Source organism: Lissotriton vulgaris, chromosome 11 (assembly GCF_964263255.1).
Source record: "Lissotriton vulgaris chromosome 11, aLisVul1.2, whole genome shotgun sequence".
NCBI classification, from domain to species: Eukaryota; Metazoa; Chordata; class Amphibia; order Caudata; family Salamandridae; genus Lissotriton; species Lissotriton vulgaris.
The window spans coordinates 566,921,840-567,210,197 of record NC_141699.1 but is presented as its reverse complement, the minus strand read 5'-3'; the positions used below and the strand labels follow the sequence as shown (position 1 = coordinate 567,210,197).

The 288,358-nt window shown below is 44.5% G+C and overlaps 1 protein-coding gene across 1 annotated transcript; it reads right to left on the bottom strand.

Moving 5' to 3' along the window:
• Nucleotides 1-68,042: 68,042 nt before the first annotated feature.
• On the bottom strand, nt 68,043-247,178 carry LOC147683160 (uncharacterized). Its single transcript, XM_086944793.1, has 3 exons — nt 247,097-247,178; nt 74,090-74,203; nt 68,043-68,977 (listed from the first exon to the last, which is right to left on the bottom strand). Exons 1-3 carry the CDS (start codon nt 247,143-247,145, stop codon nt 68,760-68,762), a joined length of 381 nt encoding a protein of 126 aa, XP_086800919.1. The 5' UTR covers nt 247,146-247,178; the 3' UTR covers nt 68,043-68,759.
• Between the last annotated feature and the right edge of the window lie 41,180 nt (nt 247,179-288,358).

The window sequence follows — 288,358 nt, the reverse complement described above, 5'->3', positions numbered from 1 at the left end:
TTATGTTCTGTTCAAATAAGAAAAACAGTAATTACAGGAAGGCGTATGCCCATAGGGGATCACATCACCTGCGAATTGTTATCCTTAAGTGTTATTTCAACAACAGTAACGGCATCGAACTCACCAGATTTACTAACGTGACTTTCCATCGATAATCAGCCCCTAAACGGAATTCACATTGACAATTCCTGGGTCCCCATTTTTTTCTGCCGCCCACTTCCATATTTTGTTTCCTTCTTTCCCACTTGTGGTATACTTCTTCAGTCCTTTCTTCACATCTTTTTGCTCCCCGACCATTCTCATTCTCTCGCTCTCCCTCTCTCTCAAATATTTTTAGCTCCACAAGTTATACAGGTAATCCCAAAATTAATACAATGACAAATAACCGAAGGACAGAAAATTAAGACTGGTACTTAATCAAGCTCCATTCATCCCCCCACACACGGATAAAGTTGGATAACCGTATTAACTTAACATTTAGAACGTAAAATATACGTCAGCCATTTCTGTCATTTTTGTGAAGTCTTTTTTTTCTATCAGTTTCTCTCTATTCAGTAAGAGGGAAGATCCTGGTTACTTACTGATAATCAGGGCACAAGTCCTGAAAAAAGAAGCGGGGGGACTCTCCAGGTTAGGCAGTATGCAGGTGAAAGCATGACACGCGCCATCCCAGTGCATGATGTCACGACGCGCAACATTGCACATGACATAACAGGAAGTGACTACGCTGGATGTGACATCACAAGAAGTGACATCAGTTATTGAGACCTCATATATGTTTATCAGGTATACAATGAGTGCATTTCAGCACATTATAAGATTTGGCGTCGGGTTTTGCCAAAAAAGTGGCAAAACCATGACGCAAAATCTGTGCCTCAACTAATATTTATTTTTCAAACCCTATCACAAAGAGCTTGGCAACAAGAAGAAGTAGATCTGTTCTGCTTAATTGGTTGCAAAGTCTGCATTTTAAAATATTATATTGGTTAAAGCATCTGCTGTAAAATTACCCAGTAAATCTCAGGGAATAGGAATATTGGTGAGATAACTCTGGAGGTGTTTTTGTTGGAGAGATCTGTGTTTTGTGAAGTCCCCGATTTAAATCAAAGTAGCATAGTGGGTTAATGCATCTCCTGCAAAGCACATCAGGTAACATGCAGATAACAGTTTTTTATTTTATGTAGATAGTAAAGTGGGTTACTGCTTTGAACACAGAGGTCCTTTTGTTAACTGCAGTACATAAACTGTAATCCTTGTAATATAGCACAGTGAGCTATGAAGGACATGTAACTCCTACACCTTGCAACCCTGTCTCATGTAACTCACCTTGTACATTGACTTTTTAGGGACATGATTTATTGTCAATGTATAATGTGTATAGAGCTCTGTATTCTCAGATCGGTAAATAAGGAATCGGTAATTGTTTACCGATTCGTTATTATCGATTCAATTCGGTATTACGTACATCTCACATGGCTAAATACCAGCCGGTAACGCCGAAATCGACCCGTTTTCGGTGTTACTGACTGGTATTTGGCCACCTACATATGGCCCAAAGATTCACCCTAATATGGGGCATTTTCCTTATTTGTGCAAGGCGCACATTTTAAAAGGTGCGCCTGGCGCAATCAAGGAAAATCTGCTGTATGTATAATATGGCCCAGGAACCTGCCCCCCCATATATGGGAAAGAACCCCAAATGCCATATCTGATCAATCCTCACACTTAAACATGGATATCATTGTCCCTGGGATTTTGGTTAGACAGGATGGCAAGGATGGTGTTTATGAAGACATGAACTTGAAGAAATGTCAAGTACTTTGCCAGTCTCCTATTAGAAAGTCTTGAGGCAATATACTTGCAACTAGTATATATGGCCACAGTGATCAACAGTTGATTCTACTGAAGGACACAATTCGAACCTGCCTCCACCATAAAGAGTGAGCTGAAGAAATGGAAGCTTTAAGCCGGTACCCAAGCCAGCATCCTAGAACCACTCTGCACCTCTAAAACTCCCACTCACTGTCAACCGAGCTGAAGGTAGAAGTTAGAAGCAAATGCAAGTAACTGGGAATAACATCCCAGAACTTAATCAAGAGTCACGCCCAACTCTACTGGAGTAAGCCTGGAAAACTAGGAAGCAACCTTTGCCTTTGAGGGATTGGTAGGGGATTCAACTGACATACAATTTGTGGAAGATACTGCCGAATTTAACCCCCCTCAACAAGATGGAAGGGTAACAGAGGATAATCTCACTGCGAGATTATCCAAAACCTCAGTTGGGACTTTATAACAAACATAAACTGCAACAGAGAAAGCAGCTTCAACTGGTACATTTTCGATAGATACTATCAACACACATGAGAAAGGATTCAGATCAAATAAACTGTTGCATTCACCTAGGATAGAAATAAAAAGCACTGCATGCAAAACCACTGGCACATTATGCGCTATACTCACTCTTCAGAATCAGTTTTGGTTGGTTCCCTTTTAAAGGTAATTTCCAGGTTGCTCTCCCGACACAACCCTTACTGAAAGTGATGTCTCACTTAGAAGGTAGAGAATGACTTGGCTCCAAGCAGGAAACTCATAAAAAGGGCACAATGAAGTGTTAGATCTCTGCACATGGCTGCCTTTTTGAAGTAGTAATTAAAGACAGACAAATGGGCAAGCTCTGCCTAAGAACCTCTTTGCCTTGAACAACAGAAACCACAGCCCCATTCCCTATCCTTCCCATCTACCGAATGGCAGGGCTCAAGAAGAACCAATTAGCAGTCTCTTCATTATAAAGTAATCACAGACTTTCTAATGACAGCCTTGCTCCATCCTTGTCACTTCAGTGTCCGGGTCTCCAACCTCCAGACACATAAATGCACCCAATACATTTCCACTGTCTGGGAAAGCTATTCTCACCCTCCATTTTATGTAATGCTACACCTAGGGTCATCAAAATGGACCCCACTGGTCTCAGTACTCAGACTTACTACCATAGATGTGCCATGCCCATCAACTGTACACAAACTCAACATGCACATGGATGTCAGCACTAGGTTCTAATTTTTAAATTACAGCAAAACCTTACATGAGAGACGTCAGTAGATCACGCTCCCACTGGCACAAAGAAAAAGGTATGTGTAGTGTTTTCGACAAGTGCTCTCGCTCAAGGGTTCTCTCTTGGATTCTTTGGGTGATGACATTCTGTAGAATGTTGATGAGGATGTATTGTGAAGGGAGTTGACAGTTGGAGTAGGTGCCTGTGAGCAGCTTTGAGTGATTCAAATTCTTGAGTGTTTCACTGAATAAACTATGTTTCATCTTCATGCCACAGAGTCGCATTGTCATTATATGTGGCGACAAGCTTTACTAAGTCACCCCAGAAGAAAATAACCCACATGCACACCTGTTTGCGGATCTGGACCGGATCCTGCCAATGTCATGACAATCTGGAGAGTGGCTGTGGCTATGCCAGAACAAACCAAAGGGTTGCTGCAGCAAACCGACCTGGGACAGATTGCTAGAGACCCATGTATGTCCATAAATATTTGTTTTTGGCCAGGTGTCTCTGTGCACCGATGTGAAGAGAGCAGTGGGTGGAATTAGGCTGCTAATGTAGTGACAAGCAGTACAGGGCCTATTTACCTTTAAAACGTTAATAGCAGCCACATCACGGTGGCCATTTTGAGACATCAGGAACACACCTATAGCATTAACAGTGTAGCACTGCGAAGGAGAGATACCTGTGACATAGTACATGCAGCCATTTTAATGCGTTGGGGAAAAGTCTAACCGGCTACATGGTGGAGCGCAGATATGATTAGAGAAGCAACCCGGTCTTAAGTCAACTAGAGACATGTAATGCTACAGCATTGGAGAAGTCTATCGGGCAGTGTTGCGGAGCATAGTAACAATTGTTGGGTAACATTCTACAGCGACTGGCACAAGAAGTAGGTGTTCAGCATGTTTGTGTCTCTCTGCCTGAGAAGTCGTCAAAACGTAATTTGTATTGGTTGAGTATTATATCTCAGGTAATCTGTCTGGCTGCTAACACTGTTCACCTTTGCTTGCACTGTCACCTTTGAGGAAGATCTTATTCAGTGCTGTGTTGCACTGGATACTGTATACCAGTCTAAATACTGGTTGTTTTGTCATCATATTTTATTAATTGTGGGTTGTACTTTCAATGGTGTGCCACTGTTGAAGTGGTTAGGTGTAAATCAACATGCAGTCCATTAATCCACCACCACCTTTCCTGGACACACTAGGTGACCCACCTAGTCCTTGGAGAAAGTGGTTCGACGCATTTGAGACTTATTTGGGGGCAATTGGTGCATCCAGGTTAAGACCAGAACAGAAAAATTTCTACTTCTCCCTTCTCTCGGATTTGAAGGAAGGTCTACATTTAAGCACTTACCAGAAACTCAAGTGAATGAGGGTTTTGAACTGGACAACTTTCAGGAGGCAGTTAAAAACTCATTAACAGATTTGATGTTCTGCCAAGTCGGGTAGTTTCAAGGCACACATTTTTCAAGAGAGAGCAGAGAACAAGCGATGATGTTGACAGAAAGACATCAGTCTTTGTAAGCAAGTGGCGAAATGCCAATTTGAAAACAAAACTTTAGTGAGCAACTGATTCATGATCAGTTCATTTGTCACAGCACACATAGGATGATAAGACAAGATGGTAATCTTATGTTGCCTGAAACTATCCGTATTGTGAAATGCATAGAAACATGCATCAAATCTGCAAAAGAGCTGGATGACAGAGCCCTGGAACACATTAATCCAGTTCGCTGCAAGGAAGATAAGGGGAAAGTAAATAAGTCTTCTACGACAAACTACTCTGGTCTAACCAATATGTTTTTTAACAGTCCAATGTATGTTTCAGGTGTGGTAACCCATCTCACACAAAAGGGGGAAAACCATGCTCAGCAAAGAACGTGCTGTGTAGAGTGGGTATTAAAATTGGCCACTTTGCTAAAGTGGGCCAGAGTTTTAAACTGAAGAGTAGTAATGTTGCAGTTCTGTGTAATGACAGTGAAAGTGAGATGGATACATTGATCAGTGAAGTTCAAGACCTGGTACTGGTTGAGAGTGAAGTGCAACATGGAGATCCGGAGTACTGTGTAGATCCATATGTCGATATTCAGGTCGGGGACAACATTATTGGTAGATTCTGGTGCTAGGATCACCATTATCACACAAGAGCTAAGCCAACAGTCCTGGAACAATTGACCATTGTTACCACCTGATAAATCCTCTGTTTCATATAAAGGATGCAAAATCGAGTTTCTTGGATATTTTGAAGACATTTTGATGTTTAAAGGGAGGTGTATTCAAGGGAAAATGTATGTTGTAGTGAAAGGGTTAAACATACTGAGGTGGTTTCACCAAGGACGTTTGAGCATGATATTATGTCCTGGAACAGGCTGTTGTATGTAACAGCAGGGTGGTTGAGGAACTACTTAACCAGTTTCCCAGTGAGTTCTCAGGTGAACTTGGAAGAATGAAAGGGTTCAAACATAAGATAAGAACAAAAGAAAATGACACACCCATTGAACACAAATTGTGAGGGGTACCTTTAAGCGTCAGGGATAATTTTGAAAAATAAAGGTTTGTGTAAGAAAGGCGTCATCAAGCCTGTGGAATCCTCACTTTTGGCTTTCTCCTTCAGTGCTGGCTCGGAAAAAAAGGAAGGGTTGGGAGTGTGTGTCAATCTTCGGGCACTCAGTAGAGAGTTCTGGGTTGATTTGCACCCTCTCTCTAAGATTAACAACATTTTGTCTACAATTTCTGGGGCAGAGTATTTTACTAAATTGGATTTTGCATTGGCACAGATAGAACTGGAGTCAGAATCACATAATTTGAACGTGTTTGTTTCCCCATGGAGTACTTATCAGTACTCCTGTATGTCTTTTGAGTTTGCTTCAGGGGCCCTGATGTTCCAACGGATAATTTCTACTATGCTTAAAGGCTGCCAACGTGTCGATTTTCAAGATGATGTGTTGATACATGCCCAGGATTGTATAAAGCACAATGCCATTCTCATGTAATTTCCATGGTGTTCGGCCCAAACCTGGATCGACCAATGCTACTATTGAGGCTCCGTCTCCTGTGGGGTAAGGTACTGACTGTTGAGGATGAAGATTTTAAGTTCACATCTAAGTGCATCATGGAGGGTTGGCCCAGAGAAAAAATCTTTGGATCCAAGTGTCCATGCTTATTGTGAGGTTTCAGATGAGTTGTCCATAGAAGATCGGTTAATCATGAGGTCTGCTAAGTTGGTACCTCAAGAGAAACGTATAATGTTGATTTTAGAAAAAGCTCATGAGAGACACTTAGGTGCCACACTAACTAAGCGCAGAGTATGACCTTCGTTTTGGTGGCCACAGATGGACAGAAAACTTGATCAGTTGGTAAAGGATTGTGTTGTATGTGCCACTAGCAACAACTCTTTAAAAATGGGTATCCCTTCAGTGATACCAATAGAGTGTTCTTCTGGTTCTTGGTAAAAACTGGGAATTGATTAGTGGGGCCGTGGAATGTTCTTCCGCCTCACTCACAATACACTTTGGTGCTTATGGATTAATATGCCAAGTGACCCGAGGTCAAGTTCATGGGTGAGCCCAATTCTAAAGCTGGGGTGACCTTTCTAAAAGATGTGTTCATGCATTAGGGGTTCCCAGAGGTCCTAGTTTCAGATAATGGGGTGCAATTTGTGTCAAAGATTTTTTAAGTGCCAGCAGCATAAAACATTTGAAAAGTTTGTTATATCACTCACGAACCAACAGCCTGGTTGAGTGCTGTAAACAAGTTCTCGTGGCATGTGTACAATGGGCTTTATCAAATAAATGTGTGATTAGCACAGCTGTCCAGCAAATGTTGTGGTTTTACAGGACTGTGCCATATTCATCAACCGGTGTATCGCCATTTTAGTCTCTTAAAAGCAGAAAACTGGAGGCTCAATTTAGACCTGTTTGTATGGCAAGGTTGTTAAAAGACAACGTATCTGCTGGCAAGTTGGATTCAGTTGTACGATCCAGCATTATTTCAGCTCAGCATAAGCAAAAAGTGCATTATGATCATAAGAGGAGTGTATGTGTGAAACCAATTATAGGAGTTCTGGTACGAATAAAGAAAGTGGTGTTTGTCATGAAGTGTGACACCAAATTCTCAGAACCATCTGGAGCTGACGAAGTCTGTGGCAGTGCTGTACGGGTTAACAGACTCCATTGAAGAAATGCCACCAAAGTAGGTAAAGTTTCTTCTAACCAAGAATCATCTCAAGACAGGGTGGGCAATATGAAGGGAGTGCCTCCTATTGAAAATCAGAGGCAAAGCTGTCACTCCGCAGAACTGCAGAATGCAGTTCATGAGCCTCAACTGTGAAAGTGGTGTGTTGATTATTTTTATTCTCACCTCTGACATTTTTTTCCGTTCTTTTCCTTGTATAGGTAGCTTTACTTTTACTTTGATCACTGCTGCATAATTTTTTTAGAACTCTTCGACAAGTTTATGATACATTGACTTTGTCCTTTAAAATAAAAGGAAAAAAGAGGTAAGCTTGTGTATTCTTTTGGACAAGGTGTTCCTCTTGGATTCTTGCAGTTATGACATTCTGTAGAATGTTGGTGAAATCAGATTGTGAAGGGAGTTGAAACAGTTGGAGAAGGTGTCCACCAGCAGCCTGGGGTGATACAAACTTGAGTGTTTCACTGAATAAACTATGTTTCAACCTCACGCCACAGGGTTGCATCATCATTATAGTAGGACCGCACTACAATCCATGGTACACTGCTATTGCCATTTTAATTGATACACTCAGGACAGGGAATGTAGTCCACTGTCTGCTTTGCGGGCATGCTTGGTGCAGGACAGGCATATCCCTCTGCACTCATACAAGAGTAACATGCCACCAGGGTCACAAAAATAATTCTGCATACTAGTTTCACAAGCAGATGGTCACTTAGGAAAGATGCATACCACTCAGGTACAGTCACATGCCAAGAGATGCCCTCCCAGATCAGCCTAAAAGGAACTTACTTGCAGGATATTTCATTTGCATTGCCATGATTCATTACAGCTTTGTGCTCCATTGCGAAGTCTAGGCCTTGTAGTGAGATGCACCATTCTCCCCTTTCATTACCATCAGCCACTTGAGTGGTTTATGAGCCATTTGGACGAAAACCTTTTTACCAAACGGGAAAAGACAGAACCTCATTGGAGCCCACACTATTGCAAAGTATTCTTTTTCAATGGCAACCCAGTCTTGTTCCTTTGGAAGTAATCTGTGACTAATAAAGTCTACTGATGCTCTACCCTTTTCATCAAGCTGAACCAGTACTGCTCCAACTCCTATATTTGAGGCATCAGTTTATAAAATGAAGGGCTGACCATAGTCATGTGCCTTCAACAAAGGTGCATTACAGAGTGCCACCTTTAGGTTCTCAAAAGTTGCCTGATACTCCACAATCCAGAGCCCCCCCTTAGGCTGCATCTTGGATGATACAGCTGTAGAGGGCAAAAGTATCATGCCACAGTTGGCCGAAAACGTTCATTACTAGCCAGTGAGTTCTAGAAAAACGCTCACCTGAGCCTGGGTAGTGGAAACCTACCACGCCAGCAAAGATTGCATCTTGGCATCTTACAGGCCTGTGTTGCTGTTGCTCACCTTATGCTCAAGGTAGACTAAAGAGGACTCCCAACCTGACACATGGTTGACTTGATGGCCAGTTAGGCTTTCTGTATCCTGATCAACACCTGTTCCAGGTGCCACAGGTGGTCCTCCCACAAATTGCTAAAGAGAGCAATTCTTCAACGTAGGTATTGCAGAACTCTTCCATTTCCAAGAGAACATGGTTTACTGGGCACTAAAAAGTGGCAGGAGCATTAAGTTGTTCAAAAGCATTATTAAGTTGTCTAAAAGGCAGAGCCTAACACAATCCTCTGGTGTAGATTATGCAGCCTTGTCCTTGGCACTAGCTGTTAATGCACTCTGCCAATGGCTACTGGTAAGCTCAAATATACTTAAGTAGCAAGCAGAACCCAGCCAGTCCACAAGCTCATCACTCTAGAAATCTGCTGTGTATCAGTCTTGCTCACCTCATTAAGGGCCCAACAGTGCACACAAATGTGCAAGCCCGGGGATCCTTGCTAGGTCACCAATACCAGTGGACTGATGCAAGAACTATGGGAACACTCAATCACCACCATATCCAGCATCTTGGCAACCTCTGCCTTAATGCAGTCCTGGACTGGGTCATATTTCCTAAAGCCTTGCTTTTGCTTCTTGTTGTTAAGCTATTACTTCTGTCTATACCATGCACACAGACAGCTGTTGACTCCACAATCAGTGAGAAGAGATGGGAAACTTCACCTCTCAACACTTTTTGAAGCTCAAGCTTTCTTTCAGGGGTAGGTTGTAGCCCATCCACAGAACCATCCATTCAATGGTCAGGAAGTGGCACACTGTATTCCTCAACCTCCTCAGTTATTGCCATGATGCTTATTAGAATCTCTTCAGAGTCGGTCCACATGGAAAACCCTCTTTGTCTCCCTTGTGACATCTGTATTTACCTACTAACTAACCTCACAAAATGTCTGCACTATTTTTTATGGCCACACCATTTAGCCTCCACAGATCTGGGACAAATGGCTTCAGCATCAACACCTCCTGACCCTCCTGGTACCCACTCATTGTTGCTTTCGGATCATAATAACTACTCCTCAGCTATTGGCTTGCCTAAAGGCTTTTCTTTGCCAAACTCCTGTTTACGCAATCAAGATCCAGAGGACACTAAAATAGTCCACCACATTCTTCTGAGGTGACTCTGAAGTTCCTTCCTGTCCTTTTTTGACTAAGGTAAGTGGATCACACACTGTGTTGGTGGAGCTTATTGTATGATTAATTAAAATCTTTACAATGTTAAAAACTTCCCAGTGTTTGGAACATTAAACAGAAATTAGCAAGATAAAATAAAACAAAACAGCATTATGGGGAAAAAAAGGCCTAAAATTGTAGCAATGTTCATTGATGTACATACAGAACTGTAAAGTGCTCAATGATAACTAAGATGCTTAATTTAAATGTTAAGTGCATCTGACAAGTAGAGTTCTAGTAGCTGGAAGTTGAGTGACGATGGAGTAGCAGGCAAGTAATTCATATACTGGGTAACCAAATAGAGATGCATAGGGACTGAACCCAGTTCCTTTCCGTGGAATCATTTTGTTGGTCAATAAGAGGAATTGTTAAAGAAGGTCCCACTTCATCCTCAGATTCTCTGTCAGAGTTCCCACCGTTATCTAAAGAGTCTTGTTAAATGTTTCCACCAACTCATTTATTTCCTGGTGGTATGTCAAGGAGAATTTGTAGGTCTCACTAGCTTGCTCTCACATCTCCCGCATGAAAGAAGAGATCAAGTTTTTTCCTTGGCCAGAAATCACTTTTTTGGGAAATCAACCCTTAAAAAGATCCTAGTAGTGCCCTAGCTACAATCTTCACAGTCATGCTTCACAGAGGTACTGCCTTTGAAAACCTGGTGGCATGATTCACCACAACCAAGATATAGTTGCTAATTGATGCTGTAGGTGAAGGAGCAAACTAAATAGCAATGCCAGTGTCCACTCGCTTGAATGGAACAGCTAACACTGGCAGTGGCACTATTGATGCCTTGGTTTTACCTCCTGATTTACCACTCAGTTAGCAAGTAGGACAGGTTCAACAGAACATCTCTGGGCAACTCTGACCAGCAAAATAAATAGTTCAACTTATCATGGGACTTTTTTATTCTTCTGTATCCTGATAAGTGAACCTTGTAGGCCAATGATAAGAAGAAATTACTGTGCACTATCTGAACATTAACCTATTGGTGTCTTCTGTCTCAGGATCTATGAGCTCACTTTAAAACACTCCAAGTTCACAGCCAATATAATGTATTTCAACCACTCCTTGTGGCCTTTTGCAGGGCTTTCTTCTGAAATTCACAAGCATGCGGCACTCAGCTTTTGCCTGATGGATTTCCTCCAAGGTAGGTCCTTCAGCAGCTAACAAACTTGCAGCTCTTGCACGTGTTCAACCTCTGGTTTCTCAGCCTCTTCTCTGTCTCTCTAGAGCAGGGGAGATGCACAACCTGTCCATTCTCAGAGTCAACCCTAAGCTGCTCACTACCTTTCTCTGCTGCTTGCACATCAGGGATTGTCCAGGTTTCTTAAGCAGACTAACGTCCAGCCTGTACCATAGTCAGCACAGCCGACATGGGCCAAGCTATGTAGGCTTCTGGTCATGGTACTAAACAAAACAAGGGTCAATCAAATCGATGACCAAGAGACTTCCAGTGGCTTGCTTCTCTTACCCCTACATTGACCATGGCTGGCTTGCCACCGAGTTCCACCTAAACCCAGACAATTGTTTTCATCATTCCCACTGCCTACCAAGCCTTTTCCATTGGCACCAGGAACAAACTAATTGGGTTTGAGATACTTACTCTCATCCAGAGTCTTGTAAGCACCGGTTTCACTCAGGTTAGGTATTTTCATCCCATTGATACTAACTTCAGAAAACAATTCAATGGCATTTAGATGGATGTGTTCTCCAGAGGTAGTAATCGGAGACAGGAAAAGGGGCAGGTCCTGGAAACTGCTGCCCCACCAATCACCACTACCATTTATCAAACTGCTGTTACATCGAGAACTAATCAGCAACCCCTTACTAACAAAGTGTTCATAGAATCTGTAAAGGCAGACCTGTCCATATCCTCCTCACTGCCTGGGTCTTCACCCTTCAGCTACAGAAATGTAGGCAATATACTTCCACTGTCTAGGGAAACTATCTTCACCCATCATCTTCTCCCTTGCTACAACAATGGACATCTGAAATGGAGCTCGCTGGCCTCATTACTCAGACTCACACGAGGAGTCCAACTACCATACATGTGTGATGTTCTCACTGTACACACACATACACGCAGATGCACATGCACAAGGTATGTTACCACTTAGGACATGGGTTTCGTATAATAGCAGAACTTTACATGAGAGGGATGAGTAGACAACATGCTCACTGACACAGAGTAAAAGGTCTGTTCAAGTTAAAAATCCCAAAATATTGTATACTGCACTATTGATTTAAAGGGCACACCAAGGACAGAAACATTAATTAACTACCTACTTTGAGCACACAGGCAGGTCATGGACCTCATATGCTCAGGTTCAGAGCTAGGCCTGCATGCTCACTCTAGATTAGTATAACACAAGCACCAACAATATAAGTCAGGTTATCAATTTCACATGAAGTTGGGTATTCAGGGCAGGTCTACATATCCATACAACCATGAAGGGAACATTCCCATCCCAAAATAAGCTCTCTGAATGGTGCATTTTTTTAAACATTGGGCTGTAACAACTTTAAGCAGTGTTGTGTGTTAACAGAAAAACTCCAACTGCACTACAGACATAACCTAAACCCCGTTTTTTTCCAGAGACTGAAAATGGAACTTTGTGTGAACTTTCAAGTTGACCAGTGTGGGAGCCATTCTAATACTACTTCCTTCTTGCTGTTTCCACTTTAAAAAAAAAAAAATTTTAAACAGCCTAATTAAGCTATTACATTGAAATAAAATGCATAAACAGTTAAAGATGGAGAAGAGGTGAAAATGGAATAGCATTAAGGTAGATACAACCATGAAGGGAACATTCCCATCCCAAAATAAGCTCTCTGAATGGTGCATTTTTTTAAACATTGGGCTGTAACAACTTTAAGCAGTGTTGTGTGTTAACAGAAAAACTCCAACTGCACTACAGACATAACCTAAACCCCGTTTTTTTCCAGAGACTGAAAATGGAACTTTGTGTGAACTTTCAAGTTGACCAGTGTGGGAGTCATTCTAATACTACTTCCTTCTTGCTGTTTCCACTTTAAAAAAAAAAAAAATTTAAACAGCCTAATTAAGCTATTACATTGAAATAAAATGCATAAACAGTTAAAGATGGGGAAGAGGTGAAAATGGAATAGCATTAAGGTAGATCAAGAAAATGATTTAAGGAAATTAAAAATGAAATAGTTTCGAGAACAGTTTGAGGGGCCGCTAAATGCAAGTGATTCATAGTGCAGGATCAAGTGAAAGATGCATTCCTTTGGGATTCAAGAGTAATGAGAACAAAGGACCTTCTTTGTCCTCTGGTCTTGGAACTCTAAGGGTCCTTTTGTGAGGTTTGCATCCTTAGGAGTTTGGGCAGCAAGCAAGGAAAGTGAAAGGAATGATCTGACTAGGACAGAGTTCCGCCATGAAACAGATTCTTATTTGATGCATTCTTTCTGTGAGAAACCTCCACTACACCACAGTGAAGTTTCCTATTTCATAGATCATTCTCAGTTTTGAAGCTCTTCAGAGAACAACCTATATATCCTTGGAGTTACCTTCATTGGGGCATCTGTTGCAACCGCTAGGGATATTAAGGATGCCACGCTGGATTTCAAGATTTATTTTCGTTTTTCTTGGGCTGGGAAGACTAAGTTTGTGGTTTCAAGGTGACACCTGGTTTATCTATGGTCTTTTCACAGACCTGAAAGGTATTTGGAAATTTCTGGGGTTTCTCCCATTTTTGTTTTCTTTGTGCTGCTTCCGATCCTTTTCGTATATCTTTGGGGGACAGAACTCAAGAACAAGTGTTTTTTCTTCTGACATGGGCTTGAATGCTAACCAGAGCAATTTCTGGTTTTCATACTATTTGCAGGCATTCCTCACATCACCCCTCGTGTGTGAAGAAAGCTAATTAGGCCATTAGACATGTATCTACGAGGTATTCATCTATTTAAAGAATATTACGTTTCAATAGGGTTTGTTTGGAACACAAAATGTATTTTCTTCAATATTTAGGAAGGGTGAATAAACAAAACTAGCAATAATTCATTTTTTAATGGGAGAAATTTTGAAACATTTTAATCCAAGTGCCAGTAAAAAAAATACACCAATGTCTTCTCACCCTCAGAAAGATTACTGCCCTAAACTTCACCTTAAAAACAAGGTTGCCCACTGACAGACATGAGGAAACAAATATGAGATCTGTCCAGAAGCCTTTGAGATTGGATTGGAAGTCGTACACAATGGCAGCCAAATCTTATTTTCAAAGAGGTGTATATTGTTGATCATGTGTCTTTTGCAAAGTAGGCAAAGGCTTTTATACTAATACTACCTTTTTACCTTTATTGAAAAGATGTTCAAATGGTGCACAGAGGTCTAAAACCCGAAAACTCAAAGTCATGCAGCTTATGTCATTATAAAGTGCAAGTGCATACTAAACCTGAAAAAGGCTCATTTGTTCCTGCATAGACCGAAACACAGCCAACTAGATGATTTCTTTTGATAAGCGTGTTAAACTGGCAGGCTTTACAACTGGGTTATACTTGTGGCAATAGTTATAAGAGAAAAATGAAGGAGCAGCCTAGCCTTAACAATGTTTTTTTTTATTGGTCCTTTTAGTTTTATTTCAGATTGTTAGGCAGAAGATCTGAGCTAATTAGAACATTCTCATTAATTGAAGACAATATGCTTTTTAAACAAATATGTTCAATTGTCAATAACATTTTTAAACAAGCATTTACAATGCAACGGTTTCGCCTTTGCAAAAGTTAGAGCTATTGGCATTGTAAATGACAACATTTTTATTTACGTGTTGGTTTTGAAAACAGATAAATAAATGACATTGTCATTTACAATGGCAATAGCTTAATCATGGTCCCAGAACGTGAACATCTGTAATATAATAATAAAAAGCACTGAACAGTTCTCATAATAGTGCAGTAAAAAGTCACATACAGATTTGAAGATTGACTGCTACATTAAAAAAGATATACAATAGTGGACTCTGTCATACAGTTTCCTTAAAAAAACACCTATATTGTCTACTTTCTGAAAATCCATCCACATACACACAAATGCATGAATTAAGTTTTCCAAAGTGTGCCCAGTTTGCTGCCTACCTAAAATGCTCCCAGCAGCATCTCTGTTATTGCTTATATTTCTCAGAAGCACGTGGCTACTTTCAGTGAAGAGCGAATACTGTCAAGTGAAAAAGAAACATGAGATTTCATAGCCCTGGGATAGAATATTTTAAAGTTGACAGTGGTGAAACAGCAATGGTGGCTGCTAAAGCCGGAAGAGAGCGATTCACTCTGCACGTGCCCACAATCGACATCCCAGAATAAATAAACCTGCTATGTGTGTGCAAGCCTGGATTAGGCGCACGTGCCCCTTCCGTGCTAGACATGTCTGCTGGGAGATCTGCTGAGAAGAAGACAAGCATGACAGGCCAGACTGAAAAACACCACCCAAAAGGCACGGCAGGAGAACAAAGAAGGCTGACATTCCATGTGAAATAGGATAAAAACACCACATCAGGCTGAGATAGCGGCAGGAATGCAAGTTTCAAAGGCACGAACAGCGTTTAAGGATCCTTGAAATCATATTACGCTTGCACGTGCATCTCTGAAACATCGGTCTTGCAAAACTGTGCAACTTATTTTCCTGGCACAATCGAAAACGCCCTCTACAATACACACAGCCCCAAAAACAAAAAAACGGTGGTTCTCAGATGCAGCAATAGAAAGCTTTTTAACAACACACTCTCCCCACAGACACACTTCCAATTGTCCCTTTGGTCTGTCATGTGACGCTCAGCCATTGCGCCTCCTCGCCCTCTAATCACCAAAGCTTTGAAATTGTCATTATCCTGCCTGAATTAATTTGCTAGTGCCACGTGCCTGGCCTGCTTTGTTTTCCCTAATTGTGGCACAGAATATCGCGACACTACGACGGGGTGATGTACCCACCGGTAAACTGTTCTACCCATTCTTAAGAAATAGCATTAGCATGCTATTGTAACTCAGCATGTGTGTAAGTTAATCTTAATTATTCGGGTATATCAAAGTATTGGAGCTAAGGAGAAGGCTGGGGAGCAAAATCAGTAAATTGGCCAGGATCACTCAGTGTGTTCGAGTGGGAAGCCGGGATTAGAACTCTAGTTTCCATGTTGCACAAAACAACTTAATCATTGAAGCGCAACTCCTCCCACACAGGGCATGGTTTCCATCTGCCCTTTCTTCATTGTTATGTCTAGGGTGGTACGTGGCAGGGAAGACTTTTTTTTCTTTTTCAAATGAACCCCGGTCCACAGTGCTGCAGAACCAAGAGGTTTCACCTGTGTAAGTTTTGGAACATTGCACACGAGTGAAACTCTAAGGGTGGTTATGAAACCCGTTCCCTGTCATATAAACTGTTTCTCCAGGTGAAATCTGCAATTTCCCCCTGTTCTTCGCGTTCATAATGACACTGCCTGTACATTATAATTTTAGCCTGATATTTTACTTGGAATCGCCAGGGCTTACGAGTGTCCGTCCCTCTGAGACACATTTACGCTCCCCTCCACTGCGCGCCTGTCTGTACCTGCACTCTGGCAGAAATCACTGAATAAACGCCTGCAGAAAGAGCTCTGCGGCGTGCAGGCAGTCACCATAGGGAAGACGTTGTTAGTACTTTACAGCGAATATATGTCCAGACGCAGGCGAACGTCTCCATTTCCAAGAAAATCCATGCTGCGAGAAAACAGCCATTTCCACCTGTTTGTCCTAGGGAGTGCTATTTCTAAAGAGTGTTTGATATTTGCATGTCGGCTTTCCTATGTTCCGTGGAAATAAATGCACGAGGAAGGGCTAGTATTTCTTGGATGGCTGATTTCTCTCTCCCCGTGGGGACCACATACACGGAGTTCCTCAGCAAAACCACCTGCCGGACTCTCCACTGTTTAGGAAATCAACGCAGTTGATAAGTTGCTCGTCCATAACAAGAGTATGTGGGTATTAAAAATATAAACACACATATGTATCTAAACGCAGAACGGTCCCAGGAAGTGAGGCAGCGAGATAGATAGAGACGCAGATAGAGAGCGAGACTGAAGGAAGGAGAGATAGAGAGAGAGAAAAGGGAGGGAGATATATGTTGACGTTCTTAAGAGATTGTACACATTGGTCTGCATAGCCATTAAGTTGGTATCAACATTTAAAAAATAAAAATAAAACAAAAAGAAGAATCGACTTTTGAACATTTTTCTACGAATTCGGAGCATTTTATTCGAACTAAAACATGTCCAAAACATGAAATCATTGTGCACACAGTGGCGATCATACCTGTACAATATTGGCATATTGTAGTCACTTGTTCCAATATAAGGTATCTAATCATTTCATGATATGGCTGCGTGTCAAAAATGCTTAGCGGTCCCCTGCACAAAAAGGAGCGCACGTTGTTGGTGACAAAGTAGCAACCATTTTAAACAAGTCAGGTCCCGGGCCGGCCAGCCAATCACAGCGCGCCCCGGGAAATGACGTCACGGGGGTGTCCCGGGCCGGCAGCCAATGACAGCGCGGCCCAGGACAAAGGGGCGGGGCTTAAAAAAAGACCGAGAAACGCCCCCGAATCGCGTTTTCAGGGGAAACCGTGATTGACAGCCTCTGTCTCCCAATGGCTAGCCTCCATTTATGGAGCTAGCCAATGGGAAACAGAGGCGGTCCGAACATCCATACTGTTGACAAAAGTTTTTGATCTGGGAGGGGCACTGCGTGCCCTCGCCAGGTCGAAACCTAAAAAATGTTTTAATCTGTCCGACACAGGATGAAATAAATACTGGTATGTTACTCTATTTTCTGTTACTATTTTGTTTCGATGTTTTTCCTTTTTTGAAATTGTCATTTGCTGTCTTTTCAACTTTGGCACTGCACCACTTACTATGTAATTGGACATGTTGCTTTTAGAGATCGGTTTGAAATCCTTAATGTATGTTTAGTCAAGTGGTCATGTATACTGGCACCATCATAAAAGGGAACGGATACATTCTAAAAAAACACGCTCAGAACCTATTTACTAATGACATCACGTTAAGCTGACGTTTTTATAAACAACAGATATAAGAATAGTTATTAGCTAAGACGCCTTATGAAAAATGGAAAGGGATGAGGTTGTATATTTTGTCATATGGAATAAAAGGCTTAAGAAAGGTACTCCGCTCATAATAAATGTTGCCCATTTTTTTTTTACATCCTACACCTTTTACTGTACAATGTAACAATAAAGATAAGCTAGCAGATAGTACAGGTAATAAAAACAGTGGGGCTGGCCATGGATCTTTACATGGGATGTGTTTTGGATGGAGGATGGCAAGATGTGCTGGCAGTGGTTTAATAGGTGAGCAGTTGGACGAAGCAGTATGACATATAGAGGTATGGAATTCCTATTGACCAACGCCCTGGACTAATTGTTTGGATTCATAGACAACAGGTTTTCATGTTTATTTAGTCCTTGGGACAAGTAGGCCCAATCCCTTGCAGCTCAAAACTGTTTGCTGCCAGTTTACAGTACCATGTTATGGATCTTGGCAGCCCAAAACTGTTTGCTGCCAGTTTACAGTACCATGTTATGGATCTTGGCAGCCCAAAACTGTTTGCTGCCAGTTTACAGTACCATGTTATGGATCTTGGCAGCCCAAAACTGTTTGCTGCCAGTTTACAGTACCATGTTATGGATCTTGGAAGGGCGTTTTCTGCAGTTTAGGTAATATTTATTTCCATGTGTTAAATCTGTTCAAACTTTTATTCATGGTTCTTATCATGAATAACCTTATTATATGGGTGAGCGCCCTAAGGAAGTGATATAAACTCGTACCGCACTACTGATATAGGTTCCAGTATACCAATGTGTACGCACATTTGCAAAGTTTAACAATATGAGGCTACATATAATGTTCCCAGAATGCTATCTGATTAGATGCAGATCTTTGCACAAGATAGAAAGCAAGATTGATGATTCTTTGTTTTCAAAAGAACATGTGCATATAAATGCAACTAGGAAAAAAAAACGTACTAAATTACTGGAAAAACTTTAGCTACCATTTTTTGGAGCAGTATTTAGTAAAATTTGCATCATTGAGTAGTATTTCCAAAAATATTCAGAATAGAAAAAAATCAGTGTAACCAATAGGTCGGACATTGGTGATCAGCCTTTTGGTTTATCAGTGCGTGTCTTGATTTGACATGGTTTCTGTTGTATCGGGAGCTACCGGGCCCTCACCATTATAACAAACATTGGCAAAATGCTCACTTTTTTTGCCTCAAAAAGCACACATTGCCGGAATAGTCCTGGTGCTGAACTAGACTACTTTGTATGTCGATATGCTCCTTGTGAAAGAGTAGAATGCGGTCACTCACAGTGAAGCCAGTCAGTAGATAGAGACAGAGCGTGATATAATTTTAATGAAAACAAAAGGTCTTGACTAAGGCCAAACCTATTTAGGGGCCCAATTATTAAAGAAAGCCACAAAAGTGCAACCATTGTATATGTCCTTGCATTAGTGCAGATTTACGGCTTTCATGTATTTTCAAGAATTTACAGAAGTGGACGAGGAAATGGTACTCCTAGAAAATATTTATGAACTGCATTTTAGAACAAGCAAATATGCATGTGTAAATTCGCCAATGAAAAAATCTGCTGAACATTTACAAATTCATTGTTCCTCCAACCCCTTTTTCCTCACCCTGGAAGAAGTTGTACATATGCCCTCGTCAGGAGTACATTTTCAACCTTTCTCAGTGTGGGAAAAGATAAGAGAAGAGCTGGTGAAACCCCTAAATTGTCAAAGTTAGTAGATTTGCACATACTCAAAAAGGCATTTCAACCCTGAAGCTATTGCTTACCGCTACCTCGAGCCCCAGTATATAGATCTGCAGAAAGGTGGAAAAATAAGTGAATTGATAATATTCAAACCCCACTATAGCATGAGACCTGGCATTATGGTATTCCAAATTTTCTGCCCTGAGCTGCACCCTTAAATCTTTCAAATTTACTACTTTTCAACTGTTCCTAAAAATACTTGGGGAATGTATGACTTTCGCCAATGTCACGTAGGAAAACGGGTTGCACACCGTTTTTTTGAAACCATGTTTGATGTAACTTTTTCAACCATTATTTTTGTGAATGGCGTGCTCGCTGATTCGTGCCAAGCCCACACTGCACGTGTACAACATAAACACAAAAAATGGTGGGGTATTTCTTAGACCCCACCGCAGCGGCGACAGCCTCATTTTTAGAAATGCCAATGCTTCCATTATTTTCTATTAGTCCTTTTTCTCATTTCATACTTAAATCCTTATATTATACGCTGCGCGATCGTTTTACTTTTAGTCATCTTTCTTAAACTCCTCATCATGCAAGGTAACTGCCAATTTCCCAAGTTTTCTCATGTAATGGCGGGCCATCCGAACCTCTGAACCAAAAACACGTACTGATGCATGGTTCCATTCAAGCAGTTAGTTTATTTATCCAATGCATTTCGGACCCTTTCTGGGTCCTTCGTCAGGCAACATACTGTAAGTAACAATAAAACATGTATTAGCAACCCACACTTTAAACCATGAACTCTAATATTTAAAAAAAAACATTCTCATTGTATACAACGTGTTAGCCATAAGTATTATTTAAATGCGTCCTTCGTGTTGCACTTTCTCAAGTGCCCTATTTCTGTCAAATCCGTCTACTTAACATTGCTCCCTTCAATTGTTTGCAAAATGAAACAATGGGCTTCTTCGCTCTCCCTTCAGGTCTGCACAGTATCCTCTCTACTCTCCTTCCGTGCTATATGACTTTCCCCAAAATATTCCCGGACTGGTGGTGTTGTACTAAATAAGCCTCCTGGAAAATATGGGGGAAAGTTTCTCTTTCCCCAAATATTATAGGACCAGAGTTAGAATTGTAATTTGACCTTCCTGTGTTTGCCACGCTCACTGCGGTCCTGAGGGTACAGTTCAGGGCAAGAAACACAAACAAGCTGGCATAATCAGAAAGGCTGTTATCAGAACTCTTAGACAATGATTTTTCTGCCATAATTTGTTGCTGCACTACGAAGCACCAAAGGGACAAGTGGATTTTGTTTTTACAGGATGAGTAGATTAATGAGGCAACCTGTCCCATTGACAGGTAGAGATCTCATTAAAGTCCGCAGCACTGTCATAACAATGTTATTCAACTCATTAAATAAAAGTTGATAATGTGTGAATGGACTTGGGAGAATAATTTCTTCTGGAGGCAACTGGCACACATATAAAAACAAAATAGTAAATCAGTAGCAGCAGAAATAGTGGTGATTCAATACGTATATTTGTTAAATTTATATTATGAGCTAAAGAGTTAGAAATCCATTGATGAATGTGACTTCTGGCACACGAAGCACTTGCAAGAGGCTTAGAGCTCATACATTGCTGACAATTAGTTGGCTTTATTGTAACTCATTTGTTTGCCTTTTATTTGTTGGCTTGCCTTCCATTTTATGTATTTGTCCATGCCTTGGAACATCTTAACGATAGGTTCACTTGTATCTTCCACTGCCCACATTTAGGGAACTAATTTTAGTTTTGGTAAAGCACTCCATGAGGGTGCACATGTGATCCAGCTCCTCTCCCACGCTCCATGTTGCTCTCTCTATCATGTGCTCCCCTGCAATTCTTTTTTAAAGGACCAGGCAGTAAAAAAAAGTGTTTTGCACCACCTCAGTCTCGTTTGATCTATCTTAGATCAGCAATCAAAAACAAAAGACACCTGTATGCACTTGCTTGATGATGAGTGTGCGTGCATATCTCATCGCACATGCCTACAAAATGACACTGCAGCATCATTGTGCTATGTTTTTTTCTTTGTTGTGCTGTGGCCATGCTGTCCAGCAGCAATACTATTTACAACAAGGGGTGGTGAGGGACAGAGTCTCTGAATTAAACAGAATACTCTCACCCAGTCAAGAGATCAGGGCTAGATCCAACACCGTTTTTTAGCTCACTGCACCATCCCAGTTTCAGAACCTGGCTGTATGCAAATTAGTCTGTTCCTGTCCCAGTGCATGATGGGAACAGGGCAAACCAAACTACAAAAGCCAATTCTTACACTGGGAAGGAAACAAGCTACCGGGGACCGGTTTCTGGCATTTCAGCCTCTTCGGCCCGGCTTGCTTGAATCCTGATGGTGCAATGAGCAAGGGACTCACATCTGAGCATACCCTTCCACGCTTAGGGTGGACAAAAATATTTACAACAAGGGGTGGTGAGGGACAGAGTCTCTGAATTAAACAGAATACTCTCACCCAGTCAAGAGATCAGGGCTAGATCCAACACCGTTTTTTAGCTCACTGCACCATCCCAGTTTCAGAACCTGGCTGTATGCAAATTAGTCTGTTCCTGTCCCAGTGCATGATGGGAACAGGGCAAACCAAACTACAAAAGCCAATTCTTACACTGGGAAGGAAACAAGCTACCGGGGACCGGTTTCTGGCATTTCAGCCTCTTCGGCCCGGCTTGCTTGAATCCTGATGGTGCAATGAGCAAGGGACTCACATCTGAGCATACCCTTCCACGCTTAGGGTGGACAAAAATATTTACAACAAGGGGTGGTGAGGGACAGAGTCTCTGAATTAAACAGAATACTCTCACCCAGTCAAGAGATCAGGGCTAGATCCAACACCGTTTTTTAGCTCACTGCACCATCCCAGTTTCAGAACCTGGCTGTATGCAAATTAGTCTGTTCCTGTCCCAGTGCATGATGGGAACAGGGCAAACCAAACTACAAAAGCCAATTCTTACACTGGGAAGGAAACAAGCTACCGGGGACCGGTTTCTGGCATTTCAGCCTCTTCGGCCCGGCTTGCTTGAATCCTGATGGTGCAATGAGCAAGGGACTCACATCTGAGCATACCCTTCCACGCTTAGGGTGGACAAAAATATTTACAACAAGGGGTGGTGAGGGACAGAGTCTCTGAATTATAGGTGTGGCAGGGTATACTCAGACATGAGTCCCTTTCTCACTGCTCCATCAGGATTCAAGCAAGCCGGGCCGAAGAGGCTGAAATGCCAGAAACCGGTCCCCGGTAGCTTGTCTCCTTTCTGGTGAAGAATTGGCTTGGTAGTTTGGTCTGCCCTGTTCCCATGATGCACTGGGCCAGGGACAGACTAATTTGCATATAGCCAGGTTCTGAGCTGGGATGGGGCAGTGAGATAAATAACGGTGATGGATCAAGCCCTGATATTTGGACTGGGTAAGAGTGGTCTGCTTAATTCAGACACTCTGTTCATCACCACCCCCTTTTCTGTATCGTCCAGCAGCAATACAGCATGCCAAAAGGTACTGGCAAAGCCAATAGGTCCCAAAGGTGTGATCTGTTAGGTTTGCCAGGGCTTGTTTTCCATGATATTGGATGATGGCAAACGCGAATGAAAAGTGAAGGTGTCCTGGGTGTTTAGATACAAGAAAGGGGAGATAGTGATCAGTAGCCAAGGGTTTTTCCTTTTCTGTTGAACTAAGATATCTTGGGAAAGGTATTTAACAACCATCATGCAATTCCATTGAGCTTTTGCCCATCTACAGTGTTGTGTACAATATTTTTCATCCGACAAAATAGCAGAGTGGATAGTCATTGTCTTCACGAGAAAGAACTTCAGCTCAATGATTGTTGGACTGCACCAGACCCTTGCATCTTCTGTGTTGTTTCCAAAGTTAAGAACTTAACGGTAGTGTCCAGCGGAAATGTGTAATTTTAAACTGTGCTGTTGTGCAGCTTATTTTTGGAGCAGTGTATGACCAAAGGACACAGTACATCTTGGATTACGTTTCACAGGACTTGTGGGACATTAACCATGTGGAAGTCACTGTGCTACACCGCATTGGATGCGAACAGCAATATCAAGCTTTGGACAAGGACCTCGGGTAAGAGATTGGAGTTTAAGATTTGCTCTTTTAAGGGATATGTTAGATATGTTTTTTTGGTCTCATTTTCTTTGTTTCTTATGAATGAGTGGTTGTTTTCTGCATAGTGTGTGCGTTGCCTGTTACTACCGTGTGGGTGCTGTAGGGATTTCTCCCTGTTAATTTTTGATAATACTTTCCACTGACTACGGTGTTTTCCATGTACTGTTCCTTCACCAGTCTTTGCGTGATTGGGTTGTTTACATGTGGTATCTTTTGCTATTTTCGTGGGTGAGTGTATTCCAGTACATTTTATTCTGTTTCATGGGTGAGTGCATCCCAGTACATTTACTGTTGTTTTCATGGGTGAGTATATCCCACTACATTCTGTTTTGTTTCATGGTTGAGTGCATCCTAGTACACTTTATTCTGTTTCGTGTGGGTGAGTGCATCCCGGTCCATTTTCTGCTGTTTTTCTGGGTGAGTGTATCCCAGTATTGTTCGCTTTTCTTTCACGGTTTATGACCCTTTACAGTTTGCTTATTTCTTGAAGTGTTTGCCTATTACTCTTCTGTTTTTTTAGGCTTTCTATGCAGTTTTTGCATGAAAGAGTTTATTGCTTACTACAAGTATTACATACTGTGTACGCATGCTATTTTCTTCTTTCTGTGTTTTGGTCCAGTCTGGTTTACAGTGCTGGTTCGCGCTGTGCTTTTCGGCTTATCTATGTCTACATCTTATTTTGCCAGTGATTGGATCTTACACTTGGATTGTAGGGGTGCCTGAGACATCAGGTGTACTAGTGTTGTACATGTCCTGTGCTTATGTTTCTACTTTTGGTTTACTTTATGGTTTTGCCTGAGACTATTGGTCCCTTCAGGTGTGCGTATTTCATGGCATATGTTCTGTTTTCTGGGTTGCGCCTTTCCTTGGTGAGAAAAGGGGATGGTGTGCGTGCCATTGTTTTACTGCAATTTCTTGCTATTGTTTTATTGCATTTTTTATGCTGTTTGATTATTGCATTTTCATGCCTTTGTATTTATTGCATTTTCTTGCCACTGTATTATTGCATTTAAGATAGTACTTCTTGCTACCTTTTACCCTGTTTCATTTTCTTTCATTCGTTGAATTTTCTTCCTTGACTTTTCCATTCCTTGTTCCTTGCTTTTGTTTTGTTGATGTAAAGAAAAAGGATATGTTGTAACGTGATTTCTCTTCTTCTTCCTTTACACCATTACTCTCCCTTCTGTTCAGCCTGAATGACTGTAGAAGGTAGGATGATGTCACAGAATGTTAGTGTGGGGTCTTGGTTACAGTGTCAGTTGAAGATGAGAAGCTGAGCAGAAGAGAGGCTGCTCTTGGTGGTGCTACTACTGATTGCCATCTTATTTACTATCAACCATCTTTATACCTACCTGGAACTGGATATAATAAATTACATCTTGGATTCTACTACTCGGTCTACATGTTGACTTCTTTACTGAGTAGAGTTTTCTTAGGTGTTCCTTAGTTGATTACTTTCTCCACTTAGGATAATACGCTGTGAAGGAATATTTTGCCAGATCTCGTCAATACAAGATGGCTTTTTATTGTTTCCTATTTTTCTCAAAGTTGAGGTACATGGTTGACCCGGTAATACTTTAGCCAATGGACCACATGGCCATGATCCGCACTCTCATCAACACTACTCTTCTGAAGAGAATTAGAAGGATGATGAATTAAGTGAATGGAAATGACTCTTACTTGGGTGATGTCTTTTCCAATTAGAAGGTTATCCTTCTAGAGCAGAGGTCTTCAAACTTTTGTCGGCTGAGCCCCCCATCCAAACCTTTTTACACGTCCAGCCCCCTCGCCCCCCCCCTCACCACCTGACAAAAAAGTTCTGGAAGCTGGTACTCTGCATCATTGATGGCCATTCCCTCCTGCAGAGCCCACGTCGTATAGGGCAAATAATATTAAAGTAGGAGTGAAGTTTTTGTAGTGCTAGTGCTTATTATAAAGTTCAAATGAAAAGTCTTCAAGAAAACATTAGCCCCAAAAAAATACATTGGTGCTTTATATTTCACATAAAACACAACATTTAGGATAGATTAGTAAAAACACTCCCAAAACACAGGTGAGGGGTGTGCTTGGTTTTCTCTACAGAGACAGTCAATGTGTGGATGGATTCTTGCTTCTACCATCCTTAGGTTATGCTGCACTTCCTGTCTTGAGCAGTACCTGGAAACGGGAATGCTCACAAAATGTTGTAATATATTTTTTGCTGTTTTATATAGCACAAACATGACCCAAAGGTATTGGAGCGCCTTGCATGATCATCTTTTACATTACACAAGCACACATTCCTTTGTAAGCACAGGGAGATTAAGGGATTTGCCCAAAATCAAAGGATGTTAAGCAGACACCAAGAATTGAACCTGGCTCCCCGGCTCCACAGTCTTGAGCTCTGGCTGTTACGCCACATCCTTGCCCCTATACAAGATACCAGAAAAAGGGGTTCCACAAAACATGCTTTCTAAAGCCTATTTTCAGCACTTATCTGTGCATACTTTGAACAGAAAGCATTTTTAATTGTGTTCTAGGCTCCCTTAATGATTACTTGACTGATCCTGACGAGACTACTTCGTTTCAGGGCTTAGGCACTCGGCTCTCACCCCCGGCGCAGCCGATTGCAGCACTGATGCCGGCTGGTAGAACGCTAAGCCGCCATCTTGGGGGGAGGCATGGTAGCGCTCCAGCTCTTGGACGCCTCCCGCCCTCCCTTGCTACTTAAGGCACTTTCTTCTGACATTAGACAGATTACTTGTCTTTCTCCCCTGAGGCGGAAGCCGGGGGCATCTTGTACCTATCCCTAATTTCTAGCGAATATTGCCGAGATTAATGCGTGTATTTTAAAAATTGTACATATTTTATTTGGAGCTTTTTTACAATTGTGTCACTGCTTACTTGACTGATCCTGCCGAGACTACTTCGTTTCAGGGCTTAGGCACTCGGCTCTCACCCCCGGCGCAGCCGATTGCAGCGCTGATGCCGGCTGGTAGAACGCTAAGCCGCCATCTTGGGGGGAGGCAGGGTAGGGCTCCAGCTCTTGGACGCCTCCCGCCCTCCCTTGCTACTTAAGGAGCTTTCTTCTGACATTAGACAGATTACTTGTCTTTCTCCCCTGAGGCGGAAGCCGGGGGCATCTTGTACCTATCCCTCATTTCTAGCGAATATTGCCGAGATTAATGCGTGTATTTTAAAAATTGTACATATTTTATTTGGAGCTTTTTTAAAATTGTGTCACTGCTTACTTGACTGATCCTGACGAGACTTCTTCGTTTCAGGGCTTAGGCACTCGGCTCTTACCCCCGGCGCAGCCGATTGCAGCGCTGATGCTGGCTGGTAGAACGCTAAGCCGCCATCTTGGGGGGAGGCAGGGTAGCGCTCCAGCTCTTGGACGCCTCCCACCCTCCTCCAGAATGGATAAAAAAAAGGGGACTTCCCGTCCGCGCAGCGGGCGTGCCTAAGGCAAGCCCATCTGCGCCCATCCGCGCCTGGCCCACGCCTAGCGCCGGTCCCCCTGTCACCCGACCCACGAAAATTACTTGGACTAATACCCAGCTTCTTCAGCTCAGACAAGGCATCTGCTCCCCAGGTGTCTGTTGTTGTCCTCTTAGTTTAGAGGATCTCCCTTACAACTGCTCCTCGTGTAAATTCGCTATTGCCCCCCTTCGGAATCAGTGCCCTCCTTCATTGAAGGTCACTAAACCCCAGATTCCCCCTAGGTTGTTAAAGGCGGCTCTAGTCAACTGTCGCTCCCTGCCGTGCCACGCCTATGAGATATGGCTATCTCTTGACACGCAGGATTGGGACATCCTATTCTTTACTGAAACGTGGCTTAAAGATACCTCCAAACCTGATATACACTTGGCCACTCCCTCCGGCTATCGTTTGGTGGGTATCAATCGTGACAACAACAAAACTGGAGGGGGCCTTGCTGTTATCTTAAAATCCCATCTTAAACTGACCAGTAAGAAACTCACTAATCTAGGGCTTACTGAAGCTATGTATTTCACGATCCTGGATTCCGCTACCACTATTTTAGCTGGTATCCTGGTATATAATCCCCCTACTGCCTCCACTTCTTCACTTACCACCCTGTTGCACACAATAGCTGATCTCTCCCTAAAACACGCTTATTTTACGGTGTTAGGAGATTTCAACTTACATGTTGATAACCCTTCCTGCTCACAGGCGTCTCTTTTAATTGAAACCTTGCAAGGATTAACTTTGTCCCAATTAGTTAATGCCCCGACACACATAGCTGGTCATACTCTTGACCTTATATTTATGAATCACCCTGGTGTTACCTCTCTTCCTGCACTGCCCCTTACCTGGTCTGACCATTTTCTCCTTCCTTTTGAAATTACTATCCCTTCCCTTCCTCCCCCTTCTTCTCTGAATAGAGAGAATGGACGAAAATGGCCTAAAGTTACCTGTGTCACCATTGACCCCTGTTTCTCTTATCAGTTCAATTCTTCTTTAGATCTCAATGAGGAAGTTGTTAGATATAATTCTGCTCTTACCGCCGCACTTGATGTTATCTCCCCTCTAGCCCCTATCACTTCCGCTAGATCTCGACCCTCTGCTCCTTGGTTTTCTCCCACGCTGCGGGAGGAAAAGAGTCGATGCAAACAACTTGAACGTAAATGGCGGCTGTCCTATGATCCTGAGTCCAAAACAGTATATAAGTCTGCCTTGAATAAATTCCAAAAGCTAAAACGGTCCACGATGAGAGGTTACTTTTCACAGCTAATTAAAAAGGCTGAGAATTCCACCAAAACTCTCTTCAAGATAGTGAAGGATTTTGTGAATCCCCCTGCCATGAAGGCCCAGAGCTCTCCCAGCCAGGCCCTCTGCAACGGGCTCTCTGATTTTTTTCAGGATAAAATCATTAAGTTATCTTCCTCATTTGTACCAGTTCTGTCCCCCCCTCTGACCGCTGAGTTTGACTCTCAGCAATGCTCATTTAATTTCTTTGAAGAGCTTACGCTTGATACGGCACAAAATTACTTTGTCAGGTTAGTTCAGGGTCACCATTGGATCCAGTCCCCGCCAAAGTGATGGGAAATCTTGCCCCGGTTTTAACCAGCCCTCTCCTTTCCATATGGAACTCCTCTTTAACCAGAGGTCAGTTCCCCTCAGTGTGGAAACAGGCCATGCTGGTCCCCATCCTTAAAAAATCGGATGCGGATCCCTCACAATTTTGTAACTACCGCCCGATATCCCTCCTTCCCAAACCTGCTAAGATCCTGGAAAAGGTAGTTCAGAGGCAATTGGCCTATTACCTAGAAACTAACCTGCTGCTGCATGACTCCCAGTCGGGATTTAGAACCGGCTTTAGCACAGAGACTGCACTGCTAGAGGTATCAGAGATTTCGTGAGTGTGTGGACAGGGGGGAGGAGGCCATGTTGGTCCTCCTCGACCTGTCCGCCGCTTTCGATACGGTGTCCCATGATATACTACTGGATCGTCTGCAGCAGCTGGGTATCGGAGGCACTGTACTGACCTGGATCAGATTGTTCCTTACAGGGAGGACGCAGAGGGTACTTCTTCGGCCCTTTGAATCAGAGGATAAACCTCTCCTGTGTGGAGTGCCTCAGGGCTCGGCCTTGAGCCCTCTTTTGTTTAATGTTTATCTAGGCCCGCTTGCCAGAGTAGTTGAGTCGTGGGGGGTCAGGGTGGTCTCTTACGCTGATGATACGCAGCTTGTTTTTTCTTTTAGAGACCACTCTGACTCCCACTTCTCCAACTTTCGCAACTGCCTTGGCAACATCTGCTCTTGGATGGCTGCCAACCATCTGGTTTTGAACACTGACAAAACGGAGGTTCTATTTTTTAACCAAAAATCTGCCCCATCTGCTACCCTGTGGTGGCCTACCATTCTGAACCCCCCTCCAATTCCAGTCCAGTCAGCCCGCAATCTGGGCTTCCAATTTGATAATACCATGTCTTGTAAAGCCCAGATCAATAAAGTTACATCTGCCTGCTTCGGCAAACTGCGCATGATCAGGAAGATCTTCCCCTATCTTCCTTTGGACTCCCTTAAAACTGTTGTCCATGCCCTGATCACGTCGCATCTAGATTATGCCAACAGTCTCTATGCAGGCGCCCCCCTCTACCTTATTGAAAGGTTACAAGTTGTTCAGAATGCAGCTGCTAGACTAATCAGAAATAGCCTTTCCGCCACTCTGTAGCAGCTTATCGGAAAGAACTGCACTGGCTCCCCATCTCCCGCCGTATCCAGTTTAAAGTTTTGATCCTTGCCTTCCGTGCTATTAACGGATCAGGCCCGGCTTATTTGAGTAAAAGACTCAAATTATCTCTATCTGTCAGATCATTGAGATCAAACAGCCTATGTCTCCTGGTGGTACCCAGATTTTGTCGCGCCAGGAGAAGTGTGGCTCACCGATTAGAGGCTGCAGACCCAGAAGCAGAGGTCGGCCTGGGACCAGGGTTCAATTCCTGACGCGGCAGGGTATGGAACCAATGTCAGCAGGCTCGATAAATCTCGCCTCGGTGCCTCTCTAACCATGGAATTATTAAGGAAGTGAGCAACCCGGAATACCCTTGAGGGCTTGGGTAATGAAGGTAGAGGGGTAGGAGTGCCTTCAAGGGACTTTATTTAATCTATGTTTGTTGGTTAAAATTATTATGCAAAGAACCAATTGATCGTCCTTATAGTGAATTAATCCAAACTAGTCAATTTGTATTATCAACATATAACATATAAACAAAGACACAAGGTGTATACGAAAAAAAGTGTTTTTATCAAATAATTCATTGAAGAAAATCAGTTTCATATACAGATAATTAGGCAAATAAGATTTTAGGACTGTGGGTACACATAAAAATAAATTACTAAGTGACTCAACAGAACCTAAAAAACACCTATCCCAGAACACATTGAATAAAACAAAAAGAGGGATGAGGTGTATTGTCGACGTTTCGGTTTCTTAGCAGTTATTTGATGAAACCATCCTCAGGACTGTTATTGGTTGAGATCTGTATAGAAATATTGTAATCTGCAAGTCAAAAAATATTTACAGTTACAATATAACACTGGTTATATTCGTTACACCCTGGTGACAAAACAATAACACTAAACTGTAGAGACAAAAGACAACATCAGAATATAAACAACATACATGTGAACATAAGATTCATATTTCTAAATCCAGTCTAAATGCATAAATCATCGGTTTAAAAACAAGACACATTCCATTGGTTTCTGTGGATATAGTGACAGAAACCAATGGAATGTGTCTTGTTTTTAAACCGATGTGTTCTGGGATAGGTGTTTTTTAGGTTCTGTTGAGTCACTTAGTAATTTATTTTTATGTGTACCCACAGTCCTAAAATCTTATTTGCCTAATTATCTGTATATGAAACTGATTTTCTTCAATGAATTATTTGATAAAAACACTTTTTTTCGTATACACCTTGTGTCTTTGTTTATATGTTATATGTTGATAATACAAATTGACTAGTTTGGATTAATTCACTATAAGGACGATCAATTGGTTCTTTGCATAATAATTTTAACCAACAAACATAGATTAAATAAAGTCCCTTGAAGGCACTCCTACCCCTCTACTCTCTAACCATGGGTCCCACGCTGCAACTCTGGGCAATAGCTTGCTTAATCTCCACAACGGCCCCCTCACTGCCGGGGATGCCTGGCTTCACCTTGGGGATGCCCAATGGGGACCATCTCACAGGGAAAGCCAGGACGGGTTCCCCAGCAGTACACAGCGCCAAGAAACCCCAGGGTGAACGCGCGCTCTACAAATTCATACTAACATACTAACATAACAGGAGCGGGGGCAGAACGTTTGGAGTGGTTGCTGCCAAGTTTTGGAACAGCCTCCCACTGGATCTTAGGTTCATTGAATCGGAGCAAGTGTTCCGCCGTAAACTCAAGACCTGGCTGTTCACTATCCCTTAAAACAGCCTTCCCTTTCTGTTTGACATGTACTCTGTAGCGCCCTTTCTGAATGACATGTACTCTGTAGTGCCGGGACACCCCCTTCGGGGGTAGCTGTGCGCTCTATAAGCTTCTTAAATAAATAAACAAATAAATAAATAAATAAATTCATGACTGATAATTAAAGGGAACAACGATTGAAAAGTCACATTACAAATGAATACATACTATTTTATTTATACCCTATTTAGGGGTCAATTCCGATTCGGGAAAAAGTGCTCCGATTAGCTGTACGGAGCGTTTTTCCCGTACGAATCGTACACCTACAACGTCCCTATACGAACAAGCAAGTACGATCCCAACCCAAAGCGCCACTCCGTATGACTCGTTTCAAACACCGTACAACTAGAAAGTACATATGGATTGTCTATGGGTGACGCTGTACGCTACGTCCGTACGTAAATAGGCATCAATTTCCGGACCAGGAAGTACGATCCGTGTTGAAGACACTCCGTACTGCCCTTTTGCTATGAGAGCTGTAAACTGCCGTAAAACCGGAGTCCGGCCTGAACTGCACCCCGGTACGCGACATACACGACTTGAACCCCTTCAAGCGTGTCATCCCAGCCTTGTATGCCTACAACCTCGTATATAGAAACCGACGAGGGCGCAGACAGTGAGTACAACCTACCGCAACAACGGAAGTATACCTGTACGGTGTGCCACACGCTAGCACATATCACCATTTCTATAGTGATACGTGCCGCACATACGCCAGTAATGTCGGGGTACGGTGCGCCACACGCTAGCGCATATCACTATTGCAATAGTGATATGTGCCGCACACACGTCTGAAATGTTGGGGTACAGTGCGCCACACGCTAGCACATATCACCATTGCAACAGTGATACGTGCCGCACATACGCCATTAATGTCGGGGTACGGTGCGCCACACGCTAGCGCATATCACCATTGTAACAGTGATACGTGCCACACATACGCCATTAACGTCGAGGTACGATGCGCTACACGCTAGCGCATATCACCATTGTAATAGTGATAAGTGCCGCACATACGCGATTAACGTGGGGGGTATGGTTCGCCACACGCTAGCGCATATCACCATTGCAACAGTGATACGTGCCGCACACACGCCTGAAATGTCGGAGTACGGTGTGTCACATCTGAGTGGTGGGTGGAAAAGACCCCCAGCAGTGCCCAGCAGTGCCCAAGAGTATAGGGGGTGGGTGCAGAGGACTCCCATCAGTGCCCAACTGTGCCCAGCAGTGCCCAAGAGTATGGGGGTGGGTGCAGAGGACTCCCAGCAGTGCCCAAGAGAATAGGGGGTGGGTGCAGAGGACTCCCAGCAGTGCCCAACAGTGCCCAACAGTATAGGGGGTGGGTGCAGAGGACTCCCAGCAGTTCCCAGCAGTGCCCAGCAGTGCCCAAGAGTATAGGGGGTGGGTGCAGAGAACTCCCAGCAGTGCCCAAGAGTATAGGGGGTGGGTGCAGAGGACTCCCAGCAGTGCCCACCAGTATAGGGGGTGGGTGCAGAGGACTCCCAGCAGTTCCCAGCAGTGCCCAACAATATAGGGGGTGGGTGCAGAGGACTCCCAGCAGTTCCCAGCAGTGCCCAACAGTGCCCAAGTGTATAGGGGGTGGGTGCAGAGGACTCCCAGAAGTGCCCAAGAGTATAGGGGGTGGGTGCAGAGGACTCCCAGCAGTTTCCAGCAGCTCCCAGCAGTGCCCAAGAGTATAGGGGGTTGGTGCAGAGGACTCCCAGCAGTTCCCAGCAGTGCCCAGCAGTATAGGGGGTGGATGCAGAGGACTCCCAGCAGTGAACAACAGTATAGGGGGTGGGTGCAGAGGACTCCCAGTAGTTCCCAACAGTGCCCAACAGTATAGGGGCTGGGTGCAGAGGACTCCCAGCAGTTCCCAGCAGTGCCCAGCAGTGCCCAACAGTATAGGGGGTGGGTGCATAGGACTCCCAGCAGTGCCCAACAGTATAGGGGGTGGGTGCAGAGGACTCCCAGCAGTGCCCAACAGTGCCCAACAGGGCCCAACAGTGCCCAGCAGGGCCCAAGAGTATTGGGGGTGGGTACAGAGGACTCCCAGCAGTGCCCAAGAGTATAGGGGATGGGTACAGAGGACTCCCAGCAGTTCCCAGCAGTGCCCAACAGTGCCAAAGAGTATAGGGGGTGGGTGCAGAGGACTCCCAGCAGTGCCCAACAGTTCCCAGCAGTGCCCAAGAGTATAGGGGTGGGTGCAGAGGACTCCCAGCAGTTCCCAATAGTGCCCAACAGTATAGGGGGTGGGTGCAGATGACTCCCAGAAGTTCCCAGCAGTGCCCAACAGTATAGGGGGTGGGTGCAAAGGACTCCCAGCAGTGCCCAACAGTATAGGGGGTGGGTGCAGAGGACTCCCAGCAGTATCCAACAGTGCCCAAGAGTATAGGAGGTGGATGCAGAGGACTCCCAGCAGTTCCCAGCAGTGCCCAAGAGTATAGGGGGTGGGTGCAGAGGACTCCCAGCAGTTCCCAGCAGTGCCCAACAGTATAGGGGGTGTGTGCAGAGGGCTCCCAGCATTGCCCAACAGTGCCCAGCAGTGCCCAACAGTGCCCAGCAGTTCCCAAGAGTATAGGGGGTGTGTGCAGAGGACTCCCAGCAGTGCCCAAGAGTATAGGGGATGGGTGGAGAGGACTCCCAGCTGTTCCCAGCAGTGCCTAGCAGTGCCCAGCAGTGCCCAACAGTATAGGGGGTGTGTGCAGAGGACTCCCAGCATTGCCCAACAGTGCCCAGCAGTGCCCAACAGTGCCCAGCAGTTCCCAAGAGTATAGGGGGTGTGTGCAGAGGACTCCCAGCAGTGCCCAAGATTATAGGGGATGGGTGCAGAGGACTCCCAGCAGTGCCCAACAGTGCCCAAGAGTATAGGAGGTGGGTGCAGAGGCCTCCTAGCAGTTCCCAGCAGTGCACAGCAGTGCTCAAGAGTATAGGGGGTGGGTGCAGAAGACTCCCAGCAGTTCCCAGCAGTGTCGAACTGTATAGGGAGTGGGTGCAGAGGACTCCCAGCATTGCCCAACAGTGCCCAGCAGTGCCCAACAGTGCCCAGCAGTTCCCAAGAGTATAGGGGGTGTGTGCAGAGGACTCCCAGCAGTTCCCAGCAGTGCCCAAGAGTATAGGGGATGGGTGCAGAGGACTCCCAGCAGTGCCCAACAGTGCCCAAGAGTATAGGGGGTGGGTGCAGAGGACTCCCAGCAGTGCCCAACAGTATAGGGGGTGGGTGCAGAGGACTCCCAGCTGTTCCCAGCAGTGCCTAGCAGTGCCCTGCAGTGCCCAACAGTATAGGGGGTGAGTGCAGAGGACTCCCAGCAGTTTCCTGCAGTGCCCAACAGTGCCCAAGAGTAAAGGGGGTGGGTGCAGAGGACTCCCAGCAGTTCCCAGCAGTGCCCAACAGTATAGGGAGTGGGTGCAGAGGACTCTGAGCAGTGCCTAGCAGTGCCCAGCAGTGCCCAAGAGTATAGGGGGTGGGTGCAGAGGACTCCCAGCAGTGCCCAGCAGTATAGGGGGTGGGTGCAGAGGACTCCCAGTAGTGCCCAACAGTGCCCAAGAGTATAGGGGTGGGTGCAGAGGACTCCCAGCAGTGCCCAACAGTATAGGGGGTGGGTGCAGAGGACTCCCAGCTGTTCCCAGCAGTGCCTAGCAGTGCCCAGCAGTGCCCAACAGTGCCCAGCAGTGCCCAGCAGTTCCCAAGAGTATAGGGGGTGTGTGCAGAGGACTCCCAGCAGTTCCCAGCAGTGCCCAAGAGTATAGGGGATGGGTGCAAAGGACTCCCAGCAGTGCCCAACAGTGCCCAAGAGTATAGGGGGTGGGTGCAGAGGACGCCCAGCAGTGCCCAACAGTGCCCAAGAGTATAGGGGGTGGGTGCAGAGGACTCCCAGCTGTTCCCAGCAGTGCCTAGAAGTGCCCAGCAGTGCCCCACAGTATAGGGGGTGAGTGCAGAGGACTCCCAGCAGTTTCCTGCAGTGCCCAACAGTGCCCAAGAGTATAGGGGGTGGGTGCAGAGGACTCCCAGCAGTTCCCAGCAGTGCCCAACAGTATAGGGAGTGGGTGCAGAGGACTCCGAGCAGTGCCTAGCAGTGCCCAGCAGTGCCCGAGAGTATAGGGGGTGGGTGCAGAGGACTCCCAGCAGTTCCCAGCAGTGCCCAGCAGTATAGGGGGTGGGTGCAGAGGACTCCCAGCAGTGCCCAACAGTATAGCGGGTGGGTGCAGAGTACTCCCAGCAGTTCCCAGCAGTGCCCAAAAGTATAGGGGGTGGGTGCAGAGGACTCCCAGCAGTTCCCAGCAGTGCCCAGCAGTTCACAACAGTATAGGGGGTGGGTGCAGAGGACTCTCAGTAGTGCCCAACAGTGCCCAAGAGTATAGGGGGTGGGTGCAGAGGACTCCCAGCAGTTCCCAGCAATGCCCAAGAGTATAGGGGGTGGTGCAGAGGACTCCCAGCAGTGCCCAACAGTATAGGGGGTGGGTGCAGAGGATTCCCAGCAGTGCTCAGTCATAGGGGTGTGCATGTCCAACATCATACAGTAAGTACATGCCTGTATGTGTACATCCCTAACTGGGAACACTCATGATAGTTGCATATCAACACATCACACACAGCAGTGACCTACTCCACGGAGAATGGTATCCTGTCACACACTGGATGACACACCACATGTGGGTGTATTGTCAGATCCCACATGTACATGCACCTGTCTAGTTTGCTGGCACACACCCCTCCATCATGACTCAATAGTGTGTAGTCATGTAACAGACCACCAAACAAATGAAGCACAAATGGACTAATAAAGTGTCATGTACATCCCGGACATGATGTGAATGTCCAGGTGGTGCAACATGTACTCCCTCATGGATGTAACAGGGTAGTAATCCCCTAGATACAAAGAACCAACATGTATTTTGTGTGTCCAAATATAAAAAATGTACAATCTGAATCATAACGTCAAGGCTGATAACATTGTCATGCACAGTGTGTTAAAGTATGATGGTCTCCCTGAAATCTTAGGGAAGCAACACAAACGTCATCACAACAATTGTGCAACTGTCCGTAGTGAAGATCACATGTGTCACTGAGGAAGGGACACTCTTTGGGACAATGTCTGCATGCAAACTGCACACATACCAATCTAGATATTTTGCTGCAACATTGGGATAGCACAAACATACCATGGTCTACCTCATTACCAACAGAAAATAGACATATGTTACAATACTCAAAAATGAACATTACACCAACTTGTAGGCACACAGCAGCTAAAGCAATTTCCTGAAATGCAAAAGTTCTGAATGAAAAATGAAAAGCTTTATTCAGCGCAACAATCAAAAATAAGAAAGTAATGAGTCCAGGCTCACAGAAGGCCAATGGCCAGTCCAAATAAATGTACTCAACTGTGGTGGTGTTGTGGATGTTGTCACACCCAAACTTGCCTGCACATGGAGTTCAGATGTCTGTGGACACATGGGGGCATCATTGGGGTAATTGTCCAGCACTGCAGGGACAGGAGAGGGAAGGGCTGGTGTAGTGGGTGCAGGTGGGGTGGATTCCTCCACAGTGGCCGGTGCAGCGCAAAAGGAGGACAAATATTCTGCACTGCACACTGCTGCAAGTTCTGACAAACTACTACCTGAACCCGGGAACACAATGGGGGATGGAGGTAGAGGGCAGTGAGTCAGGTGTCGTGTGGCTGTGGATGCGTGTGTGACGTCTGTCCCCTCTCCCTTTGGGTGTGCCTACATCCCCTTGAGATTGGGTGCGTGGAGATTTGCGTTTCAACAGCCTTGTGGGTGTGCTGGGTGTGTCTGTTGTGGTGTCTGACCTGTGGCGTCTGCGTGTAAGTTGGACAGGTATGGGAGAGGGTGATGTGGATGGGTCGGAAGGAGGGGGGGGCTTACGCTGCAGGATGGACAGTGCTGCCATCAGTGAAGACTCTATGGCTGCCCAACTCCGACTTTGGCCAGACATGGCTGCTGACATGCCCTCCATGTATGACAACAACTGTGCCATGATGTGTGTTTGCCCATGGAGGACAGTCAGCATTGACGTCTGACCAACTTGGATCTGCCGGCGCAGGTCCACAGACTCAGCACTGAGGGCAGCAGGGGAGACAGAGGCAGGGGCTGCGGTGGCGGGGACAAAGGAGACACAGGGGGTAGCACGGACCCTAGGGACCATAACAACTGGGAGGGTGGAGATGGGTCTGGAGGATGAGGGGACAGGCATAGTTGTTGTAGATGGCATAGCTGCATATTCCCCCTCCTCCTGGGAGTTAGAATTCGAGCCGTCCGCATGGTATGAGGTGTCGTGCTCATGAGGTCCGGACGCCTGACTCCCCTCACCCTCTGTGCCACTGCCTCCCGCCGACTCCTCAAAGCTGGTGGCACTGTTGCTGGGTCCCTCTGTCTGGTCCGTGCCTGTGTCTCCTCCAGGTTGTGGTGATCATGCTGTTGGCAACGAGAAAATGAAAAATATATCAGTCACCTGTACCCATCAGACATATCAGCAACAAATCATTTGGGGACATTTCTAATCATGGCATGCATCATGAGTCACATGAAACATAACTCTGCACATATATAAGTCTAGTAATGCGCAATTGTAATAGACACAACACTCATTGTATACAAAGATACAAGTAACAGACCAGGCCACAACTTGGATGACAGTCACAATGATGAGCCACTGCCTGTCAACAGGATAGGTGTTGATCAATCACCGTTCAGTTGCCCACTCAGCCAAGTCCAGACGGTCATGTTCAAATCTGTTTGGCCCTGTGCCACATGGGAACAGTCCTACCCGAACTGCCATGTGATGCCATCCCTGGACCTGAAACAAGTTTTCCATCACCTCTCACTGGCATCAAAGCTGTCTACAGCCAGGCTTGTGTGAAACACAGATGTGTATACAAACAAGCATGGCTGAATACGTCTGTAATGCCAGAAAGTGGTTCCAGGAACCTTGTTACCAGTCCAGGGAAGGCATGGGTTGACAATTATGGCTAGACTGTTCCCATGAGGCACATGGACAGACAGATTTGCACATGACCATGTTTGAACCTGGGGGCAGAATATGCAACAGAGAGGTGATGGATAAAACCCTGACCTGTTGACTGGGTGTGAGTATATGATTGGTACAGAGGCTCCCTCCATCACCACACACTTTAGTTACACTCCTCACAGGGGCATCTATCACCATACCATACAGTTGCTAGCACATAACACACACTGGCTGTCAAGTGAAGTGGCACACATGTCCAAAATCCAGAAAAAGACAAAGCTAATGTGCCTACAATTGTGAATGTGAAAAACATTGATGCATTCTTGACACACCCGCAACCACGTGGGAAACGTGAATACAGTAGTGTGGACACCAAGACAAAACTGCGTTGCACCACCAATCCATACATGTAGCATAAAACGACGTGGAACAATCATCTCTGTGAGCCAATAACATCGCCTGTAAATCCTACAATGACTGCATTGTCCAGCAGCACAGGCTAAGTGCATAGTGACAAGTTCACATCAGAAATAACATACACAGCACACCACTGACAAGGCTAAACAGGCAGGCTCATCACACCTCCCATGCACAACACCCCAATCACTCCGTCAATGTGAGTGATACAGCTCAAGTAGTGAAAACTCAGAATCTGGGTATCAATAACTGGGCAGCTATATTAAGTAAGCCAAGGTCACATTGTGTGGCTTCCCATCAATATTAGTCCCAAACAACCTGGAAAATGTCTTGTGAATATGCACACAAGCACTGCCCAGTGTGAGTATGCACAAGCCAAATTTTGTATACATGGACAGTGTGCACATGTAGCTAACACATGAGAAATACAAAGTATACCAGGGACAAAGGCCACTGAGGCAGACCCATGCTGAACTCCATGTTGAGGCTCATGATCAGTGCCAAAATATCATGAAGGGCAACCACAGTGCACAGGTCGTGGAACAGTTAAGGTACCAACACGTGTCACAGACCCCCCTCCAACATGATGATGTGCTAAGCAATATGCATACTAATACATTGCACCCTAAGAGGACATGCACAAAAATGAAATACCCAAAGCAGGGGACAAATGTGGAGGAGGGGAAGGGATGTAAAAGAGCATCTGCTGAATATGGGGCATTGAAATGACAATGCATAAAGTGCCCGTCTGACCAGACCACCCCAACTGTGGGAGTGTTACCAGGCTTCGGAACACTCACAACAGAGAAAGGGTATTAAGTATACTGGAAGTAAATGCGCTCAGACAATATTAGCGTAAATGTTACTGTAGATGCAAAAGCAACTGGTGCTCGCAGGGAGGGGGAACCCAAAGAACCCCTCAATTTAAATGTGAAAATTCACATCTAAGACTTGAAACACAAAGTTCTGCGCACTCAAATCCAATATAACAAGTAGTATGCTACTATATGTAGTTGAAAAAGACAAATGTCCAACGTTGATTCCTGGAGTTTGATGTATATCTCCTTTTATTAGATCATCACACCAATGGTAATTTACAGCCAACCGACATGTGTTTCGTTATAGGTCTGTACAATCACAGATGCTATAACTCTTCAGGGCTCGATGGCTATATCCTTATTTATTAGGGCCCACGTCCGGTGTTAATTCCAACCCGGCAGGGTAACCGTATATTGGGAAGGTGACAGTGTATAGTATTCCGATATTTTCGTGTAAAATTGCTGTAGATGACGCCAGTATTCCGCACCTCGGTGCCACAAGTATTCAACAATCAAATGTCATAAGACGTAAGAGTTCCTTCACAAACAACCATATGGATACGTGTGGTGTATTAGCTCCAGGGTCGAATCACCCTCGCTACACTGGCGTCAAGGACCCAGAAGTGAAGGAACTATATAACATATAGTAGCATACTACTTGTTATATTGGATTTGAGTGCACAGGACTTTGCGTTTCAAGGCTTCGGAACACTGCAGGTAGCATGTGACACACATGACAACAAACAGACATGTATCTTCCCCCTCCTTGCTGCTGTCCCTCCTGCAACTGCCTATGGAGGTCCGGAAAAACCACGGCCAGGACCCAGAGCAGGGTGGGGGTGAGGTGACGTGTGCTGCCATGCCGGCGTGGAGCTTCAAGCTTCAGCTGCACCCGGGCGATATGGCGGCTCCAGCACCAGATGTCCTGCCACCTCTTGCGGATGTTCCGGATCTTGCTGTGAGGGCCCCCCACAGACCTGACATCCCTGGCTATGTCCAGCCAGATCTCCCCCTTCTCATAGGCAGATACCCGTCAGGAAGACAAAGTGAAACAACATCAGTACAACTGCTCCATGTCTCAAAGACACACACTTGCACCACATTGACGATGACAACAGGGCAGAGGATGCTGACAGGACTTGCCTCATTGTCCATGTGAATGTGGCCTGTGAGCAAACACCAATGCACTACATGCCTTTGAAAGGCAACAGATGCCCTAAGGGGTGCAAACCACTCACTGAGCATGGCTAACACTGAACAAGACATGCTACTGCAGGGTGGTGGACAGCACGTGACATGCTGTCACATATCCCACTACATCTAAGAACTCTCAGCAGACCACACATGCTCTAGTGAATGCACTTAGCACAATGCTGGTAAGCAGTAAACACTATTTAGCTACATCATTCACTGCATTGTAGATACCTCAATGTACACACCAGGCACTCACTCCAAACTACATTGCATCTCTCTGTCCCATAAATACACAATGGCTGTAGTGACACTCACACATTCATCACTCACCTGATCCCCTGGTTTCCCATACAGCTTGCTGTAGTTAGGTAGGAGGGCATCCAGCAGGGCCTGGTTCTCCTCCTCTCTGAATGAGGGTGCCCTCTCCATGCTCAGCAAAATCAGGGTCCAGGGAATGCAGAGACAGCAGCAGTGTTGTCCACTCCAATGTTGTGCAGGCAAGTGCCCTCTCACAGACCCATACAGCCTTAAATCTGTGCTGCTGAGGGGCTGTCAGTCTCAGGAAGACAGTGTGATAGGGCAGATTACTTTGCATCCTATGTTTCATCCAATCCCATTCCACATAAGGCCCTGACACACATTGCATGGTTTAAAATTTGAGCTCCAGCTACACAACAACATTGCAACATTGTATAGTTTTGGCCAACTGAATTTTGCAGGAACACCTGTAGCACACTCAAATCTCTGTTTCCTTGACAACTAGCCTGCATTCTGGGCATTCTACTCGTCCCCTTGGTGTTCCCTATGTATTTTCTGGGATCCACACACAAGTATGGTGCATGATTTGTTGCAAACGCCAGTTTACGATAGTGAGACGACCCGTACACACTCACGCACCAGTGGGGTACCCTCCGCACGCGTATGGCTACAATGCAATAGTGAGACGACCCGTACACACGCACTGGCCAGTGGGGTACGCTCAGCACGCGTATGGCTACAATGCAATAGTGAGACGACCCGTACACACGAACGCACGCACCAGTGGGGTAGGCTCGGCACGCGTATGGCTACAATGCAATAGTGAGACGACCCGTACACACGCACACACCAGTGGGGTACGCTCCGCACACGTATGGCTACAATGCAATAGTGAGACGACCCATACACACGCACGCACCAGTGGGGTACGCTCCGCACGCGTATGGCTACAATGCAATAGTGAGACGACCCATACACATGCACGCACCAGTGGGGTACTGGGCATCTCACACGCTCTAGTGAATGCATGTGTACAGTGCGTTCAACAAGCTCACGCATTGCTCCATTACTATAGTGATAACAGGAAAACACATGGCAGGGATGTGGGTGTGAGGTCTTTATGAGGATGTCCATGTATGTGTTGGCATGGCAAACTTACATGAGCAGGCCCTAGGTGTGGCACACAGTTATATAGCAGAGGACATGTGATCTAGTGGCACAGTTGATGTGTGATGGGCTTTGGAGACATGACATTTGTGATGTGCCACTATGTGGTTCACATTACCTTGACACTTGTCACATGAGTAACATCATGAACATGTTGTTATTCACATGAACACTGGGATGGCACACTCTTCAGTTTGGGCATCTGTCACATGATGCCAGGGACAGGGGCACTGTCTCACTTTACCAATTGACGCTCTGCATGACCCTGTGTGACAATGTAATGTGTGTGCCATGTAATAGATTGGATTTGCTGTTTGTATCGGGTAAACGTAATCCTCTTTAGGTGCATCTATGATGGGTCTGTGTCGGGATTGCAAGTGTCTCACATGTACACACACCATGCCACAGGGCATTTCTACACCTCATGTGTGTGATGGCCTCATAGAGCATTTGTCCACAGACATACAGATCTGCATTCAGAGGATGGCTGTGGTGTAGTTTAGTCAAATGCACAACTCATGCACAATATCACTGAAATGTAAAGTATATCGTACATGTGACGTGGGTGTGTTCCTTGCAGTCAGCTATCTGGATGTGTTGACAACCTTCTCATGCAGGTCACGTGACGTGTGTCACTGACGTGATACATTGGTCTGCTAACTCAGACATGCCCAGATGATCATTTGTGTGCATGTCATGTCAATTTCACAGCCAACAGGTGAATCAGTTTTGTTGTAGGAGTGCCAACTATCTGGCATAAGTGTCCATGATGTATAGCCCACAGCAGATTCATAAGTGATTTCATGTGTTGAAGCAGTGTTGATTGTGCTATGTATATTGTAATTGTTGTTTGCTGATAGTTGTACACCTTTTTACCCAAACATGTCGTGCAGGGCACCCCCTCTGCCAAGGCCGTTGCCTGACTTGGATGCCATGAGGGAACGTGATTGCATCCGCCGCTACAGATTCCCTCAAGAGTTGATTCAGAAGTTGACGGACAGGCTGGAACTACATCTCCAACCGCGACACAGGTATCCAACTGCGCTGACACCCAAGGTAAAGGTGATGGCAGCCCTACATTTCTTTGCCACAGGTACGTTCCAATTCACCATAGGTGATGTGGGGGGGATGTCCCAGACTATGTTCAGCCATGTACTACGTGATGTCTTAGCTGCTATGTTGCAGCACATTGATGAATTCATTAAGTTCCCTACTCCACAAGAGTTGAACAATGTCAAGGGTGCATTCTATGCCCTGGGACACATGCCACATGTAATTGGGTCCATTGATGGGACACATGTTGGGCTGGTGCCACCACAGGCTCAGGAGCAGGCCTTCCGCAACAGGAAACATTACCACTCCATAAATGCCCTGGTGGTGTGTCTTGCTAACATGATGATTTCCCATGTTTGTGCACGTTTTCCAGGATCATGCCACGATGCATTCATCATGAGGCGGAGCAGGGTACCACAGATGATGCTGCAGCTGCGCAACCATCGGGCATGTCTTGTTGGTGGGTAAACACTGTTTCTCATGTATGTCTCAATGTAATTAATCTCTCTCACAGCTTCTCATTACACACTCATTGCCATGATGTATTGTTGTAGGAGACGCCGGATATCCGAACATGCCGTGGCTCATGACTCCGCTCCGCAACCCCAGAACTGCTGCAGACCAGTGGTACAATAATGCACACGGGCAGACCAGGCGTGTGATAGAGCGTACGTTTGACTCCTGAAGAGCCGGTTCAGGTGTCTCGACAAGACAGGTGGATCCCTACCATACGCCCCGCTCAAGGTGTGTGACATTTTCACTGTGTGCTGCATGCTGCACAACATGGCAGTGGAGAAGGACGTGTCACTCATCCTGGATCCTGATGATGAGGAACATCCATCCGTTGAGGATGAAGGCCTTGGCCAGGATGCTAGCGATGAGGAGGATGATGATATCCGGAGTCAGCTCATACGCAACTTCTTCTCATAACGGTGAGTACCTGTAAAATAGTGTGCAAGCTACTACCATAGAGTGACATGTGTAGCATACTGTGTGTCCAGCAGGCTGTATACAATGTCACTTTGATGTTTGTGGTGCAGTGTCACACAAGTGCCGATGTCATGCCACACACGAGCGCAATTAGTCAACTTTGAATGTACAAGTGTACTACATTGTTAGTGTATTGTACATGACCATGTCTGAATGAATATATTCAGTACGTGACCCCTTGTGTGCCTGTCCTTTCCAGGTCACCCTGCCTGTTGTCTGTTCATGTCATCTTGGTCCTCCTGCAATTCCTCTTGATGATAGCAACGTCGGATGAATCTGCGTACCCTGCACGGACATGTGGAAATGTCAGTTTGGGTAAGGATTCCAAACAGGCAGTTTATTGTTGGTATGGTTTTTAAATGTGTGGAAACTGTTCATGCGCATGTTGTAGGCCCATACCAACATGTCACATTACCATGTATTAAATTTCATGTAGTGCAACTCCCATGACAAGACAGTCACCTTTCTTGACAGTCATCTGTAGTTGAGTTTTGACTTTGGTGAATGCATCAATGTGTGTTAACATTGACCCTGACACATTGCGGATACCACGGATTGCCATTGTGTGTGTGACATCACAAACACAGGCTCCGTGGAGAATTGCAGCCTCACTGTGTGCAGCAGGATGTGTCTGAATCATCCACGCAACCTTGTGGGCCAGTACAGTTTGATTTCCAGAAAACCATTGTGTGCCGGTGTGGGCCAGTGTATGTCCCACATGTTCTGTCAACTGTCCTGTGAGTCTGTTTGCATGGATGCATTGCCCCTAGTGGCATTATGTCATGTCACTGTCATGTCGTTACCTCAGTGCCGGTGGAGAGCACTGCTTCGCTAGCCTTCTCAGAAAGTTGATGTTAACTTTCCATTCTCATAATGCCAGGTATGTTGCGCTGATTACATCACAACATTGGGCTGTAGCAAATGTTCACACTTACGTGGCACCAGTCGGGTGAGGTCATTGCCCAAAATCTCTTGTGCCATGCAGCATATCCTGGTCACGGTAGGGTTGTTTTTTGTTGCTTTGTTCCTATTTACTCGCTGTTGAGTTTGGTTGCACATGCCTGTCATGTCTAGCATAGTGAGGTACAGTTGCAAGAGGTAATGACTAGCCCCTATGGGGCTTACTGGTGTTTAGGTGATTAACTTCCTCATTTGAGGAGCTGCTTACTGCTCTTGCGGGTGATGTCTACTTTCCCTTCATGACCCTTACTGATTCACAGGGCTAACTACGGATTGTTGGCTTGTGTCATTTGCACTTCTATACGTCACAATTACTGAGATCGCGAGCATTAATCATAGACTGTGACGTTGTTGATGACTGCATGGATCTAATTGCATTGTAGCAGCCTAATGAGCGTCATACATGCACCATTTTTGTGACAACCTCTACTAACTCTAATGTGTCCGTGTTGAAGGATCTGATCTTGTCTCATTGCAAGATCTGTGATCAGTAATAGGACACAGTGGCAGTGGTTATACTACACAGGTGTGAGTGGTACAGTCTAGGTGCCAAGGGAATCTGTGAATCTGTAACAAAAAATATGGAATCCTTATGCTTGTGTTGCTTTGTTTCAGATCTCCCTCCCTGCAATTCCCATCCTCACCTTTCCTCGCCTGATCGCTCTAATGGGTCTGTCATTTTTAGTCAGACCAAGGGGATATTGGGAGATGGAACCCTTCCAGCATCACACCACTCTGATGATCACAGGTACGGACAGTCCCTGGCAGTCGTGTGGTGAGTGTTTCACCAGCATTAGAGGTAACATCATTGCATGAGTGTTATTGTCGTCAGAGCAATGCCACTGGGCATGTAAATTGGTTGAGGCAGCATGGCCTTGCAACTAACTTCATCCTATTGTGTAGAAACTGTGTTTCACACAGTACATTGTGCCTCATTGCTGTCACCGCCGTTATCTTTCCAGTCTGCATGCGTTCAATATGGCATTGTTTACAATGATTGTTCATATGTGGTTATGTGTACAGTGACAACAAGCATGCTGTTCGTAATGGCTAATGGACCATATTGTGCATGATGTACATGGTTGTGTATGTGTTGTATAGCTTGCTACACACAACGTGCAGGCTACAGCTGCTGACGCAGTGTGTCCTGTGCCCCGCTTGGCATTATGGTGACTCATCCTGTGGCCGTGATCTTTGGTGAATGTTCACACATTTTCACGCAGTGACCCATGGGTAACCATTTTCAAGAATAGAGCCACCCAATAATCCCACCGGGACTGGGTAATATCAGATAGATAAGCTAAATGTCCAGGTAGGAATCATTCAAAGTAACCACTTCGCATTTATAAGTGTCACCTGAGTGATCACACAAATCAGTAGAGTAACCAAAGGGCTTATATCAAAAATATATTCAGTTTATTTTTGATTCTCAATTTTTAGTTTTTCAATATATGAAGGAAATTACAGAACTGGCAACAGACAGACTAACATAACATGTAAACTGAATGGTAGTCTACATACACCTACAGCATAGTATGTGGCTATGTTCTATAGACCACATCAAAGTAAGTATTTACACATAAGATCCGTCACTGGCGTCCCGAGTATTCACCGGGAACTAAGCACGGACTCTTGAGAGCCGGCGCATAGCTGCTGTTACAATCCCGTGGCGACAGCTTCACATACAGAACGACCTGGGTGACGTTTTACTTCGTACATTGCTGCGCAACGTCTTTTGTCCTGAAGATGGTCCGACGGATCTACCTGACCAGCATGGACCGAAACGTCGACGCTTAACACCTGACATGCAATACACTGTATAATTCACTGTATAAATTGATTTGTGAATTCTTATGTGTAAATACTTACTTTGATGTGGTCTATAGAACATAGCCACATACTATGCTGTAGGTGTATGTAGACTACCATTCAGTTTACATGTTATGTTAGTCTGTCTGTTGCCAGTTCTGTAATTTCCTTCATATATTGAAAAACTAAAAATTGAGAATCAAAAATAAACTGAATATATTTTTGATATAAGCCCTTTGGTTACTCTACTGATTTGTGTGATCACTCAGGTGACACTTATAAATGTGAAGTGGTTACTTTGAATGATTCCTACCTGGACATTTAGCTTATCTACCATGGGTAACCAGCCACTCCTGCCTTCACATACACATGTCACTTATTGCCTAGCAACAATCCTTGGGTTGTGTGCTTGTTTAGCATGTTCTATCGCCCCTTCTGCCGTCATGTGTTCACTCATCCCAGCTGCTGCATCCCCAGCCACAACGCTGCACCGCGTGGCCCAATCCAGCAACACACACACCTATGAGATACTCCTCCGTCCATCCTTCCATTATTGAAGCATGCCGCAGCTTGTCTGTGCCACTGTTGCACAACCGCCATGACAAAGGCAGGTCCGTCAGCACCTGCAACATGCACACTGCAAGACACTCAGCTCATTTAATGACACATGTGACACAACATACTCATGCCCCAGCCAACCTCCACAGTGAACACCAGACATTCATCCACCTGGTAACACACTACCACAAGCACACCCATGACAGCCTCTCAGGCTGTGTGTTCAACTCATACTGACAACACGATGCAGCCACACTTAACAGTGCGTGTACGTACAACCAGGTCATGTGCCTCGTACTGCACACACACTACTTCCAGCAGCACCACATTGTAGTGTATTACCTCGTTGACACAACACCACCACACATCGCCTACAATGCTGTAACCTGGTAGTACGCAACTTCAGCACACCACTTCTGCCTAGCCATCACTGACGGATTGTCAAAATCCCACAGGGATCACACACCCAATCCAGGATTATGATTGGTCAAACTAAATGGTGTACACCCGGAGTCACATCCAACACCATAGACACACTCTGCATTGTCAAACATCTGCACATCCAGTTTCACACCAGCATCCTGACCACCCTCATTGTAACTATCATCTACAGCTCTCCTATCCTACACATAAAATTTGGCTAAGCCATCTATCAATCAATCAATTTATTAGTTAAACGCACTACCTACCCGTGACGGTCTCAATGCGCTGGGGGGAGGGGCTGCTACTGATCACAACACCCTGGGCTTGAGAAGTATTGTGAAGAGCAGCAGGTCCTGGGTCTGTTTTGACTTGTAGGGAGGGTGTTCCAGGTCTTTGAGTCGAGGTAGGAGAAGGATCTGTCACTGGCTGTGTTTTTCAGGATGTGAGGGACAGTGGCGAGAGCAAGGTTGGTAGAGCAGAGGCTGCGGGTGGGTGTGTAGAAGCTGAGTCTGTCGTTGTGGTATGCTGGTCCTGCGTGGTGTAGAGCTTTGTGTGCGTGGATGTGGAGTTTGAAGGTGATCCTGTTATTGACAGGGAGCCAGTGCAGGCTTCTCGGGTGTCGTGTGATGTGGCCGTGTTGTGGCAATTGAGGATCAGACGTGCCGAGGTGTTCTGGATGCGTTGCAGTTGTCTCAGGAGTTTGGTTGTTGTAGCTGCGTAGATGGCGTTCCCTTACTCAAGTCAGCTGGTGGAGAGGGCCAGGGTGACTGTTTTTTGTGTATTTGAGGTGATCCATTATAAGGTCCTGCGAGGCATTCACAGGGTGTTGAAGCAGAAAGCAGAGATGGTGTTGTCCTGCTTGGTCATGGGGAGTGAGGAGTCGAGGATGCCCCCCAGGTTGTGTGCGTGGTTGCTGGGTTCTGGGGCTGTTCCTAGCAGATGTCACAACTATCGCCTTGATTAACGCCCGCTCACTCTGTAAACATAGGCAGGAGATTTCAGACCTCATAACTGATTTCAAATTGGACGTTCTGTTTGTTACAGAGACATGGACTGATGAATCATCAGAGCCAGATTTAGCTATTGCAGTACCTGAAGGATATAAAGCATACCGCCAGGACAGATTCAGACAAAGAGGGTGTGGACTGGCCATAATAGCTAGAGATCTATATCCTGTCAGAATGAATTCTATCCCATCCACATCCTGTGAAGCTATGCAGTTTGCCATCAAGCTTCCAACAAGAAATCTACCTCAAGACCTCAAAAGCCTTTTAAAGATTGGAAAAATATCAATCAGAACGACCTTAGGTTAAAACTGGACCACACTCGTCCATTGCTGTCCACCGAACCCAACTCGGCATTACATCAATTTCATACTTGGTTGGGTCAGGCCACGAATCAACTAGCCCCTACCAAAGTATTATCTAAAAATAGAACAAAACCCACTGCCCCTTGGTACAACGAGGAACTAAGGTCGCAAAAGCAAATTAACCGGAACAAGGAAAGGCAATGGAGGAAAACTTATGACACAGCCAGTAAAGCAATCTACAAGGAATCACTGGCACTCTACAAAGCCATGATTACAAAGGCGAAAAAAGATTTTTACTCTGACCAAATCCAAAAAGCCAAAAACTCCAGTAGACGACTGTACCAAATCACCAAATTACTGTCAGGCAACACCCCGGATCTTACCCCCCCCCCCCGTCGCAGGCTTTATGTGACTTTAGCCTCCTTTTTCTTCACTAAAGTTGATGATATCTATCAGGCCTTCTCGGCAAAATCACCCCCTAGGAAATTTAATTCCTCCATACTACCTTCAGCTAACACGTTCCCCAGCTTTCAACCAGTCACAACGGACCATATAGGAACCATAGTGTCGACAATTAAATCAGGATCGGCCCTGGACCCTTGTCCGTTTTCAGCGCTCCCGCCGGTAATGGACTCCATTATTCCATTACTTACTCAAGTCTGTAACTCCATCCTGCTCTCAGGCACATATCCAGACCCCCTAAAAAAAACCCTACTAAAACCCCTGCTAAAAAAACCCTCCCTTGATAAAAACGAGCTAAAAAACTACCGGCCCATTGCGAGTCTCCCGTTCGTGGCTAAAGTAATCGAAAAAGCCATGAACACCCAGATTTCTGAATACATCGAAAAACATCATCTCCTGGATGACACGCAATTTGGGTTTCGGAAATACCACGGGACAGAGACAGCCTTGATCAAGGCTGCTGATGATATCAGGGTAATCAGGGATCAGGGGGGTCCTGGTATCCTGGTAATGTTGGATTTATCAGCGGCCTTCGACACGGTCGACCATACCATCCTGGTCGACCGTGTCGAGGGATTCGGTATCTGTCACTCTGCTAGAGACCTACTTGCCTCCTTCCTAGCCAGAAGAACGCAGGCTGTCACCCTAGGACCCTTTCAATCGGCACAACTCTCATCACCATGTGGAGTTCCTCAAGTCTCATCCCTTAGTCCGACACTATTTAACATCTATGTGTCGGACCTTGCTAATACCATCAAAGCACACGGGATGAGCCTAACCTCCTATGCCGACGATACCCAGTTGGTATTAGCTATCAAAGGTGACGGAGATCAAGTGGCAGAAAAATTCAAAAAGGGACTGTTAGATATAGGAGAATGGATGGCCACCAATCGTCTGAAATTAAACTCAGAAAAAACTGAGGTGGTCATCTTTGGACCTCTTCTCCCAGCCTGGCCATCAAGCTGGTGGCCAGAAGCCTTTGGCACCCCTCCAAGTCCAACCGCCAAAGTTAGGAATCTGGGAATCATCTTCGACGAAGGTCTAAACTTCATGGACCATGCTAACAAAACAGTATCCACAGCCCATCTAAAGCTGAAGATGATCAGAAAAATCCGCCCCTTCCTCCCGGATTCAGCTATCAAAACATTGGTCAGTTCCCTAGTGCTATCAACTCTGGATTACTGTAATGGTCTTTTCCTCAACGCACAATCCAGAGTTATAACTAAACTACAAACTATTCAGAACGCAGCAGCACGTCTGCTCTCTGGCAAAACAAAATATGAACCAATATCAAAAAACATAAAGGAATACCACTGGCTCACTATCCGCAACAGAATTAATTTCAAGTCCTTATGCATTGTATACAAAGCGCTCAAAAACCAAGGACCACATTTTTTGAAAGAGCAGTTGCAACTGTACAAACCAAGCAGACTGTTACGCTCAGCCACCCTCAACCAAGTGGTTATTCCTCGCACCAAGACGGTGTCTTGGGGAGACCGACGTTTTTTGGTAGCAGCCCCGAAGCTTTGGAATACTTTGCCCCAAAACATCAGGCAGAGCCCCTCCCTCCTTCACTTCCGCAAACTCCTGAAAACATGGCTGTTTGATCAGTGACTCCCCTTCCTCTCCTACTCTTCTCCTCACAAGTAACTGTTTTTATCAGCGCCAAGACGCCTGAGGGTATTTGCCGTGCTTTAGAAATGTCAAAAATAAATAAATAAATAAATGTTGGCCACCAGGAGTCGTCACAGGCTGAGCCTGTGGGGCCGAGGATGTGTACCTCCGATTTGTCAGGATTCTGCATCAGCCTGCTGTCCTTACTCCATTTTGCATTGGCCTTCATTCCTCTGTGGAGGTTGATTTTGGCAGTGTGTGGGTCTTTGGTGAGGAATATGATCAGCTGGGTGTTTATCGGTGTAGGACATGATATTGAGGCTATGTTGTTGTGCCACATGGGTGAGTTGTGCCATGTGGATATTTAACAATGTTGGGCTGAGGGATGATCCCTGTGGGACGCTGCGGATGGTGTCAGTGGTCTTGGAACAGAACTGTGGGAGGCAGACGCTCTGGGTTCTGCCGGTGGCAAAGGATGTTGCCCAGACCAGGGCAATCTCTTTGATTCCTGCGTCATGGATGCGTACTGTTAGGGTGCCGTGGGAGACCGTGTGGAAGTCTGCTGATAGATCCAGAAGGATGTGGGCTTCTGTTTCTCCTTTGTCCATGAGGATGCTGATGTTGTTGGTGGCGGCAATGAGGGCGGTGTCCATGCTGTGGTTGATGCAGAATCCAGACTGGTTTGGTTCTATGAATTTGTTGTCTTTGAGGTAGCGGGTTAGCTGTCTGTTGATAAGCCTCTACGTGACTTGTTCTGGGAAGGGGAGCAGGGAGATGGGCCGGAAGTTCGAGAGGTATTTGTGGTCCACCTTTGGTTTATTCAGTAAGGCGTTGATCACGACATTCTCCCAGCTCCCAGTGAAGGTTGCTGTCTCGAAGGAGATGTAGGATATTTTTACGGAGAAGGGGTGAGATGGCTTATCTGGCTTGGTTGGAAATGTGGATATGCCATGGGTCCGATGTTGATCCAGAGTGAATGTAGTCTATGGTCATGATGGTGTCTTCATTGCTGACGTTGTAGCAGGCAATCAGGTGATTTGTGTGGGTGTTGGTCGTAGGGGGGGTGGTCTTGGTTGTGGATGTGGGGCTAGTGGAGTAGAAGCTGTTGTGGATGTCGATGATCTTACGGTGAAAGAAGTTGGCCAGTGAGTCACACAGGTCTTGTGATGGTGGAATGTCGTTGGTGCTGTATTTAGGTTTTGAGAGTTGAATCGCGACGTTGATGTGCTATTTGCTGTTGTGTGCGTTGCTGTGTAGGCAGTTCCTGATGGCTGTCCTGTTGTCAGTCCTGATGAGTTGGTGGTGTCTGCGGGTGGCACTCGTGTGCATTGTAGCTTTCTGGTGATTGTTTGCAGTGCCTGCTCCTCTACAGCTTCCAACAGGTGCACTTGGAGGTCCTGGGGTCTTTGGTGAACCATACGACAATGTTGTTGTTGTGATAGGTGGCGGAGGTCTTGAGTGGGGCGAAGGTGTCTGCGCAGTCATTGATCCACTGTTTGAGGCAGATGGCAGCGGTGTGGGGGTAGGTGGGGTAGGCTTGTGGTCCCAGTGCAAGGGTGGCTGTCAGTTAGTCCTCAGTGAACTTGCACCAGCAGCGGCGTGGCATGGTCTGTGTGCCGGGGGGTGTGGTGGGTTTCCTGAAGGTGAAGTGGACGCTTCTGTGGTCTGTCCAGTGGTGTTAGGTGGTGTGGTTGAATGAGACGTGTGGAGTTTCTGAGAAGATGGGGTCCTGTGTGTGCCTAACGGTGTGGGTGGGTGTCGTCACGAGTTGTTGTAATCCAAGGTTGGCAAGGTTATCCATCAGGGCGATGGAGTTTGCGTCATTGTTGTTATGACGGTGGAAGTTAAGTTCCCCAAGGAGGATGTAATCCGTGTAGGCGAGGGCGTGCGTGCTGATGAGGTGCGCGATTGAGTTGATGAATAGTGGTAGGACTCCAGGTGGTCTGTAGATGAGTGTTACTCTGAGGGTGGTGTTGGTGTCGGTGTGGATCTGTAAGTGCATGTGCTAGGCGGTGGGGAGGGTGTCGTTGGTGTTGGTAGTGACTCTGGGAGTGTTAATGTGGATGATGGCAATTCCTCCTAAGACTCTGTAGGTGCGGTGTTTGCGGGAGATGTCATAGCCTTCTGGTATGGCTATGGCGATGTCTGTTGGCAAGGTGGTGTTCAGCCTGGTTGCTGTCCACAACACCAGCCAGCCCAACTACAGCAACAACCTCTACACAGGAACAAGAACCTGACTCCAGGAGTACTTGTGGAAATCCAGGGTGCATGCACACACCTCATCCTCAATATCTCATGCTACTGCCCAATGACCATCTGCCTGAGATACCTACAATGGTCCCACAGTCAAATGCAGGTTCACCTTCATACTCCTCAGCCACACTCAGTCTGAACTCCACAGACCGAGGCAAGATAAATGATATGGACGTCTACCATTCAACACCATTGCCCACAGTCCGTCTTGCCAACCTTGGCCAGGCCAACAATCTTCACATCCACAGTATAACAGTATGTGGCTGCTAGTTCTCATACCTCATTAAACAGATCCTGGTGCTCCCTCCGTGGACACCTACATATTAGCCATGCTCTTGACACCTCATACACTCTTCTATGACTGTCCGTCATTGCAGTATTTCAAGCAAACCACACCTTCTGCAGTTAGTAACCATCACGGGTGAATATTGCCATCCATGTATGTAGTTTTGGCAATCTTGTGACCTATGTGTGTCCACTGCCGGACTCAGATCGCAGTGTGTGGATGGCTAGAGTTTGCAGGAGACTGTGGCATTTGAAGACATGTCACCTCACAAATGTATTTGAATCTGGGTACATACGAATACATCAATGCATATTGTGCTAGTTAGATTTATTTTGGACTCTTGTGCGTGTAACGCGAGTAGGTGCTGTACAACAAGGGGGGAATCCAAAGTTCACAGCGGGAGATGTGATGCCTTACAGTATGAGTCAACTGAGTACAGGCCACAGTGCTTGGCATCATTGGGCACACTGCGACAAGCAAGTCCATGTGGGAGAGTCTGAAAGTCAATAAGGTGATGCTGTTGCACACAAAGGCAAGATGCCAGACCAGGTGACCTGGGAGTTGTGCATGGCCCTATGCCTCTCAACCTCTTGTCCGTGGACAACCCACCTTCCTTGGGGGACCCTCACGTGCAGGCCTTGACGATGCCTGGGATGCTCCGTCTGACAATTCCTCCTCCTCCTCCTCCTCCTGCTCCCCCCTGTGCCTGTTGTTGGTCTTTGCCTGGATGTTTCTGGCCTTGTGACACAGGGAGGGTGCTGCATGTTGACAGCGATCAGACGGAGTGATTGGTTAATTTCCCTATGCACCGTCATGAGCTCATCCAGTCTTGCCTCCATCCGTCCCTGGTGTCGTTCTTGACTGGTATGTAGCTGGGCCTGCTGATTTGTCATTTTGTTGAGGGCCTCCACTACCAGGCTGAACTCCCTGGTGTCCTTGATGTCTCTGAGTTCTGCCATACCGGGCCCTGCAGCTGGCTGGTCAGGTTCTCGCCTCCGCCTTGCGCCACTCCCACTCCCACCACCCCTGCCCACATGAGCCCGGCCTGCGTTTGTGGGCACATCCTGTCGACGGGACCCATGAGTGCTGGCAGTGGAGGTGTCATCTGCCACCTCCTGGGTCCCCGGCGAGCCATGTCCCTCATTGTCAGACTGGCTCTGTTGTGGATTATGGGCAGGGCTCCGAGCAGTCTGCTGGGACGTGGCGGGAATGGGTGTGGTGGTTGGCGCAGATGTATCTGTTCCAGCTGCTGCACGGGTTTGGAATCCAGAGGGGCCTGGTTGGTTGGGGTCATCCACAGTGTGTTGAGAGGCCTCGCTGTTGGTGGGGTTAGGGCCGTGCTGAGCCTGGGACTGGGATCCATCTCCCCCCTGGTTGGGGGTAGTTTCCACACGTTCCCCTTTGGGTGTGAGAGACAAACACTGTTACAGCCAGATTCATGAAGGTGAATAGCGCTCACAAAGGGCCAGATTCTCAGAATCTGGCCCTTTGCGAGCGCTATTTTTGCATTTGGGATTCATCATCCCAAATGCAAAAATCGGTAATAGCGATTTCGCAAATTTGAGAGGAATTACATTTAAGGAATCTCTATTTGAGATTCCTTAAATGCAATTCATCATCCATTTTCAAATTGCGAATTCGCAATTTCGGCCCGCTATTTACCGCGAGGTCAAACCTCGTGGTAAATAGCGAAAACTTAGAAAAATGCTTTTAGAAGCATTTTTCTAAGTTGCATGTTGCACACACACACATGTCCTTTGGACATGTGTGTGTGCAACACCTGTTTAAATGTGCATTTAAGGGGTGCTACAGGGTGTCCTTTGGACACCCCTGGCACCCTTGAAATCGCTATCTTATTTGCGATTAGCTAATTGCTAATCGCAAATAAGGAATACTCCCCATTCATTCCTATGGGCCTTTTGGCCCATAGGAATGAATGGGGAGTTATTCCTTATTTGCGATTAGCAATTTGCTAATCGCAAATAAGGAATATGTAGGAATCGCATTTTATTTTGCGATTCCTACATGAATCCCGTTTTGCGAGCCTGTAATAGCGATTCCTTATGAATCGCTATTAAAGACTCGCAAAATGGGTCTTTGATGAATCAGGCTGTTAATGCACTATCATGCAACATCCAAATTTTATATCCATTGTCGTTAGCACTGTTCCACCTGCTTTGGATTGTTGAAATTGTTCACTTGTGTATAGGTATGTTGTGGGATGAGATTGACATGTGCTCAGGGGTGCTTGACATGTTGGGTACTGTTTACGATGACTGGCCCAGCCATTGCTGTGGCTTGTGTCGCCAGCACCACACAGATCCAGCTGTGCTCGGTGTGGCCCAATCTGCACAATGCAGCGTCAATCCTTATGCCTGGTTCAAGCATGCACAGGGTTTTAATGCAGCATGTTTATGATGGAGACTGAGTGGAATTTTGCTGATTTCATTCAGCAACTTTTGAGAAGTGTTGCTGTGCCGTGACGGCCACCCGCTGCCAACCCCCCAGGACCAGTACAACCACTTCCGGCACAGGGCTTTAGAACGTGGCACTTCTTCAAGATGCATTACCATGTCAATACCCAGGTCCATGGTGCTACTTGAGTGCATCCACAGCATCACAAAGCTGTGGCAACAGCATTGTGTGAGAGGCACAATGGACTTGTGATTCAGCACTGTGCTTTATTTGCTTGGATGCGTCATCAGATCAGTATTTTTAAGGTTGTGTTACATGACGATTGTGACAGTGGTGCACTCCATGGTCTGTCCCCAGGGGCTCAGTTTCTGTAAGGGGGGTGTGTGACATCCCATGCTAGTATTTTGAGTGTGATTTGCAAGTGGCCGTCCCTCGTGGTGTGTCTGTCCCCCCATGAAGCATGCTGCCTTGACAGTGGTTGTGAGTTCCTGTGCAGGATATCTGACCTTGTCCTGGTGTTAGTGTTTGCACTGGTCACAGGAGGTCCTTGTGCTGCCTACACCAGGGCCCAGTGTCAGCTATCTTCTCAATACTTTCACACTCCCTGTGCATTGAGCATGGTGCATGGGTGTGTACCTGGGCCATATGGGTTGAGTGCAGCCTCCTACCCTACACCTTGCACCCTCTCACCCTCCCCCTTGAAGCCTTCTGGCACTCCCCTTGCACCCACCCCATACTGTTAGGCACTGTCGGGAGTCATAGCCACACACCCCCATACTGTTAGGCACTGCTGGGAGTCATGGCCACCTACCCCATACTGTTAGGCACTGCTGGGAGTCATAGCCACAATCCCCATACTGTTAGGCACTGCTGGGAGTCATGGCCACCCACCCCATACTGTTAGGCACTGCTGGGAGTCATAGCCACACCCCCCCACCCCCCCTTACTGTTAGGCACTTCTGGGAGTCATGGCCACCCACCCCATACTGTTAGGCACTGCTGGGAGTCATGGCCACACACCCCCACACCACCCCCATACTGTTAGACACTGATGTTAGTCCCCCATGTTGCAGGAGTTGTTTGTATACTCACCAGGCTGCACGGCTCCTTCGATTCAGTGAACTCCCACCGGTGGTAGCAGGGCCATGACTTTCTCCTCCCAGGGATGGTATTGTGCAGATCTGCGGGGACCGCCACCTCCAGTGTGATGAGCGTTGGCGTAGTCCTCATCCATCTTGCGCTTGATCATCCTCCGCAGATCGTACCACCTGTTCTGGCAATCCCTCCTGGTGTGCCTAATGGCTGCAACTATTAGAAGCAAAATGTTTGCTGGAAAGAATTTTGAGGGACATTTTAGGCCACTGATATTAGTCGGTGTACTAGAGGGTGTTTTATGAAAGAAATGTTTCAACCTCAGGGTTCTAAAGAATCTATGTGTCTCGACCAGTATTGAAAAGATGTCATTTCTATTGGTAGGGACAAACGATAACCCATGACTCAGAACCTCAATTTTTCTAGTATTGAGTTTATGCCTATGTTGTTATGTTTATATTAGATACTTCTGTGCAACTCTTCTGTCCTGAAGATGGTCCTAAGGATCGCTGTGACCAACGAGGACCGAAACGTCGATGCCTAACGCCTTTTATGCTACATACTGCAAAATTCACTTAAATATAATTTGTGAATTCCTTTGTGTTTAATTTACCTATATATGGTTCCTTTAGTGTAGCCACATTATATGCTGAAGGTGTTTGTTTACTACCGTATCACTTGTTATATCTGTTGTGGTAGTACTTCTGTTGCCAGACTTTTATTGTCAAAAATATGCTATCTATGAACTGAAAAATAAAAAATAATCTATTTTTTGATACAACTTTGAGTGTTGCTTATGAAGCCCTATGGTCACGATAATTAATTAATTGCACACATATGTGACAGAGACAACTTTGAAAGTATACTATTAATGATTCCTTCCTGGACATTTTGCTTCTAATATTTACAATACCCAGTCCCGGGGGGATTATTGGGTGGCTCTGTTCTAGTACTAATGGCTGCAACAGCATTGACCTTCTCGACGATCCTCTCCCACTGGCGTGTCTTTTCAGCTATGCTGGTCTGTCTGACCAATGCACCAAACAGCTTTTGCTCATCTCTGATGACTTCATCTGTAAGGATCTCGATCTCCGGGTTAGTGAACTTTGGATTCTTTGGTGTGGTCATGGTGTGGGGTGTATGTGATTGAGGGGGTGATGGTGTGTATGGATGAGGGTGTGTGGGTCTGATTGTGAAGGGGTGGTGTGTGTGTGTGAATGAGATAGGGTGTATGTGTGAAGGTGTATGGCTGCAGTTGGTGTGCTATCAGTGTCTTTGCGCAAATAGGTATGTTGCAAAGGATGATGGGTTGTATGTGTGGGCCCTTTTATTGGTCCATTTATGGGTGTGGCTTATTTTGAATTTTTGGTGGGTGTGTTATAAGGGGTGGGTGTGACTTGGGCCCTCTGTTTGCCTGTTTGGATGTGGCCAGGACATTGTTTTCCTATGGTGTGTACACAGTAGACATGTTTTGTGGGGTTGTGCGACTCGTTTGCACCCTCCTTGGGCTGGATTCGGGGTTTGTGTGCACTTTATTAGTGGGGGGTGTGCAGTTCGTTGTTGTTGTTGCTGGCTCATACGGGACATTTCTGGGGTGTTCGTGTATGCTTGATTGAGGGGTGTGCGGTTCGTATATGTTGGTGCGGCTGGCTGTTACGGTCCGTTTTTGGGGCGGGGGTTCGTGTACATTTGATTGAGGGGTGTGCGGTTCGTATTTGTTGGTGCGGCTGGCTGTTACATCCGTTTTTGGGGTGGGGTTTCGTGTACGCTTGATTGAGGGGTGTGCGGTTCGTATTAGTTGGTGCGGCTGGCTACGGGGGTTCGTGTACGCTTGATTGACGGGTGTGCGGTTCGTATTTATTGGTGCTGCTGGCTGTTACGGTCCGTTTTTGGGGCGGGGGTTCATGTACGTTTGATTGAGGGGTGTGCGGTTCGTATTTGTTGGTGCGGCTGGCTGTTACGGTCCGTGTTCGGGGCAGGGGATCGTGTACGCTTGATTGAGGGGTGTGCGGTTCGAATTTGTTGGATGCGGCTCGCTCATACGCGATGTTTTCGGTACGAATCATGTTTCATGCGCGACCACGTTTGCCAGTACAAATCGCAAACTTGGTCCCTGGTCTGGATCGTACTTGTTAGTTCGTACGGCATGTTTACAAATCGTACTGTTAGAGTTCCGACGCCATTTCGTACGGGTCTTCGATTGTGGTTCGTACGGTTCGCTGATATTCGGACATATTTTCGGGATTCCGATCGTACTACACAATTCGGACGGACTTTTTTTATTTGTACGGAGACGGCTACGAATATGAACTGTACGACTGTTTTTTATCCCGAATCGGAATCGACCCCTTAATGTCAAGGTAAGGCCTTTTGCAGGCTCTTTAAACAACAGATGGCAACCCAACTTTATATTCCTTTTAATGAAATGCATTTTCACACTAAGGCAGTAAAAAGTAAAATCCAAATGTAAGAAATAGGCAGAGTGGGGGCCCAGGGGGAACTGGAACCAGAAAATAAACAGCCTCTGTAACCAGTTTACAAAGGTATGTAAATATTGGAATCGCATTTATATAGCGCTTACTACCCATGACGAGGCATCAAAGCACTTTTTAGGCAAGTAGCACGCTACTCCGGAACCCATAAAGGGTTAGTGTTGAATTAGTATAGTAAAATATGAAAGTGATTTCAGTGGTGGATGGGTTAGTCAATTATTTGGATTCAGAAGGATAGCTGAAGGATAGAAGAGGGAACAAGGGTTTGCATTTATATAGCGCTTGTTACCCCTAATTGAAGCACTTTTTTGGGGGGGGACAAGTAGCACGCTACTCGGGAAACTCATAAAGGATTATCAGTGAATTAGTATAGTGAAATATGAAAGTATTTTGATATTTGGATATATGCAACCAACCCCAGATGATGTATCAAGTTTAGCAGTGTTCAACCAGTGTCTGGCAGGTCAATTACACAAGGTGTATAACTGGCTACACATAGGGACATGAGTGAAATATGGACACAAATGTTCAGAGATAATTTAAGGAAGCACCAGGCTCACCTCAGCATTGAAGCTGGGTCAAGTCAATTCACTGAGGTAGTGGAGCCTGGGTAAAGGGCTAAACATGTAGTCCTGCCCCTTTACCTGCGACATCGAAGCAGTAGTTAAGGTCAAACAAAAGCCCGAACAAAAAACCTGAAAAGGAAAAAAGTTACATTATTTTCGGTTTTCTCAAAGGATTACTCTTCTGTTAAGCCTGCAATCATGCCTTTTCATAACCGGAGCTTAGGAAGTTATGAATGCCATTCAAACAGGAATGTTTAAATGGTTTGCTATCAATAGGTCAGTTTTCGGTTGACACTACCCCCAAGCATATTTAAAAAAAATTGAGCAGTTTAGCAGCCTTTAACCATTCTAAAATTCCTTATGGAGGCAGCATAAAATGGGTTGCACTGGGGATATGCATTTTGTGCTCCTTATTTTTTCCTTTTTGCTATTTTCTGCTTTTTGTGGCCTTTTGTTTTATTTGTACCCTTCTTTGAGCGTTTTGTACTAGTTTGTGCTCGCTTTGAGCTCGTGTTTGGCTCTTTGTGCTCTGTTTCCAAGATATAGATGGGTTGCACATGGTCTTTAAAGACCTGTGAAAAACTTGGGCGTGCCGGAGATAAGACTCTAGACACTGCCCAGGAACAATGGAAGGTTAAGTGGTGGGGTGAAGTGCGCCCCCCTCAGGGGATGCTGCGCCCCTCAAGGTGGCGTGCCCCACAGTTTGAAGACCTATGTTCTAGAGGGACAGTTGTATGCAGAAGTGATGATGATGGAGTATGGAGTGCCACAGGGATTGAGCCTCTCACTGCTTTTACTTAACCTTCATGCCCAACCTTCTGATGAAGTTGGGACCGAGGTTCAAAACTAAGTGGCCAAAACGCTCAATTGGTGATTGGAGAAAAAATGCCAAAGAAAAGCCTTTTTCGGCACTGCTTTTGCTGGATAGAATTACCTAAAGACCTCAAGATCATCAAAGAACTCTACATAAGTAATTTTTTAAAACTCTCTTTTACTAATTGATTGTTATCAAACAGTAATGTTGGTCATTAGATACAAACCCAATGATTAATTAATTGGCTTATGGTTCTCTGACTTATTCAGGTCTGGTCAACTCTGTGTGTGTTCTGAAGTTATTGTTTGAGCGTTGCTTGAAAATCGGTTACAACAGCCGTCCTTGATGCACACCCCAGCCACAAACACAAAATGGATCTTTGTAGATTTTCCTCTTGACCAAATTGTTGTTTTTCCTTTAATTGGGCACCTTGCTGTACAGAAATGTAACACACAATATGCAAAATTTGGTTCACAAATAGGATATACTGAATAATAGATGTGCAGTGACACGTTTCTTTGCAGTACTATATGAAACCGACATCACAATCAGCATCAGAATACATACCATAGATACACTCATCACAGACCTGCCTCTCACGCATCTCCAAACAAATCTTTAATGTTCTCGGTCCACTAGTATAAAGCATACCCATCTTACTGTCCATCCACACAAGAGAAAAGAGGTCTTGCCAGTAATGAATATATTTTGATGGTTATGCATTCCTTTAACCCTAGGTGTAGTTTGCGGAGTAGCGCTACGCGAAGTGCACTTTGCACTACGCGAGCTACGCGTAGCTTCACAAATTGCATAGTGCACTGTGCAAGATGCTGTTCGCACTGATTGCACAGTGCCGCATGCTTGTCCGCACTGTGCAATCAGTGCAGACTGCATCTTGCACAGTGCAAGCGGTCATTTTCTGCCGCTCGAGTAGATTTCTACTTGAGCGGCGGCTTTCTCAACTCAGACTGGTAGTTTCTCATCATAAGCGGTCGCGAGCATACGAGACCACTCGCAATGAGAAACCTGACCTCCCCGCGTTGAGAAGCTCACCGGGAGGTTTATTTTCCACGCTCGCGATCAGCAACTTGATGTTGCTGATCGCAAATGAGGAAAAAGTCTCGCCGGGATGTCATTTTGCTTGCTCGCGGTCACCAACTCGACGTAGAGGACAGTGAGCAAGCAAAATATGACCGCTGCACTACGCTATGCGTGTTTGCACTGTGCTACGTGCAATTCGCGAAGTAGAGCAAACTTCGCAAGCGTAGCGTAGTGCTTTGCCCAGGCCTACATTTCTCAGGAATACTCTACATTCGCATCCTCTGCATTCTTCACTTGATACCTTCCACTGTTTGCACCCACGTCTGCTGATTACCAGCAACCCCATGTTCTTCTCCATTTTCAGGCACTGTGTAATGTGCCACTACAGATATCCATGTATTATCCAGAGTTCTTTCTGAAGCTAGGCATTGAAGAATTTCTTGAGATCTGTTCCCTCAAGATGTGATGGGGAAAGCCAACTTGTAGAGTGGTGCTGTAATGAGGTCTTCTGATCTCTGGGTCTGGTTGTTGAGTGCTTCTCAACTTGGAAGGTGCCAATTTGTGCCAAAGAACAATTGGGCATCGTCTCCCTCAAGCACACTGATGCACAGTGAAGTTTCCCCGGACCTTGGTGAACTAGGTCCCAGTCGCACTCACTCCAAGCAATCATTGATGAATATGCTGCAAACATAAAATGGGTGGCATCGGAGTGCAGTGCAGATCCAAATCTCAACTGAGCAGATCTGGTCCTTGGAGTTGGGTGTAGAGATAAATGATTTAAGTAAAGGAGTACGGATTCAAACCTTCATATGAATCGCTCAGATGTGGTATGTTTTGTACATTTTTCTTGATATCCCATAACCATACAAATGAAACAAAAATGACAACAATCTGTTATGAAGCAAATAGAAAGTATTGTGTCACAGCAACAATTGTCAGAAACGTAACAGCGGCTGAACACCATTTTGCCGTAGTAATTTATAAATAATTAAGGTGTTTGGAGCAATACATACAGCACCTATTTCAGAGGTGGATCATTGAATAAACAATGTTTTCAGAATGCAAGAGTCAAAAAAAGGACAACTCTTAGTTCATAGGTCCCTGCCAACCCTATATGACCAGCAACATTACTGATGTACTAATCTGCTGCAGTTCATTGCACTGAGCATGGTAAAAGAAAACACAGTAATAATAATAAGGGAATTTTATAAAGCGCCTGGTTATGCTCAGATGGCGTGTCCCCGCGCTAAGACAGAAAAACTCATGCAAGCAAGCCGCAGAGTCAGCTCGGTTTACCGTGTGTAGAGGTGTGTTTTTAGCTTCTTCCTGAAGCCGGATTCAGATGGTTCTAGGCGAAGGTCCAGAGGTAAGGCATTCCAGCTTTTCGCCACCAAGTAGCGAAAAGATCTACCTCCCATGCGAGCCTTTCTTGTCCTAGGGACCTTTAATAGGCCACGATGGGAGGAGCGCAGAGCTCGCATAGGCTCGTACCTGGTAACCAGACTCTGGAGTGGTGCTGGTGCCTTCCCATTAAGGATTCGATGGCAGGTACAAAGGGCCTTAAACTTGACCCTGCTCTTTACTGGGAGCCAGTGAAGAGTCTGAAGGGCTGCTTTAGAGGCCGATCTTTTAGGAAACTTCAGAATGAGGCGAGCTGCCGCATTCTGCAGTACCTGGAGGCGATTTATTACCTTACTGGTTGCTCCCAGGTACAGTAAGTTGTCGTAGTCCAGGTTTGATGTTTTAATTATGTGTATAGTGTGTTATTCCATTTTTCCTTGAACCTTCATGAATCCATCTTCAGCCTTGTCCAATCACTATATGTTCTCCGATTGTGAGCACACTAGTGACTGCAGTCGGATTTGATGTAGAGACACTTCTTCACCATATACCTGGCTTTGCAATATTGTCGGATAGATCACATGAACATTTATTTCAATTCCATATGAGTTAGTTATTTAGCATGATGATACTGAGATGAATGATCATAGCATGCAAAAGCATATAGCCATGATCTAGATAAAGTGTATGTAGAGAATAAAGACCTAAACAGAGGCCAAGGCCCACCATTCTATATAGTTATGATAGAGTTATGCTGTAATCTGGATGTTATCAGAGATGACCCACACTCTTTGGAACCAGATGTACGCCCTACTAATTTGCGAGTCACAAATTGCGTCGTTTTGCAACTCGCTATTCACGCCTCACAAATAAGAATGTACATTGATGTCACAGACACTATTTGCGATTCCTAATGGGGCCGCAAATTGCCTGCCTCATTAATATTCATGTGGCCGGTGCAACTTGGGACCCCATTAGGAAGGGCAAGCACTTTCAGGCATGGTGGCCTGCTGGGGGAAGCAGATCACCATGTCTGTGACTGCTTTTTACATAAAGCAGTTCTTTTTTTTTTTTATGTAGCCCATTTTCCTTAAAGGACAAAGAGATGCATTAAAAAAGAAAAATGAAACGTTGCTGTTTCATTTTTTAAGAGAAGGCAGTGGTCTCTGGGACCACTGCCTGCCCTTACAAAATATTTTCGATGCCAGTCACAAGTGGGAAGGGGTCCACTGGAGACCTCTTCCTGTTGGTGAGTGGGTTACCATCCATTTGAAATAGGTGGTAAACTGCAAGTGTTCTGCAGCCACAAAAGAATCTTACATTGAAGTGCAAGTCACTGTTAGGAAGGGACACCCTTGGCACGCCCCTTCCTGATAGCGAGTCACAAACCGTATTTTGCAAGTCGGTAATAGGTTACCAACTCGCAAAATAGGGTTTGTAAATAGAGCAGACCTATTTTGCAGTCGCAAACCGTCCGATTTCCCATTTGCGAGCACAAAAAATGGTCGTACATCTGGCCCCTATAGAGGTACTTGGATTTAGGTATATTTTCAGATCAATCAATGTAGGAACATACAACCAATCAACAAGATGTTCCTCCATCCTAGTGATGACACTGGAACCCATGAGATTGTCAGTGCACTTGAGACCTGACCAACCAGATGAAAAGGCTTTTAAGGACATACCTAAAACAACTATTGTAGGAACCGGTAAATGATGACCTGCACTCCAAGTGTGGTGAGCAGAAACTTGGGTTTCACCTTGGAGTAAGAACTAATGAAACCTAAATTCTACTCCCTGGACCAAATACAGTTGACTGCTCTCTCTTTTGGAGCACGTCATGAAATTCTGTGGTATTTCTTAGCCTTTGGAATAAGGAACAACAAAAGTAAACACCCTTTCTTCTTGTTTAGTTAACAGAAATCTTGGCATTGTCAAAGCTCAAGGACAAAGAGAAGTAGAATTGGAGCCTAATTATAATTTTTCGAGCTTGGGAAAATAGAAGCGTCATGAAATAGTCACCTCAATGTTGGAAATTTGAAAGAATGCCTCTATGTAAGCATGGGCGAATTTTGCGAATTCGCGAATTTGTGGATTTGCGAATTTGCGATCCGCAAAATTCGTGAATTTGTGCGAATTTGCGGATTTTTGTTTTTTTGCGTGTTCGCGGGGTTTTTTGCGTATTCGCGGGGTTTTTTGCGTGTTCGCGGGGCTTTTTGCGTCTTCGCGAGCCGCTTGCATAGCGAAGTTACCCATGCAGTCGTTTATGGGAGAGGGAGAGAGAGATAGATAGATAGATAGATAGATAGATAGATAGATAGATAGATAGATAAATAGAAAAAGAGAGAAAGAGAGGGAAAGAGAGAGGGAGAGAGAGAACGAGAGAAAAAAAGAGAGGCCGGATCTCCGAAGGGCCAGATTCCTGAGTTGCCCCTACAGAACATACAGCTTTTTATTTTTAGCAAAATGCATATGAAAATTGTGCTGTAAAGGTCTCTTTTAGTTTAACCCCTCCTGACAACTCAAAATGGGTGTATTTGCCATTCTCTCCCTTCTTCCTGTTTTTTATATCTGTAAGTGCTTCCTGATGAGGTTTAATTCCTTGGACAGGTGCCTTGTTGCCTACTTGTAACTATTCTCTGACCCTGCTTCAAGGGTCAGAGCAGGGTCAGAGAATAGTTGCAAGTAGGCAACTAGGAGCCAGGAAGCAATTAGCAGCAGGTGTCCAAGTTGAAGATAATTTGTTTGTAACCCTTTTGTAAAAGGTTACAAAGAAATTAGGTTCAACTTTTGCACCTGCTGCTATAGCCCTTGCTTGGCTGAAAATTCGTCCCCGTTGATTCGCGGATTTTACCGCGATTTCGCGAGATTCGCGGATCGCGAAATCGCGGAAAATCCGCAAATTTGCCTGCGAAATGGATTTTATGCCGACCCTTACCTCTATGTGCCATATTCTGGAATGCTGTGTTTCTATAACTTCATGTCCCATAACCCTGAAAATCAGGGCCCAGATTTATTATGATTTTACATCAGGGTAGCGTCTCTTTTGTGGCTCAGTTCCTATGCAAAATCCTTTTAGGCATTTACTAAGCGATGCAAAGCCACTTTGTAAGGTTTGATAAATACAACGTAGAGCAACACAGCTCGTAGGCTGCCTTCGGTTACTCTGTTTTTGGTATGCCTTACATGGGTGGAGCATGGGCATTCCCATGCATCTACCCAGGTACATTGATGCAAACCCAGAGGTATAAAAACTTGGGTTTGTATTAAAATGGTGCTCCTACGCAACAGACTTGTAACAAGGAGACATATTATTTTTCCTCATTATTTCCTCCTTTCACATGTGAAGCATTGTGCAGCACACATGGAAAAAAGAAAATTCCTCTAAGGATTGTTTTTGTGCAGGCAGGTATTCCTTTCTTTACAAAAACAATCCTGCCCATAGCGCCGGCACCCTTACATCTACATCTTTGTAAGGATTTCAGCCTGTGGCGGATTCTCTTCTAAGCTGGAGGAGTGTTTCTCCACTGCGCAAAAAGGAAAAATAAAATGACAATAACGTATCACTATTGTCATTTTATTTTTCCTATTTCCTTTGTGCAGTGTGGGGCGAGGCAGGGCTGGTCAGAGCAGGGGAAGAGTGCTGTGCACTCCCCAAGTGCGCATGAACTGCGTGGTCAGCCCTCTTGGGCCGACCACAGAGTTCATGCGCACTTTGTATGTTCCTACCAGGCTGCATTACACAGCCTGGTCAGGAAAATGCTCGGGCTTCCTGTTCGAGTCTGAGCGCCAATCCATGGCACTCAGACCAACCACAACGCTGCAATCACAACGCTGCATAGCAGTGTTGTGATTAGCTCAGGTGAGCTTGTCTGCCCAGTTGCTTCCCTCTGCCGCCGGCCAGGACGAGGACAGAGGACGGAGAACAGAGGAGAGGAGGCGGCCAGCCGTTAAAGGTAAGTCCGTTTTTTAAAATAACATTCCTCCCCCCTATCTTCCCCGCCTCACCACCCCCGTCTGGTAGCAGTCGCTACTGATTTCAGCTCTCTCCCTTTCACGCAATGCAGCGCACGCCAGGTCCCTTGCTGTGCCACAGTGAGTGAACTACTATTAAATGTCCCCTCAGAATTTGTAGAAGTTACTTAGATTCTTCAGTAGATGATCCTTTACTTTGCCCAGGTAAGGCGCCCCGCCTACGCATGTGTTGCCTATGGAAAAGCACAACCAAATCAATTAAAAAAGAACTAATTTATAACAGAAGCAAAGGTCCTGATTCCTCTTGCATCTGATCTATTGTATTGCTGAATATTAAGGTGTTATACTGGCCTTTTGAAATCTAATGTCATATTATCCTCTCTGAATTGCTGTATACGCAGTATTTCGATAAATCAAAATAAGTATTCCATTTATGTTGCCTGGTTTTAAAAATTGTTCTTGGAGCATCCCCTCCCACTTCTACCCGATAAAGTGAATGTTAATGACAGGTGTATCAGCTGCTAAAACCCTGAGCATTTAAATCAGTAGTAAAACCCTTAAACAGTCAACTATACATCAGTTCATGTTACCTGGCTTTATTTTATTTAACAATTTATATTCTGTACGAGTTGAGTTTTCATCAGATACTTTCTAAGAAATCAAACAGTTTCACAGTGAACCCAGTGCCAGTTTTCCAAACACAGCAATAGCCAGGAGAAGGGGGTGGTGCTGCACCATTGCCCCAGAGTTCTTCAGGCCTGCACTGTTTCCCTTGGCCGGTCCATTGCAGTCTTCAGTGAAGCAGCAGTCTACAGTCGCTCCTCCGGCGCCATTTTGACGGGCTCGCTCACAAAACGCAGTGTAAGTGCAAGCTTTAATGATGCTGTCTGTAAAAAGAAGCAAAAAGGTTAATTGTGTTATTAGAAAAACATTTGCTGTTCTGCACGTCACTGGTCAAATGCAGCAGCAACACTGTAGACTATAAACGGGCAGTGAGCAGAAGAGCACGGCCAAACCTTGAGGTAGTAATGGGAAATAGTAACAGGTTTCCTGCCGCGACAACCGTGCCCTTGCAAGATAGCAGGGCTAGGAGACCAAGATTGCAACCCATAATAGGAATGGCACAGTTTTAGCCTGCAGCACCTATGTGCCACCCACTTAAGAAGCCCTTTAGAACATGTCTCAGGCCTACCACTGCAGCCTGTGTGTGCAGATTTTGACTGCCATGTCAATCTGGCAAAATAAAATACTTATAAGTCACCCCTAAGGTAGGCCTTAGAGGCTCATATGGCAGGGTGCATTATATTTAAAAACTAGGCCATGTGCACTTAAGTAGTAGTAGAAAGATACGTTTATTTTGGACACATGTCTAAAACATGAAGAAACATACAATTTTATAAAGCCACTTAAAATCAATTAACTCAATCCAAACTCAAAAACATTGCTTGATAAACAGTATAAAACATGCAATTCCCACTGTTACATTGTAAACCCCCATTTCAGACAGTGGAGCCATCCCCTCCTGCCTGGAGTGTAAACTTAACATGAGCAGACTTATAAAGGGAACAATCCAGCCAGATATGGCATTTGGAGCATTTACATGAAGAGGACATGCACACACATCATTTTCGCTAAGTACCTCTTTATACCAGCCGGAACTAAAAGAGATCATGTTACACCCCTCTTTTATTTTCAAAATATTACTATGAAGCTTATGGTCTAGCAACAGCGACAAGTAGAAAAATACACCATTCCCGCCTAGTATTTGTAATGTACACTTTATTAAGGGTTTCTCCAATAGGATGGTCATATCCTGCATATAACCACATTTCTCGACCGATTTCCCCAGTGCCTGTTTACTGGGAAAGTAGACCATCTTTCAATTGAGCCCCATGCAGTATGTAGTATGGAGAATTTTAGCTTTCCTTTACCCTGTGGCAAATGTCATATGCCCACTTCCCTTCACTGGCAAGGATTTCTTCCCAGCATAATTTAGAGATTTTTAGTATGCCATTGTCGTGCCCTAGCTTATTTAAAAATGTCAGTGTATGGGAATTAGCCACCAAGGGACCAGATTTAATTCTCTCCTTGTTCCCTGGACCATTGCTCCCTGAAGCAAGCTTAATAGGCCCTTAAGAAATGTAACCAAGTGCCAACTGAAGGGAGAGTCAAGCAGAAGAAATATTGCACCATACAGGGTAAGAGGCAGGACTTTTCCTTCATAAGCTTCCATGAGGGGAGTCAAAGACAGGCACCCATACATCTGATTAACTTGGATTATAACAAAGCTCTAGATCTATGCTCCTCATATGGCCACACCACTGTAAATTCCTAGTAAATGCAAGGCCAAAACCTATGTATGAATCTACCACTTCAACTGGTGTTGAATTCAAAACCCAATTGAACTTAGATGTACTTTTCCCAAACACAATTATCTCAGATTTTTCCATATTGTTCATAAGGGAGCTGGCTTTACTATAAGCATATAGAGACTCTATTTAACTTTGTCTGCCCAGAGGGTATAATCTAGCTAAATTAATTCATCTGCATACAGCAAACATATGATATGCACAGCCCTCACGTTTGGAGAGAAAGAATAGCCGTATTTTAGAACTGAGGGTAAATCCCCCAGAAATAGACTAAATAAGGTTGGGGTCAAAACCTACTCCTTCCGAAGACCATTACAAATCGGAATCCTCCTGGACAAACAACCAGAGCTATCAAGCTCAACCTGCACCCAATTATTATTTTGCAATGCATGGATCATACAGAGAAGCTTGCTTGGTATTTTCCAAGCAACAAGCTTTCCCCAAAGTACTCCCCTATTGACTGTGTTGAAGGCCGTGCGGAAAACAAAAAAGAGCAACACAATTGATTATTTACTGCCACAGATTACTTAATAATTATCTACAATTCAAAGGATATGGGAATAATGACCTATGTGTACTTATGTTTTACATGTCTTGACAGTGAAAAACTCCTAAAGTAATTTTTCACTGTTGTAAGGGGTATCTCTTCCTTTGACAAACACTGAGTTACTTTATTACATTTAATAAGTGGTAACTTTGGATTGGAAGCATATAGAGATGTGTTTTTTAGACACAATGAATTGTAACTTAAAATCATCTTAAATAGAAAAGTCAGATTTTAAGGCACAATTCTAAAAATACCACTTTTAGAAAGTTGGCATTTTCTTGTCTCAGCCATTTGTATATTTTGCCAGTTTCCTGGGTCGTATGACTGTGAGTGGCTCTGGTGGCGTATGTGTATTCCTTCCAGACAGTGACACAAAAGGGGGCTTAAGTTGGACAGGATGGGCCTTCCTGGCAGAATGACTGGGGAGGAGCTGTTCCCAGCCTCACTTACACTTCAAAGGACTTTGCCTCCTGCAGACATAAGGCCTGCCCTGTCTTTTGTTACCCACAGACAGTTTGGGGTCTTGACAGAGGAAGGGGGAGAACTTTCCAGAAGTGATGTGAGGGTAGAACAGAGAGTCCCCCCCAAAGAGGCAGGTACCGGGTAGAAATATTGAACCTCAGAGTCACTCCTCATAACAATCCAGGACCTGTTGAAGTTACAGAAGAAGGACTGCTCTGCTGCCAGAGGACTGCCTTGCTGTCTCAGAAAGAAGGCTGGACCTGTTTAACTTCATCCCAGGCCTCTCATAGTTACTCCAAGGGTACGTTGTTTGACCTCCTGTGTGAACCACAAAGATACAACAAGCTTTGGATGCCTCCCTGCAACTTCTCAGCTAATCTGCTGCTATTGGCCCTGCCTGAACGTGCAAATTGACCTACTGAGCTCTGCTGGGCTCTGCAAGAGTGAGTCCTGGACCCTTGCCTGGCATCAGAGTGCACTCCTTCTAAAGAGAAGGTGAAACCTTTGAAGTATGGGCTCTTACAACCGAGAATGGGTCAGAGGGCGAACGGGCCAGTTTGTGCCAAGAATCTACCACACATGACGGCTGACAGCGCAAAGTTCCTGTGAGACTGATTCTTCATGCTACAGCTACAGCAATAACAGCCTGTGGCGACTGCCAACATAAAGGCTACTGCAACCACTATCCACAATGCTTGACCAGCGACAACTGCCTGTGATGCCTGGCCTGCTCTTCGTGCTACAGTGACGACTATCCACAACACTCTACCTGCTACTCGCTGCCTCCCGTACAGCAAACGGAACTTAGACTTAGAACTTAGACTTAGAAGATAACTCTTCACCAAAATTAACCTGGTTCCTGTATCCAACCTGCACTGTATTGTGGTCGGCCTAAACTTGGGATGTTCCCCTGGTGCAATCTGACTAGATAACTGGGTGTGCCGCTTTGTGCCTTTATGTGCTATTTTTGCTAAAAAAAAAAAAATCATAGCTCCGGTTTTATTGATTGGATTTTTGTCATTCTGGTATCATTTTATTTATTAAAATGTACCTGAGTTTTCTAAATTGCTTGGGATTTTTCTTGTATTGTCTTTCCACTTTATTACTGTTTGAGTGCTGCCTAAATACTTTACACTTAGCCTCTAAGTTAACCCTGACTGCTTTGTGCCAAGCTTCCAAAGGGTTAAGCAAAGGTTAATGTAGTGACTTTTGGGTTGAACCTGACAAGGAATGTGGTTGTTGCTCAAGTGGGGCTTCCATCCATCTCAACCAATAACCCAGTTTCGTACATTACCCACAGCTTATATGGAACATGTCTGTTGTGTTACCAGGCATAGGTCTTGATTTAGAGTTTGGAGGACAGGGTGCTCCATCCCAAACTTGACTCTACCTACCAAACCCTCGGTCTATCTGCCTCATTTAGAGATGGGCAGACCTTTAATAGTCCGTCAAATGAGTCCTCGTTGGCAGTATTGGCAGAATAATTCTACAAATGGCCCTACATAGTAGGGGTGGTTGGAGGAAGGACATTACATTGTATGCCTTATTTAAGGTGGACTATGTAATGTTCATCGCACTCATGAAAAATATGGCAGTGAGGGACTAGAAAAAAGCAATGTCTCCCACACCTGGGAGAAATCTCACAGGATGTGTTGGTCATTAGTATTTGTTTTTTCCAAAAACAAACTTTCACTTTGGGTGTTTGTTTTTGAAAAACAAAAGAATTTCAAAAGTTTGGTATAAGACACTCTGGGCCAGTGGTCATCTCCAAATTTGACAGACGGAGTACCCTGTGCATTGCAAAGGTACTGTCCTCTGCTATCCCGACAGGAACTAATCCATTTTCCATGCTCTAATCAGGCCCTTTATTTCAGCTGAATGATGGGGTTGATCGGGGTTGTGGAAATTGTATTCTGTTAAACACGGGAAATAATTGCATATTCAATTGTTATACTTTTCATTGAAATTGAGCAATTTAATAGGTATAACAGGAAACGTGCTTCAAACTAGGATATTCTTTGCTACTGCTCCATCATAATTCCAGAAATGGTGCTCTGTCTTTGCTTTGTCATGCACAACAGCCGTCTTGTATGCCAGTGTTGGTATTGTTTGGGTTTCCTGCAACGCAATTACTGACTAGAAGATCTGACACTGACAGAGACACTTAGAACTGGTCAGAAAAGGTTCCAAGATAAATTGACCAATGTCCAGTCAGAGAGTAATTCGTGTGTTTTTATTCCTGTCTGTTTTTCTGGCTGGAGTCCACAGATGGTGTGATCTCTCGTAACTCATGCAAACTAGACATAAAATATTGATGGAGTCAGTACGAGGTTTATATATTTTTGAAACATCTACACACTGGGTATTTACTGCAGACAATGCACTGATTCTATGAATTCTTACACACTCTGTACTCGGCTCATTTACATGTGATAAGATTGGTACTGCTTCCACCACTCCTAAACCCTATCGGTAGATATGTATCTACTTACCTTGACAACTAGTGCTACTGCCATAACTGACCTTGTTTTGAAAATATTTTATAATCAAGCTACAGTGTCATGTCAGAGTAACTTTCCATTGATTTTTGATCCAATCAATGCCATGCTATCTAGGCTTACTTGGTGATGTGATGGTGGAGCAGCCATCTGAATGTCCAGGGCAGACCTGTGATCCTTGTTTGTAACAGTCCTCCTCGTTGGATGCAACGCAGGTGTAGCATTTAAGGGATTTAGCTGTGCAAAGAGAGCAAGAAAACCCACCTAGTTAATTGTGCAGCAGACTTCTTGGGTTGAATTAACACAATATAGTATATATCACAGACAGTAATGTTTACAGTGTGTATATGGATACAATGTACATCTTCATGGGTCTGTATACCAACCAACATTCAAGATACTAGTTTCTTTTTTTTTCTTTTTTTTATTGATTCAGTTCAAAGCCATGTATACAAAAAAATAAAGACACATCAATATTTCAGCTTGATAATTAGCATATTCAACATACATAGACATAAAGGATTGAAAAATGGTTTTAACATCAGATAAATACAATCTAAACAGCAGCTTTATCTAATTTAATAACATAAATAATAATAGCTAATGGTCCAAATAATCTATCAACGTCTGCCATATTTTGTACCCTCTTCTCTTTTTCATAATTGATTTAATGCGATAGAGATTAAACTCCAAATTAAAAATATTATAAAACTTTGCTCGCCATATTTCGTATGTAGGTGCTTCAGGTTTTAACCACATTGATGATATACAGAGGCGAGCTACAGCCATGGCCATGAATATGATATATCTATTCTCTTGATAACCTAAAAACAGTTCATTATCATTCGATAAACCAAAAATAATCATCTCTCTAGAGATTTTTACATCGCATTTTGTAATGTGTGCTAAAAAAAGTTCTATGAATACAAAAAACAGTTTTAATATAGGGCAGTCTGAAAATATGTGTATAATATCTGCCAAATCACATTGACATCTATAACATTTCCTCAGCAGGTCTATGTACTAATGATAGCAGGGTTACTATAGAGGCCAAATATTTAGGTATTAAAATTAGACTTATGCCTCAACAGTTAGTATTGTCAAACTGGGCAGATATATTAGTATCAGTAAAAAATCAACTTGACAAAATAGAATGTTTACATCTATCATTAGTAGGGAGACGTAATGTCTTAAAAATGACTATTCTTCCGAAAGTTTTATATTATTTCCGAGCAATACCACTGGAAATACCCACACTACAATTGAAGAAATTGCAATCTATAACTGATCGATTTTTATGGAGTGGGAAATCTACACGGAGAGCATCTAAATTTATGACATTACCAATCTTAAGGGGGGGCTGGGGAGTCCCGAATTTTGCACTTTACTATCTGGCATGTCTTATGCAAAATGTTAAATATTTTTCAATAGGTGGAACCCCACCCTCATGTGAAAGCCCAGATATTTTTTCTCTTTTATTAGGCCCACAATCTCGACAAATGTTGCTTCGTTTCATAGAACCTAGTTATTACAAAAGAACTAGATTCAAACTTATATTGTCCGCCTTTAAAGGATGGCGTTCTATTCGGAAGCTTATCTCATTGAGTCGTATTAATTTTTATACTCCGTGTAACTCTATAGAACTTCTCCCGTTAATTTTTAGGGATCGTACAATGGGTATTTGGCGGGAAAAGGGCATAATAGCCATTGGTGACTTGGTTAAAAACTGTACTATTGCCTCATTCCAGGAGTTAAGAGATCAATTCAGTCTTTCGAAACATGACTTCTTTAAGTATTTGCAAATAAGGAATTTCATCTATACACATCCACATATTGTACCATTATGTTCTAATGAATTTATGGAAATAATAAAAAAAAAACAACACGCTTAGGGATCATTTACAATTACCTGTTAAATTTACATCAGGATGATATGGAACAGCAGGCATCAAAATGGTGTACGAGACTAGGCACATCTGCAGTACCTTTTCAAGAATCAATATTCATGGCTGATAAAATTATTCTATCTGCCAATTTATATTCTCAACATTACAAAACTTTATTTAATCTTTATCACACACCACTTAAAATGTCAAGATACTAGTTTCTAGTGTGGTTAAAAAGCAAAGATAAGGCACAGCCGTGATAAATTCTTACAATGAATAATAGAGACATAAAAACGATTTATAAAGATCTTTATTCACATTGTGTTAATATAACAACATAAAGTGAGATGTTTTTGAACGTTAGTGGGCAATGTAGCTGTGCCTGGATGTGGTGTGGCAGAGTGGTAGCCATGTCAATGTAGTACCTAAAGGACAATCATAACAGGAACATACATCATAAAGTACTTGAACATGAAAGGGTATGGTCCCTTTAAGATACATATCTACCAGAACCAGAATATACGTACCAAGAGAAATCTACCAAATTGTCAAAAGCCTCTCCAAGCTTCCCCCACCTGCAGTCCCAGCCGACAATCCCACGGCTCGCTGCAATGATCTAGCCAAATCCTTTTATCAAAAAATAAACAAAATATATTTATCCTTCGCGGCCCCTGTCCCAGAGCTTAGCGCTGCTGAGTCTCAGCCTCCCACAGTAAAAGAACACCCCCTATGAGTAACCCTGAGCAATTTTCCTCTCTTAGACCTAGAGTCACTCCAATCCCTCTCACAACAGACAAAATCAGGCTCCCCTTGCGACCCAGCCCCCCCTCCCCCCGCACGATGACCATAGCTAGCTAAGTCATCCTCCCCACCCTTATGTATCTACTTAACGGCTCCAAACTAAAGGGAGTTCTACCTCCAACCTGGAAACAGGCAATGGTGAAAGCACTACTGAAAAAGCCCAACCTTAACCCCAATGATCCTAACAACTATTGCCCCATCTCCCTGCTACCCTGGGTAAGCAAGATTCTGGAGAAACACATCAACCTCCACCTCACAAAATTCCTCGAAGAGAACCGCCTACTGGATTCTACTCAAACAGGATTCCGTCCCAAACATGGCACAGAAACGGCTCTTCTAGCCGTGACGGAAGAATCCAGGAGGATCTTGGACCGAGGGGGATCAGTGGCAGTTATCCTCCTCGATCTGAATGCCGCGTTTGACACGGTGTGCCACAGAACTCTGCTGTGTCGAATATCCGATCTGGGAGTTTCCGGAGATGCTCTTGCCTGGCTGGGATCCTTCTTGAGCGGAAGGACCTTCCAGGTCTTCGACAGTGACTCCTGCTCCGCCAGCAGACCCCTGGACTGCGGGGTACCGCAAGGCTCTTCATTAAGCCCCACACTGTTCAATGTGTACATGAGACCGTTGGCTGAGGTCGTCCGCCCATATGGTATCAAGATCATCACGTACGCGGACGACACTCAGCTTGTGGTCTCCCTGGCACAGAGGAACAGTGAGTATCTGCAAGCCAACCTGACTGCTTGTATGGAAGATGTTAAGAGATGGATGACAGCATCCTCTCTGAAACTTAACGGTGATAAAACAGAGATCATGCGTCTCGGCCCCCCTACTCCTACCACCATCGACCACCTATGGCCCTCTAGTCTAGGTCCCCCTCCAACTCCGAAGGATAATATTAAGAGTCTAGGAGTATGGCTGGACACATCATTTACCCTCAACACCCAGGCAACAAAAACCTCCGCAATCTGCTTTGGGATCATCCGGATGCTGAGAAAAATCCTGCCACTCCTGCCCTTTGAAGCCAAGCAAGTTGTCATTCAGGGTCTGATCCAATCCCGTCTCGACTTCAACAACGCACTTTACCTGGGGGCCCCCGAATACGTGCTGCAAAAACTCCAGCAGACTCAGAACTGCCCAGCACGTACGCTACTCCAGATTCCGCGCAGAGAACCGGTGGAATCGGGGATCAGAGCCCTCCACTGGCTCCCTGTTAAGGAAAGAATAAAATTCAAAGCCATGTGCATATCCCACCAAGCCTTTTACAGATTTGGCCCCGAGATCAATAATTCACTCCTCACCCCCTACTGCCCAGGTAAACCACTCCAATCTACGAAAGCATTTCTTGCTGCAGTTCCCCGAGTCAAAAGGTCCAGAGCAGGAGGAAGGTCCTTCACGCTCAACGCTGCTAAGCTATGGAACTCCCTTCCCATCCACCTAAGATCCAACCCCAACCTCTCATCTTTCCATAAAGGGCTAAAAACACTCCTCTTCAGAAACTAACCCTATCCCCTGATCTCCACTCCCTCAGAGCACTTCTCCTCACTATTAGCACTTGGACGCCCTAGGGCAGCAGCCACGCTCTATAAAACCCCTTTTCATTTCATTTCATTTCACTCATAAACTGCAGAGTACCCTAATCACCGAAGGTGATCTCAGGTCCGTTTCATCCTAGCTGGTCTCCAGGTATTAATTTAGAATATCTGAACCCTGCACCCTCTCACCCCCATGGTCCAAATCCTTAGCAGATTGCTTCTACTCGAATCCAATTTAAAATTTTCAACAATCATTGTTCCATCAGTTGCTGTCGTGGCTCTTGCATATTAGGGATATTTGATGTTTGGCCAGAACCAGTGCCTGAGCCGAACATGTAAGTTGTTGCTGAGCTCTCGTGCTCACTAGAAGCCACACAACACCCATGGAATCTGAAGCATTCCCAGAGTCACGAGAAATTGTAAACCTGGGAATGCGCAGGAATCTAACGTCACCCCAGGGGTGGCGTTAGGGAGGCGCAACAAGGAGAAATTTTATTGTTCCTTATTCCCATGTTTACTGCATAATATAGAAAGAGTGAATTGCCTCTTGTGAATGATTTTTTGCAGTAAGGTGTCCCTTCCTGCACAAAATCAACCAGCCCCCCAATGATGGTACCCTTTTGCCATAGTGCAAGGGTGCCAGCTTTCGCGCATGGCAGCCATTGTGCACCAGCGCTGGGCAAAAGGGCAGGAACGTGCAGTATCTTGTATATCCATTCCATTCCTGCCCTTTTCTTTAGATATTGCACATCCCTGCCCTTTTCTTTTGATGCAGGGCAGCGCAGCAAGATTCCTTGCGGCGCTGCGCCAAAACCTCATAAATGAGGCCCCTATTAACAAGTGTGTTAGCGTCATTTTTAAGATCAGGTAAGTCCTAGCAGTAAGGAACTGCCACTAATGTGAATTAGCAGTAGTTTTTCTTTTTAGCGAAATATCCTGCTGTATGTTTTGAGGGACTTTTTATGCGGGAACGCCTATGTTGCATCTCAGTTTCGGGAAGTCATGCTCACCGACACGGCTTTTCAGCAACTTGTAAACATGGTGATTAAATAAAAGCCAACGTAGCGCCAAAAAATTGCTGCTACAGCGGCTTTAAATCCTTGTAAATATGCCCCTAGAAGTCAGGTACTACAGTGCAACCCCAATACGTTGGTTGTTTTTTAACTGAATCTTATATTGCATGCTTTGTACTGTCATAAAACCTGTACTTGTCAGCTTCCTTTGATAGCTGTTCTCCTGAGAGAAATTGGATTCCAAGACAATGTGTAAACTTGTTCTTATAGGCAGCCCAAAAAAACGCAGGTGGGAAACGTGTCACACCAAGACCTATAACTGCTGATAACATCATAGAAAGTGATATCCGAAAAAGCCTCCTTGCAGGAACTACTTAAATGCAGGTCAGGATCCCCAGGGGATCCTTGGCCAGTAAAACACTATCAAGCCTTGGCTTCTTTCCTAAACCCTCATCTCAATACAATATGGAACACATCCCTAAGCAGTGGCTGCTATCCAGAAGTATGGAAACAGGCTTTTATTGTTCCAATTCTAAAAAAGGCCAACTCTGATCCAGAAAATCCAGCTAACTATCGACCAATATCCCTGCTCCCGGCCCCAGCCAAAATACTCGAACGGCTTGCTCAGCAGCAAATCGCCAATTTTATCGAGACCCACGGCCTTTTTCACGACTCTCAACATGGCTTCCGCAAAGGATATAGTACTGAGTCTGCCCTCATAGAGATGGCTGACTCGGTTCGATGGGCTCTAGACCGAGGATCCCGGGCGGTGTTGGTGCTGCTGGATTTATCAGCAGCATTTGACACCGTCTCCCACCCAATCTTACTGGATCGTCTGAAGGCCAGGGCAATGTCCTCAAATGGATTAGTTCTTTTTTGTCTAATCGTACACAATTGGTCCACACTCCCCGAAAGACAATAGTCCACGCGCTGATCATCTCCCATTTGGACTACGCGGATGGACTTTATTTAGGTTTATCCACGGGCCTCTGCCACAAACTTCAAACTGTTCAAAATGCTGCAGCCCGCCTTATAGGGGGCTTTTCACGTAGACAGCATATATCCCCTTACTTTCGGGAACTGCACTGGCTACCCATAAGCAAACGTATTGAGTTTAAAGCTATGACACTAGCCTACCGCTCCACCCAGGGTAACGGGTCTGCTCATCTCAGATCAATCCTTCGTCCTTACTCTAACTCCCGCGCTCTCCGCTCAAACTCTAAAAATCTACTGGCCACGTCTAGATTTAAAAAATCTTGTTCTGGATGAAGAACATTTGAATTAGTTGCCGCCCAGCGATGGAATAAGCTGCCCCTCAAATTATGCATGAGCAAGACTGAATCTGAGTTCCGTCAAGCCCTGAAAACTTTTCTTTTTTGCCAGTAACCGCCTCTCTCTGATTCCTCTTTGAGACTGTTAATCTACCAGCGCCGGGACACCCCGTTGGGGTAGCTGAGCGCTTTACAAAAGACACAAACAAACAAGTGACAGCACATAACCTTTGACCTCTGTGCTGTGCACTGTACATTATTTCCACAATCTGTATTGAAAACCTAAAGGAACTAAACAAACTGATGTTGATGATAGGTCCACACAACTACCTAATAAAACTAGTAAAAGCTAAAGGCATATGTACATTTAAATGATCAGTTGTTTGATTACTTGATTAACAACTGTTGCAGAGCAATCAATCTATAGTATGAGTAAACAGCAAAATGTATTTATTTATTTATTTATTGAGAGATCTATAAAGCACAAACATGACCTGGAGGGGGTAACAGACACTGTACATGAGAATATACGAAGGCAAATACAATGAGTTAGCATGTAATAGTTAACAGTAGTTGGTTGATCCTAATAAAAATAAAGGGAGCAGCAACTGTTACTCAGCCTTCCTCTAATGCAACTGGCAATCCTACTTAGGGCCTGATTACTTCTTTGGAATAGCTGTACTGGCTCTCTGCCGGTGTGGCTGTGCTATAGCTGTGTGAGGACCACCCACCGTATGATTACTTTGTAATTAGTTAGCGGGCATTTCCTTTGCTGTTCCCATGGCAGTGCTTATACAATAGCCACCTCCATGGGAACGTCAAAGGAAGTTGGAGAATGGCATGGACTGAAAAGTTCATGCCTTGCTGGAACTTCTGTGCATGCACACGGGGGTCACATGTTCTGCCCCTGTGACCCCCTGTGTGTATCCACAAGGCGTGAGGCACAGGGGGCCCTGCAAGCCCCCTTTCTTTCATCACCAACACTGTTTTCATGGAAGAAAGACCTCCATGAAAACAGTGGCAGTGATGAAAGTTGTTATATGTTTGGTGGGACCATTGTGGTCCTGCCAAACATATAGATACCTCTGGACTGCTGCGCCATCACCAGGGATCGGTGGTTCCCTTGTGGAGTTGGCGGTGCCAACGTGGCACGACCACTAGGGTTGTAATGTGGCAGTCTCAAGATGGCCACTGCCACGCCACCACAAGTCTGGCAGCCCTCGGAATGCCAGACTCATAATCGGGCCTTTAGTGGCCTTGAAGGTTGAGGTTAAACTAAGAAGGCACAAGTTAGGTGGGAGGAGTGTGTTGTGTTTCTTCTAGTCCTACTGGTATAAGAAGATAGAGCCTGAAAGTGCTGCATAGGTGGCTCAAGCTTTATCCACCTTCCTGTTATCCCCTGCTCCACAGCTCAACATGGGTTCAGTAAGCAAAGCAGACTATTCAGGGTGACCTTTAAATATATGTTCATGTATGAGAGTCAACCAACAGACTCCGCTTCCAGAAAGAGATGAAAGATGTTGCATTCTAGATGAGCAGCAGCTGTCTGAAGCTCAACTCAGAGAAGACAGAAGTCCTCGTCCTCTGACCCACCCCCTCAGCATGGGGCAACACCTGGTGGCCCACTGCCCTCGGCAACCCCCCCCAACCCCACGGTCCACACCTGGAACCTCTGCATCCTTTTCGACTCCTCCCTCACCATGACCTGACAGATCAACGCCGTCTCCTCTACGGGCTTCAACACCCTGCGCATCCTCCGCAAGACCTTCAAGTGGATCCCCCAAAATCCAGGAAGACCATCACCCACGAATCAACAAATCCCTGCTGCGGAAACTCCAGACCATCCAGAACACCACTGCCAGGCTCGTCCTTGGCATCCCATGACATGAACACATCACCCAGCACCTACGAGAATTCCACTTGCTCCCCAGCGAGATTAGAGCAACCTTCAAGCTACTCACTCATGCCTACAAATCCTTCGACAACACCGGACCCCAATACCTCAACGAAAGAGTCTCCTTCCACGCACCCAAAACAAACCTCCGCTCCGCTGATCTCACCCTCGCCGAAACCCTGCGCATCCGCAGAGCCAGAATAGGCGGAAGAGCCTACTCCTAGATCGCGGCAAAAACCTGGAACAAACTCCTGCAGAACATCAGACATTCCCCCACTCTGCACAGCCTCAGGAAGAGCCTCAAGACTTTGCTCTTTGGCTGATTCGGAGAATGCAGCACACATAGAAATAACAAATTGCATTATGGATTGGTTATGTGCATGAATGGACACCTTCCTGCACATAAAAAATTGCACTTCAGGTGGTTAGTGTCGGAGTTCTGTGGGGAGTCTGTGGGTTTGGTGTGGATCCTGATGCAGTCGAACTTACAGGAGTGGCAGGTGAAGGGTCCATGGGTTTGTCCTGGGGCGGCTAGGTTGCAGTTTGGGAGTCTGCCGGGATTAAGTGCTGAGAGGGTTGCGGCGCTGTAGGTTATGCGGGTGGAGTGGGTTTTGCGAGGGCCAGGGGGTCTGGCGCTGGGCGCGGTCCAGGCGCGGACGGGCGTAGACGGAAACACCCTGTACGCCGGAACTACAGCCAAACTACAGAAAAAACTCCAACGCATCCAAAACGCCTCAGCCAGACTCATACTAGACATCCCCCGCCAAGCTCACATTTGTGACCACCTGGAAGACCTCCACTGGCTCCCCATCAACAAGAGAATAACGTTCCGTCTCCTCACCCACGCACACAAAGCTCTCTACGATCTAGGACCCGAATGCCTCAACACGCGCCTGTCCTTTTACACCCCCACCCGTTAACTACGATCGTCTAATCAAGCCCTCGCCGCAATTCCGCGCTTCCATAGATCCACCATGGGGGGAAGATCCTTCTCCTACTTAGCGCCCAAAACCTGGAACTCTCTCCCCACCCACCTCCGCCTTACACAGAACCACCTCTCCTTCAGAAAGCAACTAAAACTTGGATATTCGATAAGTAAAGTACCCCCCCTCCCTCAAGCGCCTTGAGACCCTCTGGGTGATTAGTGCGCTATACAAATGACTGAACTTGAACTTGAACTAATCCTGCAACGAAAGCGCCTTTGTATGATGACGTAAGGGTGTCTGCATTTACGCTAGAAAGCTATTTTTAGCTCCAGGGAAAACCCAGGGGTGCGCTGAATTGTTGTAAATATGACGCATCCCTGCATTTTGGAAATGGGACGCTGCAAAGTTTCACGCAGCTCCGCGCTCCATCATTTCCTTGTAAATATGCCCCCAAGGTGTTCAAGAGAAATTGATACCTGTTCTCTGTCAAAACTACACTATGGCAATCGAACAACTACAGTTGATGAGGATGAGTGCGGATGACTACAAGATTAAGTCCTAGTTTAAGCCTGCGCTTTTAAAACTGTAAACCATTTTAGGCTTTTTATTCTGATTATATGCTTGGAAAGTATTTACATTTTATGCTTAAATCATATGAGCATATTTTAGCGAATTGCTGGGACTATTGGGGATAATTGCTCCGGGGTAAGGACTCATCCATTTATTTTATCTCACTCACCAAGCGGGCGTGTTGACTTCAGTCGCCGCCGCCGCTCTCGCCGTGTGCCTCCGGTCTGCCACGGCTCTGCCGATTGTTGCGGAGAGACACTGCCCCTCCACAGCGGTTCCGCTCCCGGCCACCAATAAAACGCCATTGCTGAGCCGGATGCGCAGATGAAGAGTGCAGGTGAGTGTGAGGTAAAGTCCTCATTTAAGCCTGCCCTTTTTTAAACTGAAATTTTTAGGCTTTTTATTTCGATTTTATGCTTGGAACGTATTAGTATCTTTTAGCCAATTGCTGGGACTGTTGGGGATATGTGCACCAGGGTAAGGACTCAGCCATTTATTTTATTTCACTCACCAAGCGGGCATGTTGACTTCAGTCGTCGCTGCCACTCTTGCGCTGTGCCTCCAGTTCAACACTGCTCTGACGATTGTTGCGGAGGGACACAGCCCCTCCCCCCTCCACTGCAGTTCGCTTCCGGCCAGCAATAAAACTCCAATGCTGAGTCGGACGCACAGCGGACGCACCGCTGGCACGTTAAAGGCGTGCCAAAAGCAAACCCCTCTGCGCCCGTCCGCACCCAAACTAGACCAGGGGCCAGGTACCCTGCTTCCCCCATGCATGTCTGCAGAAATACACGAGAGATCAGCTCTTAACGCTCAGGCCTCTAAATCTCCCCTGTGTGAACAGTTTCTGGGTTCCACCTACCTGCATGGTTCCAGAGGAGACTTGAACCAGTGCGGCTTTAAGATGTTTGCCTTCAAGGACAAGCATCAAATGGCTCCCAAGCCCCAAGATTCCTTTTGGAAACTTGGATTGATTATGCCCGGCAATCCCCAAGCATGCCATTGACATCAGAAATGTGTTAGAGGAAGACACCCTCGATGTACTGCTTGCCACCGAAACAAGGCTTAAGGATAGCTCTGGACCGGACATTAATCAGGCACTCCCTCCAGGCTACCAAATTCACAGACTACATCAGGAAAAGAAAACTGGGGGCGGAATTGCCATTATTTTAAAAGCTGATTTTAAATGCTCTATGACTCCACTCTGTCTCCCGGAATGCGAAAGTGTTCAGTTCCATATCACACTCTCGCCTTCCTGTACATACTCAGGTGTACTAGTGTATAGATCGCCGGGCCCCCGCTCCACATTTTTAGAGGCATTACCAGATACTTTAGCTAGCCTATTTGTAGTGAAAAACCACATAACAATATTAGGTGACTTCAAACTGAAAAACAAGCCTAATCAAATATCCCAGAATAGGAAATCCCCATGGTAAAATAACCATCTGCTGACATTGAAGAACCAATGTAAGAGACTAGAAAGGGATTGGAGAAAGGAGTACGACCCAGTCCTAAAAGGTATATACAAATTCTCTATCAGATCCTATCATAAGAAATTAAAATCGGCATAAGCTAAATTTTATGAGGATAAAATTATTCAGGCACTTAACTCCGCTAAGGAAATTTTCAGAGTAGTTAAAACTCTGACCACACCTCAAGAAATTATGGGATCTCCAAAGGCCACTAAAGAAAGATGCAATGAAATAGCATCTTTCTTTCACAAGTGGCAGATATACCACTGAATCCGCACATGAATACCACTGAGTCCGCACATGAGGGGTCAAATAAGGCCAGTGAACTGGCTGCAGCCCTAAGTCTATCACAATTCCCGAAACTAAAGGAAGAGGCTATCCTCAGGCTGCTTAAGTCCTTTAAATCTGGATCTCTGTTAGACTCAGCACCCCCCCATGCCCTTCTCAAGGTGATTGAGATCATACTTCCTTCACTAATGATGATTCTTAATAAGTCACTTGAATCCGGCGTGGTCCCACAAAATTGAAAGCATGCCGTAATTAGACCAATTCTGAAAAATCCCCATCTGGATTGTGACATACTTGGCAATCTGCGACCAATCTTGCTACTTCCTCTCCTCAGTAAGCTCCTGGAGAAACATGTCAATCATACATTAGTCAACTACCTTGAGGGGAACAATCTATTCCAACCTATGCAGATGGGCTTCCGCACCCAACATAGCACTGAAGTAGCTCTCCTAGCAGTTACCGAGGAACTCAAAGCCCTACTAGATAATGGAGGGTCTACCGCCATTATTTTGCTCGATCTCAGTGCGGCTTTTGATACCGTCAATCATGCCATACTAAAAGACAGATTAAGGGAAATAGGTATCCGAGGCAAAGCGATATATTGGCTTATTTCTTTTCTGGAACATTGGTCCTCCCAAGTGATGGAAAAGGACTGTTTCTCGGACCGCCTGCCAATTAAATACGGAGTACCACAGGGCTCTTCACTCAGCCCCACCTTTCGGGTGTATTGTATGCAGATGACAACCAGTTGATTGTCTCTCTGTCCAATGGCCCCAACTAAGGGAACCAACAACTGGCTCCTTGCTTGAAAAAAATTGTCTCACTGGATGTCCAGCTGTTGCCTAAAACTGAGCGGAGAGAAGACAGAACTCATGATATTAGGTAATATGGCCATTCCCAGGCTACTGAATAATTGGCAATCCTGCATGGAAAACCCACCAGATCCTAAACCTGCTGTAAAAAAATATATAGGTATCTGGCTGGATAACACCCTTGCAGTGAACCAACAGGCAAAAAAACGGTCTGGTATCTGCTTCAGGCTTTTAAGAATGGTCAGAAAGATACTGGAGCTTATCCCAGATCAGCTAAGGAAAACCGTCCTGCAGTCCCTTATGGTCTCACGCCTGAATTATGGTAACTCTCTTTACCTAGGCTCACCAAAGTATGTGATAAAGAGACTTCAGACTGTGCAGGACGTGGCGGCAAGGCTCCTGCTCAAACTCCCTAGACACCTATCTGTAAAAGAGTCCCTTAAACAGCTCCATTGGCTTCCAATTGCAGCGATAGTCAAGTTCAAACCCTATGCATCGCTAATAGGGCAGTAAACAATAAAGGCCCAGAAAAACTCAGAAATCTGATATCTCCCCACGCCCCCACCAGACTTCTAAGGTCCTCCCATCTACACCTCCTCCGCACTACCAGAATCAAAAAATCAATATGGGGAGGAAGATCCTTTGCACACCTGATTCCTAAACTGTGGAACAAGCGTGGAATGACCTAAGAGCGTCGCCACCGAACTGGCTTTCAGGAAAAACATAAGACTTGGCTGTTTCCCTTATATCACTAATGGGATCCGTTCCTACCATAGCACTCATCATCAGCGCGGGGAAGCCTTAGGGTAGCCATGCACTACATCAATCCCATTCAAATCAAATCACAGTTGTATTTTAATTTATTTAAAAATGATCTACTCATCTCAGACCTAATACAGTCATAATGTTATGCTATCCAACTGCAGCTTCCGAACCACCAGCCGCCCTATAAATAAAAAGTACACGTCTAGAGACAATCTCCATCATGTCCTGTAATGCACTTATTTAGTAACTGACATTGTGCTCTCGTAAATTAGAAAGGGCTAGACTAACATCACGAGTTAGTACCCAATACCCTCTAATCCGATTGACGCAGATATTGGGTAAAATAGTGAGACCAATGCCTTCGATAGAATCCCCAGCATAGAGAAAACCCATACCAAGCAGTTTTCCCATCTTGACAACTAACATTGGCAGTAGGTCAAAGAACTGGTAAATGATACTTTAAACAAAAACTGCATAATATGACAGTTCATTCTGAAATACTAAAATTATGTTGCTCAGTCTTCTTCAAATTGATTATCTAAGTAAATCTACATAATTCCACAGCATTACTTATTGAATTAATCCAAGGCCACTGGAATAATGCGGAAGGCAGGACCACATTTTGAGGCAGGGCTGACTATATTATGTGTCAATAAAAGGCAAATTATGCTGTGCAATGCAGCACATATTGTGTTAGTATTACCACATGATTTTGGCATTTCTTTTACACATGCTAACACTTTCTGGGCAAAGGTTTCACCTGATTAGTACCACTTTGACACCCAAATACTGCAATAAGCAAAGGAAAGATGATCAGTCAAACTTTGCTAAGGGCCTTTCACTGCACACCAAAACGTGTTGCCATGTTTTTAGTAACTATTCATCCGCTTAAGCTAGTTGGAAGCTGATGGATTATGTGGCAAATGCGGCAAATCTAAAATTATACTGAAAATGCTGCAGCTACAAAATAGCATAATTACAGTAGCCCGTTATTGACCAGATCAATATCCAGAACATAAATCAATCATTAGAAACTATGAGCCAAGAGGAGATGGGAACATCCTGCTCAAAATTTTGAAATATAATACGATTAACCCATGGGCATCTATGATAATCCATAGAGAAACTCTGCATAGCCCTGATTTATCAGTGGACATCTTTATTGACAGAAGAGATAGAAAGAGGCAATGAGTTGGAAGATAAGAATGGAGGAAACAAAACTTTGGTGTAATGGCACTTGGAAAAAGTGGAAAAGGAGTCAAAAGGGAGTATGGAAAGGAAAGGACCTGAAGAGGAGAGGAAGGTAAAGTAAAGAATGAGAAAAAGCACAGATGTGTAGAAAGAGCACTAGTGAGAAATTGAAAGAAATATCAGCACAGAGAGAGAGAGGGAGAGAGAGAGAAGACCTCAGAGAATACAACAGAAGAGAAAGTGAGAAAAAATGAGAAGTAGGTAGAATAAGAGGGAAAAAGCTAAGAGAATCACAATTGGCATGAAGGGATTTAGAACTCTATCGCTCTATCGGATATCACTATTTAGAAAGATAGGTTTTCTGCGTGGGTCCAGCTGTCTATTAATGATACACTATTTTCTTATTGGCTAGATAAAGAGTCAGATGCCCCATTGCCCCACACTGCAAACACGAGCTTTATATGCTAATTTACAACTGGAAACACCAACTTCATCCCTCCAATTTTTTTAAAATTCTTTTTATTAACTTTTGCTCAATTGACCATACATACCAACAGATACAGTAATTTGTACAGGGTGATGTCTCAACATCACAACATTTGTCTCCCAGGGTGGTATGATGACACTGGTCCTGTCTAGTTCAGAAGACCAAAACACATAATAGGCCCTACATACAATTGGCAACTTAAGACATTTCAATAAATCAAAGCTCTGCTCTCTCCTGATCATATATATCTGATTGTTATTCTGCCATCCCCAGCCCTGCTCTATACTTACAGCATGGTGACCCTATTTCCTCCCACTTTTTGACACACCCCAAGCTTTTATATACAGTTTCTTCGGGCCATTTCCACTCTCTCAAAGAAGGCAGTGAAGGTGCTCCCCACCTTCTTGCAATGTTCCTCTTGGCAATTACTGCTGCAAGAGCTTGCCAAATTCCTGTATACCTGAGCCAGTCCGAATTGCCCTTGATCATCAGGAGAAGCCATTTGGCGTCCATCTGGACCCTTGACATTACGTCTGTGACACCCTGCCAATATCTAGCTATCACCGGACATTCCTATAGAATGTAACCAAAGGTGCCCTCCTGCTCATACCCCCTAACGCAGTGCGTTGTGTGTGCCTTACCCCAGGTATATAAGCGTGCACCGGTAGTAAGTAGGTGTAGTATCTTAAGTTGCACCAACCTAAATTGTGTCTAAACTGCTATCTCTCTTGGGCTCTGTATTGCCTCGTGCCAGTCTGTGTCGTCCAAGTTCCCAAGATCGTCTGTCCATGCCAATGTCAGGGCCACCAGGGGGTCCGGTATATTATTCATAAGCTTACGATATATCGTGGAGGTTGGTTTTTCCGGGATGGGGTCTAAAAGCAATCTATCCTCCAGAGGTGAGTAATCTGGAACGGGGGTCCCATGTTGGATGTGTCGCCGCAGGGCATGCGTCAGCCTGAGTTAGTGATATCTTGTAGTGTGGTATAAAGTGTATTCTTGCTGCAAGTCTTCAAATGCAAGTAGAGCCTCTCCTCACCACACATCGCCTAGGTGTTCAATCCCTATCAGTTTCCACTTAACTTCATCCAAACTTAAAGGCAAAAATATTTTAGCATTTTTAAATTTTCCATAATTTTAAACAGGTCAGTTAGCATGAGTGAAAGCATTTGTTTCCCTATCTATTAAAGATACACATCAAACCACATACTTAAGCATATTATGCTTTTTTAAATATAATCTTGTAAATTCATAGTAATACCCGCAGGCTAATCAATCACACAAAATAATTAAATGGGTCATGCTTGGTTACCTCTTTCTCCCTAAAGTAACGGTTCATGAGAGAGTCACATCACTATGAAGGTCTGCCACCACCAAAGCTTGCACGAAGATCACTAGACAGCAAGATGAAATACTGCGACGAACGGTCACCTCACTCTTGGACAGCTCTTTCAGAAGCATGTCCAGTAGTCTGTCACTGACATCTCAAAGATGAAGTTTGCTCCGACTCTACCTGTTGCCGTATGCACAGTCTTGAAGTTCAATATCAACTTCAGTTATCTGTTCCTGGAGACATCACCCCTGTCCTCACTCCCTAAACACTCTAAAGTCCATCTGGTACCCATTTTAGGACATGTGAAGTTGATCCAAGACGTGGGACCCTTGCTCACTTTGCTGCTGCATCATCTGCTTGTGTTTGCTGATCCAAGTGCTACATAAATAGTGTCTAAAGGCATCGCCCTGATCCATTTTTACAAGTCCCTTTGTATGTACTGCCCAGATAGACATTAACAGCCTCCTGGTAAGCACAGGTATGAACCGACTTGCTAGCACAAGCAGGAAAGAAAGACTGGGTTTGACTAAAACACCTTCCACGACTTACCTGGAGATAGTTATGTTATGTTATGTTATGTTAAATTTAATTTCTATAGCGCACGGCTACTCCAATGGAGTGTCCCGGCGCTTTATATTGGCAGCTCATAAAAAAGAAAAACATAACAGATGAAGACATTCATTAACAGCAGCGTGACATATACTAAAGGGTAAAAAGCCAGGTTTTAAGGCCCTTCCTGAAAGACAGCAGATTAGAAGTACTGCGTAAGGCCAGAGGCAGAGTGTTCCAGAGCTGTGGATTGAGATAGTGCTCATTAGATAATGGTCATTCCTGTCAGAGACTGCTGGATTATATTTATTAGTGAGCTCTAGAGTCCTCTAAAGTCCTTTTCCCAAAAGATTGAAAGGCAATAAATCCACACGAAGTATATTTTGAAATGCTTTATTAAATATTTAATCTCTGTTCTAATGCAGGTTATATGAATGAGCGGTACTGAAGAAGTAAAATAATGGTGAAAAGTGAAAATACGATTAATGTAAATACAGGAACAATGGTGACCTATTAGATGGTGACCATTGAGTCAAATCATTGTAGTAATTAATTTGTATTGGAGCCCTTCTGTTCCTAGGTGCTAGCCCATACTTATGTTAGCATTGAAAGTGCTATATTAACAAGATTTCTAGAGGATTTTATTGCACACATACCTTCCACTCATAATCTATTTGATGTTTCTCAATCTGCAACAAGCAAGGTGAGTTTCTATGTTTGGTTAGTCGTGTCTTGGATGAAAAAGGCACAGATAGCCCCCACATCGTGCCAGTGTGCAAACCTTCACTCACCCTGTTTGCAGATTCAATGCTCCCTTGGAAGCCTGAAGATCTCTGTTGAGAAATCTGTGCATCCGACGTATATACGATTTCTCAGTGTTATCATTAAAGAAAAGTCTCAGTGATGTGTAATGTAAGTTGTGAAAAAGAAGAGTGAGAAGAATGTATAACATATGAGTTATTGATGCACCATCAACCTTTTTTCAAAGAATCACTCTATATAAGGAATACAAGCAATAAACTAATAAATAAATCAGGCATTTATAATGAATAAATGAATTATTTGAGGGACTCAAAAGCAGAAAGCTAAAAACCTTGAAAGAAGAGTCACTCATGACTGAGCAGAGCAGTTTGAAACTTCCTCTCATCTCATTTATGCCAGATGCTCAACCAAACACTTGGGGCCTGATTTCAAATCTGGCGGTCTTCTGACTGCCAGACTCGAAGTGCTAAACTTTTAAAGTCATTGCGGCGGTGGATCAATGGTTGCACCAGCAAACAGTCGCTCCCTTGCGGTGGCGCAGCTGCGCCACAATGTAAGATGCTCCCCGGGACTCGCGCAGTCCCGTTGAGCATATTACAAGTTCCACCAACACCACCCATTTCATGACGGAAGCCCAGCAATGAAAAGGCTAGCAGAGGAGAAACAAAGGGGGCTCTACAAGGCTGACATGCCCCCCCCACCATGGGAATACGTTCAGGGGAGCACAACATGTGCCCCCCCGGTCTGTATTCTCCCAAAGTTGCAGCATTGCTTGGACGTCACCGTCCATGCTGTGCTGGAACTTTTTTGCCATTCCCATTGCGATGCCTGTTTTACAGGCACCGCCATGGGAAAGGTGAAGGATCGTAATACGGCGGGCGGTCCATACGCTTGTTCAACTGGTCATATGCAGGCACCGCCATGGGAAAGGTGAGGGACCGTAATACGGTGGGCGGTCCTTGCGCTCGTTCAACTGGTTATATGGCAGGAGGTCAGGGCTGGAATGGGAACCAAAACCGGCGCTGGCAATGTGCGGCCCCCCTTCCCCCCGGGGGGGTTGCGGGTGCGACCACGCTCTTTGCCAGTAGTATGCTGCAAAAACGGCCCTGTAACAAAAACGGCCCCCAGGGGCACAAAACCGCCCCCCCACCCTTGCGGCGCACCGGATAATTGCCCGGTGCCCGCAAAGGCCAGCCCAGGCCTGCAGGCGGTCCTTAAGCGGCTTTGCTGCAGCTGTGCCAGCTGAAACCTGGCTCAACTGCCCCAAACGCCTAATTAGCCCCTAGGTCACAACACTCCACCCTTAAATACATTGAAGTAGTTAGTATGTAGTTCTAAGTCAACAAACTTACAATTTAGAATGTCATCACTAAGCAAAAACACAGAATTTCAGTTTGCCATATTGTAAGCGGTTCGGGCTTTGTCTGAGTCAAAAAACTGATACCATGGTCTAATGTTGTTTCCTGTAGAAAGATGGGTTTCAGATGTATCTACACGTTCTAGAAATGAGAAACGTTGGCAAACGTCATCTAGGCTTAAGTACAGGCGATCTCGGTACGCTAGGCAGTGCTCTGCAAAGCAAAGAGAATCAAAGAAACACAAATACAGCACTGAAGCACATTTTGCCGCATAATGCAAAAAAAACTAATTATTCATGCAAAGAGGGCATACCAGTTTGGAGGCAGTGAAAACGCTCCTCGGTTTCCACTTAAAGCCAGATAAACTTAAGCCACACACAGTAGCATAAACTGGCGTTTCGCACATTTTCCTGCCTAATTAAAACAGGTGCAAACAATGGACCAAAAAATGGATGTAAGTTTCCCACCCATGTTTTGTTTTTATGGACTGGATAGTGTGACTCGAATACAAATTTCACACAAGACATCGAACATCTCCTTTTTCCAACACTATGGGCCATATGTATCAAGCCTTTTGTGAATCGCAAAGGCCGAAATTCGCAGAATTTCGGCCTTTGCGAATCGCAAACGGCCTATTTGCATGTTTTAGGATGTATGAAACATTCGCAAAATAAGGAATAGCAAAGTTTTGCGATTCCTTATTTTGCCATAGCATTTAAGGAATCGCAATTTTGCGATTCCTTAAATGCTATGTATGTAGCATTTTTGTGTTGCGAATTATGGTTAAGAATTCGCAAATTACCACCAACTTGTAGTTGATGGTAACTTGCGAATTCTTCAAAAACACAATTTGGCATTTTTGAAGGTGGCATGTGATGCACACACATGCCCATAGGCCATGTATGTGCGCTATATGCACACACATGTACATTTAAGGGGTGCAGCAGGGTGTCTTTGAGACACCCCTGCACCCTTGAAATAATTCTCAAATTGCGAATTCGCAATTTGAGAATTATTTCGCAATCATTCCTATGGGCCTCCTGGCCCATAGGAATGCATTGGGAATTATTCCTTAATTGCGAATTCGCAAAATGCAAATTCGCAAATAAGGAAGATTAAGGAATCGCTAAAAAATAGCGATTTTCTTCATACATACCATTTTGCGATTCCTTAAAAATCGCTATTTAGGAATCTCAAACGGGTTTGTTGATACATATGGCCCTAAATGATGGTTAGAATTGCAATATTTTCTGGTGTGCGCAAGGCATAGTAAATACATCGCTGCAGTATTTTTTGCCATTTGCGCAACACAAAATGATATTTCCGTACAGCATTGAGCAAGTCTCGGTAAATCTTGGCCAGTTTCCCTACTGAAGAGTTGAACTGTATGTAAGGGAAAAAGGAAAGAGTAAGTGATATTATTGTCGGACTTTAATATTTTTGTTATACATTTTTTCATTCAAATGAGTTAATATCTTTTATTGTATTTGTAAATTTATTATCTTTTGAAATTTCCTTATATGCAAAATAGAAAAATGGAGTCAAAGCAAAACAAGCGCTGGTTTGTATGAAATATCAATCCACGAGAATACTTCAACACACTAGCAGAAACAAACTGAGCAGATGTCAGTGTACCAAGGTTCTGCAAAACCATGTGATTGCTTGTTTCGCTAGTAGACACTTTTCGAATGATATTTTATTTCACATTATTCATAAATTAACAGTTGTGGGGGGTCGGTGCAGGGGAGGGTGAAGGGTGAGTCAGCGAGCGCGGGTGCTAGCGCGAAGTAGCGCAATTGAAAAGAAAACATTGGTGTCGATTAGGATGGCGGACGGACCTGCGTCGTCCGCCACCCCCGAGGTGGAGGGACTGTCTGCAGGGGCAGCAGCGTTCCCTCCATAGGAATTAGGATGTGAACGCCACCCTGGCGGTCACATCCTGTATATTTAACATTGCGGCGGTTTCTGCTTAAAGAAGCACCCGCTACAAAGTTAAAAATGCATGCTTTGCATGTGCATGCACAAAGCGGCAGGCACCGCGCGGTACCTGCCGCTTTGTGCATGCACATGCAGGGGGGTACCTGAACCCCCCAACACCCTGGGGGCCTGCAAGGGGCCCCCAGAAACAAAGGTCCACATGCTTTTCCACGGCAGAATATCCGCGGCGGAAACACATGTCTCCACACACATCATAATATGGCTGGCGGTGTCTTGCAGACACCACCACCATATTGTGGTCCACACCCCGCGGATCAGCGGCGGATGGGCCTGCCGTCCGCCGCTAATCCCACCACCATCATAATCTGGCGGTGGGTGTTTTCAAGGACAGAGGAGGTGAATCCGCATCCTCCGGGCCGGCGGTGGCTTCCACCGGCCCGGAGGATGAGGATTCACCGCCATCATAATCGACCGATTGTTTTTTAAATTACACACTTACCTTGCCGCCGTCCCCACTGCCGCGTCTCTGCTCCTTGCTCCTGCGCTCTCTACTCGTGCCATGCGACAGGAAGAACAGCAAGGATGCCCTTACCAATCACAACGCTGCAATGCAGCAGTGTGATTTGTAAGCACCCAGGCTCCCCTGACCAATCACAATGCTCCAGTGCAGCGTTGTGATTGGTTTTAGGCATCCTGGTTCGATGATCAACCAGGGAATGGGGGGCTGTGCTTGTTCTCGACGCAGGCTGTAATGCACCTTGCATGGAGAACGGGGAAAGTGTGCATGGCTGGTTTGGGCGACCCAAGATGGCCGACCAAACAGTCATGTGCACATAGGAGTGGGCAAACCACTCCTCCCCTGCCCTGCTCCGTGAGCAGAGCAGCCCCGCTCACCCGCCTGCCCACAAAGGAAGGAAACATAAAATGATAATAACTTAAGGTTATTATCATTATATATTTCCTTTCCTTTTCTCTGCTCAAAGAAGTGGCGCAACTCTTCTCGGCAACAGCGAAGGAGCCGCCACTGAATGGGATTGTCGGAGTCTTCATAGATTTAGTCTAAGGCTGTTAAGACAACCTGCACATGGCAAGATTCTAAAGTTAGTAACCTCCTGCTTTTTTTATAAAGTGTATTATTACAGAAAGTAAAAAGATTAATTAATAATTCAAAAGAATTTACATAATTATCTAAATATATCCGGAAAATCGACTGACATGAAGTTTGTCTCTCAAGAAAGTCCAAAAGATCACTGCAAAATACCTGTCTCTCCTCCAAAATAACACTTCTTTTATTATGTTTTTGGGGCATGAGGCACATGCATGACTATAAATGCTTCATTCATGTAACACCTACTACCTAAAGAATATTATTGGTTAAAGCTGCACATTTTGGATTTAGGATACTACATCATATTAAGAAATACAGGAACTACAGAAGAGCTTAGCTAACGGACCTGCAACTTGTAACAGGAACACATCCTTCCCTCTGAAGAGAAAAACAAATTATGATACATTTGTGTTAGGACAGTCATTGGCTGAGGCTATAGTTTTTGTTGATTTGCTGAAATAAACATAGACACATGAATGTGGAATGCTCGTACACCTAAAATAAACATGTAGGGGCAGATTTACAAGCCCCTTTTCGTCACTTTTGCGCCGCTGTTGGGTCACTTTTGTGAGCAGCGGCGGTGTAAAAGTTGTGGTCCATTTACAACGTGACGCATCTAGGAAGATGCGTCACTTTGTAAAGCCCTGCATCACATTTTACCTGTGGAAGGTATAATGTATGCAGGATAGGCCTTCCCATGCAAAAAGCCATGTAGAACTGGTGCAGTGAAATTTACAAGATTTCCCTGCGTCACTCTACGGTTTCATTGCGTCAAAATCCCTACGCCTGCTCAGACCAGGCATAAGGATTGACGCAGGGCATTTTACATGGGACCTACCTATGTTTTCTGGTGCATTGCTGGAGTTGTGTCACTTTTGTGACAAACTCCTACAATGCGTCTCTTTTCCTCCAACAGATGCGTCGGAATTTCTGACGCATCTGTACTTCCTTGCGCCATGGTGCACTGTATTGTAAATACAGCGCATCCATGGTGGCGCAAGGACATTTGGAAGTGACGCAAGGAAACTGACGCATCTATGCAGATGCGCCAGTTCCTTGTAAATCTACCCTGTACTGTTTTGCAGCATTTCATAAATGATTGTCAATGTGGCCTGGTATGGCCTAGTTATGAGAACACTATATAGGCCTAAAAAAAAAAAAAAAAACTTTAACAATTCCAAGCAGTACAGTGTCAGGTGAGAGTGGTGTTTCAAGCGTTGGTTTTCATAGGATTATGGTGCTTGTAGTTTGTTTTTAATGAAAAAGGCAAGCATACACATTTCAGAATTCAATAAAACAGCAACTAGCAATGGCAATAGGTCTGGATTGTAACTGAAATTGCCTCTTCAGTCACTGGGAACTTTAGGCATTCCTTAACGCCTCATACAAGCACTCTGTCACTCATCCTAACACTCAAACATCCATTCGTCTGTCCATGACTCACTCTTGAATTTACCTATTCCCCCATCAACAATGAAACTTACACAGAATTTCAACAATGACATGGAGATACATTAATTGAATAAAAGTAGACAAAATACAGCCACCTAAATGTGATGTGCATATGCCTGGGATAAAATATCTATCTTAGCAGCAGGCAGCCGTTTTTAATTGGTATTGTCCATAGTATTTCATCATTTTAAAATTCCAACATGGATAGTATCCTTCAAAGCAACATATCAGCCATTTTGGAAAAATAAAAAACAATGAGACAATATCCACACTACGATTCCAAGAGGGCCACTGAATAAACATCATAGGGGGTGACCATTTTGGAATGCCACTGTACATAGTGCATCATTGTTGAACCAAACTAAAAAGGACAACATGCTGCTTCTTAATGTGGTGAAATCCTGGAATGGTAACTACAACGAAAAACTGAAGATAGTACCAATCAAAAATAATCACTGGGTTCAAGAGCAGTGACACACGTGAGCTGCAGATTAAATGAGCGGCAAGTGAGCATCCTAATAGCACTGTGGAGAGCTGGTGGGCACTATATATAGGAACAAAATAAAAAAAGACATGAAAGGGTACCTATAAAAGGTGAAAATGCAAAACTAAAGGATTGGCCCACCATCACTTTTACTGATGCTCACTCATTTTCAGTTGGATGTGTTGATGTGACCAGACAAAATGCCATCACACGCAAGGCAATAGAGCCAATGGCTGAAACAGGCTAACCCAGTGCCTCTTTCTGTCATGGACAGTAGCAGAATGTGAATGACACTCAAACAGACTAATGGCTGAAGAGGGCTTACCCAAAGCCCCTCTCTGTCTATATATATATATATATATATATATATATATATATATATATATATATATATATATATATATATATATATATATATATATATATATATATATATATATATATATATATATATATATATATATATATATATATATATATATATATATATATATATATATATATATATATATATATATATATATCGGTCGCCAGTAGGTGGTTATAGTTAGAACCTATTTTCCATAGGAAATCCACAACATTCTATTTGGAATAACTTTGGCGGCGGTTGGCGAATCTTTGCGAAATTTTCAAAACTGGTGGGGCGCTCCGGTCTGCTCCTATCCTGAAAGTATTGGGGTGATTCGTGAAGCGGGGGCTGAGAAAAAAGGGGGTCCCAAAACTTGTTTTCCGCATGCAATTTTCCATAGGTACCGTTCATCGCGACTACAGCCCGAATGGCGGAACGGAATTACACCAAAATTGGCAAAGTTGTAGTCCTTGGTTCAGACTCGTGCCTTTTGCTTATATGGTGTAAATTTGCTCAGTAGTTCCTGAGAAAATGACAATTAAAAGCACATATATATCTATGTATATTAACAACAGGAGAGAGAGGATAAGCAAGAGGTCACTCCTGTATCCCCAATCATAAATGCAAAAAACAACTAAGGAGTGACTTGTTGGCTCTGTGGGCAAAGAAATAAAGCCAGGAACACCAAAGGAAAAAAGCCTCCCACCAATAGTGACAAGGCGATATTGGAACCAAAATTGGAGAAAAGAGTGAAAACACATACAAAAAGGAAAAAACAATAACTCATATTTGTTTAAGAAGAACCCTCACTCACCCTAGTGGTGACATGCTTCATCATGGGGTTCCCACTGGAGGAACCGAATGTCCCTCCAGTGTGCTTCAACGCCTGATTTACAGCGGAGCAGGTTATTGTGAAGTAAACTTGATAGGTATGTGTTTATGTGCAAGTGATAGTGAGATGTTAAAAAATATTAGTTGTACCAAGAACAACTTTATTTGGTGGTCAGCTAATATTATTAAAAACGGTGTGTAGGATATTAGTAGTGGTAATGTTCTCGGCCACTTATATCCCTTCAAAAGTAGGTCGACATGTTTAAGCTGTCTATGGTAATTAATGCAGCTTTCTTTAGGACCATTAAAGTGAATATCCCTGGTGGTCCGCGCTCGCTAAGGCGTGTCCAACTAGTGGATATATAGTATGTGAAAAACTATTTTATAAAAATACCGGAATTATTCGGTTTCTGCAACCCTAGTATTTCCAGGCGCCCAAAAAATCTGTAATTAAAAAGCACAACATTAATGCGTTTTTCAAATCACTCTTTTCATGTACAACATATCTATTTATACATGTATCCCATTTAGTTCCAGCATTTAAAGTCACTCCTTAGTGACCTTACTCCTTAGCAACCCGGATTTGGGATAAGTAAAGGATAGACTTGGGGTTGTTACTTCCCAGTCTTTACATTTGCTTTCTACAGGCTTACTTGTTTAGAAAAACCTTCAAATCAAATTAAACTCATCAAAAATAAATCGCCAAAAGTAGTACATATTCAGTATAATTGGCTATGACGAGTATCCAAGAAAAAAACGGTCTGTTGAAATTACAATGGTGCATATTGAATTGACCGGTTTCACTGCAAGATTTCAAAATGAGACCATGTTCCTCCCACGTTAAACGTGAGCCAAGAAATCGGGACTTATTGAAAAAGCAACATTTTATAAAAAACACTGCTGGTTTGTATTACTCACAGCACGATATTATGGTGCTGTCATCAGTAGGCTAAGCGGGGGAGGCTCTCTTCACGCTACGGCCACTGTGTAGGAAAAGAATTAAATCGTCATTCTAGGTATTATTAGAAATCGCCGTCCCAAACGATTTTAAGTTAGATGCGCAGCACTTACTTCGCTAGTAGCGGCTCGCCGCCATGAACCTACTTGGTCCTCTGCCGCCGCCCGAAAAGTGAGATTACCGACGTGAGGCGTCACTAAAAGGAAAGAGGTCAGGGGAAGGTCACGTGTTCAGAGTGCGCCGCACCTTAAAGAGATATCGTTCTTAGTTTGTGATTAAGTCAGGCATCAAAGGATTTGTGTTAGGAAACAGTAAATAGGTAGGTTTGAAATGGTTTCCTAAAGGCATAAAGAAAAACCATTGTAAAGTGTTTTATAGGCACAATTTAAAGCTTCCATAAACCACCAGCCCAAAAACTTTTTTTCTTTTTTTCTTTTTTTCATATTTATTTTGTAAGCAAGAACTTTATTGACACTGCCATCAATTCAAACTATGAGCCCTTTATGTGAAACGACTTTCTAGATGGGTAATTGGTATTGAAAACCCATATTTAGGTCGTATGTTTGGTACAGATAGGGCATTAGGAACTTTCTCATGCCGCAAAAGCCACGTTTTATCAGTAATATCTTTTTTAATCCCTAAATTAATCAAGGTTATTCCTGGTGTGGAAATGAAGTGTTATTATTATTTTATATTAGCCACTCACAGGATACAGAAGCATGGATGTCTGTGTATTTAACTACTGAGGAACCACTCTCGTAAAATATCATAAGAGAGCCATAGGTGACAAAGTCTTCTTAAATTGATGTCATCGATTAAATCCAAATAGTTAATTACTGGGTCATTACTCACAGTAAGTAGTCTCTCTATTTTGATGAGCCCACACATAGGGTCCATAGAAGTCGTGAATATAAGGCCCAATCTAAAAGGATACGAAAATGAGGAAAAGGCAGGGAGAAACGCAAAGAGTTCTTGGGAAAAATTCTTATCTCTTCATTACTGTACCCCAAGGAATATCGTCATTAAGGCCTGTTTGGTGGCTTGAAAGGCGATATATCCACCTCTGTTCTTTTTCGAACAAACTGGTCTCAGAGCCCTGGGCCAGTTGTTCGATCACAGTCCATTTTAGTTCATCTGGTGTATGCTTCTGCTGTAAGTAGTGGGATGTTAGTTTTGTGTTGGTCTTGTGACAACGGATATTACTTCGATGCTCACCGATCCTTAACTTTACTCGTCTAGTTGTCATTCCGATGTATTTTAACCCGCAAGGGCAGGTAATTAGGTAGATAACAAAGCACGAGTTACAATTGGTGTGGTTTCTTTGTTGCCACACTTTTCCCTCTTCTAAATTCAGACATTTTGTGGCACATGTCAGTGGGCACACGGCACAACCACCACACGGGTAATGTCCAGTTATCGGGGTGAGTGAGGGTTCTTCTTAAACAAATACGAGTTATTGTTTTTTCCTTTTTGCAGCTTTCTTCAGGACCATTAAAGTGAATATCCCTGGTGGTCCGCGCTCGCTAAGGCGTGTCCAACCAGTGGATATATAGTATGTGAAAAATTATTTTATAAAAATACCGGAATTATTCGGTTTCTGCAACCCTAGTATTTCCAGGGGCCCAAAAAATCTGTAATTAAAAAGCACAACATAAATGCGTTTTTCAAATCACTCTTTTCATGTACAACATATTTATTTATACATGTATCCCATTTAGTTCCAGCATTTAAAGTCACTCCTTAGTGACCGTACTCCTTAGCAAGGGATACTTGGTATAAGTAAAGGATAGACTTGGGGTTGTTACTTCCCAGGCTTTACATTTGCTCTCTACAGGCTTACTTGTTTAGAAAAACCTTCAAATCAAATTAAACTCATCAAAAATAAATCGCCAAAAGTAGTACATATTCAGTATAATTGGCTATGACGAGTATCCAAGCAAAAAACGGTCTGTTGAAATTACAATGGTGCATATTGAATTGACCCGGTTTCACTGCAAGATTTCAAAATGAGACCATGTTCCTCCCACGTTAAACGTGAGCCAAGAAATCGGGACTCATTGAAAAAGCAACATTTTATAAAAAACACTGCTGGTTTGTATTACTCACAGCACGATATTATGGTGCTGTCATCAGTAGGCTAAGCGGGGGAGGCTCTCTTCACGCTACGGCCACTGCGTAGGAAAAGAATTAAATAGTCATTCTAGGTATTATTAGAAATCGCCGTCCCAAACGATTTTAAGTTAGATGCGCAGCACTTACTTCGCTAGTAGCGGCTCGCCGCCATGAACCTACTTGGTCCACTGCCACCGCCCGAAAAGTGAGATTACCGACGCGAGGCGTCACTAAAAGGAGAGAGGTCAGGGGTAGGTCACGTGTTCAGCGTGCGCCGCGCCTTAAAGAGATATCGTTCTTAGTTTGTGATTAAGTCAGGCATCGAAGGATTTGTGTTAGGAAACAGTAAATAGGTAGGTTTGAAATGGTTTCCTAAAGGCATAAAGAAAAACCATTGTAAAGCGTTTTAACAGCACAATTTAAAGCTTCCATGAACCACCAGGCAAAAAACGTTTTTTTCATTTTTTCTTTTTTTCATATTTATTTTGTAAGCAAGAACTTTATTGACACTGCCATCAATTCAAACTATGAGCCCTTTATGTGAAACGAATTTCTAGATGGGTAATTGGTATTGAAAACCCATATTTAGGTCGTATGTTTGGTACAGATAGGGCATTAGGAACTTTCTCATGCCGCAAACGCCACGTTTTATCAGTAATATCTGTTTTACCAGCTAGGACCCTGAGGCGGAAGCCGGGGTGACTAGTCTGCTACTGAACCTCTGCTCTTTTTAAAAACTTGCTCTTTTGCACATTTGATTTTGATTTTAAAACTCGATCTTTGTTCATTGTAAAACGCACTAAAACAGCGCCTGAAAGGGGAAGACCTCTGTCCCTTTCAGCGTCGCTGCATCACGTGACACGGGGCCACGCCCACCCTCGTTAGCCACGCCCACTCCAGGAAGCTTAAAAGCGCTGTGCTTGCCAGAAGCCGGTGTTGACCAGCTAGGACCCTGAGGCGGAAGCCGGGGTGACTAGTCTGCTACTGAACCTCTGCTCTTTTTAAAAACTTGCTCTTTTGCACATTTGATTTTGATTTTAGAACTCGATCTTTGTTCATTGTAAAACGCACTAAAACAGCGCCTGAAAGGGGAAGACCTCTGTCCCTTTCAGCGTCGCTGCATCACGTGACACGGGGCCACGCCCACCCTCGTTAGCCACGCCCACTCCAGGAAGCTTAAAAGCGCTGTGCTTGCCAGAAGCCGGTGTTGACCAGCTAGGACCCTGAGGCAGAAGCCGGGGTGACTAGTCTGCTACTGAACCTCTGCTCTTTTTAAAAACTTGCTCTTTTGCACATTTGATTTTGATTTTAAAACTCGATCTTTGTTCATTGTAAAACGCACTAAAACAGCGCCTGAAAGGGGAAGACCTCTGTCCCTTTCAGCGTCGCTGCATCACGTGACACGGGGCCACGCCCACCCTCGTTAGCCACGCCCACTCCTCTCTTCTCCTTTTACTATGCTCATTACCCGACAGCGCAGCGGTCGAGCGCAGCGGGCACACCTTCAGCACGCCGAAGACACGCCAAAGACTAGCCCGTCTGTGCCCGTCCGTGTCAGGACGGGGCACGAGGCCGAGGCTCTCTCTCCAACTGCACCCCCCAGATTGGTAAGAACGTCCTCCGCTTTGAGAGCGCTGCGCCCTACCCCTAAACCGAACTGCTCTCTGCCCAACCTTCACATAGTCGGAACCCATGTTTGCTCCGAGTGTAAACTATCCACTGACGTCCACAAACCCTACTCTGACCCACCTAGGAGACGCAGGAAATGTAAAATCCCACGTAATAATGTACAGCCAACATACGTATTCTACAGTACAAACTGCAGATCATTGCCCAAACACAAGCATGACATTTTTAATCTCCTCACTGAAGAATGTCCTAGCGCCATCTTCCTAACCGAGACATGGTTACATGACAGCGCTGGCCCAGACGTTGCTATTGCCCTCCCTGACAACTACGCCATTGCCAGACTCGATAGGGAAAAACAGGTTGGGGGCGGGATAGCCATCATTTTTAACAGAGAACACAAATGCACTTTGGAATCTGTTCTAATTCCAGATTGTGAAGCGGGTCTTTTTAAAATTACCTTGAACCCCAACTTCACCATGTCAGGCCTTCTGATCTATCGTCCACCAGGAAACCCCTCTCAATGGGTATCAAACTTCGCAAATCTTATTACCCCCTACTATATGTCATCTAGCAATTTCTCTCTGCTAGGTGATCTAAATCTACACCTGGAAGATCCCACCATCCCCTCATGCTATAATTTTCTGGAAGATCTAGCTGCACTGAATTTATCTATTATCAACTCCAGCCCTACTCATATAGCTGGCCACTTGTTGGACCCCATAATAACTAACGTCAGTGACCTCACGTACATCGCCACCGTACCTTCTGGCTGGTCCGACCATCACCTCATCAGCTTTAGCATCTCTTTTCCACCTTCCCCTAGAGCGAAACAAAATACTATTGCCACTAATAGAAGGAACTGGAAGTCAGTCGACATAGATGCCTTAAATGCGGCACTCAAACAAAACCCTCCTAGCCCTAACTCCAACATGGACCACGTAGCAATTGAGACACAAAATTGGCTAACAAATGCCGCTAATAGCTGTCTGCCTTCTACTCACACCAAAGGGAGTAGGCATCGTCCCCCGGCTCCATGGTTTAACGACAGCCTTAAAACCGAAAAGTCAAGATGCAAAGTATTAGAACGTAAATGGCGTAAAAAGTACGACCCTAATGCCAAAAAATGCTATCATGAAGCCAGAAACCATTATCACGCGGCGTGTACAAAGGCAAGAGCGGCCTTCGTCTCAAAAACAATCACCGAAGCAACTAACATGCCCAAAACCCTTTTTTCTAAAGTTAAGGAATTGGCGGGCGCACATACTACAGCCGCTGCACCCCCCTTAAGCGCTCAACAATGTCAGGCGTTAGCTTGCTTCTTTACTGAGAAAATCGACAAAATTATCTCAGACATCAATACTAAAATATCTAACGCTGATCCTCCCCCTCCATCTAACCCCAGCCTACCTCAACCCACTGCTGTTGACAAAAACCTGCTGGAATCCTGGCCGAATCTCTCATTAGAGAATCTCAAAGGAATCCTAAAAACTGTCAAATCCGGTTCCCCTAGGGACCCCATCCCTATTAAAATTATAAAACAATTGGATGACCAGTCCCTGAATATCATTGCCAACCTCTTAAACTTGTCCCTCGACCTCGCCACTGTCCCGGCCTTATGGAAGCACGCCATGGTGACACCCCTCTTGAAAAAGCCAAATGCTAACCCAGAAATACTGGCCAACTATAGGCCTATATCTCTGCTTCCTGCTTTTTCTAAGTGCCTCGAGAGACACGTACACTCCACGCTAGCCACTTTTGCAGAAGGAAACCTCTTACTCCACCCTTCGCAATCTGGTTTCAGGGCTGGGTTCTCGACGGAGACCGCCCTGTTAGGTGTCACTGAAAATATCCGACAACTTCTTGACCAAGGCCAAACGGTAGCACTTGTGCTGTTGGATCTAAGTGCGGCGTTCGATACCATCTCCCACGAAACGCTCCTTAGAGAACTACACACAAATGGCATAAGAGGAAAGGCTCTGGAATGGATCAAATCCTTTCTGGCAAACAGAACCTTTCAGATCGCATCAGAACAGGCCGAGTCAGACACCTTACCCGCAGCTCATGGAGTGCCACAGGGGTCCATCCTGAGCCCTCTGTTTTTTAATATCTATCTAAAACCGCTGGTAGAACTTGTTGAGAAGCTAGGGCTCACGCTCATGAACTACGCTGACGACACCCAAATCATTTTTTCCTTGTCTAATTCTTGTCCCCACTCCCCGTCACTACTCAAGGAAGGATTACTAAAAATACTGAACTGGATGACAGCAAACCAGTTAAAACTGAACGGGGACAAGACGGAAATTCTGATTTTGGGAAAAGATAAAGATCTCTGGAACCCCGCGCACTGGCCAGAACAGATGGGCATCCTTCCTACCCCGGTGTCCCATGCTCGAAATCTGGGTTTTGTACTAGACAACGCCTTATCCATGGATAAGCAGGCCAGTAAAGTTACTGGATTGTGTCTCACCATAACCAGATGGTTGAGGAAGATCCTGTGGATGTTGCCTATGTCAACTCAGAAGACCGTAGTCAATGCCCTTATCACATCAAGGCTTGACTACGGCAACATCCTATATTTAGGCGCAAATAAATCTGTCATTGGACGACTACAAGTGGCGCAAAACGCTGCGGTCAGACTCCTGTGTAAGATTCCTAGGAATGCTGGAGTCTCGAACCACCGCCGGGACCTTCACTGGCTCAGGATAGAGAACAGAGTTCGCTTCAAGGCCTTGAACTACATGTTCAAAATAAAAACAGGAGGAGCCCCAAAATACCTCCAATCCCTTGCTTGCCTCTACACACCAAAGAGAAACCTCCGGTCCCAGACAGCAGCATGGTTTTGTATACCAAGGTTCAAACGTGCAAGATCAGGGGGCAGATCTTTTGCCTATCTTGGACCCTCCCTGTGGAACACGCTTCCTCCAAGCATTCGGAAGGAAGATAACTACCATAGCTTCAGAAAGCTTGTAAAGACCTGGCTGTACGAACAATAATCCCTCAAAATCTCCCTCCGTTTCTGTCTTTTTCGTCTCTAGCTGTGTCTAGGCGCCGGGAAACCCTTCTTGGGTAGCTGTTGCGCCCTATAAATTGACAAAATAAATAAATAAATAAATTTTAATCCTTAAATTAACCAAGGTTATTCCTGGTGTGGAAATGAAGTGTTATTATTATTTTATATTAGCCACTCACAGGATACAGAAGCATGGATGTCTGTGTATTTAACTACTGAGGAACCACTCTCGTAAAATATCATAAGAGAGCCATAGGTGACAAAGCCTTCTTAAATTGATGTCATCGATTAAATCCAATCAGTTAATTACTGGGTCATTACTCACAGTAAGTAGTCTCTCTATTTTGATGAACCCACACATAGGGTCCATAGAAGTCGTGAATATAAGGCCCAATCTAAAAGGATACGAAAATGAGGAAAAGGCAGGGAGAAACGCAAAGAGTTCTTGGGAAAAATTCTTATCTCTTCATTACTGTACCCCAAGGAATATCATCATTAAGGCCAGTTTGGCGGCTTGAAAGGCGATATATCCACCTCTGTTCTTTTTCGAACAAACTGGCCTCAGAGCCCTGGGCCAGTTGTTCGATCACAGTCCATTTTAGTTCATCTGGTGTATGCTTCTGCTGTAAGTAGTGGGATGTTAGTTTTGTGTTGGTCTTGTGACAACGGATATTACTTCAATGCTCACCGATCCTTAACTTTACTCGTCTAGTTGTCATTCCGATGTATTTTAACCCGCAAGGGCAGGTAATTAGGTAGATAACAAAGCACGAGTTACAATTGATGTGGTTTCTTTGTTGCCACACTTTTCCCTCTTCTAAATTCAGACATTTTGTGGCACATGTCAGTGGGCACACGGCACAACCACCACACGGGTAATGTCCAGTTATCGGGGGTAGACCCCATGCATTCAGAACCCCTTCAGTGTTAGTGTGGTCTTGTTGTCTGGGACGGGTGTGGACAAGGGCATCCTTAAGACTTCTTGCACGTTTAAATGACATGAGGGGCTTCTCCCAATCATGGTTAGTACTAGTAAGTACTCGCCAGTGTTTGTTTATACAACGAGTGACTGCATTAGATAAAGGGTTAAATGTAGTCACGCATGTAAGTGGGATTTCAGAAGGAGCCCCTTTGGGATGGTTCTCCAATAAGGCATCTCTGTGTTGGTTTCGCGCCCGTTTACAACTTTTCTCCAGAAGGTGTTTCGGATAACTCCGGCGTTGTAGTTTGCCTGTCAGGTCCTGGGCTTGCTGTTTAAAATCACTCAGCTCACTGCAATTGCGTCGTATTCGCAAATACTGCCCAAAAGGGAGATTTTCCCTGAGTGATTGAGGATGGAAACTGGAGTAATGCAGTAGGTTATTCCTTGATGTTGGTTTGTAGTAAGTTGTTCGTAATTCATTGCCAGTGCGTGAGATTGTCACGTCTAGAAACACAATCTTATCCTCAGCATAATCGTGGGTGAACTTAAGATGACGATTCAGACCGTTAAGCCAGTCAAAAAATGATGTTAAGGAGGTACTATCACCTCTCCAAATCAGTAGAACGTCATCTATGTACCTCTGCCATAGTAACATATTTGACGAGAAAGGGTTAGATTCGTTCAGTATGTGCTCACACTCGAAATGGTACACATATAACCCTGCCACACTGGGCGCGAACGTGCTTCCCATTGAAGTCCCCGTTGCTTGTAAGAACAGCTTCCCATTATATTCAAAGAAGTTGCGTTTAAGGGCTAGAGTCGCAATATCCACGACAAATGATCTTGTGGTGTTATATTCCCAAGTTGTTTGTTGTAACATCTCTGCCAATACCTCAATAGTCGCATCCTGTGGTATGCAGGTATATAAACTCTCGATATCGAGAGTTACATATTTATGGCCTCGGTGGATGTGCGCATCTTGAGCGGACTATGAGCGCACCGTCCCGATCACACGCTGAGCGCGGACTATAAGCGCACCGTCCCGATCACGTGCTGAATGCTGATTGGCTGTCAAGTGGTTGGCAACATTTAAAACCAGGAAGTTTTGGCAGCCGTTTTGTGCCTCGGTAGAAGCGAGGATCTAGAAATTAGTGGAACACGTGTTCAAAATGTATAAAGAGGGCAGGTAAGAAATATGTTTACCATCTAGACCTGTTCAGGGGGTCTCACAAGGACCCATAGGGCCCCAAAACATTTATATTATTTTTTTTTTAAACTGAGAAATGTGCACTGGGTGCATGGATCCTCCGTAAAAAAAAATTAAAATGAAGCGCGGGCTCCTGTGCTCGCTTAAAAATTAGCTATCTGGGAAGGACCAATCCGGTAGTCTAAAATATTGCATTTGAAGCGGGGGCAGAGAAAAAAGGGGGTTCCCAAAATGTGTTTTCCCTGTGCAATTTTCCATAGGAACCGTTCATTGCGGCTACACCCGAACGGTTAAACGGAATTATACCAAATTTGGCAAAGAGGTAGTCCTTGGTTCAGACTCGTGCCTTTTGCTTAAATGGTGTAAATACGTTCAGTAGTTTCTGAGAAAATTACAAGTAAAAGTACATATATATCTATGGCCTCGGTGGATGCGCGTATCTTGTGCGAACACTAAGCACACCGTCCCGATCACGCGCTGAATGCTAATTGGCTTTCTAGTGGTTGTCAACATTCAAAACCAAGTGTTGGCAGCCATTTTGTGCCTCGGTAGAAGCGAGGGTCTAGAAATTAGTGGAACAAGAGTTCAAAATGTATAAAGGGGACAGGTAAGAAATATTTTGACCAAATGTGTGCTGGGTGCCTGGATCCGCCATAAAAAAAAAAAAAAAACGAAGTGGACTCCTGTGCTTGTTTAAAAATTAGCTACCTGGGATGGTCAAATCTCGGGGTCTAAATTATTACATTTGATGGTGGTCCAGAGGGGCCCTGTAGCCAAGGAAACCGTCATTCCTCGGTGCTACAAAATAACTGGGTGAGGGAGCTCAAAGGACCATCTAAGCCCCAGGGATTACCTCTCTCCGGGGCTTTTTATATTTTGGGAGGGGGGCCGCGAGGTCTGCATTCTGGAGCAGTGGAAATCCTTGGGGAATACCACCCCCCAGGAGCGGCTCCTGCTGTGTCTCGGGGTGTCTACCCCCGGGACACTGCTGTTTGCTATGGCAGGGCGGGAGTTGAGGTTCCCACTGTGTCATAGCAAACTTGAGGGCATATTAACAAGTGCCATTTCGCTGCAACTTGTTAAAAAAAGCCAAAAATGCAGTGAAAATTATATGCCCTATTTACTAGGTGACGCTAAGATGCTTCAATGCATGTTAGCAGCCGGTTTGCTAGGGGGTCGCCTTGTATCTCCAATGAGTTGCAAAGTAGGTGTTCTCAGTGGGAAGGTAGGTGTTTCTATGAGAATATAAAAAGGAAGAGGGAGGTATGACAACAGCGTTGTATTTACAAGGCGGCCCTGGATTTGAGGACCGATAGGAATGCTCTCGCTAATTTCAGTTTATGTGGGATCCTAACATCTGTTCTGACGTAGACTTAAACATGTTTAATATGTGAGGTGGATTGATATGTTAAGTGCACAGTTTTATATAAACAAGGTTTTCACTTGCGAACATGAATTTTCGCTGTATTTCTTGCGATATTGGGGGCATATTTACAAGGACAGCGTTAAAATTATTGTTGCTGTAGCATTAGGAAAGTGTTGTTAAATTTGTTGTGGCTTCCTGGAAGCGTAAGTGGAGTGGGCTGGACTGACTTATGCCAGTGCTGCACGAGGCTGTGCACCAAGATTCTGGAGCTATGGGCATCGTTCCGTTGTGAGCTATATGAGAAATCAACTGATTCGGGTGTCCGTGTTGTAATGCTGACGTCACCCGTGTCTCAAACGCAAATGTGTCATTATATCTATAAAGTACTACAGCATGGCCAACATGGAAGGTACGGGGTATCACTGACCCTATATTCATCCATAGTTGCACACATAAAAGATGGTGGACATGACGTATTTCTGCGAATATGAATGTTTGTTGTACATTCAGTAGAGTGCTGTAGCTGTAGTAATACAGGGCTATGAAAGCTTTAGGATGCAGTCTTTGGCACATGAAGGGCAGCTAATATATATACTTATGTGGTCATTCAGGTACACTGTCAAACTTGGTGCTGGAAATCAATGTTCGAGCCTCTGAGTTGCGTCCACATCCTGTTATTGAAGAGAAATGACGTCATCTACGACTGCCTGAAAATGTACTGTAAATACGGTGCTCATGTAAATTGCTGATATAGTTTTGGGTCGACTACGCGCTATATAAATATGCACACACTCCCTTTTTTCTCCGCAAACACTATTTTCCATTCAAATCTTTTTTAAAGTGTTGGCCCAAATTCTTATAAATATAAGAGGGCATGATTTACTCCCTCACTACTTCATCTTTCTTTTTTGGTTTTTGTACATTTCTTTTCAATTACTCTTTATGAAAACATTGTGACTGTTAAAACTGATTATTTTATTATTTGTTCTGCGTCTTCGTAGTATTTTCAATTCGCGACGATAATATATGAACTGTTCTTATGTCATTTTGTTTCTAAAGTACAATTATATTTTTACACACTGCATTTAGAAATCCTAATAATATACTTGCATTAGAAAAATATATAAAGCATAAACTTATACTATTAATTTACCTCTCTTTAAAATTCTTTCCTCCTTCCGTCGACATACATCCAACTCCTCTGGAGGGGACATAATGTTTTATATATTACAATATATACATTAACTTTATGTTCCCTCTGAGGAAATGGACGATAAACTGAAGATGAATCCGACGATCGTAGTTGAATCACAGAAACTAAAGTAATCATCCTACGGGTGTGGTTTATATACGTTTTGGTTATTGAAGTCACTATGGAACCAATTTAGTGCTCCTCCCATTTTTTTGTCACGTTTTTCAGTTGACACGTGCTCACATTTCAACTGTTTAACTTGCGCATGTGTTTTTGTAAAAGTGAAACTTGTTAAACAGTTTTAGTTTCGTTTTATATCCTCATACGTATTCGCTCTTTCTTTTTCTTTTAATTCTTTAAATCTTTTATTATAAGAGTATTAAAATAAATGCCTTTGTATTTATTTTTTAAGTATATTTATTGATTACTGTGTACAGTTTCTGTCCACAATCTTAATACACTTCCCCATCCAAAACCCCTATTATCCTTATTATTTTAAAAAGGTGCTATTATTTTTTTTAATTTATTCGAGTATTAAAATTAATACATTATTGTTGATGTGCGAGTTCCTTCCCTTATACACAGTTGATTGCCACATCTCTGAACTTCTGGAGGTACCTGGTGGGCTAGTTGGCCCCCAGGGACCCACAGGATTGAGGAGGAATTAATTCTGTAATTTAAAACGCGCCACAGGGTGTGTTTGCAGACATGTCACCTCAGGCCACGTCCCCTTCCTTCACCACTGTGCCCCGTTGCAGGTTTTAAGTTGGGGAATTCATTCTATTTCAATAATGAGGGTCCCTGAGGGCCAAATAGCCCAACAGGTATCTCCAGTATGCGCCAGGGAGCTGCGTTGCAGACAGGTGTTCAGAGGCCAATCCCCTTTTTACACCTTTCTGCAACACAGCTCTGTGGGGCGTATTGGAGGGACCGAGTGGGCTAGTTTGGCCTGAAGGACCCTCTCAAATCAGCCAAACTACGAATTCTGATTTACTCACCTGTTATCAGGAGATACCTCCGTGCTGGATCTTTGAGCCCATTACAGATCCTGAAAAGTAATTCTAACCGTACTTACCAGTAACTTGAATTTCCTTCCATAGGCTAACATTGACTGGTTTCATTTGGAAATTCTTCTAAGTGTGGAGTTTTCGAACTTTAAAATATTCACCTAAAATTATTCGAACAACGAATTCCAATTTACTCACCTGTTATCAGGAGAAAACCCAGTGCTGCATCTTTTAGCCCAGCACTGACCCTGAAAAGTAATTCTAATCATACTTACCAGTAACTTGTATTCTTTAGGAATCCATTGTTTGGTTTTCACAAGAAAAGTTTTTAAGCGTCGATTTTCACAAACTACAAATATTCCTTAAAAATCGCCTGTATAACTTGAACGCCTTCTTTAACTGTTTACAGGAGATGCACCCGTGCTAGATCCAGGATCCACCACTGAGTAAGAAAAAGTAACAATAACACTACTTACCTGCTAAGTGAATTTCCTCCCATAGGATAACATTGGTGATTCTATGTGAAAAAGTTTCTGTCAACTTTTAAAATACAATAATATCCTTAAAAATCACTACTGTAACCAAAACGGTTTTACTCAATTGTTTACAGGAGATGTCCCAAGACTGAATCTAGGATCCAGTCCTGTGGTTAGGAAAGTAATCCATAAAGTAACTAATTGCATTTAACTAGAAATTCCCGTTGAGCTCAATGTTGCATTGTGTTTGAAATTGTGTTGCCCATTGCAACAACTGTAACTACTGTACTTAAAAGTCTATTGCCGATTTGCAAAGTATTTAAACTAAAGTAATTCATTCTGAGAAGGTATAATTTGTAATGTAATTTAAAAAATAAAATATCTAAAAATAAATAGTTTAAAAAAGTGTAGTATTTCAGTATAAAAAAAATAAATATAACAATTAATACATTTAAAAATTGTCATTTACAAAACATTTGAAAATCACTAAAAAAACATAGGTTTCAGACATGTTATAGTTAGGAATTAGCGTTTAAAAAACCTTAGAAATTCACTGAAAAAAGCATAGGTTTTAGGGGTGTTATAGTTAGCTGGACATTTCGCTCATACAAAACCATTGAAATTCCTCCGTTATAGTTAGTTCTGCTAACTATAACTCGCGCGCCCGCAATCCACTGCTGATGATGTCACATATTACATCATTCATGACATGATCAGTGACATCATTGATGACATCACTGATGACATCTCAAATGACATCACTGATGACATCATCCAGTGAAAGTGGTTTGGTTTGTTATTTAAATATGTATCATATATATAGCAAATCTGCATTGAGGAATGAGTGGATATATAAGTATAAATATCTGGATGGAGGATTTAGTAGCAGTGTGATTGACTGTTTACTTGACTAATTTATAGTGTCTCACTAAATATATTGGATAGTGACTAAACTGTGTGAATATATGTATCACTTTGTCAGTTGCTGTGTAAACTGCTGCACCAGTTAGTTACTAGCAATGTGAAAGTCTATATTAGTTATTGATTAGTTAACTGAGTATTTGTATGGGGGAGTGAATGTGTGTGTGGTTCGGTGGGGTGTGTGTGACTGTCCATAGATGTGTGAATAGTTGATTCAGTAGATATATGAGGTTAAGACTGCATTTGGAAACAGTGGGTTGGGTGAGTGCAATATTCTTTCCACTTCCAAGGTGTCTGAACACTTTCTCGACTGTGAAGAACTTGATAGCCCACCCCAGAGGTGTGGCTATCTAAGGGCTTCACATCAACTGGAAAACAGGTTTGGGGACAACTTTTCCTTCTTTGGCCCTGTCTCCAACTTGTCTACAGGAACAAAAGGCAGCCTGCTCAGTGTGTTGCCACAGACAGCCCTTCAAAGGAGGCTTGACATTTGAAGCATGCTTTTGGGGCTAACACCCCATGCAGTCTTCCTTGGAGCGGATGTCACACCTCACTCTGCAGCAACTGCCTTTGTTCCTGAGCCTGGGAGTCCTTCACACATCTCCCCAATTGGGCAAATCTTGACTTGTGCATCACGTTGGATTTAAAGCCACAATTAATTTGACACCTTACAGTACCCAGTAGAATATACCTATTCAGAAGTTAGCCGGGCTGGGATGCCATCATGCAACTCTGTGCTAGTCAATAGGGCTACTAACTTTCCTCAGCAAAACAACAACTTTTAAGGGTTTTGCTGCTAAGACATATATAAACCTATATGTCTATCTTAACAAAATACAGCTCTCTGGAACAGGGCTCTATAGGCCTTCCTTAGGGTAGACTTACATATATTGTTACGGGTAGGGTGACTTTGCTATTGGTTGTAATGGCTTAGTCTAGCTAACAGTGAACACACTGCTCTTCTAGTATGCAGTGGCAGACTGGTAGCCAGTTGTCCTTTGTCAAACTCAGAGGGGCTCAAACAGTGCATCCCCGGGTGGACACTCTGCCTTACATGGCCATGGCACCCGGGGTACCATATACTTGGGAATTATAAGTAAGTAGCACTTGCCAATTGGGTATTTCCAATTTAACATAACTTTGGTAATGGGTCAGAAAACTGGCACTGAGGTCTGGTTAGCAGGCCTTGGTGCACTCTCGGAGTCTTAAGCCAGCATCTAATAGTCCAAATGGGAGAAAAAGTGGGGTAAACCTGCAAAAAGCCTGTTTCCTTGCACAGAGCCATATTTAACATGGCCTCCCATCCCTGTCCTAAATAAAAAAACAAATTCTGACCTCCTGTCACCCACTCTATCCAGTCTGTGCTTCCCTACCCTCTTGTTAAGAGGCTGTGCTTCCTGTAATCCAGCGATGACAGGCTCTCACAGAGCTCAGCCGGAGCAGCCTAGAATTCTTTTATGATGTAGCAACAGTGAGTTACGAAATTTGTAACCCACCATTGCTACATAACAAAAAGCTTCTAAAGATCATACCAGACCTAAAGAAGAGTTAGATAGGTTACTTGCCTGCTTTGGGACCCCTTGAGAGCTCCTGTTATTTTGTCTGGAGGTCCGAACATAATGCTATAATTCATCACACAAAGCAACGTGATGTTCCTCCAAACACTCTGTTCATTTTTATTTCTCTGACATGATCTGAGTTGTCAAAATGCAGATTTGACTAATATAACAAAAAGGGAGACAGTCATGGTGCTCGATTAAAAACTGTGGAATTTATAGAATATTCTACAGGACAGGCTGCAGGAAATTAGTAAAATGTAGCAATACATAATTCCTATTAGGGAATATTCAACGCTGTTAAAAACATCACAGGGGTTCTATAATTTAACCAGTCATACTATCAGCTTTTGAAGTGCCCAGGAGGTGAGGAATTACAGGTAGGAGCCCACATTCAGTACTTGAAGAAAGTTTTATACTCAGAACTGGAGAATGACTAGAAAATCCTGTATTATGCTGTTAGTGGGAATGGAGCTATCAGTACTCAAAAATACACAAGTGCAAAACAATAAGACACATTTGCCAGGCAAGGGATGAATACTTTTGAATGTTGAACAAAGCAAGCAAAGCACCAACAACAAAGATATTACAGGCTGTCATTGTAAGCAAGTGAAATTGCCCAGGACCTCAACCATAAATGCTGGAGCACAGAACAGGCAAACAACAACCACATTAAGCAATAATCACTACATTATGACATCAAATTAACTGCCTGTTTTTCAACTTAAGGTATGTGCTAAACTGAGAACAATTATGAGCAATCCAAAACCTAAGGATTTTAGAGCTTTTACTTTGATAAATAATAGGTCAGTTTAGATTGATCTCAAATCAGCAACCCACTACCGATCCATCAAACACGTCTATCTATTGTCCCATTTCTTACCTTCTTTTCTGCTCCAACCCCTTGTTTTCAACTGCCTCACCTCATTTCTTGCCTTTTATAACATCTTTGATGCCCTGCACTCACATTTCAGAGCACACCAGTTTAACAATAATAATAATAATGATAATATTTTGACCAGGCTGATATTTGCATTATGCCGGCCTAATTTAATATAATTTTGGTAATTTCATGTTATGCTTGTTATGTAAAATTAGTGAAATTAATCCTTTACCCCGCGTTGCATAATTAAACTCCATTTGCAGCATATTGTTAGTGCATGGAATAATGGAAATTACCAGAAGTGCCGCTTGTTTTTGTTAAACTTTTTTTTTTTTTGCTCAAAATGCGTACTCACGTCCAATATGTACACAGGGCGTATTTTGTACGAAAAATAGTGCCAAATGCTCTCATTTCATGCAATTATGCATAATTTAATATATTTATGGGGGGCATTTCCACAAAGGACTGTCCGGCATGTAATAACTGTACGGAGACCAACCTGCATGTATTGTTTTTTTGCCCGGAGTATAATGAAGCAAGACATCGCTGGTTACGACAGTTATGCAGAAATCTTGGAACATCCCACTGCTCACAGGCTTGTAGGATACTCAAATTTGATAGCAGTATGCCTATTGCGTATTCAGTGTCCCGCTATTTGTTTTCAATGTGGTGTGCACGCCGTGCAATTCTAAAGAAAGGGCTAGCCCAATTAACTACCCCTAATCCCCCATTGTGATTCGATGTTCTTTTAAATGTGATTTTATTACATTTTATGACTGAGATACGAGTATTTTTTTTTAATATTTATTATACCACATCATTCTAATGAATTTTTATTAAATTATTATTATTATTATGCTGTTTTATTACGCGCTCCATTAATGCCGGAGTATCCTGGCGCGAAGAAGAGAAAAACAGAATAAACAGCCTACCCTACACAGAACAAAAAACTAAAAGGCTTGTCGAAACAGATGGGTTTTCAACCCTTTTTTAAAAGAAATAAAGTTCACAGTAGCTCGCAAGGATAGAGGGAGCTCATTCCAAGCCAAAGCGGCCTTTACCGCCACTGATTGCCCTCCCAGCCGAGAAAGCCGGAAGAGCGGGACCTGAAGCAGATGTTGAGCGGCAGAGCGCAAAAGTCGCTTAGGAGAGTAGCGCCTAAATCGTTTCATCAGGTAGGCGGGGCCTTGTCCATAGATAGCTTTGTGGGCCAGGGTCAAAATTTTAAAATTAATCCTCTGGGAAACTGGCAGCCAGTGCAGACTCTGCAGGTGATTCCTAGCGCTAACCCGACTGGGGATATTACCCAACAGTCTGACGGTTGCGTTTTGGATCACCTGGAGACGTCTCACCATATAAGCCGGGGATCCACTCAGCAGGCCATTGGCATAGTCAAGTCGCGAGAGAATTAAAGCTCTCGCAACTGACTCTCTTGCTGAGGCAGGCAGATAGGGGAAAAACTTCCGCAACGCCTTAAGAGTCCCGAAACAGCCTCCTGCCAGCTTCTTGATATGCCCCTCAAACCGGAGGTCTTCCCCAAACCAGACCCCTAAGTTCTTGGCGTGGACATTGACTGAACCGGGCATCGGTAAACCGGCCGGCCAAAGTGCTTCTCTAAAGTTAGGGGGGAATTGACCGTAGAGCAGTATTTCCGTCTTATCCTCGTTGCACTTCAGTTGCGTGGAGGCTAACCAGTTGAAAACCGCGGATAAACAAAACTGAATCCGCTCTGTATCTAAGACAGCACTGGGCCAGGTGAACAACAGCTGCGTATCATCGGCATAGGCAATGATTTTGGCCCCCAGTTGTTCGGCAAGCTCAATCAAGGGGGTCAGGTATACATTAAAGAGAAGAGGGCTCAAGGTGGAGCCCTGAGGGACCCCAGTCATGAGGGGCTTAGCCGAAGATGAAAAAGGAGGGAGCCAAACCTGTTGTGATCGAGACGAGAGAAAGGAGCGCAGCCAGTCCAAAGCGAGGCCAGCAACCCCAATGTCCGCAAGTCTAGTGAGGAGGCGTTGGTGCAGCACCGTGTCAAACGCGGCAGAGAGGTCCAATAAAATTAGAGCTGCTCTGCCGCCACAGTCCAGGCACTCCCTAACTGCCTCAGAGATCTCCACCAAAGCAGATTCTGTGCTGTGCGCAGCACGGAAACCAGATTGAGCAGGATGGAGAGCCCCAGATGATTCCACAAACTCATTAAGCTGCTGGAAAGCCAGTTTTTCTCCTATTTTTGCCATAGCCGGGAGCAGGGAAATTGGCCGGTAGTTGGCCAACACTTCAGGGTCTGCTCCAGCCTTTTTCAGCAGGGGAAGTAGCTTAGCTTGTTTCCACTCAACAGGAACTGTGGCTGATTTAAATGAAAGGCTGACGATATGCGTCACTTCCTGCACCACCACTTCCGCAACCCCTGCCAACACCCGCGCTGGACACGGGTCAGAAGGTGATCCAGATTTCAAGGATTTAATCACGGCCAGTGTGTCAGTAGCAGTGGGAGGAGTGAGCTCCACAATCCGGGGAGATGAACCCTCTAAAGGAGGGGAAAGATGGAGAGAGCCATCCGGAAAGTGGCTAGAGCTAAGACTCGCCTGAATAGCCGCTTTTTTTGCTCAAAGAACCCGGACAAGCTCTCGCACCATACTGCAGAAGCTGGAACCACCCGTTGCTCAGCACAGGGAGAAAGGAAACTATTAACAATCGCAAAGATCTCGCGACTGCTGTTGTTAGCTTTGTCAATCCGGCAAGCAAAATATTCTCCCTTAGCTGTTTTAATGCTGGCATAGTAGATTCTCTGCTCCCTCCGTAAAGCAGCCATAGCTAAGGGGCAATAGGATTGACGCCATGCCCGTTCAAGCTTTTTACAGGCCAGCTTGTGAATGCGTAGTTCGGGGGAGAACCAAGGCTTAGAAGGGGAGGATCTACTTCTACCGTTGCTCCCCCCTTTAGATGACGCAGTCACCCCCGCTTCCACCCATTCTCTAAAGTTCAACACCGCTTCAGCAAGATCAGAGCCTAACACAGGCCTGCACTCGGTCAGGGTGGTACCCAAAGTATTTATGTTAATTTTCTTGGCACAGATAGTTTTAGCCCCCCCAGTGGCAGATTTCGGAGCTGACCACGCAAATCTGATCAGCTGATGGTCCGACCACGTCAGAGCTTGAGGGGCTTCCACTTGGAGGGGAAAGTTAGAACAAATCACATCCAGAGTGTGACCCCCTGAGTGCGTAGGAAGAGAGACCCACTGGGAGAGATGTACAAGATCCAAGAAATCATATAGAGCTTTGCATTCAGGGAGAGCCGCTACCTCAGCGTGAATATTAAAATCTCCAAGCAATAAGAAATGGGGGAATCTCAAAGCTCGAGGAAACATAGTCTCAAGCAGAGCTGCCAGAAACGCTCCTGCATGTCCTGGGGCCTATAGATTACCATGCCCCCCAAGGTGAGATGAGGGGAGAGGACCAGGGAAAAGTTCATTACTTCCCCAACTCCCAGTTCTTCCAAAGGCTCAACCTGAAGGGTCCACCAATCCTTCAAAATGATTGCCAGACCCCCCCCCCCTCTTCCTAGAGGTCTATCTCTCCTATGTATTTTATAGCCACGGGGGACTGCTAACTCGACATCCGGAGCACAGGCGTTATTAAGCCAGGTTTCGGTCACAAACAGGATGTCGAGAGAGCCGTCATCGAGTAGCTCAAATACATCCCCAGCATGTTTGCTCAATGAACGAGCATTAACCAAAGCTGCCGAGACTGAGTCGACAGCCCTAGCAGGCGAAGAATGATCAATCAGAGTTTTGGCACAACAGAAACCGCAGATCGAGCAAGGGGCAAACATAATAGCATTACCATCTCCCCCACCTGCACCAGGGCATCCATGGGAGCGCAGAGAGCACAGCTGTTCCCGAGTATAGGAGACAGCAGTAGCATGAATGGATGGCGGCCGGGGGTCAGCCCGTCCTGCGGCCGCCACGGCCGAGGCGCGGACGGGCGCAGACGGGCTGACATTTGGCTTACCTTCGGCGCGCCTAAGTCACGCCCGCCACGTGTGACCGCTGCGTGTCAGGAAGGGCATGTTGTTCTTATAGGAGCCCGTCCCTCCCCCAGCTAGACCGCTGCCACATGTTCAGCCGGGGAGAGGACTACTAGCAAGATGGCCGCCCGCCCTCCACACAAACGGCACAACAGCCGCGGTGGACCGGGGCAGGGAAGGCTCACCTCGCCCCACAGAAAATGCCAGGTAGGTCGAAACACCCCCCACAAAGTCTAAAATTCAATTTTAAAAATAGCCGCCAAGAAAAGTAAACAGGCACAAGCGGCGACTCTAAAATATGCAGAGAAGTGCAAATGTCGCAATCCAATGGGCACTGTATTAAAAATGATTAAAATGCTACTAGGACAGCTGTCAAGAAAAGCGGGTCAGCATGGGAGCTGCCACCACCCACTCTCAATCTCTTAATGTGTTTTCCCCTCAGTATCAGATAAATTGCACTGTATGTATTTTAGTTTACCTGTTTTTATCTGTGCTTTTATGGCCTTGTTAGGCCAAAATAAAGTATTTCTTGACTTGAAAATATATTTATTTCCAAAATTTCTAATAATTACACAAATTTCACACAACGCTATTTATAATTACTGACAAACATATTCAAATGATCCACCTCTAATTTTTCCAATTAAACTTTCTCCTTCATAACATGCTCATCACCTTCAGCTCACTGCTCTGTGGGCATCCCGCAATGTTCAGTTTTGGGATGCAGTGGCGGCTGCTCCATTAGGGCTTTGGAGCACCGCCGCACTGCTTTCTCGCAGTGCGAGAAGCAGAAAATAAAATGGTATTTTAAATACCATTTTATTTTCTGCTTCTCGCGCTTGCAAGAAAGACGAAGGCAGGGTATGCCTGTTTGGGGGCGGGCAGGAGGGTGTGCCTGGTTGGTTCAGGTCAGGGAGGAGTGGTTTGCACCACTCTGAGTGCCCTGACTGTTTAGTCGGCCCTGGGACCTACCCAATCAGTCATGCGCACTCTACATTTTCGATATGTAGGCTGCACGCAGCCTACATATGGAAAATGGCCTCCCTACAGGCGCACATGCTGGGCGCCATCTGGTACTCCGCACCAATCCCAACGCTGCCATTGCAGCGTTGGGATTGACTTACAGGTGGGGAGGGTCGAGGGAGCATCCCTGTTCCTGTCCAAGAGCAGAGGCAGCGTGGGACCCGGTCACCGCCGGTCAGTTAAGTTTTATTTATTTATTGTTTTACCCCGTGTATTGCGAGCTGCTAATGAACAGCTGTGCCTTCGGGGACTTGATGGTTCTTAGGAAATTGTATTCCGTGCAGCGTGGTAAAGGAAACTGCTATTCCAGGAGAGGAGGTGCTCCGTACGTTCAGCATCAGTTATTAGGTCTCGCCTCTCAATGCGCATGCACATTGAGCAGAGCGAGACTATAGCGACTTAAACAGACTTTACCCAACTAGTATCCCAACTGGCGATTTGGTGCTGTGCCTGTGCGCTTTTAGGTCAATGCGCTAGCGCATTGATCTAAAATGCACGTGCACATCATCAAATCGCCATCTGTTCCCCAACAGCACTCCTCCCATACCTTTGAAGTGAAGCTTAGCTTCACTTCAAAGGCCCCAGCTGCTTCACACCCTCATCGCCACTCTCCCCGCTCCGCCCCCTCCCCTGCAGGCCGTGTCGCATTTCTCCTTCCCCCTCCCCTTCTCTGCCTTCCCTCCGTCTTGTTTTTTTTTTACCCGCTCCGCACCCTCCCCTGCCCGCCGTGTTGCATTTCTCCATAGACCCATCAAAGCAGAAAAAAAAAACTTTCCCGATTTCAAGAGCATTTTCTAAAAGAGATCGGGTTCGGGGTTGCTATGCAGCAGCTCAGCAACAACCCTGAAAACGGCATTATTACTAACTGCCTGGTCAGACCACCCTGCACTGAACTCCCAGAGACTTCATGAAATGTGAGGTCGGGGTAAAGATTTCACCGCCACTGTTGCAACGACCAGAGCAGGTTTAGCTAGCACATTTAAAATTCTTTATAAATGTTAATTACATTTGACATTACACCAAATATAACGCCATGTTCACTCTGCGTGCAGTGTGATTGAGCACTGACCTTTGTTTATGTGTCACACCAGTGCTGCACAGACCGTAAACTGTTGATGTTTCATAAGACCCAACGAATATATTAACAATTGCAGCAGCATCTTAAGCAGTTGAAATTCTCTCATGTTGAAAAGCCACAAATGATCTGCCAGAATGTGAAATGTTGCATCTGCTGGGTCGTTCTTCAGTGTTCATTCATGGCTGTGGAAGGATTTCTGTCCTGTGTTCGCTGTACTTGGCAGTATTTGTTGTTGAGCGCTGTATTTATTTGCCTTTAGTCACAGCTGATATTGTGCGGGGAAAAAACGTGGATCCTGATAGTAGCTGATGTGTGCTGCACTGCGAAAGCATCTTCTACGTTTGTGTGGAAACTTGCCTGTAGTTGCAACGATTGTGACACCTGGGACCTCCGTTTTTATTACTTCTGTTCCATTGAGAAAGAATCTGGGATGTCCTGTTGCCCAGCTAGCTGCACTTTAGTCCTAACATGTCTTAATTATGATGGTTTTAACAAGCAAATTAATTCTGATGTGGATTTCATCTATATATTTTGGTCTTTATTATGTTAAATCGTACGTATTTGATTGTACAGCTTTTTATTCTCTTTCTCTAAATGTATTTGTTGCAGAATATTTGTATAGTGTTATATATATATTTTTTTTTTACGTCCTAAATTTGGCAAAATACAGAATAATTGACTGACCCCTATGCCTTAGTGGCACCGCTATTTGTCCTACGAATACAATCCACTAATTTCAAATAGGCAAGATATTGTCGCTGTATTAATTTTACTAGCAGGTCTTTCGGACAGGACCTACAGCACTGTCTGATTGCTAAATATTGCATCTGCTGGTGTCATACCACCAGCCTGGCTGGGGTGTCTGCTGTGGAATATGACCGAGCCAACATTCCTCTACCAGGCTTGGAACTCGTCCTCACTCGTACTCACACTACTTTATGACACACACACTGAGCCCACACACTACTTTAGGCCACACACACTGCGCCCTCACACTACTTTAGGCCACACACACACTGCACCCTCTCACTACTTTAGCCCAGACACACTGCACCCTCACACTACTTTAGGCCACACACACACTGCGCCCTCTCACTATTTTAGCCCACACACACTCCACCCTCACACTACTTTAGGCCACACACACTGTGCTCTCACACACTGCACCCACACTCTGCACCCTCACACACCCTGCACCCTTACACATACTACACCCTCACACATACTACACCCTCACACACTCAGTGCCACATAATTATATGCTACATAATTACACTGCACTTAATGCAACATACACTCCAAACAATACCACTCAGAGCCACATAATTACATGCCACACAATTACACTCTACTGAATACAACATACACTCCACACAATACCACTCAGTGCCACATAATTAAATGCTATATAATTACACTGCGCTCAACGCAACATACACTCCGAATACCACTCAGTGCCACATAATTACACACCACATAATTACACTCTACTAAATGCAACACACACTCCACACAATACCACATAATTATATGCTACATAAATACAATGCAACATACACTCCAAACAATAACACTCAGTGCCACATAGTTAGACGCCCCACAATTACACTCTACTGAATACAACATACACTCCTCATAATACCACTCAGTGCCACATAATTAAATGCTACATAATTACACTGCGCTCAACGCAAAATACCCTCCAAATAGCACTCAGTGCTACATAATTGCACGCCACATAATTACACTGCACTCAATGCAACATACACTACAACACCCACTCAGTACAACAACATTTTATGCTACGTATTTACACTGCGCTCAACGCAACATACACTCAAAATACCACTCACTACCACATAATTACACACCACATAATTACACTGCACTCAATGCAACATACACTCCAAATACCAGTCATGCCACATAATTACCCTACACTCAATGCAACATACACTCCAAATACCACTCTGTGCCACATATTTATATGCTACATATTTACACTGCGCTCAACACAACATACTCTCCTAATACCACTCAGTGCCTCATAACTACACACCACATAATTACACTATCTATCTATCACCCTCACTCTATCTATCTATTGCCATCACTCTATCTACCGCCCTCACTATACCACTCTACCACCCTCACTCTACTTCTCTCACTCTACCACCCTCACACCCTCACTAAACCCAGTTCTCAGCAAAAATGCAATGTATCAATGTTTAAAGCTTTATTACAAAAGTACAAAAAAATTAATATTACACTTTTAATCTTGATTTTTAAAAAATATAACATACGCAACACATAATCTTCTCACCATTTTTTTCTTTTTTAAATGTAGTGCCATTATACATTACAAAAATTATTATGTAATTAATAATTACATATAAAATGTATAAGCCATTAAGATTTGTCATATCAATACATGTAAGACAGGAGAATACTAAACATCTAGCTTTAATAATGCTATAGGTATCACATTTGCAAATTCTATAAATATTGGCATTTACAATAACAAAATTAATACATTTGCTATTATAAAAACATAAACATAACTGAAATTTTTTTACATTTACAAGACCAATAGCTCCAACTTTTCTAATGCGAGACCTATTGCATTTCCAATGCTTGTTTTAAAAATGACGCACTGCCTGCCTGGAGCGGAGGGGGAGCTCATGGGAAGAAGAGAGTTTGGGGGGGGTATATGCCACTGAATGATGAAGGGGTATGCGTGCAGCAGTTGTGGCAAGCCATGCCGTGCTATGGCTATCTGTGGGGAAGTCTTTCTGTGACATATGGCCGACATGTCACAGAAAGACATGACGTGTTTATGGTTAAGGCATTGGTTATAGTGATTATCGACCAAGCAAGGGTTTATGACGTGGATTGATTATTGTTGTTCCATATAACAGATTGTTTGTCTCGTGTCTAAGAAACAATGCACCGTTTTTCATCCAAACTGAGGACTGCAAAAGCATCAAATTGCTCCCCCCGCCATGGGTCTCTTTCCTGTTCCTGCTCATTTGTCTAGCGGCGAGGAAGGCTTTTGCTGCCGTCATCTCCAACTGCTCCATTACCGGCAGAGGCCCTGTGTGAATAAACAAGCTGCAATGAATACAAGTGCAGCCCTGCCAAATCCCACGCATCAGGCATTAGACTAACGCATTCAGTGTGGTGGTTCGCATGACCGCACTGAAATACGTAGTCGTGCATATTTGTACCTGTGCCTGCCAAGCGCTGCGGCCTGAGCGCTGGCTGCAGCCCTTTATTATAATGTCAAGTAGAACAGCATGAGCTTGCCTGAACACTGCTGGCAGTGTGCAGTGCGCACACTGTGTGCCGTCTGACCACATGAGGCCTCTGCACACATACTGGGAAGCATTATAGACTAAAGAGTTGGCACGCACTATGCCGCAGCCTGGGGATGGGCTGCATTCAATCAGTGAGTCTCACTCTCAGGACGGCCGTGGCACAGAGTCATGTGACGTCGCTGTCACAACTTAGCAGTGCTGCACAGAGGACAACCTACATCAATTCTTGTAAGTGAGAACATCAACAGCAGTATGCCTGCACTAAATAAATTGGGAGGCGGTGTCGTGCAATGTTGGTTTTGAATTCCGGCAACTGGCGGCACCACGCTATCAACCCTCCATCCCTTAGCACTATCATCAGTTTGTGCTGGGATCACTTTAGCCAATGAATGAGTGGCGGGCAAATTCACTTTCTCTTTCTTTTTCCACCGCAGATCAAGAGAGGTTGTGAGCAGGGCTTTAAGTGGGATGAAAAAACTGGGGGGTCTCTCAAAGGGGCGTGGCCAATGTAATTAAGGGTTTGACTTAAAACAGGTAAGCTAAAAACCTGTGCTTAGCATGGTGTGCTGCCTGACTTGTAATTTGCTGTTTCTGTCATTGCATCCAGATATATGATACAAGTAACATCATACCTACAACAAGTCAGGACTGTTGGCTTTGTCAATGGTTGTTAGTTGCATAAGATAAATAAGCAGCAACTATGGCTTGTATATATTATTGAAAAAGCTTCCACTTTAAGCCCTGGTGACACCACGACAATGTTGCTGCTCCAGAGTTTCAAAAAGAGAAGGGAAATCCAGAGAGAAAATTACTCTTTAAAGGATTTCCCTTCCCCTAGAACGCTCACCTGGCATGAGGTCATGCCGTAACTTCTCCACAATTGAGAAGCGAGCAGTGAGCAGCGCACATCGATGTGCCTGCTGTCGCTGCAGTCCGGGAAAAAACAGACCGCCTGTGCCAGGGCACGAAACAGAGCCCAATAGAGACCCGTTTTGAGGCCCCCCTTTAACCAGGTCCATGTTGAGGATGGCCCCTGGCCATCCCATGTGATGGTGGGCGTGTGTGGGGGACGGCCGGGGACGGCTAAACCCCGCCCACTGATTAAAATACCCGCACCGCTGCAGAATTCGTGCTGTGGTCGACAGGTTAAAAAACTGTCGGTGCTCAGACTCTGTGAGACCCAGCCCACTTAAAGCCCTGGTTGTGAGGCTCAGGTCCCCGTAACAGTATTGACCATGCACTGTGCTAACAAACAAGCCTTCACAGTCTCGTTGGCACGCGTCAATTGAACCCCCTGTTTTGCTATCCTGCCTGCTCCCAGAAGACATCACTGTTGCTTAAGGCAGGCCCGGCGTAAAACAACATTCAGGGGTTCTTTGAATTACTCAAAACTGCCGCCAGCCAGACCAAGCACTGTAGAGGGCTGCCAGTGGTTCGCCGTGTGCTCTGAGACAGCTTTAAACTGCAGCTCTCTAATGGCAGCACTCGGGTGAGTCATGCATTCTGCTTACAGTTCACACCTTTCCAAGAGAAAATTACCGGCCATAAATTGTTATTATAAGAGTCTGCGAAGGCCTGGATCCTGGACATGCCTTATACTAACTGGAACTTGGTGTTATGGCATAGAGTCTGGAAGTCCAATAATACAGAATTAAATAGAGACATTATTAGAGATGCCATGATTTTAACTCATGCAAATAAGATCCCTTGGTTAAGGTACATTCAAAAATTTTTAATAGACTTGGGTACATCATATTTTTATAGTAACCCTGACACATTAATTACAATTTCTAGGAAGGATTTTAGAGTTTCATGTCAAGATCATTTAGAGTCTTTAAGGGCGGCCTTAGAAATGCAGAAAAGCACGGTCATCCCACACCAGCTAACCCTTGTATCACCTACCATTCAACCTTATCTGGAATGGTGTACAGGAAGTTATGATAGGTTTGTCCTCGCAAGACTCAGAATTGATAGCTTTCATCGACTAGTCAGCTTGGCTACACAAAATGTTTGGATTAGTGAGCTTTGTAGGTGCCCCTGCGATGAAATGTCCCTTAAGACGACGATACACGTGATTTTATTTTGTAAATGTTATAGAGTGGAAAGATCGAGATGGATTTTGCTAATGCTGATGGGCGGGGACTGGAGGCAATGCCGTCCTGCCTACCTTTATTTACAAAAACTGGATAATGTTTTCTGTGTGGGAGCTATGACTGGATTTTTGAAGGCCATACTGAAAAAAAGAAAAAATATAACACGGGAAACGTAAAATGAGGGTGATTAAATGTTTAGAATACCTGTTATACTAATCAATTGCAGATGTGATTTTAGGATTCTAGTGATATATAAAGATGTAATAATGTACGGTACTGGAACTTATTTTAAATAATATATTGTACATATTTAATGTGTGACTTTTATGATTTTTAATCTGAAAATCGAATAAAGTTTATTTGATTTGAACTGGAAACAAAATCATATTTAGTCATTTGTAATGTGCAATTTCTGTGTTTGTTAACATTAAGTATCAGTTTGTCGGAATACATTTAAACGTGCTTTCGGTTTATATATGTGAAGAATACTGATAAATGGTAAGAATATGTACCAGCTGTGATTTTTCTTATTTTTTACTTGCTGGAACATCAACAGATCAACCCTGTGTTTATTCGATCTCAGTAGCACGCACTTCACAGTATGATTAGGAGGCTATAAAGTTCAATGAAATCTAGGTGTAAGACAGTTGATGATGATTGCTTGACTTTTCTATCTTCTTGGTACATAAATAGTTTTGTATCAGTATTTTAGCCTTCCATTCCAAGGTTTTGAAGCAGTTGAAAGATATTTTAGGGCTTTTCATTGATCAAAAGGGTGTAATTTCTAATATTTATTTATTTCCTTGCACTTCATTGCTTGGTTTTACTCGCAGGAAAGTGTCACACTAAGGGGTCGATTTCGATATGGGAAAAACCGCTCCGAATAGCAGTTCGGAGTGTATTTCCCGTACGAATCGTACCCTGCAATGTCCCCCGTACGTACGACGAAGTACGATTTGTACCAGGAGCTGGACTCCATACGAATCGTACAGAGACCGCATGAATCAAATCCCCGTACGAATCTCCCTCGGAACCCGCTGTACGTGACATCTGTACGGTTCGCGGCTGGTTTTTCCGACCAAGCAAGTACGATTCGTGTCGGGTACGCACAGTACAACCCTTTTTCTATGGGAGCTGAAAACAGCCGTAAAAGCAGAGTTCACCCCAAAACAGGTACGGAACGCCCCCCCCCGGGTACGGTCCGTACACCCCATGATCGCAGGGGTACTGTGCGTATCCCTGCGATCATGGGGTGTACGCACCATACCCTTGCGATCATGGGGTGTACGGACCATACCCCATGTTCGATGGGTGTACGGTGCGTACACTCTGCGATCGCAGGGGTATGGTGCATACACCCCATGATCACAGGGGTACGCACCGTACCCCGCGATCATGGGGTGTACGCACCATACGGTGTGTATGTGATTGTGTGCTTTTCCGTACGAATCGCCCTTATCTGACGTGGACCCTACGAATCGCGTCCTCATACCCCGGTCCGGATCGTACTCGTCGGGTCGTACGGCCATTTGGGAGTTGAGTGTCATTCACAAGTGCACTGAATCGATGGTATTGCCACACAATCTGAAAACTTGGCAGCTATGTTTATGTAGCCTTCTTATACACCTCTGATTCCCTCAAAACCCTGGGATCTGGGGCCTGGCTGCAGTGACACACAGTCTCTAGGTAGCAACCCCATGTCATGTATGGAGCCTTCTTGCACCTCCCGCTTTCCTCAAACCCTTGACTCTGGGGCCTGGCTAAAGCAAAGCACACCTCCATGTAGCACCCCTAAGTAAGGGCACTAGGTTAGTGCCCTTCCATTTCTGGTGCTTTATAGCAGTTTTAAGATCTTCTTAGAGTTTCTTGTTGCTTCAGTGGGTGTAATTTCTGATATTTTTATGTTTCCCTCATCTTCATTGCTTGCTTTGGCATGCTTGAAAGTGTCACTCATATTCGTTGAATGGCCCTCATGATTACACTGAAATTATGAAAATGTCACACATAAGCAATCCGAAACCTTGGCAGCTATGCAAGTGGCTGTTTTTCACATATAAACCCCTGAATTTGTCACAGAGTAAAGGTCAGGCTGGTACTTGGCTGCTCACTTGCGTCTGAAATGAGAAACAAAATGTCTCTGGCCTTGCAGTAAACGCGGACATCGTGAGTGCTCGAGAGAGGGAAATTTTTTTGCATGGAATGTCTCGAGTCTGTGCGAATCTTGGACTGAGCCCTGACAAAAAAAAGCTTCTTCACAGATTTGTGGCTGCCAATTCATGTGTGAACTGATAAGAACATCTGCCTCCTAGTATTATCTTCTTGCTTGAGCACTGCAAATTCAGAAATACATTGTTAACTCTTTCTGTGGCAACCGTCAAATAGTCTTGCTAGGTGTGTGCATGTTTTATTCGCATAGGTTGGTAACATGGTACACTGATGTAAACGTGTATGGGTGTGCCCTAACTGTATCAGGGGCAGACATGAATGGAAGGCCTCAGACAGATAGGAGACAGTCACATTAACTGCAGACAGATACGATGCATTAAAACACGTTTTGAGTAAATTTATAAAATGCTTGGAAAAAAGTGATCATTGTGAAGAGCTTAAAGCAGTATGGTTTAACAATCTTTTTGCTGTCCATGCCATCACACCCTTCATGAGGCATACATTGTATGTCGACCTGAAGACTTCCTCTTGTGATAAAATCTGTTTTTTTTATTGTTTCCTCTATGTGAAAATAACTATGCATGTTCTCATCATAGCAAAGGCGTAAATGCTAGAGAGTCGTAAATTAAATGCCTTTGCTGTGTTTAGTATTATGTAGTTCTGGATAGGTACATATTAGCATGGTAAGAAGGGACAGCAAAACAGTGCAGGCATCGCAGGATGGGATAGCAAACATATACTACGAGGCAGCAAGTAGATGAACATAGAAGAAAGATGTACAGGGCTGTGCTGCTGCATGACAGGGACCTAGCAAGGCAATGGACATAGAAGAGATATGTACAGGGCTGCTGCTGCGTGCCAGGGAAATAGCAAGGCAATGAACAGAACAGAGATATATATGCAGGACCTTTCTTCTGTTTGATAGGGACATAGCAAGGGGATGAACATAGAAGAGAGACATACAAGGCTGTGCTGGTGTTTGACAGGGACATAGCAAGGCAATTAACATAGAAGGGAGATGTACAGGGGTGTGATGCTGCTTGACAGGGAAATAGCAAGTCAGTTAACAATTGCTTTATTAACATTCCTGCTTTTTCAAATTCCTTGAAAATGCACCTTTTGTCCACTCTTTTATAAAATGTTCTCAGGGGAGAACCCCCCGAACCCTTTGTAGGTTATTCGGGCTCGCTCGCTACCCTCGCTCGTTGCAGTGCAGTACAATCATTACTTTTGTCACCACTTTCAAATCTCACCAGCCGCCACTGTGGGGATGTCTTCTTTTCTCTATTTCAGTTTTGGCTTTAGGTGACATTATTTCCTCTTTTGGATTCTCTTATCATCTGACTGCAGATCATACCCACATCTTTTTTATACTTCTGACTTTTAACTTTTTTCTTCAAGCTTAGGTTTTCAATTGTTGCACAACAAAACAACAATGGGTAATTTGATTGAAATATTCCACCATGGAAATTATTTATTTCCCTGCATATTCTGCACCTTTATCCCTTAGGCACTCCATCATTTTCCTCTCAACACTGTCTTGCCAATTAGAGACCTTGGTGTATATTTCAACCCTCCTAAAAGCATAAAATCATTCATAAATGCCAGAAAAACTCTGGGCAGGTAACAATTACCTCACATTTGAAAAATTTAACCTCACATTCCTTTCTATACAGTCAAAATTATTATCTCAGCACTAGTCCTGAGCAACCAACACTATTGTAACAGTTTACCAATAGGTCTCTGCCTATACTCTTTCTTGAAATGGGACATGATTTTGAACTTTGCCACAACAACTTTATATTCCCTCATCAAACACACCCCAAACTCTTGTTACCATGACTAGAGCGGATGACGATCAGCCAAAAAACTGAGCATTCTACAATTTACTAAGCCCAGCATTTAAGGCTTTAAATGGTTTATCCCCCAACTACTTAGCTAAAGTCCTCGTCAGACATACACCTCTATGCAATATTCACTGAGCAAACCAAAACCCATTCACAAACCTCCATTCTTGGCCTTTAAGTTCTAATCATCAGACCTGCTTCAACCTCAACTCTGGAACTCGCTCCCCCTCATTACTCTTCATCTTCAAGACTGCTCTAGAAACACATCTCAACTATTTGCAACCCATCAGTCGCCAGTAGGCATTTATAGTTAGGACCTAGTTTCCATAGGAAAAAGTTTTTTGTTTTGCTAATAACTTTGGTGCTGTTTGACGAATCTTCATGACATTTTCAAAACTAGTTTGCCACTTACTTCAGTGCTGTCTGGTAAGTGTTGGGGTGATTCTTCAAGGGGAGGCCGAGAACAAGGGGGGGTCCCAAAACATGTTTTCCTCAAGCAGTTTCCCATAGTAATTTTAGATATGACTGCAGCATGAACTGGTGAGCAAAATGACGCCAAATTTGGCAGACAGCTAGATCTTGTTCCAGAAAGAGTGCTTTTTGTAACCTGGTGTAAAGCTGTTCAGTAGTTTTGGAGTGATTAAAATAAAAAGACTTATGTGTATCTAGATCCACGCACCAACAGCAATGCTGTGATTGGCTGGCTGCAACCTGAGAAAGTGTGCTGCACCATTTTGTCAATTGGAACATGGTTCCCGGTGGGTGGGGGTAATAAAGTGTAAAAATGGGACATAAGGGGGCAGGATAGAGGTACCCTGACCCCATGGGACTGGCTTAGGGGTCTGTTAAGGACCCCTCATGGGCAAGAAATTGTCCAAAGATGTTTTTTGGGGCACACAAGGATCTGTGGATCCCATACGGCCTTCATTGTGCCCCTCCCTGGAAATTTATGACTGATTCACAGATCCAGATCCCAATTAAAAAAAATACCCCACTCACACAATCACTCACGTACCCACACAACCACTCACACATCCATACAGCCACTCACACACCCAATTAGAGGCCTAGAACACTACTCATACACCCACTCAGAGACCCAGAGAACTATTCACACAACCTCTCACAGACCCACACAGGCACTCATACACCCACTCAGAGACCCACACAGGCACTTACACACCCACTCACACACCTGTGTACACACCCACACAACCACTCACACACACACTCACACACCTTTACAGCCACTCACACACCCACTCAGAGACTCACAAAACCACTCACACACCCACTCACAGACCTACTCAAAGACCCACACAGCCAGTCACACATGCAATTAAACACCCACATAAACAGCCACTTACATACTACACAGCCACTCCCACACCAACATACCTACACAGCCACTCCCACACCAACTTACAGACCCCCGCAGCCAGTTACTCACGCACTTACACACCCACAAAACCACTCACACACCCAGGTTACAGGAACATTATAGCTAGGAAATAGAAAAAAAACATAAAAATTCACTGAAAAAACAAAGGTTACAGGGACATTATAGTTAAGAAATACAATTAAGTAAAGCTTAGAAATTCACTAAAAAGGCAAAGGTTACAGAGGTGTCAGAGTTAGGTTCAGATTTTACACACAAAAAAACATAGAAATTCAGCAGTCATAGTTATAGTTATGGAATGGATCATCTCCTTCCTCGACGGAAGAACACAGAGAGTCCGCCTACCACCGTACAAGTCAGAGGCCTCCGAAGTCATCTGCGGCGTCCCCCAAGGATCATCTCGGAGCCCAACCCTCTTCAACGTCTACATGAGCCCCCTCGCGGCCATCGTACGCAAACACAACCTCAGCATAATCTCCTACGCCGACGATACCCAGCTGATCCTCTCCCTGACCAACGACCCCGCCGCCGCCAGAGCCAACCTGCACGAAGGGATGAAAGAGGTAGCCGAGTGGATGACGACCAGCCGCCTGAAACTGAACTCGGACAAGACGGAGGTCCTCATCCTGGGCTCCTCACCCTCCGCCTGGGACGACTCCTGGTGGCCTCCCGCCCTGGGCACCGCACCCAAACCGACAGACCATGCACGCAACCTGGGCTTCATCCTGGACTCCTCCCTCTCCATGACCAGGCAAGTCAACAACGTCTCCTCGGCGTGCTTCAACATCCTACGCATGCTACGGAAGATCTTCTGGTGGATCCCCACCGAGACCAGGAAGACCGTCACCCAGGCCCTCGTCACCAGCCGACTGGACTACGGCAATGCCCTCTACGCCGGGACCACCGCCAAGCTCCAGAAGAGACTCCAGCGGATCCAGAACGCCTCAGCCAGACTCATCCTCGACATCCCACGAACCAGCCACATCTCCGGACATCTGAGAGACCTTCACTGGCTCCCCGTCAACAAAAGAATCACCTTCCGCCTCCTCACCCACGCACACAAAGCCCTACACGACCAAGGCCCGAGCTACCTCAACAGCAGAGTCAACTTCTACGTTCCCAAACGCCACCTCCGATCAGCCAACCACGCCCTCGCCGCCGTCCCCCGCATCCGAAGTGCGACTACAGGAGGAAGGTCCTTCTCCTACCTGGCCGCCAAGACCTGGAACTCCCTCCCGACCGACCTGCGCCTGACCCAAGACCACCTCTCCTTCAGGAAGAAGCTGAAGACCTGGCTGTTCGAGCAGTAGCGGCACCCCCCCCCCCCCCCCAGCGCCTTGAGACCCTACGGGTATGTAGCGCGCTTTATAAGTGTCAATGATTGATTGATTGATTGTCAAGTAGCTTTCACTCGCGCCCTAAGGTAACTATAACTCGCGCCCTAGCCATACAATGCTAATTACCCCACATATAACATTACTCATGACATCTTATATAACATCATTGATAATATCACTGCAACATTTGCAGTGAAATTAGTGATCAGAAAACTGTGCATGGCGACGGCGAAAGTTATAGGTACCTCGGGGTGTGAATTCACTGAAAAAATCAAAGTTAATGTTCGAGTTCGGTGAATATGTTGGTGATAATATTAACGTTTTGAACTATAAAAGCACAGAAATTTACTAGTGCCCGTTGTCTGGTCCAACCACTCAATCCTCCCTTTCAGGATCATAAATCCTAGAAAGTATCCCTGCAATCTGGGAAAGTGATCAGAGCCCATAATGATTCGGAAATGGGCTGCTTTAACCCATGATACCTTTAGGGATAAGTTGGCTTCTAACGCTCCTGAATCAAGAGCTGAAACTCAGATAGCAGAGAACCAAGTCTCCCTATGGATCAAGGGGGTAGTGGACTCCATAATACCTCTGAAACCCTGTAAGAGTACCTGTCTTACTCGTTCGGCGAAATGGTTCTCAGAGGAATTTGCTTTACTGAAAACCGAATGTAAACGCCTTGTACGCCCTTGGAGGGGGAACTACCTTAATGAAAACGGGACAAAATATCTAGAAGCACTCAAGTCTTACCAACAACAAATTAGGAGAGCACCTAGGAGGTTCTAAGTTGAACAAATTGAATCAGCAAAACGTTCCACCAAGAATATTTTTAGTGTAGTCAAGCAACTGACTTACTTAGATTGAGTCACAGCAATACTGCCTGCCTCCACGGACTATTGTAATAAAGTAGCTGATTTCTTCTTGGGAAAGATAGAAAAAATGTATGCAGCCTTCCCTGAAAGTAGCAGGGGCCTTATTTATGAAGGACTTGCGCCGGCGGTGCGTCACTTTTAAAATGGGAAAAAGTGACGCACCGGTGGCGCAAAGCCTTCATAAATAAGGCCCCAGGAATTTTATCTTTGCTCCTGCGATAAAGGGTTTCGGGGTCAAGGATAGGTTTTCCTTCCGCCCTCCTGAAGAGAGTGACGTCCTAAAACGTATGGAAGTTATTAAATCGGGGTCTCCCTTGGATTTGATTCCCCCGAAATTTCTAGTGTGAGGGAAAGAAGCCATTGCACCAGTTCTTACCAAACTCCTGAACATGTCCTTTAGTTCAGGGCAGGTTCCTAGCAATTGGAAACATGCGATGGTGGTGCCACTCTTAAAGAAACCATCTCTAGACCCTGCTCTTCCCTACTTATATCGTTGCTTCCCTACTTTCCTATAATTGCGGAGAAACATCTAAATACTCAACTGACCATGTTCTTGGAAACAAGACGTGTTCTCCATGAACCCCAGTCTGGTTTCAGGCCGCCCCACAGCACCGAATCGGCCTTACTTGTGGCCTCGGAGACTTTGAAAAACGCAGTGGATGAGGGGAGAACGGCTGCACTGATCCTACTAAATTTGAGTGCTGCGTTTGACATAGTCTCCCACGGCCTTCTGCTGGAACGATTTTGGGAGGCCGGGGTCGGTGGCAGTTTATGGGAATGGATCAAACACTTCTTGCAGAACAGATCCTTCAAGGTCTTACAACACCCTTTTAAATCCAAGGTGTGCCCTCTGTCTCAAGACGCACCACAGGGCTCGGCCCTCAGCCCTACTCTATTCAATGTTTACATGCGCCCCTTGGCAGACATTGTGCTGAAACATGGGGTTGATTGTTACTTTGGAACAAAAGGAGGTAGGAACGGTGCCTGATTTCAAGGTTTGCTTGAGTGATCTTGCTAACTGGATGAAGTTCAGCTGCCTGCAGCTGAATGCAGGAAAGACGGAGCTGATGGTAGTTGGCAAACAGCTCTACATATGGTCACATCTGTGGTGGCCGGAGGAGCTGGGACCTACCCCGACTCCCAAGGCTAAGGTCAAGAACTTGGGAGTCTGGTACAATAACACCCTATCTTATTCAGAGCAGATATCGGCTGTGGCCAGGGCCTGCTTTGGGATTTTGAAAATGTTGCGGAAAATCCTTGACCTACTACCACTAGATGCCAAAAGAACCATTGTACAGGCCCTCATCACATCTCATTTGTATTGCTGCAACATCCTTTATCTAGGGGTGATCAAAAGAAATCTGAACCTGCTCCAGAGGGTTCAGAATGCTGCGGCCCAGCTGATACTGACTATACCTAGGTGGACACCGGTGGGATCTGCCTTGAGGGAATTGCACTGGCTCCCTACACAGGCTAGAGTCACCTTTAAGGCCTTGTGTTTCTGCCATAGGATCCTCAATGAGGAAGGGCCAAGATATCTGCGCCCCCTACTTACAGCCTATAGGCCGGCTCGGAATTTGAGGTCACTGGGCACGATGAACCTGACTGTGTCTAAGGTTCGTAAGGTACGGTCTGGGGTAGTTCCTTTAGCTTTCCCGCGGCTAAGGCCTGGAATGACTTACCGGTGGAACTGAGGATCTGTCCATCGGAGATAATGTTTCGGAAAAAACTGAAAACCTGGCTTTTTCTATCTCTCCCTGGGGGTGATAGCAGGCCTTCTGGCATCCTAGGGCCAGGTGTCTAAGGGGTAGGGGGTTCCGGACTAGTTGCTGTGGCCTATGTGTCCTAGTGCGGGGACACTCCATTGGAGTAACCAGGCTCTCTACAAGCTTAATAATAATGAGTCCCGGCCATGCACTGCTTAGTTATGACCTCATATATCACATCACTTATGGCATGTTCTATGATACTTATGACATCACTGATGACATTTCAAATGACATCATTGATGACATCACTGATGACATCATCCGCACCCTTTTTTGGCACACATTACTCTATAACGAGTATAACATTAGTGGTCTGAAAGGAAGTACAAAATAGTTCAGAGTAATATGAAGAATCATTAGGTGAAGCAAGCTTGTGTTATGTGCAACATTGACCCTATACTATACAATTCATGGGTAGCTGAGTACATATTAACCATCAACCACAGTCAGAAGAGTAAGCCCACACTGCACATAGTGCAAACAGTGTTCAATATGTATACAACTATACAGGAAAAACCAAGTTCCTCAAGATACGCAACTTCTGTTATATAACTAATGCTTTCTACAGACAGCATTTACGTGTATCAAACCATTCACAGTCACCAGAACCTACAGTGAGAAATTAAGTGGATATGACTACAAAAGTGAGTACTGTGAACAGTGTTTACTCTATGTAGAGAGTTTACTCTGCACCTCACTGTTTGCAGAGAGTGACATTTTTTTTCGCACTTGGTATAGTACATGACTCACTCCCCAAAGGAGTATCTTGGTGCTTTGCTTTCCAGGACAAGAGTGCACTTTTAAAATATCCACATCTTTAACAACTTCTTGAACTTCACAAAATCGGAACAAGTATGAATGTAAAGAGGCAGTTTGTTCCAGTGCAATGGGGCCAGGTAAGAGAAATATCTGCCACCATATCTTGAGATGCATAGTGGAGAAGTGTGGCTCAGGGGTTAGAGGCGGCAGACCCGGAAGCTGAGATCGGTCCTGGACCAGGGTTCAATTCCCCGCCTCGGCGGGTCTTGGGCTCAAAAATTCCATGGACTCGATAATTCTCGTTCCGGTGCCTACTCGACTCACGGGTTCACACTCTGCGACTCTGGGCAATAGCTTGCTTAATCTCCACTACGGCCCCTCGCGGCGGGATGCCTGGCTTTCACCTTGTGGATACCCTGCTGGGGTTATCTCACAGGGGAATACCAGGACGGGTTCCCAAGGCAAGCGCCTTGATGCCTTCGGGTGATACGTGCGCTATATAAATCGCAATACATTTACATATACGTGGAATCTTAAGAAAGGCTTTATTAGTAGAACTAAAAGGTCTAGTAGGCTGATAGAGACAAAGTCTGGAGTGTAGACAGGCAGGGAGGGCCTTGTCGGTCAGGCAGCATAACTTAAAGATTGCCCATTTTCTGATGCAAAACATATGGGCAGCAGAAGAGTGTGGGGGAAGGTTACAAATTAGCCGAGCAGCTAAGTTCTGCACAACTTGCAGCTTGGACAGCAGGTATCAATTGCTGCCACTAACAGTGCATTCCCGTAGCCTAAGCGACTAGTGATTAATGCCTGGACTAAAGTCTTTCTGGAGTTGGAAGGGAGCCATGGAAAGACTTTCCTTAAAAGCCACATTCTGTAGTGAGGTCACTTGTTCGAGGTAAAAAGTGCATGGTTAGGTAAAACCGGAAGCACTGTTTTAGGGATTTTTCTGTATAAATGTGTGAATAATTGTAGCAAAGAGTTCGCTAGTAAAACTTTGGTGTGATATCACCTAGAAAGGGTCACACTGAAGGAGTAGCGGGTTCTTCTGAGCTTGATTGACAGCATAGGGGTTCGTTGGTGAAATATTGGCCGTGCATAAACTAGAAAAGGTAAGCCCGAGGGAGTAACAGGTTCTCCGATGCTTGTGTGAAAGGTAGACGGAAGAGATCTACTTGCAGTGTATGAAGAGTAAATGGAAGGGAGTTAGTCGCAGTGAATATAAATCATTCTTTTCTTTTGAAATAGTTACTCGGACACAGTGGAGAATGTTTTTACATTGTTAATTAATGAAAATGAACATTTAAAATAATTCTCTCGTATTACCTTTCAAAGGAGGGAGTCAGTTGCGGAGCTGCGCTGACTGCACTCAGAGCTGCGCTGGTATTGGTTAATACAGCGGGTGTGTTGCTGAGGTAATTTTGTAAAGGAGGGGTGAGTACAGGAACCGCGAGAAATCGTCTCACTGGAAAAAGCCGCGCAACCATTGGTTGAAAATATTTTGGATTCTAATTGTAGATTGGTTCTTGAAAATAAGAAACTGAGTGTCATTATGAAGTAAAGCGGCATAAAATATATGTGGCATTTAGATCCAGAATTTATAGGAAATAGACCAGTTAGAAAATATCTAGGTTTTGCTAAAGAACAGATGATAAGAGGGATACCTTATATCATGTACGGAGACAAAAGAAAAATGTTATTTGTCAAGAAAGTTAAAAATTTCTTTAAGAAGGATAGGCCAATCAAAACCAGTAAAGGGATTATTATTCCAACATCGAATACGCCTGCATCATACATTATGATTGAAAGGGGCTACCATACTTGCACATGGTTAGAAAACTGGATAAAATACACAAAAGATGATGGAATTTTGGCGTTTCCAGAAAATGGTACCTTTAATGGTAGAGTTTTGTACAATTTAAGAGCACGCATGAATGAATTAGATCCAATACCTAGGTTAACCCAATATGAGGCATTGGAGGAATGGGAAACAGAACCTTTTGAGCGAGACAGATCCAGAAGTGATAAAAGTATTAGTACATTTTATCCTAAATTTCCTAAAGAGACAAGAGATAAGCAGATGAAACAATGGAGACAGTCCATGCTGGTGGAAGGATTATATCCTGTCCGAGCATTAGAAGAACAAACAGGGAGTAAAAGTACTGAGAAAAATAAAAATTTAATGACAAGTGCTGATCCAGAAGAGGATTACTTGGAGGATTTCTTAATGAAAAATCTGCCACCTTATAATGAGGAGCAGAATCAGACAAATGCTAGTGCTCCATTTTTTAAGCCACCTTTAGTTCCACAAGTATTACATGAGGTATCATTAGAAAAAGTGTTACAGGAAAAGGAACGAGAAGCAATAATGAAGCAAAGGAATGAGTTAATTCAGAAAATTACACAGTTAAATATTAGTCCTGAAGCATTAACAATTCCAGTGACTATAGGTCCGGTTGTACCTTTATATGGAGAAAAACAGACCAGTCCCCGTTCCAGACCTCCTGTTGTAACTACACCTGTAGTGCAGCCAAGGAAAGAAACATTAATAGTGGATGACCAAGCAAGTGAATGTGGGTCAGAAATTTCTTTGATGGATTTACCTATAAGAGAACCAGTAAGTAGCTCAGCTAGAAAAACTACACCTGTAAATACTAGAGAAGTGCAAATTAAAACCTCTTCAGGTACGAGAAGTGAGACTGTAGTTACTCCAGAAGAAATTGTAAGATGGTCTCGAGAAATAGAAAAAACAAAATCACAGTCAAATACATTGGATATTTTTAAATTATGAGTTGAATTAGAAGAAATGATTACTGGAAATGTGGGATTAGATCGATTGAATGTATGAAATGAAGATGAATTGTTGTTTATATGTCGAAGTATCACCCGAAACACAAAAACATTTCATGAAAAATTAACAAGCTTAGCAAGTGAAATGGGGATTGACATTGGTAAATCAAAAGTATTACAGAAACCATATCGAGCTGAATTTTCTGACAGATTTAGATAATATGAATGTGTCCGGTCGTAAATTACAAATCAAAGAATTGTTATCATTGTTGCAAAAATGGGGTGACATAGACAGATGGAACGCTATATGGTTAAAGGTAAAGGAAGAAGCTCAAGGGAAAAACACTATATCAGAATATATGTTGAAAGAAACAGAAAAAGTGGAAAGGTTGTGTCCAATGAGAGAAGTACCAGGTGGAGGTTATGTGCATGTTCAATGGTCCCGACAAGATACATTGCAATTTACAAATGAATTTCCAAAACTCAGAGAGAGACCTGCAGATTGGTACAGACAGGTCGAGAGATTTCTAAATGTTTCAAAAGTGTTATTAAAAGATCTAGATGGGTTATTTGATATTGTTGTTCCTGTCGATTTATGGACAGAATGTAAAATTGCAGTAAACTGGCCAAATGATGAGTATCCTAGAGACCCAAAAACAGGAGCACCATCAGACGAGGTGACAAGGAAGTGTAATCAGGTTATACTGTATTTGAAAGGGAAAGTACCTCCAAAAGAAACAGACTGGACTAGAATAGATAGAACTACTCAGAATAAAGCTGAATCTGTGCATGCATACTATGAACGTCTTTTGCAAGTTTTTAAACAGTGTAGTGGTTTAGAAAACATTGACACCAAAGATATGACGCATTTTATCTATCGGTTTGTGTCTGGATTAAGACCAGAAATTCCACAATGGATTAAGGATAATAAAATCTGTTGGCAAGCCAAACCATGTAAATGAAATACTGAAATATGCAAAATATTGTGAAGACGAATTGGATAATAAACGAAAGAATTTGGAAGAAAAAATAATGTGGGCACAGGTAAAATTAGCAGAGCAACAAGAACTTCAATTGAAAAACATTCAGACCCAAGGAGATGGAAATGGTAATAACCCTAGAGCTAAATTTAACCGAGAAGAAGCTAAGAAAAAAGCCCTTGTCATGGGTGCTGCAAGTTGGGGCATTGGAAGAACGAGTGTAAGGCTGTGTTAAATAAGAATAGTAATTTGAATCCACAGACGCAGAATGAGTTATCACAAAAGCAGCAAAAACAGGTAATAGAAAATCAGTTACCATTGGCGCCTATGCCAAACCCTGGGAGTCAACCAGCATATAGTATAGATACCACAAGTTGGGAAGGAAGTAGTAAAAGGAACACAATGACACCCCAATTTCTTTTGAGTGACTCATACTTTGATGAAGATAGTTTCTGACGGTGCCTGAGGGGGGAGGGTGAGGAGTGCGTACTTGGCGCATCCTTGCAGGTAGATCAGTCATGTCCATACATTGAGGGAAAAGTTGAAGGAAATGATGTTACCTTTCTGTTGGATACTGGCGCTACCCGTTCTACTGTGAGAACAGCAGACGTTCCAAACCTACCCCTCTCGGGAGAAGCGATCCAAGTAGTGGGCGTTTCTAATAAACAAATTAGTACTCCAGTTACAGAACCATTGGAAGTCAAAATAGGCAATTTTGAAGAAATGCACAAATTTGTTGTATGTGACTCCAGGCCTGTAAATCTATTAGGCAGGGATTTGTTGTGCAAAATGAATTGCACTATCTTTTGTACACCAAATGGTGTTGAAATTCAAACTCCAGATGAAGATGGAATTTATAAAATTCTGCTAGCAAAACAAGAAACAGAAAAACAAAAGATTACCATAAAAGACTTGCCAAAAGAATTACAACATACAGTAGATCCTAAAGTGTGGGATTTCACAGGAAAAGATGTAGGATTAATGGCAAATGTTGACGCAGTAAAAGTGACAGTAAAAGAAGGTGCCGTTTATCCAAATATTCGACAGTATAAATTGAGCCCAGAAATAAAAGCAGGAGTCGCACTAGAAATAAAACGTCAAGTGGAAGCAAGAATTTTGCAGGAAATAATGAGCAGTCCATGTAATTCACCCATAATTGGCATCAAGAAACCAAGCAGAAAATACAGGGTCGTACAGGACCTCCGCAAAATCAATAAAATTGTCATCCCATGTTGTCCAGTTGTACCAAACCCTGCTGTGATTTTGTATTAAATACCATGGGCAGCAGGCTGGTTCACCGTAATTAACCTTTGCCAGGCATTTTTCTCAATGCCACTGGACCCTGATAGTAAATATCTTTTCTTGTTCAAATTCGATGACCATATCTATGTTTGGAATCGAGCCCCTCAGGGGTACACAGAAAGTCCATTGATCTTTAATCAGATCTTGAAAAAATGTCTTGAATCTTTGATACTGCCTGGACAATCAGTCCTGGTGCAGTATATTGATGACCTACTGGTGGCATCTAAGAATCGAAAAGGCTGTGTTACTGATACAATTGCTTTGCTGAATCAATTAGGAAAAGGTAGACACAAAGTATCACCTGAAAAATTGCAGTATTGTACTACATCAGTGAAATATCTGGGGCACCAGATAGATAGAGGCGTCAGAAGGGTTACCTCTGAAAGGATCAGAATAATTCAAAACATGAATCTACCTCAAACACAGAAAGAAATCAGAATGTTTCTTGGAGGTGTGGGTTACTGCAGGCAATGGATTGTGGGATTTGCAGTCCTAGCAAAACCATTAATACAAATGACAAGGAAAAGAGCAAAAGACCCAGTAGAATGGGATGACGAAAGCATGTCATCTTTTCTAAAATTACGAGATTGTTTGTGTTCAGCTCCAGCATTAGGGATGCCTGACTATACAAAAGATTTTGCATTGTTTTGTGACACACGAGACAGTTGTGCTTTATGCACAAGATCAAAATTGGAGTCGCCCCTTCCTATCTCCAGTCCCTTGTTAAACTTTATGTACCTGCACGTTCTCTCCGTTCTTCTTCCCAACACCTGTTCTGTGTTCCTAAGTTCAGGCTTTCCAGAGTGGGTGGTCGCTCTTTTGCCACCTTGGGTCCCCAACTCTGGAACTCCCTTCCCCTGGACTTGCGTATGGAGCACTGTCATATCCGCTTTCGTAAAGCCGTAAAGACCTGGCTTTTTGTCCAATAATTTCCCTTCGGACTGTATTCTGCTATTACTGTCATTCAGCGCCGGGAAACCCTTACGGGTAGCTGTCGCGCTTTATAAGATTAATAAATAAATAAATAAATAAATTGTGCACTTTCAGTTTTGACTCAGATTCATGGTTTGATGAGACTACCTGTTGCATGTTTTTCCTCTACTCTGGATCCAGTGGCAGCAGCATTGACAGGATGTCTGAAAGCAGTAGCAGCAACTTGTGTGAGTCTTGAGCAAAGTGAGCCCATTATCATGGGACATCCAGTAACAGTGTATGTTCCACACGCAGTTGTGATTTTATTGACCAGGACTAAAACTCAGTACTTAACACCTAGTCGGCTGACTAAGTATGAACGAATTCTTGTAGGTGCAGAAAATGTGACAATTGCTAGATGTAATATTCTGAACCCAGCAACATTATTACCTGAATCGCATATTGCAGAGGTCAAGAATGAAATTTAACATAATTGTATTGATTTTACAGAATATTGTACTAAACCACGCCCAGACATAAGAGAAGAGGCACTAATACATTCAGAACATGAACTATTTGTAGATGGTTCATGTTTGCGACATGAGGAAGGAGGTTTGAGTGCTGCTTATGCCGTTTGCACTCTATGGGGTCCAGTTGAAGCATCATATTTACCTGGAGTAAAATCTGCACTGGTAGCAGAATTAATTGCATTGACAAAATCTTGTAAATTTGGGAAAAATCTGAAAGTGACTATTTTTACTGATAGCCAATATGGCTATGGAGCTGTGTATGATTTTGGCCAACTCTGGGTGCAAAAAGAGTTTCTGACTTCATCAGGTACTCCAATTAAAAATGGAAATTTTGTGAAAGATTTACTAAAAGCAATTCAATTCCCAGAAATAGAAGCTGTGGTCAAGTGTGCTGCTCACAAATCTGGCAATGACAAAGTGACAGCAGGTAACTGATATGCTGACCAATTAGCTCAATATTGTGCCAAGAATAAAATGGCAATAAACACGAAAATTGAACCAAAGAGAAACAGCTGCCAACTTATGTTACTTGAGAAAGTGAAAACGAGGGAAGAAGTGAGAGATTTGCAAATTGATGCAGCACAGGAAGAGAAAGAAGAGTGGGCAGAAATAGGATGTCAGAGAAGGGCTGAAGATGGTGTCATTGTTTACCTTGATGGGAGGCCTGTGTTGCCAAACTGTATGTTTGCTCCTATGGCTAGGATGTATCATGGTGATTCTCATCTAGGGCGAGATGCTATGGTAAGAATATTCAGACAAACCTGGTTCAATGTAAGGTTCAGGAACATTGCAGAGAGTCTTTGCTATAGGTGCTTGATATGTCAACAAATTAATCCTGGGAAAAGAACTGTGGTTTTGTCAGGAAAGATTGGAAAGGCAGAAGGTCCTTTTATTCGACTTCAGATTGATTTCATTCAGTTGCCCCCTTGTAGAGGAATGAAGTACGTCCTTGTCATTGTTTGCCTATTTTCAAAATGGGTGGAGGCTTACCCTTCACGTAGGGATGATAGCATTACAGTCGCAAAATTACTACTTAGAGAGCTCATACCATGTTTCAGTTTTCCAGTAACGATTGAATCAGACCGAGGAAGACATTTCAATAATGAAATAATTGGTCTATCTGTGAAGCATTTAAAATTGAGCAAAATCTGCACTGTGCATACCGCCCAGAGGCTTCTGGAGTGGTAGAACAACTGAATGGCACAATCAAATCAAGATTGGGAATGATTTATGAATCAACTCGATTAGAATGGCCAGATGCTTTACCTCTTAATCTGATGGGACCCAGAAGCATTCCAGACAGAAAAACAGGCTTGAGTCCTCATGAAATACTCATGGGAAGAGCAATGAGGCAGTCATGGGTGCCAGGACATAAGTTGATAAATATATCTGATGACTTAGTACTAGAGTACTGCAAAGAACTGGCTGACCAAGTGCGTTCTATCTCTCACCAGGTTGGAGAAGACACTGTCACCAGGCAAACAACTCCAGCACACGATCTGATTCCAGGTGACTGGGTTGTAATAAAAGAACATACACAAGAATCTTGTCTAGCTCAGAGGTAGGGAAAACCAACACAAGTGATATTGGTGTCCACTACAGCAGTAAAGTGTAAAGGAATCCTGAATTGGAACCATGCGAGCCATACAAAATTAGTGGCTGAACCTGATGAAACTGAAGCTGAATGTTGTGTAGCTGAGGGGTCTCGAAAAAGTGATTCCGAAGTAGTTGATGATGAACAACTGAGCACCAGTCAGGATGAATGGATTCCAGTGATTGACATTCCTGCAGATGTTGTGAGTACCAGAAGCCAGACTTATTTAGATAGACAAAGTGATAGTGAAGATGAGACAGGAATAGAAGAACGTACTCAGGTTACACAAATCAAAGTCAAAAGTAATTCTGAGGAGGAACAGATAAGGAAAGACCAAGATACTCAGACATTCCAAATACCTGTCACAGTTCCAGAGTCTGAGAAGGGACAGATAGGTAAAAGGGCGAGAGCTCGGGAAGAAGAAAAGCAAGAGATCGAGATACCTGAGCAGGATCAGATAGATGTAGATAAATGTGTTCAGGAAGAAGAAAACAAACCAAATCAAAGTCAATTGCAACACATGGCTGAACAAGGCCAGATTAGTATCCAGGCAGAAGAAAAAGAAGAAAGACCTGGACCAAGTCAGACAGAGAGGGATACAGATGACAAAAATACACAAATAGTGCCACAACTGAATGAAAACAAAGGAACAATTGAAGAAAAACAAAGCATAAAGCTAGCAAAAAGACTCAGAAAAGGAGATAATTGGCCTGATTTTGTTAAGAAATTAAAATTTTGTCTTAAATCAATAAATGAAGAACCAGAGCAAGTAAACGAAATATCAAGTCAAACTGAGCTTTCAACAGAACAACCAAATAGAAAAAGTCTGCGATTGAAAAGACTGAAAAATAGGTTCAGAGGTCCTGAATGGACTTATGTCATTCTTGAAGATCTTGAAAAATTAGAACTGAGTGATGATGATGATGATGAATTAATTGATGAACCAACAGACGAAGAAGTAAGACCAACTTGAAAATTTCACAGGTTGAAATTTTGTGAAAAGTTCTCAAAGAGGGGCTAAGTCTCCCTAATAAAAAATGGCTGATCATACTGTTAATGGTAAACCGAAAAGAAATTGCTAAAAAACATGCTGTAGAATATGCACATGTAGTATAGTAATAGTACTTATAGTATGGTTAGGACTGACCATAGCTATTCCTTATCTAATGAGTAAAAGTGAAAAGAATGATACTAACATTCATGAGAAGGTAGATGCACCTGAAAAATTAGACACACATGGAAATATAGACAATGTTAGGCAGCAAATAATAGAAGTAGAAGCATCAGATGAGGAAGGATTGCATTACCATAAAGTTAGAAATAGAACACATTTGAATGTATTTGCAAATCTATTAGTACACTATGTGGAGGCAATGGAAATAAGCGATTGCTATGTATGTATGGAGCTACCATTGTCTGTAGCGGAAGGAGTCACTTATCATCATTTGCCCCTTACTTATGGTATTTCATGTAGTATTTTGGCTAGCTTATTTTACAAAAGAGGACCCTTACAATATTATTATTCTAATCTAGATGTGATTTTCTCTGAACTTCCTATTCATAATAACCTGAATTCTATACATAGTAAAGGTAACATAGCTCATTATATGGGAGAATATTTTCTAACAATAGGTAGAATAGATATAGCTGAAGTACACAAGAATAATTTAACATACATTTTACATGAAGAAGAAAAGATATTTTTGAATGTAGTTGAGAAAAGGAGAGAGGATTTCCAAACCAAAGCTACAGAACAGAAACGAAAGATTCCTAAATGGGCAGAAAATAAAGAGTACACCTTGAATGGTAAAACTCATGCTGCTATGTTACTGGACTTTGAAAAGAAAGGGAAACTCTGTCTCCACAGGGAGAGAGCAAGTTATTATAACAATATATTCATTGGTTTCAGTGAATGTGAACACAATTATAACATTATTGGGGTTGGGGTTTCGAAGATGGAACTGAACCGGTATTTCCTGGAATTTATTATATCTGTGGGAACAAAGCGTATTACAAATTGCCTGACCATTGGTATGGGAGTTGCTATTTTAGAACAGTATTCCCAAAAGTATACCATATAAATAGAATCACTGGAAGTAATGAAGACACTAATGGACTAATACGTATTAAAAGAGCTAGTATAGCAGAAATTGTAGGTGATATATTTAGTGCATTGATACCTTCAGTGGGAGTGGTTTTAAATACTCAAAGAATTTGCAAATTATCGACAGTGGTAGATCGATTATCGACAGACACTGCTGGAGGTTTTTAATGATTAATACAGAATTAGGTGCGGTAAGATCAATGGTTGTACAAAATTGACTAGCTCTTGATACATTGTTGGCAAAAGAGGGCGGAGTCTGTAGAATGCTGAAAGTGCAACATTGTTGCACTTACATACCTGACAAAAGTGTAAAATTGAAAGGGTATGTAAGGAATATTACATATTTAGAAAAAGAACTTAAACCAATGGAGGTTGATAGTGCATGGAAAAGACTAACAGATGGTCTTTTCTCTATAGGTAGTTGGTTTTCTAATGTAGGGAAAAGTTTTGTAGGTAAAATACTGATGCCAATGGTGGGAATAACCTTAATGATTTTAGGCATAATCATTTGTTGTGGATGTCGCAAACATAAAAAGACATATGCAATAAATAAAAAGGGAAAGAAAAGAAATATCGATGAAATAGAATTAGAAGAATATAATAGACATTTATATAAAAAGGTGAAAGACCTCCATATGAAGAATGAAAGGAATATTAACAGAAAGTTTGAAGAAATTGAGATGGGTGAAGTGTAAAAGTTGGCATCTGTTTCATTAATTAGTGATGATATCAGTCAGTCAGAAACATCTTTATTCGATTCATAGAATCGTAAAAAGAAAAAGCAAAATCATAGTGTTCAGATACTTCCAGTTCATATAATATGTTCACAATTATAGATTGCCAGTTTATAAAACATTACATTTGTGCAAATACGCAGATCCAGAATAAAATGTGATCGAATCAGTACAGGAAGGAACATGGTCATTGAGTTCTATGTACAAGAAAAGTTGTTCAATCTTCACATCCTTCGAGTCCATTATAGTAATATTCACAATTATGGGTTACCGATTCGTACAACATAGCATTTGTGCAAATACGCAGTTCTAGTCTAAAGTGCGATCGCTATTAAAATATAAAGTGCAATTAGGTATATAAAGTGCAATCCTTTTTTATCGTAATAGTTTTCCCCAGAATTACTGAGCATGCATTTCATAATAAAATATTAAATACTATATACACTAAAAATGGTCAACTACGTGACAAAAAGAATACATGCTTAATATTCTTAAGTCCACAATTACAACATCCTGGTTAAAATTTCAAACCCTTCTTCATTCTTATATAGTTAGCAGCCAATAAGAATCTCGAAACTCCAAAAACAACAAGCTGAGTGTTGTCGGTTTTTAAAATACATAACATGTCCATATATCTTCTCACACCCATTTTCCTTCCCAACGGTGCAATCCATTTCTGTCTGGCTTTCATGTAGATAAGGCAAAATAAAAGGAAATGTGCTATATTTTCCTTCATAGACAGCTGGCACATTACGCACTTGCTATCTTCCTCCCCATTGCTGGGCTTTCCCCACTTGGCTGTAAATGACCTAACACATAGAGTTCCGTACCTAAATTTTAAATACAGTATTTTTGCAAGTTTGGGTTCTATTTGATCAAGGAAAATCTCAAAGCGAGGGGCGGGTTTAACCATCAGGCAATCATTTGTGAGTGAGCCAGCGCTACTATTTTGAAAAACTTTTTGTACAACCTGGCTCCTGTAAATCCTCTTAAGTTCCTTTTTTGAATCCAGGTTCAATTTTTCTGGGTGATGCCAGAACTCACTAAGCCCCAAGTCCAGTAGCCGTCTACGCATGTTTATCAACCATCAGAAGGTTACATTGGTATCTAGTGCAATGAGTTATTTTAGTGCCTGCCTGTAAATAGACAGTTCATCAGTGGCCCATAACCTAATCCAATATAACAAGGTCATCAAAACTGCCCTATCCTCTATGCGTTTTAGCCCTAGATCATACATATATGGAATCACCGGGGTACTTTGAGGCAGAGGGATCATTACTCTTAGAACCCTATTTTCTCCCATAGTTATAGTGGATTGCTCCCCACCCCACAACTCAGAGCCATAGAGGGCGCCAGTTTGAGCCTTCGATTTTTATACCTCCAATGCCGGAGTAATAGATTTAGTATGAGTAGCATGGAGTTTTTTCAGGATGGACACTGAGTTTTGCATCAAAATCGTCCCTGATTTTCTAATATGGGGGCACCATGAAAGCTTGGAATCTAGGGTCACTCCTAAATAAACAAAATTGTGAACCCTCTCTATTACTGCACCATTTAGTGTAATATTATTTTTACAGCTTTTGAGGGGCCTGGTATACATGTATTTGGTTTTTAGGGGGTTTATTTCCAGTCCCTTTTCTGTACAATACTAATCAAGCTTATTAAGGAGGTTCTGCAATCCCCTAGGGGTTTGTGAAAGCAAGATAGTATCATCCGCAAATGTCAGGGCATATACGTGGGAACCACCTAACTTGGGAGAGTCATGATTTGAGTTTAGTAAGAAGTCCACCATATCCTTGATATACAGGAGGAACAGGGTTGGCACCAGGACACATCCCTGGCGCACCCCTCTTCTCACGGGATCTCCTCTGTTAGTTCACCACCTAGTCCCCAGCAGACTTTTGCAAAGTTATTTTCATTAAGTCTTATCAATTGTACCAGGATGTTTTTGGGGACTCCATGTTTTAACAGGTTTACCGACAGCAGATCTGTTGGAATTAAGTCGAAAGCAGCTTTAAAATCAATAAAGGCCACATACAAGTTACCCGATCTTAGTTTAGTGTATTTCCAGGCAATGGTTAACAACCTGAGCACCTGGTCTATGGTGCTGGTTCTTTTTCTGAACCCTGTCTGGTAAGGGGACAGTATTATCCGTTAACCAATCGTTTAACTTTTCCAGGATCTGTTTTGAGTATATTTTTTGGGTAATATCTATCAAGCTGATGGGCCTGTAGTTGGCGGGATTGTCCCTGCAGCCCTTCTTATATATAGGGACAATCTACGCGCCCTTCCATGAGGCAGGGATGGGCTGTCCACTGCTTATTGCACTACAGAGTAATTTTATGTACGATGCCCATACCTCTGGATCATGTCTAAAAAGGTCCCCCGGAATGTTATCTGGGCCTGGGGCTTTCGATGCCTTGATGGTTACTATAGCCTGCTTAGTTTCTATAATGGAAAAATATAGTGGGTCAATCACATCAGAATTTATCAGCTCATTAATTATATGTAGGTACTGGCTAGATGTGGAACCCGAGGGTGCGTATAAGTGTGCGAAATGATTATACCAAGTAGTAGGGCCTAGATAGTAATCCTGGGCTGGCTTACTAGACTTGTTGCCATTTGCAATGATCCGCCAGAATAGTGAGTGATCTCTTGCCCTTGCTGCGGCTAACAAATATTTCCAGCCTGCATCCTCCCAATTCTAACGTTCTAGCATTAAAATCTGATTATAGTTTTTCCTCGCTTGCCTAATTTTAACTGGTTCTTTAGAGCGCAGTGTTTTAATTAGGTCTTTTTTGGCTGTTCTGCATGCTTTATTAAACCAGGGATTGGCTGATATCAACTTATTCTTGAGGGGCGTTTTGCCCATCGCTGCTCTGGTAAGAGAGGGTTCCATTCTTTCCACTAACATTGAGTGGATTTGGGTAATTAAAATAGGATTTGGATCGTCATTAGAAAGAAAAGAAGATAAGAGATCACTAAAAATGTTGTAAATAAAAGTCAGCGGTTCTAATTTCCCTAGAATTGTTGGCCATCTAACAGCCCGCCTATTATTACACAGCATAGGCTGTGATACCTGCGGACCTAGTCTAGTTTGGAGATGGAAGTATTTCGCTTCTAAAACTAGGCAAAGGGGGAAGTGGTTGCTTTCCCTTCTTTCCTCTACTCTAAAATCATTCACTTACGCTTAGTGTATAGCACTTATCATAATGTAATCTATTGGTGAGGGTGCCTGACCCCTAGTGAAAGTGTTTGTTCGCTCAGTGTCAGAGGGGCACCTTCCATTGCACGCCCGCAATCCTTTTTCTATAGTGAAATTAAACATCTGCAGGGCTGAGAGAGTGCACCTTGCTAGTTTTTCAGTGCTTAATTGCGGAATACCCAGTGCTTGGTCTTCTTCCTCTGTTATAGTTTCCATACCCCTTAAGGGTTCGTAGCAGCAATTGAGATCGCCACTAATAACAATGGGACCATCATTGGTGGTGGAATCAATAATCCCAGCTAATTGAATAATTAGCTGTGCTTCCTTAGAGAGGTCACGTGGTCTTATGTATATGTTGAAAAGTAGAAGTGTGGAATGATTAGAGAATTTTAAGTTTACTTCCTGGATGTCGCGTGAGCCGGTCAGTATATCATCAATTTCACTGTTTAATATGTTCCTAACCCAAATTAGAAGCCCACCAGAAGGTTTACCTTTTTTCAGGTGAGTAGCTTCAGTACTAAATGTTCGGCACCCCACCTTGTATAGGGGTTCCAGGGCCCAAGTCTCTTGGAAGAGGCATATATCGTACTTATCTATGTCATTATGCCAATCAGAATCCAGGAGCTTTTTTGTAAGGCCTGCTATATTCCATGACAGGAGTTTGATGGTACTTGTTTTGGAGGCACTATCCCTTACTATATTCAACTCGCTTTCTCTAGGAGTGTTAAGTTTTAAATTGGGATTAGTAATGGGTTCACCCTCTGGGTCCTCACAAGCAATTTGTTCATCTGGGCTTGCTTCCTCTTGGATCCCATCAGGAGGATACCTAACCCCAGGGGTTATCAGTGTCAGGTTAATAGGCACACTTAGTCAGTCTACTACTTCAAGGCCACTTTGGGACATCGATGTGATAGTTGGAGAAATCATGTTAACCTTAGTCACCATGGGATTCAAATGAGGGCAGAGTTCAAAGTAAGTGTTTTATTTTGTCTGATTGACATATTTGAGTCAAACAGAGCATGCGTTCTTAAGTTCAAGGTTATCAGATTGTCAGCTATTACTTTCGAGTAAAAAGTTACCCTAATATCATCTAGGTCCCCTCCTTCTTGCTGCTGCCGTTCAGCACACTTAATGTCAGATTTAATTACAGAAAGGCAGAGGCGCTTAGTCCTAATCCAATGTATAACCTTGTTAACCAAGAAGTCCGGATCCTCCTTAGTTCCCGGCTTTAGCCTAGGAGTGTTTGTAAGGAAGACATGAGACGGGATAAAACCCCCCTGAGGTTTATGCAGTGGTCACCAGTTTGGTTCTTGTTGAGGTACCTCTTGGTATACCTCTTTTCTCTGTCTATTTGCCCATTCTCGGGCCCCCCTGTGTAAATTAGCTGGTGGTAAGCTATCAGGGGGCCTTTTCTTGTGAAGGGGGATTTGGTCTCTATATAAACTATGCTGTTCTTGTCGGGCAATCACTGGTGTCCTAAGTCTTGTCTGAGGCTACTGCTATGGCCATCACTGTGCAACCTGTGGGCACTCTGGGTCTGTGAGTTAGCTACACCTGTAGTGTGGTTATTACACTCAACCAGTTTAATGGCGTTGTTTTCCAAACTTGACTCTCCCAGTTTAATCTCATTAGATATAGGGGTAAAGCCCTTCTCATTTATACACATATTACTGGTAAGCGTTTCTATCATTCTTTTAATCACACTTATCTCTTCTTCAACTCTAGTTAGTTTATTGGTCAGTGCAAATATTAGACTATATGTGTCGGCACGATGTGAGTGCGGTTGTGCGTGTAGGGGGGATTAGTGAAGCTCACACTAGGTGTTTGCCACCCCCCAACAATGCCCTGACCCCTGTTTCTGGATTTTCTGCTAGGGGTGAGTATCTGTTGGAGCATTCAATCATTATGATTTCGTCATGGGGTTCAGTATCAGTATCCGGATTATGTACTGTTTCTTTACTTACAGCGTTAACTTTGCTGGCAGGAGTCAATACTTTTTGTGGTTTTGGAGCTGGTGCTACAGGAAAAGAATCCTTTCCTGCTGTCTGGTGGACTATAACTATACCACTATCAGCTTCCCTGCTTGTAGTTGTATTCTTCTTGCAGTAATAAGATGACATTTTTTGCTGCCTCTAGTGTTAGATTCCTTGCCATCAGCTAACATGTTCTCCACCTCTTCAATGAGGTTGTCAATGTCGGCTAATGTACAATTCTCAGCTGCAGATTTTGGTAGCTTCTGGGTCCTTGCGATTTTTTCTCTACCAGTGGTTGTTTCTACAGCTTTCCTTTTCCCCATTACTGATGTTCCCCAATGGGAATAAACCGATCTACAGTAGAAGTGCAGAGATACTAATCGTGCAAGATGAGCTATCAGTAACCAGTGTTATCTAACATATGAGATACAGTTCAAATCTCCTAGCCACAGATAACTAAAATGTACACAAAAGTTATAATTAACAATAAACAAATGCACAATAATGCATGCATAAAGTTGTTAGTGCTTCTCAACACGTTTCTCCCTGCTAAATCCCTACTGGGTAACTATACAAGTCTCAGCTTATCCGGGAGGGGCCCACAAAACCTGTGAAAATCAATCTCAGAATACAATAAGTTTGTTACAATAAACTGTATCCTATAGATAAAGCGTGTAAAGTCGCTGTTGAATCAGTTCTCTTACCGATCAAGAAGTTCAAAGAGGACCGGTTAATGTGATATCAAGGGTGTGGCCAAGTCCAGTCTTATTCGGGCGTGGATGGGCCCGCCCTTGGCCCGGGCTTTGCCCAGGCACACCCACGCGCGTCTCGCGCTCTCGTGGTTTTGAAGCGCCTCCTGGTGACTTGCTGCTGGGCGCCAAGGAAGGATCAGTGGAGGACACTGGGTGATGTAGTCCTCAACCCCCTATTTGTTTGGGCAATTGCGGCTGTGGCGTTCATGGTGCAGCCCCCCCCCCCCCGGGGCTGATTCAGGCAGTAGCAGGAGCAGCAAATCGGTAAAGCAGGACATGGGCCGATGCTGAATGACGGACCCGTGCTGCGGGAGCGCTCTCGTGGTTTTGAAGCACCTCCTGGCGCTTAGGTGATGATGTGCTGCTGGGCACCAAGGGAGGATAAGTGGAGGACACTGGGTGATGTAGTCCTCAACCCCCTATTTGCGGGCAAAATTGCGGCTGTGACGATCACAGTGCAGCCCCCCCTGGGGCTGATTCAGGCAGTAGCAGGCGCAGCAAACCAGTAAGGCAGGACACGGGCCGGTGCTGAATGAGGGATCCGCGCTGTGGGTGGTACACTTACCTAAAAAATAGTATAACTAGGGTAGGCTTAGCTAGCTAGATTGTCCGACTTGTCCGAATAGCTGACCTGTCAATGACCCAACGCACTCAATAGGTGATCGGGAGCAATGTTGCTGGCGGAGCACTCTGTCAGAAGATTCGATAACCCAATCGGGGTTCTGGGGAGAAAATCGATGACCCAATCGAGGTTTGACTGTTAGCTGCAGAGAGGGTTTACAACGCTGGCGTTTTGAACTTTAACTGTGGTGCTGGTATTAGCCTGTGGTGGTCCTATCCTGATCCAATTTGGTCTGTAACCTGTCCTGATTCTGGCTTGCACCTGTTCTTTTCTGCTGGCAACTGAACTTTGGGATTCTAATTTCTTTGTCTCACCTAGGGTTGGTCATCACACCGAAATAGGTAACTATTATGTGTGGGTTTGTCATAGAACTGTTTTCCCTTTCTCTTACCCACCCTCTGTTTAAATGCTTAATTTTCTCTCCAAATCATTTGAAATGCTTATGTTTAAAATTCTGCATAGTCTAAACAGAATAAGAAATTAATTTGAGTTTTCATATTTATACATTTTTCAAAAGATTTTTACTTAGATAAAGATTTTAAACCTTTCCCGAGTTTGTGGTTATTTATGAAATGCTAAATTTTATTATTTGCTACCTATTTTCTCTCTAACTCCTGTGATCCTTTAGGACTTTAGGTATCAGTGACTTGGATTGGTATGATAAATGGTATAAAATCCAAATGGTAAAAACCCCAATTGATTGAGTGTAGGTTTACCTGTTTAATATATATATAGATATATGGGCCCAGGTGAGTATGTTGAGCATGTGAGCCTGCGCTTCATCATGAGGATTGAGTGTGAAACCGTATTGAAGGCCACGGATAGGTCCAGTAGTACCAACATGACCGAGGTAATTGCATCTAGTGATAGTCTGATGGTATCAGTAACTGCTACAACTGAGGTCCTGTGCTATGAAACCCGATTGTGAGGGGTCTAAGATTTTGTGTTCTTCTAGGAAATTTTTCAGCTGTTTGTTGATATCGTTTTCTAAAACCTTTCGCACAAGAGGAAGCAACAAGATCGGTTGATAGTTGGAAAGGATCTCAGGGTTGTCCGAGGCTTCTTGTGAATAGGAAATACTTGGTCACATTTTCACTCATTCGGGAGTTTGGCTGTGGCTAAGGAAAGATTGTAAAGCCCCATTACTGAGGTGCAAAGAAGTTGGCGACACAAGAGGTGATCCTAGGGGGATAGAGGTCCAAAGGGGAGCCTGATTTGGCTAGGGCCAACATCTTCTGCACCTGCTCCAGAGAACATCAGGTTCCATCTCCGGCAGTTCCCAGTTGATTGGAAAGTTGTTATAAATTATGTTTACTTTAACTTCAAAATTGTCAGCAAGGGAATCACATAGTTTATGAGAGGCCAGGATAGTGCGGTTAAAGCCTTGAGGTACCACAGAGTATTAAAAATGATCAGTAATGTGATCATTGATGTCATTTGAGATATGAGTGATGTCATAAATGATGTCATAGAACATGTCATGAATGATGTAATATGTGAGGTCATATGATGTGCATGGCGTGACGCAAGTTGTTGAATTTGTCACTGACATATTCAGTTAACTATAACGTTACTTTAACCTTTGTTTTTTTCAGTGAATTTCTAAGGTCTTTTGTTAAAAAAAACTGATTTTTTTATTACACCCAACTTAAACGTTTCTTGAACCTCTGTTTTTCCAGTGAATTTCTAGGTTTTTTTTAACATAAAGTGATATTTTATTACCAAACTTAGAGCCAAAAACGCTGCTGTGCACAGCGGGGGGTTAGCCGCAGGTCCTTATTTTTTTTAAAGGTGAGGGGGGGCCAAGAGATATGCTATTCACCGAAACTGTTCATAACTTATACACTGTGAATCGTGTTGCTGTGCACAAGGTTTCTTGTTGAAATGTTTATAGATCTATTTTCTCAATAGTAAATAAAGCTACCCTACAATTATATTTTCGTGCTAAAAAAATTAGTGTAATACGTGTAAAATAAGATGTATACAGATTCAACTTCAAATGGACATCGGAAGGTGGTTACTCGTGAATATGGGACACTTGTCAAAAACAAAACAAATAAAATGAAAACACTGCATTTCCTACTCTCCTTGCAGTGTTCCATACTGAGCTTACGTATTTTGAACATTTCAATGAACCGCTTTCAAAACGTCTCATATTTTCTGAACAAAGCTCGAGATACCAGGAGCAAGAGGGAATTCGCAGAAATATAGTTAGAAAAGTATTTATTGTATTGTCAAATGGATAAATGGGTTTAGGTCGTACCTTCTTAAATACCTATGTAGCTTCAAAGTAAAGAAACAACAATGCCTTCCATTGTCCAGCAGATGGCACTCTTGGGAAACAAAACAGGAGGAAATGGTAAAGATTGCATCGAGAGATTTGTTCTTTCCCATCGATAGATTGCAATTACAGCTACCAAACAGCACTTAAGGCAAATCAATTCCTGGGAAAAGACATTTCAGGGCACAAATGGGATATAGTACAGAATAACAGGCCCAAGAAGAGCATGAGGCCCCTGCATCTGAATCTTATGCCATAAAAATCACACAAGTTCAAGAAATCCTGCATCACAATAAATTATATGGGGCAAATTATCAAGGGGGTTTATCTCCGCTTTTTTGGCTTTAAAAGCCAAGAAAGCGGAGATAAAATTATCTCCCTATTACCAAGCTGTCGCTAACACCAGTTAGCGACAGCTAGTAGGAGATAGCGACCATCTTGGGCCCCACTTTGCATGTCAGTGATATTTATCACTAATGAGATGCAAAGTGGGCGTGCCAAGATGTTAGAGACTGAAAACAGTCGCTAACATCGCTATCTCCTATTACCAACTTTTGGAGATATTCGCGCTAAGCGGGAATATCTCCAAAAGCTAACACCTGCCCTGAGCAGTTCTTAGCCATGTTATCCAATGGGAGGTGGATAACATGGCTAAGAGCATTTCCTCGATAATGCATGAATATCGCTGACTTTTCAGCGATATTCATGCATTTTGGCCGTTTTTTATCGCATTTGCGATAAACCTTGTTAATAGCAAGGTTTATCTGCGATAAAAATCGCCGATGTGCGGTGATAGTTTTTGTCTCTAAACAAGTTAGAGACAAAAATTATCGCTAGTTGTTGGTAATATGCCCCTATATTTCTTCTATATGACAAAGTACTTTAAATTGTCACCATAACAATAGCGATTGCTTTATAAGGCTGCTTACGAGTTAGCACAAAAAGTGTGTTTAACGCAAGGTGCTTTCAAACAGGAATTGTGGCATAACGGTGATTGGATGGACCCGTTGGTTAAATGCTCACCACTGGCATCTCAATGCCAAATTGCCAACTCAGTATTTTACCCATCTGACGTCAGTCAATTATGTATCATTACATTTGGGTGACCCAAATCAATTGTTTCTGAACAAGAATGTGGCACAGACTTTTCAAAACAAACCTCGCAGGTCACAAAAATGCTGAATCTACGTATTGATAATTGTAGAAAATATTAAACAAAGAGCGATATTCTGCCAGTTTATGATCAAACGAATTCAAACGGTAGGTGATTTTTCATATTACGACCTCCTGGCTGTTGTAGTTGGTGAGTATGGTTTTTAACGTTGTTTGTGAAGTAAAGAAACTAGGGGCATATTACCAAGGGTGGCGATATTGAATTATCGGTGCTTTAGCACCGTTTTCGGCCGCTAAGCGACGATAATTCATCGACCTATTACCAAGCTGTCGCTAACACCAGTTAGCGACAGCTTGTAGGCGATAGCGAGCGGTTTGGGGCCCGCTTTGCATGTCAGCGATATTTATCGCTAATGACATGCAAAGTGGGCGTACCCAACCTGTTAGCGACTGACAGCAGTCGCAAACATCGTTATCGCCTATTACCAAGAAAGGCGAAGCAATGGAAATATTCGTGCTAAGCGCGAATATCGCCAAACGCTAACGCCTGCAAATACCAGTTCTTAGCCATGTTATCCAATGGGAGGTGGATAACATGGCTAACAGAATTTGCACGCTAATGCGTGAACACCGCGGGTTTTCCAGCGATATTCACGCTAATGCCTGCAATATTATCGCTTTTGAGATAAACATTGGTAATAGGAAATTATCTCAGCGATAATATTGGGCGAAGCGCAGCGTTAAAAAAACTAACGTTAAGCTCAGTTAGCGATAAATATCGCTAACTGTTGGTAATATGCCCCATAGTCCCTTCGTGAAGGTGAAATACGTTTCCCAACTTCGTCTAACTTCATCCGAAATGTAGTATGGCCTTGCTGGGCCAACCACTGGCACATTTGATGCATGGCTACAGCCGAGCGCCAGACGAGTCCCTGCAGCCGGATGTCCCGCCCACTCAGGAAGTGCAAGGCTCTGACTAACCAGAGACCTCTGTCCGGATGAGAACAGAGCTGAGGGGACCTTTAGTAAGACCCAGAGGTGGAAACATGCTAGCTGCTGTGTCTCAATGAGGAGAACAGCATGACACACCAGGACCTGGCTGCCTTCTCTCACTAAATAAGGTGGTATGAGGAGACGCACACAATTTAAGTTTGTGCAAAATCCTAATCACGTGTGTCGCTGCGGCATATATGACTTCAGAACCCCACAATTAGCACATTTCATTCAAGAGCAATGTAAGATTGGGCATGTTTTTTCTCAGCTTTCACCATAGGATGTGTTTCCAAAGTATTTGGTAGCCGTTAGACACGAAATGAAGTGCATTTTTCAACCGGTAGGATTAAATTGTCCCCTTGTTATGTTATTTTTGTTTATTGTTCATTTGGAGTCTTCTTGGCAATGTAAAGGCTAACATAACCACCAAGAACTAAGAATTAAGAAAACTAAAATAAATAGTCAAGTCAAGTCAAGTCAAAAAGATTTAAATAGCGCGCTACATACCCAAAGGGTCTCAAGGCGCTTGCGGAGGGGTGGGGAATTACTTGTCGAATATCCAAGTTTTAAGTTGCTTTCTGAATGCTAGATGGTTCTGAGTAAGGCGAAGGTGAGTGGGAAGGGAGTTCCACGTTTTAGCTGCCAGGTAGGAGAAGGATCTGCCTCCCATGGTGGTTTTGTTGATGTGAGGTACAGTGGCAAGAGCTTGGTTGGAGGATCGTAACTGACGGGAGGGGGTGTAGAAGGACAGTCGTGTGTTGAGGCATTCAGGTCCAAGTTCGTAAAGTGCTTTGTGTGCGTGGGTTAGGAGGCGGAAAGTGATCCTTTTATTGACGGGGAGCCAGTGGAGGGCTTTCAGATGACCAGAGATGTGTTCTTTACGCGGGATGTCTAGTATGAGCCTGGCAGAGGCGTTCTGGATGCGTTGGAGTTTTTTCTGGATTTTTGCGGTGGTGCCGGCGTAGAGGGTGTTTCCGTAGTCCAGTCGGCTAGTGACCAGTGCGTGGGTGACCGTTTTATGAGTTTCGGTGGGGATCCAGCGAAATGTTTTTTTGAGCATGCGAAGAATGTTGAAACAAGATGATGAAACGGCGTTGACTTGTCTGGTCATCGAGAGTGAGGAGTCCAGGATGATACCCAGGTTCCGTGTGTGGTCTGTCGGGATGGGTGCCTTTCCAAGGGCCTCTGGCCACCAAGAGTCATCCCAGGCGGAGGGGGAGGTGCCTAAGATGAGGACTTCAGTTTTGTCGGAGTTCAGTTTCAGACGGCTGTGCTTCATCCACTCGGCTACTTCTTTCATTCCTTCGTGTAGGTTTGTTTTGGCGATGTTAGGGTCTTTGGTGAGTGAGAGGATCAGTTGGGTGTCGTCAGCGTAGGAGATGATGTTGAGGTTGTGTTGGCGAGCGATGGTTGCAAGGGGGCTTATGTATACGTTGAAGAGGGTGGGGCTGAGAGAAGATCCTTGTGGCACGCCACAAATGACTTCAGTGGCCTCTGACTTGAATGGTGGGAGGCGGACTCTCTGGGTTCTTCGGTGAGGAACGAAGTGATCCATTCCAGTGCTTTTCCTTGGATTCCGACATTTCTGAGGCGCTGTAGAAGGGTGCTGTGACAGACTGTGTCGAAGGCTGCGGAGAGGTCGAGGAGGATGAGGGCGACTGTGTCTCCGTTGTCCAGAAGAGATCGAATGTCGTCAGTTGCAGCGATGAGTGCGGTCTCAGTGCTGTGTTTGGCTCGGAAGCCGGATTGTGAGGAGTCGAGGGATTTGTTGGTTTCGAGGAAGGCGGCGAGTTGATTGTTGATAGCTTTCTCGATGACTTTGGCAGGGAATGGAAGGAGTGAGATAGGGCGGTAGTTTTTGAGTTCGGTGGGGTCAGCTGTGGGTTTCTTCAGGAGGGCGCTGAGTAGGCATGGGCGGAAAATCCGTTCCGCTCGCGGATTTTGCGGATTTTCGGGAAATCCGCAATCCGCGAGATTTGCGAATCTCCCGCAAAATCCGCAAATCCGCGAGCAGCGGATTTTGCTCGCACTGCTCGCACTGTTCGCGTGAGTTCGCGTGAGTTCGCGCCCCGCGAATAAGTGCAAAATTGCAGAAATACGATTTTAGCAAAACTGAAAGTAACTACTTACCAGGTTCAAAAGTTCAGGCTCATCATTAGTAGCCATTTCCTGTAGTGCTTCCTGAGGGGCCCCTCCAGAGTTCAGTTGCCAGTTGAAACTATTATGTGACCCTGCTCTGAACCTCAGAATAGTTACACATATGCCACAAAGGTCCTGAATTACAGCTAAGGGAGACAAGCAGGAGCCAGGCTGGAAGTTAAAATCCATTAATCAGCCCCTAATTCATTATTGTCAGTTGGGGCAGGGCAGGTGTTGTAACTAATTTTGCAACAATGAAAGCACTTAGCAAGTGCAAAAGATCACTAATCAGGGCGCACTAAGGAAGCAGGTGCCAGCTAAAAAAATATTCTGTGACACATTAATCAGCCCCAAATTAATTCAGGTCACTTGAGGCAGGGAAGGTGTGCTTTGCTTTGCCGAAAATAATGTACACTGGACAACCAGAGGGTGTGGTGATGAAACAGAGGGTGGCATGGGTGGGCCAGAGGGTGGCATGAGTAGTCAGAGAGTGGCAGTGGTGACAGAGAGTGGCAGTGATGAAGAAGAGTGTCCCAAACAGGCTGGACACGTAGAAACAACAAGTTCGCGAAACTTGCGACCCGACAGGTAAGTTCGCAATTTGCGAAAGTGTACAAAACCCTCGCGAACTGGCAGAAACACGGGCGAACACAAAAAAAAAAAAATTCGCGGGAATTCGCGGATTTTGCGGATTGCGAATCCGCAAATCCGCAAAATTCGCGAACGCGAGATCCGCAAAATTCGCTCATGCTTAGCGCTGAGTTTGGCGTGCTTCCAGCTTTCCGGGAAGGTGGCGGAGTTGAGGGAGCAGTTGATGACGTCTCGGAGGTGCGGTGCTATAATGGAGTCTGCTTTGTTAAAGATGTGGTGAGGGCAAGGGTCTGTGGGGGATCCTGAGTGGATAGAGTTCATCAGGCGGATGATGTCCTCAGTGGAGATAGGGTTCCAGTCATTGAGGATGTTCAAGGGGGGTGGGGGTCTTGCAGAGGGTTGTGTGGGTTGGTCTTCGGGTCGGTTGTCGAAGCTGTTGTGGATGTCTGCGATTTTGTTGTGGAAGAATGAGGCTAGGGAGTCGCAGAGGGCTTGAGAGGGGGTGATGTCGTTGGTGTTGGCCAAGGGGTTGGTAAATTCCTTGACGATGTTGAATAATTCCTTGCTGTTGTGTGCGTTGTTATCTAGTCGGTCCTTGAAAGCGGCTTTTTTGGCGGTCCGGATCAGTTGGTGGTGTATGCGGGTGGCGTTTTTGAAGGCGTCCTTGGAGCTGGTGGTTGGGTCTTTTTTCTAGGCCTTCTCAAGGGAGCGGCAGAGTTTCTTGGATTTCTTAAGATCATCGTTGAACCAGGAGGCCTTCTTGCTGCCTAGTTTGATTTGTCGTTTTTTCAGTGGTGCTAAGATGTCGGCACTGTTGGATAACCATTGGGTGAGGTTGGTGGCTGCTTGGTCTGGGTTAGAAGAGTGTGCTGGGGGGTTTAGAAGAAGCGATGAGGAGATCTGGTCGATGGTGATTTTGTTCCAGTTTCTTTGCAGGGTGGGTTGGGTGTGGTTGTTAGAAGTGGGCTTGTTGTAGGTGAAGTGAACGCAGCTGTGGTCAGTCCAAAGGAGATCTGTGGTGTGGCTGAAGGAGACATGTTTGCTGGAGGTGAAGATAGGGTCGAGTGTGTGACCTGCGGTGTGGGTGGAGGTGGTGACAAGTTGTTTAAGTCCGAGGTTGGAGAGGTTGTCCAAAAGGGTGGGGGTGTTGCGGTCGTTGTTCTTTTCGAGGTGAAAGTTGAGGTCTCCCAAAAGGATGTAGTCCTTGGAGGGGAGCGCGTGTGGAGTGATGAAGTCCGTGATGTCTTTGCTAAACTGTGCGCGGGGTCCTGGTGGCCTGTAAAGGAGGGTGCCTCTGAGTGTGGTCTTGGGGTCGATGTGGATCTGGAAGTGAAGGTGTTCAGAGTTGGCGAGATTGACGTCTGAGCTGGTTGATATGCGGAAGGATTTCTTATGGACTATAGCGATACCTCCTCCTTTGTGGCCGGTGCGGTCCTTGCGTATGATCTTATAGTCTTCCGGGATGGCAATGGTGATGTCTGGAGCTGAGGTGGCGTTCATCCATGTTTCTGTTAGGAAGGCGACGTCCGGAGAGATGGTGTCTAGTAGGTTCCAAAGGTCGATGGCGTGTCTGTGGACCGAGCGGGTGTTGAGCAGGATGCATTGAAGGTGGTTGGTGTCGGATCTCTGTTTGGTAATAGTGGATGAGGAGTTGGTCTTGGTGCCGTCATACTTGCAGGAGTTGCATGAGAAGGGACCGTGGGTGTGTCCAGGAGCGGCTTGGACGCAGTTGGGGGAACGGCCGGGGTTAAAGGCTAGGAGGGTAGTGGCATCGTAAGTAATGCGGGAGGGGTGGACATTACGTGGACCAGGGGGTCTGGCGCTGGGCGCGGTCCAGGCGCGGACGGGCGTAGACGGGCTTACCTTTGGCGCACCTTCGGCGCGGCCGTAGCGCGTGGACGCTGCGCGTGTGGACATCCAACATAAATGGAGAGTGGAGGGGGCAGAGCGTGGGAGGGGCAGCAGCTGGGAGGCGGTAGCGGGGAGGAGGGGCGGGTCAGGGAGCTGCTACAGACAAAATGGAGGGTCAAAGGGAAGGTGAGGTAGGGGCAGCAAATGGACCAGCGCTCCTACTGTTCTGTTAAAGCGCCACAAAGTCCCTCGCACAGCGCTATTCAGTTACAATTATAGTGCCTTTTGAAAACAAGCGAGTTAATTACCAAGCCCCTCGCACAGCGCTATTCAAATATAGAGGCTCTTGGAAGGCAATCGAGTCAATTTCAGAATCAAGGTAACTATACCAAATGGAGTCAGCAGTGTCCACAGTGCCTTTTGAAAACAAGCGAGTTAATTACCAAGCTCCTCGCACAGCGCTATTAAAATATAGAGGCTCTTGGAAGGCAATCGAGTCAATTTCAGAATCAAGGTAACTATACCAAATGGAGTCAGCAGTGTCCACAGTGCCTTTTGAAAACAAGCGAGTTAATTACCAAGCTCCTCGCACAGCGCTATTAAAATATAGAGGCTCTTGGGAGGCAATCGAGTCAATTTCGGAATCAAGGTAACTATACCAAATGGAGTCAGCAGTGTCCACAGTGCCTTTTGAAAACAAACGAGTTAATTACCAAGCTCCTCGCACAGCGCTATTAAAATATAGAGGCTCTTGGAAGGCAATCGAGTCAATTTCAGAATCAAGGTAACTATACCAAATGGAGTCAGCAGTGTCCACAGTGCCTTTTGAAAACAAGCGAGTTAATTACCAAGCTCCTCGCACAGCGCTATTAAAATATAGAGGCTCTTGGAAGGCAATCGAGTCAATTTCAGAATCAAGGTAACTATACCAAATGGAGTCAGCAGTTTCCACAGTGCCTTTTGAAAACAAACGAGTTAATTACCAAGCTCCTCGCACAGCGCTTTTAAAATATAGAGGCTCTTGGAAGGCAATCGAGTCAATTTCAGAATCAAGGTAACTATACCAAATGGAGTCAGCAGTGTCCACAGTGCCTTTTGAAAACAAGCGAGTTAATTACCAAGCTCCTCGCACAGCGCTATTAAAATATAGAGGCTCTTGGAAGGCAATCGAGTCAATTTCAGAATCAAGGTAACTATACCAAATGGAGTCAGCAGTGTCACAGTGCCTTTTGAAAACAAACGAGTTAATTACCAAGCTCCTCGCACAGCGCTATTAAAATATAGAGGCTCTTGGAAGGCAATCGAGTCAATTTCAGAATCAAGGTAACGATACCAAATGGAATCGGCAGTGTCCACAGTGCGTGAGACCACCGGGGGAGGGAGGGAGCGACCGTTCTGGGAAGACTAGCTATAAAATAGTTGTAAAACTTTTTCTGAATTCAGTAAGTTTTGTTCACTGCATAAAGGAAGGGGTAGGGAGGTCCCTTCTTTTGTCGCTGCCTCTAAAAACTCTCTAGAGCCATAAGTGTCAGTTCAGGCTCTTGCCACTTACAGTAAAGATTAGTTAGCTGAGGGGAGATGGTGGTCTGGGATTTGCTGGTAAAACCTGGTCACCCAGAACTGAGGTGTATGACCGTATATCTTTTTCTACACTATTGTCCATTTATTGCGCCAAGACGAGGTGTCTTGTGACCCATCTATTCGATACTATTCTGCAAGTTCTCAACGTTCTTATCAGAATGTGATTGAATGTTTCAGCCATCAGTAAATAGTGAATATCTTTCTGGTTCAGTGTAGGAAAGTGCCCTATTTGGATGGCCAGCGCCCCCTCCCCCCTCCAGATTCTTCTCTGGATGCTGTAGTAATGGATCTGAAAGTGCACTGGGACCTGCTAACCAGGCCCCAGTGCCAGTGCTCTTGCTCTTGAGGGTAATGTGATTTGGTAAAACCAATTGCCAAAATGCTTTAACCCCCCCTTATAAAACCCTAATATATGGTACCAGTGATACCCAGGGCAATTGTGTTAAAAGGGCCTCCAGGGCTGCAGCCCTATTTGTGCCACCCTGAGTGACCTGAGTAAAAGAAGTCAGCAGTCCTGACAACGCAGCCTGCATGAGCAGCTTCCCTGCTCGAGATCGACCCTGCACACATCTGTGCCTTAATACAAGGAAACCCCCCCTAAGGTAAGCCCACTATAGCCAGGAAGCAGGGTGCATTATATTAATGGTGTGGACATGTATCTGCAAGCACACATACTACAGTGATCTTTCCATTAAAGATCACTGTAAGTGAATGCGGTCCATAGGTTATCATGGACTGCCAACTGGCGACCTGAGTTAGCCAGCTCCACTTTGGTACCTCCAATCCCACCCCCTGACACAATCTTTGTGGCGAGGGTGAGCTTGCATGTACCTGGGTGGCATTCTTAGAGGTTGCCCCAAAGTTACTGCGGTCTCCCTGTGCTTTGGCAGGCTGTCCAATCCATTTGATTGGTGAGACAGAAGTCTGTCCTCCTGCTGGGAAGTGCTGTCACTTCTAGAGGTTGGAGACAAAAGGCCTGGGCAGGAAGGAGGTCACAGCTCTGCCTTCCCAGTATGGCTAGTAAATGACACGATAGGGCAGTGATCCTCAACAGCCGCACCACCTCTAATATGTAAGTGACTTGTCTCCTAGAGACTAAGCGCCCCCAAGCACTGGTGTTTGCAAGCAGGTGGGAAATTAGGTATTCAGGAGGTGTACAGCCGTCAAAGGCTAGTCACAACTCTTGCTGGTTTGTATGGCTGAGGTTGGCTCTTGCGATCTTGAAAAGTTACAAGAATGGTGGGTTCTGGGTAGTTTGGTGAGCAACACTCCCTGAATGTGGTCACCACCGCGGCAGATTAGCTGCAGGATCAGTAGCCCATTGGCTACTGACTCTTACACCCCCTAAATCCAGGATTTAACAGGCACCCCTGACACCAGAACTCCAAATCTGCTCTGAAGAATAAGGACAAAGAGACCCATGTCTGCACAAGGCAGGACTCCACAGAGAGAAGGCATGAAGCTATGCACCTGTGGCAGTCCCCCTGCACTCCCTGGACCAGAGACCAGGTCCAAATGGAAGGTGAACCCCTCTGTAACTGAAAGACTTCATCAGGACTCCCTAGGACTAGAGGTATCAATCAGGGTTTATAAAGCGCGGCTATTTACCCGATAAGGTATCTAGGTGCTGGAAGGCCCCAGAGGTTTATTTGAACAGCCACGTCATGAAGGCCATTCAGAATTCCGAAAATGAGGTGAGGTGAATGGAGAGGCTGTTCCCAGTCTTTGCTGTGATGTGAGAGCGGCATCCACTTCTGCTTCAGTAGATGCAGGGAGTATGAGAAAGAGAAAGGGAGGCGGAGCGTAGTCTTCTTGATGATTGATGGAAGTTCAGGCGGTGGTTGATGTAGGTGGGTCCTTGGTTGTGTAGAGCCTTGTGTGTGTGGGTCAGCAGCTCGAATTGGCATCTCTTCTGTATGGGGAGCCAGTGGAGTTTCCTGAGGTGGGGTGGGATGTCGGTTCATCAGGGAAGGCTGAGGATGAGTCTTGCTGTGGCATTCTGCATGGTCTGAAGTCTCTGTAGAAAGTGTGTGGCAATTCCTAAGTAGAGAGGTACAAAAGGGGGTGGTGATGGACGGAGCATCTGAACCAATCAAACACTCACACCCAGTTAACAGATCTGGGTTTAATCCATCACTGTTCTTTAGCCCAATAAGGTTTCAGTATACTTTTTTTCTCTTCCAAGATGGCGGTGCTTTTCTTCATATTACACTTAGCAATTAACATCGTTTAATTGTGAGTAATTGGCTGAATTATTCTATTACGGCACCTATATATACTGTGTTTCTGGCGCCAAAGTTTTCGAACCAGAAGACCACAACTTGATGCTCCTGCATGTTCGAGCCCCTTGGTGAGTCTTGCTTTGCGCACTGACACTAATTTCTTTTTTAAACTTTAATTAATTTCTGTATATCTCTTCAGCTCGTTTTTAGAACTTTTTATGTAACAATTAGTCTTTTCTGTTGTTTTTTTAGAGCAGACCTATGGTTAGACCTTATAAACTGATCAGAGATATGCATGTCCTTACCATTGGGGATAGGTTTATGGACTAGTCTTCCCTGCCCAAGATGGTGGCTCCTCTACACCTAATCTGGTGTATTGCTTTGTTTGCTTGTCCCTTTGCCTTAATCCTTTGAGGCTCACATCTTTTCTGATGAATGCCACTCATAGTTTTTGAATTGTAATGTTTTTTCTGGGGTCAATCCTGGCCATGGTATGTTCAGTGTTACTTGTTGCTTCCATACTAGAGATAACCCAAGTTCATATATATATATTTTTCTGAATGCAAATTGGAATATATAGGATTGTTTTCATCTTATCTTTATATAACATAGGGTTAATTAATTTTTAAAATTACTAATGACTGAGAACTATCTAATTTTTATGCATATCATGATGCATATGATATACTCTTTTTCAATACTAATTCACATGTTATGAAAATACTTTTCTTTAGACTTTTCTGTGGGCCTACCTTTGCTTCTCTGACAACGACTGTGACTAGAACCTGTGACCTTGATTACAATTTATCAGTGAGTATAGATATTATTCTGGTTATAGTGAACGATCTGGAGTTTCTCTAGCAATGTAGTGTAAAGACATGGTAACTAATGTTTTGGACTATTGCCTCTTGGCTTTCCTGTCTTAACTAATATTGAGTGAAATGCTATCATATTATAGCTGATGTGATAGCTCTGTGCTGTCGTTAAGTATAGAGAGTAATTCTGATATAGCTTATGACGATTATTTTAACAGAACAATAAAAGAAACTCCATGAAAGCCCGACAAGGACGGATGTGAAATTAGATACCATACAGTTTTGTTTCAAGGTAAAAAATCTTTTAAATACATGTGTTTGTTTTTTACTATTATCCTTAGAGTTATAAACCTAAAACAAAATTAACCTTCCAACAATTAGTTATCTGTGGCATTTATGCCATATATTATCATTGCTTTCTTTAAGGTCACAATCTTGTAAACAATATGCCATTCTCTTGTGTTTAAACCAACTTTAAGTATGGAATCCCAACAACTATTTAGCTATGGTACTTAACTCCATGTATCAAGATGACAGAACATTGTTTGATATTTTTTATAAAATTGATTGTATCCCTGTTTTTCTCTAGTTAAATGTCCTACTGTAGTGTTTTTAATATGGATTGTAAATGTTTTCCCATTTTCTGTAACCTTGTAATGTGTAAATCAATTGTATTGTAAATGACAAATGGAACCCCTAACTCTTTCTGGTTCTGTTCTCTTTTTGTGAGGTTTGGGGTGTCCATGTATATAACAAATGTGAAAAACAATATCAATGTAATTTTTGTAATATATATTTTTGTATGTGTTTTGTATAGCCCTGAAGAAGTCCGGCAATGGACGAAACGCGTCGGCTATCTGCAACTATCAAAAAAAGAAAATAAAGAATAAAAAATTGAATAAAAGAAAGAAAATCCTAGTCACTAATTTTGTGTGTCTTATCTGGATAAGCTGGGAAAACCATTAATGTTGCTTATTTACATGTTTCCAGTAATTGTTCTGCAACAGTGTATAACTTTGGAAGGGTGCTGTCCAATTTTCAAAATTACAAACCGCATATTCATGATCCAAGACTGACAGTCAGCCAGGCCACGTTGAGGACCAGCTTGAATGTAAACAGCCAAGAGCCTCCTGGGAGGCGCAGTCCTGAACTTCACAGAGTCTCAGCCTTCTGCAGCATTCCTCAAACTTCTGGAAGTAGATTTGCTATATACTTGCACTTGCCACGGCCAAGGTTTGATGGTGGTCTGGCTGACTACTGACTATTTTAGACAACGCCTCAAGAAGAGGGATAAATCCTGCATTGTGGACCCTCAACTTCTGTAGCACTGCTGTTGAGTACTTGCATCCTAAACCTGCCTGCTTTTGCAGGCCTTGTTAAGTCAGCCCCTGCAGTTCCTGTTCAGCACCGCGGACAGCCAGGTGCACCTCTGCACCTGAGACACCCAAGCAGGAAAGAGTTGTTCTGCCTGGTGATTCCTGGTCCTGGGGACCCTCCAAGCTTATCCTCAAAGGTGCTCCCCTTAACCCACACTGCAAGTGACTGAGTGTCACAAGTAATGTTTTTGATAGCTCCGTTGTTCCCCATTCAGCACCAAGGACAGCCCAGTCACCCCTGCACCAGGACTCTCTGGGTAAGGTACACTTGTTCTGACTGTCAAGACTTGTTCCGTGGACCCGCAAGACCTTAACTCCAAGTAGGTTGCATTAAACTCACCCTGCAAGTGACTGAGTGTCACATAGTGTTTTCTTCATTAGCTGCAATTGTTAAGTTTGACAACTCTACAAAGTACTGATTTTCTGAACACTTTAAAATCAATAACTCCGGTTATATGCCTTGTATTGATTTTCTTTTGGTGTCTAAATTTATATAAAAATAAGCTCTATGTTTATAAATTGGTGTCGGATTTCTTTTGAGTTGTGGCAAATTCTTATTGTGCATGTTGGAACTTGAAATGTTTAACACGTGTTCCTCTAAGTAAGACTGACTGCTCTTTGCCACTCTACCAGGACTGAGCTAAGGATTACTAGTGCAAATCTGAGGTCCACTTTTGGTATTGTGTTAATATTACATGGTAAGGCCTCCCAGCCATACCACTTAATATTTTCACCTTGCTAGATTCAGTATAAACTTGTGGCCTGCATCCGTAGATTTGCTTCTCTTTTTCAGGCAGCAGTTTACAGTATGTAACAGAAGTCTAGCTGTGACAGTACCAGAACCCCGGTGAGCGCTGCTCAGTACTTCATCAACAGCAAAAGCTGAATAGGCCTGAGAATCACGGTCTAGAAGTGTGTACTTTGTGTGATTGCCATAATCTGGTAGAAGTCAACAGCTTGGCATCAAACAATACACATAGGTTCTTGGTTTTCAAGAAGGGTGTCTGGGTTACCACTATGTTGACCTTGGACCCTGGAAAGCACATGCAACGTTCAATGATTCAGAAAAAGATGTGTAAGTCACTCTGTAGGAGAGCCCCTCTGTTGAGCCCTGTTCTACACTCGAACTTGGATCTGCGTATTATCGGAATACATTTACAACTGTAGTTGAGGCTGAATGATGATCTGTGTTCATGGTCTTAAGTCTACGTTGAAGAAAAAACTGGAGTGAGAACCCTGAGATTCTTTGTACAACATCTATAGAGGGGAAAGAATACATGATTGTGACCTGTAGACGTTGTTTAGTGAGGAGTGAGAAGATCCACTGGAAGGGTGTAACCCTTGGCCCCGCCCACTACCTTCTTCAATCCAGAAGTATGTTGTGTCCCACAGTATCTTGAGCTGCCACCAAGACAAGCAGAATGAGAACTTCAACCGAGCCCATTCTAGGGATATGAGGGGATCATCACTGGTGTCTCCTTTGGGGGTTTCAGTTCCTTAGAAACCCAACTAACAGCCATAGATGGTACAGTGTCTTTCCACAAATGCATCTAGTTGGCAAGTGGCAGAAACTATAGAAGAAAATAGAGTGGAAAAACAGAGAACAGAAATATCAATTCAATATTATCTGTGGTTATTTTAGAAGGAAAATGTTCACACCTTTCATTTATTCTTTTTCTTCATGTCTCATATTTATGATGTCTCAGCAATGAAACCCTGCTGAATTGTTGCAATAAAGCAGTTTAATTACGAACAGTGAATCATCCTGTCACCTATGTGTTAATGTACTAAATCAATGATTTTCTACTAGCTACCGGCGTTGCAATAAAGGTAAAACCTAGAATTACCTCTAGCGTTATAGCTAAATTGGGGATAATAACAAAAAAGACAGCCACCTAGAAACTGCCACACAACTTCAAAATGGATGACACAGGAAACTGCAAAAAGATTCCCACCTTACCATGATCTAAATGCAGTAATGGACAGGAAAGAAAACTGGTGGCAGGTGAGTTATTCAGAGGGGAAGGAGCACATTTCTTGTATGTGCAGTGAGAAAATGGTGAGGATTCATACTTGCTTAGTAAACATTTGAGACATGTACTGTATATGTGAGTATGCCAGTAGGTATTTTACACATTTTTGCTTATTCACATAAATCCATTTGAGTTCCGTTTGTGAATTTTGGAAGGCATTACATTTTCAACTACAAGTATGTGATTTACAAAAACAAGTACATATTTATCCAATGCCCTGTAGGCTTTTTAATTATTTTTCCCCAAAGATGCACTGTGGTAAATACAGAGAACGTATCAAGTTTCCCTTAGTCAGCTTAGGGTCCCCTAGCCGTTCATTGGAGCCATAGGGTAGGAAATAGGGCTAGCACACTAGTTGTGAATTGTGGGAAGGTTCAGGACAGCATTCCTGCTCCACTTGATGCTTTAGAATCTGATAACTAACGTCTTATCGCTGAGAAAAGACACCTGTCTTCCATAATTTGTTGACAGTGCCTTTGGGCCTTGAGTAGGTAGTTCATAATTAGTAACACGTTATTAAACAAACATTACAAAATACAGTGTGCTACACACCATTTAAATTCAATTGCAATTATTGTGTTGATGCATAGTTATTAGATTTCATCGAGTCAACAAATCGGTGTCCACACTCCTTCACTGTGGTGAACAAAGACTACATGCAAACACACTGGTGAAATCACTCTAACGAAATGAACTGTATTGTGACAAAAACATTTACTTGAAGTCAGATATAGTAAGGAGAGCTCCAGCTAAAGGACCTCTATATAAGACCGTTTTATATAGGAGAACGCTCTCTATTGTTTAGAGTTTTGGGGAAATTGTAAGGGGGAGTTTAGGGTGTATAATAAAGATAGTCTGAACAGCCAATCGTGTGGGTGAAAGATGTAGGCTTCGAGATAACCAAATAATTGTAGAAAGTCTTTATTTGTTGTCCCAATTTTTTCCTTGTAGTTCATTGGAGTGATCCTCCAGGGTGTATAAATCGACACGTTGCTATTCAAACCTCTGAGACAAATAGGAAGGACTTCTCCAGGAGAGGGTCCTAGATGCTGAGAGGTTAGATGATTCAGACACGGGCTGTAGTGGTGCAAATTATGCTTCAGGCTGCTTGCAAGGACTGTGTGGTGCAGTGCAGTGTCATTTTGCTGGGTGCGGCTCCTCAATTTGAGCCGAGGAGCATCACCCCACAAGTCCCAGAGCTGAAAGATAAAACGGTAATAAAATGCATTTACCATTTTATTTTTCAGCAACCCCTCCCAAACTAAGGGCCTGATTCGCAAAGAGGCCCCACAGTCATGGGGGTGTCTCTACACTCGGGCGGAATCTCCACAAGGAGAATTCTCACTGCAAAGTTTCTGCCCTTAGTGCGGAGACTCCCCCAAGACTGCGGGGCCTCCGCCACGAGTGCGGAGGCCCTATGTGAATCGGGCCCGTAGTTTCAGGATAGGGCGGGGTCAGTGCTGCCAAGTGGCAGCAGCAGGGAACTGGGCGCTTTTAAATGTGTGTGTCTGTTTGGCCAGCTGGCTATGAACGGCCAGACAGACATGCACATTTTAAAGTTCTCTTACCTAGCTGGCTTAGACAGGTGGGTTAGAGAAAGTGCAGGTCTCTAGTGCTCTTAGGTGCGCTGGGAGAGCCTACTCTCTCCAATCCTGGTGCTGCTTTTATGCGGTTTGATTATTTTTTTTACCACCCCCCACTCCTCCGCCTTACCACCCTCGGTACAAGTCAGCCGCCACTGTTCATTTGTGGGCTACATTGTGTTGAACTGTGTACTGCTGAATGCAAAGTAAATGTGAAAGAGGGCGTGCCCCTAAGCATCTTCTCTCTGTAAGATCTTGGTGACATGGAAACGTGCAGGGCCACTAGAATACAGAGCTGATCCATTTCTGTTTTCAGCTCATGGCGGTGTCTCTTTTTTCCCCCTGTCTGGCATGGACATTGTCTCTCTAAGTTAGGTAGCAGCCTTGTTAGCCATTGGTGATGATTTCTGTGTTGTGTGTCTCCTGCCCAGGGTTATAAAAATACTGGGAAATTGCATTATCTGAGGATATAGAGGCCCAGAAGGTGGTAGTCTTTGTTTCCCCTATATACTGTCCTCAGTGGCATAATTGCCATTTGATAAAGTGAAGGGAAGGAGTTGGTGTAGTGAAATCATAGATGACAAAGGGTGGCTGGGTAATGTTTGCGCAATTGCAACCAGTGTAGTGTTCTCCAAGTAAGGTGGCTCAAGGGAACAGGGGAAAGCGGCCACCTGCGTCCCCAAGGGGAATCTTCTGTAGAGCCAGAGGATTCAAAGGCAAAGAATAAATAGTTCCTGAGCACAAAAAGTCTTCTTATAGTCTTTAGAGAAAAGATATATACTTTCAAGAGTCCAATGAGTTAATTCCTTTTATTTCCTTTATCGTTTCTCGTCACACATCTGAGAATTCTTCGTCAGTCTTTCAATATTCATCAAATTCACATCAACGTAGCCAATGGAAAAACCAATGCCAACACGTGTTTCGTCATGGGGCACAGTCACCCAAATGACTTCTTCAGGGCTACAAATGAAAGTGAAACAATACAAAATATAAGCACTGATCTTAGTTCTCAGCCAACCATCACCAATCAGTGGACATGCCACCTAAGAGCCAAGGTTTAAAAATAAAAAAAAATAAAAGTTGTGAATAGTGAGAAAGTCAAAAGAGTGCTACCAGTGTGATTTACACTAGAAGGAAAGATTACAAGGTGTAATCCAATTATTAGATTTGATAAGAAATAAGATACAAACAAAACAGACGAAGGGGGAAAAGAGAACAGACCAATATTGGTGTTGGAGTGCGTTCAAGTAACGAACAGCAGTTTCGCAAAAGTCAAAGTTTATTATATCACCCAAGTAGATGGAAAAACCTAATAAACCAGTAATTATGAGAAAAAATACCAAGGTTTATAATCGTGTTAAGATCAAGCAATGAGCTCACCATATAGATCGAATGTATCAACGGTATATATACGCCAATTCCAGAAATCAATTATTTTCCAAGTATAGAATTAGAACTAAATAAGAAACAAAAAATAAATTAGGGCCCAAGTATTCAAAACAGATGGATAAAAGTGACTTAAGCCTAATCCTACATATACATAGGCATGGTATCCCAATTTATCATGGGGATAGTAAATAAAATTAAAATTATTTCAGTGTCTATAGATTCAGTCGACAAAGAATATCAATGTAAAGTGAATTTGCGAACGGTTACCTCTGTCCATATGGCCGGGATGCCTGTCACCCCCTCCCAACACAATCCCCAAGGATGGGAAGACGGACGCAGTTCTGAACTTTTGGAAGGCGGGAGGGAGTTACCCTCCCGGCCGTATTTATTAAAATATGAAACAAAATTAAAACATTAAAATAACAGTTTCATATCATGTACAATTTTCATTTATTACATTATGATGAAGACACGTTGATTGGCTAACCTTAACAAATCTCTAGTACAAAGGTTTTCCTAGCCGAGTCTTACATCCTGCCAATGCATACTTTTCTAAATTAAAATTGTACATCCTAGCATTACGGGCCAACGGCAAGGTCGCAACCGGTGTCAGATCCCAACTACCAGAACTCCCCCCTCACGGTGTGAGGGCGGGCGCACAGAGGACTGTACCTCTGTGCCAACTCCAATTTCCCTTGTCTTCGCGGGGGCCCTCTATTTAACTCGACGCCATCTCAATGGTCGTCCGAGGACTCGTGTGAGGTGTCTAGAAGGTAGCGTGGACCCCCCTCCCACCCCACACTGCTTCTCATATCCGCCGTCGCGGATATCCTGGCCCCGGGAAATTCGTAGGAGGGGCATCGAGCCACCTCCTCCCCTGGAAGGGGCCTATGACCACCTTCCCTTAGGTGACCCCATACTTAGTGGGTGCCGCCTCCCCGTTTGAGGGGCCAATGGCCGCCTCCCCCCGGGCGCTCCCATCCATAATGGGTGGCGCCCCCCCTCTAGGGATCTTGAAATTACTGCTCACCGATCATGACCTTACCGCCCGACCAAATAATAAATACGACGTTTGTTTACCTACTAAGAAAGAAAAAATAACCTCTAAATTGCAATCCTTTATTACTTATACATTCGACACATCCTTCAACTAGACTGTTATACTCCGCTCTATCAAGGAAGGAAAAATGTTATGAACAAATCACTTTATTGCAGTACCAACATCGACATTTTTATTAACGACTAAACCAGGAGAGAAAAGATGTTTATCAAAGCGAAACATTTTATTGCAGTACTAACTTTGCCATAAGGGGCTGGTGGGTGGGTTCAAAATTGCTCCTTGTTCCGTCGAGGGCTCACGTGCAACGAGGGGTGCAGCTTCCTAGCACAGGAACAAGAGGATGCTTCTTCGGATTGCTGCTCTTTTTTATCCTCTTCGGGAGGGCGTGTACCCTCCTCCGGTACGCCTACGGGGCGTGGCCAACAGTGTAGGTGTCTAGGACAACCCCTCTTGGGCGGAAAAAGGCGCGCCCCGGCTACGCCGCTTCGGGCATACCAGCCGTGACACGCCCCCCGCACAAAATGGTTTCCCGGGAGGATCCGGGCCCCCGTCCATACGTTCGGGGGGACCGAGTGGTCGCCCCTTTCCATATGGCCGGGATGCCTGTCACCCCCTCCCAACACAATCCCCAAGGATGGGAAGACGGACGCAGTTCTGAACTTTTGGAAGGCGGGAGGGAGTTACCCTCCCGGCCGTATTTATTAAAATATGAAACAAAATTAAAACATTAAAATAACAGTTTCATATCATGTACAATTTTCATTTATTACATTATGATGAAGACACGTTGATTGGCTAACCTTAACAAATCTCTAGTACAAAGGTTTTCCTAGCCGAGTCTAACATCCTGCCAATGCATACTTTTCTAAATTAAAATTGTACATCCTAGCATTACGGGCCAACGGCAAGGTCGCAACCGGTGTCAGATCCCAACTACCAGAACTCCCCCCTCAAGGTGTGAGGGCGGGCGCACAGAGGACTGTACCTCTGTGCCAACTCCAATTTCCCTTGTCTTCGCGGGGGCCCTCTATTTAACTCGACGCCATCTTAATGGTCGTCCGAGGACTCGTGTGAGGTGTCTAGAAGGTAGCGTGGACCCCCCTCCCACCCCACACTGCTTCTCATATCCGCCGTCGCAGATATCCTGGCCCCGGGAAATTCGTAGGAGGGGCATCGAGCCACTTCCTCCCCTGGAAGGGGCCTATGACCACCTTACCTTAGGCGACCCCATACTTAGTGGGTGCCGCCTCCCCGTTTGAGGGGCCAATGGCCACCTCCCCCCGGGCGCTCCCATCCATAATGGGTGGCGCCCTCCCTCTAGGGTTCTTGAAATTACTGCTCACCGATCATGACCTTACCGCCACAGGCCGGATAGTTGACCGGCTATCCGGCCCCCCCACAAACTCCTACTAAAGGTCATGCTTTTACAAACCCCTTAACCACGCTATGAAATCTCCTATGTGTAAGACATTCCCCTCCCGGGATAAATGGACCCCATCCTCGAGATACATGTGATCCCCCCGAATACATCCATGCGGAATACAGTGCAACTGCGCCGAGCGAAACAACCTACTAAGTTTGTTATTGACCTTTTTTAATGAATTGTTCAGCGCTGACACAGAGAGGCCCCCCCGCCACACCTTCCTGGGAATCATGTGTGACCATGCTATCGTGCACCCTGGGATCCTTCTCGCCAGCCAGCTAACAGTAGATAGAACCCCCTCGAGTAGCACTCGCCGACCAAGTGTCACTAAGTCATTGCCTCCCAGGTGTACTATGATTACGGACGGCGGTGACCTTGTCCGCCCTAACAGTCCCTCAACAAAACATTGAAACTGGTCAATACAGAGCCCGCCCCTTCCGTGGAAGGTCACCCTGTACCCGTATTCCCCAGCCGCGTGAATCACGTCACCTGCTTTGAATACGTCCCGGCCCGCCTCACGTATGAGTGGCCCACGACCCACACCACTTTTTCCTCAGCCGGTGATCTGTGACCGCTGGTCCCCAGGTGCCGGGTCGACGGCACAGTCCGCCCCGCATAGTATGCTCGCGAAACTGTAAACCAAACAGAAGACAAGAGGCGTGAGTGCATGACAGTGGCTTCATAACATGTGCAACCGCACATACCTCTTATAACAGTTCGAGGACCATCGCCCCAGTTGTTTCACCTTCTCAACACTCTGACCCCTGGCTGTAGCTTCTGTAGCAGCCCCTATCCTAAAGGAATGGGTCCCGAAATCACCCGGGTCCAAGCCCGCCGCTGTGATTGCCATCGTTAGCACCCGCTGGAACTGAAACCTTGTCAGTGGGGTGGCGTCGATGTGTCTCAGCAAGCTTCCCCCCAATGCATCCGCCCTTCGCGCCAAATATTCCTCAACGCACTTCACCGGGCACATGGGGGACCCTCGCATGCGCTGGACAACAATACTGTCTCCCATAGCACCCTGATGGGTCTTGGACCTGGCTATCGTGATCACCATTGAATCACCCTTGATCAGAATGTGATCCCGACACAACCCTCCCTCTACATCTTTCTTATTTCTTGCTACCAGCTCGCTCACCCGCATGGCCCCATGGAACGCTAATGCGAAAGCGGCCTGAAACAGCACTGCTTCAAACTGGGAGGAACATGTCGTGGGGAGTATCGACATCAGCAGGGACAACCTTTCTAACCCAATCGGGCGCCTTTCGTCTACTTTCCGACCCTCAAGGCGTTGCCAACCCAGAAGGGCCTTCTTTACCAAAAAGGAAGATGTGGGGTCCTTGATGCCATGAGCTTGCGCCATGAATGAAATGGCGGCTCGGTGCCTATTGGCTGTTGCCGCTGATCGGCCTGCCCTGTGTAGTGCAACCAGAAAATTCAAGACACACTCCTCCTGACCCCACTTGACCTCCCCTGCCGGACCCAAAAATGCACAATAGGAACGAAACGCTCCTTCGTATGCCTTCCATGTCCTGGGGGCTAAGCTTGCTGCCACGAGGTCTTGTAATCTGGGGCACCGAGTAGCCAGAGTGCTTCGGGAAATGGTGCCGCCGCTAGGTCCGCGGAAGGTAGATAACCCCTGAAAGCCTGCATGTGTGAACGAGAGAGTGCATCAGCCGCCTGGTTCAGTACACCTGGCACATGCTTCGCCCTGAATTGTACGTTCAATTTCATGCAAAGGAGTACAATTTCCTTCAGTAATCTCAGTATCCATTTGCAGCGTGCTGCCTGACTATTTATATATTCAACAACAGTCATATTGTCGGACCAGAACACCACAGAGCGATCTCTAAACTCATCTGGCCATGCCATCAGAGCCACAAGAATGGGGAACAACTCGAGAAACCCAATGTTACCTGTGAGACCGCTGGTGTGCCACCACGTCGGCCATGTTTGCGCCGACCATCGATTACCAAAGATGGCGCCAAATCCCACGCTTCCCGCCGAGTCGGTCCACAAACCCAGCTCGTCCGAGGACGCTGGTGGTTTGTTCCACACCACTCGACTGTTGAAATCCGCCAGAAATGCCAACCATATGCCCATGTCCTGGCGAACTTCTGCAGACAGTCTCGTGCGATGGTGTCCTTCCTTGAGACCGACCATGGCTTGTGCAATAGAGCGGGAAAAGGGGCGGGCCATTGGTATCACTCGGAGGGCAAAGTTAAGCTGGCCCACTGCTTGTTGTAGCTGATGGAGCGTGACTTTTTTTTTGCTGATGCACAATTCCAAGGAAGCCCTGAACTTCGCTACCTTCCCCACCGGCAAACGGAAACATCCCTCCACAGAATCGAGCTCAATGCCTAGAAACTCGAGTGAAGTCGATGGTCCAACCGTCTTACATGGTGCCAATGGCACCCCGAATCGCTCCATGAGAGTGCAAAAATCTCGTAACGCCTGCGCACACTGAGTGTCGCCGGCTGCCCCCAAGAACAAAAAATCGTCTAGGTAATGCATAACCTGGGTATGGCCAGTGGCCTTGGTGAACGCCCATTGCAGAAAAGAACTGAACTTCTCAAAATAAGCACAAGAGATGGAGCAACCCATTGGCATACATCTATCCATGTAGTAACGTCCTTGAAAAACAAAGCCTAACAGACGCTGATCCTGTGGGTGTACCGGGAGCAACCGGAACGCTGACTCGATATCTGACTTTGCCATCAGCGCTCCGGGCCCCAGGCGATTCAACATGGCGACGGTATCGTCGAAGGATGCGTACCGCACCGAACAAACTCCTGGGTCAATTGCATCATTCACTGAAAGACCCCTCGGAGCTGACAAGTTATGGATCAGCCTAAACTCCCCCGAGTCTTTCTTGGGGACTACTCCCAATGGGGAACAGATAAAATTAGGTACTGGCGGGTGCCTGAATGTGCCAGCAACTCGTCCAAGGGCAACCTCCTTTGCAATCTTCTTTTCTACCACCACAGGATTATGCAGAGCCGACAGTTGGTTCCTACACAGTGACTCCCCACGAAAATCCCCCACCGGTATGTGGAAACCATACAAGAAGCCGTTCCTCAACACCCCAGCGGAGACATGATCAGGGTATTCATTTAGCCAGGGGATCATTGCCATGATATCAATGGGGGAAGGTGGCGGTACGCCATGGTCCCCATCAGACCTGCTTGGCCCCCCCTCTACTCCCTGTATCACCATTCTTGGCTCTGCACGAACTCTCGGGGTGCGAAGAATTTCCGCAACCTGCACACTCATGCCTGAACTTACATGTCCCCTGAGGTCTCGTGCACTTGCCCCTGTTAAAATTCCAACAGACCCCTTTCCTACCCCCATTCCCTCCATTCCTTGGTTGGTGGTCACCAGTGGGGCTCGCTCGAAAGGGCGCCGCTGGCTGACGGCGGGAAGGCCCGGACCCATTCCCGCCAAGCGACGACGACTTTGTCGCGCCCGGCAGGAGCTGTTTCTGCCAAGATATCGAGTCGAGACAATCCCACGTCAGAGATGAATCGAACTCCTTGGCCTTACGAAACTTCATATCATAACCTATCCATTCATCACCTTCATATGTCTCATAAAAATCCATTATTCGTGCCTGGTAGCAGGACAATTCGGTCAAAACCTCGGGCTTACGCTCCCCAATAACTGCAGTAAACATCGCAAAGGCCCTGGCCCAATTAGAGATTGTCTCATCAACCCTGAAACCCGCCATCTTTGCTCCCCATACACTCGGGTGCCACAAGTCTTTTTGTGTCTTAACATATTCCATCTCGCGGTGGTCGGTCAAAAGGGAAAACATATTAACGTACTTATCAGCCCAGATCATCTCTTTTGTGGCCAGCGGTATATGCTGGACCACCTTTTCCCGTCTTGAGGGCAAAGACCCCTCCTTTGCCATTGGCAATGCATGCTTACCCGGCTCCATTGCTGTTCCGCCGTTTTTTCCACACCAACTGCCGGTCCTCCTGGGGTCACCTGTGGGGGGACACAAGGGAGATTCGCCTTCGCGGCATCTCGCGACTGCCGCAACTGCTCTATTAGTAACTTGGCCTCCTCGGCCGTGTCTGTCGGTGCCGTAGCACCCCCTGATTTTTTACCAAGCCATGCGGCCAACTGGGCGGCCAACTCGGGAGGCATGTCTTCCTCGCTGGCGGGCGTAACAACAACCGGAATCGGTTGACCTGCGTCTGGGACCGGTACCGGGGCCTCGACTGGAGTGACCGGGCTTGCCGGGGGTACCTCGGGAATCGGGACTTCCCCCCCTGCCGCCCTATTTCTGACCCTTCTACCTCGCCCCGCAGGGACAACGCCCGGCAATGCAGGGCCTATAACTTTCTTCGGTCTACCCGAATTATTCATCGCTGCCATCTGCTTCTTCATACTTGCCATGTCCTTTATCAGCATTCGAAGCATCTGGTCAGTCCCAGACTTCTTTCCGGCCTTCTTGCCAGGCATCGTTCAACGGATATCCGATCCTTGTTTGCTCAACACGGTCCTGTACCCTAAGGCCGAAGTTCTGAAAGAGAAACGCAAAAGATTACAAGTTCTCAAAATTGCTCCTTGTTCCGTCGAGGGCTCACGTGCAACGAGGGGTGCAGCTTCCTAGCACAGGAACAAGAGGATGCTTCTTCGGATTGCTGCTCCTTTTATTCCTCTTCGGGAGGGCGTGTACCCTCCTCCGGTACGCCTACGGGGCGTGGCCAACGGTGTAGGTGTCTAGGACAACCCCTCTTGGGCGGGAAAAGGCACGCCCCGGCTACGCCGCTTCGGGCATACCAGCCGTGACACGCCCCCCGCACAAGATGGTTTCCCGGGAGGATCCGGGCCCCCGACCATACGTTCAGGGGGACCGAGTGGTCGCCCCTTTCCATTCCTATTGTGGAGTTCTTCATGTGGATAAATGTATAGATGATATTCTGTAATAAAGATGTGAACCAGTGTGTAAGTTAAGGTTCACTCCAACATGTAGCGACACATGCCATGTTTTGCAAGTGATCACCATGGTTTCCAGACCCAAGCAATATATTTAGTGGTTTGGATTTAACACCATTAATAAGTCGACTTATTCATTCTAAGGCAACTAAAATAAGGTAAGCCTAAAAAGATTTTTATCTTTAAAATTCACACTCATAGTACCCCTAATTTATCAGATAAAGTTGCACATTTAATAAATACCTCGAATATTATTATAATTCGAGCACATAAGACAAAATGAACCAAAACAGTTATATGTATAACGGATTTTGCGTCATACCACATCAAGATGTCCGACATAGCATATAAATTCAGGCAACTCTAAACAAAATTCGACACGTTATTAGCGTCGTATATCAACAAGCAAAGTAAACTAAAACAATTATACATATGGAGTTTACGTCATAAAACCCAAAAAACACAAAAACGTCCGACATTATATGTAGATTCAGGCATATCTACTCGGTATGAGTGGTAGACTGGACTTTATATATATCGCGATGCGGCACAAAACCGACACTGCAAGCCACATATATAAACATAACATCAGTAATCAGCCCTAGGTAATCCTGCGTTTAATATATTATCTATATGTGCCAGGTATAATAAATATTTACTAGATACAGAAACGCATTGATATAGAGCAGCACTGAGATGCTATCAATCGGTTTCACGATATACGTATCCCTACAAACAATACCTCACGCCAGGTGTTAATATCATACGGACTGGATACGCCAGCTCGTACAGTAGCATGGTCGACTCACCTCGGAGAGTACTCCCTGCCTCATCAAAAGCGATCCATATTCGTAAGTGGCCGTCTCGATGTTGCACGGCGTTTAAGGGCCTGTTCGCGCCACAGCGTTATAGTTAAAATCGACATAGGACAATATATTCTTATAAACGGCCGCCATCTTAAGCTAGTAAAACCGCAATCGAACGCAATTAATACAGATTATTTGTTACTCCAAATATAGTTCAATATAATATGAAACCATCAGCATATAGGTGATGCCGAATTCTAAAACGGTAACTCCAAATTAAATTACCTAGTTCAGAACAAATACCCAATTTTGAATATATGTTATATGTCGGACTTTTTGGACAAAACCATCAATAATGGGTATATAATATAATATAAAGCCAGCAACATATAGGTGATGCCGAATTCTAAGCAGGTAACTCCAAATTAAATTACCTAGTTCAGAACAGATGCCCAATTTTGAATATATGTTATTTGCCCCAGTATTGGAACTTTCATAGATTCCCATGCTTTTGTATCATTCCCCGTCGTCGGAGTGGGAGTCTCGGTAATAAAAAATACCATAGTAACAGGTACAAAAGAGAAAGGAAAGGCCTAGGCCTCATTCCCTTTTGTAGCATATCAGCCTCTTTTTGTAAAAGAGACCAAATTTTAGGCATCAGCCCATCAGAAGAGCCTCACCCCTGGAACCTTCCTGAAGGAACATCAGAGCCTCAGATTTTCTACCGCACGTTGTGCTAGGGAGTCTCCATTGAGCTCTGCTCTATTTTCAACTCTTTCAAGTAGATTTCTACAGTTTTTTCTTCAGGATTTCTTCAGTTTACTTCAGAAATCTCTCCTTTTCATCAGGATGTCTGAAGTTGAGAAAAAGAAAGCACTTTTCAAGCCCTGTTCCACCTGTGGAAAGAAAAGGCTGTTTGTGGAGGACAAACACAAAGATTGCATTTACTGCCTTTATCCGGATCACAAGGCAGAGGACTGCAAAATTTGCCGCACTCTCTCCACCAAGACCTTGAGAGATCGTGCTGGAAGACTGCTTACATGGCTACAGAGGCAGAAGGAGAGGAAACATGGAGTTTCCAGTGATGAGGAGGAATCGTCTTCATTTGCTTCCTCAAAAAGGTCAGTGAAAAGGGGTAGAGGTTCCCCATCTTCCTCTGTTGGGCGCCCCTCAAAGGCTTCTAAAAAGACCCCCAGAGAGTCTGATAGCCTGGGTTCAGGAAGTCCCCCCCACCGCAGTGGGAAGGATAAGGCAGAACTGGTTTCGCCTCCTAAGGGTGAGAAGACAGACCCAGCCTTCAAAAAACCCTCCTCACATTCTTCAGAGAGGAGTTCTAAGTCCTCTACGACGAAGACATCGTCAACGGTGGGTCCGTCGACAAAGAAAAGGAAGCCCAAAATCCAATTGGTCCCGTCGACAGGCTCGTCGGCGGGAGAATCGTCGACGAATGCTTCGTCATCGTCGAAGAAGGTATCGTCGGCGGCAGGGTCGACGGGGGGTGTGCCGACGACATCGTCGATGAAGACGTCGTTGACGGCTTCAATTACATTGTTGACGAGGAAACCATCATCGTCGACGGCAGTGACGACGACGGCGTCGACGACGGTATCGACGACAGTGGTGTCGTCGACGAGTGCATCGACGACGACGACAATATCTACAACGTCGGCGGGCTCGTCGACGGTGGTGTCGACGACGACATCTGTAATTCCAATATCGTCGACGAGGATATCTCCGGCGTCGACTGAACCATCGACGATAGTGGCTACGGAGAGACAAGTGACGGTTTCTTTAAGGAGAATCGCTCCTGAGATGACATCCCGAGAAGGGTGACTCCTTTACCGCCAACTTTGTTGTTGAACCAGGGAGAATCTGAGGAAGACGGACAGGATGCTTATGACTATGCCAATAGCCCGTCTCAGCTACTAATCAAGAGTCAAGAGACAGATTCAGAAGGGGCATATGACCAAGGGGAAGGAGAATATCATCAAATGGCCCACTCTAAGGGCTATGAGCCACAAGACATGATTTCGGTTCATACAACATTCCTGCATGACCTCCACAAGATGCTGCAGGACTATAAGTCAAAAGCAGAAAGACCAACACCACGTAGGTCTGCTCCTTCGACACCAGTGAGGAACCCCTCATCTGCAGTCCCTCCGGTACTTCCGATACAGACGCCACCTCAACCTCAGCGGCCGGTGCCTCAGGCTCCGTCAGAGCCAGCCGATGACCCGGATGGGGATGATGATGATGAATCATCCAATGGTAACCAAGAGTCTGATCATGATGGGGATGAATATGATGACTAAATCATCCCAGACCAAGCTTCGCCTCATCAAGACTTGGTAGATTTACCTCCTGCTGACATCGGCAGTTTTCACCAGCTGATGGAACGTGCAGCTGGGAGATTTAAACTGGTAATGCCCGCTCAAACCACGGACTGTTTCTAATATGATTTCAAGGAAACACACCGCAAGACAATAAGGTTGATTCCAATTGTGGATCATTTGTGGGAGGAAGGTTTGAAAGCTATGAAAAACCCAGCGACGGTGGTCCCTGTGTTACCGCGTCTGGATAAAAAGTATAAAGCACCAGATGATGGACCTGCAGCGCTAACGGGCCATCCAAAACCTGACTCTGTCATCTCACAGGCAGCACAGAGGAAGTCGCGGAACCCCTCTGCTCCCTAAACGGCCCCTCCTGACAAAGATGGACGACGACTTGATAACACGGGCTAGCGGTTTTCATCGATGGCTAGCCTGCTAATACGTGCCGCCAATGCTTTGGCGATATTAGGACGATATGATCGCCAATTATGGTGTGATATAGCTCCATATCTGGAACAGCTTCCACCGGAGTCAGTGGCAGAAGCAAAGAAGACTTTACAAGAGGGTGAGGCGGTCTCTATGGAAATTATAGACTGTGCCATGGACATTGCCACGACGCCCTTTCGGGCGTTGGCAGGAGCGGCAGTGTCAAGACGCCAAGGGTGGCTGAAGGCGACTTGGGTTAGACCGGAAATTCAGAACAAGGTCCTTGATCTGCCCTTCGATGGCGAGGCCCTATTCGGGAAATTAATAGATGATACTCTTCAAGAGATCAAAAAGGACACAGAAACAGCCAGGTCGCTAGGTACCCTCCAGTATCGCAAATCTCCCTTCAGAGGTTCGAGAGGCAGAGGAGGTGGTTATAGAGGTTCGTACCAACAACAGCAGCAACGCTATTCTTCAAACAGCTCAGGATACCAGCAAAACTGCCAGTCATACCAGCAAAGACAGTGCCAATTTTTGGGTTACTCGAGGCCTTACAACAAGGGCAAGCAGGCTGCCCGTGGACGGGACACGTCCAAGCGCCAATAGCGGCCTCCTGGCTGTGCCTACTGTTCCCTCCTCCAAGAAATCATCAGTTGGAGGCAGGGTGTCAAAATTCCTTCAAAATTGGTCCAAAATAACATCGGACCGTTGGGTGATCAACATCATAAAGCGAGGACATACTTTGGAATTTATGAAGGTCCCTCCACCCAGGCCCCCGGCAGCCATTCCATCAAAACATCTGCGTCTCCTAAGGCTCGAGGTACAACAAATGCTCCGCAAAGGGAGGATAGAGCCGGTCCCCTCCAAACAAAAGGGCCAAGGTTTCTATTCCAGGTTCTTCCTAGTAAGAAAGACGCTGGAAAAATGGCGCCCCATCTTGGACCTCAGGGAGCTAAATACCTATCTCGTCTCTCTATCCTTCCGGATGGTATCCCTACAGGACATATTGAAGATGATCAGCCCGGGGGATTTCATGGCCACGCTCGATCTGGAGGACGCGTACTTCCATGTCCCGATTCACCCAGCACACAGAAGGTTCCTACGCTTCACAGTAGCCAAGAGCCATTTTCAGTTCAGAGTTCTGCCATTCGGTCTTCGCTCTGCCCCAAGGATTTTCACAAAGGTGCTAGCACCGGTGGCAGCATTTCTGCGAAAGAACCACTTCCAGGTCTTCCCTTATCTGGACGATTGGTTACTGAAGGCCCCGTCCAGAAGGTTAGCGCAGGACGCTGTGCAGGCTTGCACCAATCTGTTCCAGAATCTGGGGCTCACTTTGAACAGAGAAAAATCCACGCTGATGCCCTCAAGAAGAGCACGGTTCCTAGGAGCAGTGTTAGATTCAAGGCTCTCGAGGGCGTTTCCTACTCAAGAGAGGACAGAGAAACTACAACGGTTGGCACTAAACCTTCGGGGAAAAAGGTGTCTTTCTGTACGCAGCTACATGTTGCTGCTAGGGGTGATGTCATCATGTATTCCCTTAATTCCACACTGCAGACTGCGGATGCGTCCCCTGCAGGAACAACTGGACCTCCAATGGAAACAAGTGCACGGATCGTTCGAGGACAAGGTGGTTGTCACTCGGGAGATGAAAGAGGCAGTGATTTGGTGGTCACATCAAGACAATTTGTGCCAAGGTCTATCCTTCGCAAGCGTACCATCGCCTCAAATACTAACGACGGATGCGCCATTGGAGGGATGGGGAGCAGTGATGCAGGATCTGCAGGTCAGCGGCCATTGGTCTCCTCGTGAGCAAAAACTGCATATCAATCTGTTGGAGCTGAGAGCGATCAGGCTAGCTCTTCAAGCCTTTCTTCCGCGACTTCAGGGTTCACAAGTGCTCATCAGGACGGACAACACCACAGCTATGCATTATGTGAACAAAGAAGGAGAAACGAGGTCACTCCTCTTGTCGCGAGAAGCTCAACAGATATGGGAATGGTCAATTCTTCAGAGAATTTCACTAAAGGCGGAGCACTTACCAGGAGTGCTGAACGAAGGCGCCGACAGACTGAGCAGGTTATCCTCAGTCAGTCACGAGTGGGAACTAAAACAGCAGGTTCTGGATCTACTATTTCAAACATGGGGCACACCGGAGGTGGACCTATTTGCAACACCAACCAACAAGAAATGCCGGTCATACGCCAGCAGGTTCCACCATCAAGGCTCATTGGGCAATGCCCTGTCGATAGCCTGGACGGGAAGGCTTCTTTATGCGTTTCCACCAATTCCCCTGATTCCACGCCTCATCAGGAAGATGAAGACGGAACCATGCAAAATAATCCTAATAGCCCCAGCAATGGCCAAGACAATTTTGGTACACAGAACTACATCTGCTGTCGCTAGTTCCTCCATTGCTGCTGGAGGAGGTTCCGGATCTTCTGACAATGTCCGGAGTACAGGTTTGGCATCCAGACCCAAAATCATTACACCTGACTGTATGGCTCCTGACCAGCGAGAATTCATGAATGTCCCTCTTTCCAAGGAGATCAAGGACATCCTTTCCCAGGCAAGAGCACCTTCAACAAACAAGACATACAGATTAAAATGGAAAAGGTTTTGTATTAGGTGTAAAAAGGAAAAGGTTGATCCTTTTACTTCGAAACTTCATCAACTCCTGCCTTATCTACTCTCGCTAGCAAAGTCTAATCTGACCCATTCTACGATCAAGGTCCATTTGGCGGCAATTTCAAGATTCAGGAGATCTGACTCTGGTCCTTCATTATGGTCTTCAAGAATTGTCAAGCAATTCCTCAAAGGCCTGTTCAGGGTCTATCCACCAGTGAGACCTCCTCCTCCAACTTGGCATTTAAACTTGGTCCTGGCTTAACTGATGAAGGAACCATTTGAGCCGATTGACCGCTCAGACTTGAAATACTTGTCATGGAAATTGGCTCTACTCTTAGCCCTGACCTCGGCTAGGCGAGTGGGGGAGTTGCAGGCCCTTACTATCCAAGAGCCGTTTTTACAGTTCAAAAGGAACACGGTCATCTTGCGGACGAGCCCAAGATTCATTCCTAAAGTTCCTACAGACTTTCACTTAAATGAACCAGTAATTCTAAAGACATTTTTTCCAAAGCCAGTCACTCCAGCGGAGAAGACATTGCACACTCTGGATTTACAACGATGTCTAAAATTCTACTTAGACCGTACCAAGGAATTTAGAAAGACTTCGCAAATGTTCATTGCCTTTGGTGGTCCAAGCAAAGGTCTCCCTCTGTCCAAACAGGGGATCTCAAGATGGATTTCGAATGCTCTTCTGCATTGCCACATCATAGCAGGAAAACCTCTGGTGGGCAGGATCAGTGCTCACTCAACGAGATCAGTGGCATCCTCCACAGCCCTCTGCGGGGGTACATATAAAGGACATTTGCAGGGCTGCTACCTGGAGCAGCGTGCACCCTTTCACTAAGCATTACTGCTTAGAGTCATTGCAGCAGGATGAGGCGGCGGTGGGCCAGGCTGTCTTGAGGAACCGCTTCAAGTGATTGGTGAGCTTTCTTTTCTATCCCACCTTCCATTGGTAACACATTTTGTGATTTCATTTTTAATGTTATAAGGTACTTATTTACAAAATGTGTTTATGATGGTTTACTGCTTGCTATTCTGATACAAAAGCATGGGAATCTATGAAAGTTCCAATACTGGGGCAAGAAAACGAGTTACTTACCTGTAACTTTGGTTCCCCAGTATTGGTAACTTTCATAGATTCCCATGCGCCCACCCACCTCCCCGGGGAAAGCTCAGCAAGTATGGTGTCTAGCACACAACGGCTACGAAAATCTGAGGCTCTGAGGCTCCTTCAGGAAGGTTCCAGGTGTGAGGCTCTTCTGATTGGCTGATGCCTAAAATTTGGTCTCTTTTACAAAAAGAGGCTGATATGCTACAAAAGGGAACGAGGCCTAGGTCTTTCCTTTCTCTTTTGTACTTACTACTATGGTATTTTTTATAACCGAGACTCCCATTCCGACGACGGGGAATGATACAAAAGCATGGGAATCTATGAAAGTTACCAATACTGGGGAACCAAAGTTTCATATCCGAATTTTTGAACAAAACCATAAAGAAAAACCAATAAGGGGTATGTGTGCTTCACAGAATCACAGAATCAGAATCAGTTAAAACATCATAAAAGGATTAGTAGGAAAAAGGCAGATGAAGGAGAAGGTGCATCTGGAAGAAGAAAGTGTGTATCACGTATAGGAGAAACATAGTCAAAATGAGGCCTCAATTTGCACATTAGTTTCAAACGCAATCAAAGTCACAATTTAAAGTGCACTCAAAATCACAATATACATCATTCATGATTGTTTGCACTTAATCAAATCAGCAGGTACATTAACAATCATAGCACTCAACTATTTGCCATATAGTACAGGTCATAGAACCCTACTTATAGGACATACATTCAGCCATTTACCAAATAATACATTTCATAGGCCCTGCTTATTAAAGACAGTCTAGTCATAGTAAATAGGATTCAGCTAGTATTGGATCAAAATTCCGGATTCAGTCAATCAGAGAAAATAATGTAGTTCCTGGTCAACATTAATTCCACATTCCACCGCATGAAGTCTGAGAATCCACCTAGCTTCACATCTTCTCAGTTTTTGTTCCCTATCTCCACCCCGTGGGTCACTACATATAGTCTACAACCCATGAAACTGAAATCCCAGACTTTTCTTATTTTCAACACAGTTCGCTGCATGACAGCCAATAGGATACCTTTGATCCAAATTTTTAAGAGCGCGGAAGTGTTCGGTCATTCTCTCCTTTAAAGGGCGGATGGTACTGCCCACGTAGATCTTTTTACATTTGCAAATAATCGCATATACAACATACTTAGTCAAACAGTCAATATGTTGATAGATTTTAAAAGTACGTGACCCATTATAGCTGAATTCTTTGATCCCTTTTATCGACATCTGGCACATGTTACAACTGCCACAGGGAAAAGAGCCAATATTAAGTTCTCGCAGCCATATTTTTGGCGCACCCCCTTGTTTGGGGTAACTAGGACTAATAAGGCCCTGGATAGTTCTTCCCTTTCTGTATGTAATACCAGGTGAATTGGGGATATAGTCCAATAGGGTTTTATCTGCCAAGAGAAGAGTCCAATTGTTTTTCAGAATCATTTAAAATGTGTGTGACCATGGGTGATAGTTAATTACAAGACATAATTTGTTACATTTACTTGCAATGTTTTTTTTAGGATTCCTTAGGGTATCTGTATGTTTTAATTTAATTACTCTGTTTTTAGCTGGTGTTAGTACATTTTCATAGTAACCCCTATTACGAAACCTATTCTCAATGTCTGTCACATTCTTCATGAAATCTGGTTCTAGACTACAATTCCTTCTAGCCCTAAGCATCTCCCCATAAGGAATTGCATTTTTTTTACTTCTGGGGTGTGAGCTATCAGCATGCAAAATAGCATTGCATGCTGTAGATTTGCGATACATTCTGCTCTGTATCCTCCCTTCAGAATGAAATAATTCCAGGTCCAGGAATACTATGCTATTGGGGTCAGAGGTCATAGTGAAAGTCATGTTACACGTGTTATTGTTCATGTGGTCAAAGAAATCCAACAGGTCCTCATTCGAGCCCGTCCAGATTAAAAGACAGTCGTCAATGTAACGACCATAGTACAGGATATACTCCTGCCGCTTAGCCCCCGATGGGCCCCAGATATGCCCCGCCTCGAACCATCCCATAAAGAGACAGGCAAAGGACGGGGCAAATCTAGAACCCATCGCAGTCCCACAGATTTGCAGATACCAGTCTCCATTGAAGAGAAATGCATTGTTTTTCAAAATAAGATTAGACATTTCAATTAGCATTTCCGAATGCTCAAGTAATTCTACTGGACGTCTAAACAGGAATTTCTTCAGAGCCTCCAGTCCCTGTTCATGTAATATATTGGTATACAATGAGCAGACGTCCATTGTAACAAATGTCATCCCATGGTCCCAGGCTAGGTCGTGCAAGAGGTTTAATACATGTTTACTGTCCCTGATGTAAGATGGTAAATTAATGACATAATGTTGTAAATACCCATCAGCAAACTCGGACATTTTCTCAGTGGGTCCACCAATGCCCGATGTGATGGGTCTACCAGGGGGTGCAGTCAGATTTTTGTGAATTTTTGGTAATGTATATAGGCACGGGTATCGTGGTCTGTCTGTCTTTAGGAATAGATATTCATCTCCTGACAGCAGACCACGATCCCGCCACCTGATAAGTTCAATATTTATTGCTCTAACAATCGCAAACATAGGATTTGTATCAAGTTTTCTATACCATGCATGATTGTCAAGTTGAGATAGGATTTCAGCATCATATTTGGACTTGTCCATCACTATTTTGTTTCCCCCTTTATCTGCTTTTCTCACTATGATATCAGGATCTCTAGATAAGTCTGTGAGTGCTTTATGTTCTTTAGCTGATAGGTTGAATATTTTGGGGGTAAAGTTATGTCCAATCATATATGCATCCCACTTATCAATTTCCATGACTACGTTCTTGTGAAACAGATCGATGTTGCTACCACTAGTAAGTTGTGGGGTCTACGGTGATTTACTCTTGAGACCACTATCGTCACTCATATTAGTGCGGAGATCTAAATCTGCAGCAACATTAGATATGTTTGTAACAGTGTCAACATCATCATTCAATGAAAGTAATAAAGCCGTACTTTGTAGAACATCAATAGAAACATCCCCAAAAGGTCTCGCATGTGATTTCGATACAATAGATTTGGGGTTGCTTGCAAAGAATTAATTTTAATTTTAGATGACATGCAAACTTGTATAGGTCAACTTTGACATCGGTTACATCATATATAGCAGTAGGGCTGTAATTCATTCCTTTTTGTAAAGCAGATCTCAATTCTTTAGATAAACTCTTGCTCGACAGATTAACTACATGGGCTCTCCTTAGTTGCATTAGAAGTTATTTCCTGGCTTTGTTGTAGGAACGTGTCTGCATTCCCTCTCTTCCTTTTGCTTCTCCTCCCTTCCCTTTTTCCTCTCCTTGTTTTGGTTGTGTTACCTGATTTGTTCTCCCTTCGCTTCCCTTGTTCCCCATTCGTATTCTCTGCTCTTCCCGTGAAAAAGCATTATCAGGAAGTGCAACAAGTGAGTTGCCATCCATAGTCTCCTCCCCACTGCTAGAAAGATTGCTTGATGACCCCACACTAGTGCCACTTGGTGTTGAATTCTTAGGTGCTAGCCTGGATAAATCTTTTTTAACAATATCATCGACCTTTTCGCAAAAGTAAAGATTCTGCCATTAGCATAATCTATCTCATCACGCCTCAATTTGCGTGCCTTACACTGTTTGATGTCATCCTCATACCTCCCCAGTATTTCCTCCAGAATAGTGAAATTCTTTTTAGTTGGTTCTGGGAGGTTTAAGTCACTAATTTCATTCTCAAGGGTATCTACCTCCAGGGCTGTCCTAGTTACTTTGCGGTCTGCGTTCTCAATAAGGATGTTCATTAGCCTAAAGCTGTTATCGCTTAGTTCTTTTTCCCAGGCCTGGAGTGAGTCAGTTTCAAGGTCATCATAAGTTGGGAAGATTTGTGCACGCAACCCCCTTGGTACTCTGTTTAATTTGATATACTGTTTCAGGGTTGCCCCGTCCCACCATTTTGAGATTTCAAATTTCCTCAATCTTTCTAGTCTGATAAATTTGGCTTTTAGGCCCTCATTAGGTTTCGGAACTCCCTGTGTAACTGCTTTATTCACAGGTAATCCTGCTGTAAGGTTATTAAAAAGGTCCTCAGCAACTTTCTCACGATCTTGTCTAGCGCTCATTTTCACTTTTTAGTTATTATCACAGTTAGAGTGTAAATAGTTGATATGCAGCAAACCCCAGAATTGACAATACAAGACAAAGGGTGGCTGGGTAATGTTTGCGCAATTGCAACCAGTGTAGTGTTCTCCAAGTAAGGTGGCTCAAGGGAACAGGGGAAAGCGGCCAACTGCGTCCCCAAGGGGAATCTTCTGTAGAGCCAGAGGATTCAAAGGCAAAGAATAAATAGTTCCCGAGCACAAAAAGTCTTCTTATAGTCTTTAGAGAAAAGATATATACTTTCAAGAGTCCAATGAGTTAATTCCTTTTATTTCCTTTATCTTTTCTCGTCACACATCTGAGAATTCTTCGTCAGTCTTTCAATATTCATCAAATTCACATCAACGTAGCCAATGGAAAAACCAATGCCAACACGTGTTTCGTCATGGGGCACAGTCACCTAAATGACTTCTTCAGGGCTACAAATTAAAGTGAAACAATACAAAATATAAGCACTGATCTTAGTTCTCAGCCAACCATCACCAATCAGTGGACATGCCACCTAACAGCCAAGGTTTTAAAATCAAAAAAACCAAAAGTTGTGAATAGTGAGAAAGTCAAAAGAGTGCTACCAGTGTGATTTACACTAGAAGGAAAGATTACCAGGTGTAATCCAATTATTAGAATCGATAAGAAATAAGATACAAACGAAACAGACGAAGGGGGAAAAGAGAACAGACCAATATTTGTGTTGGAGTGCGTTCAAGTAACGAACAGCAGTTTCGCAAAAGTCAAAGTTTATTATATCACCCAAGTAGATGGAAAAACCTAATAAACCAGTAATTATGAGAAAAAATACCAAGGTTTATAATCGTGTTAAGATCAAGCAATGAGCTCACCATATAGATCAAATGTATCAACAGTATATATACGCCAATTCCTGAAATCAATAATTTTCCAAGTATAGAATTAGAACTAAATAAGAAACAAAAAATAAATTAGGGCCTAAGTATTCAAAACAGATGGATAAAAGTGACTTAAGCCTAATCCTACATATACATAGGCATGGTATCCCAATTTATAATGGGGATAGTAAATAAAATTAAAATTATTTCAGTGTCTATAGATTCAGTCGACAAAGAATATCAATGTAAAGTGAATTTGCGAACGGTTACCTCTGTCCATTCCTATTGTGGAGTTCTTCATGTGGATAAATGTATAGATGATATTCTGTAATAAAGATGTGAACCAGTGTGTAAGTTAAGGTTCACTCCAACATGTAGCGACACATGTCATGTTTTGCAAGTGATCACCATGGTTTCCAGACCCAAGCAATATGTTTAGTGGTTTGGATTTAACACCATTAATAAGTCGACTTATTCATTCTAAGGCAACCAAAATAAGGTAAGCCTAAAAAAAAAATTTTATCTTTAAAATTCACACTCATAGTGAGGAAATATAAATTTTATGGTCAAGAAATGTTCCCTAACGTGTACCCCACCGTCTCCATGTACGAGCTTAAAGTGCATGTAACTTCCCTCCTGTGCCAGCTATGAAGACGCAAATACATTTGCGTCCAACGTTAACATGTCCTCTTTCAGATCCACCCTGAATGGGTCGGATACTCCGTTCCTAAGTATGCCGTGCCACCGTCTTTGTATGGTGCACTTTCACGTATTTCTGGCTCTGTGCGAGCTAGGCCCTGTTTTCTGTCATCGAGCCTTTTCTCAAAGTCATCTCTGCCTCCTGAAACTGCAGAGTGGGATGCCCCCCCGTGAACTCTGTCCCACTCCCTGCGAGGCGAGCGGAGCCTGGCTCGGCCTGCTTGCCTGCCAAAGACAGTATTTTACCTTCACATTATCAGTATAGCCAAGCTCAGCTTCCCGAAAACACATTCCAGTCTAACAGAATAGATAAACAACCCCTCAGCTGCAGAGCAAAGGGCCCGGCCTTTCTGTCTCCATACAAGTAAATTCATAGCTCCCGTTACCATGGTAGGCCCATGGCCCCCTCGCTTTACACTCAGACACGTAGGCACATATGCACGCATTCACAGTCAAGTACAGGATAGCCTCTGCCCAAGAGACCTTTCCTTCTAGATAATATGGTTCCCAAACATCAGATATCAGATATGATATAGGAACGAGTTGATCTGACATGCCAGACTTCTGTCTCTTTCCTCTAGTGTAAATGTCAAAGTCCCCTGCACCCTCCAACTTCACGTCAATCACACGTCATGCAGCTGCGCGCGCATCCAGACCTCAGATTTCTGCTGACATTGCAAGATTCTGCTATGTACCCACCCACTTGTGACACTTTCATATGACGTTTCTAGCACACACCTCTGTGTTCACGCCTAGTTCACGCCTTCTGATTACGTATTGCTAACACGTGTGTGCTCTTATCTTGTTTCTCTCAGCTGTTACGCCTACTGTATTGGTTTCCATTATGTGCTTTAAGTATAAAAGTTATGTATTGTCAATAAAGTACGCTCTATCCCTTACTGAACCCCAGTGGTGTCAGGAACCCGATATCCGGTTTGAGAACCATTCCTTTTTAAGGAATAAAACCCCTAAGAACTCTAACACCACGGACTCTGCGTCTTTCTTTTCCGATTGAGTTATTTTATTCTTAAGTACTTACCTGCATAGAAATTAGGACGGTAATTAAATATTTACCACATTAATCTGGCGCCCGAACAGGGACCCCTCCCCCACCCCACGCGCCGGTTGGTGCGTTGCAACCTTTGCCCCCTGCCATAAGTCAAGACGGACAACTACGCGTACCTGCAGGATTTCCTGTATTTCCCTCTCTCCTACGGAGGTGACGGAGACTGCGATCAGCACCCAGACGAGGCGGTGAGGAGTGCGGAGGATCCCGACCAGAGCCTAGCCGAAAGAAGCAAGGTCCGAGGTGTCAAGAGGCCCACCAGTTCCGAAGTATTCACGTATCAAGTCGAGTCGAGTCCAGTCCGGTCCAGTCCAGTCGAGTTTTCCGAGGCCTTCTGTTCCGTGCTTCCCGGTGAGTACCGTTGCTGGGGACGCATCTAGACGGGTGCATTATCATGTATCCGGTAAAGACGGGTTTGGGTACACAAACACGGTCTGCGCTGTTTTAGACAGTGTATCTGTACTGTTTAGCAGTACATCTAGTATCAAGGGTAGTCCATATGTGTTCAAAATGTTTCATGTGATTAATGTCGTGGTATGAGTGACTGTTTTGATGTACATTACTGTGTTTTTGTGTAATTAGCTGTGTTCAGAGTAAGTAACAAGTATCGAGTATCCAGTACCAAGTAACAAGATGCCGTTTTTCAATAAATTAAGACAGATAGGAACTAGGAAAGGGATACTAGAGGAAGAAATTCCTGTCCCACCTAGGGACACTCCTGGTAATTTTATGTACCATAAGCATGGCTTAGATGCCATACTGTACCTAGATTTATGGGCCGATTATACCAAGCACCTAGAGGAGAGACACAGGTGGCCCGTTACAGGAACATGGGATGCCGAGTGCATCATGAGAGTAGAGGAAGCGCTATGGAAAAAGAAAGCCAGACAATCCCAGAAAGATGCCATAGAATTGTGGCGTAAAGAATCACATAAACGTGCCGAAAAAGCACTCCGAAAAGAAGAAAAACATAGAGAAGAGTCGGATGAAGTCCGAGAAAATGAATTAGTTACTGAAGGGATCCGAGTAAAAGCAGAACAAGTAGACCGCATGCGAAACACTCTTGCAAATGGCATGTACTTTGTGGCCGAGGGTTTGCCTAAAGCCACTTCAGAAATACCGAAAGATCTGCCGCCACCATTGGTTCCAACTAAAGTAAGTCACAGGACCACCAAAGACATATTCCTTGCTTCCTATCTAGACGATGTAGCTCCCGCTTACACCAATCCACGTGCCCACGTACCGCCTACTGACGGTGACGGAGGTGGCAACCCACTCCAAGACAATGTCCAGCCGTTACCACAACAAAGTTCACCCGTTCGACAGCCTGCTCCACCTGCTCCTCCACCACTTCCCACACCTAAGATTAATACACTAAATCCGTTTGCGCCTGATCCTAGTAAGAGACAAGTTCAAGTACACATACAGACTCCACAGACAACAAATGCTCAAGCCTCCGCGACAGGAGGTGCGACAGGAGGTTTCCAGACCCCGCCACAAACACACAGATTAAACCTTAGGGACATATTAAAGCAACGTACACCCCGAACACCAAGTTACGACATGCTTAAAGAACCCCTTTCAATTTGCAGATACGATCCAGTACCCGGTAAAGACGATAGAATGTTGTTAGCATCACTACGCTTACGAAAAGTTGCAGATTACCTAGTGTTATTTCCAGGAATGACTGAACACCTAGATAGAATATATCATTTTATCCAGACTGGGGAAGATCCTGAAAGTATTAAAGAGGCCCTGGCTCACCAGAAAGTTGACACTCAAGGTTGTATATTACGTTTCTTCATAAATTGCTTAATAAGAGAACGAGACAGGCCTGGAGTAGACAAGGACGAGATGGAAGCACTAAACAAGTGGGGTCAAAATACAGCCGATGGAAACCATGATAAACAGAGTTGTAAAGCAAGCATGTACAAAAGAATCAGAAAAGCCGTAATAGAAATGCACGAAAAGGAACAAGAAAAAGAAAAAGATAGCGACAGGAATGACTCCTCTGAGGAGGACGAACGTGAAGAATCTGACATGGCTAAAGAAATGATAGCGTATGTGGGTAAGGGAAATTACCTTAAGAAAGGCATTCGTCCAGAAAGCAAGAGAGTTTTTCTCTCTGGCGTATCAAGAAAGAGTTCTCCTGAATATCTGTTTCAGGATACCGATAAAAATCTTCAAGAACGAATGGGGTACCATGTACTCAATTCTATGGATGAACAAGAACTAGCCCGGTCAGCAGTACTATGGGCTGACAATCCTAACACATACAATGATGATACAGTAGCACAGACATTTTTTAACCTTTCCCCAGACGAGCAGAAATTAGCTGGTATGTACATGATTCAGCACCTCATCACGATATACAGACATCAACATTCTGATCCAGGCCCCTTACCTGATACATTAGAAGCACTACTTATGAATAGATGGAGAGGCCTAAGTACCAAGTTAATTCAAATAATTCTAGAACAACGGCACAGATATAACGCTTTCTTAGGCCCACAATATGTTTCAGCTCCGCCCCCAGAAAGAAAAATGTTTCATTTTGACAGGCAGAATCCTTTACGAGAAGTGCACCCAGTTATGAATGACGATAATACCCTGAGACGTGTGTTTGTGTACACACCTTTAACAAAGTTGGAATTGTTAGAAATGAAGAAACTAGTACCCTGTCACGATAAAGACCCTGCAGGTTTTCACCGAGAACTTAAGGACATGTTACTCATGGGAGATTACACGTATACGGATATTATGAAATTGTTAAAAGTACTGCTGCCCACCGGCATTTACGAGAAACTCAAGGAAAAAGAATGGGAGGTGGGAGATAAAAAGATTATTTGGACTGAAATAGAAGACGAGGAAAAAGGTCGAACTCCAGGGCTAGGCCTTGGGGACAAAGCTAAAGCATTACCAGGTTTAATAGTACAGGTTTTGCCAAGATTATTGACAACTAAAAAGGAAGACTGGGACGCAATATCAGCCTGTAAACAGAAACACGATGAAGATACTAGTGACTTCTATTCAAGATTCGAGAAATGTTTCATTATTAATAGTGGCCTGAAACCAGGTAGCGAGTCATACCCACATCTTTTTGTAACAAAATTAGTCGAGAATTCCCTGACACAAGTTAAGAACCGTGTATATAAAGTCGAAAGTACATGGCAAGCAAATACGCCATCCCAAATGTTACAAATGTTACAATATCACCAGAACAGAATTAGAGAAGAACAGGATCACGAACAGAGACGTATGAAAGACACGAAAATGAAAATGTTAGTAGCCCAGTCGGTTCCAGCCGACGGTCAGAGAAAGGGTGTGACCCAGACAGGTAATTCAGCAGCTCCTGTTAAAGGGACATGCAACTACTGTAAACAACCAGGTCACTACGTAAACGAATGTCCAGTCCTGAAACACAATATATCGACAGGAAAAACGAAAGAAAGACCGCGTCAGCCTAGACAAGACCAGGTCCAGCCACAGACTTCACAGAATATACAGCCTATGCATGCTCCACCACATACAGCACAGACCGTAGCAGTATCACAGCCACAGCCCATTGCCGCGACGCAGCAAGTTTCACAGCAGATGTACCAGTATGCCCAATCTGATTACCCCGATTATCAGCGATACACATGAAACAGCCTAGAGAGGGAGGTTGGCTTGCCTCTTATTGAGATTCCTGTAGATCAAGAGGGTCCTTATGTACATAGTCAAGTATTGGGAAAAGACAGAAAGTTTTTAATTGACACAGGGGCAAGCCGCACAACGATCAGCCATGATGAAGTTCCAGGGGCACCCCTCTCAGGCTCACAGAATGTTTCCCTTGGTTTTTCAGGACAGCCTATTGTAAATGAAGTATCGAAACCAGTCCCCCTAGCAGTAGGTCCATTATCACGCGTTACAGACTTGTTACTCACGAAATCATGTCCAGAAAACTTGCTAGGTATCAAAACACTGAAGGCTCTAGGAGCAGTGATATGTTGTTCTCCGGAGGGAGTTAGACTCTTTCTACGTGACTTTAAGGGTCACTATGTATTACGAGAGTTTGATGTCAGATTGAAAAACGTACCGAAACACCTGTGGGCACAAGGCCCAACCGATGTAGGTTGTATGCACATCACACCATACCGTGTTACACTCAAACCAGGAGTTGTTTTACTGGAAATCATTGAAGAGCTCATTGCCCAAGGAGTGGTCGTAGAAACCGACTCCAATATCTGTAATTCCCCTATCATTCCGATTCTTAAACGTACTGATCCCAATGCACCGCCAGTATATCGGCTGGTGATTGATTTACGAGAACTGAATAAATGCATTGTTCCACAGTATCCTGTGGTTCCTGACATCTCATCCTTATTGACTGCTATTGATTCAGAAGCGACGTTCTTTACTGTAATTGACCTCAAGAACGCCTTCTTCAGTGTACCCATTGATCCAGAGAGCCAATATCTCTTCGGATTCAGTTTAAATGGCCGAAGTTTCAAATTTTCACGCGCACCTCAAGGATTCACAGAAAGCCCCAGCATCTATAGCCAAGCACTGAAAAGACAACTTGACTGTATCCAAATGCCAGTTAACACTGCCTTACTACAGTACGTCGATGATCTGCTGATCACCGCACGAAGTGAACCCGAATGTGAACAAGCATCACTGACAGTTTTACATTTTCTGGCCGACAAGGGACACAAGGTGTCTCCTTCGAAGCTACAATTCTGTGTTCAGCAAGTGGTGTACCTTGGGCACTTGCTGTCCAAGTGGGGAAGACAGCTCACACCTGATCGAGTTCAGTTAATTGCACAGTTACCACAACCCAAGACACAAAAGGAAGTGCGGGCCTTTATAGGCCTCACCTCGTACTGCAGACAATGGATTCCTCAGTATGCATTTCTAGCTAAACCACTGATACAGTTGACAACACAGGAGGCAGCGACTTCGACTGCCCTCCCTTGGACTCAGGAACATACACAGGCTTTTGAGGAATTAAAGAAAGCTTTATGTCAAGCACCAGTTTTAGCGACACCATGTTACAGCAAACCTTTTACACTTTTTGTTACAGAACGTGATGGTACAGCGTTGTCTGTCCTCACTCAAGATCAAGCAGGTTCACATAAGCCTTGTGCTTATTTTTCAAGTACACTGGATTCAGTGGCCCAGGCTCTGCCTGCGTGCCTAAAATCAGTTGCAGCGACAGCCCTAGCAATCAGACAAAGTGACTCAATAGTATTAGGACATCCATTGACAGTACAAGTTCCACATTCTGTAGAAGTCCTTCTAAACCGAACACAGACTCAACACCTGACTATAGCACGACTGACAGGTTATGAATTGACGCTATTCCAGCCACACATAGAAATCAGACGCTGTAACATTCTAAATCCTGCAACATTATTACCCTCGATTATGACAGATTCAGCCCCGCATGATTGTATAGAGACCATTAATGCAGTAACAAAGCCCCGACGAGACTTAACAGATGTTGCACTGACAAATCCAGACCTGACACTTTACGTGGACGGTTCATGTATGAGAACAAGCACAGGAGAATTAGTGGCCGCGTATGCAGTGACCACTGAAACTGAAGTCAAAGAAACACACCGTATCGATACACTGTCTGCTCAAGCAGCAGAGCTTATCGCTCTGACCCGAGCCTGTATACTAGCCAAGAACAGAAATGTTAACATATACACAGATTCACGTTATGCTTTCGGAGTCGTACACGACTTCGGAGTATTATGGCAAGAACGAGGTTTCTTGACCTCTCACGGTGCCAAGATTCAACACGGTCCGCTCATTCAAGCACTGTTAGAAGCAATACATCTGCCTTCAGGCATATCCATCATGAAGTGTAAAGCACATACTAAAGTTACAGACTCTATTTCCCAGGGTAACGACCTGGCAGACCAAACAGCAAAACATACAGCATTGACTCACACCCAGACAACTGATGTGACAAAGACAATAGTGCCGACACATTGTATGACAGTTAGGGATCCCACACTAGACGTAATCGATATTCAGACACATGCTACTCCAGATGAAATCAAGAAATGGACTGAACTAGGAGGGATCCAGACAGATCAGGGATGGATGACGAAGGGAAAATCTACATGGTTTCTCCCCGACTCTATGGTTCAAGTCATAATAAATACAGCACATAGTCCAGCACACCTGGGAGAAAAAGCTATGTTAGACAGCTTACAGAATCTCTGGTTCAACAAACATTTACGAGCAGCAGCAAAACAGAAAGTGCGTACTTGCATGATCTGTTGTCAGTTCAATCCAGGTAAAAGCGTCCCTGTAGAGCAAGGTGGATTTCATCCTCCCGATCACCCTTTTGAAGTCCTCCAGATGGATTATATCCAGATGGAACGTTGTCGAGGATTCAAGTACGTCCTCGTAGTTGTTTGTGCACTTTCCCGTTGGACCGAAGCATATCCAGTCCCAGATTACACTGCCCCGACCACTGCCAAGCAGCTGGTTCGAGAATTCTTCCCACGGTACGGCTTGCCTCGTATCGTGTACTCAGATAACGGACAGCCATTCTCATCTGAGCTCATGAAGCAGGTTTCACTCCTGCTAGGATATCAGTGGAAATTCCATTGCGTCCGACATCCCGAGGCAGCTGGCCTTGTAGAGAGGCACAATCAGACACTGAAAACGCGTCTTGCAAAAATATGTGAAGAGAAAGGGGTCGACTGGATAGTCGCCCTACCAGTTGCACTATTCTATATGAGAATGGTCCCACATTCGAGATCAGGACTAACCCCGTATGAGGTTGTCTTTGGCCGGCCACCAAATATGTGGGGGGACGCCCATGCCTAAGAAAATAACCGATGTTGACTGTAATATGCTGACAGATTACCTTGCCTCCTTGATGTCTGCACTCCAATCATGTCGTTCACAGGTTGCCGCAGCCTTTCCCGACAACACTGATGTGAAGCCACACGATGTCCGTCCCGGAGATACTGTCCTGATACGAAATTTCGATAGAAGGAGTCCGCTGGAGCCCCGTTGGCAGGAGCCGAAGCTCGTCCTTCTGACCACGAGGACTGCAATCAAGGTTGAGGGCCGTAAGGGGTGGATCCATACGAGCCATATTAAAAAATGTAATGAACTATTGCCAGAGACTGACTCTTCCACTCCCTCAAAGGACTGCCCAGATTCTAGTGACTCTAAACTTCCCATGGTAGAGAAAACTCCGCAAGAGGAGTATAAATTTAAATTGCGGTCTAGCAAGTCAGACAGTTTAATTGTTTAAGTCCTCCCCTAGGTGAATCGGTTATATAGTTTCTGACATGTATCCCCTAGACCCCAATAGAGAGAGAGATAGAGAGAAACAGATCAAGAAGCAACGATATTGCAAATCTCTCAAAAGTTACTGTATTGTTACCTTATGGATTATGTTTTCTTTAAGTCTTACGATTATTGTCACAAGTATAATTTTGCATATCTATTTTCCTATTGCTACACATGTACATTCTTCTCCTAATAACACTGCCGAGCATTCTTTTAGTGAGTTACCCCCTCACGAGCTGTCTTATCGACTTGCGCTGCGCAACAATACATTCATTCGTATGTTACATCACTCTCATCAGGCCAGCAACGCTACTAATTGTTGGATATGTGGCCGACTCCCTCCCTATCAGAAATATAGGGGAGTTCTGCCCCTCTTCCCGTACCCGTTCACACACAATGGTTCATGTGGCGCCTGGTTTAGTTTGATTAATTCCTTAGACTCAGATTCCGTAGTTTATCAGGGTAACTGGGTATGGGGAAACCTGAACACAGTTTTGCATAAAATATGTTATCCTGACAAAGAGGGACTTCCCAAAAGGACAGGGACTGATCTGGAAAATGAAGTATATGGATTAGGAAATTTTACACTTAACCTCATGATTCTGAATGTTGAATCCGAAACCGAGCCCGACTTGCCCACTATGTCAGTACTACCAGTCAGAGGTGAATTATGTGTCAGAAAGAATGGTTCCGTACACCTGGGTCATAGTAAATGTACTACTGTGGTCGAATTTAGTGATAAGGGCAAGTCCACATTCAAAGCTACACGTCATTCCTATTTCATTTGTGGTCAGACAGCATACATACGTTTGCCTCTAGATTGGGATGGGACTTGTTACATTGGATTCTTACTGCCACCTGTTTTCCTAGCCCCACCTGATTATCATAGAAATTCACGTCTAATTCACAGACCAAAAGGAGATCTCCCAATTGTCGACTACACTGAGACAGCATGGGAAAAGTACACAGATTTCAATAAAGGCTTCTTTCCCTATTTAGGTGCTGTTTTTAATAGTAAGTCTATCCGTCACTTGACCAGAACTCTCGAAGCAGTAGTGAAAGAGACTACTTCCGCCCTAGGTAACTTGACTGAGGAACAGTCTGCTATGAGACTTGTCGTTCTTCAAAATCGTCTTGTTATTGACGTCATACTAGCCGATCGAGGAGGAGCCTGTAAGGTCCTCGGGTCAGCTTGCTGTGTTTTCATTCCAGATAATGCTCCGTCCGTGTATAAGGCTATTACATGTCTCCACAAGTTAGCTTGTCAGATACATCAGAATCCAGGCACTTGGACTTGGTCCGGGTGGCTCTGGACTACTATTTCAGCTTGGGGATGGAAAATACTGTCACTCCTTGGAACAATACTACTTATAGTATTCAGTTGCTGTCTATGTTTACAATGTGGGCCAGCGATTTGCGGCTTGTGCGCCACATCCTGCACTCCCCATTCAAGTCAACGTTCTAAATCCCATGTGAAAAAGGATGAGCAGATGATGCTAACTACACAAATAAATGGATTAATGAAGATTGATATATCATGAAGGGTCCGTAGGGAACAAGGAGGGAATGAGGAAATATAAATTTTATGGTCAAGAAATGTTCCCTAACGTGTACCCCACCGTCTCCATGTACGAGCTTAAAGTGCATGTAACTTCCCTCCTGTGCCAGCTATGAAGACGCAAATACATTTGCGTTCAACGTTAACATGTCCTCTTTCAGATCCACCCTGAATGGGTCGGATACTCCGTTCCTAAGTATGCCGTGCCACCGTCTTTGTATGGTGCACTTTCACGTATTTCTGGCTCTGTGCGAGCTAGGCCCTGTTTTCTGTCATCGAGCCTTTTCTCAAAGTCATCTCTGCCTCCTGAAACTGCAGAGTGGGATGCCCCCCCGTGAACTCTGTCCCACTCCCTGCGAGGCGAGCGGAGCCTGGCTCGGCCTGCTTGCCTGCCAAAAGACAGTATTTTACCTTCACATTATCAGTATAGCCAAGCTCAGCTTCCCAAAAACACATTCCAGTCTAACAGAATAGATAAACAACCCCTCAGCTGCAGAGCAAAGGGCCCGGCCTTTCTGTCTCCATACAAGTAAATTCATAGCTCCCGTTACCATGGTAGGCCCATGGCCCCCTCGCTTTACACTCAGACACGTAGGCACATATGCACGCATTCACAGTCAAGTACAGGATAGCCTCTGCCCAAGAGACCTTTCCTTCTAGATAATATGGTTCCCAAACATCAGATATCAGATATGATATAGGAACGAGTTGATCTGACATGCCAGACTTCTGTCTCTTTCCTCCAGTGTAAATGTCAAAGTCCCCTGCACCCTCCAACTTCACGTCAATCACACGTCATGCAGCTGCGCGCGCATCCAGACCTCAGATTTCTGCTGACATTGCAAGATTCTGCTATGTACCCACCCACTTGTGACACTTTCATGTGACGTTTCTAGCACACACCTCTGTGTTCACGCCTAGTTCACGCCTTCTGATTACGTATTGCTAACACGTGTGTGCTCTTATCTTGTTTCTCTCAGCTGTTACGCCTACTGTATTGGTTTCCATTATGTGCTTTAAGTATAAAAGTTATGTATTGTCAATAAAGTACGCTCTATCCCTTCCTGAACCCCAGTGGTGTCAGGAACCCGATATCCGGTTCGAGAACCATTCCTTTTTAAGGAATAAAATCCCTAAGAACTCTAACACCACGGACTCTGCGTCTTTCTTTTCCGATTGAGTTATTTTATTCTTAAGTACTTACCTGCATAGAAATTAGGACGGTAATTAAATATTTACCACAATAGTACCCCTAATTTATCAGATAAAGTTGCACATTTATTAAGTACCTCGAATACTATTATAATTCGAGCACATAAGACAAAATGAACCAAAACAGTTATATGTATAAAGGATTTTGCGTCATACCACATCAAGATGTCCGACATAGCATATAAATTCAGACAACTCTAAACAAAATTCGACACGTTATTAGCGTCGTGTATCAACAAGCAAAGTAAACTAAAACAATTATACATATGGAGTTTACGTCATAAAACCCAAAAAACACAAAAACGTCCGACATTATATATAGATTCAGGCATATCTACTCGGTATGAGTGGTAGACTGGACTTTATATATATCGCGATGCGGCACAAAACCGACACTGCAAGCCACATATATAAACATAACATCAGTAATCAGCCCTAGGTAATCCTGCGTTTAATATATCATCTATATGCGCCAGGTATAATAAATATTTACTAGATACCCAAACGCATTGATATAGAGCAGCACCGAGATGCTATCAATCGCTTTCACGATATACGTATCCCTACAAACAATACCTCACGCCAGGTGTTAATATCATACGTACTGGATACGCCAGCTCGTACAGTAGCATGGTCGACTCACCTCGGAGAGTACTCCCTGCCTCATCAAATGTGATCCATATTCGTAAGTGGCCGTCTCGATGTTGCACTGCGTTTAAGTGCCCGTTCGCGCCACAGCGTTATAGTTAAAATTGACATAGGACAATATATTCTTATAAACGGCCGCCATCTTAAGCTAGTAAAACCGCAATCGAACGCAATTAATACTTAGTTGACCAGGAACTACATTATTTTCTCTGATTGACTGAATCCGGAATTTTGATCCACGACTAGCTGAATCCTATTTACTATTACTAGACTGTCTTTAATAAGCAGGGCCTATGAAGTGTATTATTTGGTAAATGGCTGAATGTATGTCCTATAAGCAGGGTTCTATGACCTGTACTATCTGGCAAATAGTTGAGTGCTATGATTGTTAATGTACCTGCTGATTTGATTAAGTGCAAACAATCATGAATGATGTATATTGTGATTTTGATTGCACTTTAAATTGTGACTTTGATTGCGTTTGAAACTAATGTGCAAATTGAGGCCTCATTTTGACTATGTTTCTCCTATACGTGATACACACTTTCTTCTTCCAGATGCACCTTCTCCTTCATCTGCCTTTTTCCTACTAATCCTTTTATGATGTTTTAATTCTGATTCTGTGAAGCACACATACCCCTTATTTGTTTTTCTTTATGGTTTTGTTCAAAAAGTCGGATATATAACATATATTCAAAATTGGGCATCTGGGGGAGGAGCTACGCCGCAAACCAAGATGGCCGCATAAGCTCCCGGCTCCGCCGACCTCCGCTGGCGGCTCATCTATCCTGTTGTTTATCCTCTACCCACGCCCTGTGCCTGGGTGTATGAAGGTTACCTGATGCCAACGGTGCTTTCCCGGACTTCCTACCTTATTCAGCGACGAAGTTATGTTGTGTCCCATCTTCGGCCTACTCCCAAGCTGACGCCGGGACCTCGATTTTTGAACTGTCCGAGCGGGAACTGATCAACATCGGCTGTGGGACCGCGACTGTGGCCGGTCTCCCAGATTTGGATAATTCTTTCCGCTTTCGACTTGTGACCTCGTATGATGGATGGTGCCGGAGAAGAAACATTGTGACTGGCTGCGATTCTCCCGCACCGTGGCTGGGGGCTGTGTGCCTGACCCTCGTTCCCCAGTCCGGGGGCTAACGGGCTGCACCCACGGCCGGTGACTGTGTTGAGTGTGCCAGCTCGGGCGGCCCCTGTTGTTGAGATCGCTAAATGTGTGCCCGAAGCCCGGCGATGTGGGCTGGAGATTTTGTCCCGCCCCCGTCCCTTGGGCCCCGGGATGGAGGGGATGGACAGCACACATTCATTGAGTTCCGTCATGGCAGCGATTGGGGCGCTCCGCTCGCAATTCACCGTCGCATGTGTCTCCCTGGTGGCAAAGCTGGATGATGTCTGCTCGCGACCGGCCACTGACGCTGCAACACCTGAACAACAGTCTGTGGTCCAGTCGAGCGATTTGACCCGCCATCTTAGGGTTCCCGAGCGTCAGCCCGACTTCGCTCCTCGGGGAGTCGGCCTCACTTCTCCTTCATCTGCTACAGTGTCTGGTCTTCCCATCACGTTCCCTATCCGATGGTGTATCATCGCTGGAGGTACTGTTCGTCAATGCCGAGTCTCGGGGTCCTGTCGATGGGGACTGCCATTCTTCTTTGTTCCGGCCCGTCTGTTTAACGGAGTCCGCCATTTTGTGTCCGGACTTTGTTCCACCTTCAACGCCTCGGACTGCTATGGATGCTTTGTTTGCTTCTGGACGGATGTGGCTTGGTCGGAATGTGCTCCGGTACGGATTCGCACTGGTCAGGGCTGACTTTGACTTTGCATTGTTCTTGCTCCTCGCCACTGCTTCGGACCACCTGAGACGCTCCTTTGGATTGATTACATTTACATACATTTACATTTACATTTACATTTGTTATGACCTTGGCGATAGATCTCCTCGTGAGGCTTGCAGGGTTGCCTTCTACTTTCCTTCGACTGCTTAGTTCACTTTTGCCGGGACTGCACCGAGTATCTCACCGGGCCAGGGGTGGGGTGTTTTTTTTTTTAATTGGTGACTGTCCTCCCCGTGATAATGCCGACTGTTTGCTTTGATTGACGATGAATGTGCCTTGGGGGGGGTCACTGCCGGCGGGGGGTACCGGGTGTCAGGGGGTGTGTCTGTTTCTCTCCTCCTCCACTTCTTGTACTTTTTTCCTTCTGTGGGGCAGTTCCGGGGCGACAGGCACGCTGTTAGTGGGTTAGGCTGTAGCCATTACAGGGGTGCAGGGTGGCGGGTGCGGGGGGGGGGGGGGGTTTGTTATTTTAGTTTGTTTTGTTCTATGGTCCCTATCGCTCTTTTCCGGCTTTGGGAGGGTTCTTTCCTCTTTAGTAGGGTTGGCTGTATCTTGGTCTTGCACCTTATTTCTTTTTCCGGCATTTTAACAAGCCTCTGTTTCTCCGTTCTTGGGGGTGGGCTTTCTGGGGTGATATTTAGGAATGTTGTTCACTGTAATATTGCCTATTGCTTAGTATTACCGCCGCGGCTGCCTAGATTATATAGTCGCTATAGTCATAGCCTGTCTCCGACTGCAATTGGGGTAATCCCCCTCATCTCCTTTGTGTGCCTCTCGTATAAGGTGTTATGTCTTTGATGTTGCAGCCCCTACTCCTCTTCTAAAATTTAAAAATGAAAACCTCATATCCTGTGTTGCAAGCCTCACGACCACGTCTGGTGTACCTTAACATATCCTGATTGCTGATTGGCCTAAATTTCTCCTGTTTTATTGACTGTCTTTGCGGCCGGCCATGATGGTTGTGGGCCTGCGCATGTATCTCCTTACTTTTTCGAATAAAGGTTTTCAAAAAAAAAAATTGGGCATCTGTTCTGAACTAGGTAATTTAATTTGGAGTTACCTGCTTAGAATTCGGCATCACCTACATGTTGCTGGCTTTATATTATATTATATACCCATTATTGATGGTTTTGTCCAAAAAGTCCGACATATAACATATATTCAAAATTGGGTATTTGTTCTGAACTAGGTAATTTAATTTGAAGTTACCGTTTTAGAATTCGGCATCACCTATATGCTGATGGTTTCATATTATATTGAACTATATTTGGACTAACAAATAATCTGTATTAATTGCGTTCGATTGCAGTTTTACTAGCTTAAGATGGCGGCCGTTTATAAGAATATATTGTCCTATGCCGAATTTAACTATAACGCTGTGGCGCGAACGGGCACTTAAACGCCGTGCAACATCGAGACGGCCACTTACTAATATGGATCGCATTTGATGAGGCAGGGAGTACTCTCCGAGGTGAGTCGACCATGCTACTGTACTGTTTGTAGGGATACGTATATCGTAAAACCGATTGATAGCATCTCGGTGCTGCTCTATATCAATGCGTTTGTGTATCTAGTAAATATTTATTATACCTGGCGCATCTAGATAATATATTAAATGCAGGATTACCTAGGGCTGATTACTGATGTTATGTTTATAAATGTGGCTCGCAGTGTCGGTTTTGTGCCGCATCGCAATATATATAAAGTCCAGTCTACCACTCATACCGAGTAGATATGCCTGAATCTATATATAATGTCGGACGTTTTCGTGTTTTTTGGGTTTTATGACGTAAACTCCATATGTATAATTGTTTTAGTTTACTTTGCTTGTTGATACACGACGCTAATAACGTGTCGAATTTTCTTTAGAGTTGTCTGAATTTATATGCTATGTCGGACATCTTGATGTGGTATGACGCAAAATCCTTTATACATATAACTGTTTGGTTCATTTTGTCTTATGTGCTCGAATTATAATAATATTTGAGGTATTTATTAAATGTGCAACTTTATCTGATAAATTAGGGGTACTATGAGTGTGAATTTTAAAGATAAAAATTTTTTTTAGGCTTACCTTATTTTGGTTGCCTTAGAACAGGGGTACTCATAGTACGGCCCGCGGGCCGCTGGCGGCCCGGCAAGCCTTCCCTGGCGGCCCGCGGACCTTTCAGACATCGTACCCGAGTTTTATTTTTATTTTTAAAGGCTGCCTGCAACCAGAGCTCGACTCCGAGACTCTGCTGCCTGTGGGGGCCGGGCGATTTCCGCCGTAGTCAGTGGGGCTGCAGGGGCGCTGAGAGGTGAAAATAGCCTCATTAACATGCTAATGGTCTTTTAAAGACCTGTGAAATGCTTGTGTGCGGCTGTTTGCGCGCGCCTGGAAGCTGTCACAGTCTGGGAGAGGGAGGGGGGGGGGAGGAGGGCACACAGGCAGGGTGAGTGGCGCAGGAGTGGCAGCTCATTACATTCCAACCCAATTCCAAATATTTATCGCAGAGCTCAGTTCAGTATAGCGCTTTCAGTGAATAGCTGCAGCGCTGCCTTCCACCGGCTCCAGGCCTGGAAGGGGATTTAAAAAGCCAATCTATTCTCTTGATCATTAAGAGTCCAAGTACACAGATTTCTTGCTGAATATGAGAAAATACAAATGTTTGAGGCATGATTTTACAGGTAATCTTGTCCACTCGGCAGATGAGTTTTGGAGCCGAGAAAAACAATCAGGGCACTCTCATCGAGAGGCGCATCCTGACCGCAAAATGCTGCACGATATCTCCCAAAAGTACTGGGCAGCGTGCCATGATACCACGATGGCTTCAGGTGTTCCCACCGCATCTCCTGGTAACACCAGAGAGAGGTTCATAAAGAGTGGAAAATATGTCCCTGATTGCTAGTTCTTCATTCTGCTCTAGCTCTGAACAACTAAAGACATCATTTATGACTGGTGAGTAGCTGATGGTATAGTATTGGATTTTCAGAACGGGGAACTTTCAGGGGGTGCTCCTCCATTGGAGTGTAGGAGCGTCACCCCACTTAAATGCCCGCCAAGATCCCCCTGATAAAAAATAAAATGGAAATTCATTACCATTTTATTTTTCATTGTCCCGTGCTGAACAAAGCGTTAGGACAGCACAGGACCTGCTGAGTGACAGCAGGGAGGAGTGGTGGGCAGAAAGCTGCCTATGCACTGTTCAAAGTGCACATGTCTTTTAGACTGGCCATCATGCTACAGCCAGCCAGACATGCACACTTTAAACCTCTCAACCCAGCTGCATTAAGGTAGCTGGGCTGAGAGTAAGTACACGCCTCTAGGCAGCTGTGGAGCGCCGAGTGAGTCACTCCCTCCGATCAGGGCGCTGCTAACATGCTGCATGCATAAATTATTTTATTTGCCCACCTCCCCTGCCCGGTAGATGCCAGCAGCCACTGGGAACTATAGCTCAAATGTACAGAGGCGATTTTGTACCCGCTTGCGATTACATATAAGTAGTAGATCTCAAAACATGTGAGGAAGGGGAGAGAGTGTGGGAAGGGGAGAGAGTGAGGGAAGGGAGTGAGGGAAGGGGAGGGAGTGAGGGAAGGAGTGAGGGAAGGGAAGGGAGGGAGGGAAGTGAGGGAGGGAAGGGAGTGAGGGAAGGGAGTGAGGGAAGGGGAGGGGAGGGAGTGAGGGAAGGAGTGAGGGAAGGGGAGGGAGGGAGGGAAGTGAGGGAGGGAAGGGAGTGAGGGAAGGGAGTGAGGGAAGGGAAGGGAGTGAGGGAAGGGAAGGGAGTGAGGGAAGGGGAGGGAGTGAGCGAAGGGAGTGAGGGAAGGGGAGGGAGTGAGGGAAGGGGAGGGAGTGAGGGAAGGGGAGGGAGTGAGCGAAGGGAGTGAGGGAAGGGAGTGAGGGAAGGGAGAGAGGGGAGTGAGGGAAGGGAGTGAGGGGAGTGAGGGAAGGGGAGAGAGTGAGGGAAGGGGAAGGTGTGAGGGAAGGGGAGGGTGTGAGGGAAGGGGAGGGAGTGAGGGAAGGAGTGAGGGAAGGGGAGGGAGGGAGGGAGGGAGGGAAGGGAATGAGGGAAGGGAGTGAGGAAGGGGAGGGAGTGAGGGAAGGAGTGATGAAAGGGGAGGGAGGGAGGGAGGGAAGTGAGGGAGGGGAGAGAGTGAGGGAAGGGAGTGAGGGAAGGAGTGAGGGAAGGGGAGGGAGTGAGGGAAGGAGTGAGGGAAGTGAGGGAGGGAAGTGAGGGAGGGAAGGGAGTGAGGGAAGGGAGTGAGGAAGGGGAGGGAGTGAGGGAAGGGAGAGAGGGGATTGAGGGAAGGGAGGGAGGGGAGTGAGGGAAGACAGTGAGGGGAGTGATGGAAGGCAGTGAGGGGAGTGAGGGAAGGGAGTGATGGGAGTGAGGGAAAGGAGGGAAGGGAGTGAGGGAAGGGAGGGAGGGAGTGAGGGAAGGGGAGGGAGTGAGGGAAGGGGAGGGAGTGAGCGAAGGGAGTGAGGGAAGGGAGAGAGGGGAGTGAGGGAAGGGAGTGAGGGAAGGGAGTGAGGGGAGGGAGTGAGGGGAGTGAGGGAAGGGGAGTGATGGAGGGAAGGGAGTGAGGGAAGGGGAGTGAGGGGAGTGAGGGAAGGGGAGTGAGGGAGGGAGGGAAGGGAGTAAGGGAAGGGGAGTGAGGGGAGTGAGGGAAGGGAGTGAGGGAAGGGGAGTGAGGGGAGTGAGGGAAGGGGAGTGAGGGAAGGGGAGGGAAATGGGTGAGGGAAGGGGAGTGAGGGGAGGGAGTGAGGGGAGGGAGTGAGGGAAGGGGAGTTAGGGAAGGGGAGAGAAGGGAGGGAAGGGGGTGAGGGACGGGGAGTGAGGCGAGGGGGTGAGGGACGGGGAGTGAGGCGAGGGGGTGAGGAAGGGGAGTGAGGAAGGGAAGGGAGGGAAGGGGAGGCAGGGAAGAGGAGGGAGAGAAGGGAGGGAGGGAAGGGAGTGAGGGAAGGGAGTGAGGGGAGTGAGGGAAGGGAAGGGAGTGAGGGAAGGGTAGTGAGGGGGGAAAGGGGAGGGAGGGAAGGGGGAGAAGAGAGGGAGGGAAGGGGAATGAGGGAGGGAAGGGGAGTGAAGGAGGGAAGGAGAGTGAGGGAGGGAAGGGGAGTGATGGAGGGAGGGAAGGGGAGTGAGGGTGAGGAAAGGGGAGTGAGGGTGAGGAAAGGGGAGTGAGGGAGGAAGAGGGAATAGGGGGAAGGTGAGTGAGGGTGAGGGAGGGAAGGGAGAGGAAGGGAGCGGGTGGGAGGGAGAGGGAGGGAGGGAGAGGGAAGGAGATAGGGAGAGGGAGTGATACAGTCAGAGTGAGTGAGACAGAGGGAGACCGGGGAGGGAGAAAGGGAAATAGAGGGATGGATGGAGGGAGGGAGGCAGACAGAGAGAGAGAGGGATGGAGAGGGAGAGAGAGAGAGAGGTGTGTATGCCGGGTCTTGTAGCTCAGTGGAGGAAGGCGTCTGCTGCAGGGACGTGTGTTCAACCTCATGGTCACAGTTTTTTTTGTTGCTCTAGCCCCGCCCCACCCCCACTGACCCCGCCCCCACCGGTGCGGCCCTCGGACACAAACCACACTGTAAATTTGGCCCCCGAGAGAAAGTTTGTGAGTACCCATGCCTTAGAAGGAATAAGTCGACTTATTAATGGTGTTAAATCCAAACCACTAAATATGTTGCTTGGGTCTGGAAACCATGGTGATCACTTGCAAAACATGACATGTGTCGCTACATGTTGGAGTGAACCTTAACTTACACACTGGTTCACATCTTTATTACAGAATATCATCTATACATTTATCCACATGAAGAACTCCACAATAGGAATGGACAGAGGTAACCGTTCGCAAATTCACTTTACATTGATATTCTTTGTCGACTGAATCTATAGACACTGAAATAGTTTTAATTTTATTTACTATCCCCATGATAAATTGGGATACCATGCCTATGTATATGTAGGATTAGGCTTAAATCACTTTTATCCATCTGTTTTGAATACTTGGGCCCTAATTTATTTTTTGTTTCTTATTTAGTTCTAATTCTATACTTGGAAAATTATTGATTTCTGGAATTGGCGTATATATACCGTTGATACATTTGATCTATATGGTGAGCTCATTGCTTGATCTTAACACGATTATAAACCTTGGTATTTTTTCTCATAATTACTGGTTTATTAGGTTTTTCCATCTACTTGGGTGATATAATAAACTTTGACTTTTGCAAAACTGCTGTTCGTTACTTGAACGCACTCCAACACAAATATTGGTCTGTTCTCTTTTCCCCCTTCGTCTGTTTCGTTTGTATCTTATTTCTTATCAAATCTAATAATTGGATTACACCTGGTAATCTTTCCTTCTAGTGTAAATCACACTGGTAGCACTCTTTTGACTTTCTTACTATTCACAACTTTCGGTTTTTTTGATTTTGAAACCTTGGCTCTTAGGTGGCATGTCCACTGATTGGTGATGGTTGGCTGAGAACTAAGATCAGTGCTTATATTTTGTATTGTTTCACTTTCATTTGTAGCCCTGAAGAAGTCATTTGGGTGACTGTGCCCCATGATGAAACACGTGTTGGCATTGGTTTTTCCATTGGCTACGTTGATGTGAATTTGATGAATATTGAAAGACTGACGAAGAATTCTCAGATGTGTGACGACAAAAGATAAAGGAAATAAAAGGAATTAACTCATTGGACTCTTGAAAGTATATATCTTTTCTCTAAAGACTATAAGAAGACTTTTTGTGCTCGGGAACTATTTATTCTTTGCCTTTGAATCCTCTGGCTCTACAGAAGACTCACCTTGGGGACGCAGGTGGCCGCTTTACCCTGTTCCCTTGAGCCACCTTACTTGGAGAACACTACACTGGTTGCAATTGCGCAAACATTACCCAGCCACCCTTTGTCTTGTATTGTCAATTCTGGGTTTTGCTGCATATCAACTATTTACACTCTAACTGTGATAATAACTAAAAAGTGAAAATGAGCTCTAGACAAGATCGTGAGAAAGTTGCTGAGGACCTTTTTAATAACCTTACAGCAGGATTACCTGTGAATAAAGCAGTTACACAGGGAGTTCCGAAACCTAATGAGGGCCTAAAAGCCAAATTTATCAGACTAGAAAGATTGAGGAAATTTGAAAACTCTAAATGGTGAGTCGGGGCAACCCTGAAACAGTATATCAAATTAAACAGAGTACCAAGGGGGTTGCGTGCACAAATCTTCCCAACTTATTATGACCTTGAAACTGACTTACTCCAGGCCTGGGAAAAAGAACTAAGCGATAACAGCTTTAGGCTAATGAACATCCTTACTGAGAGCGCGGACCGCAAAGTAACTAAGACAGCCCTGGAGGTAGATACCCTTGAGAAGGAAATTAGTGACTTAAACCTCCCAGAACCAACTAAAAAGAATTTCACTATTCTGGAGGAAATACTGGGGAGGTATGAGGATGACATCAAACAGCGTAAGGCACGCAAATTGAGGTGTGACGAGATAGATTATGCTAATGGCAGAATCTTTACTTTTGCGAAAAGGTTCGATGATATTGTTAAAAAAGATTTATCCAGGCTAGCACCTAAGAATTCAACACCAAGTGGCACTAGTGTGGGGTCATCAAGCAATCTTTCTAGCAGTGGGGAGGAGACTATGGATGGCAACTCACTTGTTGCACTTCCTGATAATGCTTTTTTACGGGAAGTGCAGAGAATACGAATGGGGAACAAGGGAAGCGAAAGGAAAAGAAATCAGGTAACACAACCAAAACAAGGAGGGGAAAAAAGGGAGGGAGGAGAAGCAAAAGGAAGAGAGGGAATGCAGACACGTTCCTACAACAAAGCCAGGAAATAACTTCTAATGCAACTAAGGAGATCCAGGTAGTTAATCTGTCGAGCAAGAGTTTATCTAAAGAATTGAGATCTGCTTTACAAAAAGGAATAAATTACTGCCCTACTGCTATGTATGATGTAACTGATGTCAAAGTTGACCTATACAAGTTTGTACGTCATCTAAAATTAAAAAAATTCTTTGCAAGCAACCCCAAACCTATTGTATCGAAATCACATGTGAGACCTTTTGGGGATGTTTCTATTGATGTTCTACAAAGTAAGGCTTTATTACTTTCATTGAATGATGATGTTGACACTGTTACAAACATAGCTGATGTTGCTGCAGATTTAGATCTCTGCACTAATATGAGTGAAGACAGTGGTCTCAAGAGTAAATCACGGTGGACCCCACAACTTACTAGTGGTAACAACATCGATCTGTTTCACAAGACCGTAGTCATGGAAATTGATAAGTGGGATGCATATATGATTGGACATAACTTTACCCCCAAAATATTCAACCTATCAGCTAAAGAACATAAAGCACTCACAGACTTATCTAGAGATCCTGATATCATAATGAGAAAAGCAGATAAAGGGGGAAACATAATAGTGATGGACAAGTCCAAATATGATGCTGAAATCCTATCTCAACTTGACAATCATGCATGGTATAGAAAACTTGATACAAATCCTATGTTTGCGATTGTTAGAGCAATAAATATTGAACTTATCAGGTGGGGGGATCGTGGTCTGCTGTCAGGAGATGAATATCTATTCCTAAAGACAGACAGACCACAATACCCGTGCCTATATACATTACCAAAAATTCACAAAAATCTGACTGCACCCCCTGGTAGACCCATCACATCGGGCATTGGTGGACCCACTGAGAAAATGTCCGAGTTTGTTGATGGGTATTTACAAAATTATGTCATTAATCTACCATCTTACATCAGGGACAGTAAACATGTATTAAACCTCTTGCACGACCTAGCCTGGGACCATGGTATGACATTTGTTACAATGGACGTCTGCTCATTGTATACCAATATATTACATGAACATGGACTGGAGGCTCTGAAGAAATTCCTGTTCAGACGTACAGTAGCATTACTTGAGCATTCGGAAATGCTAATTGAAATGTCTAATCTTATTTTGAAAAACAATGCATTTCTCTTCAATGGAGACTGGTATCTGCAAATCTGTGGGACTGCGATGGGTTCTAGATTTGCCCCGTCCTTTGCCTGTCTCTTTGTGGGATGGTTCGAGGCAGGGCATATCTGGGGCCCATCGGGGGCTAAGTGGCAGGAGTATATCCTGTACTATGGTCGTTACATTGACGACTGTCTTTTAATCTGGACGGGCTCGAATGAGGACCTGTTGGATTTCTTTGACCACATGAACAATAACACGTGTAACATGACTTTAACTATGACCTCTGACCCTAATAGCATAGTATTCCTGGACCTGGAATTATTTCATTCTGAAGGGAGGATACAGAGCAGAATGTATCGCAAATCTACAGCATGCAATGCTGTTTTGCATGCTGATAACTCACACCCCAGAAGTAAAAAAAAGGCAATTCCTTATGGGTAGATGCTTAGGGCTAGAAGGAATTGTAGTCTAGAACCAGATTTCATGAAGAATGTGACAGACATTGAGAATAGGTTTCGTAATAGGGGTTACTCTGATAATGTACTAACACCAGCTAAAAACAGAGTAATTAAATTAAAACATACAGATACCCTAAGGAATCCTAAAAAAACATTGCAAGTAAATGTAACAAATTACGTCTTGTAACGAACTATCACCCATGGTCACACATATTTTATATGATTCTGAAAAACAATTGGCCTCTTCTCTTGGCAGATAAAACCCTATTGGACTATATCCCCAATTCACCTGGTATTACATACAGAAAGGGAAGAACTATCCAGGGCCTTATTAGTCCTAGTTACCCCAAACAAGGGGGTGCGCCAAAAATATGGCTGCGAGAACTTAATATTGGCTCGTTTCCCTGTGGCAGGGATAACATGTGCCAGATGTCGATAAAAGGGATCAAACAATTCAGCTATAATGGGTCACGTACTTTTAAAATCTATCAACATATTGACTGTTTGACTAAGTATGTTGTATATGCGATTATTTGCAAATGTAAAAAGATCTAGTGGGCAGTACCATCCGCCCTTTAAAGGAGAGAATGACCGAACACTTCCGTGCTCTTAAAAATTTGGATCAAAGGTATCCTATTGGCTGTCATGCAGTGAACTGTGTTGAAAATAAGAAAATTCTGGGATTTCAGTTTCATGGGTTGGAGACTATGGGCCAGATTTATGTTAACTGGTGCATCCCCAGGGATGCGCCAGTTAACATGCCCCACAGTGCGCCACAGCTCCGCCAGCCATGGTGCGCCGCATTTATAATGCGGCGCACCATGGTGCAAAAACGGCACAGATGCGTGACGCATCTGTGCCGGAAATGTGGCGCATTGCTGGAGTTGCGTCGCAAGCGCAACGCAGCTCCAGAAAGGCTCTGGGGTGCCCCATTTGAACAATGCTGCGTCAAGACCTACGCCTGCTTCAAGCAGGCGCAGGCTTTTGACGCAGTATTGGCTTAAAAGTGACTGAGTGAAATCTCATAGATTTCACTCAGCCACTTTTGCGAGGCGCACCTGCCCCGGAACGCCCACCCTGCGCCGGAACGCCCACAAGCGGCGCAGGGCTTTACAACGTGACGCATCTGCCTAGATGCGTCACGTTTTAAATCGTTCGTAGGGATGCGCCACGTTTACGCCGCCTTGCGTGACGCAACAGCGGCGTAAACGTGGCGCAAGGGCCTCATAAATCTGCCCCTATATGTAGTGACCCACGGGGTGGAGATAGGGAACAAAAACTGAGAAGATGTGAAGCTAGGTGGATTCTCAGACTTCATGCGGTGGAATGTGGAATTAATGTTGACCAGGAACTACATTATTTTCTCTGATTGACTGAATCCGGAATTTTGATCCAAGACTAGCTGAATCCTATTTACTATGACTAGACTGTCTTTAACAAGCAGGGCCTATGAAATGTATTATTTGGTAAATGGCTGAATGTATGTCCTATAAGCAGGGTTCTATGACCTGTACTATCTGGCAAATAGTTGAGTGCTATGATTGTTAATGTACCTGCTGATTTGATTAAGTGCAAACAATCATGAATGATGTATATTGTGATTTTGATTGCACTTTAAACTGTGACTTTGATTGCGTTTGAAACTAATGTGCAAATTGAGGCCTCATTTTGACTATGTTTCTCCTATACGTGATACACACTTTCTTCTTCCAGATGCACCTTCTCCTTCATCTGCCTTTTTCCTACTAATCCTTTTATGATGTTTTAATTCTGATTCTGTGAAGCACACATACCCCTTATTGGTTTTTCTTTATGGTTTTGTTCAAAAAGTCGGATATATAACATATATTCAAAATTGGGCATCTGTTCTGAACTAGGTAATTTAATTTGGAGTTACCTGCTTAGAATTCGGCATCACCTACATGTTGCTGGCTTTATATTATATTATATACCCATTATTGATGGTTTTGTCCAAAAAGTCCGACATATAACATATATTCAAAATTGGGTATTTGATCTGAACTAGGTAATTTAATTTGAAGTTACCGTTTTAGAATTCGGCATCACCTATATGCTGATGGTTTCATATTGTATTGAACTATATTTGGAGTAACAAATAATCCGTATTAATTGCGTTCGATTGCGGTTTTACTAGCTTAAGATGGCGGCCGTTTATAAGAATAAATTGTCCTATGTCGATTTTAACTATAACGCTGTGGCGCTAACGGGCACTTAACCGCCATGCAACATCGAGACGGCCACTTACGAATATGGATCACATTTGATGAGGCAGGGAGTACTCTCTAAGGTGAGTCGACCATGCTACTGTACGAGCTGGCGTATCCAGTCCGTATGATATTAACACCTGGCGTGAGGTATTGTTTGTAGGGATACGTATATCGTGAAACCGATTGATAGCATCTCGGTGCTGCTCTATATCAATGCGTTTGTGTATCTAGTAAATATTTATTATACCTGGCGCATATAGATAATATATTAAACGCAGGATTACCTAGGGCTGATTACTGATGTTATGTTTATATATGTGGCTTGCAGTGTCGGTTTTGTGCCGCATCGCGATATATATAAAGTCCAGTCTACCACTCATATCGAGTAGATATGCCTGAATCTATATATAATGTCGGACGTTTTTGTGTTTTTTGGGTTTTATGACGTAAAATCCATATGTATAATTGTTTTAGTTTACTTTGCTTGTTGATACACGACGCTAATAACGTGTTGAATTTTGTTTAGAGTTGTCTGAATTTATATACTATGTCGGACATCTTGATGTGGTATGACGCAAAATCCTTTATACATATAACTGTTTTGGTTCATTTTGTCTTATGTGCTCGAATTATAATAATATTCGAGGTATTTATTAAATGTGCAACTTTATCTGATAAATTAGGGGTACTATGAGTGTTAATTTTAAAGATAAAAAATCTTTTTAGGCTTACCTTATTTTGGTTGCCTTAGAATGAATAAGTCGACTTATTAATGGTGTTAAATCCAAACCACTAAATATATTGCTTGGGTCTGGAAACCATGGTGATCACTTGCAAAACATGACATGTGTCGCTACATGTTGGAGTGAACCTTAATTTACACACTGGTTCACATCTTTATTACAGAATATCATCTATACATTTATTCACATGAAGAACTCCACAATAGGAATGGACAGAGGTAACCGTTCCCAAATTCACTTTACATTGATTTTTTTTGTCGACTGAATCTATAGACACTGAAATATTTTTAATTTTATTTACTATCCCCATGATAAATTGGGATACCATGCCTATGTAAATGTAGGATTAGGCTTAAGTCACTTTTATCCATCTGTTTTGAATACTTGGGCCCTAATTTAATTTTTGTTTCTTATTTAGTTCCAATTCTATACTTGGAAAATTATTGATTTCTAGAATTGGCGTATATATACCGTTGATACATTTGATCTATATGGTGAGCTCATTGCTTTATCTTAACACGATTATAAACCTTGGTATTTTTTCTCATAATTACTGGTTTATTAGGTTTTTCCATCTACTTGGGTGATATAATAAACTTTGACTTTTGCGAAACTGCTGTTCGTTACTTGAACGCACTCCAACACAAATATTGGTCTGTTCTCTTTTCCCCCTTCGTCTGTTTCGTTTGTATCTTATTTCTTATCAAATCTAATAATTGGATTACACCTGGTAATCTTTCCTTCTAGTGTAAATCACACTGGTAGCACTCTTTTGACTTTCTCACTATTCACAACTTTTGTTTTTTTTGATTTTAAAACCTTGGCTGTTAGGTGGCATGTCCACTGATTGGTGATGGTTGGCTGAGAACTAAGATCAGTGCTTATATTTTGTATTGTTTCACTTTCATTTGTAGCCCTGAAGAAGTCATTTAGGTGACTGTGCCCCATGACGAAACACGTGTTGGCATTGGTTTTTCCATTGGCTACGTTGATGTGAATTTGATGAATATTGAAAGACTGACGAAGAATTCTCAGATGTGTGACGAGAAAAGATAAAGGAATTAAAAGGAGTTAACTCATTGGACTCTTGAAAGTATATATCTTTTCTCTAAAGACTATAAGAAGACTTTTTGTGCTCGGGAACTATTTATTCTTTGCCTTTGAATCCTCTGGCTCTACAGAAGACTCACCTTGGGGACGCAGGTGGCCGCTTTACCCTGTTCCCTTGAGCCACCTTACTTGGAGAACACTACACTGGTTGCAATTGCGCAAACATTACCCCGCCACCCTTTGTCTTGTATTGTCAATTCTGCGTTTTGCTGCATATCAACTATTTACACTCTAACTGTGATAATAACTAAAAAGTGAAAATGAGCTCTAGACAAGATCGTGAGAAAGTTGCTGAGGACCTTTTTAATAACCTTACAGCAGGATTACCTGTGAATAAAGCAGTTACACAGGGAGTTCCGAAACCTAATGAGGGCCTAAAAGCCAAATTTATCAGACTAGAAAGATTGAGGAAATTTGAAAACTCTAAATGGTGAGTCGGGGCAACCCTGAAACAGTATATCAAATTAAACAGAGTACCAAGGGGGTTGCGTGCACAAATCTTCCCAACTTATTATGACCTTGAAACTGACTTACTCCAGGCCTGGGAAAAAGAACTAAGCGATAACAGCTTTAGGCTAATGAACATCCTTACTGAGAGCGCGGACCGCAAAATAACTAAGACAGCCCTGGAGGTAGATACCCTTGAGAAGAAATTAGTGACTTAAACCTCCCAGAACCAACTAAAAAGAATTTCACTATTCTGGAGGAAATACTGGGGAGGTATGAGGATGACATCAAACAGCGTAAGGCACGCAAATTGAGGTGTGACGAGATAGATTATGCTACACTGGCAGCACTCTTTTGACTTTCTCACTATTCACAACTTTTCGGTTTTTTTGATTTTTAAACCTTGGCTCTTAGGTGGCATGTCCACTGATTGGTGATGGTTGGCTGAGAACTAAGATCAGTGCTTATATTTGTATTGTTTCACTTTCATTTGTAGCCCTGAAGAAGTCATTTGAGTGACTGTGCCCCATGACGAAACACGTGTTGGCATTGGTTTTTCCATTGGCTACGTTGATGTGAATTTGATGAATATTGAAAGACTGACGAAGAATTCTTAGATGTGTGACGAGAAAAGATAAAGGAAATAAAAGGAATTAACTTATTGGACTCTTGAAAGTATATATCTTTTCTCTAAAGACTATAAGAAGACGTTTTGTGCTCGGGAACTATTTATTCTGTGAAATCATATATGACTTCGAGGCATTCATCTGAAACATTTTTTTTGTTTAGATTTCTTTTTTAGCATTTGATCAAAACTCCCACATAGTGTAGTTATAAGTACTTCCAAAAGTCCAGTTATCATAATCTCCCCATTGTCCCCATACCACCAACATCATTGGAGACAGAAAGAAAAGTACTACATAAGGTATCATGGTACAATAAGAAATCAGGACAACCATGTGAGTTTGCCTTTTACCCCACGCCCATCAGAGGAGAAGCCAACATTAAAGAACAACTGAAGTTAATAAGAAAGTTTTAGAACCTCTGGCTGAAACCGTTCTTGTGCGGTGTGTGTGGGAGCGCTATAATGCATGATATATGTAGCCTGTAAGTGTGTAGGGTAGGCGGAAAGCCGCATGGGGAAGGAAGTGGGGGGGGGGGATCAGCGCAGGTGTATCGGGCCAACAGTGACTCTATAAGGATGTGTGTGTGGGTCCCTGGCATTGCTGCCAGCTAGACCCCATAACAGTCTGCTGCGGTAAGCCCTGCAGTCTAGGGGGCATGTGGGTTCAATTTGTCAAATAGTTTGAGGACGTAGGTGTCCTAAATTGTGGCTGGACCATCACCCCCTCACAGTTGTGGTTCATCCGTCATTGCGCCCACCTTCACCAATGGCCACTTGTGGGTCACCTGAAGCCAGCAGTTGACCATGGTGGATGCAGTTATTTCCAGGACATGGCAATCAAGTGCTTGAATAAATCCACAGCGACATCTACTCGTTTTAGGAAATATTTACTGAGATGAATACGTTTCATGCTCTCAAGTAGGCACAGGAGTGGGTCGGTGACAATCGCATGTCTACCAATGCTGATACATGTTCCATTGCCTGCACACAGACACGTGCCGGTTGCAGAGGCTCCCAGCCATGTGCAGGAATGTGACATCGACGTCACCGCGTCTGGGGCAGGCTGGTGAGACTCTCTGAAACATCACGTGCAGATATGTTTGATGCAGATTATTAAACTGTACGGATTTCAGGCATGTATTGCATGATATACACTTTACATGCTCCGAAGCTATGGCCCACTGTTTCCAGGTCAGTTCTGCGCAGAAGCGGTCGTCCCATTTGGGCTTGCTGCGTGATAAGTACTCTGCATTTCCCGCCTTCAGTTCAGCATATAGCACCATATTCGCCCTACGGCCCATCTCATGGATCAGAAAGCACTGTGGGCCCAGGTGCAGTATTGATTCATCCAGTCCCACTGACCTTGTGGCTCTGAGCACCATCACAAGTGCATTGTGTGCAAGAAAGAGGCCGGCACCAAGCCCCCGCAGGTCCTGCAATAAAAGCAGTGTACCATCCCTGTAAAAGTCGCCCTCCTGTGTTATCGCCACCTCCTGCCACAGTGTCGAATCGTGAACCTCAAGCAATTGTGTTGTGGCTGGCATGCCCCGTAGGGGTAGCTGCGGCACATAGGGGACCCGTGGGCGTCTGGGATTTACATATGTAATCCACACTAGCTTGGCTGCGAGTGCAAGTCTGACCAAATCTTTAGCCAGATCCCTGGCGTGAGCTGGCAATCCAGCACTCCTACATCTCCAAGATCTGCCTGCTCTGATCTGCCCTCCACCATCATGTCTCTAGTCACCCATCGCATGGGCCATTGCAGTTGCTCTGCTGTGAAATACAACTCTAGGGCTGGTACCCCGAGGCCACCCTCCGACCTTAGGCGATCCATTTTAACCATAACCCGGATCAACCCTCATTCTAAGTTAGCTCCCTAACTTTCCAGTGCCTAGTGACGAGCAATAAAATCACATACTTTCACAGCTCAGGGAATAACAAGACTCCAGCACATCAAAATACATAAGGAAATGCAAGGTTTGGCTTTCACAGTCTGCCATGCTGGAAGTCAGAAGTGGCAGATGTGCATAGTTTTACATTATTTATTTTGTACTCTCTTCCCCTTTCCATCAATTTAGCTAGTTGTTCTACCTATATAGGTACATTGTTATATCATGATATTCTAGCTCCAATGAATGATTTATTTGTCTTTTTATAATGTTTCAATAGTTGATAAAGCTGGGTATACGTTGGTGCCCCTGGAGCTCATTGTTATCACTTATGCTTCAATATCCTATGATCTTGGGCTGACAGTGAAGAACCTCTCACTTGCATAAGAAAAAATACACTATGAAATGGAACAGCAAATCCAGGTTATCTAAGAATTTTTATCACTCTCCTTTAAGTACATACAAAAATAGTGAAATACTAATGGTCTCTTTCACTGTTGGGCCAAAGGGAATATTAAGATTGTATTTGCATGCTCTTAAATAAGCCAATTTTCATTCAGCTGCTGATGGCCTTTATTTAGTGTTAGGTGCGGAATTAAATTCCTCCAGATTCTGGAGGAATTTCTCTTTGTCGAGTAGAATCCACTGGATAAATTTCCACCAACCATAAACATTTTACTGTGGAGGAAATTCAGCAAGTGGATTTTTAAAATGTTCTTAAAAAAATTGGAGGTTTTCAGTTTGCCCCAAACTCTAAAAGAGGACCTAAGTAAAGCCATCTATGCGTCAGGATAAATACCCAAGAGGTATAAGCAGAATATCCTGAAATGATGTTAGTTGTCTCTGGAGCTTCATCCAATAAGCTCTATACATATCATATTAAGATGGATCACCAAACAAATATACAATAGTAAATGTAGTGGGCCTTCAAATCTTTCTATTAACGAAAGATCTTTTTCTCCATTCGACCAAAGTTGATCAGCTGACCTCTGTCTCACAAGGTCATGGCCTACGCCTATGTTCATATATAGTGGGTATCCAGAGATCTCACAGCATTACCCACTTGTCTCTTCCTTCCTCCATTTACTTAAGAAGCTGCTATTGCTTTAAGCGCTGTTGTTGATACGAAATGCAAGTTCCATACTTTTGCTACAGCTCTTTAACCGCATCGCTGCTGCGGCGATTTTTGCGCTGTGCGGCAATTTTAAAATTACCGCGATACATGACGAGCTCAGCTCGTCATCAGCACACGCCACCCGTGGGTGATGACGAGCTGAGCTCGTCATCAGCATCGAAGGGGTTAATGCTGATAATTTTTTAACCACTGCGCATCAATTATTCAAGTTCCTTGACTTCTTATTGCAATTCTCGGAGTACATGGGCTTGTATTCAGTTATGTACAACTGGTTGGATGACATTATATCGGGGTAGACAGTAAAGATCAGCGGTTGTTAACCTTTTGACTTCTGTGGAACCCCACTGAATGAATACTTGAATCCCTGGGTCCCCCCCCTCCGACTGAGTCATTATTGGAAGTCAGGACTCGCAGCCTAAGCAATTTTTATGTTTTGAACCTTCACACAATACACAAAAAATCTAAAAACAAGTATACAGCAGATAAATTCTCAAATATTGAAATATTTTGTTTAATTCACAATCAAAGATAGACATCGTTTTCATATTTTTTATTTGGCATATTTTATTGTATAAACTTTATTAATTTAAATTTATTAATTTGAACATTATTTATTTTTGTTAAACAGTCAGGGAGCGCCTGAGTATGCCTCGCGGACCCCCAGTAATCCTCGGACCACAGGTTGAGTAACAACCACTGATATAGACCAACAGTGATATTGCAACCATTACATAGCCTACTACTATAAGCTAAGTATATATTTACTATTTTCCCACATTTTCTTTCCTAATCTAATCCTGTAATGTAGAGGTTAGGTCGATGTAGTATGCTAGATTATTGCAATATAGTGGCCTTCTACAGTAAAAACATCTGTAGCCTCTACAAGCTTCTTAGGTAAAACCTTCTTCTAGTCAACTGATCTTTTGTCAGTTTCAGGAGAAAATAATGGGTTTCCAGTCTGACCTTATCTGTATTACTTACCCCAGCACAAAGATTAGGTTATTATAGAATGTATCTGTTTACTATGCCCAAAGTGGAACCTCAGCCAGATGTTCCTATATGTTTATAGTCTGCCAGTACACAGTGATCATTTTAATCAGTTTCAGACATCTCCAGCTGCCTTACCCATAGATGATTGGCTAAATTGTTCTTTGTGGCTTAGGGAATTCATTACATCTGTGGACTACATACTGGCGGGTTAACTACTGATTCCTTTGACATTATGGAATCCATGTTGCTTACCTAGATTTTCCATGCCACAACTCACAGCCATAACCAGACCTTATCTTCTATCAATGTGCAATTTGAAATTGACATTGTGCTATGGATTGATCATAAACTGATACATACTCATATGTCTCTTTGCTCTTCAACATCATGAAAGAACTCGCCACCCCCAGCTCCTGCTCCAATGACATACCGCCATTAAAAGAACTCTGCGACTCCCTGGCTACCTTCTTCCACCGCAAGATCTGAGACAACCACAACAGTTTTGACACACAGACACCAACGACAGACGCCATCACCCCCAACTCTACACCCACCAAGCACATCGATCCTCTACTCTCCTGGCACAACGTCAACGACAAAATCATGAACACCATCCACTCCGGCTCACCCTCCGACCCCTGCCCACACCACATCTTCAACAAAGCAAGCTCCATCATCGCACCTCAACTCAGGAGGATCATCAACAGACCCTTCAAGACCGCCACCTTCCTAGAAAGCTGAAAACACGCCAAGATTAATGCCCTTCTCAAAAAAACCAAGGCGGACTCAAAGGACCTCAAGAACTTCTGACCCATCTCCCTGCTCCCGTTCCTGGTGCAAGTCCTTGCCAACAGACAACTGACCCACTTCCTGGAGGAGAACAACGTCTTGGACTCCTCCCAATCCGGCTTCCGCAGCAATCAAAAGACACACTATTGATGGACGGAATGCAGAACAAATCAAAACATTCACCCCCCAGTGAAGAATTCTGGGTTAAATCCATCATTCTTTTGCTCACCATGCCACCCCAGTTTAGACCTGGCCATATGCAAATCAACCTTCACCCTGTGCCTCATGGGAACAGTCCAGCCCGAACTGCCAAGCCAGGTCCTCTCTGGACTGGAAACAAGCATCCTAGAACCGGTTTCAGGGTTTCACCCCTCTTCAGCCAGTATAGCTTGATTCCAGTGGCACAGTGAACCCGGGACCCACGTCTGGGCATACCCGGTGCACTTAGGGCAAGAAAGCAAATAACACACAATTGATGGACGGAATGCAGAACAAAATAATACATTCACCCCCCAGTCAAGCGATCTGGGTTAAATCCATCATTCTTTTGCTCGACATGCCACCCCAGTTTAGACCTGGCCATATGCAAATCAGTCTTGACCCTGTGCCTCATGGGAACAGTCCAGCCCAAACTGCAAAGCCAGGTCCTCCCTGGACCGGAAACAAGCATCCTAGGACAGGTTTTAGGGTTTCACCCCTCTTCAGCCAGGATAGCTTGATTCCAGTGGCACAGTGAGCCCGGGACCCAGGTCTGGGCATACCTGGCGCGCTTAGGGCGAGAAAGCAAAAGACAAACAATTGATGGATGGAATGCGGAACAAATCAAAACATTCACCCCCAGTCAAGAGATCTGGGTTACATTCATCAATCTTTTGTTCACCATGCCACCCCAGTTTAGACCTGGCCATATGCAAATTAATCACAGCACTAAAACTACCCTCATCGCCGCCACTGACGACCTTAGAATCATGCTGAACAACTGCAAAACTGCGGCCCTCATCCTCCTGGACTTCTCGGCCACCTTCGACACCGTCTGCCACAACACCCTGCTCACACGCCTCCATGACGCAGGGATCGAAGACAAAGCTCTGGACTGGATCAGCTCCTTCCTCACCAGCAGAACACAGAGAGTCCGCCTACCCCCTGAAGGTCCAAAGCCACCACATTCACCTGCAGCGTACCTACCCCAAGGTCTGTGGTCCAATCAAAGAATGAAATTGGGTACCTCATATGCTCAGCAGTACTGTCAGCTTTGCCTTTGTGTAGATGACCAAAATGCACTGAAGGCCAGATTTACTTAGATTTCATGCAACAAAGCATAGAAGCCAGATTTACTGTGGTGCATTGCACAATGGGGGAAAACAGCAGAGCCGTAACTGCTCAAATTTGCCTGCTGTTGGTAGCATCCCAAGCTCAAATTGATTATTTTGTACAAAGCCCAGTATTGCATCATTCAGTGCAGAGGTGATTGTGTGGCGCCTTGCACAGGAATAATTCTAGAACCAATACCATCCCAGTACAATTTTCTCTGCTTAGGAAATCACAAAAGGGTCGGATGGACTTGATATTGTGCTATGATCTGAGTTCCTGCCATCGCGCTCTGGAAACCACGGCACACTGTTGCCCGCATCATTGAAGCAAACGCCCGGTCCTCGCTGACACCCCTCCCAGACCATGGGGGAAGCAACCTGGACTCGCCATTCCCGAGCCGGATAGTCACGAGTAAGAGCCCTGCTCTATCGTTATAACCCATACTCCGAATTGGACTATCTCTGAAAGTAGTGTGCATTAATTGCAACAAGATTCAACCGCTCTACGAAGCCTTGTTTCCTTCCAAAAACCACGCCGCAGTCGGGCCAACCGTCCGGCATTTTGGTATACACCAGGCAATCTTAATTATTTAGTCCTGATGATGATCCCTTTAACTAATGAGCTTGGGATCGACAATTCAAAATAGTACCACATGGTCCAATGTGTATAATCATTGTGGTCACTATTTGGTTTAGATTGCTGTATTATATGATTAGTACAAGCTACCATAGCTCCACTTTTTGCCTGTAACTTGTTTTGTTTATTTTGTTATTGATTGTTTCTTTTGCTCCCTGTCCTCTGTATCGGGTGCAGGATTGCGTTCCGTTGTATTTTTCTTTTGTATAATATCTGCCACTTCTAATACATTGTCATATTAAAATTCCTTGTCCGGCTGGACATTGGATATATATAGTACCCATTTAGGTCTATATCTAATTTGTCCTATATACCCTCACTCTAAGGACCATTGTTTGCTAAAATAACTGATACCCGGGGTCCTTAGTTACTCATCGGGTCCCTTGTTTGTTAATAAAAAAATGATCTGTCCCCAGAGAATGATTTTAAGAGGTCTCAAGTTTGGCTGAACCTGTCCTAACGAAGATTATTCTTGGTCTAGAGAAATCATCTTAGTATTAACCATGCCACAAAATGTGGGTGAAGATGTTTTATCCAAAGACAAAATGAATCCTTTGTGAGACTCAAGACATTTTCTAAGAGTCACAGTAAGCCTGAAAACAATATTTGTTCCTTCGTGTGCTGCCCCATTTTGTGCTAGGGTTATTATGTTTCAAGGATGAGGTGCAAAATAAAAAAACGTGAACTGGCTAGAAAAGATACAGTACGCTTACCTACCTCAATGTGTAAGCACATGTGTATTAGTCAAAGTAAAGGTCAAATGTCATGCAATGTCACTTCCGCTACCCCTGGTATTTTGGTGAATTGACATCCATGGATCAGTGGTGGTATGCTTTGCCTCAAAGGATTATTAGGTGGCAGTGATCTGTCACCTGGCAACAAAAACTTCTATTTTGGAATATGGCAATAACCAGAGTCACAACTTTATGAAGTATTCTATGAAGGCTAAATGGAATCGTGGTGGCAGATGGGATCTCTCTGGGCAGCGTATAAAGGGCGGGGAGTTGACAGCATCAACATTCTAGGTATGGACGTTGAACCTTTGGGCGTTGAACCTTTGAGCGTTTCCTCCAATTTAACATTTACTAAAATCGAGAGGTTTTGATGTCTTTCATGAGCAAATATATACATCTCAAAAATGGTTGGGGCAATCTAACACCATACATATGTTAAATCTTTACTATGTGGAAAATTGAGTGGATTGGCTTCATTGAGATGACTGAACCAGAATCTTTTGAAGTTCTGGTGCATGAGCGGGCACAGATAGCCCCTGGGTAAGCAAGTTCTCCTAGTCTCATCACAATGGCAAATTCCATGAGTAACTGAGAGAATTCCAGTTTATTGTTGCTCAGTGCTTGCAGCTGAGTACATTGCTATTTTACAATGTGCGTATATCTATCCATGTTATCTTAAATATCAGCAAGAAATTGGTGAAGCCATCAGGCATCAGATCCCACACAACACAACCACACACCCACAGCTCTGTGACTAAGACATGGCACCTTAAACAAAAATCATTTGAAGAGGAACAGTAGACTAGTCAAAGTAAGACAAGCTCAGTCAGATACTGGTCTATGATTCAAACCTTGAGCCAGTGTTGGAAAGACTACTAGACTGCTGAACGGGCTTTGAGACCATGTTTGCACAAAATGGGGCATATGTTTAGTGACAGTAATGTAACAAAGATTCTCACACAGGCTTTTGGTGAATGATCATAACATTGCCACCCATTCTGTCTGCTGTGAGGAGGGGAGCTTGAGATGGCTTTAAAGGCTAATAGGAGTTGATCGTTAAAGTCTCAGTGCAAGCCATGCACTGTTAATGTGAATGTAATTTGGCACTTATATGGAGCACGATCAGCCTTTGCTGTAGCACTGCAGCAAGTTTGGCTTTCAGGGTTAACTTTCCAAATGGTTCTGAGGCCTGGGATTAAATAGTTTTCTGGAGTTGTTCTCTCAGCAGTACAAAGTGAACAATTAGTCAGGTATTATCCATCCGTCAGTCCACCATTTTATCCTTCTCAGTCCATCCACAATAGATCCATCCATACATAGAGGGCCCTTCCCTTAACCATGTTACGAAATCCATGCATTCTGCTGCTCTAGGTTGAGACCGCAGATACATATCTTCAATCACCCTTCTCAGGCGAGTATCCACTATTCTGTTTGTATTGGACATGTTAGGACATAAAGCATGTTTTGGGAATAAAGAGCAAAAACACAAAAGCGACCTGTCTATAAAAATGTACTGAGCACTTGAGGAAAGTTCTGTCCCTTCAAAGCACATGGCCAAATTTGAAGGTAGTTTGCCTCAAAAACGTTTTTTCAGATGGAAAGAAAGTTGAGGTCCAACACTTAATAGTGCCCTTCAGTTCTCACACTTTTGTCAGATGACTGTAAACATTCCTCTTAAAACCTTTATATGAGGCATGTTAACAATGCCCCAGTCTTAAAAACAACTTTAACTCCCCTTTTTAGGTCTCAGCTAGACAGCGCTTGTGCTGCCTGTGGTAAATGAAAGATGCAGAGTCCACTTGATAAGTTAAGATCCTTTATTGCAGGTTCCTTCCAGGTTAGACAGACAGGTTAAATTGTAAGGGAAACCCCACCAGGAGCCAGCTGTCAGCAGCTCAGCCTGAGATGACCAACTGCCACAGTAAGTAATAGAAAGGCACAGTCAGCTAGAGGGACACCCTGGCATTCTATGATGTCATAGGTAACGTAGTGCAGTCTAGCCAGAGAAGAACAGTGGAGAGGACATTTACTACACATCCTCTTCCCTTAAGGAGTAATAGCAGAATAAAGGAACAATCAGCAACAATACCTCAAATGCAACAAACAGCAGGAAAGTACACAAATAAGAAGAACCAAAAGTAAGAGTGTACAACATGAGATGACGTTATCATGAGGTATCATTAGGAGAGAAAACAACATAATATATCACATCCCCTTCCCTTAACGAAACAGCAAGGTTTCGAAAAAAAAAAAACCAAGACCAACAGCTAAGTTAGCTGCAGACACTAATAACCTCCCCACACATGGGTACACCACAGGGCAGACACCCTAGGAACAAAAAACAAAAACAAACTACCCCTGATAAAGATGTGCTGACACTAAACGTATGAAAAATTCACAGCTCAAAATCTTACCAAAATGAAGCCCTGGCCAGTAGCTGCAGGAAGGTAGACTTCGAAAGGAAAATAGTGCACAAACCATCTCCACCAAAAACAGGGGGTCAGCGCATAGTATGGAGAATGGACTACCCACAGACACTGAACCTCCCCTGAAAAGGGTACACCACAAGACAGCAATCCTGAGAATAAAAAATGGGCGTTGACTACCCAAAAACTCACAACCTCCCCTGAAAAGGGTACACCGCAGGGTAAGCAAAATAACCCTGGAAAATGGGGCATGCAAAGACATGGGGCACGGACTACCCGCACGCACCCAACTTCCCCTGAAAAGGGTACACCGCAGGATAAAGACAATAACCCTGGGACAAACTATGGGGCATGGACTACCCACAAACACCAACTTCCCCAGAAAAGGGTACACCGCAGGATAAAGACAATAACCCTGGGACAAATGATGGGGCATGGACTACCCACAAACACCAACCTCCCCAGAAAAGGGTACACCGCAGGATAAAACAATAACCCTGGGACAAGCGATGGGGCATGGACTACCCACAAACACCAACTACATGGGGCACGGACTACCCACACAGAGACCACCTCCCCTAGATAGGGTACACTTCAGGATACTAACCCTGACAATAAGGATGAACATACACCACTACATGGGCATGGACTACCCACACAAAAAACACAACCTCCCCAAATTAACGGGTACACACTCTATGTGGAGACTAAATAAGGACACAAACCAATTGACAGTACACTACAGTCACGAGCAGTGCAGAACACTTACTGTCACACCACCCACTTGGATTAAAAGAGAGTACACACCCACAACTTCACCAAAGTGTACACTATGTGTTAAACTACACAACAGTTGCCCTATCCCTTACACAAAAACAAAATGAATATGGGCATTACAATGACAGAGAAATAGTTAGGCTTTGGTGATCCAATATCTCAATAACCAGACAAAACTTCACGCAGCTGCCAGTACACAATAAAAACACTGGAGTCCTTTCTGTGAGCAAGTTCACGCACAACATGGACTGAGAAGCAAAGCATTCCGAGGAATAAATAAACAAACAAAAGGCTTCAGCTACGGTGAGCGACCTCTCACCCGGGTCTCCGCACACAGTTCACTGCAGTCAGCGCTGAAACTTGCCACAAAAAGGAATGTCACGCAGTCTCCAAATGTCAGGCAGTCCCAAAAAAGCAATATGTGAAGAAAAATCGAGAGTTCTGATGCTCCTCTTCACTTTCCACTGACACATCTCGTGTTACACATATCGGCCAAATTGTACGCACCTTGTAAATAACAGCACCACGTTTCCTGAAACCCCCATGCCATGACTGCCAAGGTGGACGACATACAGCAAAGCAGCACAGATGACCGGCAAGCTGAGGCATTAACACCAAATGGAGGCACGTCGTTTGACGCTGTGCAGGGTGGCTCAAGGCATGTTGGAGCACTAACTCGTTGCGAGGCAGCTGGAAGCCAGGACGTCACAGAGAAGACGGAGGCAACACGAGACCGGTAAGACTGTGACCGGTAAGAGTGCGTGCAGAAAGGCTCGTGAGATGTGAAGGCAGACGTCACAGAAAATGACTCACACGGATCACAGCACAGGTAAAGCACCGCGCGCTGACTGCATGCGCGCGGTGTGTGCTCGTGGCCTATTTGAAAACCAGCGGTTAGACCACAGTAGAGCAGAGGCAACACTTTAAATGTCCCCAAGAGCAAAGGCAGACCGGAGGCGCTGTACATAACCCTGTCCAGCCTCTTGAAAAGACACGCCTCAGCAGACCGGAGGCGTTGTATGTGACTAAAGTTTCGAGGAAAAAAAACACAGCGACGGCTGGCAAAGTACTCCTAGTCACAGAGCAATGCTGAACACATAAATGCATTAGCTCACGAAAATCGCCGCTTTACCAGACACACCTGAGTCTGTTCAGGCGCTGCAGACTCGCAGACAGCAGCAGGACAAGAACGGACTCACTGACAAACACACCGGCAATGTCACTGTTGTTTTTTCCCACAGAGGAAAACGCTGGCAAACTGTTTTCTGCCGATCAGACTTGCAGACAGTGAGTCCAGACAAGTTGCTGAAGCAGCAGAACAAATCCCACGCAGATTGCCAGCAGACATCAAATAAAAATTTAAAATAAACACTTGCCCAGGGTGCAGGCTGTCTAGATGAAACACAACACTGGTGGGGTCAGCTGGGCATTACCTTTCAGTATAAGTACGAATTTTTCCACAATCCTTGATGTCTTGGGTTCTTTCTTTTCTTTGTAGTTGCTTAATTCCTTGTTGATAACTGCACGCATAGATTAATCCAGTTCAAAACGTCGCCAAAATGTGGTAAATGAAAGATGAGTCCACTTGATAAGTTAAGATCCTTTATTGCAGGTTCCTTCCAGGCTAGACAGACAGGTTAAGTTGTAAGGGAAACCCCACCAGGAGCCAGCTGTCAGCAGCTCGCCTGAGATGACCAACTGCCACAGTAAGTAATAGAAAGGCACAGTCAGCTAGAGGGACACCCTGGCATTCTATGATGTCATAGGTAACGTAGTGCAGTCTAGCCAGAGAAGAACAGTGAAGAGGACATTTACTACACTGCCACTTCGAAACATGTTGTAAATATTATGTGGGCTTCAGCCCGCTCACAGGCTTCCCATTTGTTGACTCCATCGTCACTCTCACAATCTTTCTCCCTATTTGTCCATGGCATGCATGCGTCATGCCTCTTCCAGTGTTTACACCTCCCCGAGAGCAGGAATCAAGTACTATATCAATACACTAGTCACCATTTTAGCATGTGTTTTGCAAACTAATTTTTTCTTTGTCCAAGAGCAGTTCACAGAAGGGCTTGTGTTTTGTGCTGAGCTCCTCTGTAAATTAGTCTGTAAATCGTGCTCTTATCTCCTTACTTGTTCTGGTCCTGTTGTTGTTCTTGTCTTTTATCATAGCAACCTCACACAGTTGACAAATTGAAGCTTGCCTGTGAGACGTGTCCTGAGGCCGTGAGTCCATTTCACATTTTTTCGTTTCTCGTATGCAGGCAGTAGAGCAGCGCTGCCTGTGAATTACACTCAGGGTGCCCTATAGGGGAATCGAGATGTACTCTGCTGCTCGCCCATTTTGCACACAGTAAGGGCTGTGGATGGCTGTGCACTGTAGTCTATTTTATCGTTTTAATTCATGTGTATGCATTGTTAATGAGCAGCTGCTTGTTTCCATGGCAACAATCCCGGCTGTTTCTTTAACCCTAAACTTGCAGCAGGAGCTGGCCCTGCTTGACTGGTGATATAATAGTTAAAACATTTTTCAAAACCAAACATTAAAAAGGAGCATACAATTGCACACAATTAGTTTGTAAAATACAATCAGTGTCCCAAATCCATAAGATCCAAAAGTATTGAACAGGGAGTCTAGAGGTTTCTTTTTCCAAATACTCTTTATTTGCAGTCATAAGCGGCGTGCGCCCAGCCAACGTGTTTCACCCAACATGGACTTCCTCAGGGTCAAGATAGATGAGCGTTCTTTGACTACTCCAATATTATTATGTGTTTGGATTCCCCGTAGCGTCCTGATGTCTATCCGTGTCCGTGTCACACAGATAAACAGAACGGCATTCTGACTCGAACGAGGAAACACAGCAGATTGGATATGAAATTTTGGAAGCAACAGGGAATCCCAGTGCCGATGTAGGGTGTTGAAGAAGAGTTGATGAGGACCTTGACTCACAAAGGATGTCGAGTACTGTGGGGTCGGTGTCAGGCGCGAGCTCCAATAAGCCTTGGAAAATGCAAACAATTCAGGAGCTGAAGAAGGAGCAACATTGGGACCAACAAGGTTCAAGGGACTCACCACAAGCAGGGAGTCAGGACAGGCCCCAAGAAATCAGGGGAGCCCAAGAGAAGTAAATGTGACCCTCAAATGGACCCACAGGCCGGAGGCACTGGAGTCGCAAGAGGACCTCAAGCAGCTCATTATAAGATGCAGGCCACAATGCACACGATGTGTTTGGCTGAAAATTCTGGTCACAGGAGATGCTCGAGGTTGGAGCTACTTGAAGCTGAAGATCTTCTTGGAGGGAAGTAAACAAGCCTTTGCAACTGCAAGTTGACATGGTGCACAGGGGTTTGGTTATTGAAACCCCCACGAGGGATGCTGGTCTCAAACTTCGTGAGAGGTCAGTGCAAGCCTCTGGATCTGTGAAAAACGACCATCTGTGTTGCAGAACCTATCAAAGTCCGGAGGAGCTCAGGATCAGCAGACTAGTCGACCTAGTTGCGGTGCCTGAGAATGTAGGAGAGTGACTCCTTCACTTCAAGGGAGATTCCTTCAGGTGTCTTTTATGCCCAGACGCCTTGGAAGGTTCCTCTATATGGTTGCTTCACTGACAACCCGGGAGATTGAACTCCGTAAATATAGGGGTGTCCTGTTCATGCAGGGCTACACTCTCCCTTAGAACCAAGCACCCTGCCTTCAGGATTGTAAAGGCCTGCTATAGGGGTGACATAGGTTTTAAGTGCAGTGACCCTAGATACAGGAAACCTATATCTTTAGTAAGTGTTGCTAACACCAGCTTACACAGGCTGCAATGGCAGGCCTGTGGTTCCATTTTTAATGGCCTCCCATGGATGGCATAATGCATGATTCAGCCCGTGGAACCTTTGGGGTACCTATGCCCTTTGTACCAAAAATTAGGAACTGATAAGGGTACCACAGTATCCAATCTGGGATGTAACAAACAACAATTTAGGGAAATCAGATAGACTGGGGTCCTGATTAGCAGGATCCCAGCCAGATTAGTCAATAACAGCTTAGCACCAGGCAAAAAGTGTTGGATCAGCAAATTAAAAACAATTGTCAACCGCATCATTTCCTAGGCATGCGCTTGTACTGTGATGCATGTGTGCATATATGAAACCCAGAAAGATGTCATAGGAGTCATGCCCACTTCCCTCATTCTGTCGGTTTTTGACAACCCTATAGCGCGAAAATATCTCAGTGGGTTAAGTGTTTGCATCTGTGATCTGGGAGCCTCCTGGAAAGCACAGATTCTGACCCCAGAACAGTGTGTCGAGCTTCCACCTGTTCACCCCCTCCACCTTCTCACTTCACATGATCGCTCAATGGATAAAAAGGCCTCTTTGTGGAGGTTGGAACTTGGAGTCCGCTAAGACTTTCATCCTGCCCATGTGGATGAAATATCACCCGTACCAAACACCACTGCTTTTCTAGTACATATCCCTTCATGGTATCCGTACAGACAGTACTGCCCCCCCAGAATAGTGCTCTGACGAGGTGCACCTGGACGGCGCCCCTCCACCCCCAAAATACTTAGAGGCTATTTTAGCACCCGGAAGCATCCTTAGAAGATGCAGATTGTGCAGCACGGTATGGAAATGTGTCCGATCATGATGTGCACATCTTTGATGGTGCTGGTATAGGTCTGAACAAGAAACAATTTACACTGTACAGTACAATGGCAAAGATGTGCACTGCATGTGCAATAACCCGATACAGGACAGGCACTTATTCAATGAGATTACTTTGTATTGGCAAAAAGATGCTCACTCCCCACCCCATGATTAAATAGAACGCACCCTCTTCAATAAACAAATCAACTTTTAATGCAATGTATAATATTTTAAACATATATTTATATATTAGTGTGCTGTTGGTACATGTGTGTTAAAAGAGTAGTGGTTCTGCCACGGAATGAAATTAAACTAGCTCCTATTTTGTCATCACAGATGGTAGGACTCTAATTAATGGAGTCCTACCATCTGTGAGGACAAAATAAGGGATATTTTAATTTAATTCCGTGGCAGAACCACTGCTTGTTTAACGTATCTATCCCCAGCTTCTTCACAAGACTTGGTTACCCTATTGATATTAACGTGTGTACATTGTAGGAAGCAGGGTTTCTGTTGCATTAACCCCCCCCCCCCCCCCCACGTTTGCCATATTTCTGATGCTCTTTGGCTTGTTGAGCCCTGGGTCCGTGACAATCAGGTTCCCAGGGCATGTGTTCTTACCCAAACCTGTTTCTTTATACTCCCAATTAGCACCTCTCTGGCCACATGTCAGTCCCTTGTAAAAGGTACCATGAGTGCCAAGGACACTGTGATCAGGGAAGACCTCTAAGGGCAGCAACACATATTGTGCCACCCTTAGAGGTCCTGTACCTTAACACACACACACACACTGCCATTGCAGGCTCCGTGTTTTGGTACAGAGAAAAGTGAAGAGTAAACATAGCACGCATACCAGTGTGCTATGCCTTTAACCCACTGCCTATGGTATAGGTAAGTCATACCTCTAGCTGGGTGCACTATACCACTTGTGAGGGGACAATTGCATGAGCACTGTACCCCTACAGTGTCTAAGCCCATTCTTAGACATTGTAAGTGCAGTAAAGCCATAAAGATTATATTGTCTGGGAGGTTGTCATTACGAATTCCACAGCGCCATAATGGCTTTACTGAATTCTGGGAAGTTTGGTATCAAACTTCTCAGCACAATAAACCCACACTGATGCCAGTGTGGGTTTTATTATACCATGCACTCAGAGGACTCCTCAGAAATGCCCCCTGAAAAACGACCGGCCTCTGGTGGGTTCCCTGACTTGTAAACATCAGCCTTCCACCAAAAGACATGTTTCTGGACCCTGGGGTGGAGCCTTTGCTCTCTGGGCCCAGAAACAAAGCAATTCCTGCGCAGAGGTATTCACAACTCCCCCAGGTCAGGAAGAGACATCTGTGGCAGGGGAGCTTTAAAGGCCTTGCTGCCTTTGTAACACAATGCCCAGCCTCGCCTGCTTTCAGGAGCAAGCACCCTTCCTGTCTCACCCCCTTTTTGGTGGGAAGACAGGCGGGAAATACTAGAGCAGCCCAGAAGGTTGGCCCACCTCAGGTGGGGGAGACAAGGTGAAGTCCACTCTTCAGTGCCTGACATCTTGCAGATGGGAGGCACTCAACAATCTGGATTAGGGATTGTGCCCACTCCCCCACGTGGGGTGAGCACACCAAGGGTGTAGTCACCCTAAGGGCAGTAGCCCGTTGGCTAGTGACCTTGAGACCCATAAAATGCCCCCCAAATAGAGTATTTAGGGGGCAGCCCTGAACCAAGAATACCGATTCCCGCAACCTACGATGAAGAAGGATGAAAGACGCCCGGCAGAGGAGACTGCAGAAAAGAACTGACTTGGCCCCAGCCCTACCGGCCCGTCTGCAGTTTCCAGAGATCGTGCGCCAAATGTCACCTTGTCCTGCATACAGCACTCTCCAGAACCCCTGGGAGGCGGACTGCCTTCAACAACGCCCGAATGTCATGTGAACAGCAGCTCTGTTCAAAAGACTCTCCAAAGCAAGACTGTGAGCCTACTGAAGACAAAGAAACCCGACGCCTGGAACCATCACTACACCGAACGCCTATGGCCCAAGTCCAAATGGCCCACCATCCCAGGAAGGACCCCAGTGCTCCAACATCCGAGTCCACCGTGGGTTGACCCCTCCAGGATTCCCCAACGTCGCCTGCAGCCTCTGCACAGAAACCCCTCCCAACCACAGGAGACCCGGTAAGGTGAAATCCAACCTCAAAAGGCAGCCTGCATCCAGCCGCCCTGCGCCCTGGAGAAAATTACCTGAGGTGCACCCACGTCCCTGAGCCCTTTAACTTACCTGCCCAGCAGTTGGTTCCTCCTGGAAGATTTCCAGGACCGAGCCTGCAGCCAAAATCTAAAACCGGCAACGCCCATTGAAAACAACAGGGCACCCAACATCAAATCAGCACTCTGCATTTGCCCGCTGCTATGCCGCTGTGAGTGCACCTTGTGTGCTAACTTGAACCCCATTTGCCCTGACTTAAGAGTCCAGGAGCTTTGCTCCTTCAACCTTGTGGCCTGCCGATGAGTAGTTCCCAACCGGAGGCCCCTTTATCCCTCATTGGATAACAATGAGCCTTAGCACTCTGCACACAGCTGTTCTAGTGCCACTGAGGATGCTCTTGGAGTGCATCCACAACCCTGTGGGAACCCTTGTTCTAACCCCAGAAAACCAATTCCCAAACCAAGTACTTACCTGTAAACCAATAACTTACTTTCCTCTCGTAGGATTGCATTGACTGCTTTTCTGTGAAAAATGTTGTAAGTGTGGAGTTGGAAAATTGTATGAAACTTTAACAAACTGCATACTTATGAAAACTGATTTACTTACCTTTTATTTAGGAAATGTCCAGTGTGATATCTAGGCATAATCACACGGAGTAGAAAAAGTAACTTGAAAGTACCTTAAAAAGTAATTTCAATAGTAACTGAAAAGTAATTCCAACTATGGATGAACAAGTGACTTACCTGTAACCAATCCAATTGCATTCAACTGCATTTAAACTGTGTTCAACTGCATTATTCTTGCAAAGTAATATTACACTTACCTGTGCAAGGCCTGGCTTAGTTCTAGAAATAAAATACAACTAAATAATATTTTTATAAAAACAAATTGGTCTGAGTTCAGTCTTTGAGTGTGTGACATCATGCCTTGCCTCAGTGTGTACAATAAAGGCTTAATACTACTCTCTGATAAGGCCTTACCACTCGCCCACACTACCACAAATAGAGAGTGAGGTGCCTATCTTTGGGGATCCTCTGGACTCTGTGCACACTATACCTCAATTGGTATAGTATATACAGAGCCAGCTTCCTACACACATCCATGCTCTGCTGCTGGGGATACTTGTAACTTTCTTAAGTCTGGTGACTTGTCAGACGATTGTAGTAAACCTGCTCATAGCGTGTTACCCCATGCAAACCTCTATCACAAATAACACATGCATTTTAGAGGGTAAACTCCCACCTGTATCACTCAGCTTAGGAGCCATGACTCACATGCATGCAAACAGATCTGTGAGTTTATGCTGCCTTTTCATACATGCTCGGTTGTTCGGCTGTTCTCAAAACTCAGCTAAATACTACTCAACTTGTCCATTTCAGGAAGGATTAAAGTGGAGTTGCCCCTGCAGTATTTCAAAAAGTGACCTGTAGCTCACATAGAGATCACAGCGGCGATTAGCACAAGGAACTCTCCCTCAGAATGTAATCTGGTGTATTAGTTAAAATGCTTCATTTATTCATGGTTTACATATATGTATTGTATACATATATATGTCAGATGGCCTATTGGTGCAGATGCTTCATATATTTAAGGATATATATATCTGTCGCCATACACACATATGCGCACACACACATATGAAATGTTTTGTTTTATACAGCACTTGTGAAGCCAGATTTTGCTACTTCCAACCACGCTAAATAACACTTCTTACAGTTAGCCGATTAAAATCATTTAATGCAGGGCACAAGTCCTAAAAAAAGACGTTGGGGGACGCGGTCACCGGAAGTGATGTCACGGGGGTATTCATATGCCTTTAGATGAGTCTGCAACCTGCCGCACCCCACACCACGCCTGAGGCCTTGTGCCAAGGTGAAACGCAGGGCAGATCAGCTGAACAACTGTCACAAACAATTACACAAAAACTGATTACCGCTGTTAGGGAGAGGCTGCCGGTGTGTTTCCCACTACAAAGCCTCACCTGTAATTACGCATCGGCGGATTTCGCGGCTCGGTGCTCTAATTGCCAGGCTGTCGAGCTGCCAGAGAGGCCAAAGAGTGAAGTCCAGCTTTTGTGCAGGGGGGACGGCGTCCCCCCGGCAAAAATAAGTGGGGGGACGCCGTCCACCCGCGTGGTACCCCGACTCGAGCCCTGATCTAATGATTCCTAAAGGGATGAAAGGCTGAGCCCTGCTCGATTTCTACCTCCGACCTAAAGGTTACACAGGAATGCTTTAGAAAGGGATCCCAAAAAGATGAAAGGCTCGGACAGCCAATCCAGATTTTCACCTGATCCCAGAGGAATACCTGCAAAGTGTGCAGGGGGAGACTGTGTGTGTGTGTAGATACATATATATATATATATATATATATATATATATATATATATATACATATATATATATATATATATATATATATATATATATATATATATATATATATATACATATATCTACACACACAATACACACTCTTTCTGTATTACCTACAAGCAGATCAGCGTAACATTTATGTTTAAGAGCCATAGTGGAACATGAATCACGACCAGCATTGCACTGCTGAATCAAAGTGTTGAAAGTTCCAAATAAGCAGTGATGCGCGTGTGATATTACACAGTTTGCTGTGCCTACATTTTCGCCGGTGGATCGAAGCAAACAGTAATTTATTTTTATTTTGATCCGGAGGGGGTCAGAAGGTTACAAAGTGCTTCACACTCCATATGGCCGCCTCAGGGTGCTTGTCTATAGTAGGGTAACCACGTGTCATCACCGATACAAAACAAGCATTTACAATGCAACGGTTTCGCCTTCGCAAAAGTTAGAGCTATTGGCATTGTAAATGACAACATTTTTATTTATGTGTTGGTTTTGAAAACAGATAAATAAATGGCATTGTCATTTACAATGCCAATAGCTTAATCTCTCACAAATGCCACACACACACACACCCACAGAGAGCCCCCCACACAGAGCCCCCCCCACACACACAGAGCCCCCCACACACCCACACAGAGCCCCCCCACACAGACACAGAGCCCCCCCACACACACACAGAGCCCCCCACACAGAGCCCCCTCACACAGAGCCCCTCCACACACCCACACACAGCCCCCCCACACACCCACACAGAGCCCCCCCACACACCCACACAGAGCCCCCCACACACTGTGAGCCCCCCCACACACTGCGAGCCCCTCCACACACTGCGAGCCCCCCCACATAGAGCCCCCCCACACACTGCGAGCCACCCCAACTCACTGCGAGCCCCCCCAAACACTGCGAGCCCCACCACACACTGCGAGGGGGAGGGGGGTGAGGAGCTCACGCACACAAGCAACGAGGGGGGGAGGGTGAGGAGCTCACGCACACAAGCAACCAGGGGGGAGGGGGGGAGGAGCGCAGACACATTAGCAACGGGGGAGGATGAGGAGCTCACGCACACAAGTAACGAGGGGGGAGGGGTGAGGAGCTCACACACACAAGCAACCAGGGGGAGGGGGAGGAGCTCACGCACACAAGCAACCAGGGGGAGGGGTGAAGGAGCTCACGCATACAAGCAACCAGGGGGAGGGGGTGAGGAGCGCACGCACATTAGCAACGAGGGGGGAGGGGAGGTGAGGAGCTCACGCACACTGCGAGCCCCACACACTGCGAGCCCCACACACTGTGAGCCCCACACACTGCTGCTGTTTACAAGGAGGGGCCGCATGTAAAGGTCAAGTTGGACGCAAGCGGCCCCATGGGCCGTACATTGAGTATCACGGATTTAAAGTATACTCCCAGCAAGTTAGAACGGTAGCCGGGCCCTAAAGCAGCAAACCCATTACTTTCAATTAAAAAACGGGAAGTAATTATCACCGTGACCACTTCGAAATGAAGCATTTTTTCCGCCATGCGTCTTCAGCAACAAAAACAAAAGACAATGGCACTTAACCAACAACCACTGCGCTTTTAACAATTTCACTTTTCTCACAGACTTTACCTACCTCCACTAGGCTGACCTGTGCTGAAAAGGATGCAGTTTTGTTAGTAACAAGCACCCCTACATCTGATTAAACTAATATACTTGATGCTCCACGATCAGTATTGTTGTTCAATCCACATCCTCATAAAAATAGATTACATTTACAACGAGCATGAACTAGGTAATCAGATGTAACTAGGGCGGAAGGCGTTTATGTTCAATAAACTTGTGAGACAGGGGTTGCATTGGTTTTAGATCTTAAAGGCACACAAGCAACGAGGGGGGGTGAGGAGTTCACGCACACAAGCAACGAGGGGGGGTGAGGAGCTCACACACACAAGCAACGAGGGGGGAGGGGGTGAGGAGCGCACGCACACAAGGAACGAGAGGGAAGGGGGGTGAGGAGCTCACGCACACAAGACAGAAAACAAAGACGACAGCCACGATTTTACCTTAAATGCAAAAACAGGAGCATGCATACCAGGCAAAGACAGAAAACAGACACTACAACAATGAGCCACGCAAAGACGGAAAACAAAGACGACAACAAAAAAAACAAGATTGAAAGAAGCCACGGAGACAACAATCGCGCAGCCCACTCTTGCAAAAGACACTTTCAAAAAGACCAAAACATGCCGGAAAAAAAAAAAATACCGCCCACCGCCGCATGACGTTGTAAAAGGGGCAGAATGAGAAAAAATCACCGGAACGCCCATGAATCTGCTACGAGAATTACGGACAGATCTCTCTTCCAATGGCTAGCCTCCATTTATGGAGCTAGCCAATGGAAGAGAGAGGCGGGTGAAAGGCCCCTACTGAAAATCAAAAGATTTTGCCTGCGCCAACACTGCTGCGCAGTGGACGCCAGGCGAAACCTAAAAAGAGAAACAAATTCTCATTTCAAACTTTGTCCCGTCTCTCTTCTTTGACTCATCCTAAAACGTTTCGACTACTAAGAATCCGCAGTCCTCCTTCTCAAACTTCACCCTCCTTTTGTACCCATGCCACACAACTAACAAGCACACACAACCACTACTTGCAAAAACAACGTATTTCTTCCCCTTTCCAATCCATTCCCATCATTCTCTCCCTCTTGTAAATAAACAAGGAATCAAGAGCACAAACCCAACACAGTAATGTACAAAGAAAAGAAAAAAAAATTACTAATCTACTATTATCCTCTAATCTTGGTTTCTGGAGCAGCGTGCTACTCTCGGCAAAGCGCTTCAATGCCTCGTCAGAGGTAGTAAGCGCTATATAAATAAAAAACTAACAATGACAACATGTTATCAAACATCGGAGCGCCTACGAAAATGACTCAGTCGTCAGAAGAATATGTTCTTGAGTTTTTTTTCTTTCGGCTGATGCTGTACAACATCTCCCAAATGCAATGGCAAAGTCAATCGGTCCCAAAGGCGAGGCCTATTTGCATTACCAATGCTTGTTTTACTATGGACTTTGCATTCGCTGATTAAGTGGGGATTTCACCCAAAGCTATAACAACATTATTTCCTGAACACAGCACTTACTGCCCACAGCCAGGGAGGCGACGATGATGCAAGCCAGGAGGGTCCTCATGCTGCTGGTCGTCTGTGATGCTCCACGCTGAGGACAGGGAGATGCGACAGTCGTCGAGAAGCAGCGTCTTAGCGCTTCTTAGCTCCCTGAGAGGATCATGTGTCTGGGAATAACGTGCTTACAGCAGCCTTTCGCTAATACCACAGCCGCCGCGCGCCCAAGGGCAGCGGGTGAACCGGGGCCCATGTGCACAGGCGAGGACAGTTTAATGCTGCACGCTACGGAGGTGGGTGACCAGCCCAAGCTGCCACACCAGACAGACTCTAGGCGCACATTGACATCTATCTTGGCTTTGTGGCTTGCAGAATGACAGAAAGCACGCGAAAAAACATACATGTGCAGAACAGAGGTCTGTGTTTTTTTCTTTCAGAAATTATGTTCTGTTCAAATAAGAAAAACAGTAATTACAGGAAGGCGTATGCCCATAGGGGATCACATCACCTGCGAATTGTTATCCTTAAGTGTTATTTCAACAACAGTAACGGCATCGAACTCACCAGATTTACTAACTAACGAATCACCCCCTAAACGGAATTCACATTGACAATTCCTCTGTCACCATTTTTTTCTGCCGCCCACTTCCATATTTTCTTTCCTTCTTTCCCACTTGTGGTATACTTCTTCATTCCTTTCTTCACATCTTTTAGCTCCCCGACCATTCTCATTCTCTCGCTCTCCCTCTCTCTCAAATATTTTTAGCTCCACAAGTTATACAGCGAATCCCCAAATTAATACAATGACAAATAACCGACGGACAGAAAATTAAGACTGGCACTTAATCAAGCTCCATTATTCCCCCACACACGGATAAAGTTGGATAACCGTATTAACTTTTTTACATTTAGAATGTAAAATATACGTCAGCCATTTCTGTCATTTTTGTGAAGTCTTTTTTTCTATCAGTTTCTCTCTATTCAGTAAGAGGGAAGATCCTGGTTACTTACTGATAATCAGGGCACAAGTCCTGAAAAAAGAAGGGGGGGACTCTCCAGGTTAGGCAGAATGCAGGTGAAAGCATGACACGTGCCATACCAGTGCATGATGTCACGACGCGCAACATTGCACATGACATAACAGGAAGTGACTACGCTGGATGTCACATCACAAGAAGTGACATCAGTTATTAAGACATGTTTATCAGGTATACAATGAGTACATTTCAGCACATTATGAGATTTTGCGTCGGGTGTTGCCCAAAAAGTGGTACAACCTTGAAGCAAAGTCTGTGCCTCAACTAATATATATATATATCTATATATATATATATATATATATATATATATATATATATATATATATATATATATATATATATATATATATATATTTTTTTTTTTTTTTTTTAAATCCTATCACAAAGAAATTGGCAACAAGGAGAAGCATGGCAGTTGATCTGTTCTGCTTAATTGGTTGCAAAGTCTGCATTTTAAAACATTTTATTGGTTAAAGCATCTTCAGTAAAGTTGCACAGTAAATCTCAGGGAATAGGAATAATAGTGAGTTAACTCTGGAGGTGAACGCATTTGTTGGAGAGATCTGTGTTTTGTGAAGTCCCAGATTTAAATCAAAGTAACATAGTGGGTTAATGCATCTCCTGCAAAGCATATCAGGTATCATGCAGATCACAGATTTTTATTCTATGTACGTAGTAAAGTGGGTTACTGCTTTGAACACAGAGGTCCTTTTGTTACCTGCAGTACGTAAACTGTAATCCTTGTAATATAGCACAGTGAGCTATGAAGGACATGTGACTCCTGCACCTTGCAACCCTGTCTCATGTAACTGACCTCGTACATTGATTTACACAGGCACATGATTTATTGTCAATGTATAATGTGTATAGAGCTCTAACACCCTGCATTGAGTTGCGTAGCACTATAAAAGAAATAAAATAGTGCTATTGACATTGTTATTTGTGAAAATACTCGAACAGACCAACACATCTGACATTCTTACAGTGCACACATCTCTTATATACAGGAACTGAACAAAGGCAAAATGATGCCTCTCTTAAGTACCTGTGAAGAGATAGCAAGCTGTGTGCCTTTGTTTCTCCTGTGTGGCATTTACATTTAAATGTGAGGTTCCAGGCTGCCTCCAGCCAGTCAGGATATTCAAACAAAAGGGGGCCTGAGGGCCCCTTAACTTCAGCCCAGCTGGAGGTGAAAAAAAGCCTCACCCTCACGCCTGCACATTGCTGCTGGAAATGAACAGCAGACAAAGTACAGGCGCTGCTGAACTTGTCCCGGTGTCTGAAAATTACTCCGGGACAAGTTCAGCATATTTCCGTGGAGCCCAAGTTCTTGGTTTGGGGACGGCATTCACCCTGTGAAAATACTGGGTGGACTTTGTGTACCTGTGTGTACCCAGACTTGTGCCCTGCTGGTAATATTCATTATTCAGAGCTGAACTTTTTCTCTTCAATATCCTTACTAATTAAAGCGTTACCTTGGAGACATGAACTATTGTCCAAAGTCTTCACCTGCAAAATATTTATAAAAACATTCTAATATTATTAATTTATTGAACATTTATTTTGAAAGGGCACCTGGAACCATAATATAGAAGTTCCCTGGGGTGCAACAAGAGTTTGCACCCACTTTGTGCACCCCCCAGGGCATTCTGGTATTACAGAAGTGGCCGCAGACTCTAGTACTTCCCCTTCTGTAATACTGAAAGTTCTGGCGCACATACAGTGTAGTGATGTAACAAAACTTGAGGGGGGCCCTTTCAGACTCACTCAGGAGCACTTAGGCCAGGGTACTGTGCTGAAGGGGGCCACTTGAGGGCCCCTCCCGCAATGCGGGGGCCTTTGTACACCACTGATACAGTGCCAGTGCTTCCTCATAAGGGTGTCCATCATTTGCATAGGGGTGTGGCCCCATGCAAATGAGGGAATCCATTTGCCTCTGGCCCGTGCCATATTACAGATGCAAGCGCAGAGGCAAAGTGGCCCTCAGGAGGTGCACTGACCCCCAAACATCCACTTGCAGGCGGTTCAGTCACTCACTGTACCTGCCTGCAAAGGGTTCTCTAATCCCCTTTAAAAGTGCAGGAGGATGACGCCTGCAGTGTAAAAACACAAAGTGGCTTCAAAGCAGCCACTCTGTTTTTCACATGATTGTGCTGTCCGGTGGCAGCACATTCACCCTAATATGGGGCATTTTCCTTATTTGTGCCAGTTGCACTGTTTAAAACGTGCGCCTGGCGCAATCAAGGAAAATGCGCTGTATGTATAATATGGCCCCAGGAACCTTCCCCCTTAATATGGCAAAGAACCTCAAATGCCAAATCTGCTCAATCCTCACACTTTTTTTTTTTTTGTGTGAAAACCTTTATTGAAGCAGTTATCAGGTACACAGCTGTAAACGCCTACATCCTGCGGGCGCAGGCCGGCAGCTATCCCAGAGTCTAGCATGCAGTGTAAATTAAGAGGATAACTTCTGACACAGCAAGCCGCCTACAACCCCTCAGGGCCGGCCACGTTGAAAAAACTAGAAGGAGCCGTGTGTGGCAGCATTCAAGCAAAAACGGAGGTGTAAGCAGATAGAAGACAGTGAATGCCTGAGGCTTTCTTTTTCATTTGTTTTTCTCCCCCCCCTCCCCCAAACAACAACAGTCAACAACAGCGCAATTGTGTGGTTCTGCGGTCTAGTGTGGCCGATGAAGCCAGTCTTAGCCCCGTCTCCCGCCGCCCCCATCCCGCCAAGAATCGTCGCAAAGATGCCAAGAGGTGAACATCCAGCCCCCACGGACCGCCTGTACAGTACCAATGATCCCCTTAATGCGCCAGCCAGGGACCAAGGAGGGGGGGTCAAGTACACCAGGGGGGGGGGGCGGAGGGGCAGGGAGCACCAGAGGCGAGAGGAGTAACAAGTGGAGCAGGGTCATGACGTTCCAATCAGGCCAACATAAGGAGAGCGAGGGAGTGGGTGGCGGAGCATGCAACCTCAACCCCCCTAGGAACCCAAGGGGCAGTGTGGCAGTGAAAGATTAGGAGTGAGGCCCAAGACGGGGCGATCTAGAAGCTTCCCCTCTGTCTGGTGTGTCCGAGTCCCCGGACGCAAGAGCCTGGCGTCGCAGAAGATACGCAGTAAGTGGGCCCCATATGTCATTAGGCCTTGACTTGAGGGGTAGGAGTTCGGCAAAATTATGCTGTTGGTCTTGCCAGGTAGACATTGTCGCGAGCCAGTCTTTGAATTTGGGCACGCGACAACGTCCCCAGCGGCACGCCACATGTCGTTTCGCTATGAGGAAACTCAGAGCAAAGAATTTACGATGGGCTTGCATAGGAAGGTCAGTCTGTCCCAACAGTGCTATCTTAGGGCAGGGAGACACAGATACGCCAATCATGTCCGATACGGCCGCGAATACCTCCTCCCAGTAGGCAGTACCGGGGACAAGGGGCATCCCTGTCGCGTGCCACGTTGGATCTCGAAGGGATCAGACCGAGATCCGTTCAGCAGCACAGAGGCCATCGGGTGGCGGTAAAGCAGTCGTATCCAATCAAGGAAGCTAAAAGGGAACCCCATTCTCTCCAGCAGAGCCAATAGATAGTCCCATTCCAAGGAATCAAATGCCTTGGTGGCGTCCAAGAACACGACTGCAGCCTCACACTTGGGAGTGATGTCTTGGATGACAGCCTGGAGGGTACGCAGGTTGTGGGAAGTGGCGCTGTTGGGGACAAAGCCTGCTTGGTCAGAAAGAACCAGCCGCTCCATCAACAAGTTGAGACGGGATGCAAGCACTTTCGCTAGTATTTTCACATCCGAATTCAGGAGGGATAGGGGTCTATACGAGTCACAGGACTCAGGTGGCTTGCCCGGTTTTAACAAGGACGCTATAAGAGCTTCTCTCATAGTAGTCGGCAGGATACCCTCCTCCAGCGCTGCATAGTAAACCTGTTGCAGGATTGGAGCAAGAATATGCATGAAAGCCTCATAGAAATCAATCGGTAAACCGTCCGAACCTGGCGATTTCCCGGATTTCATAGACATGATCGCATCAGTGATCTCTTCAAGTTCGAGGATGTGATGAAGGAATTTTTGTTGGGATGGGCCTAGCCATGCAAGTGCAGTGTCGTCCAGGTAAGTGTTCAGGGGAGAGAGGTTGGACCGCTGGGAAGTGTAGAGTTTGGAATAGTGGTGGGAAAGGACGCGAAGCTGTTCCGGAAGTGATCGCTGAGGCACACCGTGTTCATCCAGCAGGGTCGTGATACAGTCTTGGTATCTGGGGGGGTTTACCGCGAAGGCCAGCGCCCTGCCAGGCCTGTCGCCTTCGCCAAAGATGCGAGCCACATACGGCTTACCCAGGAATTTGCACTCCTTGTCAGCCAGCTCCGCGTAGTCATTCAATTTTTCCCGTTGTGTCGCTCTAGCTGTGGAATTGGTTGGGTCTCCCCCCACCTCCCGCTCCAGTTGCTTCAGTTCACGTTCAAGTTTACGCAATTCGTCCCTAAGGGACCGAAGGACCCCCCCACCCTTAGCAATACACCATCCCCTGACCGTGACCTTAAAAGCTTCCCAGACCGTGGTGATGCTAGAAACTGAGTGAATGTTACGGTCAAAGAAGTCCTGGATATCTTGCTCGAGCTCTGCCTTAAAGGCGGAGTCGGTGAGGTGCGCCGGGTTAAAACGCCAATTCAAATAGGGAGACGCATCGTGCGGGATATGCAATGAAACATAAACCGGGGCATGATCAGAGAGGGTGCGAGCAAGGTGAGATGCTGAGACTATCCAAGGTGAGAGCCCTGCAGAGCAAAAGATGTAGTCCAGGCGTGCCCAGGTGGAGTGTACAGCAGAGTAATGTGTGCCTTGCAGCTGTGTTGGGTGCAGGTGCCTCCAGATGTCAAGCAGGCGGCACTCCTCGACTATATTCAACAGGGCGCGCTGGGAATGCGTGTAATGTAGGGACTGAGGATGGGATCTGTCTACGTTGGGATGAAGCGCCGTATTAAAGTCACCACCCAGGATTACGTGCGGAATCCCCATAGCTTGGATCTTTCCCCACAGAGTGAGGAGGGAGGACGGGTCATCTACATTGGGGCCGTAATAACAGGTGAAGAGGACCTTGAGTGAGTATAGTCTACCCCATGCCATGCAGAATCTGCCCGATGAGTCAGCTTCTGAACCCTCCAGAACAAATCGCACACCACGTTTCACCAAAATTGTCACCCCTCTAGCATAGTTGGAGTAGGAGGAAAATACTCTGTTAGAGGCCCATCGGGCCGCGAAGAGTGGAGACGTGCCTGACATTAAGTGTGTTTCCTGCAGCATTGCGACAGAGACATCATGCCTTGCCAAATATCCCAACACCAACCTTTTCTTTCGAGGGTCATTAAGCCCCCGAATATTCCATGACATCATTTTAACTCGCTGGGTGGGGTATGACCCCTCTATCTCACCCATGACAAGAGAAAAAAATAGGCATGCTCATAGTGCGGAGGCCCAGCCCCTGTGTGGAACGCCACTCCATGTGAACAGATAGTAAGCATCGGCCCCACATAGATCAACCACACCAGAATGTGCATCGAATAACAATGAGTACGACTGTAAAAGATCAAATCCCCAACCCACCCACACCGGCCACCCCAACCCGCCGGGCATAGAACACCTCCCACCCCACCCAACATCCCAAAGAAACAGAGCATGATATGCCAACAGTCCAAAGTCACATTTCCCCTGAAAGGGAGTAGGTAAGTTCGGGGATCACCCATTTGGGAAGCTTGCCAGGGGCACCTGACCAGCCCCCTACCTCACGAGTCACTCCCAAAAGGCGCCAGCCGATAGCCGGAACGCCCATCATGGGATGGAGGTAGGTTGTTGAACCAAGTCTAGTAGTCAAACCGGCCATAAGAAGTTAGTAAAGAGCACCTCACTGGGAATGAAGGACCTGGAGCCGCACTCTGGGCGTGGATGCAGTCTGCAGATGGGTGGTTATCTCAGGACATAGTCAATCTTGCTGCTCCAGCGGTGAGCGCGATCTGCTTCCCTCTGCATGTCGCCCAGCTCTGTCGCGGTTCTGCTGCTTCAGGAATTCCTCGGCCTGCTGCGGAGTTGTAAAGACATGTTGCCCGCCTTGGTAGGAGATCTTCAGTTTAGCAGGGTAGAGCATGGCGTAGGAGATGTCCTGAGATTGCAGTTTCTTTTTTATCGGCGAGAATTTCCGCCGGGCCTCCTGCACTGCCGGGGTAAAGTCTGGAAAGAAGGACAGCGTGGCGTTGCCATAGGCCACAGTGCCGATTTCCCGGGCGCGGCGGAGTACTGCATCACGGTCCCTGTAATTAAGGAATCGGGCAATGATGGGCCGGGGGGTAGCACCCGGGGGTGGTTTGGCCGCCAGGGACCTGTGCGCCCGTTCCACGATTAGATGTGGGGAAAAGGAGTCCTTCCCAAAGAGTTCCACCACTAAGGCCTCCACAAAGGGCTCCATCTTCCCAGTGTTGGTGGATTCCGCCAGGCCTAGGATGCGGACGTTGTTCCTTCGGGACCTGGCTTCCAAATCCTCATTCTTTTCTGCTATAACTTTGAGGAGCCTGTCCATCTGGGAAACCTGGCGGCGCGTGGCGGCGGCTCCGTCTTCCAGTCCAGAGACTCTGTCCTCCGCCTCCTTAAGACGCGCATCGTGTTGGTCTAGTTTCATCACAACGCCGTCAATGAGAGAGTTCATGCTATCGATTTTGGCATCGATACTAGTTAGGCTGTGCCTCATGCCCAGGAGCAGGGACTTCCAGTCCTCGTCTGGCGGAGTGGTAGTAGGGCTGTCGCCCGGCCCGGGCGTATTCTTAGTCGCCTTCCGAGTTTCGAATGGGATCTTCGACTGTTTGGCGTCGCCGCAACCCATGGCGCGCCCCTGAGACCCTGGTGCCGCTATCGCAAGACCGTGGGAGGGTAGGGCTACCAGCGGCGTTTGGTCAGCGGGGAGAGGGCAGACGGTAGTGCAGAGGCAGGGTGCACGATGGAGCACGAACCCAGGCCCACCAAAATGGTGGCTAATGGTCAAGGGAGCGTAGCCCCCACTCAGTTTCCACCAGCAGAGACTCCAACGGCGGTAGTGCGGCCAGGGAAGGGGCCCCAAAGCATCCCAGGAGTCAATGTGGGTCTCCCCAGGAGTCCAGATGGCCAGCCGTGTAACCAAGTAAATCTGCAGAGGGAGTAGCGGTCAGGGCGCGCTTCGCGCCGAAAAAGGTAATGAAGTAGGCAGTAGAGATCTCTCCCGTTGCCAGCCGCGATCGTGACAAATGCAGGGGCGCCACTCGGCTCCGACAGGCAGCAATGGACAGGTCCCGCAGGGGGAACGGCCGGGCCGAGAAGAGCTGGAGAAAGCTGCGGCCGTAGGTGGGAAGGCGCGCTCGGCCCTGCCACTGATCAGGGGGATGGGGCCGATGCGGGAGCGGCACGCAGGCAGGTCTCACCGCTGGGGGGGGGAGGGGGGGAAGTGTCCAATTACCACCGTACGGACCCGCACAGTCGAGCCCCCAGGGCCGCCCGCCCCAGGCCGCCGATGGTGAACAGGCCGCCGAGTCCCCGGTGCAGCGTAGTCCTCCGCCGCAGGGGAGCAGGCACGTCAATGAGCGCGAAGAGCCGCTCCGTCGTCCTGCAGCAGCTAACTCCCGCTTCAGAGGTCTCCCAGCGAGGATCTTGGTGTCGGAGCGTTCAGCATAGGATGAGGAAGACGCTCCCGGTGCTTGAAGAGCATTCAGAGCCGGTTAGGATGGTCTGTAGGAGTATAGTCGGCTCAACCAGGCGAGAGCCCCACTGCAGCGCGGCCATCTCGGTCAAGCGCCACCTAGCGCCCCCCTCAATCCTCACACTTAAACATGGATATAACTTTCCCTAGGATTTGGTTAGACAGTATGGCAAGGACTGTGGTGATTAAGACATGAACTTGAAGAAATGTCAAGTACTTTGCCAGTCTCCTATTAGAAAGTCTTGAGGCAATATACTTGCAACTAGTATATATGGCCACAGTGATCAACAGTTAATTCCACTGAAGGACACAATTCAAATCTGCCTCCACCATAAAGAGTGAGATGAAGAAAAGGAAGCTTCAAGCCTGTACCCAGGCCAGCATCCCAGAACCACCCTGCACTTCTAAAACTCCCACTCACTGTCAACCGAGCTGAAGGAAGAAGTTCAGAGAAGCAAATGCAAGTAACTGGAAATAACATCCCAGAACTGAATCAAGAGTCAAGCCCAACTCTACTGGAGTAAGCCTGGAAAACTAGGAAGCAGCCATTGCCTTTGGGAGATTGGTAGGGGATTCAAATGACATACAATTTGAGGAATATACTGCCAAAGTTGCCCCCTCAACAAGCTGGAAGGGTAACAGAGGATAATCACACTGCGAGATTATCCAAAATCTCAGTTGGCTCTTCATAACAAACAAACTGCAACAGAGAAAGCAGCTTCAACTGGTACATTTCCGATGGATACTATCAACACACATGAGAATGGATTCAGATCAAAGAGACAGTTGCATTCACTTAGGATAGAAATAAAAATCACTGCATGCAAAACCACTGGCACATTATGCACTAAGCTCACTCTTCAGAACCAGTTTTGGTTGGTTCCCTTATAAAAATGTAATTTTCAGGTTGCTCTCCAGACACAACCCTTATTGAAAGTGATGTCTCACACAGAAGGTATCGTTCTTGGATCCAAACCAGAAAACTCACAAAACGGGTACAATGAAGTGTGGGATCTCTGCACATGGCTGCCTTTTTGAAGTAGTAATTAAAGTGAGACAAATGGGCAGGCTCTGCATAAGAACCTCTTTGCATTAAACAACAGAAACCACAGCCCAATTCCCTACCCTTCCCATCTACCGAATGGCAGGGCTCAAAAAGAACTAATTAGCAGTCTCTTTATTATAAATTAAATCACAGACTTTCTAATGACAGCCTTGTCTCCATCCTTGTCACTTCGGTGTCTGGGTCTCCAACCTCCAGACACCTCAATGCATCCAATACATTTCCACTGTCTATGAAAGCTATCCTCACTCCCCATCTTATGCTACACCTAGGGTCCTCAAAAAGGATCCCACTGGTCTCAGTACTCAGAATCACACACAAAGAGTCCTACTACCATAGATATGCCATGCTCCTCAAGTGTACACACACTCAACATGCACATGGACATCAGCACTAGGTTCTAATTTTTAAATTACAGCATAACCTTACATGAGAGAGGTCAGTAGATCATGCTCCTACTGGCAAAAAGACAAGGTATGTGGAGTGTTTTGGACAAGACTTCTCTCTTGGATTCTTTGGGTGATGACATTCTGTAGAATGTTGATGAGGATGGATTGTGAAGGGAGTTGACAGTTGGAGTAGGTGCCTGTGTGCAGTCTGGGGTGGTTCAAATTATTGAGTGTTTCACTGAATAAACTATGTTTCATCTTCACACAACAGAGTTGCATTGTCATTATATGTGGCGGCAAGCTTTACTAAGTCACCCCAAAAGAAAATACCCCACATGCACACCTATTTGCGGATCTGGACCGGATCCTGCCAATGTCATGACAATCTGGAGAGTGGCTGTGGCTATGCCAGGACAAACCGAAGGGTTGCTGCAGCAAACCGACCTGGGACAGATTGCTAGAGACCGATATATGTCCATAAATATTTGTTTTTTGCCAGGTGTCTCTGTGCACAGATGTGAGGAGAGTAGTAGGTGGGACTAGGCGGCTAATGTAGTGACAAGCAGTACAGGGTCTATTTACCTTTAAAACGTTAATGGCAGCCACATCATGGTGGCCATTTTGAGACATCAGGAACACACCCATAGCATTAACAGCATAGCACTGTGAATGAGAGAGACCTGAGACATAGCACATGCAGACATTTTAATGTGTTGGGGAAATGTCTACCCGGCTGCATAGTGGAGCGCAGATATCATTAGAGAAGCAACCCGGTCATTAAGTGGACTAGAGACATTTAACGCTACAGCATTGGAGAAGTCTATCTGGCTGTGTTGTGGAGCATAGTAACAATCGTTGGGTAACATTCTACAGCGACAGGCCCAAGAAGTAGGTGTTCAGCATGTTTGTGTCTCTCACGGGGCAAGCAAGCCTGAGAGGTCATCAAAACATAATTTTTATTGGTTGAGAATTACATCTCAGCTAATCTGTCTGGCTGCTAGCACTGTTTACCTTTGCTTGCACTGTCACCTTTGAGGAAGATCTTATTCAGTGATTTGTTTCACTGGAGACTGTATACCAGTCTAAGAACTGGATGTTTTGTCATCATATTCTATTAATTGCGGGTTGTACTTCCAATGGTGTGCCACTGTTGAAGTGGTTAGTTGTAAATCAACATGCAGTCCATTAATCCACCACCACCTTTCCTGGACACCCCAGGTGACCCACCTATCCCTTGGAGACAGTGGTTTGAGACATTTGAGACTTATTTGGGGGTAATTGATGCATCTAGGTTAAGACCAGTACAGAAAATATTTCTACTTCTCCATTCTCTCTGATTCGAATGAAGGTGTACATTTAAGCACTTGCCAGAAACTCTTTTTTTTAAAAAAAAATGTTATTGAAGTTCTTTGGTTCATAAGGTCAGAACAAATACAAAAAACATCAAAGTCAGAGCAGAAGTTAACACAAAAATACGTTCAAGTACAAGAAGGGCTAAATTTTTCACATAAATACATTAGTCCAGAATTACTCAAAATAAGATCTCCAAATTTTTTCAAACTTCCTCGTCCCTCCAATTCGTTGTGCGTATAATGATTCACTCCTTCTAACATTCCTCATTTTTTGAAACCAAACGTGAAACAAAGGGATCTGAATTAATCTCCAATTTTGCAATATTAAAGACGTTGCTACTGCCATTGCAATGTACAACTGTTTAACCGATTATTCAAAAAATTCAAGCTCGGAATCGTATCCGTACAACATTAATTTCACATTATACGTAATCTGAATCTCACAGTAAGTTTGCAGAAATCGAAAAATCTCATTCCAAAAGGGTACAATTTTAGAGCAGTAAACTATAATGTGAGACCAATTGGCTGGGGAGAATTGCTCGCATCTAAAACAATTAGCAGATGTAGTAACATACATTTTCGAAATAACCGCCGGGGTATGGTGTAAGAGCCATTTATTAAAAAATAGCATTCTTCTCCAGTTAGATCCACGCAACACACTAAAGTTTAATTCATTTAAAGTCTTCCAAACATTTCCAGAAAGAGCATGGTTCCCTTGATCCTGCCATTTTTTAATGGCTTTCGGGCTCACATCCACCTCAATATGATGAGCTAAGCAGCGTTTCCATTCCCCAGGTTTCCTCAACCGTATAATCAAAAACAAATCATCCCATAGCTGATTCAATGAAAAGGTATTTCTAGGGTCCAGTTGTTCCAACATCTTATAAATCCGAATATAAGAGCCCATTAACAGATAGTTCCCCTGAGTCAGTTGCTGCATCTCACCGGGGGTTAACCAAGCTTCGTCTCTTAAAAAATCTGATAGAGTATTAAACCCTATGCGATTCCACTGCATTACTATATCTGGACCGATTTTAATCCCCGTATATATAAAAATATATTTTAAGGGGGTCCTAGAATTGAAATGCGGGAGAGAATATATTTTAAGGATAGCATCCTGTCGCTTAAAGAACCAGTTCATAATCTTATATCGCACTAATTTTGGAGATTTAGGAATTTGCAAAAAGGAGGGAATCTGAGTCTCATGACAAATTAGATTAAAAAAAGTTAATAAATAAATTTGGACTGTGCAATCCAGTTTTAAATCGCTCTAAATATTGAGCAAAATATGCGCTATAGTAATCTTTAATATTAGGTAAGGAAAGATCCCCTTGTTTTGTGTCTGCATAGAGTATCCTTTTTGCTAATCTAGGAGTTTTTTTGGCCCAAATGAATCCTGAAAATAAAGATTCTACTTTTGAAAAGAAAACCGCAGGCAAAAAACATGGAAAAGTTGAGAATAAAAAATTCAAGAGCGGGAGCACAGACAATTTGATCAGGGCCACACGACCCAAAATTGACAGTGGCAAAGGACTCCATTGTAGTGTAGTTCCTATATTCCCAATGGGCTCTGCGCATTGGAATAATATATTCAGCAGTGTAGACGTAGGACTAAGGTCGACTAGGTCTCTACTGACTATATTAGACTTAAGGTTTGCCAGCTACCTCAGAGGTCACTAGAAACTTTCTCGAATACACGAGGAGGAGTTGAACTTCCCTGGATAGACAAGAAGGGATTACCTTCCGACAACCATATAACATGACAACTTTGCTCCCCCAGAATAAGAGTATATCTCTAGAGTTGTGTGAAACCAATAGACAGCTATTTCACTCAGTCATTGTGCGTTCTTAGTTTCACCAGAGTGCAGAGAAGAGAGAGACTGGCGTTTTCAATAAAAGGTATAATTTATTGAGCAGTCTTCCTTCTCATGCAAGAGAAATGAATTGCCACAATTGCAATACTTAATGTAAAGTAAAGTGCGGACAGTAAAAGGAGTATTATGAAATAATACTGTAAAAGCATTGATATGGTTTCTTAGCCATAAGACACTTTAAAATGGATAAAATATATACATACATATATACATTGACTAACATACTCAACTGGTGCTTCTAAGATACGCCTACCCCAGTGTACCTGTCCTAAGCCTAATACGTGGGAAGGAGTACGTAAGTAGCAGTTTAAGTTAAGTTGGTTTTGCCAAGAATCTGACTCAAGAATTCTCTTTAAGGGTTTAGTCAGCACCGTACCTTGGGAATAGAATGTAGGAGGTCTGGTATCTCTTTCCTCAGGACTCGATATTCCAGCAACCCGCAAGGGTAGGCTGGAAACGCCGGAGCTGGATTTTCTCGGCTGGAGAAAAAGACAGCCTCTTTCTCAGCGCGTCAAGGAGGAGGGGCAGCGTCCGTGGGCTCTCGCATCAGCTGGGCTCTCGGGCAAGTAGGTGGCTGCTCGGCTCCAAAACTACCACCGTGTGTTTGCTTAAGGCAACGTTGGTATATTTATACCTGAAAGGTGCCGAGTTTGACGTAAGGTTTGGACATAAGACGTCAATAAAGATGTCACTAAGAACTGACTGTTCCTTTAGTGTTCGCAGGAGTTTTAATGACAAATCAAAAAAAAGCAAGCAGGGATTTCCCAGGTTGCTGGAGGTTTGGTGTGTCTAAAGAACTCGTTGTGCTTTCTAGGAATCCAAGGAAGTAGCTCCTGTCGTGCTGTGGACTGCAGGGGCTATTTACTAAACATGGATCTGATTCTTTATGCCATTATAGGGATATTATTGATTATAGCCGTACAAGGGCATAAAATAGCAATATTGATTTGGGTTCCTGGATAAAACACATCACCCACTCCACGATCTAATGTCCATCTTTACTAAAACTAAGCAATAGTAAAATGTGCATGTGTATTTCAACCCACCCCAAAATACATCTTATGCATTTGAGACGGTGTATGCAGAATACACGAAAAAAATGTATTGGTACTGTACGCTTTTCAAGCAGTGTAATCATTCAGTTAAGCATGCTTATATATATTTAGCTAAATGATTTGCGAAAATTACACATGAAATGGCTCTTAATACAGAAAAGAAGGTCGAGACCATTCCATCACATATAAATACAGTTGCTGTAAAAATGTGCTAGAGGCTGAGGTAATATATTGTCTCTAGAGTTTCCTAAACATAGAAGCTCTGTTCTTTAAGAATATTTCTACTTTAAGCAAAGTTCATGTGCCAGAAAAAAAGGTAAATATTTTGGAAATTTAAAAGAATTATTTCGCTTTCAGGGGAAAAAATAGTTCCAAATGTTTTCAGCAGCTCTCGTTTATCAAAGCTGAAGGCCGAATTCAGAGTTCAGGCGAACGCTGTGTGCTTGTTGCTTAAAAAGATATTCTTTCGATTCAGGGGAGAACATAATTTCAGACAGACTCGCAAAAAATTGGTCTACGTATTCAGGTGAGAGTTCGACCAAGTTTGAAAATGCCGCAACAGTGCAGTCATGAGAATGATTGCTATCATCGATGTCAGGATCAAAAATGCTCACAGAAGGGGTACCTGGGTGATGCTGCTCTCATCTCGTACTTCACAGCCACCTAATCGTAGTGGTGAAGTCTCAACGAATGCCGTCATCAGGATTGGTAACCGCTAGGGACAACACGATGCATGAGCCGTTACTGGACTTAGCAAAGTATTGATATCCATTGGTACTGCTGATTGTAGTGTAAACAGGTGTCCAACACGCATTCTTCTCCGCATAGCATACATCGAAGCACAGGTAAGATGCAATTTTGCCAGATAGGTCTGAATGAAAGAAACCAGGTCATATTCAGATCTCTTAGCCGGGCTAATCCAAGGACTCTAGTTATGCGGTCCCGATAGCGCATTGCTAGGATCGTTTCTTCCATAGTTGCTAGAGTCTTGTCTGCGGCTTTGCTTGCCATATCGGAGCAGAAGGGTCAAAAATAAAATTCCTGCTACGAGTCCCAAAAGTAGTGGTAGGCCGCCAAAGACAGAATGGACAAAATTGGGAAAGATGCCCAGAACTGCTTCGAAGGGTGTTAGCAGTCCCGAAAAAATTGTCTTAAATATATGTGGGATGCCACTGGCATCAGACATATTTAGGATTTGGCTTAGCATTTCTACGAAATGCACGGGGCAATTTGTTGATAAAAGGGTATGTATCTCTGCTGTTGTCCTTGCAACTAGGAGATCATACGTTTCTTTTGATGACGTTAAAGGCACTGTTGTCTGCAAAAGAACAGACTTCATTCTGCTTAAAGTATCAATTCGTATAGAAGAGATTTTCAAAGAAGGCCAAATCGTCGCCTCCGTATCTGGAGAGTTGTTTGGATACAATACTTGCATACAGCAAGTGACCATGGAAGTAACGCTTACGAGATAGGCTTTTCCTGGCACCATGCCACAACAGCTGTGGTCCATTATTAGAATATAGCTCCCGTTAGAAAGCGTCTGAAGAATGGCTCTATCTGTGCTGCAGGTGTGCCGTGCTGGTGACATGAAAGGTTATTTGAAGCCCCCTCACAGGCCCCATGCAAATGAATACCTTGGCACAGAAGTATACCGCTCAGTGATTGTTTACAATTGTTACCACTAAGAAATACATTCTGTTTCTTTTCACTATAACATGTGTGTGTGTAAGGCAGTTTCCATGATGACTTAATGTACCCTTTACCCAACCTTTCATACTGGCCCGCTGGTATATACTCTTGACAGTATTTAAATTGGAAAGTTGTTATCGGAATTGCAATTATCCCATGTATTATCCATTCAATGACAGGTCATTCTGACATTGTCAATGGTAATCTCTCAAGTTTTTCAATGCTCAGAATTGTATAGTCTTCTCCTTTTTGTGCCAAACTGATTTGTTTATCAGTAAGGTTAAAGATAGAGAATAAAGATGTTGTGTTTATCAGACACCATGGCAAGTAGCCTGAACGCAGATTTTGCAATGTCCAGCCAAGCTGTACAATAGAACGTAATTGGGACTGACCGTGTTGTAACATTAGTAAGTCCTGATCTATTATATCGATAGCAGATGATACAATACTGTCCAGTGAATATATTCTGGAGGACAGAGTCATTAACCCATTGTCCACAACAGAAAGTGATTTTTCCAAATTAATACGATCAATTTCTCGTATTTGTTCTGCTGTCTCAATTTGAGTTATTTTCCAAGCTTCGTTGTACCCAGCGTATATACCGGCCGCTATGAAACGTTTTTGACGCTGTTTGTGAGGTCCCATTATGAAATCACGCAAGTCAGCACCGTCTTTAAGTAAAGTCAAGTGTTGCTTAATTTCAGCCAGTGTGGATGTCTGTAGCCATTCAAGGCATAGTTTCCCTACACGGTATGTTGTTACTATCCCTGGATGTTGTCTCTGGGAGTATCTAGGGTCTGGTCTGGTCATTTGGAACCCCTGTTTTTTGTTCAGGAATCTATCTTGGCCGTTATTTGTGTCTGCTGGCCAGATCAACCATTTTTTCCAATCAGGATGTGTTCTGTTTTGGTGTAAAATATGGAATACGTCTATCTCAATATCTGAAGTGGTATTATTATCAGGTATTGGCTTTGGAATAGACGGTTTGTTTAAGTCTTTAATCTTAGCTAGGCCAAGACAAGTAGTCTGTTGAATGGTTTCATTCAGAAATATTATTTGTTCTGGGATCATGCAGGCTCTTAATAATGCTTCTAGACCTTGGACCTGCCATTCTTTTGTACCCCAGATGGTTTTCGTTTCAATGTTGTTTTTCCAGAAATCAAAACCAAATGTAATCATTTTTTCATAAAATGTTTCAGCATAAATCAATTTAGTATTTGTCAACATTGTTTTCATCCCTGTCTTATTTAACACTTTAAAATAAAACGTTTCTGCATCACTTGTATTAAACCCTGAGAAGTATGGGAATTTCTCATAAAATGTTTTTGAACTGGCTTTTGGTGGAGTTGCACAATGTTCCCATTGATTATACATAAAAACATTTCTAGGTTGAGCAGATTTATGCAAATAGTGATGTGCGAAGTGGTTGTAGCAATACATTTGTTCATAGTTCGATGAACCCTGTAAATAATCATGTTCTGTAAATTTTGCTGACATTACTAAATCTGACATCATATTATTTATGCTTTCAAAGTCCCAATCATCAGAGAATGTACTTGGTTTTACAAAGTCACTTAATGAAACCTTGAACTGATGTGGATATTTCAAGAGTTCGACCGGGCCATAGATTTCGTAATCCGTTTTGTCCCAAGCTACCCCACCGGGTATTGGAATGGCTGTGACATTTACTGATGATAGTTCTCTTTTCTCGATGTGAGATGACTTGTGTGGCTTTAGGACCAAGTTGATGTTCTGACTTGCTGTGCCCATTGTACTGTATTTTCCCTCAATTAATTTTCCTAAACAAAGTACCATGATGAGCCAAAGCAGGAGGAAAAGTACACCTAACACAATCCAAAATTCAATCCATGGAGAAATCAGATATGTTACTTTGAGTTGATGAAAGAGTTCAGTTACTTTATCTTTGAAAGTTTTTGTTGTTGGCATTTCTTCAGGTTTGCTTGGATCTTCAGAAAAGTTATCGAAATTGATGAAGTAGCCAGATGCAGTTCTGTCAATTGTTGGAATTGCTTTCGAATTTTCTTTTCCTTTTTCATTTTTTGTTTCATTAGCATAGTCTGAGGCTACATCATTGTAGACAGGTGAATCTTGACGAACTGTTGTAATTTGGGTTTCAAGAGGCAAAAGTTCCATGGTATTGTTGCATAGTCCTTTTTTATTCACTGCAGGTTTATCAAATGTGATTAGTCTCTCAGTTTGAACCTCTTGGATAGTAGCAAATTTTGGTATTATGCTATTTCTTGGGAGTCCACTGGGCCTACTACTTATTATTGGCCACATGATTGTGGTTTAACCAGGTCGATGGATACAACTCTGTTCTCCTTTTTACCAGCAAGGGGCGGTAGTACAACTGATCTTGTTCCGCTGACAGCTAAGACAAGTACTGCTTTTCTGTAAGAAGGCCCAAATTCCTTCTTCACCGCGATCTTCTCTCTGACCAGATCCCCAATCTTTGGAATCCAGACAGGCCTTGCTCGGACAGGTGGTTTATCTTCAGTGGCTGTTGGCTGCTGTTTTAACTTTATGTTGCTCAGGGCCTTTCTTGTTTCATTTAAGTCCTGTAAAACAGCCAAACGATCTTTGATATCAAAGCATTTTTTCTTATCTTCTACCACTGAAGTTTGACTATCTAAATCCTGAATATACATTCTAGTTCCGAACAATAGTTCATATGGGCTGAAACCTTTTAGAGAATTTCTTGGCAGATTGTTACGACTACGTTGGACACTTGTTAAATGTTGGACCCACCTGTCACCCGAACCTAATACCCTTGCCGGTACAGATTGCTTTATGTCCCGGTTTTTTCTTTCCACAATCCCATTTCCCTCAGGATAGAAGGGACAAGAGTACCGCAACGCAATGCCCATGCTGGTCATGGCCTCCTTATAAGCTCGAGAGCTAAAAGCAGAACCCTGGTCAGAATGTAGCATGCCAATTGCGTATGTGCCGATATAGACTCGCAAATCTTTTATAACATTTCTGGCGTCAGCCGAGCGCTGGTGTCTAAATTGTTAAGTGTATCTAGTCTTAAAAGGAATTTAATGGGATGCTGGATTTTACGTATAGATAGCCTTATGCTAACTATAAGAATGGCCATGGCATTACTCCGGTCGGTTCACTGCTGCGATCTCTGTTGCAGTTCGGACAGCTCTTTACAAATTTGTAATGTTATAGGCTCATCCCCGGCCACCAGTATTCCGATTGTAATTCTTTCAGAGATTCTTTGATCTCTTGGTGCCTAAGACCCAATCCCATGTGTGCGTCCGCTATTAAGAAGACTCTCCTGTTTGTGTTTGGAATCACCCTATCCCCCACTCCAGGGATTTGAGCAAAAGGAACGGAGTTTGCATCAATTATGTATGTATAATTGAGTGGATAGTTCAAGGGTAGTGCTGCACAGTCGCTTTTTGAAGACGTTTTTACTGCCGGCATGGTTTCCCCGTCTATGTATTTTTCTGAATGCTTTTTTTTGGCTACGGAAGCCGGTTTAGTTGCTCCCGCAGCGGCTGTATTAGCCAATGAATTCCCTGCAACGTGAACGCCATCACGTTGATGACTCAGTGTATGTATCACGTGAGTCTTTCGTAGTTCTTTCTGCAAAAGAACTACTTGTTCCCAAAGCTTCTTATGCTTTATTGTGGTACCTGTATCATCCTTGTAATCATTTTGAACCCAGCTCTGCAAGTCATTATTGTAAGATTTGACGCAGAAATGTGAATCGCACACTATTAGTGTCGGGAATTCGCGATCGGCATTTTCAAGCGCCATCTTTAAAGATCTGATTTCAGCTCGCTGAGCCGAACAGTTTCCCAATGATTCAGTTTTTGTTATTTTTGGTCTGAATTTACCACAGTGCCAGCGACCTTTAACAATCGCGCATGCTGTATTGTAGGATTTGTTATCCACATCGTAATGTTGTGCAAGTCTGTCCATATAGATTACACAAGAGTACTGTTGGAGAGGCAGAATTTCGATTGACAGAGGATATTCTTCATATTTTAGATCTTTCAGTTTTTTTATGTTCGGGTCAAAGTAGTATGTCACGTCTTTTGCAGCAAGAGAATTTTCCCACTGTATCCATTTTGGATCCAATGCCACCGTTTTTAGATTAACTGGTGTAAACATTGCCTCAAGGGCTGATTCAGCTGTGAAAACAGTTATTCTTTTGCCTTGGGCTTGGGCTCTTTCGTTTGCTACAATAGTTTGAACCGTATTTACTATATTTTCTGTAAGACTGAATGTTTTTTCAGCATGTGTGTACAAATGTGATTTGTAAACTATTGGTACCGTTTCTCCCTCATTAGAGGTCAGGTACGTGAATCCGCATCTTCCTGGGATGAATCTGATTACAAGGTTGCGTGTGTTGTCACAAGTTTGTAATTTTGTTTTAGCTAACATGTCTGTTTGCAATGATCTCTGCATAATTTAGGATGTAAGTTCTTCCGAAATTCAGAAAACCTAGTATTGATTGTAAGTTCTTCAGCGTTCTTGGTGCTTGGAGTACAGCGCACTTCTCTAAGAAGTTGTCGGCTAGGCTTTTGCCTTCACTTGATATTTCATATCCTAAAAATAGGACCGTTAAATGGGCAATTCGTGATTTTTTAAAGTTGAATTTGTAACCCTCAGCTGCAAACCCAAGTATTATGGTGTTTACTCTTTTCAAGTGAGTATCCAGGTCATCATCCGTGAGACAGATGTCATCGACATAAGATAATGCCTCATCATCATATATTTGTAGTAACTCTGTTACCCTTGCTGAGATACCTGCTTTCAGGTGCAATATTTTGACAAAAGAAACCATTAGAGATGTCTAATGTTGTTTTGTATTTTTTGCGAACAATGTTATTCATTAGTGCTGCACTGTGTGAGTTTTGTACAGCAAATGTTTTGCAACATGAGTTAAGGTGTCAGTAGTCCAAGACTAGACAATATGAATCGTCTGGTTTGGAGACAGGAAACAAAGAATTGTTCATTTGAGAGGTGCATGTTTCGATCACCCCTTGGTATTCAAGTTGATCTAATATCTCCCTGACTTGTTTTTTTGCTTCTTGCTTAATTGGGTACTGCCTTTGTGCAGTTGGTGGACATTTTAACTGGATTTTGAGAGGAGGAGAGTCCTCATCCCATCCTACATGATTTTTATATAATGGAAGAGCTTGAGCTACTGCCCATTTTCTTGCATATGTATTTTCTATGAATTGGAATATGACTTGAGAAGGCAGGCATAATCATTTCTTCGCCATGAGGGCACTCCCTGACAAACTCTGGTGGCCAGTCTTTCTCAGCTAATAGGATGTCATATCCTTTTGAAAGGTTATCCCAAAACAGACCCCTTACTTTTCTAGTCTTTTCTCCCTCTATACGCAATGTTATTTCGTATATTTTATGAGGTTTACTAACTCTGGTATCTGCAGTTTCCACCTGAATGTATTCATTCGTGTCCACTGTCTCCAGATGATTCATCAGGATCTTGCAAGCTATTGTCACTTCCGCTGCACTGTCTAGCATTGTCTGGGCCCACTCCCGTTTTTCAGCTGTGTCCTCAGTATTCTCGGCATGTTTGATTATTTTAATACTGGCTACCTTCTTTCTTGGAAACTGTAATTTTTTACTTTGAGCAGGTTCCTTGTCTTTGGACTTGACGTGCTATTCTCTTTGTTCTGACCGTCCTCTTCTTTCCGATTTCTGTGAGGAAGATCGAGAAAGATTGAGTGAGAAGGATCGAGAGGGACGTGTATCAACACCTTGATATCTGTCGGGTTTTCTTATTTTATCCCTATCTCTAAAGTTGTATCTTTTTTCAGAGGGCTCCCTTTGGGGAGACTTGTCTTCTCGGCCTGGAGATCTCTCTCTACGCTGAGGAGACCTTCCTCTGGACTGGAATCTTTTCCCTTTGGGAGTGGATTGTTTGTATCCATCCCAGATCTTTTTTGGAGTGTTTGAATTATTTTGAAGAAATATTTTTACATGATTTTCTGTTAGTTGGGGTTTTTTACCGGTTTTCCACCCAGACTATCTCTTCCTAGCTCTTCATAGGATTTTTCTATGATTCTGTCAAGTTCATATGGTTGTTCTGCTATATCTGTTTCCTTCAGTTTCTGGCGGATCGCCACAGATTCTGCTTCTCCTTTTATGTTGGATAATAATATAGCCGAGACCTGCTTGAAGTCTTTCAGTAATTTCATACCCAGAGTTAAAGCAGGTTCTGGACCGTATTCATTTTGAATCTGTCTTAGTACATCTGGTATTACCGCCATGGACGGTACACCATGTGTTTTCGTGTAAATGGAAGCAAAGACTGTGCCCCAAGTGTCACAATCCTCCACATGTGGTGTGACCCCCATTGGAAGGCAGATAGTCAGAATTCTGTGTTTCTCACTAGGGGTAGTATTCGGAAATACCGCCTCTATTTTAGTTATTTTTTGTGCTAGCCAAAATGGAATTTGTTCCCGTTTTGCGAGTGTTTTACCAAGACATGATTGTATGTTCTGTGGTGTAATTTTGTTTGTGTTTCCCTGATGAGGGATCAGCTGTGGAATGTTAATAGCTGGTTGGACTGTTGAAGTCAGCATTACATATTGGACTAATTGTCTATGTATTTAAATTAGTACTTTTAGCTGGGCTAAAAGTCCCCAGTCTGACATTTTTTCGATGTCTGGATGTGGTGTGTAGCTAGCTAGTACCGGCCACGTTGCTCCTGGTCTACCTAGTGGACCGAGCCTTGTTATGTGATTATTATGTTTTAGGGCGCCTTTAAACCAGAGCAGGTGCTCTTGGTAATTTAGTGGGATTTCAACGTCCTCAAAAGGAGTGTATTCATCCGGAGGTTCCTCTATTTTGTAATAGTGGAATTCATGTGTTGCAGCGTTTGCTGCTGGAAAGTTTATCCATGAATAGAATACCTCTGTCTGCCGATATTCATGGGCCTCTACCACGAATATGACTGTACCACCTCGTGGTGTCAGTCCGTTTTCTATAAGTTTAAGAGTTATAGTTTTTCTTATGCTGACCGGAATGAGTATAGCATTCGGGTCATTCTGTAGGAGACTCGTATCTTCCTCTAGGAGTTGAGCTGCTATTCTAGCTGCCTCCCTATCATCTTCACTTTCCACCATTTTTACTGGTCGAAAGTTTTTTGTTGCAGATCAAGTTTCAAGGAAACAAAGATTAGGTACACAATATTTTGGAACGCTGTATCCTTCAACGTTGACTAAACTAAAAAAAACTATACATAGGAATTTCTTCCTACTAAGTTCCGGCGAATTTTTTAACCTTTTACCCACTCCAGACGTCTTTTGGAGTATTTACAGGAAAAGGGTCTGTGTAAAAAAGCACGACTGAGTTACTCTAACGTCTTGCGTTAGTTTTATCGCCTTACCAAACGTTGGGCGCCATGTCGTGTAGTTCCTATATTCCCAATAGGCTCTGCGCATTGGAATAATATATTCAGCAGTGTAGACATAGGACTGAGGTCGACTAGGTCTCTACTGACTATATTAGGCTTAAGGTTTGCCAGCTAGCTCAGAGGTCACTAGAAACTTTCTCGAATAAACGAGGAGGAGTTGAACCTCCCTGGATAGACAAGAAGGGATTAGCTTCCGACAACCATCTAACATGACAACTTTGCTCCCCCAGAATAAGAGTATATCTCTAGAGTCGTGTGAAAACAATAGACAGCTATTTCACTCAGTCATTGTGCGTTCTCACCAGAGTGCAGAGAAGAGAGAGACGAGCGTTTCCAATAAAAGGTATCATTTATTGAGCAGTCTTCCTTCTCATGCAAGAGAAACAAATTGCCACAATTGCAATACTTAATGTAAAGTAAAGTGCGTACAGTAAAAGGAGTATTATGAAATAATACTGTAAAATCATTGAGATGGGTTCTTAGCCATAAGACACTTTAAAATGGATAAAAATATACATACATATATACATTGACTAACGTACTCAACTGGTGCTTCTAAGATACGCCTACCCCAGTGTACCTGACCTAAACCTAATACGTGGGAAGGAGTAAGTAAGTAGCAGTTTAAGTTAAGTTGGTTTTGCCAAGAATCTGACTCAAGAATTCTCTTTAAGGGTTTAGTCAGCACCGTATCGTGGGAATGGAATGTAGGAGGTCTGGTATCTCTTTCCTCAGGACTCGATATTCCAGCAACCCGCAAGGGTAGGCTGGAAACGCCGGAGCTGGATTTTCTCGGCTGGAGAAAAAGACAGCGTCTTTCTCAGCGCGTCAAGGAGGAGGGGCAGCGTTCATGGGCTCTCGCATCAGCTGGGCTCTCGGGCAAGTAGATGGCTGCTCGGCTCCAAAACCACCACCATGCGTTTGCTTAAGGCAACGTTGGTATATTTATACCTGAAAGGTGCAGAGTTTGACCTAAGGTTTGGACATAAGACGTCAATAAAGATGTCACTAAGAACTGACTGTTCCTTTAGTGTTCGCAGGAGTTTTAATGACAAATCAAAACAAAAGCAAGCGGGGAGTTCCCAGGTTGCTGGAGGTTTGGTGTGTCTAAAGAACTCGTTGTGCTTTCTAGGAATCCAAGGAAGTAGCTCCTGTCGTGCTGTGGACTGCAGGGGCTATTTACTAAACATGGATCTGATTCTTTATGCCATTATAGGGATATTATTGATTATAGCCGTACAAGGGCATAAAATAGTAATATTGATTCAGGTTCCTGGATAAAACACATCACCATCTAACAAACATGGAATGTATTTTCCGTAGAAGAGGTTCAAAATTAAGTTTATATAGGTCAAAAACCGAGACGGAGAAAAAAAACAACCAAATACCTCTTAGGCCTTGAATTAATACATCCAGCTAAATCTGGATGTAAATTAAGATCCATACCTCCACAGACTATTATTTCGGTTTTTTTTCTATTAATCCGATAGCCGCCTAAGGCTTCGAATTCCTCAAAAAGCTGTAAAGCACAGGACTGAGATTGGATATCCGGCTTAATTAAAAGCAGAATGTCGTCTGCGTACATTTTAATTTTAGCCATGGAGGAAATTGGAGGGACAATATTTACAGAGTTACGTATTGCTACAGCTAGAGGCTCGATGAAAAAGGCAAAGAGAATAGGGGACAAGGGGCAGCCTTGCCTAGTCCCTCGCTGAACCAACACTGTACCTGCCATAACTGAATTATATTAGCTTTAGCACCAGTGTATATATTTTGAATTAAACTAATAATTTGAGGGGGAATTCCAAAATGTGCTAAAATAGCAAATAATGTTGTCCAAACCACCAAATCAAAAGCCTTTTCTGCATCTAACAATAAAATTAAAGCAGGAATCTTCTTAGTCTGAAAATAATCTAAAGCCTCCACCAAAAAGTGAGTATTAGTTACCAATTGACGGCCCACAATAAAACCATTTTGGTCAGGATGAATAAGATCCACCGCAATGGTATTAAAACGCATTGATAATAGTTTGGTTGTGATCTTATAATCAGTATTCAATAAGGTGATAGGCCTGTATGAGTTAGGGTCTTTAGGGTCTTTACCCTTTTTAGGAAAACTAACCACATTGCCTTCGCCAAAAGAGTCAGGTACTTTCCCACCGTCTAACATGGAGTTAAACATTTGAAGTAATAAGTCAGAAAAAGAATTTAAAAAAGCCTTAAAAAATTCGCCTGGAAGGCCATCCGGGCCACAAGCCTTACCCATTGGTAAGTCCTTGACCACCAGTTCTAATTCAGCCTTAGTAAATGGGCTTGACATTGCTTCCTGATCCTCTTGGGAAAGAGAAGGTATTTCATATCTATCTAAAAAATTAGTGAGCTTTAAGTGTTCTATTTTTTTATGTTGCGTATATATCTGTTGGTAATGCGAGAGCTTTATAGTACCAATTGCTGCAGCCTGCGATGTCTCGATACGTGTAGTAGGGCATTTTATCAAATGGATCTGATTCGCGGCAGCTTGCTCTTACGCCTGCCAGGCCAAGTGTTTACCGGTAAAGTTGCTCTCCTCATAAATTTTCTGAGATTGTCTTCGAAATTGCTCCTCACTCTGTTTAAAAAAATTTGCACTAAGTTCACGTTTTGCTTCATTTAACTTATTTTTAACAGCATTAGAGGGATCAAATTGCCGTAGAAGGGTTAAGGCATTTATTTTTTGATAAAGTAAATTTCTCGCTTGCTTGATGGCACGCCATTCCGAGGCATCTTTACTTATTCAAATACCACGAATAAAGGCTTTCAACGAATCCCAAACAATGTGAAGAGGGGCAGTATCCGAATTACATATTATAAACTCTGAAATCTCCAGTTTTAATGAAATAATCCAATTCTCATCCTGTAGATATGCCTTATTAAATAGCCATCTTTTAGGAATGTTATCAACTTCTCCAACCACGAAATCAATAACTAACATAGCGTGATCTGAAAACCCATTGTGGAAGAAACTTTGACAAGAAAATTCTAACTGCCTGGAGGCCAACAAAAAATCAATCCGAGAGGAAGATTTATGTCTTCCCGACCAATAAGTAAAATCTTTTTTTTGTGGATTATGTAAGCGCCAAGGGTCACAAAGATCAAGTATTGTTATATTGTGAATAATAGATCTTCGTGATTTGGGTTTAAGCTGTTTTTTAACTCAACTCAAGTGAATGAGGGTTTGGAATTGGACAACTTTCAGGAGGCAGTTAAAAACTCATTAACAGATTTGATGTTCTGCCAAGTCGGTTAGTTTCAAGACATACATTTTTCAAGAGAGAGCAGAGAACAAGTGAAGATGGTGACAGATAGATATCAGTGTTGTGTAAGCTAGTGGCAGAATGCCGATTTGAAAACAAAACTTTAGTGAGCAACTGATTCATGATCAGTTCATTTGTCACTGCACACATAGGGTGATAAGGCAGAAATTTCCATCTATGGATAATCCTACGTTGCCTGAAACTTTCGGTTTTGTGAAATGTATAGAAACATACCTCAAATCTGCAAAAGAGCTGGATGACAGAGCCCTGAAACACATTAATCCAGTTCACTGCAAGGAATATAAGTGGAAAGTAAATAAGTCTTCTTCGACAAATTACTGTGGTCTAACCAATATGTTTTTAACAGTCCAATGTATGTTTCAGATGCGATAACCCATCTCACACAAAAGGGGGAAAACCATTCTCAGAAAAGAACGTGTAGCATAGAGTGTGTAGCAACATTGGCCACTTTGCTAAAGTGGGCCAGAGTGGTAAACTGTAGTGTAGTAGTGTTGCCGTTCTGTGTAATGACAATGAAAGTGAAATGGATACATTGATCAGTGAAGTTCAATACATGGTACTGGTTGTGAATGAGGGTTAAGTGCAACATGGAGATCCAGAGTACTGTATAGATCCATATGTAAATATTCAGGTTGGGCACAACATTATTGGTAGATTCTAGTGCTAGGATCACCATGGTCATACAAGAGTTACCACCTGTCCGATCGGGCACAAAATATTATTGAGTCCGTTACAACAGATAGAGGTACCCTTACAAAAGATGCAGACATTAGGGAAACCTTTAAGGATTTCTTCCAGGCAATATACCAGGAGGACCTTAGTGTGACATCTGAAAGTATTACGAGTTGGCTGGAGGATATCTCTCTACCATCTTTGTCAGCTGAACAGAGTAATTTCCTAGACAAGGAAATAACCAAGACAGAGGTAGAGGAGACCATACGGGGAGCTAAGGGAGGTAAGGCTGCAGGAACTGACGGCTTACCGTCTGAAATTTACAAAAACTTGCTATTAGAGGTTTCTCCCGTCCTGGCGACTTTGTTCAATCAGATATTGAGGGAAGGTGAGGTCCCTCCTGCCTCCTGGGACAACGCCTCTATAACACTTATCTTGAAGCCAGGAAAGCCCCCAGCCGACTGTGGCTCGTATCGGCCAATTTCAATATTAAATGCAGACTACAAGATTTTTGCTACAATATTGGCTAAGAGGCTTGGTCAGGTAGCCCCGGATATACTGCATCCCAATCAAAAAGGCTTTGTAATGGGGAGGCAGTTATATGAGCTTATTTATGATCTTGTAGGCGCCATAGATATTGCGACGAAGGAAGGTATGCCCCTGTCGGTTCTTACGTTGGACGCCACCAAGGCCTTTGACAGGGTGAATTGGCTATACCTGTCGGAGGCCTTGTAGAAATTCAACGTGGGGGATAAGTTCCGCAGAGTAATAAATTTGCTCTATAGGAGTCCGTCTGCCTCAATACTGATTAATGAGGGTCTATCCGAGCCATTTCACGTAACGAGGGGTACGAGACAGGGTTGCCCCCTGTCTCCCCTGTTATTTGATTTATATATTGAGCCGTTTGCGCAGAAATTAAGAGAAGACACCCTAATTAAACCTTTTGTTTATTGCTAATGGGTTAAAAAAGTAGCCCTTTATGCGGAAGTATTATGAGTTATCACACGCACGAATGCTTTTGAAAACACCTACGGAGACAGGCGTGGGCCTTATGTTTTCCACCTTGCTGCGCTGCGAGGGAGTTGGGCAGGGTAGTTTTTTGTTTAAATTTGCAGACCCTAAATTAAAAAAATAAATAAAGCTGAAGGTACTACAGGAGATGACTAATACCTGGTACAGAGTGAGGCTCTCGATTAAACTAGGTTATCACTCTAGTAGAGCTCCAATATGGGATTTACCTGCGCCCCCAGCCTGGACGGGAGATGCATTAGTATTACCACTCAAAGAGGCTGGAATTGCATCTTGGGCGACTTGTTTATCAACGGATCTTTATTTCCATGGAACTACTTGGTCAACAAAGTTGGGCCGAGATTTTCAAGATTCAAATATTTACAAATCTCAAGTTGGGCTCAGGCACTTCATATACAGTCAACGCGGAACAGCAGCTTGCCTATAGGGGTAGAAAGTGAATTAGAGGCGCGTCTGGTAGATAAACCCCCTGTAAAGAAGGAGATCTCGCTTTGGTACAACATGATCTTAGAGGAGGTAGATGGCAAATTTTGTCTTCCAATGTTATTGTGGGGTGAGTTGATGCCAGGAAAAGATGTGGAAGAACTCTGGACAACTTCATGTAGGGTGTTGTGGGACTTGGTCAAACCCGCCTGGCTCCGAAGGAACCATTTATTCACAATGCATAGGGCCTACTATTCCCCGCAGATGCTGTCTAAATTTTCCCTGACAGGTCCAGTCTCTTGTGCAAGATGTGGTTTGGAGGCGGCGTCTGATATACATATGTTTTTCGAATGCCCGCAAATTACCTCCTTCTGGGACTCCATAAGCAACAAACTGTCCTCGATATTGGATTTTCCCATCTCCATAGATCTGGGCCTTGTCATCCTTGGCCTGAGTGGGAAATCCCGTAGCGCAGCCTCGAACCTGGTGTTTTATTCCATTCTGGCGGCTCGCAGGGAAATTTGCAGACATTGGAAGGATGCCTTGCTGCCTACTTTTATTGAATGGCGTTCCTCTAGCCTCCAAATCTCGAAACTCGATCTGGCAAGGGGAGGGAATCAGGAAAAGAGCGCCTTTTGGTATCAGCTGGATTGGTCATGTTGAACCTGTTTTTTTTTTTGTTTTTTTTTTTCCCCAGGTCCAATGATTACGCAGACATGGTTCACCTTCTGGTTCTGCTGCAGCATGTAGCGGTGCTTTTGGGGCCCCGGTGGGTCGGGCGCTATCGATCAACAAAATAGCCCACATGTCAGAGATTTCTGGCTCGCCAGCAGTTACTGTTGGGATTTGGTCGCCATCCTCCCTACGCTATCCCTGCCAGCTGACGCTGAGACAGTACAATGGCACTGCCTGCTTTTCTGCTCTGTGGCAGTTTTGTTTTGATAGATTGGAGCCATGCACGCGAATGAGGATATAAAAAAAAAAAGAGTTACCACCTGATAGATCCCCCCGTTTCCTATAAAGGATGAAAAATTGAGTTTCAGGGATATTTTGAAGACATTTTGATGTTTAAAGGGAGGTGTATTCAATGTAAAATTAATGTTTGGTGAAAGGGTTAAACATACTGAGGTGGTTTCACTTAGGACATTTGAGCATGATATGATGTCCTGGACCAGTGAGTTCTCAGGTGAACTTGGAAGAATAAAAGGGTTTAAACATACTAACCAACAGCCTGGTTGAGTGCTTTAATCGAGTTCTTGTGGTGTGTGTACAATGGTCTTTATCAAATAAATGTGTGATTAGCACAGATGTTCAGCTAATGTTCTGGTTTTACAGGACCATGCCATATTCATCAACCGGTGTATCGCCATTTTAGTCACTTAAAAACAGGAAACTGGAGACTCAATTTAGACCTGCTTGGATGGCAAGGTTGTTAAAAGACAACGTATCTACTGGCAAGTTGGATTCAGTTGTACGATCCAACATTATTTCAGCTCAGAATAAGCAAAAAGTGCATTATGATCATAAGAGGAGTGTATGTGTGAAACCAATTGTGGGAGTTCTGGTACGAAAAAGACAGTGGTGTTTGTCAAGAAGTGTGACACCAAATTCTCAGAACCATCTGGGACTGACTAAGTCTGTGGCAGTGCTGTACGGGTTAACGATCGCCATTGGTGAAATGCCATCAAAGTTCCTTCTAACCAAGAATCATCTCAAGAAAGGGTGGGCAATATGAAGGGAGTGCCTCCTATCGAAAATCAGAGGCAAAGCTGTCACTCTGCAGAACTGCAGAATGCAGTTCATGAGCCTTAACTGTGAAAGTAGTCTGTTGTTTATTTTGTTCTCCTCTCTGGCATTTTCTTTCTGTTTTGTTTCTTTTAGATTTTTGTTCCTTTCATTGTATAGGTAGCTTTACTTTTACTTTGATTACTGCTGCGTAATTTTTTTTTTAGAGCTCTTCAACAAGTTTATGTTACGTTGACTTTGTCCTTTAAAATAAAAAAAAGGGGTAAGCTTGTGTATTCTTTTGGACAAGGGTTTCCTCTTGGATTCTTGGAGTTATGACATTCTGTAGAATGTTGGTGAAATCAGATTGTGAAGGGAGTTGAGACAGTTGGAGAAGGTGTCCCACGAGCAGCCTGCGCTGATTCAAACTCTTGAGTGTTTTACTGAATAAACTACATTTTGAACTTCACGCCACAGAGTTGTACCATCATTATAGTATGATCACACTACAATCCATGGTACACTGCCACAACCTTTTAATTGATACACTCAGGACAGGGAATGTAGTCCACGGTCTGCTTTGGGGGCATGCTTGGTGCAGGACAGGCATATCCCTCTGCACTCATACTAGATGAGCATGACCCCAGGGTCACAAAAATAATTCAGCATACTAGTTTCACAAGCAGATGGACACTTAGGAAAGGTGCATACCACTCAGGCACAGTCACATGCCAAGGGATGCCCCGCACAGCCTAAAAGGAACTTGCTGGAAAAAACTGGCAGGAAATGTAATTTGCATGATTCATTACAGCTTTGTGCTCCACTGCGAAATCTAGGCCTTGTAGTAAGATGCACCATCTCAGTAACTTGGGATTCTCCCCTTTCATTACCATCAGCCACTTGAGTGGTTTATGAGCCATTTGGACCAAAAACCTGGTACCAAACAGGAAAAGCCAGAACCCCATTGGAGCCCACACTATTGCAAAGTATTCTTTTTCAATAGCAACCCAGTCTTGTTCCTTTGGAAGTAATCTGTGACTAATGAAGTCTACTGATGCTCTACCCTTTTCATCAAGCTGATCCAGTACTGCTCCAACTCCTATATTTGAGGCATCAGTTCATAAAATGAAGGGCTTACCATAGTCATGTGCCTTCAACAAAGGTGCATTACAGAGTGCCGCCTTTAGGTTCTCAAAGGTCGCCCGATACTCCACAGTCCAGAGCACCCTGTTAGGATGCATCTTGGATGATAGGACTGTAGAGGGCAAAAGTATCATGCCACAGCTGGCCACAAACTTTCAATACTAGCCAGTGATTTCAAGAAAGACTCTCACCTGAGCCTGGGTAGTGGAAACCTACCACTCCAGCACAGACTGGATCTTGGCATCTTACAAGCCAGTATTGCTGTTGCTCATCTTATGTTCAAGGTAGACTAAAGAGGACTGCCCAACCTTACAGATGGTAGACTTGATGGTCAGCTATGCTCCCTGTATCCTGATCAACACCAGTTCCAGGTGCCTCAGGTGGTCCTCCCACAAATTGCTAAAGAGAGCAATTCTTCAACTTAGGTATTGCAGAACTCTTCCAACTCTGTGAGAACATGGTTTACCAGGCACTAAAAAGTGGCAGGAGCATTATTAAGTTGTTCACAAGCATTATTAAGTAGTCCAAAAGGCAGACCATAACACAATCCTCTGGTGTAGAGAATGCAGCTTTCTCCTTGGCACTAGCTGCTAATGTAATCTGCCAATGGCCACTGGTCAGCGCAAATATACTTAGGTAGCAAGCAGCACCCAGTCAGTCCACAAGTTCATCACTTGTTGATCACCTCATTAAGGGCTCAGCAGTGCACACAAATGTGCAAGCCGGGGGATCCTTGCTAGGTCACCAATATCAGTGGACTGATGCAAGAATTATGGGAACACTCAATCACCCCCATACCCAGCATCTTGGCAACCTCTGCCTTGACGCAGTCCTGGACTCGGTCATATATCCTAAAGCCTTGCTTCTGGTTGTTAAGCTATTACCTATGTCTATACCATGTACACAGACAGCTGTTGACTCCAGAATCAGTGAAAACAGATGGGAAACTCCTTCCCTCACCTCTCAATACTTTTTGAAGCTCAAGCTTTATTTCAGGGGTAAGTTGTAGCCCATCCACAGAACCATCCATTCAATGGTCAGGAAGTGGCACACTGTATTCCTCAACCTCCTCAGTCATTTCCATGATGCTTACTGGAATCTCTTCAGAGCTATGGCTTGAGTCGGTTCGCATGGAAACCCCTCTTTGTCTCCCTTGTGACATCTATATTCACCTACTAACCTCACAAAATGTCTGCACTATTTTTTATGGCCACACCATTTATCCTCCACAGATCTGAGACAAATGGGCTTCAGCAACAACCCCTCCTGGTACCCATTCATTGTTGCTTTAGGATCATAACAATCACTCCTCAGCTGTTGGCTTGCCTAAAGGCTTTTCTTTGCCAAACTCCTGTTTTCGCAATCAAGTTCCAGAGGACACTCAAATAGTTCACCACATTCTTCTGAGGCGACTCTGAAGTTCCTTCCTGCCCTTTTTTGACCAAGGTGAGTGGATCATACACTGTTGGTGGAGTTTATTGTATGATTAATTAAAATCTTTACAATGTTAAAAACTTCACACTGTTTGGAACATTTAAAAATAGATGCATTAAACAGAAATGAGCGAGATAAAATAACACATAACAGCATTGTGTGCAAAAAGAAAGGCCTAAAATTGTAGCTGTGTTTATTTATGTACATACAGAACTGTAAAGTGCTTAGTGATGACTAAGATGATTAATTTAAGTGTTGTAAAGTGCATCTGACAAGTAGAGAGCTAGTAGCTGGAAGTTGAGTGCAAATGGAGTAGCAGGCAAGTAATTCATATACTGGATGATTCATAGGGACTGAACCCAGTCTTTCTGTGGAATCATTTTGTTGGTCAATAAGAGGAATTGCTGAAGAAGGTCCCACTTCATCCTCAGATTCTCTGTCAGAGTTCCCACCGTTATCTAAAGAGTCTTGTTAAATATTTCCACAAACTCATTTATTTCCTGGTGGTATGTCAAGGAGAATTGGTAGGTCTCACATGTAAGAAGAGATCAAGTTTCTTCTCTGGCCAGAAATCACTCTTTTGGGAAATCAACCCCTAAAAAGATCCTAGGAGTGCCCTAGCTACAATCTTCACAATCATTCTTCACAGAAGTACTGCCTCTGAAAACCTGGTTACACGATTCACCACAACCAAGATATAGTTACTGTTTGATGCTGTAGGTGAGGGAGCAAACTAAATAACAATGGCAATGTCCACTCGCTTGAATGGAATAGTGTAATGATGAGAAGTCCACAAGTGATCATACAGGTTTTATGATAGTTTATTACAAGTAACATTGAGAGACCCCAACAGGAGCATCCAGCAAGGTGCTCAGCCCAGCCAACTGTAAGCTCCAGGCAGATAACCAACATTCTGATAGAAACATCACATGAACATTCCATTAGTGGTAGAGAAGGATTGCATTGAGAATACCAAAATACCACATATCCTCTTTTCTCAAACAGAAAACAAAAAGCCAAAAACAGCCACGGAGAACAGGAGGAAATGAAAGCAAGTAAATTGAGCAAAAGCGGAAAAAGGAACAGCAAAGAGAAAACACTCATAAAAAAGAGCAAAGAAAGAAGAATGGAAAAACATATAAACCATCCTCCCTTCTTACACCATATAAACCATTCTCTCTTCTTACAGAACTTTAAAAAGGAAGAAATAAAGGAAGGCAATAAGAAAAGAGAAAGCACAAAAGAAACCTTAATTTCAAGAACAAAGAAGATGAGGAACAGTAGAGGTGAAACCTCATCTAAACACTATTATCTCTAAGCAGAATAAAATTACGTAATGCAAAAGATAACAGTGCAAAAGTAATGCAAAAATTAGTAATGCAAAAGTAGCAATACAAGTACACCAAAATTGAACATATTTAGCAAAGAAAGCATAAAAGCACTTAAACATTGAAAAAAAACATGAGCCTAAATATGTGAATGTAAAACCAAGTCATATGTAATGTAAATGAAAATGCTAAAGGACTGCAACCCTAGCATAACTCCTCTGAAGGAAACAAAATACGCACACCCTAAAGGGCACAAAACAAAAATAGACGAAATCCGTGTGGACAACTAACATGGTGCCAGGTGGGACGGAAACCCACTACAGTAAAATGGGACTTGAGACCCATAGCAAAACAATGAAATAGAGTAGATGGGACTAAAACCCACTACAGGAAAATGGGACTGTGACCCATAGCAAAAAACAGTGAAATTGAGCAAGTAGGACTAAAACCCACGGCAAGCAAATGGGACTTGAACCCATCGCAAAAACTTTACAAAATAAACAAATGGGACTAAAACCCACTGCAAACAAATGGGACTGGGACCCATTGCAAATTAAATAGGTGGGACTGACACCCACTGTAAACAAATGGGACTGGGACCCATTGCAAACTAAACAGGTGGGACTAAAACCCACTGTAAACAAATGGAACTGAAAACCCACTCCAAATGTAGCGCGTGAACAAGGGATCATGGGACTTAGAACCCACTCCCATCCCAAGGATCATCTATAGAGAACACATTATGCCAACTGGCATACTGGGGTGGTGGGACCTAAAACCAATCCCCAACACAAAGAAAAAGAAAACATGTTTCTAAAGGAAATGGGACTAACCCACCCCTATGCTAACCACAGCTAAAAAGTAAAAATTTTATGGAAATTTAGCATACTGTAAAAATACACAAAAAGCATATAATTCTCATAAGCCTGTTAAATAAAACATTTTACTATGAAAAATTTCATATGACCGTGAAGCAAAAACATTCTCTTTACCCCCATTTCTTTGTTAAAGCTTGTAATAACACAATGTCATTGGTGTGCCTGTCACCGTGTAAAAGTGGAGGCAATCCACGATGTGTGAGCAGGACATAACAGCGCTTCATAAGCTTGGCCAGAAAAGTAATTTAAACACTTGAAATTCCCAACAGCTCAAGTGTCATCAGAAATCCACAACCGAAATATGAGAACAACTTGAAGAAGAAGAAGTCACCAATGTACTCACACGAAGAATGATTGATTGATTTGATTTGATTTGTAAATTTGTAGAGCGCAACGATTGCCCATGGGCGTCTTGGCTCTACTAAGGCTCTACTACTAGAACTACGAATCGCAGATGAAGGCACAGACAGTCATGTTTGAAATATTACAAAATGCTGAAGAAAACTTGTTTTCCTCAAGTTGACGGCCACCAAAGGCACTAAAGTTGTCTGAAGTACTTCTAGACTTGACAGATGTAGGTTCTTCCTTAAGATCGTCGCCAATATGTAATGATGAGAAGTCCACAAGTGATCATATGGGTTTTATGATAGTTTATTCCAAGTAACATTGAGAGACCCCAACAGGAGCATCCAGCAAGGTGCTCAGCCCAGCCAACTGTAAGCTCCAGGCAGATAACCAACATTCTGATAGAAACATCACATGAACATTGATTCCATTAGTGGTAGAGAAGGATTGCATTGAGAATACCAAAATACCACAAATAGCTAACACTGGCAGTGGCACTATTGATGCCTTGGTTTTACCTCCTGACTTACCACTCATTTAGCAAGTAGGACAGGTTCTACAGAACATCTCTGGGCAACTCTGACCAGCAAAATAAATAGTTCAACTTATCATGGGACTTTTTTATGCTTCTGTATCCTGATAAGTGAACCTTGTAGGCCAATGACAAGAAGAAAATACTGTGCACTATCAGAACATTAGCCTCTTGGTATCTTCTGTCTGAGGATTTATGAGCTCACTTTAAAACACTCCAAGTTCACAGCCAATGTAATGTATTTCAACCACTCCTTGTGGCCTTTTTCAGGGCTTTCTTCTGAAATCCACAAGCATGCGGCACTCAGCTTTTGCCTGATGGATTTCCTCCAAGGTAGGTCCTTCAGCAGCTAACAAACTTGCAGCTCTGGCACCTGTTCAGCTTCTGGTGTCTCAGCCTCTTCTCTCTCTCTCTCTAGAGCAGGGGTGGTGGAGAATCTGTCCATTCTCAGAGTCAACCCTAAGCTGCTCACTACCTTTCTCTGCTACTTGCATATCAGGGATGGTCCAGGTTTCTTAGCCCCTTCCCTGCTCATGACGAGCTCAGCTCATCATGCAGTACACTGGTCGTGTGCTTATGACGAGCTGAGCTCGTCATGAACAATGGAAATCTGAAGCCTTCAGCACCGAGCGGGAATTGCTGTAGCAGTCAAGGTGTTATAACGTCCAGCTTGTAGTATAGTCAGCACAGCCGACATGGGCCAAACTATGTAGGCTTCTGGTCATGGTACTAAACCAGGGTCAATCAAATTGATGACCAAGAGACTTCCAGTAGCTTGCTTCTCTCACCCCTACATTGACCATGGCTGGCTTGCCACCAAGTTCCACCTCAACCCAGACAATTGTTCTCATCATTCCCACTAGCTACAAAGCCATTTCCATTGGTACTAGGAACAAACTCATTGGGTTTGAGATACTTTTATTCATCCAGAGTCTTTTAAGCACCTGTTTCACTCAGGTTAGGCATTTTCATCCCATTGATACTAACTTCCAAAACAATTCTATGGCATTTAGATGGATGTGTTCTCCAGAGGTAGTAATCAGAGACAGGAAAAGGGGTAGGTCCTGGAAACGGCTGCCCCGCCAATCACCACTACCATTTATCAAATGGCTGTTACATCAAGTACTAATCAACAGCCCCTTACTAACAAAGTGTTTATAGAATCTGTAAAGGCAGACCTGTCCATATCCTCCTCACTGCCTGGGTCTTCACCCTCCAGATACAGAAATGTATGCAATATACTTCCACTGTCTAGGGAAACTATCTTCACCCATCATCTTGTTCCATGGTACAGCAATGGACATCTGAAATGGAGCTCGCTGGCCTCATTACTCAGACTCACACACAGAGTCCTACTACCATACATGTGTGATGTTCTCACTGTACACACACACACACTCAACATGCCCAAGGTATGTTACCACTTAGGACATGGGTTTCGTATAATAGCAGAACTTTACACGAGAGGGGTGAGTAGACAACATTCTCATTGACATAGAGTAAAAGGTCAGTTCAAGTAACAAAACCCAAAATATTGTACGCTGCACTATGGATTTAAAGATTATACCCAGGACTGAAATTATTTCACTACCTACTTTGAGCATGTGCCCTTCCAGGACACAGGCAGGTCCTGGACCTTATATGCTCAGGGACAGACCTAGGCCTGCGTGCTCACTCTAGATTAGTATGACACAAGCACCAAAAGTACAAGTCAAGTCACAAGTTTCAAATGAAGTTGGGTATTCAGGGCAGGTGTACATACCCATACAACCATGAAGGGAACATTCCCATCCCCAAATAAGCCCTCTGAATGTGCATTTTTTTAAACATTGGGCTGTAACAGCATCTGATAGAGACTACTAGCCGCAGATTTCTTAACGTAGAATTATCCCCAGGGGTGAGACTGGACCCGGAAAACTTTTTGCCACAGCATCCCTACGCGCCGGGGGGGACGTCATCACGTGACTCCGCCCAGGCGTTGTCCGCGTACGTGACGTCAGCGAGGTAAAATAAGTCCCACCCAGGCACACCTATGTCAGTTTTTTCCTTTTCTGCGTGCAATGTGGATCCGGATCATGCTCTGGGCCTGTTCAGGCCTTTCCCTTTCGCTTATTGCGGTGTGTGTGAGAACAGTGTGCGAATGCCTTCGGGTTTTAAGATGTGCTCGTCTTGTGCACGCCAGATGTCGCCGACGGATTCTCACCTCATCTGCATGTGGTGTTTGGAGGAGCACCACGAATCTCCTGATTGTGAGGCGGGCCAGCAGATGAAACCGAAGTCCCGGTGGAAGCGCCGGATGAAACTTCTCTCAGCTCGCATGTCCAGGTCGGCGGCCTCGCCACGCCCAACCCCTGCAGAGGGTTTTCGGGACTGTCGCCTCAGTCTTCGACATCGTCCTTCTCCTAGGTCGCAAGAGCGTCGCTCACCTGTCGGTAAGTGTTGCAGTTTGTTCCTGAGGGCTGGTTTTTGGCCTCTTGGGGGCACGGGCTCTACGAGGGTGGTGCGGCCCCATGTATTGTCCCCTGTCCGCCGTTTCCCGGTGTGGGGGTGACTTGAGCCCATATGGAGACATATGCAGCGGCTTTGCAGGCCTCACTGGCTTCTCCCCCCCCTTCTTCCCCTCCTGGGATGTCAGCGAATCCCTTGCAGTGTGCAGAGCCCCCCGCGGCGTTGCCGGTGGCTCGGGGGCCCAGTGCCGGCTGGTTCGGCTCCAGGCTCAGAGGATGTGGTGCTGTTGGGGTGCAGCACTTCTGAGGTCCCTCCTTCGGCCCACAGCACCTCTGCTCTGCAGCAAACTCCAGCGGCAGTCCCTGTGGTGTCGCAGGAGGTCGTTGGGACTCGGTTCGCACACCCGAGTCTCACTCGGACCTCGGTACATGCGGTGACCTCATCCGAGGCCAAGGGGACGCCGCTTTAGCGCCGGCGGCTGCTGGCCCTGGCGGCGCCACAGGGGCTGGCGGAGGATCCTTCTCATCCAGTCATGGGCCGAGGTTGGCGGGGAACCCCTCAACCTTCCCCGGAGATGGGCTGACGTGTCTTGGCTTTTTCCCTGACGTCGTCTAAGGACGGCTCCTCGCCATCGCCGCAGTATTCACCGGAGGTGCCGCAGGTCCCCCACTTATTCTTTCCAACCTGGCCCTTCCTTCCTCCGGTGGGCTTGGGGGACAGCTGCCTAAGCTTGCAGCTGTCGCCTACTGAGGAGCCTCTTCCCCACTGCGGGCCCTACAGGACGGGTGCAGCCTTCGCTGGTGCGGTTTCCACGGTTGTTGGAATTTTGCGCATGGGTGATCCAGCTGCCCATTTCCCAGCGGAACATCTTCTGGAGGTTCTCCATCAGGCCTCTGGTGGTAGGGAGCAGCTGCTTCCTTCGAAGGTTCGCTCCATTCGTCTCTTTTGGGGACTTGGAGCCATCCCGCCAAGGGGGACCCGGTGCCCCAACATCTTCTGCACCGCCACCATCCGGAGCTGCGGGATCTGATGTGTCTTTACCTCCACCCCTTTACCAGAGGCCCTCTTTTGCAGAATGCCTTTCCCTCTCTGCTGCCGCTGTTGTCTCCCCCGTCACGGGAGGCCCGCTGGCTGGACTCCTAAGGGCGCAATATTTTCGCCTCAACCAGTGCGGCTCTGTGGGCGCTTAACACGCTGTGTGTTTTGGCAAGGACCACTTCTTGCTTGTGGGACTCAGTGGAGTCCCTTATGTCTGCCGCTTCTTAGGAGAGTGCATGTGTTGATTTGAGGCACCATGTGTTAGATGGCAGGGAGCTGGCAGTGTTTATTCTTCTCTCCGCTCTGGACATCACAGAGGTGCTTGTCGTGCCATGGCTTGTTCGGTTGCACTTCGTCGCCATGCCTGGCTTCAGGACAGTGTGTTCCTGGAGAACGTTTGGGAACGGCTGGTGGACCTTCCTTTCGATAGTGCTCTTTTGTTTCATGCCCCTGCGGACTCAGCCATTCAGAGGTTCTTGGCGGGGCTTTGGCCTCCTCCTCCTTCCCCCCCTCAGTGACCTGTGAGTTGATCTTGTTTTTGGGAGGTGTTCTTCTGTTAGGGAGGGTCACCCCAGTTGTGTGGTCTGTGTGCTTCATGTGCATTTGAGTCCTCCTTGTTGGGCCTGTGGTTCTGTTGGCTGCTGGCTGGCCCTTCTTGACTGTGTGTTTTTGCTTTGGGTTTCTACATAATGCTGGCCCTGAGATTAGGCCGTCTGTTTTTCCTCTTTGGCTGCTTGACGAGCCTTCTGCAGGTTTTTCTGCGGGTATTTCTGTTGTCCTCTGTTGCGGAAGTTTTTCCTAAGAGGTTCCCATGTCTTGGGACGGAACATGCCCTATGTGGGGCAATAGTAGCTGTTATATAGCTCTGTCATGCGCTGAGGAGCTGTGGTCGCTTTCGGGCCTCTGCTCTCAGTGGCATTATGGTATGTTGCGGATGCAATCCTCTTGCTGATGCCTTGGAATGGCTTGAGTTGCGCCCGGGGTGTCCTTCGCCGGGGTCACTGCATTGTTTGCCTGGTCTGGCCTGCTATCTGCGGCCTGGCTTCTTGGCTCTGTCTGGTTCCCCTCTTTTTGGGTTGTGTGTGTGGACTCCTTCCTGGAGTGTATCCAGACCTTTCTTCACCTTCTTGCTCTCGGTCTTCGGCTGACGTCTGGATTGCCCTGAGTGCATCTTTCCGTGGTGCTTTCGGTGTCTGGCTGTGCCTGCTGGTGCCGACCTACTGTCTTTCTGCACCATTGTGCCTTCTTGGCGCTTTAGTGGGACAGTCATCCTGGCCTTGTCCGTTTCTTCCAGTGGCTCTGCTTTTAGTTCTACCTCTTCTCCCTGGGGATGAGATGATTCTTGTCCCCCTTTTCGGGCGCGATCTGA

What these genes read in the sequence shown, in the direction of transcription:
- LOC147683160 (XM_086944793.1), bottom strand. Translation starts at nt 247,145, where the DNA reads ATGAGGACCCTCCTGGCTTGCATCATCGTCGCCTCCCTGGCTGTGGGC. An exon ending in CGCCTCCCTGGCTGTGGGCA is followed by an intron (nt 74,204 to 247,096) that starts GTAAGTGCTGTG and finishes CTCTTTGCACAG; the next exon opens with CTAAATCCCTTAAATGCTAC. An exon ending in CTCCACCATCACATCACCAA is followed by an intron (nt 68,978 to 74,089) that starts GTAAGCCTAGAT and finishes TTCTTTTTACAG; the next exon opens with ACAGCATCATTAAAGCTTGC.